General features: G+C 39.3%; 2 protein-coding genes and 1 non-coding gene across 11 annotated transcripts; 1 reads left to right on the forward strand and 2 right to left on the reverse strand.

The window, feature by feature from the left end:
* Window positions 1–25,046: 25,046 nt before the first annotated feature.
* On the reverse strand, window positions 25,047–29,261 carry CER1 (cerberus 1, DAN family BMP antagonist). Its single transcript, XM_033237384.1, has 2 exons — window positions 28,499–29,261; window positions 25,047–26,410 (listed from the first exon to the last, which is right to left on the reverse strand). The coding sequence occupies exons 1-2, from the start codon at window positions 29,003–29,005 to the stop codon at window positions 26,114–26,116; spliced, it is 804 nt and encodes a 267-aa protein (XP_033093275.1). The 5' UTR covers window positions 29,006–29,261; the 3' UTR covers window positions 25,047–26,113.
* An 11,216-nt stretch (window positions 29,262–40,477) lies between these two features.
* On the reverse strand, window positions 40,478–209,727 carry FREM1 (FRAS1 related extracellular matrix 1). 9 transcript variants are annotated; one of them, XM_033237385.1, is made up of 37 exons: window positions 209,412–209,727; window positions 174,262–174,762; window positions 168,966–169,060; window positions 165,171–165,469; window positions 163,536–163,732; window positions 157,580–157,903; window positions 154,934–155,042; window positions 152,274–152,405; window positions 148,603–148,947; window positions 147,734–147,876; window positions 131,075–131,271; window positions 130,310–130,400; window positions 129,456–129,623; window positions 125,560–125,768; window positions 123,098–123,191; window positions 119,083–119,335; window positions 114,186–114,380; window positions 112,906–113,091; window positions 111,190–111,386; window positions 108,518–108,740; window positions 104,685–104,829; window positions 100,000–100,141; window positions 96,198–96,393; window positions 91,681–91,945; window positions 83,174–83,588; window positions 76,874–77,075; window positions 75,676–75,820; window positions 65,738–65,867; window positions 62,347–62,419; window positions 55,801–55,950; window positions 54,090–54,328; window positions 53,386–53,433; window positions 52,968–53,132; window positions 52,627–52,755; window positions 52,061–52,176; window positions 45,844–45,929; window positions 40,478–43,405 (listed from the first exon to the last, which is right to left on the reverse strand). In XM_033237385.1, exons 2-37 carry the CDS (start codon window positions 174,493–174,495, stop codon window positions 43,206–43,208), a joined length of 6,537 nt encoding a protein of 2,178 aa, XP_033093276.1. In that variant the 5' UTR covers window positions 174,496–174,762; window positions 209,412–209,727; the 3' UTR covers window positions 40,478–43,205. The 9 variants fall into 9 exon arrangements, with proteins under 9 accessions (XP_033093276.1, XP_033093277.1, XP_033093281.1 ...); XM_033237386.1 differs by lacking the exon at window positions 45,844–45,929; XM_033237388.1 differs by lacking the exons at window positions 40,478–43,405; window positions 45,844–45,929; window positions 52,061–52,176; ... (7 more) ...; window positions 75,676–75,820; window positions 76,874–77,075 and having other exon boundaries at window positions 83,522–83,638.
* On the forward strand, window positions 156,714–156,820 carry LOC117099541. Its single transcript, XR_004443867.1, has one exon. It is a non-coding gene; the product is annotated as a U6 spliceosomal RNA (small nuclear RNA).
* Window positions 209,728–288,358: the final 78,631 nt, after the last annotated feature.

A 288,358-nucleotide genomic window follows, 5' to 3' on the forward strand; every position in this document is an offset into this window, starting at 1 on the left:
TTTAAACATGTTATGTCCTGGTTTCTGAACTAATTACAAACACCTTGTAACCTTAAAGACTTTGGTCAGTGGTTATCAAAGTGGGATCCCTAGACCAGCAGCATCAGCATCACCTGGCAACTTGTGAGAAATCCATATTCTCTTGCCCCACCCCAGATCTTCTGTAGTAGAAACTGTTTAGGTGTAGCCCAGCAATCCATGATCTAACAAGCCTTTTAGGTGATCCTAATACACACTCAAGTTTTAGAATTACTGACCTAGATTACTAGATATCCCCAAAAAAACCCAATGGTAGGAACTGATTTACCCATAAACAGGTTTTATTGCCTTTCAGGTTAACAAATACACTTCCCCATATATGCATAGCTAGGTTGAAAGACTAGTCACAATTGCTTCTGATAGAATTACCTTTATTTTTCATAAATCATTTGATGTAGTAGGATAAGCAGATATTACATATAAAGAATCACTTTGAAGGAAGAGGAGATGTGGAATCCCCCGACCCAATTCCAGCTACCTGATTGCATATTAAATGTGGAATCCCCCCCACCGGATCCAGCTACCTGATTGCATATTAAATGTAGACTCCCCCCACCCGAATCCAGTTACCCAAATACATATTAAAAGTGAAATCACCCCCACCTGAATCCAGCTACCTGCATTGCATGTTATTTTGCTTTCTCTTCAGATAGCCCTGTGAGAGGGGAATAATTTGTGACAAGTGATCTCAAAATTGCCAAAATAAGAATTAGCTGACAGGTCCATGAATGCACATGACAATTGGAAGTGCATGGATTTTTCAATCCCTTTTTAAAGTAAGTTAACCTGTCTTTTATTAGCCAAATCAGTTCCACAGAGAATTTTTAAGGAAGGGAATAGGAGAGAAGAGGCAGGAGAAACATCCTCAAAAACATGAACCTTTTTAGCATGGGCATTTCGTAAGTATAATCAAAGGCTTGCCTATCCCTTACACTGAAGGTCAAGTCATCTGGTTCTATCATTCATGCTAAACATTGATTGTGTTGTATTGCAACCCATATATTCAGGCACCTGGGTAACAATAAGGGAGTGAAGGAGATGTGTTATTTAATCTTTTGAAGAGATTTTCTATTTACTGGGTATATTATGGAAAGATGGTTTAGATGTACCATATTTTTTCCCTCTAGAATTCTAATCTACTTCGTGGGGCCTGTGACAAACTGAAATGTGATTATTAATCAAATTAATATTTATCTGGAAGTAGAAAAAGTAGACAAGGACAAGTAGTATTGCTGCCACTGCCAACCAAGCTTCTAACAAAGGCACAGTCAGGGCATTTATGAAGGTAAACACAGCCAACTCCTGTGCTTCTGTGCCATGACTAGGGAGGATCTGGATTTTAGTGCAATTTCCAAAAGTCAGTGCAGTCCAGAGTTTAATCAGTACTGGCTAATAGCCCTTGGCAGCTTTGGATGGATGGCGTTCTCCACCTGCCCAGCTGGGTACCATGCCTTAAGCACCCACATTTGATGCACAGTCATGATTTCTTGGTTGCCTATGGTTGTCTCTCCCATCTGTTTGAGTGGCAGAGTGCCTGTGCCACAACAATCTAATATTCTAAAAGTTGTTCTTAACCTCTTTTGGGTTACACATCTCTTTGAGTATCTGTGAAAGTTGTGGACCCCAGCAAAGTACACACACACACACACACACACATATACACAAATATATATAAATATATATATATACAGGAACATACATATTTATATATATGAAGTTTCACAAGTTGCCCCACCTTCCTACGCCTCCAAAGGATCCAAGTGAAGCTAGGAACTTCAGGCTAAGAAATATCCCTAGAATGTAGAGAGTAGGTAAAATAAGCTTTTTTCCCCCCAAATATCAAGGAAAACTGAAAAACAAACAAACAAAAACCACTGTGTGCTTAGGAGAAAAAATGATAGCAATGCTAAACAGAGTTGCAAAGAAAGTTTTATGGAAGTGCTAATAAAGAAACTAGTAATTTCAATGGGATGGTTCAAGGGTGGCTTCTTGGAGAATGGTTCTTGTATTAGGGAAGTAAGATTAGGATTTTGACTGGGAGAAAGGAAGGAAAGAAATTTCAGGAGAGAGGAAAGTGTAAGCAAAAACATAGAGAAATGAAAGTGCAAAAATCCCTCTGGTGTGGCTCAAAGGTAGGATACATGGAAAGAGAGAGGGCTGGAAAGGTACAACAGATTCCAAGTATGGTGAGCCTCAAAAACAATGCTATTCCCAATGAAGAGCCCTTGGGCTTTTGGCGAAAGGTAATGACCCACTCCAAGCTGGAAAAGACTATTAGTGAGGGTAGTGGCATTATCAAAAAGGCAGAGTAGCAGGGCATCTGGAAAAGTTCTAAATATTCTACATTGGAACCTGTTAGTGAGGCCACATTGCTTTGCCTCAACTTTGGACTGTTTGATGTTGGCTCTAGAAGTTTCTACTCCATTAAATCACGATGGACCTGAGATTCTTATGCTTGGTTAAGTGCTAGTGGGGAAATGCATCCCAGTGAATGTTCTGATGAGTTATGAGTCCAGGGTGCTGAAAGAGTTAAAATCTCTTTTGGATTAAAAGAGTGAGAATCAATTTGGACTGAAAAGCGAAAAGAAGCCCTGCCACTAATCAGACAGGGAGGACAGACACAGATAAAGCCAGCTGCAAAATTAGCAGGAAACACTTTCTGCCAAAGTCATGCAGCAGTTATAAAGTGCCATAATGATCCCCTCTTTAGGTGATTGCTGACTTCTTACCAGTGATGCCCCTCAACTGCTGGCTATTTTCATTACTAGAGATACCCAATTGCTCAACCATCATTCCCTCATGATAGCATCCAGTCCTGGTTAAATCTCTCTTTTCCTAATTCCACCTCAAAACAACCAATCCAAAATGGATTCCTGCTTCCCTTAGATGCTCTTCAGAATTCTTCAATGGAAGCTCAATTTACAAAAGATGCCTCCTTCCTCCCTCTTGCCTAGGAGTGACATCTCTCCCTGCAAGGAAAGAAATCTGAATTTGTCAGGCTACAGGTGTAATCCTCCAGGTTTTGACGACCCATTTGATGATGAAAGTTTTCCACTCCCCAGGACTCATAGTCAAGAAAGAGTCTCCCTTTCCGTGTCAATAGCACAATAAAGTAGCTTCCATTTCAAGTAATAAGGCTCATAAGTTCACATAGGGACTCTTCCAATATGGGAGGAAGCAATGCTTTGATAGGTCATCCTCATCCCTCATCTTTTGAAAAAATATGGATTGATATAGAAAGCAGAGGAAACAGGTGCTTTCTAAGAAAAAAAAATTGTGAGTAGAGTCCATTTACAACAGCTTAATTTAAGTAAATAGAATTAACAGAGCCCCAAGTTCATAGGGAAGTAAAATGGGTCTAGAAAAATGATTTTAAAAGTCCTTCCCGCCGGCCGCGGTGGCTCAAGCCTGTAATCCCAGCACTTTGGGAGGCCGAGACGGGCGGATCACGAGGTCAGGAGATTGAGACCATCCTGGCTAATACAGTGAAACCCCGTCTCTACTGAAAAATACAAAAAATTAGCCGGGCGAGGTGGCGGGCGTCTGTAGTCCCAGCTACTGGGGAGGCTGAAGCAGGAGAATGGCGTAAACCCGGGAGGCGGAGCTTGCAGTGAGCTGAGATCCGGCCACTGTACTCCAGCCCGGGCGACAGAGCAAGACTCCCTCTCAAAAAAAAAAAAAAAAAAAAAGTCCTTCCCTATCAAAGCGTAAATAACATATTAAAAGTAGGACAATTTTGATGGTGCCAACCTCTTTGCATGAAGGACGGAGACTGGGTGAGATTTTTGTTGGGAGAGTTCATTATAAAGAAAATAGCAAAAAGGAAATAAATGTCCTAGCAATAGATAAAGTGGGCATCTACGGCTGAACTAGGGAAGCAAGTTCAAGATTGCAATATGGCTTCAGGGAATCTCTGCCAGCAGGAACAATCGAGAACGTAAGAGTGGATTTGGTCACCAAGAAGTGGGATGTAGTACAGGAAGAGAGCGAAGGGCAGAAGCAACCACAGTACCTTTAAAGATCAGATAGAGAAAGAAATGATTCAAGAATCTCCTATGTTTCGATTACTTCCAAGTCAATATATCCAGCCCTGCACTCTATTGGGCTCCAGAGCCATAAATTCTAGAAACCCCACTAAACACTTGTTATGAGGGCTCAAATGGGTGCAAAGCCTGTAGGACCAGTCATGAAAAATAAAAGAGAGTACTGTTGTTCTTACACATGTCAGGTTAAGGTTCTCTGTCTCCCTTCCTCTAAGAGACTACTTCTTGTTTGTTAAGGAGAATAAAAAATATCTACTAATCTCTTGGATAGTGCCCCTTTTATTTTTAATGTCTTTGCCCCTCAAATATATATATATATATATATGTCTTCATTAATAACTTAGCCAGAAAATTGTCACTTTGTACCCCAGATAAAGCAAAGGAAGTTGTAAATGATTTTGTCATTGGTCCACAATTTCTGCCATAGGAAGAGTAAATGATTTAAAAGAAAAAAAAACAAAAAAGATCAGAAGTTTCTTCCTTGACTGAGAAGTTATCAGGGACGTCTCTGCAGAGATTTGCCTATAAGACCAAAGGTCATACATCTACCCTTTTTCACTCCCATACATGAAGGGAAAAATGAGAAATTGGAGGTCCAGGGCACTTCCCATGCATTCTTTAAAGGATCAGATATAGTTTTGTTTGTTTGTTTGTTTGTTTGTTTTAGAGATGGAGTCTCTGTTGCCCAGGCTGTTTTTGAGATGGAGTCTCTGTTGCCCAGGCTAGAGTGCAGTGGTGTGTTCTCAGCTCACTGCAACCTCCACCTACCAGGTTCAAGTGATTCTCCTGCCTCAGCTTCCCGAGTAGCTGAGACTACAGGCGTGCACCACCACACCTGGCTGATTTTTGTATTTTCTGTGGAGACAGGGTTTCACCATGTTGGTCAGGCTGGTCTTGAACTCCTGACCTCAGGTGATCCCCCTGCCTCGGCCTCCCAAAGTGCTGGGATTATAGGCATGACCCACCATGCCCGGCTAGATACAGTTTTAGCTTTGTAGTCTAGTCTTTTTTGCAATTATTCAGTTCTATCAATGGATTGACAAGTAGCCATAGACAATATGTAAATGAATGAACAGGGCCATGCAATTACATTTTATTTACAAAAACGAGCAGCAGCCCATATTTGGTCCGCATGAATCAGAGTTTGTGAATTCCTGCTTTGTGAATGATTGGAAACTCTTCACCTCAGAATGGAGAAGGATATAGTGGAGGGAGACTGCCTAGTTTTGTTCCCTGACTCTAACACTACTAAGTATGTGTTACTTAATTACTGATGCCTTCATTTCCTCATCTGTAAAAAAAATGGAAAATAATAGTCATCATATTAGATCGTATGAAGATCAAAGGAATCAATATACATCAAGCATTTAGACCTGCATCTGGTGTGAGAAATGCCTCAGTAACTGTTATGACAGTTACCTTCAGGTGGAAAGCTGAAGCCAGTGGTGGGTAACATCTAAATATGATTTGCACAGTGCTTTGGATAAGAAATAAGAGTATATAAAGGCCTTTCACTGGCTTTCATCTCTTGCTGTCTCACAAATTTTTACCTCATTGGCATTTTAAAAATCAAAAGAGCCCTATTCCAAAGCAAAGAGAAAATCCCAGTTATGGCAGGTCCCAGAAGAATATTTCAACAGACCTTCAGACTCAATGTGTTCAAAAACCAATTTCACTGCCACCCCAGCTCTATTTCTCCCCCTAGTATTGCAATTTCAGAAACATCTATTGTCTAAGCTTGAAAACTAATAACATCTGTCTCCTCCCTCTCAATCCATTCACACCCAGTGACCAAACTCGATCAATTTCACTTCCATGAGATCCTTCGAAGCCATTCATTTCTTTGCATTCCTACAGCACTGAGTTCAGGTTGTCATTATTTTTCACCTGTACTACAGCAGTAGTCATCCTATCTCTAATCTTGCCCCCACCCCATCCATTGTGCACAATATCACTCATGAACTCTTCCATAAAAGCAAAGCTAACCACTCTCATCACTCTGCCCATGTCTTTATTGTAAAATGAAATGTTAGCATGGCATAAAAGTTCCTTAACGATCTGACCTCTTCAGTCTCATCTCTGCTGCTATCTCTCAACTCCTTCCTCTGCCTTTCCTTCCAATGTATGTTACAGTAGCACTAAACTGCTTGCTGGCCCATCTTTTTCCCTGCCTCTCCGCTGCTAACTCTGTACTCCTCTTTCAGATCTCTGGTAGTCTCTTACTGCTGAACAACCAGACTAAGTTAGGCACCTTCTGTTGGGCTTCCATGGTATTCTCTTGACTCATCTATCACAGATCTTACCACGCTGTAATGATCTGTTTGCTTATAAATATTCCCCAGAAGACAGTGAGCTCCATGAAAGAACAGATCCAGTCTTATTTGTGTTTGTCTTTCCATTTTTCCCACAATGCTATGTCCATTATAGGTGTTCAGTAGTTTGGTTGAATTAATACACAATGAAACTAAAAAGTACAAAGGAAGAATGAGAGTGGTTGGCAGGCCCTTGGAGGAGGGATCTATATCTGGTCTTTGATACTGAAGGGTTTGCAAAAGTCCAGGGAGGGGAGGGAATTGGTGGAGGACAGGCAGGGGGATGGTCAGGAATCCGAAAGTCTGAAGAAAGGTTGATCATAAGGCATGAGGAAAGCCCATTAGATTTAGTGACTAGGATTTTCCTGGAAAACTCGAGTAGATTTTTAATAACTAGGTAATTAAACTGAGAAGAGAGATTATTTAGAAATAGAGACAGTAGACATAGCTGGTTTTGAAATGAGTTAATGGCTTGTCTCCTGTTTGTGTTTCAGGATGAGGAAGTGTGAGTTATGTCTAAGATAAGATCATAAAAATAGAAGAAAGACAAGTCAGAATTAAGAGTTAAAGTATGGGGCAAGAGCACCAGTAGAATCCAGAGTCCAAATAAGAGGATTCCCTTTGCTAGGAGAATAGCTACTTAATCTCCAAAGTCAGAAGCAAAAGAGCAGCCAGAGAGTACCCAAGTGTGAGGTTTTAAAGGAGTGAAGAGGAAAGCTGAGAGTTTAAATTTAATGGCTACCGTCAGCTATATGTGGACATAGAATGGGAAGTGCTGAGCTCTCAGAAAGTGAAAGGAAAGAGGAGAGTGCTGAGCTCTGGGAAAGCAGATGAAAAGGCAGAAGGAGACAGTACTTCTTTACTTCGCTGAGGTGAAGAGAATGTTGAATACAGAAATGAATCTCCAAGTCCTTCAAGGAAAATCCTGGTATCAAAAGTAATAAAAAAAAAATACTTTCTGTTATATCTTATGGCCCTAAAACACTTTATAGAATTAACTTTTGTTGGTTTATAAATATACTATAATAATTCAACAGACCTGTTTTGAGTTCATTGTACCTACAGCTAATAAATGGGAAAATTTAGGCCATCTGGAATTTCAACTTTTGACACATCTTGGGAAGCCTCAGCCTTAGCTGATAAAAATGTGGTTCACGTGGATGCAACAGGAAATAGAGATGCCTGAGAAAATCCCATAGGCAATACAGGCTCAGAGTGTGGTGATGAATAGCCTGGGGCAAGCAAACACTATGAAGGAATTCAGTGGAATCAATGGTAAAAGATTGACCAACTACTTAGAAGACACTGACCACATGTGGGATTTATTAACTACCTATACTGCTTCAGATAGCAATACCTACCAAACTCACACATATGTACATATTCTTTGTCAAGGAGTAAGTTTCACTACAACTGCATTACAAAAACAAAAAGTCACTTCCAAACTCCTATCTGCTCTAGCAGGCAACCTTCTTACTCCCCCTCTTTTTGCTGTTTGGGAAGAATCTGGAGATAAAACTCTACAAAACCACACAGGCAAATAATGACATGGGGTCAACCTCAGGTTTAGAAAGCCCTGCCCCAGAAATCATACCCAGGACTGGATTTGTGAAAGCCAGCATTCTGAGAGACTCTTTCCTGAAACCATCTGATCACAGTTGTACTGTCATTTATTAATTACCACGGGAACCACCAGCTGTCATCATGAGATCTTTTATAGGCACACTGTAAATATTAAAAGAGCATATTAAAGTTATACCGTATGCAGCAGCAGCTGATGCTATTTTATGAAGGCAGTATTAGAGAGCATGCAGAATTATCACACCACAACACCCATGATCTCTATTTCTTACAACTGCCCTGGAGCATGACGCTGGGCCACAATTTTAACTCTTTAATCACAGAGGGGAGTAATTTGACTGATCATTTACATGGAAGCCAACTTTATCACTTAAACCAGAGTGTATAGTTAATTATATAGATGCCTTTTTGTACATTCACCAGTCAACTTTTTATTCTAAAAATGAGGGCAGGAGGATTTTCTTTGAATTTTCCTCGGGCAGGAAAGAGTATTTCCCCTGTCTTATAGTTGAAATTAGTGTGTAGGAGTGGCTCCTAGGAGCCACATGACCTATCTTTCTTAGTTTAGACTGTGTGTCAAGTGCAGTGGCCATTCTGGCAAGATAGGACACTTGTCTGATGAACTTTGTAAAGTCAACCCAGAGCTAACCTGAGGCTTATTTGGGTTATCTCATAAGACTTACTGCTTGCTCCCCCAAAATCTTCCCCATTGGTCTGTCATAATGTCTGAAACTTGTACCACTGTACTTGAGAGAGAAAGACAACTGGGTCCAGAATCTTCTGTTAAAATGCAAAATATAGATGATATTTTGGAAATATTGATTATCTTAGGAATGATTATAGTATTCTTATTATATAGGAAGATATTCTTAGGAGATGCTTGCTGGAGTATTAAAGTGGCAGTGTCGGCCAGACGCAGTGGCTCATGCCTGTAATCCCAGCACTTTGGGAGGCTGAGGCAGATGGATCATGAGGTCAGGAGTTTGAAAACAGCCTGGCCAACATAGTGAAACCCCCTCTCTACTAAAAAAATACAAAAAATTAGCCAGGCGTGGTGGCAGGTGCCTGTAATCCCAGCTACTCGGGAGGCTGAGGCAGGAGAATCACTTGAACCCGGGAGGTGGAGGTTGCAGTGAGCCGAGATCGCACCATTGCCCTCCAGCCCAGGTGACAGTGCAAGACTCTGTCTAAAAAAAAAAAAAAAAAAAAGGTGGAAGTGTCTTGATATTTGAAATTTACTTTCACACGTTCAAACAATACAAAACTATGTAGTGAATACACATATACACTCATTCATACAAGTTGAGATATAAAGCAAATATGACAAAATGCCAACAAATTTTTGAATTAAGGTAGAATGTACAGAAGTATTTTTGGTACTTTTTTTCAGCTTTGTTTTAAAATCTCCATAATTAAAAAGTGAAAAAAATTTAGATATCTGAGCATACCCCCAAACCCACTGAATCTGCATCCTTGGGTATGGGACCCAGAAAAAGGCATTGCCAGTAAGTGCCTGAAGTAAGTTTTAGGGCCAGTAATAGTGGAAAATTATTGAATTATAATGCTAAATCCTGATGGAAGAATAAGTGTAATGACTATGTGATAAAAAGTGCAACTTAGAAGAAGGATGGAGCAAGATGGTAGAGTAGTACTCTCCAGTGATTGTCCCCCAACAGAGATATCAATTTGAACAACTACCCACATGCAAAAACACCTTCACAAGGGCTAAGAAAAACAGATGAGAGATCACAGTGCCTGGTTGTAGCACAAAAATAAGAAAAGATGCATTGAAGAGGGTCGAAGGGAGGGTTTTACATTACCTGTGTCACCCCTTCCCAACTCCAAGCAGCATAGCACAGAGACAGACACTGTCCACTTAGGGGATAGAGAGGGACGTGAACTTAGGACATTCTCTTGGGCCCCAACACTGGGCCCACCATTGTAAAATTCAGTACCATGAAAAATCCCCCACAGTCTTTTACACAATTACCCTGCAGAATGAGTCTCAGCACCAGTCAGGTCTATACTACCCCAGATTTCAGGCTTGCATGGTGAACTCAATCTCTTTATCACCATCAGGCCAACTTTAGTGGTTCTGGGCTCCATACAACTCTCAGCAGCAGGGAGTCCTCAGTGTCCTCAGGCTTCTGGTATGCCTCAGCACTACACCAACCACAGCAGGCCCCAGGCCTCAGGCAAAGCTGAACCAGCCATAGTGGGACCCCTGGGCTTCTGGCAGGCCAGAAGCCTGGGGTTTCCCAGTGCTATGCCAGCTGCATCTGTCCTGGGCTTCTGGTATTTGTGGTGCACCAGGCTTCTGTGTGCCTGTTGCAAAACTTTCTCAGAAAAAGTCAGTTTGTGAAGACTGTAATAAGCACATACTTCTTCAAATGCAAAGAAATCAACACACGACTACAAGGAATAAGAATAATCAAGAAAAGGCTGGATGCAGTGGCTTACGCCTACAATCCCAGCACTTTGGGAGGTCAAGGCATGGGGATCACCTGAGGTCAGGAGTTCATGACCAGACTGGCCAACATGGTAAAACCCTGTCTGCACTAAAAATACAAAAATTAGCTGGGCATGGTGGCTGACGGCTGTAATCACAGCTACTTGGGAGGCTGAGGTGGAAGAACCACTTGAACTGGGGAGGTGGAGGTTGCAATGAGCCGAGATCATGCCACTGAACTCCTGCCTGGATGACAAGAGCAAAACTCCATCTCAAAAGAAAAATGATAATAATCAGGAAAACACGACATCACCAAATGAACAAAATAAAGGGTCAATAACTGATTCTAAAGAAATGGAAATGCATAAACTGCTTGACAAATAATTCAAAATAATCATTTTAAGTAAGCTCAGCAAACTTCAAGAAACAGAGAATCAATGCAATGAAGTGAGGAAAACAAGTGACCAGAATGAAAAATGTAATACAAAGACTAAAATAATTTTAAAGATTCAAACAAAATCCTAGGAGTGAAAAATACAATGAATGGAATGAAAAATTAAATAGAGAGCAATAGGTCATAGACTTGATCAAGCTGAAGAAAGAGTCTGTGAACTCTAAGACAGAGTACTTGAAATTATCCAGGAGAAAAAGAATAAAATGGAATGGAAAAAGCTTATGGGATTTATGGGACATCAAAACAGCAACTGTTCTAATCAAAGCAACTAAAGAAGAAGAGTAAGATAAAAGAGCTGAAAGCTTGTTTAAAAAATCATAGAAGTAAACTTCCCAAATCTGGAGAAATATATCCAGGTACAGGAAGATCAAAGGTTTCTGATCAGATTCAATCAAAATAAGAATACCCTAAGACATATTATAATCAAATTATAATCAAACTGTCAAAATCTGAAACAAAGAGAGGATCTTAAGAGCAGCAAGAGAAAAGATGCAAATGACATATAAGAGTGTTTCAATATAGCTAGCAGAGACTTCTCAGCCGAAATCTTACAGGCAAAGAAAGGGTAGGGTGATATATTCAAATTACTGAAGGAGAAAAAAACCTGCCAGTCAAGGATAATGTACCAGCAATGCTGTCTTTCAGAAACGAAGGAGAGATACTTTCCCAGACAGACAAAAGCTGAGGGAGTACATTGCCACTAGACTTGTCTTACAAGAAATGCTAAAAGAAGTTCTTCAAGCTTAAATAAAAGAATGCCAATGAGTAACATAAAAACACCTAAAAGCATAAAACTCACTAGTAAAACTTAGTACACAGTCAAATTCAGAATACAGATGCTCCTGAAACAATGGACATATCATAACCACATCATAATTTCAGGAGCATCTGTATTCTGAATTTATGATGGGGTTATGATATCCCCATTGTAAGTAAAAAACATTTCAGGTTAAAAGTGCATTTAATGCTGGCAACACAGCAGACAGTCCCTGACTCATCATAGTTTGACTTACAATTTATTGACTTCGCAATGGTGACACACATTCTGTAGAACCCATAACCCCATCATAAGTCATAGGAAGTTCCTCAACCTGTGATGAGGTTACACCACAATAAAACCATCATAAAGTAAAAAATTTGTTAGTTAAACCATTGTAAGTTGAGGACTAATACTGTAATAGTGGTGGATAAATCATTTACATCTTTAGAATGAAGGTAAAAAAAACAAAACTATTAAAAATAATAACAGCTGCAATAATTTGTCAAGAGGCATGCAGTACAAAAGATGTAAATTGTGATATGAAAAATTCAAAACATTGGGGGAGTGGAGTAAAAGTGTAAAGATTTGTTTTACTTTGCAATCAAAGTTAAGTTTTTATCAGCTTAACATAACCTACTATAACTACAAAATTTTTTGGTAAGCTTCATGTTAACCACAAAATAAAAACCTATAGTAGATGCACGAAAATTAAAAAGCAAGGAACTGAAACATACCACTAGAAAAAATCGCTTCACTACAAAGGAAGTGAAAAAGCCACAAAGCCACAAGTGAGGAAGGAAGAAACAAAAGATCTAGAGAAAAAAAAAAAAAAAACTAGAAACAACACAATAGCAGTAGTAAGTCCTTACCTATCACTAATTACATTGAATATATATGGATTAAATTTTCCAATTGAAAGACATAGAGTGGCTGAAAGTATTTTAGAAAAACACGACCCAGTGATATGTCGTCTACAAGAAACTTACTTCACCGCAAGTGCACACATAGACTGAAAGTGAAGGGATGGAAAAAGACATGCTATGCAAATCGAAACAGAAAAAGAGCAGGAGTAGTTATGTGTATATTAGGCAAAACAGACTTTAAGTCAAAAAACATAAAAAGAGAAAAGGAAAGTCATTATATAATATTAAAGGAATCAATTGAGCAAGAAGATATAACAATTGTAAATATATAACCACCCAACATCAGAGCATCTAAATATATAAAGCAAATATTTATAGGTATAAAGGGAGAGATATACTGCAATAAAATAACAGTAGTGGACTTTAACACTCCATGTTCGGCAATTGACAGATCATCCAGACTAAAAATCAATAAGGGAATACAGAACTTCAACTATACTGTAAATCAAATGGACCTAACAGACATATACAAAACATTCCATTCAACAGCTGCAGAATATACATTTTTCTAAACTGCACATGGAACATTCTTCAGTATAGATTTTATGTTAGGCCACAAAACAAGTATTAACAAATTTAAGAATACTGCTATCCTATCAACCATTATTTCTGATCACAATGGTGTAAAATTAGAAATCAATAACAGGGGAAACTTCAGAAAATTCACAAATACGTGGAAATTAAACAACATAATCCTGAACAACTAATGGGTCAATGATAACATTAAAAAGAAACTTAAAAAATTTCTTGAGACAAATGGAAATGGAAACACAACATACCAACCTATGGGATCCAGAAAAGACTATTCTAACAGGGAAATTTAAAGAAATAAACACCTACTTCAAAAAAAGAAACAAGAACTTAAATAAACAACCTAACGATACAAATTATAAAGCAAAAACAAAGCTCAAAGTTGGTAGGACAATGAAAGTAATAAAGATCAGAGCATTATCAAATGAAATTAAAACTTATAAAACAATAGAAAAGAACAGCAGGCCGGGCACAAAGCTCAAAGTTGGTAGGACAATGAAAGTAATAAAGATCAGAGCATTATCAAATGAAATTAAAACTTATAAAACAATAGAAAAGAACAGCAGGCCGGGCGCGGTGGCTCAAGCCTGTAATCCCAGCACTGTGGGAGGCCGAGACGGGCGAATCACGAGGTCAGGAGATCGAGACCATCCTGGCGAACACGGTGAAACCCCGTCTCTACTAAAAAATACAAAAAACTACCCGGGCGAGGTGGCGGGCGCCTGTAGTCCCAGCTACTCGGGAGGCTGAGGCAGGAGAATGGCGGAGAAGCTCGGGAGGCGGAGCTTGCAGTGAGCTGAGATCCGGCCACTGCACTCCAGCCCGGGCGACAGAGCAAGACTCCGTCTCAAAAAAAAAAAAAAAAAAAAGAAAAGAACAGCAATTTTGAGTTGGCTTTTGAAAAGATTCTTTTAAAAATCAACAAACCTTTAGCTAGAATGAGAAAAGGAAAAGAGGACTCAAATAAATACAACTATAAATTAGAAAGAAAATATTACAACTGATTCAGCAAAAATACAAAGTATCATAGGAGACTATTATGAACAATTATATGGCAATAAATTGGATAATATAGGAAGAATGGATACATTTCTTGACACATACAACCCACCAAGACTGAATTATAAAGAAATAGAAAATCTTGACAGACCTATAATGACTAAGTAGATTGAATTGGTAATAAAAAATCTCCCATCTGGTTTTTGTCATTAGTTCTGTTTATGTGATGAATTACACTTATTGATTGGTGTATGTTGAACCAGTCTTGCATCCCAGGGATGAAGCCAACTTGATTGAGGTGGATAAGCTTTTTGATGTGCTGCTGGATTTGGTTTGCCAGTATTTTATTGAGGATTTTCATATTGATTCTCATCAGGGATACTGACCTGAAGTTTTCTCTTTTTGTTGTGTCCTGCCAGGTTTTTTGTATCAGGATGATGCTAGCCTCATAAAATGAATTAGGGAGAAGTCCCTCCTTTTCAGTTGTTTGGAATAATCTCAGAAGGAATGGTACCAGCTCCTCTTTGTACCTTTGGTAGAATTCAGCTGTGAATTTGTCTGGTCCTGGGCTTTTTTTGGTTGGTAGGCTATTTATTACTGCCTCAAGGATCTAGAATGAGAAATACCATTTGACCCAGCAATCCCATTACTGAGTATATACCCAAAGGAATATAAATCATTCTATGATAAAGATACATGCACACATATGTTTATTACAGCACTATTCACAATAGCAAAGATATGGAACCAACCCAAATGTCCGTCAATAATAGATGGGATAAAGAAAATGTGGTACATATGTACCATGGAATACTATGCAGCCATAAAAAGAAATGAGATCATGTCCTTTGCAGATCATGATGAAGCTGGAACCCATCATCCTCAGCAAACTAACACAGGAAGAGAAAACTAAACACTACATGTTCTCACTCATAAGTGGGAGGTGAACAATGAGAATACATGGACACAGGGAGGGAAACAACACACACTGGGACCTGTCGGGGGCCAGGGGGAGAGAGAGCATCAGGATAAATAGCTAATCCCATGTGAGGCTTAATACCTAGGTGATGGGTTGATAGGTGCAGCAAACCACTATGGCACATGTTTACCTATGTAACAAACCTGCACGCTCTGCACATGTATCCCAGAACTTAAAATTGTTTTTAAAAGTCTGCCATCAAAAAGAAGCCTAAGATCTGATGGTTTCACCGCTGGATCTTGTCAAATGTTTAAAGAACTAACAGCAACTCTTCTCAAACTCTTCTAAAAAATCAAAATGGAGCAACTACTTTTAAACTCATTTGAGGCTGGCATTACCTTGACACCAAAGTCAGATAAGAACACAACAAGAAAAGAAAACTACAGGCCAATATTACTAATGACATGGATGCACAAATCCACAGCAAAATACTAACAAACCGAATGCAACAGCAAACTAAAAAGATCATTCACCATGATCAAGCTGATTTATCCCAGATATATAAGGATGGTTCAACAGACATAAATCAATAAACGTGATGCATCACATTAACAGAATGAAGGACAAATCCACATGATTATTTCAATGGGTGCAAAAAAGTATTCAACAAAATTCAACATCTTTTCATGATAAAAATTCTCAAAAAATTAGGCATAGAAAGGAAGTACATTAATAAAATAAAGGTCATACCTGACAAATTCACAGCTAACCTCACACTTAGTGGAGAAAATTTGAAAGCTTTTTTCTCCAGAGAGCAGGAACAAGACAAGAATACCCATTCTCACCACTTCTACTCAACATGTTACTGAAGGTCCTAGCCAGAGCAATTAGGCAAGATAGATAAATGAAAGACATCCAAATTGGACAGGAAGAAATTATGTTATCCTTTCTTGCAGATAATGTGATCTTACATATAAAAAACCCTAAAGACACCATTAAAAAAATTAGAATTAATGAACAAATTCAGTGAAGTCTCAGGATACAAGTCAACATACAAAACCAATAGCATTTCTACACACTAACAGCAAACTATCTGAAAAGAGAATCAAGAAAATAAACCCATCTGAAAAAGCTATCAAAAAATAAAATACTTAGGAATAAATTTATTCAAGGAAGGGAAAAATTCTACATTTAAAATTGTAAAATGTTGATGAAATAATTGGAAGAAGAAAAATAAATGGAGAGATATTCCATGTTCATAAATTGGAAAAACTAATATTGTTAAAATGTCCATACTGCCCAGAGATCTACAGACTCAACACAACCTCTATCAAAATACAAATGATATTCTTCACAAAATAGAAAAAACAATCCTAAGATTTGTCTGGAACTACAAAAGACACCAAATAGCTAAAGCAATCTTGAGTAAAAAGAATAAAGCTGTAGGCCTTATACTACCTGACTTCAAAATAAGCTATAAAGCTATAATAACCAAAGCAGCATGGTACTGACATTAAAAAGAGGCACATGGACAAATGAAGCAGAATAGAGAGGCCAGAAATATATTCACACACCAACATCCAACTGATTTTTGACAAAGGCACTAAGAACACACAATGGGGAAAGGTAAATGGTGTCAGGAAAACTGGATATTCACATGCAGAAAAATGAAATTAGACCCTTATCTCACAGCACATATAAAAATCAACTCAAAATGGATTAAAGACTGAAATGTAAAACCTGAAACTATAAAACTACTAGAAGAAAAGAGGGAAAAAGCTCCATGACATTGGTCTGGACAGTGATTTATTTTGGATATGACCCCAAAAGCACAGGCAACAAAAGCAAAAATAGACAAATGGGTTTATAGCAAACAAAAGCTTCTGCATAGAAAGGGAGCAATCAATTGAATGAACAGACAACCTACAGAATGGGAGAAAATATTTGCAAAATATATGTCTGTTACAGGGTAATACTCAAAATATGTAAGGAATGCAAACAACTTAATAGCAAGAAAATGAATATAGCAGTCCCCCCTTATCTGTGGTTTTGCTTTCTATGGTTTGTTACCTGTGGTCAGCCACAGTCTGAAAATATTAAATGGAAACATTCAGAAATAATCAATTCATAATTTTTAAGTCGTGTGCCATTCTGAGAAGTGTGATGTAATCTTGCACTGTCTGGCTTCATCTGCCCAGCATATGAATCATCTGTGTTTCCAGCATAACCATATTATATATATGCTACCTACTCTTTAGTCACTTAGCAGCCATCTCTGTTGTCAAAATTTTTAAAATAGTATAAATAGGGTTGTGTACTATCTACTGATTCAAGAATCCACTGGGGATCTTGAAAAATATCCTCTGTGGATAAGGGGGAAGCTACTGTAATCCAATTTAAAAATGGGCAAAGGATATGAATAGACATTTCTCCACAAGATATATACAAATCTTCAACAGACATATGAAAAAAAATGCTCAACATCCCTAATCATCAGGGAAGTGCAAATTAAAATCACAGTGAGATACCACCTCACACCTGTTAAAACGACTATTATCAAAAAGATGAAAGATAAGCATTGGTGAGGATGCGGAAAAATTAGCACATTATTGGTGGGGATGTTAATTAGTATAGCCACTATGAAAAACAATGTGGAGCTTCCCTAAAAAACCACAAACAGAAATACTGTATGACCTAGCAGTCCCACCACTGGATATAGATGTAAAGAAAATAAAATTAGGATGTCAAAGAGATATCTACGTTCCTATGTTTACTGCAACATTATTTACAATCACTAAAATATGGAATTAAGCTAAGTGTCCATCAGTAAATGAATGGATAAAGAAAATGTGTTATATACTCACAACGGAATACTATTCAACTTTAAAAAGGAAGGAAATCCTGTCATTTGTAACAACATGAATGAATTTGGAGGACAGAATGCTAAGTGAAATAAACTAAGCATGAAAAGACAAGTACTGCACAATCTCACTCCTGTGGAATCTAAAACAAGAAAAGCTCTTATAGAAGTAGTAGAATGGTGATTACCAGGAGCTGGGATGGTTGCTAGGAACAGGTTGGGGGATGGTCAAAAGACAAAATTTCCCTAAGGAGGAATAATTCAAGAGATCTATTGCACAACATAGGGATACAGGTAACAGTACATTGTATTCTTGAAAAAACTAAAAGCGTAAAGTATTCTCATTACAAAAATGGTAACTATGTGAGGTAATGTGTTATGGTTATTAGCTAGATTTAGTCATTTCACAATGTTATTTACTTCAAAACAATATGTTATAAGCAGTAAATGTGCATAATTTAATGTCAATTTAGAAAATTGTTTAAAGAGCAACTTATTTTAAGGAGAAAAAATCAACATACGTAAAGACCCTTATTTCCTCTGAGCTAAAAATGCAATTAAGTTAATGGGTAGGAGTAATATCACTCCTTAATTGCATATAACTGAAACCTAAAAAGCCTAGAAGACAGTTTCAGTGGAAAACAACAGGAGGATCAAAAAGGGTTAGGAGAACAGCACGATATTTTCTTTCTAGAAGAAATCTGAGCAGGAGTGCAGAATTCATGTGGTGAGAATTCTTCAGTGACTCCCTACCTCCCCATTATCTGACCTTGCAGCAAAATCCCTTGTGGAGCTTTAAAAATATACAGACCAATGCCTGCTGACCCCCAAAATGCCATCTTCACCCATTGGAACAGTCTCTCTGTATTTTAAAAGCTCATAGGTAATTTTAATACACAACCAAGGTTCAGAAGCAGTTGCCTATAGAATGAAACCCAAACTCTCAGCCAGGAAAATTCTGTCTTCTCTAGGGCAGGATTCTGTCAGCCATCTTAGTCCTCCAATAGGCACAGTGCTTGACACTTAATAGACTCTAAATAAATGATAGTTAAATTAATACATCAATGGGCTGGGTGGACGAATAGACTTTAATAAGGAGCCCTGAGGCATTAAAGATAATTTGCATATCCTGAAATGAGGGTAAAAAAGGGAAGGGAGCCCAAGGGTCAGACCAGAGGCAGGAAGCAGGAAAAGTGGATGCCAAAGAAAATTCTACCCAATTTGCAGTTTTTCTTAGAGCTATGACAGGATTTATAATCTCCTTTAAGGACAAGTGGGAGAATGGGGTATAGGGTCTTTTTTTGTTCATATATGCACATTTGGGAGCCCCTTCAATGAGGAGTTTACACTATGTTCTCATAATCCTGTAAAGCTACAGGACATTATTTTTCAAGGCTCAAAGACACTATGAAATCTCGTGGATCCCAGGCCTGAAGAGGGCATACTGTCCGTGATTTACTTGAGCTAGAGTAGGATGTTGACTCTGTCTATCCATTTAAGTTTTCACCCATTTCTTGTCTTAGGTTTCGGCAGGTTGCAGGTTTCCTTTTAATAACGTCATTGTGACTTATAAAACACTCTTATTGGAAATTCCTGTTTTTTGTACATGGGACATGAAAGAGGCGTGTTTCCCTTAGCTGGCAGACAAGAAGTTGTCATAGTTCCTTGAAAACATTATTAACCAAGTCCTCACCCATAGGTGGGTCCCTGGTGATTATTTCTTTTGGAGGAAAGGGGGAGGAACAAAACAGGGTAAGAGGGAGGAAACCCACGAAATGAAAATCTGACTCTCCCCTGGAAATGTGGGTGGATAAATGAGGCCTCGCTTTTGGAAAACTAGTATTACAGGAAAGTCCATTCCTTTGCTCAGGGTACTATTACTCACTCATTTCACCACTGCAGACTCCTGCATGTGGGTATTAGATTCCACAAGGTGAAGAGGACCCACTAATGTGTATTTAAAATTCATCCTCTATTCTCAAAATAGAAAACCAACTTTTCTGAGCTCCAGATGAAGAGGTTAATTCACATGATTTCCAAGGTTTCTTCCAGCTCTCTGGCTCAGGTGGACTCCAGGCTTTCTCTCATTTACTATACCTGCTGGTAAAATGTTTGTCTCATGAAAATGTTTGAGAAGCTCATCAAAATTTCAGACCTTCTCCCCTGAAGTATGCCCATACACACATTTATGTATACTCCAGGGCGGTTCATGAGCCCCTCTGAAACTACTTTTATAAACCCATACCGGCTGGACGTGGTGGCTTGCACCTATAATCCCAGCACTTTGGGAGGCCGAGGCAGGTGGATTACCTGAGGTCAGGAGTTCAAGACCAGCCTGGGCAACATGGTGAAACCCCATTTCTACTAAAAATACAAAAATTAGCCAGGCGTGGTGGTGCGTGCCTATAAGCCCAGCTACTCAGGAGGCTTGAGGCAGAAGAATCACTGGAAGCTGAGGCTGCAGTGAGCTGAGATCACGCCACTGCACTGTAGGCTAGGCAACAGAACAAGACTCTGTCTCAAAAAAACAAAACAAAAAAAACCTCATACCTTCCTAATCTGCTCGAAAACTCCCCATACATTCTTAAAATGTGCTGGCTGCTATTCAAAGCTTCCCAGACTATGTACACTAACCCATCCTTCTAAGAGTGGCTCCCAAAATTCCTTCATTTAGCTTACATGTAGTGAGCATTTACCCCTTATAAAACATTAAAATCATGTTTTATGTATATGTGTATATGTTTATGCATGTATGCAAATATAAAGCATACAACACACAGCATATATTAGGAACAGAAGGGCAATAAAGATGTATACTTTGTTAAGGTATATATGTTATTATATAAAGACTTGCCATTAAGGAGTTTATAATCTGGAAGGAAAGATAAGACAGGTAAATAAATAACGATAAATTAAAAAGTGGGCCGGGTGTGTTTGCTCACGCCTGTGATCCCAGCACTTTGGGAGGCCGAGGTGGGCAGATCATTTGAGGTCAGGAGTTCGAGAGCAGCCTGGCCAACATGGTTAAAGCCTATCTCTACTAAAAATACAAAAACTAGCCAGGTGTGGTGGCACACGCCTATAATCCCAGCTACTCGGGAGGCTAAGTCAGGAGAATCACTCGAACCCAGGAGGCGGAGGTTGCAGTGAGCCGAGATTGTGCCACTGCACTCCAGACTGGGAGACAGAGTGAGACTCCATTTCAAATAATAATAAAAATAATAATCATAATTAATTTAAAAGTGGCAACAGCTGTGGCCCAACAGCCATTTGCTCTTTATTCCTTGATTTTGTTCCACTGCTCAATTATCCTAGACGTAACTCATTTTATTTAGCTTTGTAAAAGGGACGGAAGTGGGAGAGACAATGGTGTGTGAATATTGAAGCATGATGCCTGGAACTGCAACAGCCATGTTGTGACTGAGAGAAGTTTTAGCTTGTAGAGAACGCACTGAAAGTAACAGAGCAGAAAGATGAAAGGAACCAGAGTCCTTGATGGAATGATAGAGCTGCTGACTTGACCAAGCAAGGAACTGGCTGCCTTCCAGACTTCCTGTTAGAGACATAGTACATTCCTTCTTAACACATTCTGAGCTGTGCTTCCTGCTACTGGAGTTGGAAACATCCTCACTGTTACACGTGCAGTAAGACAGCCATGAATAATGGGCTCTGGGAATCAGAGAAGGGATGAACTCGTATTAGGTCTTTAACTTTGATTTGTATGTATCTATGTGTGTGTCTATATATGTGCATATATTTGCAACATATGTAGACATAAATATATATGTTATGTATATTTCTATCTTTGCTATCTTGGGACAATATAACATAGTAAGAAAGAACTTAGGCTTTGGAGTCATTCAGCTTCTCCTATTCCCTAACAGTGATACTGTGGGAAGGTTATTTATTTATATGAGCCTTAGCATCTTTATCTATAAATATTCCCTACCTCATAAGGTTTCATGATGATTAAATAAAATGATGTATAGAAAGTGTTTGGCACAGTGCCTGACACATGATGTAACCTCAGTAGATGATACCTATTGATATTTTTTCTTTCATGCAGACAAAAAATATTTATTGAGTACCTACTGTGTGCTGGCCCCTTCCAGACATTGCTTACAATCCTGAAAGAAACCTCCTGCAATATGATACCTGTTTTCATGGACCTTATAATTTAATTAATGATGACTGGAATAAAGATAGAATTAAAAGCTGATATGAGTGCTATAAAACAAAGGTTTCAGTATCATGAAATCATGTTAGACGTGAACCCAAACTTGTCTGAGGGTTAAGGAAGGCTTCACTGGGACAGTGGTTTTGAGCCTGGGGGTAGGGTGTGATGGAGAGATCATCATTCTAGAATATATGGAAGAGTAAATAAGTAGCAAAAACATGCAGTTACTTGTTCCTGGACAGTAGGATTATTAAACTCAGGGATTATATTTAGATAATCATATACTTGTTTATTCATATTCTTTGTCCCCAGCACAGTGACCAGGCTCATCAGAGACACTCATAAGTATTTGTGGACTGAATGAATGAACCCCTCCAACTCTCATTCTCCCTGTCAAAAAAAAAAATGAGTATAAAATGTCTACTTCTAGGAGATAACAAATATAAAGCATCTGAGCACACAGTAAGAGCTCAATAATTAGTAGTCCTTATAAAAGTACTATTATCATTGCCTTAAAATTTACATACATTATCTCTGATACTACAATGTAAGCTCAAGGGTGGCAGGAAATATATCTTATTTATCTTTGAATATCTCAAGGTTCTTAGCACAGTGTCTTGCATAGAATAAATTAAATTATCTGTAAAAATTCAGAGGATAGATAAAAGTCTTATTTAGGAATTAAATTGACAGGTTAAAGAAATTGTGCAGATTGAGAAAATCAAAGCTTGGTTAACTACTCTCTGTAAGGAATACTTAGCTTCCATAATAGAGATAAAATATAGATGGGAAAAACCTCTAAAAACTTTGTAAAAACAAACAAGAATTATGTGTGGTGAAAAATGCCCTTAAAGAACAATTAATAGAGAATATCATGTACATAATTCAAAACACATTGCTTTAATGTCACCATCTCAGAGACAACTCAATCTAATCAATCTCTAGCATATTTTAATTATTTGTATACCACTTACAGCCATCTGATATTTTTCTTTTTGAGTTGATTGATTAATTGATTGAGTTTCAAATTACATATCTCCCCCAGTAGAATGTAAGCTCTATAGGAGCAGTGATCTTGTCTGACTCGTTCACTTTTTGTATTCATGGCACCTAGTGCTATATCTTCTACACAGTTGGTGGACAAATAAATACATGCTGACTAACGTAGTGCCTATAAAAATAATACTACATATTGTTTATGGAAGTATGTATAAATTTGCAAAATCATAAAAGGGAATTCAAAGTATAAGCAGGAATTTTCAGGGGTGTGGTGTTTTATAGGCAAAAGCTTGGGGAATAAAACTCAGTATGGTGTTGTAAGGAACTTTACTTATATCTGAAATGGCTTATTAAAGAAAAGACTAGAAGCAAAAGATGACAAAATAGTAACTATTTATTTTGCTGATGGGAATTTCAGTGTTATGTTATTCTTTGCACTTCTCTGTGTGTTTTCAATTTCTCAAAACAAATTTAAAAATAGAAGGTCTGAATGGAGAAGAATAAATTAATCCCTTGTAGTTTTATAGGATCTAGAGTTCTCTGAAGTGTTGTTATGTACACTTGATCATCACAGTAATTTTCAGGTAGTTATTACCAGCCTTATTTTATATGAGAGGAAAATGAGACCAAGATTTATGAAGAGGCATGCCATGAGGACCAACCACGTCGAGGAAATATTTGCCTTATAACCTGACCTAGAGATGATTTCTTTTTTGAGATTTAACATCAAAATCCTTCAGATACGAGAGAACTAGATAAGAGGTAAAAAGAAATTAGCTTTGAGGCCTATAGGCAAGAGACCTGTAAGAGTTCAATATAAACTGACAAAGAATAAATGAGCAAATATTTTAATTCAAAATAGAAAATATTCTCCAAATGATCTTAGGCAAATTGCTGAAACTTTTAAAGGCTTGCTTTTCTTACCCGTAAAATACAGTGATTACCTACTTTATATAATTTTTGTGAGGATTAAATTATTTACTTTTTGCAAAAGACAGCACGGTATCTGGCACTTAATAAATGTTCAATATTTGTGTTTTTCCTCTTGGTTTCTTACGCTCCTACATATTATGTTCAACCATTGTAAACTACCTTTTTTGTAAGTAAAAATGATTGAATATGAGCAATTTCGTTGAGTTTCATGCAATTATTCTATAAATGTAAGGTTTGATACCACTATCAACTATCCCATCTAGAATTTACATACAAGGGAAGGGCAGACCAAAATTTGAATAAAACAGATAATTGTTTGGGGTTTGGGCTTGAGAGTCTATTTGCAAGGATGGATGAAAGGGATTTACAAGTATGTAAGGAGGAGAAGGACAGTCCAATTGGCAGAGATGGGTTTTCATAATCAGGGTTAGGCAATTGCAATCATGACAGCTGTTTGATAGCTTTTGGCACCAAAATATATTGACCAGCTGAGATATCATTAATGCTTAACAATTTTATCCTTATGACCATATCTTGGCCAACTAGGTTGCCTTTGACCACCAAAGGGTATAATAATATATTCCAATGTAAATTCCATGTGTGTATCTGTGTAACTCATATTCATGTTGATGTGTTGCATAATATACACTAAATATAAATGCCTTTGCTTCTTTGGAATGTCATGTTAGATGGTGTGATTAAAGAGGAATAGAATTAAAATATAAATTGATTTATTTAAAACAACAGTTATTCAGGGAAATGTGTGTGCACTAAAAGAAACCTATTTATTAAAATAATTTTTAAAAATAAAAATTCGAATAACTAGTCTAGAAAAAGTAGTCTGACTGGGAAAAGGCAGTTCTGTACCATATATGTGTAAAAATTAATACAGGCAGGAGAGAGGTGATTGAGAGACTTAAACAGAAGGCTGCTTACAGATCAGAAGAAACCCTTGGACCAGTGTCATAAGTCTATGAAGATATTCCAGAAATGCTTCGAGTTAGGTAATCTCCTGATAGTACCTTTAAATTATGAGATGAAACAAATAAGGGAAAAATACAAGAACATTTTTCAGAATGCTTCGTATCCTAAAACTTAATGCATTAAAATATCCAGAATATTTTCAGAACCTGTAATTTTGGCATTTGCTGAATAAAATTTATAGTACAAAGTTGTATTAAATAGCAAAAAACAGTCATTCAAACATAGACACCTTACTCCCTAACTCAAAATGCATGTGAGTAAATAATTTCGCCTTAAGATTGAATTCTTGGGGGTTACTTTCATTAGCATCTCTGGATTGATCTTTAAACCTGGTAGTGGTCATGTATTTTTCCTTCCTCATAATATAGGTACTTGTTTGGCTACCAGTGATTGTTCCTCTTCCCTATATAAACTACTAAAAGTAACATCACTATTCCTTCTTCAAAGTCAGACAGCTGACATTAAGTACTTTATATGAGGAGTATTGTTAAAAAGGAGGCAACCAAGCAAATTACTCCTTACATCTGTGGAAAGACTTAATCATCTGATAGAAGTCAAGTAAAACACTGCTTGGATTGCAAAAGTAACTACAAGTATGAGAGTCTTTCCTACAAATACTTCACCTACCCTTCCTTCCTTCCTTCCTTTCTTTCTTCCTTCCTTCCTTCCTTCCTTCCTTCCTTCTTCCTTTCTTCCTTCCTTCCTCCCTCTCTATCTTGCTTGTTTGCTTGCTGGTGATTTGACATACTATTAAAGAAGCCCATTTTTATGGTCTCACTTATTTCTTTTCCTTCTTTAGAGGGAGGGCTTTTACCCAAACCTGGAGAAAATACATCACGGAATATCAGTAGTGGAAAGGATTTTAGCAATCATCTAGGTTGGGTCCCTCATTTATAGATGAAAATCTTTAGATGGAGAAAGGTTTTACAACTTAACATTCTATGGCCAGTTAGTGGCAGAACTGAGACAAGGTCCCAAACATGTACCAATAACTAGACTAATATCATTTCCTCTATCGTTCTATCTTAAAACTACTTTTCAAGTCACCTTTCCCTGAAAATGTTATGTACCCACTTAACATTTTCAGACTGAATAATCAGCATCTTTGCTGTGTGGTTTTGCTTTTCAAAGGTAATAGTGGGATAGCTCTTTAAGTCGAAACTCCTGGGATAAAGGAATCCTGGGAGCCAGCATGTAGGAAGTGTCCATCTTCATGCTCCGTCTTCACCTTGCACTGGCACTCCTCCACCAGCATCACCACCTTGATCACGGAGGAAACTTCAGTGCAGTTCAGTGGCAAGTGCATCGTGGTGAACTTGGCAGGCAAACAGTGAGAGCAGAAGGTATGGGAGTGCTGCTCAGCTCCGGGAAAATGAACAGACCCGCATTTCCCAAAGCAAAGGTTGTTCTGAACAACTACTTTTTCACAGCCTTCGTGGGTTATAGTCTAAAAAGCAAACACATTTCCATTACGTTATTTTGAATTATTTCTTTAACACACATAATGCAGAAGCTAGGGACTGTAAATCTGAGGATAATATACACTAAAAATTTCAAAGCTTTCCAATTTTGGATATAATTTGCAATATGCAAGTGATAGTATCTATAAGGGCATAGAACCACCTCAATTAAACTTTCTTTTTTTTTTTTGTTGAGACAGAGTCTTGCTCTGTCGCTCGGGCTGAAGTGCAGTGGCCGGATCTCAGCTCACTGCAAGCTCCGCCTCCTGGGTTCACGCCATTCTCCTGCCTCAGCCTCCCGAGTAGCTGGGACTACAGGCGTCCGCCACCTCGCCCGGCTAGTTTTTTGTATTTTTAGTAGAGACGGGGTTTCACCGTGTTAGCCAGGATGGTCTCGATTTCCTGACCTCGTGATCCGCCCGTCTCAGCCTCCCAAAGTGCTGGGATTACAGGCTTGAGCCACCGCGCCCGGCTTTAAACTTTCTTTATTGAGCAAATTATTAAATAGCCTTTAGGGAATCCCTAAGTTAACATAAAATATTTTACTCTATGCTATTAGTGCCAGACTTTAAGAAATTTTGTCTAATTGGATGTGAGCAATTGAAAAATTCTAATGGTAATTATCTTACATAAGTAATGTGCCTTGCCTTTTTATTCCTCACAGTGCTTTGTGCATAGTACACTCCCAATACATATTTGTTAAATTGATCGTAGAATAGATCAGAACACTATGGGTTTAATTCTATCCTATTCTGCAAGACCTGTAGTACGTTCAAGTCTATGAAGTTGTATGCAAGCAGAGTTACAATGTGTATGCCTGCAAATCATTGTGCATTACCTCACCTTTACCTCTCATAACTCCAAGCACGTAGCTTTATGTGCCTTTCAAAATATGTAAAAGTCAAACGTCTTAATTTTAATCTAATTAGCAATAGAATTCAAAAGAAGAATTTCAAGGGAAATTTGATTGCCTGATTCTTAGGAGTAATTTTCTAATTGCACATGGCCAACAGAGTAGTCATTATTATTTGATAATTGACTTGTCATTGCTACATATCCTTGCCTTTTCAGGCAGAATACTTAACTGCCTTGCACAGTCAATTGCCCTATTCTACTGCTTGCTTAGTTGGGTAGCATTACTTGACTATAAAATTTTACTCTACCCTGCATTGTTTTTGGTTCAATGTCTTCATGTTTAAGGACCTAATGCAAGTTCTCAGTTTTAATTTAACATTTGGAATGTAGGTATTGCCAGAACCAGAGGAAGTAGACAGTAGGGTGCCCCTTTGTCTTAATAGCGTGGAATTGATCATAATAACTACAAATCAGTCAACACAACATGAATCAGGAGAAATAATCTCAGGGGAGGAGATATAATCTCACATCAAGATTGATTTTTTTAAAAGCTCATATGAGAAAATAAGTTAAATGAAATCACTTTTTTGCTATCATAATACTAGAAATCATATGACAACTTTTGCCTGAGAACCTCAACATACTTTGAGGTTGTGGGATAGCTTTAGTAAGCCATTAAAGAAGCCCCTCATAAACCTATAAAGTAGTTAAGTACGGAATATAGGGATTAAGACCATTGTCAATGGATATGAGATTGTTTGGGGAGGAGTCCAATGCACCCCACCTTATCAACAAATGGAGTTGACCTGCTCATCCAGATATTAATAGAGTGCAGAAAGATAGTTACAGAGGAATTCTGGTGATTACTCTAAATTCTCAGTGTCCTAACTGAGGGTACAGTCTGACTCATATCTCTGAGTAGATCACCTCCAATGCAAAAATAAATGAATAAAACAAAGCTCTGTGTCTTCAAAGTGAATGATTACTGATATTGACAGTATCATCATATCATTCTTGCAGCATTTCCAGAATGCCAAGAAAAAATGGAAAGGTCAGAAGGAAACTTAACCTTTGCCAAATCCTATGATGAATGCCTAAGGACCAAATCTGTAGTTAAGCTAGAGTCAGGCTCCCAACAGCCTTTGCCCTTACTCTCCATCCATCCCAGCTGTCCACTACCACCTACAAACCCTCACCTGCTCTCCCCACAGAACACATACCTGGCTGAAAGGCACTGTCCTGCAGGTCTCCCAATGTACTTCATGGCTTTTGATGGGCAAGATGACCCCCTGAGAGGCCGGACTTTTTCTGAACATGAAGTGGTGCCAGAATTTCTTGGCTTCTTCCCGAAGAGGAGATTTCTCCATTTTCATCCCGTCTATTGGCTGGATGAGGGACTGGGTCCCAGGTGGGAAGTGCTCACTATCTGAGTCCCTGGATGGACGCATTTCTCTCTCAGGCTTCTTCCAGAATCTGCCAAATCTGGACAGCATCTTCTCTCTCTGCCTCTGGCCTTCCCCTGCAGGGCTGGTGCCTACAAGGTGTGGCACTGCGACAAAGAGATCTGGCTTCTCTTCAGCTTCTTCATGGTTGCCTGTGGGGAGCTCTCTTTGATTCCTTGGCAGGAGTGCAGGGGAAAGAGAACTCTGATTCTGGCGGCCATCCTGGTGCCTTGTGGCCTTTCCTAGAGGCAGGAGTACTAGCAGCTGCAATAAGAGGAGATGCATGCTGTCAGGGGCCCAAGCTTCTTTTGTAAATGATGAGGCCCAAAGGAGAGGCTCATTCTCTGCAGGACTGGGAAAAAGGAAATCATATATATAGATACCTGCCTGGTGGGATGGGAAGGCAGGTGGTCAGTAGCCAGGCAGAGTAAACACATTTATTGTTTGCTTGAATTGTGTAGTGCTAATGGCCTCCTGCCGTCACTTTGGTTTTGTGTATTTTAAAAGGCCCCAGTGAAAGCCTGGGACCCAGGGGGTAATTAGCTGAGAGTTTAGCTATGTCTGAGGCTTAAAGAGCAGTATTAGCAAAGACAACACATTCTTTGCCTAAATTTCCCATGGCTGTTGTCAGAAGAAGGACTAGAGTCAGCTCACATTTGCTGTGCATCTGCATTGTGCTGGAATAGAATAGACAAGATATGTTGCTGTGAGAGAAGTATATTGGATAAAAATTAAAGGCACACATTTAGAAAAAGCCCAGGCCTTTAGGAAGGCTACACACACACACACAAAGAAGTATATCAAAATTGTAAGGAGAAGAAAGGAAGAGCTAGAAGGATGTTAATTTTTTTGAGCAACAGACGTATTGCTTTTTACTTACACGTGAATTGGGGTTATTGATTTTTGCATGGTAACTGAGTAAAGGGAATACGTTTTCCTTTCCACACGTAGAAACTCACAATTCCCAAGTTAATCCTCTCACATTAAGAATCAATTACTGGGTGCTAAATTTCACAACTGGTCAGTCATCAGATAAACTCTTCCAATTGTTCACATGTTTCTCAACAGGATACCACGTAATAGACTGACAGCTCATCAGTCTTCAATGAGGTTGGGGAAATGTCTCCCTCCAGCCATCCTATTATTTTTCTTTTAAACAAAGAGCCAGACATGAGAACGTGGATTCTAAGAACCAGGGTTGATAACTTTGGGCATGAAGCTGGCTAGTCAGTTTCTTACCTTATTGAATCCACATGATCTCCCGTTGTTTTACACTAATTGATGGCCAGGCTAAAGAAAGATTGAGACAAGTAAGAGTCTTCAGGGATCAAAGGAAATTTTTTAAAATAACTATCATTCAAAACTATCATGAATCAGCTTAGGATACAAAAAAGAAACGTGTCCATAAAACTGAAACCCCAGAATGGAGTCCAATCAGCCTACCACATGATTCAAACAGTATTTCCACTGGGAAGCAATGCAATATCTGTTTTTATTTTTCCCCTTTTAACTCAATCACTATATGCCTTGCTTTCAGTAACACAAATAGTCCTGGCACATGTTCCCCCTTTTTTGTCAATACTGATTAAGCTTTCTTTCCAAGAAGTGGCCCATTGGAATCTGTTTTCCAGGCATTTCTGTTCTTCTTGATAGCCATGCCTGCTTTTTATAAAATAAAGCCTTAAGTAAGTCCCTTTACCCACGATAATGAGCTATTTTTAACATGGACCGTCACTTTACCAGAATGCCATGAGTGGAGACATATTGTACTTGTACCAAATATCTTTGGAACATGTGCTAGTATTCATGAAAGGTGCTGTTGATATAGAATAAATGAGCATTTGTATTTGCCATTGCTTTTTTTATTTTAGAAAAAGGGTTCTGCTCTGTTGCCCAGTCTGGAGTGCAGTGGTGCAATCATAGCACTCTGTAACCTCAAACTCCTGGGCTCAAGCAAGCCGCCTGAGTAGCTGGGACTACAGGCACACCACCACACCTGGCCATTTACAATTCTGTGTTGTTGTTGAAACAGAGCCTCACTATGTTGCCCAAGCTGTTCTGAAACTCTCGGCCTCAAGCCATCCTCTTGTCTCTGCCTCCCGAAGCGCTGGCATTACAGGCGTGAGCCACCGTGCTATGTCAACAGCTTTGTTCTTTTAATTGACTGCTATTTGAATTTCTTAATTCCCCTCAGCCATCCAATGCAATATGCTTTCCAGAACCGGTCACTAGGCCTCCTGGTGTAAATATGGTGTGGAAGCCAGCTACGCTACCTTTCCTGAATCCTTTTAAATGTTACTTTTCAGTAACCTGAAATTCCATTGTTATCAATCAGAGTATCTACTATTTCCCAAAACTAAAGACTATCTCAGAAATTCTATCTCAGGTCTCAGTTTGCTTGGTTCTGGAATTACTGAACATAAGATACAGTTGAGTAATTCCTGTTGAACTGAAATTTGTAGAAGACTCACTTTGTGTGTCAGGAATCATATTGGATACTGGTAGATAATTGAAAAATGAGTAAAACTTTGTCACTGCCCTCAAGTAGGTTAGATAGTCTGGTGGCATTTATTATGCATCATCTAACTTTATTGCATAAAAATCATCTATAGGGATGTCAGTTATCCATTTTTCACTTTTCTTTAGTCCTAAACTTCCCTTCCTCTGATCCTAATTTGGGGCTTATAAGTGCCATTTAAAAATCACTCACAGAGAATATCTTTTTGCTGTTCTGTCACTTCTTTTGAGAACATGTGCAAATATCTTGAAATGTTCTCCCTACCCCCATTAGTAAATACTATCCCTGAAAAGTAAATCTAGCAAAGCTAAGCCTGCTGTGATGAGAACCATGAAACATAAGCCTATCTCCAACCTCTGTCTTTTTCAGCTAAAGGCAATGACTATCGCCTTTCACCACCATGTCCATTCACCAATTCTAAAGCCATTGATACACTATGTGTGTATAATTATGTATGTATAACATGTAATATATGTATAATGTAATACATTAAAATCTCTTAACGTAAGCCAATATTTTATAGCTTTTAGCAAAAATACGCTGCCTTTGTTTGGTCTTCAGTTGATACAGGCATCTAGTTACCTCTCAATTTGGATGAACCAAATGGAAATGGAAGTAGGTCTGGAGAAGGTCTCCAGACACAGTAGGAAGCTTTCATGAGGAGACAGCATCACCAATTACTAGTGCACTTAGTACCAAATGCCACAACGAAGGGTGGGCCTGAGCTCATGTGAGTGAGCCCAAGCCTGCTCAGTCTACTTCCTGGAACAACCCTAGACATGCATGAGAACCAGAGGGGCCAATCCCCGAATCCATTCATTTCCATTTACAGTTCAGGCTTTCAGCATAATCTGGCTGTTTTCAACTTGACTTGGGTTTCTTAGGCACTAAGATGTCTTCAGGAACTCTAAAGGACCTCAAGAAGATACCTACATAAAAAATGTTTTCATATGCTGGTGACACTTTTACAAAATGGACAAGAAAAGAGGCCCAGCCGCTTAAGACATGTTGAGGTGGTTTATCTCCTTTTCAGAGCTCCCCAGTGTGCCTAGGAGAGGACAGCAACAGCTACATTTTCTGTCCCTCTTACAGACTCTCAGAAGACACTTACAAAGAAGCCCAGTGCTCTACAAGGGTGAACAGAGAGACTACGTTCTTCCCTGAAAACCCGTCTTAAATCAACAAAAGGTGAGAGGCAGTGTTGAGGTGGGGGGTGGACATTAGAGTTAAACGGGACAACTGATTGCTGGAAAAGGACATTTGGGTTGAAGGATTCAGGGGAGAAAACTGACTGGTGAGCATGCCACTGCCTCATCACTACCTTTTTTCAAAACACAATAGCAATATATATATATTTTTAACTCAGAAGAAAACAGAACCTTTTTTCTTTTCCAAGGAACAAGGAAAAGGGAAAATTAGGATATATGATTTCCCCTTAAAACTTTTAATAAATGATTTAGTTAATTATTCAAAATGTAGACTTTCTCCTCCCCTTTCCATGGAGAAGACACGTAAGGAAGAACCCCATTCCCTAAAGCTGCTCCTTTAACTGGACTAATTCTTTCATTCTTACAGCGCATACCCGAGTGCCAGCTCTGTTCTAAGAACTGGAAATAAGTGGTGAGAGTGTCTTTGCTCAGGTTCAGGTCTAGTGGATTTTGTAATCGATAGGGACAGCCTAGTATATTCAAAATAAGTTTTACAAGGAAAATTTAGGCCAGGTGTGGTGGCTCATGCCTGTAATCCCAGCGCTTTGGGAGGGCAAGATGGGTGGATCACCTGAGGTCAGGAGTTCGAGACCAGCCTGGCCAACATGGTGAAATACTGTCTCTACTAAAAATACAAAAATTACCTGGGCATAATGGCGGGCGCCTGTAATCCCAGCTACTCTGGAGCCTGAGGCAGGAGAATCGCTTGAACTTGGGAAGAGGAGGTTGTAGTAAGCCGAGATCATGCCACCGCACTCTAGCCTGGGTGACAAAGGGAGACTTCATCTCAAAAAAAAAAAAAAAAGAAAGAAAATTTAGACAATTTAGGCAAGCATCATTCCTGTACTAATCAAGGACTTTCAGGTAGATCCAAATCCCAAAGACGTAGTGAACTGTATGCTTTATTTCTGCTAATTTTATTCAATAATAAATATTTGTTGAATTCAAGGAAGCACTGTAGACATGGTGCAGTACATTTCTCTTATTTTTGAGTAAGTAGTAAATACGCATAGTAAGAAAATTCAAATAACACACATAAAAAAATACACTATGAAAGGTTGATCTTCCTCTGACCACACCCCAGGCTGCCTGTCCTTGCCATGGAGAGAACCATTGTCAGAAGTTTCTTCATTCAATCTTTTAAAACTGTCACCCAAAGATACCAAAATGTGTGACCAGTGGAAAAGGACAAATATCAAATGGTGTAACTGCTGACAAAAAAAAAAAAATCCCCATTTCCACTTCAAGGTACTGATGCTTAGATTGTCTTTTAAAGATTAGATTATTCTGTTTGTAGTTTCAGTGATCTCACTGCCGTCTGTTCAAAACAGCCCCCAACACCATTGAGAAGTAGTTTGATGTATTTTGGGTATTTTGTTTTTTGCATCTGAAGATGTATCTAGTACTGTGCACAAATCGCGGACAATACCTGCATGTGTCTAATCAGCTACCTACCAAGACTGTAGAGAGAGCCCCTGCAAATCTGAGAATTAGGCCAAGGCAGCCTGAGCTGTCCCTTACCATGTGCCCCACCTTCCTACCTGTCCATGCATCCCCAATACCTGTTCCTATACTTATAGCCAGTTCAGGATGCAGTCACTGATGCAACATCTCTATCCTGCTCCTTCTTTCTCATCTTTAAAATTTACCTTGTCTGTTTTTCCTTCTGTACAAAAGGTTATCTCAGAGCTCAGTAATGTCAGTGGAAGTATCTCTGGACTCAAGGCCAAAAAATCTAGATCTGATTCCTCGATCTGCATTACAGCTCATAAACTCTATGACATCAGGCACTTAACTTTATGTCCCTGAATGTCTGTAGAAGCAATATTACTTGCCCTGTCTTCCTCATTTAGTCCACGGTCTTTCTTTTCACCCTGAATCTTACTATCATCCTGGGTGACTTCAGTGTCCATGTGGTTGGGTTTGACCATTAGCATTCCATCAGTGTCCCATGGAAGTCCCTTTCAATACCTTGGCTGAAATCTGACTACTCATGCCAATTGGCCTCCCTACCCCCATTACATTCTGACCCGTTACTACCTAGAGCAGCTCTACCTCTAAACTGTGAACTCACATTCCACTCTCTCATAACAACATTTTGTTGTTTCAGTTCCTACAGCATCTGTCTCCTACTTTATCTCTGTCATAGTACTACCTCCATTGTCATGAAATAATTTTTGACTGAACATTTGTTTAACATCTGTCTCCACTTCAGATTTTAAAGTCCATAAAAGTAGGGTCTTTTTAGTCATCAGCTCAGGCTCTAGCACAGCCCTTCACATAATAAATGCCCTAAAATATTCATTTAATAATAATTGAATTATATAATTAATTGATTAACATACATAAATTCATTGTCTTCATTTTCTTCCCTATCCAGTTAATTCCATGGTCCATCTCTTCAAACTTTTTCCATATTTCCAACTCCCTAGTCCCTTTTTTATTCTCTCACACCCATCTAATAAAAGTCCAGCACTGGGGCCTGGCGTGGTGGCTCATGCCTGTAATCCCAGCCACTTGGGAGGGTGAGGCATGAGAATCGCCTGAGCCCAGGAGGCAGAAGCTGCAGTGAGCTGGGACTGTGCCACCGCACTCTAGCCTGTGTGACAGGGTGAGACTCTGTCTCAAAACAAATACAACAACAAAAAGTCCAACCTTGAAAACACCCAGCTGTTCATCTTCCCTGGACCCACACCTGGCATAGGGAATGCTTTCAGAGACACAGACAAATGGGCAAAAATAGATTCTACACAAATTTCCTTCTGTCTCAATGGAACCCTCAACTCTGCTCAGCAATCTTTCTCATTCCTCTGTTCAACTTGCTTTGCATTTTCCATGTAGGTTAGTGAAAGCCTTTTCTAACTATCTTAAACCTTTGACTGCTCTGCCTCTTTCATCGTTTTCAATAAATGCCCCTTTTTCTGCAGAGAAAGATAGGAGCTACCATATACGTGGGTCTCCTCACATTTGACCATCAAACCACACCAGTTCATTTCTCCTTTCCACTCTGCTCTTGGAATCACATCCTTTCCAACCAACTTTACTCCATAGTCTACCCTGAATTGTCAAACTTTTGCACTCCACTGGATGCTTTTATATAATGTTTGATCATTTCAAATTTTCTTGATTCCATAGAAGTTTTCAGTGTTGTCTTCTGCCTTTGCCAGTCAAATATTGGGAAGCTTTGTCCCAACCCAACCTCTACTTTCTCACATCCACTTCCGGATTTACAAGGGAGACATTTCCTCCATGATACTGAGATTTATTTGGGACTCTGAAAAGCCAAGTTCCTTCTTGATTCGGCCATTCAGGGACTCCTTGGGCTTGTCTTAATTTGGGTACATGCATATCTTTTTACCCAGGAAGCAAGGATCTTCAAGGGCAGGGATTATGTTTGCTGGAGACCACACTGTCAGCAACTTTGAGAAAAGGGATTTTGTTTAATGCATTTTTCTGTTGTTTTTCCATTCCTGGTCCTTCAGTCTACCTTTAGTAGGTGAATGAATGTTTGTTTCAACATACTGAGTCCAATAAAAACATGAAAGGAAACTTCTGACATAGGCCCTTGTTGCGTTTTACTTTCTAAGAAGTATCTCTTTGTCCTGGAGAACTTATCCTTAATTCTCTGTGTTTAGATTCTATTTTAAAATCAAAGTTCCATGGAATCTGGGACTAAACCATTCTTCATTTCCCAGCCTGACCACAGTCTCAGAGCAGGCCTTTGAACATTGACACACCAGCCACACTTCCCAGGCATGTCTCCCCTGAAGGATAATCACACTCCTAAAAAAGGTAATTCATGCCAGAGGACTATATGTCTGTTGGGTAACTTTATGCAGCTTGTAAATTGTTTTACTCCAGTTGGAGCATGGGGGTGGTGTATCACCAACAGAAATGAGTGTAGGGGGCATCTGTCTGAAAACTGTTCCCCCACTGGCCACCTTGCCAGTTTCTGCTTATACAATGCAGGCAGCTTGGGGGAACCATATTGTCCCTATAAGCTCATAACACATGGACAAATGATTAAAAACACATGGAAAACAGTTCCACAGCTAAGCTAAAATTCAGATGGGAATGGAAAATCAACTTGCAAAGCTTTCAACTGACTCAGGGCCAAATGTAGGACAGAATGTGAGGAGAAGTTGCCAAAAGAGAGGAAAGTTGGGGAAAAAAGCAAGTCATGGATAGGAAACCTAAAACAATGACGCCTTGTATTGACAACGCTTCTCTAAGGCTCTCCAAGAGTAGTACCAAATTCAACTCTTTGGAAATATTAAGACCTTCATTTCGTGAAAGAGTTTAGACAGATTTATATTTTCTACCCTCTATAAACAAGAGTTGGCTTGACTATCTTGGCAACACCTAGGCAGAAACATAGTCTTAAGTATCTTAAGTAAGTAACATAAATATTAAAAGATTACACATTTTCCCTCCGAGGTGTGGGAATTAAGTAACAAGGTGGCATGAGGCAAACTGTGAAAAATTGTGACAATAAAATGAAAAGCAAAGCACAACTTTCCAGTCAGGGTTTGCCTTCTGTTGGTACCTGATGCTGGGCCCCGGTTTGCCATCAAGCTGGCAGGCCTTAGTCACACTTGCAAAAGTTCGACTTGGTTCAAATCTGAAACTCTTAAGAAGCCTGTTATTTGTGTTTAGTCACTAAAATGACCTCAGTGATTCTACTGGGTAGGAAATCTGTAAGCAAGAAAATAATTTACTGGGAGCCAATCCCTGCTGGGTCATTCCGGGTAGCTTCTGCCCTGAATCCTTACTGACTCCCACACACACTGAACCACCTTCCTCTCTGATCACTTAGACTCTCAAGTGTTGATTTGGGGCATGATTTGCAAATAGTCCTCCTCAATATATGCAACAAATGTGTTCTTTCAATGCTGAATGTAAAAGGAAATTTTGAAAATATGGCTCCATGGAGGAGCTATGCTCTTTGGGTGATAGAAAATAACTATCACCCAAGTCCAATCCATTAACAAAGAAAATAGGATCATCCTTTCTGTCATGTGAAAAACTATTCCCTAATTTATCTCTCTTTAGAAGGAGATTTGTATATCATTGATCACATCTGAAAGCAAGACGTCCTGGGGTTTTAGAAAGGACTCCCTTAGTCATCCGGATTCCTCCGAGAACTGAAAACACATGTTGAACACAAATGTCCTAGCATACAGGAAAGTTCTCACTTGTGATATGGCAACTGAAAGCCCTAATCCTCCCACCCCCAGCTCCTCCTTCCTGCTGGGGTTGGTTACTGGTGAGAACAAGCACTGCTTGAAGTTGTCACCCTATTCCAAGTGTGGTGAATACTATTCCATTATAGTCAAAAAACATATTTTGTATGACTTGAATCCTTTAAAATTTATGGAGACTTATTTTATGTCCCAGAATATGGTCTGCCTAGTAAATATGTCACATGCACTTGAAAAGAATATACATTCTGCTGTTGTTGGATAGAATATTCCATAAATTTCAACTAAGTTAACTTTGTTAATAGTGTCCATGCTTCTATATGCTCACTGATTTTCTACTTATTCCATCAATTATTGAGAAAGAGGTATTGACATTTCTGACCATAAATATAGATTTATCTATTTCTCTTCGAAGTTCTACCACATTTTGCTTCGTGCATTTTAAAACTTTGTTACTAGTAGGCCAGGCGCAGTGGCTCATGCCTGTAATCCTAGCACTTTAGGAGGACAAGGTGGGCGGCTTACCTGAGTTTAGGAGTTCGCAGCCTGGCCAACATGTTGAAACTCTGTTTCTTCTAAAAACACAAAAATGAGCTGGGTATGGTGATGGGTGCCTGTCATCCCAGCTACTCAGGGGGCTGAGGCAGAAGAATTGCTTGAACCCAGGAAGCAGAAGTTGCAGTGAGCCAAGACCATGCCACTGCACTCCAGCCTGGGGCAACAAGAGCAAAACTCCATCTCAGAAAAACAAACAACAAACAAACATACAAACAAACAAAACTTTATGAGTACATAAATGTTTAGAATTATTATGTTCTCTTGATGTACTGACCTATTGACCCACTAACATTATGAAATAAGCTTCTTTATTTTGGGAATATTCTTTGCTCTAAAATCTACTGTGTCTGATATTAATCTATCCACTATCTGTCCACTCCAGCTTTCTTTTGACTAGTTTTAGTGTATCTTTTTCCATTCTTTTACTTTGAATGTGTTTATTTATATTTAAAGTGCGTTCCTTGTAGGCAGCATATAGTTGGATTTGAACTTTTTTTTTTTTTTTCTGTAGGATAAGTTGAGATTGATTGCTTTTGGAAAGCAAAAATACACATGGGGATAGAAGCGAAAGGTGAACTCGTACGTCATTGCTTGGAAAAAGTGTTGCGGGTTACCTTGAGGCCTTTAATGGAAGTGTTAGTTGATTTTGGTTCCTTTCTGTCTTAAGATAAACTAAACTTTATTGCCTAACAGAATATAAGACCTATAAAAACTGCTCAAAATGAAGTTAAGTGTGTAAGTTATGAGGATAGTATATTCATTTCCTGCACAATCCTGTTCTAAAGGCTTGTAAAATTAATTTTGAGAAAATCATGGTGCTCTGCACATTACAGACATCCAGACACACTTTGCCATAAGTAATAGTCCCCCCGTGATTGATGGAGAGAAAGGAGAGGAAGATCAATAAAACAGTACTATACATTTAAGATATGTCAAATCAGCATTTTGTTTCCTTTAACTAACTATATAAACAAATAAACAAAAACCCAGGTGAGACATGGGGCAAAGACTGAGTAATGTATCTTGGATGAGCAAGAGAAACACATAGCTACATCAACCCATTTATAGCTTTTTAAAATAAATTTTATATGGTGATTTTTATCACGTTTTTATTGAGATACACTTCACATAACATACATTTTACCATTTAAAACAGTATACTTCAGTGGTTTTTAGTATATCCACTGTTTCTGCAACAATTACCACTACCACTATTATAATTCCAGAATATTTCCATCATCTCAAAAAGAAACTCTGTACCTATTGGCAGTTAGTCCCAATCCTCCTTCCCCCAACTGGAAATCACTAATGTTCTGTCTTTATAGATTTGTCTATTCTGAACATTTCGTATAAATGGAATCACAAAACATGAGACCCTTTGTGTCTGCCTTTTGCTTATGATAGTGTTTTCAAGTATATAGTGAATTTTATTATACTCATCATTCAAAGATGAGTATATTTTACTTGAATATAATAAAACCACCTGCTCAGAATGCTAATAGATATGTGGAATAATTAGAAGAGATTCAGCCTAAAATGTGGAAGACCTCAGTTCTAGTGCTGCTTTCTTCACACAGTAACTTTCTCTGTCGTAACATAGGAGTATTAAGTAAGATGATATCAAAGGTATCTCTCTTTAATTTCTGTTACTCCAGGAATCCCTAAGATACAGAGACATGTACTCATCATTTGGGAAAAAGTAATTGCTAAAACGTCAATTAACTAGATATAAAAACTTTAGTTCCTAACTTGATTGTGGAGACAGAAACTTTGGGACAGCTGCTATCAATAACACTTTGACCTGATTAAAAGTTAGGAAGTTAATATCAATGTCTTAATCAAGAAAAATATAACAAAATTCGGCCTGAGCTGTTTGTATCTGTGTGTTTCCCTTCGATTAGGAAAAGGGATGATGTAATCACTGATTTCCACTGTGACTTCCTTCCTGATAAAAAGCTTGAGGCATAAAAAGCTATTATAAATTTGCATATATGCACTATCTTTTTATACTTCTATTTTTTATCTTATTCCCTACAGTATCTCCAGTATCTGGAACAATGTCAGTTGCATGGTTGGCATGCCTTGTTCAATATTTGTCAAATGAATGGTAGCTGGATGTATGGATACAAGGAAGCCATACAATGAAAGGCTGGTCTGGCCAGTAAAGATAAAAAACATGTTGACTTTTCTCCTCCATCCCTTGCTAAATAGAATCACTAAAATCTAAAACTCACGTGTCCCCAGAAATAAGATAAAATGTTAAAAGCTAATGGAAAGTGTCTCAGAACTTAAAACAAGTTTATTAATTTTGATACAACACTAGATGCAGTACATTTAATATGCTGCTTTGTTGCAGAAATTACTCAGCACCAGTTTATGGTTTAAATTATACAGAACCATAATGTAAATTAAAATATGTGCATATCTTTTTGGCTGTATTAAAAATAAACAAAAACAGAAATCAAATTAATGTCACCTGGTTCATTTTCACCACTTCTTGGAAGGAGATGAAATGATTATCATATGTTGCTTAAGTTTATATTTAGCAAATAGATGCTATGTTTTTGTTAAAGACCAAACAATCAGAAGATTCTGAAAAGCTAGACACTCTTGAGCTGGACTGATGCCCCTGGATAGAGTGGGCCTTTTCCTGAGGTGGTACTGAAGTCTGCGGAGAAGAGCTGGGTACATTCAGGTCCTTCTTGACACTTTCCTTCCTAGCTACCATCAGTTCCCATCCTCTCCTGTTCAACCCTTCTCATCTCTCTCTCCTGTAATCTCTCATTCCCATTCTATCCATTACTCCATTTCCTTCCTTCCCACTCCCATCAGAAACTACCAGTTAAGGCAGAGGGAACCTTGACAATCATTTACTTCTTTTCCCCCTGAGTCAAAGCTCAATTGTAAGAATAAAATGAAGGTTGTAATGAATACCACTCATCACCTAAACTTGCCTGAATTTCTGTTTTTATCTTCTTAAAATGACTTGGATTTTCCAACTTGATTAATGCTTTCATGATCAGGAATATTTTAAAATATTCTTGTAGCATTTCTAATTGTTATAAAAATCAAAACCCTCACTCTTTATGCTAACATTTGCAATTAGTTCAGTATCATTTATCATTTACATTGCAGAAATGTGTAATAAATCTGCCATGCTGACAAGGTTCTACATAGTTGACATAGTTCTAGATTTCCAGTTTTAGATGGTTTATATAGTTTTAGAGTTCCAGTGGAAGGAGTGGCCTTTGAATCACTCATTTCCCAAACTTCTACTTCCTTCCTAGGACTTAACCCTTTAGGTAAACAACTATTTTTTCTTTGGCCCAAATCTCACATTTCCATACTGCAAGAAGCCTGTGGACCAGAAAGAATTTGACTGGAGCTGGTAAGAGGATAGGTGTGGCATCTTTTGGTTAAACGCCAGAAACTGCTTGTGTCTCACAAAGAACCTGTACATTATGCCAATCTGGAGCCCACCTGTGACATCTCAAGTAAGGACCCTCTGACACTACAATTATGTTCAGATTTAAGAAATAGGCAGAATGTCTGGATCATATTCCAATCTTGCTTTGTAAATTTTTCTATTAATTACAACCTTGATAAATGAACTAAGCTTGCCATGTTTTTATATCCAGAAACTTAACTGACTTTCTCCAAGCAATTTTAGTGTCTGTAACACTCAAGGTGTTTTTATAATAAAACCAGCACCAGAGCTCTAGTCTACTTGATAACCCCCTTTTGATTCTGAAGTTACATTGGTGCCCACAGAGCAAGTGACATTTCACACAACCATATTTCTCAGTGATTATGAAAAGAGAAAAACTTTAAATAAATGTTTCAGACATAAAGTTCTAATTTCCTATAACTCTTAAACCTTGATTTCAGAAGGGAGTTCTGGTAAGGCTGCAATATACTTCATTGTTACAAAAATGTTCCACTCTACTGAGATTATAAATTAATAAGGTACCTTTCCATTAGAGAATCTAGTTAACATGGCATTTCTGCAAATATTAAAGATTTAAGGGTGGCTCACAATTGCCTCAAAATCCTTTCCGAGAATGTAGACTTTCAGGGGCTCTGTTTTCAGTGTTATTTTTCTCTGTTCACCAGCACAGTTCATCAGGACACTTCTGAGGAAGCAGTATTTTTCTTCCATATGTCAACCATCATTCATATTTACTCTTTATCCCAAATGTCCTTGAGAAATGCTTGTCAGTACAATAAACACAGAGGAAGAGATCATGTTACTTGAAATTTCTCATGACTCTGTAAGGCTGGGGAAACTCAATCATTAGCTTTGGGATGGTACAATGCCAACATTCAAATTGGAAAAGGAGATCTGTTTCATGAATAGTGATGAACAGAACTCTGAAGTACAGGCGGCCCCCTGAATTCTTACCTGAACTACAGCTTTGAACAGATGAGCCTCCACCTACAAGATTCTTTCATCTAAAGTCTTTTTCATTATAGAAAAGTCTCTTTTTCCACCACAGTCTCTAATCTTAGATTTCACATTTAAAGGGCTCCCAAGGGAAAACTTTGCAGTTCAACTTTGGTTTAATGAACTAGTAGAGTTAGCTTCACTCAAACTAAAGTGGTAGGAGCACCTATGATATATATTTCAGAATAAATTCATTAGAGGTAATAGGACCAAATTTTTTTTTTTTAAATCCAAGGACCATGAGACCGGTGCTCCCTGAGGTTTGGAGTGGGGTAAGGGTGAGGGTCTTCTGGAATAAACAAATCTTACACTTTATAATACTGCTGGCATTTATTTTAAAAGGTATTGAGACACAAAAATTGTATCTTATCTTGTAAAAAATATTCATTTGTCAATCTTTCTGGCACTATTAAAAAATGTTCCATTTTCACTAGACTGAATCACAAAGGTATACCCACTCAATCATAACAATTTGTTTTCTATGGAGCAATATTCACAGATCCTGTAAATAAATAGGTGACAAATTCCAGGTGGCCACCTGTAGGGTCTGTTATATTTAGAGTTTTCTGGAACACACATAATTATGAGGTTTGGCTCTTCTGCAGTCCTTTGATTGCCATTTCCCTTGTCTTTGAACCAAAACACAGCTCTTTCCAAGCTTGGAGCGTTGAGAGGGCCCTCTTCTCCCATTGGTGAAGTCAACAGGTTCACCACCGATCCACTCCCAGTGGCCAGGATGCACTTGGTCATTCAAACCTAATGTGAACCAAAAGAACGTGTCAATTACTTTTATTGCATTTATACTTAGATATCAAATCCAACTATTGCTCTAAGCTCAGTTATCACATGCAAATGTGGGCCCAGGTTCTAAAACAAGGGATAGGAACTTGGAATACTCTAAGATACGAGGCGTCAAACAAATCCCAGTCCAATTCTAGCTCTACCACTTACTTGCTAGATGAGCATCTTTGGGCAGGTTACTTAACCTCTCTGAGTTTTAGTTTCCTCATCTAAGGAATGAGCATAAAAATAGTACATCTAGGGTTGTTTTGAGGATTAAAAAAGATAATGCATGTAAAGCTCTTGGCATATATAAGTGTTTAATAAATGGCAGCTATTATTGTTATTCATATCATCCTACATGCAGAACTCCTATCACAGGGAAACAGATATTCTCTTGCCTATTGTTCTTCCTCCTCATTATTTAAATATCCTGGTTTTCATATTGTAAAGTAGCTTACTATGTATTATTTTGAGTCCGGAGCTTAAGATGTTTCAATCTGCTACAAATCCAATAAAAAGCAGATTTTCTCGACTTGTCTCTCTATCTCCACCGGCAAATTTTGCAAATTATACTTTAATGTTGTAAAGCTTCTGTAATGTTTTCTTAAAGAAGCTTTCCCCCACTCTTTCATAATAGAAATAAAAAAGAATAAAATACAAAGGAACCCCATGCCACAGCATGATCCGACATTCCCTAAATCAAATTTGACCATGAAAACAGTCCTAGATACGTAACATTTTACCTTCCCCCAACTGATTTGCAGTCAGTATTTTTGGGTGGAATCAAATGAAATACTTTTGGTTAGGAATGCCCTCCTTGAATTATTGATTAGATGACATTATGCCTAAGCATATTGTGAGGACAGAGCCTTGAAATGAGTCATTATGGATGGAGAGAAAACTTATCTTCCAGCTTGTCTCTTAATACTCAGTTCTTTTCAGAACTTAGGGACTCACCAAAAAGCCAAGAGAGGGAACTATCCTGATTCCCTCAAATACAATGCCTCTAAAGAGAAGTAGTGGGAACACTGACTTTCAGGGCCCTGAAAATTCTGTTTCTAAAGTGGTTTAAAAAGATTTGTTATTTGGCTGGGTGTGGTGGCTCATGCCTATAATTCCAGCATTTTGGGAGTCTGAGGCGGGTGGATCACCTGAGGTCAGGAGTTCAAGACCAGCCTGGCCAATATGGTCAAACCCCGTCTCTACTAAAACTACAAAAATTAGCCAGGCGTGATAGCGGACGCCTGTAATCCCAGATACTCAGGAGGCTGAGGGAGGAGAATTGCTTGAACTCAGGGGGTGGAAGTTGCAGTGAGCCAAGATCTTGCCACTGTACTCCAGCCTAGGTGACAGAGTAAGATTCTGTCTCAAAAGAAAAAGATTTGTTATTATTGTTAAAACTACAGAAAAATATTAAGACTTCAGAAAAGACGGAATAAAATTAAAATCACCTTTATTATTATTATTATTATTATTATTATTATTTGAGACAGGGTCTTTCTCTGTTGCCTAGGCTGGAGTGCAGTGGCACAATCACGGCTCACTGCAGCCTCAACTTCCTAGCCTCAAGCACTCCTTCCACCTCAGCCGCCCAAGTAGCTGGGACTACTATTAGCTGCCACCGTGCCTGGCTACTTTTTAAGTTTTTTATAGAGACAAGGTCTCACTAGGTCGCCCAGGCTCATCTCGAACTCCTGGGCTCAAGCAATCCTCCAGTCTTGGTCTCTAAAAGTCCTGGGATTACAGGCATGAGCCACCATAGTCAGCCTACCTATAATTCTTGACTGAAGGTAAGTCATTTCTAATTATTTAGAATATATATATATGTAATATGTATAATTTATTTATATTTATACATACACCATATGCATAATTGCTTTCATTCTAAATTATTTCATACTTTATATGGATGTGGATCCTGCATTTTCACTTAGCACCTTGCCATAAACAGAATATGTTTTATGTTTTATATGTAATATAATGTGCATCAACATATATTTGTTAAATGAATAAATAAACATAAGGCAATATTTTATGTCTTTATTATTTAATGGCTTCCAAAAGCATTAAATCTTACATATTCCTTCATATGGCTGTACTATAATTTATTTAACCATTCTTTAGTCATAGCAACTTTTAATTTTTTACTTTTAGAAATGTTATTGCATTGAACTCTCTTGCCTGTCAATCTGACCACATCCCTATTTACTTCTTTGGGCGAGATGTCTAAAAATGAAAGTATTGTGTCAAAAAAAGGTTTAAGATGAGTTTTAAAAGATAAATGGTTAGATCTATTGATTGCCTATTATTGTAAACCACAATCATTTGACCCATGGAAGGGAGTAGCAGGGTGGTGGTGCCTGTTTGTTTCATGTCCTTGCCTCCCTCCACAGTGCAGCACAGATACTTGCCTATCCAAAAGGACTTTCTCCCACCAATGTCCCAGAGCCATCGCATGTGCTGCCTGGAGAATACAGTTACAAGGTTGCCCATGTATCTACACGCAAATGAAAATGAGAGCATCAACAACAAGCAGTTAACATTTCTGCTGATATGAAATGCGTAACAGAAATAAAAATAAGTTTAAAACACACAAAAAAGTATGTATTTCAAAAGATCTTTCTAAGATTTTAATAGTGCAGTTTTATTTAAAAAGTATCTGCAGGGTGGGGGTAGGTGGCATCAAAGAAAGTGATGGTTTATTATAATATCTGGGCTTTACAGCATAAAACATCAATAGGTTTTAAAACATAAACAATAGGTTTCAAACATCTTTTTGGAAAATCAGCAATTGATTGCTTATAACAATAACTTATTTAATGACAAAGTACTATTTTTTTCATAAGTTTATTTCAAGCTGGTATAAATTTGGCAAATACCAAGTTAATTTGATGAGTAAGGTAGCCCAAATTAACTATTTAGATAAAATTACTTCAGGTTTAAATTTGGAGCTTAGTGTGTTTAGACAAATAAACATATTATTATGACTCCTTCATTATACTCAGTGAAATGAGTATAGCCCCAACTGTCAAACCTTCATATAATGTGTAGAAATTAAAGCTCTTGTTTTTACAAACATATGTAAAATATTTTTTGCAAAACAGAATTTTTTATAAATTATTTTTGCAGCTAGCTGAGTTATTCCTAGAAGCAATATTTGATTTTGCCTAATTCCCCGGCAGTGCTCATTAAAACCTCTTTTAAAATGCTTTAAGTAAAAAGCCACTGAATAATTCTTTCTTTCTTTTTTAAAACTAAAAAACCAAAAAGTTTCAAACAAGAAACAAATACATCATGTATATATGTATCATAACATCACATTGTACCCCACAAATACATACAATTATTATTTGTCAATTAAACATAAAATTAAAATTTTAAAAATAATTTTAAACATTTAAAAAATCAAACAAGGAAAAAAGTAAGTTAAATCACCATGATCTTTTTGCCTGGTTAATATCCATCGATATGAAAAGAAAAGTAGGAAACAAAATTAGCAACACATTAGGTTAGATAGCTGTTGAATTTAATTTTATTTATTTTGCCTATGACTTTTCAAAATTCAGATCTATTTCTCTGCTTTTCCAGACTAGATATGGTGAACATAATTTGTCTATTTTTAAATGATTTTCCCCCACTAATAATAGTACTTTGCTGCTGTCTGATGCAATGATGATTTCTAGGCCTTCTTAGATATATGAGGCTCTTTGCCCCTCCACTGAATGGCCTTAGACAGCTGGATTGGGTTTTGTGACTTGGCTCTGACCTCATTATTGACTCTCAGCTCCTGTCTGACAGTTACAGTAAGTATGGTGAGGCATCTCCGCTCTTCCCCTTCCCATCATATCAAACATGGTCATTCTAATGTGCTGTAGGCTTAGAACACACAATATGAAACGTGTTAAACACAGGCTGAGGGAGGGCTTGAGGTACTGTCCCAGTCACTAAGACATTTTGTACAGAGCATGAGAGACCAGGGTTCCACTTCCTGATTACCCCTTAATTCCCTGAATGAATTCCCTAATTCTCTTACTGAACTAATTCGCTTACTGAAATTCCCTAACTTTGTAGCCTCAACTTCAGCATCAGGATGTAATGGGTTTTATTCAAGGATATTTAACATCTTCTATAGCTTGAAGATTCCTGAAGCTATCTTTTAAACAAACTTGGTAAAATCCATTTTAGCTGCCCAAGTACAATTTCAGTTTTCTTTTTGACTCTCCAAAAAGCAAGAAGTTCCAAAAGAGTGAGATGGGAAGATAGCTCTGCTTCAAGACAGGTAAAATCTTAAGAGTATAGTTATTCACAAAAGAAATATTTAGGTTTTCATATGTTTAATATTTTATAAAAATATCACTCCTTTTATTTTATGCTCACATACATATAAAATATGGTGGGTATTATCTGTATAGGTGTACATATGGATATACAATTATAAATAGGTACACATACACAAATATTTGTAGTATAGAGTTAGAAACAGAAGCTTTAATTTTTCTGGTTATAGAAATAAATATCTGCTTCTCCGAAAATTGTTTGTTAAGTTTAGGTAGATTTCAGGGTAACTCTAAGGATAGGCCAGCAGGGGTTCCAGACACTCCTGTGGGAAAACAAAATGGTTTCATAGATAATGCTCTATAATAATAGAATTACCAAATGTACAATGACTGCCTGAGGAAATGAGCAGATGAGATTACAACATGTAAATTCAAGAAATGCATAATCTAGGAGTCTGGCTCCTTTGATTCAGAAAAATAATAAAACACCAATGGGGAGGAAAGAAGATTGGAGATAAAGGTCGAGTTGAGTTAGCAATCTGGTTAGGGACAAAGGATAAAGCAAAATCTGCTGTCCTTATGGAAATATGGGCGTTGTGGATGACCCTCTGTAAAGGACTTTCAGAAATATTTGTTAAATGAATGAATCTATAAACTAGAAATTTGATCTTACCTTAGGTTTGCCTTGAAAGGTTAGTTTGATTCAAATCCAAAGGAAATTTAGGGGCCATAATTTAATAAAAAACTTAATATGTGTTTGCAGTGAGAGAAAAATAATTATTAACACATAATTTTGAAAATCTACTTTGGGTTACCTCAACACACAGTTAAAATACACATACTTGTCAGTACATCTATGATGAGAAACCCGCTATACTTAGGGGACCTGTTTTAGAGAGTATAATGATGAAAAACTAAATTCTATCTCTTTCATTTACTTCCTTGTATGCCTGTGAGCAAGTGATTTTGCTTCCTTGAACCTCTTTTTAAAATAAATCTGTAAACCTTAGATAAGAGAAGTGATGGAAGGACCAAATAAGCTAGTACATGTGAAACAATTTCATATACTATAAATATAAAAGTAAGACATTATTGACAAGGAGGCATGCAGACTACAGTTAGGCTAATATAACAGGGTCATGGGTGAAGGTGCTTAAAACCAAGCTGCAGATGAAATCTCAGATTAAGTGCATGAGAAAGTACCTATGCTTTTAAATTAATTTAGACCTTAAGTTTATTATTGTGATGATCAAATGGTACAGTATTAATAGATACATGAAGAACTCGTTGCTACTCACCAATAGAACCTAGTCACAATTATTAATAGACTGAACAATAAAATGAAAACAAAAGATGATGGGAGACTGATGTAGGTTTGTCAACATGAGGGCATCAACAATGTTATAAGTTGCTATTATTTCATAAAAAGTGGCTTTTGACAATGAAAAGCTGCACTATTATAATCTCAGAATAAAGAACAGTCCTTTAAAAAAACACTTGGCAATCTGACACCACACATACGACTGAATGGAAAGATATTTCTCAATACATACTGTCCTTATTTTTCTCATATGTTAAGAACCAACGAAAGCTTCATTATAGACCAGTTACTTGCATTGTCCTTTAAGAACCCTGGAAGATGTGCAAAAGGTTGCTTCTAAACTTCAAGTTGGGAAGTTCTGTTCTGTTCATCTACATTCTATCAACAAATCCCAGCAACCATTTAATCTTGATAACCTTGGCTGCAGTATAACTACTTATTCCCTTAATTTTGTAAGCAAAGACACCATCGTATTCTCCCCGCATTGTTGCATACTGCAATCTTCTTCTTGCTAGTTTAGACAGCTTTTGATCAACATCAAAGCCCTTTCCTCATGGAGGAAAAAAGACCAATACCACTACTTCTACTGCTAGAATGCATTAAGACAAACTAAATGACAAATAGTTAAGATGTCATTTTAACATCTTAACCATCTTAATCATGGAAGAATGTCTTATTTGTTCTTTAACATGTAGCACTATGGAAATATATGTATTTAAAGTAATTGTTATTTGTAAAAATTTTAATATTTTATCTTATTTGATACCACCAACTTATCAACAACAAAAAAAAAAAGTCCTGAAAGCCACTGATTAACCTCTCTGGTGACTCTACTTGCAGTTAAAACATGAAATACATCAGTGAAGAAAAAGGTGGTTTCACCAGTTTTTAAACACACTTTTAAAACGTTTTATTAGCTTTTTAAAAAATCTAGGTATAATTTACATTTAATAAAGTGAATAGATTTTTAAATATTCAAATTGATGAGTTTTGCCAATTGTATATAAATCCATTTAATAACCACTTAGAATAATACACTGAACACTTCTCTTACTTTAGAACATTGCCTCGTGCTATTTTCTAGGCATTCCACAATCTTACCGGAGATAACAATTTTTTATTTCTAACAGCATAGATTAGATTTTATTTATATAAATGGAATCATACAATAAGTATTCTTTTGTGTAGGACTGCTTTCTCTCTATGTTCTATTTTTGATTTATCTACATTGTTGGAAGTTTCAGTAGTTTATTCCATCACTTATAAAATAATTTATCAAAAAAATTTATTCTCTTGTTGATGGAGAAGATATCAAGTATTTCTAAACACCAATAACAAAAAACATTGACCCAAATTAGTATTATTGTGAATAAAGTTACTATGCAATATTTTTATGAAGCTTTTTTAGCATATATTTTTATTTCTTTTGGTCAAACACCTAGGAGTAGAATATGTTAGGTCATAGTGTAGATGCATATAAATTTATAAGAAACTGTTAGACAGTTCTACAAAGTGATTGTATCATTTTACACTTCCACCAACAACACATGAGAATTCTATTTGCTCTATATCTTTATCCACATGTGGTATTGTCCACCATTGAATACTATGCAGCCTTAAAAAAGAACAAAGTTTTGTCCTTTGCAGGGACATGGATGGAGCTGGGAGTCATTATCTGTAGCAAACTAATGCAGGAACAGAAAACCAAACGCTGCATGTTCTCATAAGTGGGAGCTAAATGATGAGCACACACGGACACATAGAGGGGAACAACGCACACTGGAGTCTACTGGAGTGTGGAAGGTGAGAGGAGGAAGAGGATCAGGACAAACAGCTAATGAGTACTAGGCTTAACACCTCGGTGATGAAATAATCTATACAACAAACCCCATGACACACATTTACCCAGGTAACAAACCTGCACATTTACCCGGGAACTTAAAATAAAAGTTTAAACATTAAAAAAGAATTTTGGATTGTCATATTTATAATTGTAACTATTATAGTAGGTGTGAAGTGGTATTTCATTGTGGTTTTCATTTTCATTTACCTCATATGTAACAGTTTTGAGCACCTTTTCATTTATTTATTGACCAACTGGACATCTACTCTTGCGAAGACTCTGAATCATTTACTATTGTTTGAATTGTCATTTTGTCATTGATTTGTAGAAGTTGTTTATATTGTCTGGGTTTAAGATTTGAGAATAGCTTTTCCTGAATGTGCTTTGCTCTTTCATTTTCTTAATGGCGTCTTAAGATGTGTATAACTTTTTAAATTTTATGAAGTACAAGATCTGATCAATAATAACCAGAGACTTCCCTAGTCTCAATTTCCAGCCACGGGGCATATTAGTCTAATTGTGTTGTCTGGATAATATCCAGACTGGCAAAAAAAAAAAAAAAAAAAAGGAGGGTCAGGGATCGGTACACATGCATTTTTAAAGTCCTTCTGGACTATATACATTGGTTGTCATTCTCTGACCACAAGTCATCCTTTATTGAATGTTCTGTTACCCAGTGAGCCTTTGTCTTACTTGTCCAGCTTTATAATCATTGCTATATAATCGCATTGCTAGCAGCCTGATGCTATAAGGCTTTTCATTACTAAATACTTTCAATTAAATGGGCAGGAATTCTTATCACATAAAAAAATAAACTGCAATGCTGCCGACTGAGAAAATCTCCTGATTTCCTCACAAAGACTGAGACAGAGAGGAAAAGAAAAGAACAGAAAAAGAAACATGGCAATGGTGCAGCTTTAACAGAAAAGAGCTAAGTCAAATATTAGGTTGGTGCAAAAGTAATGGCAAAAACTGCCATTACTTTTGCACCAACCAAATACATCATCAAGGCCCATCACAAATCCATTCTGAACTAGGGAACTGCCTTGGGGATCCTAAAACAAAGCCAGGCAGATATTAGGCACTCAATACTTGTTGAATGAATGAAGCAGTTCTCCAATTCCATGAGAAAAGAGAGAAATAGTGGAAAAGAAAACATCAACCAAATGTGCAATAGGGTTCCTTACTGTTCCCTGCAAGCTCGGGCAGCCGCATTCCAGGTGCTTTTCTGGTCTGTGATCAAGATGTGACAGTAGCCTGAGTGCTGGTGCCACCCGGCTGGACAGGATTTGTCTTCCACATCCTGAAAAATAGTTGTCTGTGTTCATATCATAATGGTCTTTACAATCTGGAGTCGGTTCAGCATAAGGAGCCCTAAGAGTTCCTTAACTTTAGTCAAGTAGTTTCATCACCGCAAAGGGAGTCAGTCCTAATTCCAATTCTCCATCTTGAGAAATGCAATGGCTTCTTACAGAAAACACTACCACAGTCAGCAACGTTTCAGTGTTACAACTTTGACATTCTGACAACCGAACAAAACAAGTAAACATCTTAAATGGTATTGATTTAACTAACGTATTTTGTGATTTTTAAAAAGCCACTTTGGGCCATTGTTTCCTCTTGGCCTTCAAGTTATAACAATGGCAGGAAGATGTAGCATGGGTTGAGTCATGCACCAGATTGTTCCTCTTTACTAGCTTATCATAGAGCACATTGTGAGCAAAGGTGCTTGGCTGCTCAGCCTGTCTCCTACCTTGGTTTGGGGACTCCAGGCTTTCCAGGCAATCCCATTGCACTGATACAGCTTCTGGATGCCTTCTTCAAAATGGAAGAGTCCCTTTAATTCCAGAGTGCAGTTCTTTGGAAATGAGGGCAACTGGTCCTTTGGGAAGCAAAGGCAATTTAGCAATTTAGAATTGACTTAAGGAAAGTTGCTCACACATTCACCTTCTTTAGGTTTTCATTTGTTGGGAAGCATTTGTGTTGGGTAAACGATCCCCCCAAACTTGGAGGCTATTTTGTGAATTAAGTGTGTTTATGGCCCAGCAAACAACTTGTTCTAAGGTGAATAAGAAGGAACAAAGATTTTCATACCTGTCTGGGGAAGTGTGAGTCAGTTGTGGATTCCACCTTATCTGCTTGAGGCAGTTCTGCCACTTTGATTGTCTTTTGTGGCTGACTAATGATGGATACTTTGGCCTTCCTTTTGTGAGTTGGGAAATTGTCATCCTCCAGTTTCAAGGAAACTATCCCATGATACTTGAGGAAACCAACAATCAACAACAATAAGGAAAAAAACAAACACCAAGATAGCAAACAAAAAAATGAGTAGTTCAAAAATTCAGTCAAAGCAAAAAGATAAGAGGATTTGTTTCTCTGAACACCCAAGCCTCTAATTTCAAAACAATTTTTTGAGAGAAATGTATAAATATAAAAAATATAAAATAATAGTTTCATTAAATACTTGCATCCATAAATATAAGAAATTTAGCAATTCTGTGACTACACTTACATTATAGATGATGTCCGTTCCATTTCTATAAACAGAGAATGGACGAACCTGAAATTGACAGATAACAAAATATGAACAGAATCAGATTGACTAATAACTAGGAATAGGGTAAAACCACCAAAAAGATCTTGCTAATGTCTGAACAATTACAAAACCACGTATCTTAAGATTTCCCATGCCCATATCATTGGAATTTCAAAAATCACTAGGCCTAATCAGAATTTTTGATTGTTGTGTGAATTCACACATACACAGTTCCAGTCAGGGAAAAAAATACATCTTCATTTTTAGTATATCTATAGTACACAGAGGTCCAAGCACACACACACGTGCATGTCAATGGTCAGAATGCTGTGTTAATAAGGTCAAAGCCATCGCTTCCACACCCAATTACATCATTTCACCTCACTTTATTTCAGGGTCATAGATCATTTCCTATTTCTCTTGGTCACAAAAGGAATCAAAGCAGAAATCATATGGATGAATCAGCATATCTGTCACCTCAGTTAGTACAATTAAAGGAGCAAGGCAGCCTCAAGATCTTTGTATACAGAAGGCACTGCATAGCTGTGAAAGGAACAATGGCCCCTACTCACTATGAAAATCAAAACAGCTTCTTCAGTGTTTCAGAATATTTATTAATATCTTCTGATCCTTTTAATATGTATTCTGCATATCAATTCCCATAAGGTCCCCATCCTTACTGTTTTGCTATTCCCACGGGTCCTAAGCTTCTTTTGAGAAAGATCTGTAGACTCAAAGCCCCGCAGGGTGTCTCCCCTGGTGACTGCTAGCTGCATGGAAGATGGAAGAGGTCTTCTTTCCAGATGAAAGGAACCAGAAGTGGTGGATGAGGAAGACCCTGGGGGCAGCAGACGCCAAATGCCCTTCTCCCATGTGCTGTGCTTGCTTTGGTTGGAGGAATATGAAGGATGGCATTGTCCTGGAGGCATGCAAGATGGCAGGCGGTCAGTTCATTTTACACAAACAGATAAGGGATCACACTGACACAGCTCCTGGAGCAGCTTGTCATTAAACCTAGATGGATGGTTTTCCCACCAGATGTTGCCTTTTTGCCATTTGCCAGAAATTCCTTTACTCTTCATCAGTTTACATCCAAAAAAGCTGTGCCTGTCTGCACGTCTATTGAGTGATTATAAAGTCATAAAATCAATTTCGTAAACCCCAAATGAAAATCACTGTTATGATTTTATAATCATATCACATACTGGGGGGAAAGTCTCACTTCTCTTATTATAGTATTCCCCAATATACAAGTTTATTCACTGATTAAGCATTATTCCACAAGCACTTTACCATTTCCTAGAAGTAGAAACTGGAATTGTTTAAAGATGTCATAGAATTAAGTAGTATTTATAAAACATTTCACTTAGTTGCTACAGAACAAAGACCCAGTAAATCTTAATAGAGGAGCTCCTACTGGAAACCTCACCAATTAGTATTTCTGGAAAGGCATAAAACATTTGAGGGCAAAACCCTTGTTTGGGTATTTCATATTTCATATACAAGGTATGTATATCATGTATTTTGTGTACTTCACGTGACCAGAAAATTCTACTGGAAAATAAATGTGGTGAGGAAAGGTAGTGGGGAGAGATATTGTGGAAATGTGGATATTATAAAGAAAAGAGGGGAGGGCCCATTTTTTTTTTTTTATAGAGTAAGAAAGAGAAGAGATTTCCAGGCAAGAAAAAAATACAGACCATAGGGCATGACATATAAAAATGGGAGTGTAAGACTGAGTATGGTACAAACACTTGTCAAATGCTAAAAAGACAAGTAACTAGAAGGCATTTGGTGGAAAAAAATCAGAGCACCAAAGCTCTGGCTGGTCTTTATTTTATTTAGTTTACAGGTTGTTCTTTAGCATAGACAATCCAGGACCTGTTTGGCGCTGCCATCCAAAGTCATTCATTAATATTCTCCAGCTGCTCCCAAATTCCCAAGCCAGCTGCATCTTTCACATCTATTTTTCTCCAATTCCTTCCTCTCTTAGAGTTTTCCTGGTCACACTACAGTGGGGGCTCAGATTTTAGGCATTAAGAGCGCTCTTTAACAGAGGAAGATAATTACAGCTCTACAGACTCTGGGGGAAAATAATTGTCGATAGATTCTCACCAACACTATTTCCCCCTCGGTGAGAACAACAAACGGGTAGAAAAAAAACAACTACGGCACTGACTTGTTGCTTTTCTCAAGTGATCGTTCTTAGCAGGAGGAAAACCACATGAAGCAGAAACCAGAATAAAGGGCCTACATCACGACTGAGGGTGCTTTCTTGACAAGAAATTAAGCATTTTGATTTGAAGGTGTTATCAAGCACGCTGGCTGTTGAAGGCAAGAGCTACGGCGCCAGGACCGCTCCTGATTTCAAGATGAGGATCAAAAGAATACCTCCTTTTGAGTCCAAAATTTTCACTGCAGCTTTTGTCTTTGTGCCAAGAACTGCATTCACAGGGGAGTTCAGAATTACTTCAAAGACCTCATCATCTTCCTCTAATCCGTCATAGGTAATTGCTATATTCCACATCTTAGTTGACATTCCTACAAGAAGTAAACATTTTAATTACTCTTTAATTGCTATTTCAATCACCTAGGTGTCAGAGAAATATATTAATTAACATGTCTACAGCTAGACTGCAGTAGCCGGAGTGAGCTATTGTACTGCTACCAACTCACTGAAGTCCTGCTGTTCTCCCAAATAATATGAAAAGACCACATTTGTTCCTGGACAATGATGATTCCGTTTAAATGCAAACACTGTAACAAAAAAGTAAGCTGCATTATGTAAGGGATGAAAAAAATGGTTATTAGATGAGATCCAAGACTTAATTATTTTCCCAACCTGTCCCTTCTCTTCTTAAGAATAAACAAGTATTGCAATCTTAAAATCTTAATAGTTTAAAAAATCTTAAGCTGTTGATGCAGACAGAAGTGATTATTGGATGGTACTTCATGCTATTCATGCAACCCTTGAAATGATTGATTTCTTAATCATTTCTAAAGACAGCTGCCTGCATCGGCTTCCCCACTTCCTGAGATCTTTCTAGCCCACAAAGGGTTTTTCTGACGATGTAATACTCAGTAGTTTGGTATCCTCCTAGAGAGACTTTATGGGCTGGGGGTTCTAGAAATAGAGCCCTTTTTTCCCCTCTTTCTGGCTGCCTCTATTCATGAAGTTACAATCAAGCTTGGTTCACAGTAACTTTGTGAACTTAATATTATACAAAACAGTTTTGACATTACAAACATATCCCAGCCATCCTGTCACCACCAAGATGGGAAACAAAGCAACCCCAGATACATAAAATATTAAGACTGGAAGGAACTTCTGAGATGATCTCATCCTGACCAGTTTCCATGATGTGGATCATAGGATATCCCCTGAGTTTATTTAGAAGAACAAGTAGTGGCAGGAAGTAAAGGGAATACTTTTTAGTGGAGAAAGAAGGCTCAAGTTTAAGAGGAATAAACACAGTCAACTTATGATTTAACTTTTCTGAGCTAAGTTGGAAAAGCTTACTTTGCCATTTGCTCATTGGCTATTTCAGTGTTTTTACTCCCTTAAGCCCCCCATATAACAGAGTTAAACTTTTTCAAAAGTCTTCTCTTAAAAATATAACTTGGCCAGGTGCAGTGGTGAACACCTGTAATCCCAGCACTTTGGGAGGCCAAGGTGGGTTTATCACTTGAGCTCAGGAGTTTGAGACCAGCCTGGCCAACAGACTGAAACCCCATCTTTACAAAATACAGAAACAAAAATTAGGTGGGCGTGGTGGCAAGTGCCTATGATCTCAGCTACTCAGGAGGCTGAGGTGGGAGGATCACTTGAGCCCAGAAGGTCAAGGCTGCAGTGAGCCCAGAATGTGTCACTGCACTCCAGCCTGGGCAACAGCTCCAAAAAACGCCCCTTTTACCTTGCAGGTTGCCTTCTACAGACTTACACCTCTCAACTGTCCATCTATACAGTGGCCTCTTTCTTGAAGGTATGCCTCACATAGATCTCATGATCTAATCAGTCTCTTCAATTCTCAACAGAAGCCAATGGAAAGGTGAAGGTATCCACTTCTTCTACTTTTGGCTGGCTGCACTTAGAGGGGAAAAATTAGGTGTATTCAGAATAATTGTATTTTATTAAAAATAGGCTGACAGCTAGTTTTCAGTGCTGAGTTCTTAAATCAATTACGTTCACAGTCTTTGCAAAAGCAGGTGAAGCATCTAGTATGTATAATAATACCATGCAATTCCCATCTCATGGATGGATAAATCAACACATCAAAATATATATTTTGTAATTATGATATGCTTATCTTTGCATTAGATGCTATGGAGAATGCCAGAGGTGTAAAACAAGCCAAGCCCTGATCTAAAGGAACTTAAAATCTTTTGGAGGAGACAGAAGCAAAACTAGGAAAGTCAAATAATTATTGAAAGCTATGTATGTTTAGCTACTAAAAGATACAGAATAGATGGTCGAGCCTATATAAATGTGGGCTTTAGAAGTGAAAGGATTAGGAGGGAAGAAATGGGAAAACAACATAAGCAAAGACAGGAAGATAGCAAAGACAGGAAGATAGCAAAGTAGAAGTCTTGACTAGGGAAGGGTAAGTGAATTAGCTGGCTGGAATAGAGAGGTTACATGGGTGGACAGGAGGCCATAAGGCTGCAAAGATCATTTGTAGCCAGACTGCAGAGAGCCTTGGACACCTGGCCAGATTCAGACTTTACAACATAGGCAACAGGGAAGGTTCTTGAACAAAGAAGTCACATGATGAAAGTGGATTAGCAAAATGAACCTGAGAGTGTTATGTGAGAGTTTGGAGACCCAGGCAGATAGACAGATAGGCTAGAAGTTTGGAGACCACATAGACAGCTGCTGTAATACAATTGGCATGAAAAGATAAGAGGTGGACAATGAAGAAAGCATTTGAATAATATGATTATTAATATTTGGAGAACTGTTTTAACCCTCAAAGACCATAAAGTTAAGCATTATGTAAATAAAATCCAATACAAAAAATATTTCCAACTCCCAACCAACTCCCTTATTTTAAGGTTAATTTTTAAAAATTATAGTACCCCCAACCAAAACAAACAAACAAACAAAAAACTTAAGGTTTTTGTTGGACCTTACAGGGTAGAACCAGATGGTTAGGGGTTAGAGAAAGTATCTTTTGAGTTTCATTTAAGAGCTTCTGATTTGTTTGTGTGCATTCCAACTTGGTTTCTATGCTTACCAGGTGTGCACAGAGGACTAACTCTTCAGGTTAATGAGATTGGAAGTAAAAACTTTATCATTTTTTCCCTTCCTCTTTCACTTTCAAGGTGCAAAGTATTTGCTAAGTCCCTGAGATATACAAGCATTTTCAGAAGGCTTGGACTGGCTCCCTGTTCCCACAAAACAAAAGGTGCTGAAGAGGAAAGAGAGGTGTCATTTTATGCAGACATATTCCACTTTACAGACTAGGTGAGTTCCTGGATATCTTCCTGCGAAACAGATTTCTGTATTGAAAGACATTTTCTCAATATTTTTTAGTAAATGCCACATTAGAGATCTGTTCCCTTGGAAAACATTTTGACTCTAGGGAATGATGAAGTATTAATTAAGAATGCTGCAAGCTTTTCAATAATGCATATTTTAAAGGAAAACAATCATTTTCTTAGGTGTATTTTTATATCTACTCAAGACTAGTCACAATAGCTGAATGCAAAGTAGTTAGGGTTTGCTTTTGTTTGCTTGGTATTTTTTTGGTTTGGTAGCATAGTCGCAACTTCAAGGCAAGCTTCCTTCCAGCTCCCACATAAGAGTTCTCAAACCTTATGGCATCCCACTGTCTTTGGTTGTTCACTCTGTTTCTTTACCCAATCATGGAAGCTGCCATTTTAAAATAAACAAATTGGTTTCCCTTGGTAAAATGGGTTGGTATGGGGACAGGGACACCAGACCTAGAAGAGGCAAGGATTAACAAGACAGGAGTAAATATTTACTGAACCTGTGGACACGGAGAACTTCAAAATTCTCTAAAGCAAGATTTCAGTTTGTAAAACTGCTTCTGGGTTAATAAATTCCAAAACAATGAACAACCAATTGGTTTTTTCTTAATTTATAAGACATGCTTATATTATTTCTTAAATTATCTAAATAATATCTAAAATCATAAGATTACTTAAAGCCCCCAGAAGTCATTGGTATCTATTCAGCACAGCATGTGAGCTCTTCTAGACAAATGGGTATTTATCTTATCCAGTAGAATCTCCAAGAGGTAGATTTCAGAGTCTCTTCTAGTGTGACATATTCTAGATCCTATCAATCCAAACAGAGCAACTGATGGGCTGCTGGAAACCTACTAGCAGCCAAAATTACTCCTAATCTTGTGACAAACAGACCTCAAATTATGAAGATGACATATGGCAAAGACTCAAGAAATGGAAAAGTTGGAACTGCCTTAACATGAAGTAGGAAGGGACAGAGTGCAAATCATCTCACCCTTTCATTGTAGAGATTGTAGGGTTGGCCACAAGAACCTGTACCAGTGTGGGAGTAAACGGCACATAAATAACAGGAATCTTTCCCATATATAACAGGATCTCTTCCCACAAAAGAAGGTCAGCCAGAGGAACCAGCTTATCTGAGTTAGAATGTTAAATATCGGCCGGGCGTGGTGGCTCAAGCCTGTAATCCCAGCACTTTGGGAGGCCGAGACGGGCGGATCACGAGGTCAGGAGATCGAGACCATCCTGGCTAACACGGTGAAACCCCGTCTCTACTAAAAATACAAAAAACTAGCCGGGCGAGGTGGCAGGCGCCTGTAGTCCCAGCTACTCGGGAGGCTGAGTCAGGAGAATGGCGGGAACCCGGGAGGCGGAGCTTGCAGTGAGCCGAGATCCGGCCACTGCACTCCAGCCTGGGCGAAAGAGCGAGACTCCGCCTCAAAAAAAAAAAAAAAAAAAAAAAAAAGAATGTTAAATATCACAGGAAGGAGGCCAAAAACAAAATACAGATTTTTGCACGTCAAAGTGAAGGTTCACTGTTATAGGTTGAATTGCGTTTCTGAAAAATCAAGTCCTCACTCCCAGTACCTCTGAATGTGACCTATTTGGAACTAGGGTAATTACAGGTGTAATTAGTTAACGTGAGGTCATACTGGAATAAGGTGTGCTCCTTATCCATTATGACTGGTGTTGCATAAAAAGAGGGACTTGGCTGGGCGCAGTGGCTCATGCCTGTAATCCCAGCACTTTGGGAGGCTGAGGCAGGCAGAGCACGAGGTCAGGAGTTCGAGACCAGTCTGGCCAATATGGTGAAACCCCATCTCTACTAAAAATACAAAAAAATTAGCCAGGTGTGGTGTTGTGCGCCTGTAGTCCCAGCTACTCAGGAGGCCAGGGCAGGAGAATTGCTTGAACCCAGGAGGCGGAGGTTGCAGTGAGCTGAGATCGCGCCACTGCACTCCAGCCTGGGTGAGATGACTCCATCTCAAAACAGAAGAAAAGGGCATGGGAGGGGGCACTTTAGAACACAGACATGCACACAAGGAGAACACTATGAAGATGAAAGCAGAGATGGGGGTGATGCAGCAGACACTAAGAATGCCAAAGTTTGCCACCCAGCCACCAGAAGCATGGAAGAGAGGCCGGAAATTCATTCAGAAGTAATCCCTCATGCTGACACCTTGATCTCGGACCTCTAGCCTCCAGAACTGAGACACTCGAGGTCTCTGTTTCAAGCTACCCCGTGTTTGATGCCGTGTTATGACAGCCTTAGGAAACTAACACAGTCCTCAAGCATCATGCGACTTGCAGTGAACTGCAGAAACCCATTTTTCTGTGTTTGATGTTAAGATAGGCAATTTTGAGGTGGTGCTGGTACTTAGGCCATTTTCTTTTGCCTTTGCTCAACCCTTTATGAGTTAGTGGCAGATGATGTCAATAGTTTACACTTAGAGGAGTGTTCTCAGTGTGCAGAATATCTCCTTGGCAGGAAAGCACAAAGCCACAGTCCTGTCTGTTTCTCCAGGCCCGTTGTATTTGCTGCTCCCAAGCCCCTACATTTGACTCAGATCCATCTCAAACCCCAGGGAAATAGAGAGTGACATTCAGTGAGTGAGGCAGAGCTACTTGTCCCATCCACAGAAGCCAGGGAAAGATGGCGGGGCTCCAGCCTCAGCTTTAGGCACAGTTCCCCAAAGGTGTGTTTGTGCTTTTGTGTTAGTCCTTCATCCTGGAGTTTTCTTCTTCATCTAAATGCTAAAATACTGCCTCCCCTGGGAAATCTTCCAAGACTTCTCTTAGCCCAAATAACAGCTCATGTTTTGGGTTCCAGTGCACACTATCAGAGAGTATTTTCTTGTCTGTGTTTCTCACACAATGGCACACCCTTGAGAGCAAGTACCAGCTTTTTTTATTTCCACTTGCACCTAGCAAAATTTTTCCACAAATTTAAAACAAAATAAGTGCTACTTAACTAAATAATAATTTCCCCTGGAATCTCCTAATATGAACCTATTCCATGAGGGATCATTTAGAAATGCCCTTTAGAAATCCATATAAACATAACATTCTTAAAAATTTCATAAAAAATCTGAGGCAATTAAACTAGAACAACTTTGTATTAGAACTTCAAATAATTTCTAAATGATCGTATTTTTTTCTGGATTGTGTTGGATGTTTGCTTTGATATCTCATATTTATTATAATCTTTCTCCTCATTTGAAATCAAAATTCACTTGTTATTAAAAAAAAAAAAATAAGGGCAAAATCTCAAATCCAAACACAGCTCTTTTAGAGTGGGGTGGTATGGCTCCCTGAGGAGTTTTTAGTTGGCCAAAGTTGTGTAATATTCTGTCTTCTCTACAATCTCCAGACATGCCTACAAAAATAAAAAACAAACAAACAAAAAAAGCACACACACATAAAACAAACTGCAGACACAAAATGTACCTGGGTCAAACTGAATCAGTTTAGATGGAGTCACGGTGAAATCTTTTCCAACTGCAGCTGACACTTGGTTGACCTTAGGAGGAAAAAAAAATCTTTTAAAAATAAAGATAAATATTCTACAATAGAGAAACAGCTATTCTCCCTCACACTAGACTAAACTCATGCTCTTAAATCTGTTTTTAATATTAAGTAGGGCTTTTAAAAAAATTATATAAGCCATTTGGGATCCAGGCAACATGGATTTTCCTTAAAGTTGACTTTTTGTTAGGCTAATACCAATGGAAAGGAAAGCTTTTGTTTTGTTTGGTTTTTCCTTTATAAATGATTTAGTTATCGAAGAAAGGGACATGAATTTTTGTCTATATTTTTGGGGGACTATATTTTTGTCTTTGTTGCAAGCACAATTTTATTACCTTCCTTCTACCCCAATTTGGTTTTAAAATAGTCCCTCAAAAGAAAAAGAGGGAGAAAATTGAAGAGGAGAAGAAAAAGCAGGTACTCCTGACAACCCGTGTGATGATCTATCAGCTAGCTTGGAGGTATCCTGCAAGCTCCAGGGCACTGAAAGCCTTTAGACTAGATTAACTCAAACACATCTGGTTCATTTTCCTGTCTGGATGAAACCGTCACTCTTCACAAACATGAAGGAGAGTTTTGTGGGACTGGCAGACCTGGTGAACAGCCAGACAAAGGAGATCCACACCCCAAACCAAGGACTTTCAAGGACCCCATCAAGTAGGTGTTTTAAAACAAACATACAAACAAACAAAAATGCCCTAGTCTAAGGAGACTATTGATATACCCCTGCTTCTCAGCTCCAGCTCCAAGGCTAAAAACCAAAGAGGCGATTTTAGCGCTCTGAAGTCATAGCCTTGAATTCCAACCAAAGGGTGCCCAAACACATGTTAAGAAGTGTCCTTGGGCCGGCACAGTGGCTCATGCCTGTAATCTCAGCACTCTGGGAGGCTGAGGGGGGTGGATCACCTGAGGTCAGGAGTTCAAGATCAGCCTGGCCAACATGGTAAAACCCCGTCTCTACCAAAAACAAAAAAATTGGCCAGGCGTAATCCCAGCTACTGGGGAGGCTGAGGCAGGAGAATAGCTTGATGTGGGGGTTGCAGTGAGCTAAGATGGTGCCATTGCACTCCAGCCCGGTGACAGAGTGAGATTCCATCTCAAAAAAAAAAGTGTCTATGTCTTTGGCTGATTGGGAAAACAAGTCATCAAATGAGAATCCTGTGCGAGCATAACAGACTGCTGTTACTTGTGCAAATTTGTTAGATGTTTAAGATGGTCAGGAATGTGGGATACTTCTGTACCTTCTTACAAAAGAATGAAGTGCACAATGAAAAGCTGAAAAATTCCTACTTCTATAGCCTCAGACCATATGTCCATTTCAAATCAAAGGCCCCCTCACATATTAATTGGTTAGCAGTGGAAACATTTTGCTGGAAAAGGGTATTACTTCCTAAGCTTCCATTTGCTCTTTGTCGACAATGCCAAGGCTCCTCTGGAATCACCTTTCATTGTGAAAAGGCAGCCCATTGTACACCTGTATCCACCATATGCTGAAAGTTGCATTTCCCTGCATGGTTCTTGCACGTGCAATTACCTAGTATTTACTACCACTGAGTTTACAGAATCCTATGTGGGAAAAGAAATGGTCTGAGGCAAGGTGGTTGGAGAAATCAGTCAGGTGAAGGTGCACAATTCAAACCAGGGCAATCCACACAGGGTGAAAGTACCACCTTGTTCCCTGTTCCCAGTCAAGCAGCCAAGCTTTAGTGTAAGACTGGAGGTTGTGCTCAGGGTAGAGTTGTCCTGAAAGACTCTGGGACTGTGCTTGATGAAGGCCTGCACACTCAGCTGGCAGGTTCGTTGTGCACTTTCAGCATAAATAAGCATAAGGTTCCATGTAACACCATGCCTGTTCTTTCTACCTGGCAAGGTGAATGGTGGCGTGGCCCAAAACTCCAGCCTAGAGCATATGGTGCTTTCTATGGAGGACTGGAGGATTATTAGAAAACCATCCAGGCAGATTCTTCCTTATTCTATAAGCAATCTTCTGGAAAACTATAGGGCATGCCAAGTTTTCTCCTGTCTTAATAACAAAAAAGTAACCAATAGATCTAGGAAAAAGAACCTGTGTCCACTGGAAAGATAAATACTGAGCCTGGATATGGTCAAATTTATGTTCGCAGGCTTCTGAGGGTGACTTGAATTCATTATTAAATTGAGACTTAACAGAAATGGCCTTTTCCCCAGAAGCTAATACCAATGTCTTTTTCATCAGATGAGAGGTGGTGGGGGGCGGAGTCTTTACAGCTCATTCTCCATCATTAGTGTGTACAAGTGTTTCATGCTCTCATTCTCTTGAAGTGCTGTTATAATGACTCCTGAAAAAAAAATTCTTCAATTCTAGAAGCATAGGTTGTGCTTCATGGGTCACATCAATGAAAAGAAATAGCAAGTTGACTGATCTAGAAGTGGCTACCTGAAAATTCTTTATATTTCAGGGTGCCTGTATTAGTATATGCTCTCCTAATTTTGTATGGCTTGGACAACTCTTAAGATAGATGGGTTTAAGCTGCCTATTTGCCTCATCAACTGAGCGCATGGGAAGTCACTGAGGTGCATACTAAGAGAAAGCCTCTTGGAACTGAAATTTGCTCTGGGTACCCCACAGAACGTCTTGCATACAATGTCTCTTTCTAAAGCAGAGTTCAGCCCAAGTTCACAAAGTTGAATATAGCTCTCTGTGAAATAAAATCTCAAAGTTTAAAGAGTTTATAAAAACAAATACCAGCTTTCAAAATCAAAAACGGATTTTAAAAATTAATATCTCAGCCAGGCATGGTGGCTCACACCTGTAATCCCAGCACTTTGGGAGGCCAAAGTGGATGGATTGCCTGAGGTTAGGAGTTAGAGACCAGCTTGGCCAACATGGTGAAACCCCATCTCTACTAAAAATACAAAAATTAGCAGGGCGTGGTGGCAGGTACCTCCAATCCCAGCTACTCAGGAGCCTGAGGCAGGAAAATCACTTGACCCTGGGAGGTGGAGGTTGCTGTGAGCCAAGATTGCACCATTGCACTCCAACCTGGGCAACAAGAGAGAGACTTTGTCTCAAAATAATAATAATAATAATAATAATAATTCTTGTGCTAGCTTCAGCAACACATACACTAAAAAATCATATCTCAGAATTTATGAACCTAGATGATGGATGGAGGGACAAGGAGGTTTTGTGGTTAGAATCTTTAGAATAGTGGGATCTCCCTACAATTTGAAATTTCCTTGGTCACTCTGAATTTTTCTAAAAAAATATAATGAAAGACACCAACCAGCAACATAAGTTTTAGCTTGATAATTTACATTTCAGAGTCATTACCTTTATACCCACAAAGGCCGAGTCCATGGAATATCCCCTTCTGATAATTTCCAAGGGCAACACACCCACATTCTCACAGACTTCATATTCGGTCTGTGACCATTCAATATGAGACCACTTCAGTTCCAAACTGTGCATGAAAGGAAAAGATAAATCATTAGAATGCATAGTATATGCCTGTAGGGATTCTCCACTGAGCAGACTGAGTGGAAAAAAATGGTTGATCAACCTACACCAGTAATGGAAATTCCTTACACTTATTTGATACATTTTAGTTCACAAAGAATTCATACTAACGTTATCTCATTTGATCCTTACAACAACCCTGTAAGGTAGACAGAGCAAAGGATTAGAATTCCATTTTACAAATGAAGAATCTAGGGTTAAAAGGCTGCTGAAGGTCCCACAGATATTTACAACTAAAAGGGGACTCAATCTTGAATGTTTTAAAGAGAAAGGAACTAGCAGTTGTTAAGTTCAAGGAGACATTCCTTTTTGGAAAAGACACTGATACGAAGTCTTCTATCTTATCATTTAGATAAGGATAATTGGTACAACAAGAACAATTCCGGACAGAGATCCTCTCTGAACTTGGGTTCAGTTTAATAACAAAATATTCTTGAGGATGTGCTTAGGAATTAAGTGTTTCATAAGTGTTATTTGTTTCTCTTTCTGTGCATTAAAAAGGACTCTACTGGTATGAGGCTTGGATGCAACTATACAACTAAATAAACCTGATAAATAGAGGATAGTCTTTTTTTCTACAATATATTTAGTGAGTCCAACATTTGGTGGAAATTGTCTTCTTTAATCTTCATCTAGAGAGGAACTTTTTTTTTTCAAAAACAAACAAACAAACAAACAAGACTCAGAGAGGTTAACCAACCAACTTAAAGGCAAAAAGTCATGACAAAGCTAATAGCAGAGATGAAATCTAAGCATAAATCTAATGCCAAATCTTCCGTCCATCCTCTACCATTTCTCTCCCCAATTGAAGTTCTTCGTGACTGTTTTGTGAGCTCAAGCAGAGCAATACAGTTTTATCTTCACCCAGAAACATTTTGTTTTTTGAGGTCTTGGCTTTTTTTTTTTTGCCATCTGTAACCTTACTATAGAGCAGGATAAAAGACACAAGAAACCTTCACCATGATTGTTAACTGCACCTCCATTGTTTTCGTTTTATTCAGTTGCCTTTTATTCTAAATTTACAAAATCCTCAGTGGTTGCCTTACTTGTACTTCCCACACTTTTAGTCAGATTCAGACTCTTTCCTCTCAACTTTTAAGTTTATTTATTATAATTTATTTCTTTTTTTGTGGAACTAGAAATTCTGGGTGCTACCATATGGAACATGGGTTCACACATCTAACACACTCTCCAGGCATTCCTGGGGCCATTCATATTAGTGAGGAAGTCTGTCTTCAAATAACCACTGTGTCCACACTGATCATGTGTCAAAATCACGTTCTATGGATCAAGCTCACCAGCCAGATAAACTCAACAGCATAGGTTCATAGCTGAGCATCATGGGCCCGGGGGCAAGGGGAGGGTGAGACCATGGAATTATCACAGGGGCTCATGAATCTATATAAACATACATGTTTATTCAATCAGATTTAAAATTTATTGCCTCTGAGTTTATTGCTACTTCATATTAACAAAATGTTAAACATGAAAACAGGATCCTAATCTCAAAAAATATTGGAAACTTCATGGGTCTCAGATGCAACTGAATTCAGATCTGGCATGAAACAGAAATAAATGATTGCAGTAATACCTCTTTTTCACAATTTGCTTTCTGAAGGTTTCAGTTACTTGTGGTTAACTGTGGTCTGAAAATATTAAGTGAAAAATCCCAGAAACAAATAATTCATAAGTTTTAAACATCATGCTGTTCTGAGTTCTGGGTGATGAAAAATCACATCATCCCCTGCTGTTCCACCTGGGGCAAGAATCATGCCTTTGTCCAGCACGGCCACACAGAAGATGCTACCTGCCCATTAGTCACTCCAAAGCTGGCTTGGTTATCAGACTGACTGCCATAGTGTCACAGTGCTTGTGTTAAGTCACTCTAATTTTCTGTAATCATGGCCCCAAAGTGCAAGAGTAGTGATGCTGGCATCCCATGATAGTTGCTCTATTTTATTATTGGTTATTGTGATGAATCTCTTACTGTGTCTAGCTTGCACATTAAACTTTATCATAGCAATGTATGTGCAGTATAGGAAAAAGCATAGTGTACGTAGGGTTCAACACTATTTGCACTTTCAGACATCCACTGGAGGTCTTAGAACATATCTCCCACAGATAGGAGGGATTAGTGTGTGCTTAACAAATTACAAGATAACAAACAACAAGGATATCATAAATGCCAATAGAAATATGTTGCAAAGAATCCCAAAAAGATCCAGGTAAACGAGAAAGAAAAACAAAGTCAGCAAGATGGATTAGAGGAAAAGAGAGAAAGATGAAACGGGAAGGAAAGGAGGGCAGTGGGAAAGGATGAAACAAATACATTTGCATGGATTTCAGCTATCAGTAGGGTTCAAATGAGTTTCAATGTCCAATTATTCTGAGAATTCATCCATCGCTAATGCTAACCATGACAAGTAAAATTCTATCAATGCCATGCTGTAGCTCCTGGTGACCTCAAGGAGAAAAGCTAAATGCAATTTGATTTCTGATCTAGATCCAGAAGGGAACCATTCAAAGGGCTGTTCAGCTTCAAGGTACAAAGGGTCTTAGTGTTTGGGAATGTGCGTGCATTTCCCTGACGCACCATTTGAATGCTGCATGATGCTTACAGGTCAAGGTTGTCATTACACAATGCTCTATTTTATTTTCTTAAGACTACTCACTACAAATAATAAAGAGTTATTGAAAAGCCATGAAATTTAAGCCAGGCCATATATTTTTGAGAAAAAATGTCTAAATAGCAAAGCACCTGCATATCTACAGAATACGTACAATATATGTTTTGAATGTGATTTTTTTTCCTGCTTTTTGCAGTACTATATTTGAGAAGATCTTTCTATGCTGAGACTCTGATTGCTTAAACTGTGTACAAACACCTGGAAGAAAAATAAGAGATGTAGTCAATCATTTGGGAATTTTCCCTGCAAGAAGCTACACAGCTATATGCCTGGCATCATGTAAATGTCCAAATCCAGGAGCCCATGAAAGAGATTTGTAAAGTTCTAGACGTGTAGGTGTCATGTAGATAAAGATTGGTTCATATCTTCCTATTTTAACAAAGCTTTCAATTTCCTATCACCTGTCATTCTATGGTCAGAACTCTATGCCATGGACACACTTTATATGTAACCCATATGGCAATCACTTCAAGTCATTTAGCAGGAGGGGAAAACTCCTTAAGCCTCTAATTCAGGCTTTCCCAACCATTTTGGACCAGACAATTCTTTGTTGTGGGAGGCCATCCTGTGTGGGAATGATGTTTAACAGCATCCCTGTCCTCCTCACATTAGCTGTAGTAGCACCACTTCCCTCTAGTCATGACAACCAAACATGTTTCTGGACCTTGACAAATGCTCCTTGGGAGAAAAGTCACCCCAACTCGAGAATTTCTTCCATATGTGGTTTTAATGTGTTTGTCACAATAGAAAAAGGTGGTTCACTGGGAGACAGAGGTTGCAGTGAGCCGAGATCACACCACTGCACTCCAGCCCGGGCAGCAGAGCAAGACTCCATCTCAAAAAAAAAAAAAAAAAAAAAAAAAGAAAGAAAGAAAAGGAAAGAAAAGAAAGAAAGCAAAAACTGGTTCAATGTGAAGCTAAATTCGGATCCCTGGAAACCACTGCTGTTAGTGGAAGACATGGCATGAACAGTGGAAATAAAATTGGATTTGAACTTGTGAGGCTTCAGGTCCCTCTGTCACTCACCAGCTCTAAGCAGTCAGGTAAAAGAACGTTGTTTAAACACCCAGTTTAAAACCACAATCTCTTTCCCAAACACAGCACTTCTAATCCCCCTTCTCCTGATCAAGTTTTCCATGTTTCCAAAGCATGTACCACGTACAACAAGCATACTATCATATTGATTTAGATCCTATGTTTGCTCCAAGGAAGCACAGGTCTTTGGTTCATTGTGGTAACCCAGGTGTCTTGTAGAGCGTCTAAAACATGGTGAGTGCTCAATACATGTTTGTTAACTGAATGAATGAGTCTTGTTTATCCCACTGTTTCCTGAGCTAAGTTGACCATTGATATGGTTCGGCTGTGTCCTCACATCTTGAATTGTACTCCCATAATTCCCACATGTTGTGGGAGGGACCCGGTGGGAGATAACTGAATCATGGGGGTGGTTCCCCCATACTGTTCTCATTGTAGTGAATAAGTCTCATGAGATCTGATGATTTTATAAGGGGTTTCCCTTTTTACTTGGCTCTCTCATTCTCTCTTGCCTGCCACCATGTAAGCTTGCCTTTTGCCTTCTCCCATGCTTGTGAGTCCTCCCCAAACACGTGAAACTATGAGTTCATTAAACCTCTTTTTCTTTATAAATTACCCAGTGTCAGGTATGTCTTTATTAGAGTGTGAAAACAGACTAATACAACCATCGAAAATATTTTCCTCCCCAACCTTACTAACATCATCTTTCATACACTTGGAAAAAAATGCTAGGCTAGATGATTCTCACATGTTCTCTCTAGCCCTGACTTGCTCTGGATTCTTTGACTATTGTTAGGCTTTATTAGCATAGAGAGAAAGATGGCATTGATAAATGAGCATTCTAACATAATTCATAATTTCTTAAAACATATGTATGCTATTTTCTAAGGCATGCATGTAATTCTTAACATTCAGCATTTTCTGGAGATGTATTAATTGCCACAACTGTGAAGAGGATGATGCTACCCTTCAGCTGATAGAGGCCTGGGGTGCTGCTGAATGTTCCGCAGTGCCCAGGAGACTCCCCTGTAACACCAAATGATCTGTCCCAAAATATCTACAGTGCCAACGCTGAGATACCCTGTCCTGGAGTAATAAATATGTTCTTTCTGATATTTTATTTTCTAGCTATTTGATTCACTTATGAAGAAACAATAAGCTGAAAGAAATACCTGGATTTAAATCACCAGTTTGGGAACTGGGGCATTAATCCAGGTTAACAAGAGTCTATGAAAAAGATATTTAGACTCTATGCCTCAGTTTCCTTGCTTCCAATAATAATGTAATTATTATACGTCACAAAGTGCAATAATGATAAGTCTGTACTTCAAAGGGGGTAAGTGAACCTTCATGAATTCTCAGTAAGTATTTTGAGCTTCTCAGCAAAAGGTTTACAGAAGCTAAAACTGTGATTCCATTACTATCCTTATAACTATATCTTCATTTATAATCAAGTAGCATGTGACAAGAATTCCTGAAAATGTTAACAAATATTTTTTCAAGTATCCAATCTAAGACTTATCAATTCAAAGATGATGCTATTAAACTCCATAATCGAATGCTATGGACACCTGTGTTTTCATTTTTCTCTTTTTCTCTTGATAATGGGGAAATAGGGTTTAGCCAAGAGGCCGCAGAGTGAGTACCCAAAACAAGTGCTTTGGAATCAAGCACACCTTGTAACCACTGATTAGTGTGTGATTACGGTCAGTTACGCAGTCTCTCTGGGCCTCAGTTTTCATTACCTTAAAATTGAGGAGAATTACACTCATGTCAAATGATTAAAATTAAAATTACTTAATAGGTATAAAGCACCTGTACACAGTGGGTGCTTAATAAGTGCTATTTTTCTTCCTTTCCTCTGTGCTTTCCTAAGATCTAGTCTGAAGACAAAAACCTTAACTCCTGGCTTGCAGGTAATGTGGAGGTATTAGCTAGCCAATAGTTTCAACCTCTTCGCCTAGCAGCTGTTTCACAAAAACTGCTAAACATTGCAAAGTTTGCCTGATGGAAATTCCTTTTATTCTTCCGTCCCTTCTCTTTTAAAGCCAAAAATGGACAATAGAACAGTTAGAATGTGCGTTGCCAGAGGTGGGGGAAGAACCAGAGTGCAGAACTGGAGAAACAGTCACTGAGTTATCAAGGACTTCTGCATTCAACATGGCTTTTGAAGTTCACTTTTCTCCAGTGGGCACAAGAAAGAGGTCCACGTGGAAGTTGTATTAGGAAAACAACCTTGACAGAAGTTGGCCACATTCTGTGGTCCACAGAAGTGCTTTTCATGAATGATGTGGGTCCTGTGTAACTTAGTTTGGGGCTTCTGCAGTCATCTTGGAGATTCAACTTGGACTAGAAACATGCATGAGCTTGTGAGGGGTGCGGCCAAGGGGTGAGGCAATAAGATGAGCACTCACTTAGGTCGGGAGGTCAGGGCTCACCCTCCAGTGACTTCAGGATATTTACTTAAAAGCCTTGAGCTTTATTTCCTTATCCTCAGAGGATTGTGTTTGGCAGATAAAATTAGATGACTCATGAAAACACCTACATTTCAGTGCCTGAAATGTAGGCACTTAGCTAAATCTAAATCGTTATGCAAATTTCCATGGATATCAGCATTATAAAATAATTTCTATTTACAATAAAGTGACTTCCAGATGTATTCCATGAAAAATTTGTTCCCTGAGCTATCCTGCCTGTGTGTGGGGTGATGGGTCGAGAGAGGCGATTCTACAGCCCAGCTGGGTTGAGATTTGCTGCCTAGGCTTCGTTTCTGAGAGATTCCCAATCCACACGCACATCTCAATGACTCTAGGATGTGATGCAGTTAAACAAGCACGCAAGCTAGCTAGCTGGCAATAACTTGATGAATCTCACGAAACAAGCATTTCCAAATGCCTTTTACAGTGCAGCATCTATTCTTCCTTCAGGACTGATAGTCCATAGGAATCCTGCAACAGCCAAAACTGACCAACAGTCAAGATTCTCAATTTCCCACTGAACATGGGTCCTTCCCGTGCTCTAAAACAGGCCCATTTCTGTTCCAGACGGCACCCTGCAGTCCCTCTAGCTTTATCACAGAGGTTTCACCCCTTCAGATATGACGAATATGAATCTATTAATCTTGTCTAAGCCAAAGAACAACACAAAGTTCTACAGCATTTAGCTCATTGATTAACATGCATATTGATTGTTCACTTTGTGATTCATCCCAGGATCAATTTCTAATTAGAGGCAGGCTTTCTAATCCACCAAATGTTTCTGGGATACTTCTTCAATCAATTATTGTACCCACATGAATTAACTACAATAGTAATCACCACCACAAGTTGCATTTGTTAAGGACTTTAAATACACAAGATGCTTTCATATACATTACACATCTCATTTGTTTTTCTAAACAAATTGTAGTATCGCTTCCATTTTACAGAAGAGATAACTAAGTCTTGAACAGTCACTAGATGAAGGGCAGAGACAAAGCTCAAACCTTGTCCTCTAGCTCCAAGTTCAGGGATTTGTTATCTATAGTATAAATTCTAGTATGTTAGGTATGAAGTACACACTAATATAGAGGTCTATAATTTACATTTTTAAAAAATCCCACTGAACTTTAAGGTCCTATGTGAGTCAGTATTCCTTCTTTCTTGCTTGGGTGGCCAATGTCTGAAGAGAAAGAAGAAGACAAGCCTGCTGTTCCATTCCCTTCAGGCCAGATTAGCACAGTCTTTGAAATGGGCAAAAAGTTTTTTAGTGTGCTGAGAAAAATCATGCACTCTAAGGCTGCATTTCTGCTTAGAAAAGTCACTTTCTAGCTCTGCCCTCAGTTTTCTCATCTGTAAATTTCAGATTATGATGGTACCTGACTCATAGGTGGTTGTAATGATTAAATGAATAGCAAACACCAATTATATGGCAAATGACTGTAATTTATATTGTACTTGTAACTACATTCTGGCTGGCTGTCTTGGGAAGATGAACCACTATTCATAACCTTGCTTCTTACTGGAAAATTGTGCACCTAGTTCTAAAAACATCTGCTTACAAATGGGGTTGAGGACAACTCTACCGTTCAAAAATGACGATGAGAAATGCTGAGTAATTTTACCCCCCACCCCTTAAAAAGAAAATAGCCTAATATATGTCAGAATCAAATAAAACTTCTCTCTGTATTACCCCTTGGTAGGCATACACCACAGCATTTTGTTCAGTCATGAGCAAATGCACAAATTACATCACGTTGAACTAGAAACATCTCCAGCACAGATACATGAAAGTTAATATCCAACAAAAGCAGGGGCTATTTAAAATGGCCTCAATTAATGTCATAATTAAATTAAGCAAATTTTGCCATAATTCTCATATGAATTTGAGAGTTATTTAAAAATATAAATCATCTTCCAAAAGCAATGTCCTTGATAGTGACAAAGATTGAAAGGGGCTGTGGGTGAAGCAATATCAGCCTAGCATCATTACTGGGGGAAGAAAATTCTCTGTCAGCTACACTGCACTCACACGTGGAGGACCAGAGGTCAGCATCAGGTCAGTAGCGAGTCTGACCAACATTCCTATGTTTTCTTAGTTGAATTACTCTTAAAATGTTAAAAAAAAAAAAAAAAAAAAGTAAAGTCCATGTATTAATGTTTTTGGAGGTTTTTTTTTTTTTTTAAACATTTTCTTGAGAATTGGAAGATATTTGTCTAACGTTGCAAATAGTTGACATATTTTTCTATAAAGATTGTGATCCTGAGGAATTATTTCTCTTAGGCAAAGACAGTTTAATGGGTGGAGGTCATCTGTTTTATGTTTTGTAATCTCAAGATTACATTTTAATATCAGGGGCCAGGTCTACTTCGTTCTAACCTATTCCCCAGCTCCTAGTACTGTGCACCCGGCATATAGTAGCCATGCGATAAAAGTCTGTGGAGTTAATAAATCTGGGCCAGGCTCTACATTTCATCAGGGCAACGGAGCGGGACCCTGGGAATGTGTTTTGCTAAGAAAAGGATGCTGGCTTTTTTTCTGAGAATGACTACAGTGACCTCTGCTGGTCAGATTTTAGAACTACAATTCAGGATCCGAAAGAAAATGCAATTCTGAAGACTGCAGAGGAGTTTCTCGGCTTTCTTTTCTTAGTCTAGACTCCATCATAAAAGGAGTATAACAGAGCTATATCACTTACGATGCTTAGTATGACTAGGATATGGTGACTACTAAAACAAGGATAAGTGAACACCTTTTCTTTGGGGTATCTGGGAAGGGTATCGAAAACAAGCAAAACAAACAATAAAAAGAGCACAGTACCAGAAGAACTGGACTCTGACAGACCTTTCTATGACTATCTGTTAGCTAGTAAGCTATTCAGGGTCTACATTCAAGAAAAGTCTAGAATAGGAACCCAGTCAGTGAAATTGCTGTGGTCTGTTAATCTTGTTAATTTTGAAGATTTGTTACTTTTGCTATTTTAAGGGTCAAAACCTTTATACAACTTCCAAAGTCTGTTTTCCTCTTTACACTATCTTCATCTTACCTAGGATAAGTTTATCACCTTATAAACGTACTGTCAGGTAATTGTAATTTTCTTCATAAGAAAAAGAGAAGATATTTGGCTAACTCTTCTTGACTACCTCATTTCTCCGACCACAGACATTTTAGAAGGCTATAGTTACTAACACAGTCCTAGAGTGACCTCTTGCTGCACAATTGCTACATGAACATGCAAACTCAGTGTTGGATGCTAGTGAATTGTTAAGACAGAAACCTCCCTGTGTATAAAAGTGTATACACTGACATGCATAACATGAATGTCAACTTAGCTTTTTAATGTTTCTGTACTCTGTAAAGCTATTGGCTTTCCTATTATCAAGCAGTAATAAAAAGAAAATTAATTCTCCAAAGTAAATTCCATGAGCTTGTGGAACGGTCTATTACTTTAACATCTTGGGTTCTGTTTTTAAAAGAACATTTCACTTTCCTAATATTCAGATACATTCTGGATGTAACATGCAGGACTACCAAATAAGCAAGAGAATTTACATTTGAGGAGTGGCCGAGTTCCCTGTGGGGTCCATGATTTGAAATTCCATGGTATCTGAATTTACTTCCAAAGATGGGTTTATGATGTAAAGAATAGTCTTACTGTTTAAGTCCTTTTGGTTAAATTTCTCATGGATAAATTCACCTACAAAAAAGAAATAAATGATTATCATGGGTAATCAAACAAAACATTAAATAAGAGCTAATAAAATTGTATGACTATTTTATTTTAAAAACAGCTTTAAAAAACAGTTAAGGTACATTTTACAAAAAGAAATTAGCATTACTGTAACTATCTTATTTATTTATTTATTTATTTTTGAGACAGAGTCTTGCTCAGTCGCCCAGTCTGGAGTGCAGTGGCACGATCTCGGCTCACTGCAAGCTCCACCTCCCGGGTTCCCGCCATTCTCCTGCCTCAGCCTCCCAAGTAGCTGGGACTACAGGCGCCCGCCGCCACGCCCGGCTAATTTTTTGCATTTTTAGTAGAGACGGGGTTTCACCGTGTTAGCCAGGATGGTCTCGATCTCCTGACCTCGTGATCCACCCGCCTCAGCCTCCCAAAGTGCTGGGATTACAGGCGTGAGCCACCGCGCCCGGCTACTGTAACTATCTTAAAACTCAAATGCAACAAGCTTAAACTAGGCATTAAATTGACTGCTTCAGAAATATTTGCCTTAAAAAATATAAAAATAAAGAGGAGAATGGAAAGATACTGTAATAAAAATCCGTAATTCGTTGCCATCTTGTTTAATGATGTATTATGATCATTGTGCTCATAAAGGAGAAATAATATACAATCCAGAGAAACCACTAGGAAAAAAACCAAGAACTTTAAAAAAAATCTGACATCATTTAGAGTCATTTAGAATTCATGACAGAAGAAAAAATTGGTCACAAATAGGAAACTGGTCCTGACACTATGTTCCTTTGAATATACTATAATCAGCTGTTGAGAAAAAAATTATAAATAATCAACAGTTGTATATCAGTATTTGGTTCTTCCAGTCAGGATAAATTTAGGAAGGCTCAGCTCCAAACCCTCTTTAGGACCAATATTGATTTATAAACTGCATCTATCAGTAAGCCCTGGGGAGTATTTACCAAATGGGCCTGCACTTAATTAAATTACTCTCTAGCCCTGCCAGCCACTGGGTATTTTAAAATGAGCAGTTATAAGGATTAAGGAAGCCAGTACCTGTTGTTGTGTTCTCCAGATGTCCATGTTTTGGGCCTTGTAGAATTTTAAAGATGATCTGATCGTCCTCAGTGTCAGGGTCTGATGCCTTCAACACGCGGGAAGTGATGTAAATCCCATAGCAGCCATTTTTCAGGAGCCCCACTTGAGAAGGGGAATGCAAGAGTGTGATACCAGGAGCTGTTTTGTCCAGTTGGTCCACCTGGATCATCAACAATGACATACAATGTTAGCCAAAGGCCCCTCACCCCCATGCAACGTTGGGCTTTATTGGTTCAACAATGACACACTGTTCCGCGTTTTGGATTCCTTCTACTCCTCATTAGCGGGTTCCTGTTAAAGACTGTGCTGTTCACAACGGCCTCAGCAAATATCACAGTGCTTGGAACAGAGGCCAACTTTCCACTGTAATCCTTGACCCCACTTTATTAATTTATCTATTGCCTTACTCCCACTTAGGAATACAAGTTCCGAGAGGGCAGACATCAGGTCTTTTACCGCCATGGATTCCCTGTACCTGGCACAGTGCCTGAACCATAACAGAAGCCCAGGGAATGTCTATTAAATTAATATACTAAAATTGACCCAAGAATTCTAGAGCAGACTTCAGGTTAATTCCACAGAAGAACTTCCCTGATTTTCCTGGTGTTTAGTGATTTACAGACACAAAATTGTGAGGGTTTACAAATATATAGAAAAATTTTTTGGCATGTCTTTTTTTCAACTGGCAAAAATGTTGAATAAAAATAGAGACACCTCAGTAAGGGAAAAGTGAAAGGTGATTATTTCTAGACATTTGCATATTTGTTTCATTGAGGATGAGAGCCAGGTAGCTGAATAAGTGGACTCGATTTGTGAAGATGGTGGATGAGCAATTACTCGTAAGTGAGAACAGAAGTGTAGGTTCAAACAGAACAAAGGACTTTGTTCAGTCTGTATGGAGCTCAGTGCATCTTGCATTTGCAAGATGACTGTTGTAGGTTAAGGACAGAGCAGGTTTGGATGGATTAGAACAGATTCACCACTGATACTAGAAAATATGTAACAGAATTTTCATTCCCCTCACTCCTAATCTCTCGGTTCTTAATTTCATTTACACCAAACTGATACTACTGTAAATCTTACTTTGCCCTAGCAAAGTAAAGAATTCATGTCAATTATAAGACCATGTATATTTTTGTGTATTATGATACAATGAACTACTCTGTAGCTATTAAAAAGAATAAGGGAGAAAATGAATTGATGATGAAAAATTTCCACAATTTTGTGTTAACTGAAAAACCTGGCAAGTTGCAGAATAGAATTAGAATATAATTATAATACTATTTTTGTTAAAAATATATATTTATCTATACATAATGTTTGTATAGACATAGGCAAAAGTCTGGGAGATTTGTATAAATGTGTTCATTTGTTTTGGGGTGGGGAAAGATTACAGCTCCTCCTCTGTTTATTTCATAAGAAATTTTGTCACAACCAACGATTTTTTCCTCTCAAATTGGCAAGATTCTTTAAAAAAAAAAAAACAGAAATAATTATAACTCATGCTGATGAATACGTGAAGAAACAGATATTTTTATATTTTGCTGGTAGGGGTACAAAACAGTGAAATTTTTTCTGTATCTTGCAGAAACAGATATGTATGCAAAAATGATTGGATATATATTCACTAAAATACTACTTATAAAAGCAATTTACAAAAAGAATAAAAAGTCCAACAGGGGATTTATAAACCATCTCCACCTGAGACTGAGTTCCAAGCAGCCTTTAAAAATCATGCTATCAGGAATATGAGTAGTTATCAAGAACTATCAGGAATAGTTGATGGCAAAAGGAAATGTTTAAAACACATGAAGATGGAAACAGGCAGTATGCATAAAAAATAGTATATATAATATCATCTCATTTTTAATTGAACAAAATAAAAGAATGGAAGAAAGCTCCCAACAATAGTTTTTGGAGTGGTATGGTCGTCAAGAATTTTTTTTTTTTTTGAGGCGGAGTCTCGCTCTGTCGCCCAGGCTGGAGTGCAGTGGCCGGATCTCAGCTCACTGCAAGCTCCGCCTCCCGGGTTTACGCCATTCTCCTGCCTCAGCCTCCCGTGTAGCTGGGACTACAGGCGCCCGCCATCTCGCCCGGCTAGTTTTTTGTATTTTTAGTAGAGACGGGGTTTCACCGTGTTAGCCAGGATGGTCTCGATCTCCTGACCTCGTGATCCGCCCGTCTCGGCCTCCCAAAGTGCTGGGATTACAGGCTTGAGCCACCGCGCCCGGCCAAGAATTTTTTTTCTTGTAGTTTATGAATTATTTACAATACATACTTATTTTATAAACCAAAAAAGCAACAAACATTTTCAAAAGTCATAGTCATTCTTCTCCTCTCCCGAAGAGTATGGGTGGCAACTTTCAGAGCAGTGAGGTTGGGTGTCAAATTGTCATTGTGGCCTGTGAGGGAAGAAGCTCCCACAACCATGTGGCCAGTAAGACAGATGGTTAGTGGAAGAAGAGGAAAATTAAAGTACTTCTAAGCCATATAAAAAATACCCAAAGTTGATACTAAATGAATAGTTGAACGTAGGATGGTTGTTTTATTTTGGTTTTGGATGTTATAATTCCTTAAAAATGAAAGTGTTACAAAAGTAATAAATGCCTATTGTGATCATGTGTTTTTAAAAAAAACATCTAAACTCTAGCAACACGGTCCCATCACGTCTCTGGTCACATTAAAATATATCCTAGGTCTTATTCAACTTCTAGCTTTGTCAAAAGTAGATCTTCTGGCTCAGTACACCAGAAGCATTTTTGAATATTGGGTTTCTAGATTTTTTTAAAAGAAAGCTCTATCCTTTGACAACTTGTGTTGTATTTACAGGAAATGCACAGAAAGCAATGGCATGACGTTTTTCCCCCTCACCTGACGCCTTTAAAGGAGAAGTACAGGTTGCATCAGTTGCAATAATTTTGATCAGACAGAAAAGATTTCCTACAAAATGAATGTCAGGTTGTGACTGTGTCAGTTAAATACACCTGTGTTTTGCAGTAGTTTGGCCCTCAATTACTCAGGTACCACCAGAAAAATAGTTTACCCATAGTTGGGAGACTTATTTGGACCAGTTTACCACGCAGTGGCGGTCAACATCCATATTGTCTTGGCGGAAAAAGCTCCTGAAGGCAAGATACTGAGGGCATCATCTCTCCTCCACTGCTGGTGGGTTCAGTCACTTTCTAAAGGCTTTTGACTTCTCTGCTCAAAGAGACTGAGGGTTCTGGGGAATTACAGGAGGAAGTTTGAAGCTTACCTTGTGGGGTTTTTACACATAATGATTTTTTTTTTTTTTTTTTTTGGCCAAGGAAAGCCTTATACTTTTGACAAAAAAAGAAACTTTACAATATATGTCCAACATTTTCCTATCAGTAAATTCCACAACTTCCAATAGATAACTCTCTTATAATAGCCACGCTCTTTAAGATGAGTGTTGGTGTTGGGAGAGACCTGATTCAAGTTCTGGTACTTTCCCCAATCTCCATCCTCTTTTCCATCTGTGCTATGGAGTGTAGGAAGGAACTGTGATGTCTACACTCAGAATTTATAATTCATATAAATTTGCAGCCAAAGAGACCCAGAAAAGTATCCCTGGTGGGAGAGTACAGAGACGGGTCTCAACCTAGGTTAGGGAGTTAGGAATAAAAAAAAAAAAAAGACACTAACAGACTGAAAAGGGAATGTGACTAAGATCAATTAAAACATATGATTAGGCCGGGCGCGGTGGCTCAAGCCTGTAATCCCAGCACTTTGGGAGGCCGAGATGGGCGGATCACGAGGTCAGGAGATCGAGACCATCCTGGCTAACACGGTGAAACCCCGTCTCTACTAAAAATACAAAAAACTAGCCAGGCGAGGTGGCGGGCGCCTGTAGTCCCAGCTACTCCGGAGGCTGAGACAGGAGAATGGCGTAAACCCGTGAGGCGGAGCTTGCAGTGAGCTGAGATCCGGCCACTGCACTCCAGCCTGGGTGGCAGAGCAAGACTCCGTCTCAAAAAAAAAAAAAAAAAAAAAAAAAAAAAAAAAAAACATATGATTAAAAATAAAAACAATAATTTTAATACAAAGTGCTTCTTACTGTGTCCACGATGCCAATATCTTCTTTCTTCTCCCAGTGCATCATTTCATTGCATTTTCTGGACCTCCTGACTGCCAAGGACTTATCCAGCACCCACTCTATGCTCTCAAGGCTTCCCTCATAGATAGACTCTGTGAGGCTTCATTTTATGTGTCAACTTCACAGGGTGTGTTTTAGATGCGATTAACGTTTACATCAGTAAATTTTGAGTAAAGACATCACTCTCCGTAATGCAAGTGGGCTTCAACCAATCAATTGTAGGCCTTAAAAGACTGAAGTCCCCCCAAAAGGAAGGAATGTTGCCTCCAGACTTCCTTTGGGCTAAAGATTGCAACGTTAACTCCTGCTGAAATTTGTAGCCTGTAATCCCAGCACTTTGGGAGGCCGAGGCGGGCGGATCACAAGGTCTGGAGATCGAGACCATGCTGGCTAACACGGTGAAACCCCGTCTCTACTAAAAACAATACAAAAAAAATAGCCGGGTGTGATGGCAGGTGCCTGTAGTCCCAGCTACTCGGGAGGCTGAGGCAGGAGAATGGCATGAACCCGGGAGGCGGAGCTTCCAGTGAGTCAAGATGGCTCCACTGTACCCCAGCCTGGGCAACAGGCAAGATTCCAGAAAGAAAGAAAGAAAAGAAAGAAAGAAAGGAAAGAAGGAAAGAAGGAAAGAAAGAAATCTGTAGCCTGCCAACCTGCCCTGTGTATTTCGGACACGCCAGGCCCTAAAATTGCATGAGCCATGAGCCAATTTCCTAAAATAAATGTCTCTTTGTCTCTTTCTTTTTCTCTCTCTCTCTGTCTCAGAGCAACGGAAAAATGTAACTATTTTACTAGTCAGAAAGTATTCTGAAGTGAGAGATAAATTTTAACTATTTTGTGTTTGGTGAGAGTGTGTAGAAGAGGGTGAATTACTTCCAAGGAGAGTAGATTCAAGGGTTTGAGAGCCAGAATATACTTGATGTGTTTTGACTTAAAAAAGAAAAACACATTATGCCCTCCAGGAATCCTTGTAATAGTAAACAAATGTGGCAGCGTAGTGTCATAGAAAGGACACAGAATTTGGGATCAGAAAGACTTGAGGTCTTTGTGTGTATTTGATCAAATTATTTAACTCCTGAACTTGCATCCTCATCTATAAAATGTCAATAACAAAACTTGCTTCATATGAGTTTTATGAGAATCAAATAAGATTTATGTGGAGTGGGTCTGGCCTACAGTCATTAACTGCAGTCATTACAGTTTTGCAGTGGTGCTCAGGCATCACAACTCTTTGTGGTGGATTGTTAAGCCAGCATTTATTTTAAACTCTGCAAGAGTAGAGGGTGCAGGGATCAGAAGACCTGCGTTCTAGTCTCAGCTTCAGACTACTCAGGCCTGTAGTCATTAACACTACTGCAATTGCTGCTATTATTACCCTCATCATTATTACATGTGTAATAGTGTAAAGATGCTGCCTCGTAAGTGTCAACATCAAATATGTTTCAGGCCATATGCTACTGCTTTGGATACCTAATCCCATTGAATTCTCACCACAATGCTGTAGGCACGTTTTTCAAAGAAGGAAAAGTAGATTCAGAAGAGTTAATGAATTCTTTAAGGTCAGACAGTTAATACATTGCAAAGCAGAAATTCAAACCTAGGTCTGTCTGGCTCCAAAGCCCACAGCTTTTGCTCCTTTCTGTGCTACCATCGACACTCACAGTCAGTCATTAGCACCTATGTGGGCACCATATCTCTTTCATTCACATTAATATGCTGTTTGTGCTGTAGATGCATAATCTGTATTTGAATTAAAGAGGACAGGAAATTAAAACATAGTTCTTGTCCAGGCGTGGTAGCTCACACCTGTAATCCCAGCACCTTGGGAGACCGAGGCAGGTGGATCATTTGAAGTCAGGAAGTCGAGACCAGCCTGACCGACATGGTGAAACCTAGTCACTACTAAAAATACAAAAAAGTTAGCTGGGCATGGTGGCACATGCCTATAGTTCCAGCTACTTGGGAGGCTGAGGCAGGAGAATCGCTTAAGCCTAGGAGGCGGAGACTGCAGTAAGCCAAGATCATGTCACTGCACTGCAGCCTGGGTGACAGAGTAATACTCCGTCTAAAAAAAAAAAAAAAAGTTCTTGATGTCACTGTTTTCACATCTCTGGCAGATGAACTGTGTTTTTCATACTTACCTGAATGGTGAATAAAACAGGTTCTTCCCACACTCTCCCATTCACAACAAAGCCTTGGTTTGTCCTGTCTGTGGCCATGAAAGTAAAGCAATCAGTCTGGGAGTCCCCTCCTGAGTGCCGATAGGCCACATTCCTGCTGTCCACATCCTGCTGGGTGAAATTGTGTTGAAGTAGCCCTGTTCCCCACAGGTAGAGCTGGCCATGCTGGGGGAGCTGAACCAAGAGGAAGGTGAGATTCTCCGCAGCTGTGTCAGGGTCGGTCAGCTGAAGGAGGTCAGGGGAAAGCAGGCCCACGGCCCCCTGGGCCAGTCTCAACCCCTTGTTCCTGGTTACCACGGGCAGGGCTCTGTCCACAGTCTCCAGTGTGATCTCAAACACCCCATGCTCGGTCCGCAGTCCATTGCTGATGATGAATCTGGCAAAGAGAGGCAAGGCAGCCTTCAGCATGGATTCTTGTGTCACCATCTACTGGAATGAAACGATAACAATACACACCTTTACTAAAGGGTATGTCGTGTTGTGACTCAAATGAAAAATCAAGGGCAGATCTTGCAGAAGAATCCCTATCATTAAACCAGTCACTAGAGTAATGCATAAATGGACCATTCTACACCCAAGAATATTTTCCCAACAACATTAATGATAGACCCATGTGATACAACAGGGGAATTCTGACAATCCTATTTCTCAGGCTCATCAGTGCTTAATGTGCCTTGCACCACATAAAAATTTCACATCCAATAAGACTCATCATACGAATTTGAAGAGTATACCCCCTTTATTTATTTATATTTTTTCAATTTTTTTCATGGGTGTGTAATAAAGTTGTAAGTCTGATAACTGGGTTGAATTTAGCTAATTCATTCTACTCATATGTTTTTATGGTAGATTTCCTAATAGCAGATCACATTTCTCAGACATGTAATCTCACTTAAATCATTTTCCCCTTCCAGACCTCATTTCCACAGCTCTGAAAAATGAATGGGATGGACCAGAAGATCATTAAGTACCACCCAACTCTAAAATATTACGGGAGGCTCTAATCTCTTAGTTTACATGTGCTTCTGTACTTTCTCCCTGTAAGACAGGTGAGAGTTATGCTACACAAGGATTATTTTCCTGCTTCAAAGAAAGGTTCAGAAAGTTGGTGGGAGATCATAAGGCAGGTAGGAGATGAAGCTGAGACTAGAATGCAGGTCTTCTGATCCCTGCACCCTCTACTCTTGCAGAGTTTAAAATAAATGCTGGTTTAACAATCCACCACAAAGAGTTGTGATGCCTGAGCACCACTGCAAAACTGTAAAAAGAAAGCTGAAATGATACGCATTTGAGATAAGCAAAATCTTTCTCATAGTCTTAAATTTGTGATACCATAATGTGCTTTTGATTATATTGATCATGAAATCACATTCTACTGAAGACAGTTTCACAATAACACTGATTTAAATGATCTTTGTAGCATTTCAATATGTAATTTTTATTTTAATAAGAATTAAGAGTATCATGAAATTATGCAAAGAAGGCACAATATTAAAACTCCAAAAAGTTAGGAAATCATTAGTATCAAATGGGACTGACAAATTCACTGTACACCACAGAAATGTACTTAGAAATAATCAGAGTTGTGTCTTATTAGCTTTTCTTCATGTACCATAGTTGCTGGAAATATTCGTGGAGGATGGACTCTTCTACTCCACTGATACAAAAATCTCTAAAAATAATGTTTTTGTAGAATATATAAATTAATATAACATTTTTATGTATAAATTTTATATACCTATATAAATTGTATATTTTCTTTGGTGCTTCTTTTTTAACTAGAGAAGTTATGGCATCTATATTTATTTTACAAATCTGGCAGATTTGAATAACAGTCTCCTTATTCTTTGTGAAATGTGTCTTGTCCTTTGGGGTTTGAGCATCGATCCTTTTAAGTATGAAGAAATCTGAAACCAGATAGTGTGAGAGCAATTAGTCAACCAGCCTGCCTGCGACCACAGACTTGGGGAAGGCAGTTAGACAAAAAGTAAAAAGAGATGAGTTTGGCTGAGTACTGATATTGCTTTGAAGACTATGCTGAAGTTTTTTAGTTTTCTAATTATCTAGTTAATAAGACTGCCGACAAGGAAAACATGTCTGATTTGATGCAAAGAAAAAGAAATATATGTCCAAAAAGTTAAAACTGCTAAATGAAATACAACAAACATTAAGTATACTTTGACATTTCACACACCTAGACTTGTAAAGAATGAAACCTGATACATTTCCCCCATAGGAGCATTTTTTACAGTTTGTAAAGGTATTCAATTACCTTTAGAATTATAGATTGAGCAAAATCACATAGTTTCCTTAAAACAACCCAATCAGTTTTCCTTTCGTGAAATTAAACCTTTGATAAGTATATTTTTAACAAATTGGGCAATTTCGTCACTGGATCATGAGGTATTTATAAAATCAATTATTTATTTAAAAAAAGATGCCAGTGCAGTGGCCCATGCATGTAAACCCAGTACCTTGGTAGGCCGAGGCAGGCAGATGGCTTGAGTCCAGGAGTTTGATACCAGCCTGGGTAACATGGCAAAAACCTTTCTCTACAAAAAATACAAAATTTAGCTGGGTGTGGTGGTGCGTGCCTGTAGCTCCAGCTACTAGGGAGGCTGAGTTGGGAGGATCACTTCATCCTGGGAGGTCGAGGCTACAGTGAACCATGAACGTGCCACTGCACTCCAGCCTGGGCAACAGAGAGAGACCCTGTCTCAAAGAAAAAAAAAAAAGAAAAAAGAAAGAAAGAAGGAAGGAAGGAAGGAAGGAAGGAAGGGAGGGAGGGAGGGAGGGAAAAGAAAAAGGAAACGAAAAGAAGAGAAAGGAAAGGAAAAGAGGCCAGGCACGGTGGCACACGCCTATAGTCCGGACACTCTGGGAGGCTGGGGTGGGTGGAGCGCTCGAGCTCAGGAGTTTGAGACCAGCCTGGGCAACATGGCAAAACCCCATCTTAAAAAAAGAAAAATAATTTAAAAAAAGAAAATAAAGGAACCTAGAAAAATATGTCTGTTCTTCAAACTTTTTACTTAGTCACCTTCACAGTTTCAAAAGTAAATTGATACACATTTTTAGGTATAAAATTATGCTTTATTTCTCAGGCAGAGCCTGAGAACAGAGTTACGCCTTTATTCTATTGTTTTTCTGTTACTTTTTCATATTCCCCCCAGATCCTATCATTTCACCCACGATAAAATAAGAAGGAGGCTAGGTGCTCCCTCAGTGCCTCCAAGTTCCCTTTTTCCCATTTTCCCCCTCCAGAAATATGTTTCACACCTCTCATTCTACTCTGTTTCACAAATAAACTGGCTCTCTATTCCTTACCAGATCCCTATATCAAATGTGCTCTGTGGAGAGGGTTAAATCAGCCATTGGTACGTTAGTGTAAATGTTAGCCAAAGGACGTGTATTTTTAGCATTAGCACTAATTGTAGAGCTACAGACATTGTGCACTATTAAAAGTTTGTCAAATATCAGCAGAGAAGGAAGAAGAAAGAAGGGGAGAGAAGGGACCAGGAGCAACAAAGCCAAATGCAAGCTTGAGTGAGTGCCAGGGACTCCATCAGAGGTAGCCATCTTGAATATCTAATTCTGACTTTCCTCTCTGGAGACTGAATTGCAAAAATGCCTGACGGGGTCCTCAAAGCTCATCTCAGGATGGCCACATCTACTCGATGTGTGCATGGCCTCTGTGAGGTCACTGAAGTTGTCTTATGATCCAGACTGTCCATCTCAAACCCCTCCCTGCTGGATGACTGCGATCTGCCCACGTTGGAAACAGGCAGCCTGCCATCAGACAGATGGGAGTGAGGGCATGTGGGCCACAGACCACAGAAGAGTAAGGAATATGTTTTCTGAGGCCAGTGCTCCCATCTGGGACACCAAGGCAGCTGTCTGTGCTGACCTAAAGCTAATAAGCCAGGGGTGAAAATGATGCAATTTCTAAACATGACTGCATCAAACACATCATTCCACTTTCACAAGTAACAGTGCAAACTACTCACAGGCAGAGAGGCATCATCAGAGAGAGGGACAGAGTGAATGGTTACAGTTGAGTTCCCGGTCAAAATAAAGCTAGCAGAACAAGTCAAACAAGGTCAGTGCTGTTCATGTCTGGAAAAGCTGACCGATCAGATGGTCTTCCAAATATCCCCTCCCCTAAATCCTCCAAATATATTCTCAAGGTTTAAAACCTTAAAGCCATTGCTATGCTGGTATCCATTCTGAGGTGAAGAAGTGGGTGGTAGCAGCCCTTCTGTGGGTCCATTTTGTTTAATTTCCCTTATTACATCCCCCTGAGAAGAGATGCAGCCAAGATGACCACTGTTCTCATGAAATTTGGAGAATGACTCTCAGATTTGACTGGGGTGCCTGCCTGGTCTGATTTCACCATTACCACGGTGCTTTCAAGCTTTCTGCATTGCCTGGCAATAGAGTTGGCTGAAGAAGCTGCCATCTGTCATGGCATTTAAGAGATAAAAATGGAATCATAAATAGCGCCAGCTCCTCAGAAAAAAAAAAAAAAAGTCCAGCCGGCATGTCAAAATGGAGGACATTAGCATGTTCTTTTAGTACCCGGCTGCCAGCAGCTGAAGTCAGCTTGCTAATCACTCGGTGTCATCTGTCCTAGAACATGCTGCCAAATCTTTCTTCCAGGCCAGCAGCACCAAACAATGCAGGAGAAATTTATGATTCACAAAATATTTTTGCAGAAGGTAAAATCTGACTATTAAACTCCTCCATTTAATTAATGCTGCCATAGCTTACATTAAAAAGGGAAGGGGGAAAATCCTCTGCCACAGAATTTATCTCTTCTACCCAGCCAAATTCCTTGCCAAATTTAACAGCAAGCAACATAAATTTAGGTGATTAGATTGGTTGCATATATTTAATTTTTAAAAAGCACCATGATCACACTTTCATTAAAACAGGCTTTCAGCTTTGGTTTAGCGCCACTTGACAAACAACATAGCAGTCCGTGATTGGGTTAGTGAAATGACAAGATTAAAATTCGGGTCTTGGGCAGATGCTAGGCTCTTCCATTATAAATATGTAAAACTGCTGGCCAAATATCAGAATGACACATTGAGGAGGTTCCTTCGCACAAATGCATATTCTCCACAAATTTTTAGTACAACGAGGTATAATGGAAAGAACCTTCCACTGGAAATGAGCTCTGAGCCCCAAATTCAGCAGTGATACTCAGTTATAACAGTTTAGGTGACTTCCTTTGCCTCTTGGAACCTCGGTTTTCTCATGTGTAAAATGGGAACACTACTGCATCTCTCGCAAGGTGCTAGCATAAGGCTTAAGAAAAATAACGTACAAAAAAGAGTCCAGGATATTCTCTGGTGCATTGCAGGTGTTCAGGCAATGCTAGATTTCCTACGTGTAAATAAGGGATTGGACCAAATCAGTGCTTTTCAGCCTTTGTTGTTTATTTTCTCCCTAAAACCTTGTTTCCTAATCTTGAGTAATTGACACCATATTTTTGCCATATGCCTGTACTATGTGTACTCTTATTATTTACTAGTTTGCTTTCTATCAATTCAATTTTTAACTTGAATCAATGTATTTGGTTAAAAGGAAACATTTTAACTACTAAAAACTGAATATTAGCAAGCACAAAAAATTTCTCTTATATTTAGTTTTATAGTATTTATAGTATTGTTTTTAGTGTCAACACTCACATATTCACACACAACACACACACCTAAGTTCTATCAGTACATGGGGCTGAAGGCCCCAGAACCTCAATCTCTGGGAGGCCCTAAAAAGGCTTCTATAAATTCTTTTTTTTTTTTTTTTTAAGATGGAGTTTTGCTCTTGTTGCCCAGGCTGGAGCACAGTGGTGCCATCTTGGTTCACTGCAACTACTGCCTCCCGGGCTCAAGTGATTCTCCTGCCTCAGCCTCCTGAGTAGCTGGGATTACAGGCACCCGCCACCACTCCCGGCTAATTTTTTGTATTTTTAGTAGAGACGGGGTTTCACCATGTTGACCAGACTGGTCTCCAACTCCTGACTTCAGGTGATCCACCAGCCTTGCCTCCTAAAGTGCTGGGATTATAGGCGTGAGTCACCACCCCAGTCTCAACTTCCATAAATTCTTGAGGCTCCTCAGAACTTATTCAGAACAACAGACTGGACCAGACCATTGATGGCTAGTCCTGACTGCATTAGAATTACCTGAAGATATCTTTCAAAAATACAGATTTCTGGGCCTGAGACTGGACTTACCAAAGTTGCCTCTCTGGGGTAAGGCCCAAGAATATGCATTTTGTAGTTCTCTCTGGCAATTATCTGAGGATCTAGAAATGTAGAAATTCCTGGGATAAATGATTTCTAAAATGCCATCTAATAAGACTTTCTCTAGATGCAAATTAGGAAATTTTTACAGTATTGCCAATCCTTATATACGGAGGTTTTTTTTTCATTCTCACCATTCGATTAATATCTAACCTTCATGTCTCAACATCTTTATGCATTCAGTCCTGTGTTCTCCAGCAAGGTCACTGGTTTCTTCAAGACAGTCACTAATGTCTTCAGCAGACTGTCCTGTAGGCATTGACAGAGGGAAGCAGGAAAGGAAAGAAGCTAGAAGTTCCAGAAATGCATGTAAAATTAAAAGCCCTGGATCTGATACAAACGTATTAAGCCAAGAAGCACCCAGCCTTCATTAGCAAACAGGAAAAAAAGAACAATCATTGCTCCTCTTGGTAACTCCTTTCCTCCTTCAAGATCATACTTGGTGTTACAAAGATTGGAAGTAAGAAGGTCATCAAGGAAAGAACATAATGACAACAACAATGACAATAATAGTAATAGCTAACACTTACTTAGTTCTTCCTATGCGCCAGGTGTTGTTCTACTAATACTTTACATGCATAAGCTCATATAAACCTCCCACAACCTTGTGAGGCAGGTGCTACGAGTATCATTCCATTTCATAGAAGAGGAAACAAGAGCACAGGAGGTTGTGTAACCTGATGAAGGTCACAGAGTTGTGAGTCACTCAGGCAGTTCTTGCCCTCAAGCCTGTATGTTAACTTCACTACTCCACCTCTCAAACAAAAGAGCCAGCTTGAAAAGGAATCCCCACATCTCACGTTTTAGTGAATGCTTAGCAACACTCAAAGACTGAACTAGTTAAAATATTGATCAATTAAATGATTACCTGCTTCTTAAAGGACATTTATCAAGAGAAAAAAATAAGATATTAGTTCCAACTTTCTGAGATTTTTTGTTTTGTTTTGTTGGATTATCCAAATCAGCTTTCAAACATCATTTTAATGCTAAAAAGGTGAGCAGCATCCTCTTTACTGACATTTAACCAGTGTTTATCAGAGCAGACATATTGAATTTAGATAGGTAAAAGTAAGATAGAGGACAGTGATATTTGAACATGGGTGTGACAGTGATACTTGATAGTTTATGGGAACCTATTGAATAATATAGGAGTATGCTCCGTTTATGTTATTTTATAGTGCTCTTTAGAAGACTGTATTGTGACATGGTGAAAATTACACCAGGAGCCAAAAGTGTGGGTGTACAATAGACAAACCAATGCTCTCCAGGCCTCCTTCTGAATTGACAAAAACTCAAAACTGGATTGTGCACAATGGTTCGCTCAAAGTCCAACATTTCCCAGTCCTCATGCCTGGCCTGGGGATCTTTGTTTCTCTCCAGGACCTCAGGTTCAGCCAGCTTTGAGAGCTACGAGATTATAGATCTTCTGGAGTTGCTCTTGCTTTATGTGACTTGAAACAAATTTCCATATTTTAAATGAATGTAGATTTTCATTAATGTTGTATGTATCTTTGCCTTTTTCACCAGATTGTTACTCATTCCAATGATTTATTTGATATAGAATTCTGGAACAGGTGCGCAGCCACCAATTATAACATTGTTTCTATGGGGAAATATGATCTACTTTATGACAACATGATTTATGATATAGTTACCAGAACACGTTGTGTCAAAAGGCAGTGTCTGCTTATGCCAAATGTTTACTAATAAATGCCTTTTCGTCAGACAGAAAAACATACTCCAAAAAGAGGGAAATTACTTTTCCAGGTCTATCTTTAGCTGGGAGCCTCAGCTTTTCACATTTCTCCTCATAGCAGAACTTGCATAAAGATCTGTTTACTGTGTTTATTTTTTTAATAACAGGCCCGAATTTCTTGCTTTGCTGCTGTCATTTTAATTGTGTGGCTTCACCTTACATACAACAAGGCAGTAAAAGAAAAACACAGCTGCACCAGAGCTGAAAAATGACTCATTTTTTTCTCCTTTTCTATCCTTTGTTTAAAAAAACAAATTTCATTCTATATATTTAAGGTATACAGCGTGATGTTATAAGATACACATATTTTGTAAAATGGTTACTATAGTGAAGCACATTAACAGATCTCCTTTTCTGTAAGTATTAATCCAAAGAAGAGGTTTGAAAAGTTTCCATAGGGCTCACCTGAATCTGTCACTGGAGACAGTCACCTTGCTCTTGTGTACATAGCAAACGGTCTGCCCCGCTATATCCATTTGGCTGAAGCTTGTAATGGGAACTCCAGGATAGTGAACATATTCGACCTGACCATATCGTGGAGGGGAGGTGATGACATAGAGCAGTTCCTCAGGCTTGTCTGTTCCATCCACAGCCAGGAGAGTGGTGGTTGTTAAGAAACCTCTGTCACCTTTAGACACCACGAGTGGTTTTGTAAGGATGACAATATCACCTACATGACATAAGAGGTTATGGTCAAGAATCATATCAAAAAATATATTGTGTCCAAGGCAAAGGCCAAAGACAAAGGCCAAAACTGTGCAAAAATCAAAATTAATATGACATAGAAAGGTTTATATAACTATTATTAATAAAAATAATTAACCAAAAGACATGCGCAGATATTTCACAGAAGAAGAAATTCACATGGCCAGTAAAGATATTTTTGAATGCTCAAGCTCATTAGTAATTATGGAAATATAAATATCACGATAAATTGTCATCTCATAACTTTTTGATTGGCAAGGATGTAGAAGCCTGACTGTACCAAGTGTTGAAGAAAACATAGATCAAGAGAGTCTTGCATACAATTTTGGAAAGAGTGTAAGTTGGTACCATATTTGGCATTATTTTGTAAAGAGTTGAATGTTCACATATGCCTTGACTCAGCAATTCCACCCCAGCTATGTACTTGAAAGAAACACTTGCCCTGCTACCCTTGGAGACATGCACCCAAATGGTCATCGCAGTACTGTCTGTAATTGAAGGCATTACACACACCCAAATGCCTTTGCAAAAAGTGAATGTATACACAAACTGTGTTCTATTCATACAACTGAATTTCATGCAGTAGTCAAATGAATGAACTACAGCTACATGGAACGACACAGATGTAGTATATTAACATTCATTAGTTATATGAGCAAGCTGAGAAAATGATAAAAGTAAGAAAATAATACAAAATTTAGAACCATATTTTTTCTGGAGAATGTAGGAAGATGTCTATTATTAATATTCCAGTCCTTCAATTGTGTGGTAGTTGCACAAATGTTCATGATATATTTTTTAAATGTATATTTATACAACCATATTCATATCAGGATTACTCACAATAGCCAAGAGATGCAAACAACTCAAGTGCCTCTAAACAGATGAGTGGATAAACAAAACGTGGCATATACATATACTGTAATACCACTCAGCCTTAAAAGGGAAGGGAGTCCTGGCACATGCTACAACATGCATGAACCTTGAGGACAGTATGCTAAGTGAAGTAAGCCAGTCATGTAAAGATATATACTATATGATTCCACTTACATGAAGTACCTAGAGTAGTAAAACTCATCGAGACATAACGTAGAACAATGGTTACCAGGGAGGGGGAAATGAGGAGTCATTATCCAATGGGTATAGACTTTTAGTTTTCTGAGATGAAAAAATTCTGGAGATTGGATGGACAACAACATGAATATATTTAACACTATGAACTGGTACACTTAAAAATGGTTAAGATGGTATATTTTGTGTAATGTGTAATTTACCACATTTTTTTTTAAATGTATGACTGAGGAAGGTAGAAGTGGGTCACACATGGACCAATGATGCAGTTTCACAAACTAGGGATTATAATTGAATTTTGTTCATCTGAGGCCCATTACAAACTGATCATCTCTCAAAAACAGAGCTTCTACTCTGTGTCAGGTACAGAACGTTCTTGTGAGGTATTGTCTTATCATATCCCCAGATTATAAATGAGGAAGCTAAGGTATAGAAATGCTAACTTACCTGCTTGTGGTCACACTATTAAGAAAACATTGAGTGAGAATTTGTACTCAAGCCATCTGAGTCTAGAGCACAGGCTCTTAAACATTGCATTATTTTGTTCAGTGTCTTTAATATCTAGGGAGCTCTTGTGAACTAATACTAAAAGGGTGACTATCCAAAAACATGTGATGTAAATGCCAAGCCATTTCTGAATTTAAAAACATAGTGGCCAAAAAATTTTCTTAAAGATATTCAGTCTCATGAGGAAATAAGAAATACAAATAAACCATCAAAGTGGTACTCTTTTAACCAGTGGTTCCCAATGACAAGCAATTTTGCTTCCCAAGGGACATTTGGCAATGTCTGGAGACATTTTTGGTTGTCATAACTGGGAGTTGCTACTGGCTTCTAGAGGGCAGAGGCCTGGGATGCTGCTAAACATTTTACAGTGCACAAGGGAGTCCCCTGCAACAAAGAATCCTCCATCCCAAAATGTCAATAGTGTCATGATTGGAAAACGCTGTTTCAGATTACTAAACTGGTCTTTTCATATACTATGCTTTTATCTCAAAATGCTCTGCAACTTCAGTCCTACATAGAATCAAAGACCATTCTAAATTTAAGTCAAAGCCTTAGCCACAGATGCTACAGAGAGAAGCAAGATGAATACATCAAGGAAGTAAGAAGAATGAATTAGGTGGGGGAAACAAAAAGCACCCAGGAGAGGTTTCACCAGGAGCAGAAAATGGGCCTGAGGGGAGGAAGAGCAACCAGCTCTTGCCTTGATGCAATTTTTCAGCACTGTAAGGGCAGATTATAGGTTAGAGTCAACTATAGACAATGTCCTCCTAAACTTATCTGAAAGATCTCAACATCATTTCTGCCACTGTGCAAATCAGAAGACACAGCAACACAGCAATTGGGAAGCTTAATGTTATTTATAATAGCTCCCAAATGGAAACAACCAAATGCTCAATTTTAAGGTTGTGATTAAATCTAACTCTTCAATACAGTCTTGTTTAGAGATAAACAATTATGGCTACAAAGTTATGCAGCAACCTGCAAAAACTCATGTTAAGTAAAAAACAAAACAAAACAAAAAAACTGTACAGTGACAAAACACCACTTTGTAAGAGGAAACAGAAGAAAAATTTTGAACTGAAAATATTAATAGGATAATGTGTCTACTTGGTATATGTTTTCAAAAATCCTTTTAGAAAATAATCACATGTCAATTGCAGCAGAGTCTGGCAATGCACTGGCCAATTTTATTTCCTTTCTTCTTGGGTGCAAAGCTAAAGTATCTATTGCCCAGCCTCTCTTAATGTGGCATATGACTGTGATTCAGTCACTGGAATGTGTGCAAGAGAGGTACACAACCTTCACACCTAGTGCATGACATCCCCTAATTTTCTTCCATATCTCACTTCCTGAGTGACTCTAAGGCCTTCAGAATAAGGGAATGTCTAGATATAAAGAGTTCCTAGATGACTATGTGGAACAGAGCTCTCCTATATCACTGTAAAACTGTGTTGTGCTGAGCCAATGAGAAGGTGGCCTACTCTGATACACTAGGTGTCTGCCCTAATATATTACTTGTATTACATTTTGCCTGGACATATATTTATGATGAATATAGTTGTTTTGCAGGGAGAGATAAATGTGTACAGTAACATCTAGCTTATCTGAAGTCACTTATTAGACTTTTTTAAGGAACACATTTACAACCAGGAAATAAGCAAATAAAATATATTATTACATAGCTCAAAGTAAACACCTCAAGATCAAACTGAATTAATTTTTTAAAACTTTAGGACAATTATAATTCTGCCACACATAAAGCAAATTTTTTTTTTATTATTGCACTTAAGTATTCAATTTACCTCTGAGCTTCCTGGCAGCCAAGGCAAAAAAGGGAAGCATTCAGTCAACTAAGCATGTACTGAGGATCTAAGATTATGCTTCATCCTGGGACTATCTAGATCCTGGGATAACACAGATGAATGAGATATGATCCTCACATAAGGTGAAGCAAAATTACAGGGTAGTAACAGTTAGGTATCAAGAGCTTCTACACCTCCTTGCTGAGCTTTTTAAAAAAAAAACTCTCCTCCATCTACCATTTAACTCTCCCCCATTCACCATTTATACAACTCATTCTGCTTAATTACCTCACAAGAAGCTTATCTTATAGTGTCTTTCCCTGTTCCTAAAAAGCATATGTTAGCACTTTCAAAGTGAAAGAAGCAACAACTTCCAGCCTTTCTAATGACAAAGATTATCTTTATTATTTTTAAATTTTGAAATATATTTTTCATTTATTGAGAAGTACTTTTCCTTTGAAACACCATTTTCCAGTGATAGATCACTTACTGAAGATAAAACTAGAGTTACACATCAATTAGGTAAAATTTTACTTAAAGCAAAAAAAAATCCTAACAGTTAAAGTAGCCTGTATAGCCACATTGTATGCAAAGCTGAATTTCCAATAAACTTTAAAAAATAATGAATGGATTGGCTACTTCTGTGAACCTCATAGGTTCCAGGCAAAGCAGGTGAGAAGCCAAAGGATCTAAACATAAATGATAGAATTTCAAAGATGAAGAGTGGCAGGAAAAAAGGAAAGAAGGGAGGGAAAGAGACGGAAAGAAAAAAATGTGGAATACTTATACCAGTTAGCAAAGTTGATCCCAGTAAACCTTGGTAGACATGCTTTTTACCTTTTTCCATGTCCTTGATGGTGATTTGACAGTCAAGAGCAGGGGACCTGTTGTCGCCATCCCAAAGGTAGAAGGTGAAGCTATCTCGATTCTGGGAATCCATTGCCCCAGTGTGTGTGTATCTCAGCAAGTTCAGATCCACTTCTTCCTGAGTGCACTTCATGCCAGGGGAGAGAGGAACCCAGTCCCTCCCTATCTGGAAGGAGCCAGAGTTAGTCAGCTGCTCATGGTTTTTTCTCCCCGCAACGTATGTTAGTGGACATTTTCTGTATCCCCTAAAAACCTCCAATAGAAATAATATTTCAGGGAAATTCCAGATTACTTTTTGCCATTCTACCTGACTTTTTTCTTTTCAAAGAAATATATTAGAATAATTTGAGAACTTGGAAAAACACTAGCTTCAACCAAAGGGTTTCAGACAAAGTCAAACAATACAACAGCATTGTTACTTCCAAGGTATTTATCATAAGCAATCATAGCTGATTAAATATTCCAATTAATGAGAGCAGGTGGGTAATCGAGCTCTTGGAATGGATTCTTTAGAAATTAAATGTGTTTCTTTTAGAGTTTCCATTTTTTAGTTCTTTTCATTGTTCCACTAATCAAATATATTTTTTCAACATGGCTCATTACTAGGCTTATCTGAAACAGACAAAACAAAAATAGAACAGATGCATTTACTCCCTAGTATGCTTCCAGCCTTACTAAAGAAAGAACATGATGGGGATCACTATCACTCCCTACATTTATATCCTAAGTCATCAAAAAACATAAACTGCAAATATCATATATAATTTTTATCAGAATCTTCTAAAAGCCAACATTATTTAAGCATATATTTTGTAGGGAGCTTGATACAGAAATTATGGCATTTTGAATTTAAAAGGTTCTTATGCTGAGGGGGCTGGCTAAGAACTGAGAGTAGTAGAAAAATGTAATCATAAATCTTTATTAACTTATTAATAATCCTATTACCATTCATTTAAGGTACATACCTTTCCCTGGGAATGGCTCACAAAAAGTCATTAGATATAATTTTTTAAAAAGTCATCTTAACATTTATTATATGATATTATCTTGTGGTTTTACTGTCTAATTTAAGAGTCTAAAACAGAAATGTAAATCATTTACTTTTCATTCCCCTTGATACTTTGGTCTAAGACTTTGCCCATTTGATCCTAAACAATAAGGGTTCTGGTATAGCAAGGGGAGGTGGGATTGCAGTGGGATGAAGACACTGACCTTTCATCTTTCAAGTTCATGTCAGATAGAACACAGATTTCCAGATTCCACAGACTCCCAGTTCCTGGCAAAAGAGCTTTGTCCTCCTCTCTTCCCATTGTGCTACCACTTGCCTTTATGTCATTCTACTTGATAATGTTTCTTTCTCTTTAATATGTTTATCCATCTGATATTTGTAGATTTATGTTCTGCCCTCATGCTCACTGGATGGAAGTTAATTACATCATAACAATTAAGCTAGTGTTTATTTCCATAAGATCTATTTGCCAATATAATTTTTTAAAACAGACTCTTTCAGGTTTTAAACAGGAAAGCCTGCAATTCTATTTCACATTTTCCATTTTCTAAACTTGTCTAAGGAAGTAAGCCCAGAAGAAGACATATTTTCCTCTCTCTTGTCTCCATGTAATTCCTTACTTGCACTCCAAAATGTTAGATTGACTTAATAGAATCATTTGAAGACCCAGAAATAGAAAGAAAATAAAAGTCAGATTCAAGATGGGGAAAACTAAGAGAAGTCAAAAAGAAAACCAGAACTCTTGGGAGACTCCAGGAGGGCTGGAGTGCTGGTACTCAGTCTTGGAAAGACTCGAAGAACTGCTAGGGAGCTGGGAGATAACTGTGTGGAGCCACACTGGGAACCTGGCCCCATCTGCATTTTCACATATCCAAAACAGTTCCGTTCCCAAGCCACCCAAATGTGTGAGCTTTCACTGCATTTCTGCTTCATTACTCTTTGAAATGAAATAAGGACACAGCTGTACCTCAATTTAAATCAGTGATTGCTCTTCACTCTGATTCTCTATGGTGCCTACAATCTACGACAATCAAGCTGTTCCACATAGCAAGAATTCTTGCTGCTTTTCTAGGACTGTGCCTCCATTATATGTAAAGTGAAGCATTCCATCAAATAATTGCATTGGGGACCGTTGGTGGTTGTGGTTGCTAGTCTTAATCCACCATTGAAATAAACATTTGTACTGATTACTCAACTGACCTTCTCAGGTGACTGATCTATGTAATTCATGTTGGGCTGATCCTTGGACATCATGCACACAGTATGAATCAGACTGAAATTTTGCTATTCTAGGCCTAAAGTGAAACAAGGACATTTTATCAAACCACAAAGCAAGCTATTGAGTTAGCAGTAAAACCCAGGTGACCCTACCCCTAGTATCCCTTTATTGTTTCCATGCTTATTTGCTTTCCATTAAAGCATCTAATTTTGAGAACGTACACAATTCCAGGAATGTTAATTTATGGTGTCATGCAGTGCATGGGATTCAAGTTTGGCAGTTGTTAAAATCTGTTAGGCTAGCAGGATGGGATGACTCCCACATGAAGTTTTCTCCCACACTGTCTTTTTGGTCCAAGACTTTGTCCATCTGAACCTAAACAATAAGGGCTCTGGTGCTGCAAGGGGAGGTGGGACTACAGTGGGACGAAGACACTGACCTTTCAGCTTTTGAGTTCATGTCAGGTAGAACACAGAACAATTTGGTATATAGTTTGTGGAGTAAGTAGTCTCCCTGGAGAAGAAATAAAGATTGTCCTTGCTCAGGGATGAAGATGAGAAGCAGAAGGAAAGAAAGATGCTCACTGTGGCAAATCATTGAGAAGGCAGGAGGTGATAATACTCAGATAATGTTTTTTTGTTGCTGTTGTTTTGTTTCTTAAGATGGAGTCTCGCTCTGTCACCCAGGCTGGAGTGCAGTGGCACGATCTCAGCTCACTGCAACCTTTGCCTTCCAGGTTCAAGTAGTTCTCCTGCCTCAGCCTCTGGAGTAGTGAATAGCTGGGAATACAGGTGCACACTGCCACACCCAGCTAATTTTTGTATTTTAGTAGAGATGGGTTTCACCATGTTTGCCGGGATGGTCTTGATCTCCTGACCTTGTGATCTGCCCACCTCGGCCTCTCAAAGTGCTGGGATTCAGATAATGTTTTAACAGAGACCATTAGGGCCAGAGGAGCTAGAGGCAGCCCTCCAAGTTTCCCTGGACCTGATGATCATGAAAAAATAATGAAAGTTTTCATTTTCCTGAGAATGATCCAGAATTTAGCTGAAATACACACACAGACAGAGAGAGAGAGAGAGAGAGAGAGAGAGAGAGAGAGAGAGAAAGAGAGAGAGAGATTGAGAGAACAAGAGAGACTGTAGACTTGAAGTTTTATAATTGAGATGATGGATGCTAAAGAGGAAAGTTACATGAATCACAAGTGAAAAATCTGGTAGAAATGAAGATATCACAAAAGATCCTGGATTATCCTCAGAAAGCAGACAGCTTGCTTTACCCCAGTAATTCCCTCCCTCAGAATTTAGGGATAATCCCACAGGAGAGGGAGCAATGAAGAATCTTAATATTTGTTGAATTTACCCCATGTTGACAAAGAAACTTTAGAACAGCATGAATTCACCCTGAACTAGTAAAATTAAATTTTCTACTTCTGGGCAAATACATGGCTATCAGAGAATAAATCCCATCACTGAAATGTATATATTGAGAAGATTTATACCTGCTACATTAGTTTTGAAAAATAAAACTAAAAAGTCACTAACCTTAAACTGAAGTTGCCCATTTTGGGGAAGCCTTTCAAATACATAGTAAATCTTCTCCCTGGGCGAGTCTTCATCTATGGCTGAAAGAATAGCACTGGAAATAATACGAGTTCCACCCATATTCATTGCAATTTCAGCCTTCCTGTAAAAAGAAAAATGCCTGGGTTGATATAAAAATAGAAGATATTCCTTTAGTAGGGGACACTTATATTGACTATCACAGTCCCCAATCTTCAACAATTAAGGAATGATATTCAATAGTCAAAGCACTGAAGATGACCAGTGAGAGGCATGAAACAGGCTCTCTGCCCTCACACATGAAGGTCTGAAAAGACAATGGGTCAGCCCTAATGAATGTGGGAAGAGGTAATTAGGCACTTCTAATTGATTACGTGTACCAAACTTCACAATTTCGTAAGTTATAATTTATTCTATAAAATGATCTTATTTCCAGTATTTCATTTCACACTCACAACAGCTCCATGAAGTAAGAGGGCTAGGTATGAGTGTTCTAATTTTACAGACAGAAACTCAATTAAAGAGATTCAATGACTGGCCTACAGATGTCCCATTGATGATATGCCATTCTGAGGTAATCTAGGACTCTCTAAATTTCTCTTCCTCTTCTAAGTAATGTTCTGGGTAGTATGTGTTCTTGTTGCAGATTCATCTTTTCCCAGTGTTACAGACGCCAGGTCAGCTCCTGTCTTCTTGAACAGCAGGCTGGGGCAGAGCCACTGCTGTGGTTTCTGCAGGTCCTTTACTGTGCGGAGCTGCAGCCTTCACAGCCTATATGGCCATTGTTCCTGGTCTCGCCAAAGTGATATAGGGATCTCTTTCCACCAGTGTTTCTAGCTCTCACTTGTGGTCTACTCATGAGGCCTAACTCTGTCCAACTTTACAGCTTAGTTTCTGAGAAAAATTGGGATGCCTGAATTTCTTAGGATTCAGATAAAGGACATTTGAGAACCAGCAACTGGCATCAACAGTGTTCCGCTCCTCTGCGGAGATGCCAAAACCTGAACACCTCAGTTCCAACAACTTTCACTCAGGGTGAATATCTTGCTTCCCTTGCAGTGGGAGGTGACTTCTGCACATCTCTTTACTAGAGAACGGGAATCCCATTGTTCCAAAAAGCTAAGCAATCAGTTGGTTGAGGGCTTATGGAGATTAGCGGTTAGATAGATTAATCAAAACAGAAAGCCAATATGATTAAGAAGATGAAGAGTTTGGTAGGAAGAATTCAGAATTAAATTTCTGGTCAGAATGAAATGTTTGGAAATCAGTGTCAGAATCCAATGTCTGGAAGCCAAGAGAGGACAAGGTGTGTCACAATCTAGGTTACCCTAAAGGGACCCTAGGACAAGGACGGTAATTTATTTGTGAAGTGATTCCAGGAGGCAGGAGAGAGGGAGTAGGAGAGAAAGGGAAAGAGAAAAAGGCAACAAAGGGTGTTTTACTGCTATGGAGAATTGGGGCTCAATCCTGCTGGGTATCTTGAGGAATCACATACATGCAATTCAAATTGTGCTCCTGATGGATAGGAAGCTGGAGCATTTATCTTATCTACTAGCTCCCAAGGTTAAGGGCTGTCCCCAGAGTGCTCTCTGCTGAGCCTGGACATGGGCTGCATGAAAGCCCTGAGGCAGAAAAGTAGAGTGAGGCATCGCGGACACCTGAGGTGGGACACTGACGTGGCACATTCCACCACGATCAGGACCAGAATCAGAGATGGGCTGAGGGGCTGTGACCTGCAGGACCCAAAGCATCCTCTACAGTAGCTAAAAGGAATAGCAAAGAAATGGTGTTACATGCTCTCAAAGAGTCCAGGAAGGTTAGAAGAGCCATTAGATTTGGCAGGAAAGCCAAGAGTAACTTTTAAGGGAGCATCTTTAATAAAGTGGAGATTGGGCCAGGCACAGTGGCTCATGCCTGTAATCCCAGCACTTTGGGAGGCTGAGGTGGGCCGATCACGAGGTCAGGAGATCGAGACCATACTGGCCAACATGATGAAACCCCCATCTCTACTAAAAATACAAAATTTAGCCAGCATAGTGGCGGGTGCCTGTAGTCCCAGCTACTCAGGAGGCTGAGGCAGGAGAATGGTGTGAACCTGGGAGGCAGAGCTTGCAGCGAGCCAAGATGGCGCCACTGCACTCCTGGGCAACAGAGAGCGAGACTCCGTCTCAAAAAAAAAAGAAAAAGAAAAAGAAAGAAAGAAGTAATAAAGTGGAGATTGGAGAAAGTGGGCAGAAATGGAAGAAGCAAGCACAAACTACTCTTCCAAAAAGTTCCAAAAAATTCAGTGAAATGAAAGGGGGACTAGCTTGTCTTTGTATTTTTACAATTAGGATATCTGCTTGTAATAATAACAATAACACTTAGGAGCACTTACCATGTAGTAGTCTTTCAAGCATGTTTACATATTTTATTTAATCTTTGTAACAATCCTAGTAAGAGGATACCACTATTATCCTCATTTACAGAGATGTTAACAGAAAGATTGAGAGAGGTTAAACAACATGTTCAAGATCACACTGTTGGTAAGTGGCTGAACTGAGTCAATCTGACTCCAGCATTTGCTCTCTTAACCACAATGCTTATCCCTCTGTCTTGTTAACAGAAGAAATGAAAAGGGAGAGATTGAAGATACTGGAGGAAAAAATAATGGAGCAGTTTCCGGGAGAAGGAAAGAGGTGATATGCCCAAGGACACACATGGAAGAGAAAGAGAGTACATTACTTCCTATCCACAGGAGAAAAGGAAAGAGGAAGCACAGAAAAGGGAGGGTTTCTGAAGCAAGTTTGAAGGATATTTGATGATTCTGTAGATGTAGCTATTCCAGTGAGTTTAGTAACAACAGCATGGCCTTTGGAGTCAAATGGGGTTGAGTGGGTGCCTAGTGTAAGCTCTTTTACCTCTCTGGTCTGTTTTCCTCAGTGAGGATGATAACATGTATTTTCCACAATTTTGGTGAGGATTTAATGAAATAATATATATGAAAGAATCTAATATAGTGTCTGTCCTATAGTATGCACTTAATAAATGCCAGCTTTTACCCCTCTCCAGTGGATGTCCCGGGGCCCTTACCCTGCCAGCTTTCACCTCCCTATCTCTTAAAATGAGATCATCAAAAAGGAGGTACTGTAATACTGTGACAGCCTTCATATTTTCATATTTATAAATCAAGGCTATACCAATCCAACATATTAGCTAAGAAATAAGAAAATAGAAATTTTTGGTGAATATTTTTAGTCAGACTGATGTATGAGATGCAACCCTCCAAAAATCTACCATCAGTATTTCCCATAATGCTTTTTAAGGACCTTATCAGTGGCTCACAGGGACCAGCAGGATATGTGGCAGATAAGGAAGGGACTTGTTTGAGGCCCTCCTTTCTGCAGAGTGGAGGAGATCTGAGGGGTTTGCGTGCTTTCAGGAAGTTATTCACTCCCTGATAAAAACCCAGACTATAACACGCCTCTTACTGCTGCACTATTGAATAAAGAGGTGAAGTCATCAAGGAGGTTCCAAGAACCAGATGCTTTTTTACTCCTAACTCTAGAGAAGAGTCCCCTAAAACTCTGTTCAGTTCTGTAGACTGCATACAGTTCTGTACAGCTGTCATCAATTGTAAAAGAAATGGCTGGGGCTATAGAAATAGAATTGATGAATACTTTGTACCCTATGATCAAACTCTGAGCAGTTACAGAGACAGTGATATGGTTTGGCTGTGTCCCCACCCGAATCTCATCTTGACTGTAGTTCCCGTAATCTCCATGTGTCGTGGGAGGGACGAGGTAGAGATGACTGAATCATGGGGCAGGTTCCCCCATCCTGTTCTCATGATAGTGAGTGAGTTCTTACAAGATCTGATGGTTTTATAAGGGGCTTTCCCCTTTACTGGGCACTTGTTTTTCTCTCTCCTGCTGCCATGTGAAGAAAGACGTGTTTGCTTCCTCTTCTGCCATGATTGTAAGTTTCCTGAGACCTCCCACTCCCTACAGAGCTGTGAGTAAATTAAACCTCTTTTATTTATAAGTTACTCAGTCTTGGGTATGTCCTTATAGCAGTGTGGGAACAGACTAATACAGAGAGATACTGAGAAAGTTTGCAATTAATAATATTGCTCAAAATTTTAGAAAATGATCATTTTGATGTGAGGTGGGAGGGGGTGTTGACCCATATGGAACACAGTAGAGAACTGGTGGACAAAAAACTACCAAGATAATGAAAGAAGTGGGTTGGTTTATTTCCCTCAGCCACACTTAGTTACAAGTTTCAGCAAATCTGTTGTAAGGACTGTCTGCAGTTAATGTTACTAGACTTTAGTTCAATCTATATATTAATTGCACTTTGGTAGGTGTGCAGTCATGTTTGTGTATGTGCATGTTTTATATGTTTAGCAGACTGTTCATTCCATGCCATGTGTTCACTCATTCTTATTCTTTACAACCAATTAGTATGTTTAGAAGAAAAGTAATTAAAGGGCTGATTGTTAAGGAGAGGTTACCTTAACTAACATTTGCACTAAAGGCTCCTCATGCCTGAGTGGCAGGGGCAAGCTGTGACAGGAGCTAGCGAAGACTTGCTTCTTCGGGAGACATACACCACGTCTGTACCTAGTATTGTAGATTTCACAGAATTGTATAGAAATCTGAAAGGAACTCTTTCAGGTAGCTTACTTGCTCAGCATTGGTTTTTCATCATTAACTGGGGTGACCTCTACTGAAATGGTTTTAAGTATCTTATGTTTCCCATCTGACAATTGGATTGTAAAATCATCAGCAAGGCTCTCTGAGTCATCATGCACGTATGTCAACCTCATTCCTGGAAGAAGGAAAAAAGTAAGTAAATCTTCCTTATGATTAAACCATCATGACATATGTCACAGATAATGTCTTAATTTTCAAGGCAGGGGTATTAGCAAGAGTTCATTTTTCAGTGCAGTAGGGTGAAATTAAACTTGTTTTATGAAGTAAAAGAGTGCCTTCTTAACCTGTTAAAGACTTTTTATTTAAATAATTTAGTATTTGATTAAGGGTGTTATTTAAAATCAGTTAGGAAAGAATATATTTTTAAATAAACCATATAAACAAACGTACAGGGTATTTAAATAAAACTGACAAAGTTAATTACTTGGGGAAAATTATAGAGTTATATCTGTACCTCAAGCCAATCATCAAAATGAATTTTTAATAGATCACAACTTAAATATTAAAAATGTAACTATTTTTTTAAAGCCTACCTAACATTTAAATGGAAATTCAAGAGACTCAGAACAGCCAAAATAGCCTCGGAAAAGAATAAAATCGGAAGCCTGACATTTCACATTTTCAAAACTTACTTCAAAGCTACTGAAATACTAGGAGATGTGCACCCACATTTATATAAAATGTTTACTGAAATACAACTTTTAATACTAAGAAAGGGAAAACTATCTGGATATTTTAAAATGGGAGATATTTGTATAAAATTGTAGCACAGGAGCCAGTACAGTGGTGAGCACCTGTAGTCCTAACAACTTGTGGGGACTCAAGTGGGAGGATCGCTTGAGGCCAGGAGTTCGAGGCCAGTTTGGATGACATAATGAGACCTTGCCTTTAAAAGAATTTTTTTTGAAACACTAGCCAGGTGATGCCTGTAGTCATAGCTGCTCAAGAGGCTCAGGCAGGCAGGAATGCTTGATCCCAGGAATTTGAGGCTGCAGTGAGCTATAATCGCCCCACTTCACTCAAGCCTGGGTGACAAAGTCATCTCTTTTAAAAAATTACAGCATAGTAAGTCTATATGATGATTTTATAATGTAATTATCAAAAGCTACATTTTCAATAATAATAATAATTTTTTTTGTGACAGAGTCTCACTCTGTCACCCAGGCTGGAGTGCAGTGACATGATCTTGGCTCACTGCAACATCCACCTCCTGGGTTCAAGCGATTCTCATGCCTCAGCCTCCCAAGTAGCTGGGGTTACAGACAGGTGTGACCAAGCCTGGCTAATTTTTGTATTTTTAGTAGAGACTGGGTTTTGCCATGTTGGTCAGGCTGGTCTCGAACTCCTGACCTCAAATGATCCACCCATCTTGGCCTCCCAAAGTGCTGGGATTACAGGTGTGTGCCACCGTGCCTGGCCTCAATATTTTAAAAGTAAGAAGAGGCCAGGTGTGGTGACCCACTCCTGTAATCCCAGCACTTTGGAAGGCCAATGCAGGAAAATCACTTGAGCCCAGGAGTTCGAGACCAGCCTGGACAACACAGGGAGACCCTGTCTCTACAAAAAATGTTTTTAATCAGCCAGTGGTATGTGTGGTGACTTGTGCCTGTAGTCCCAGCTAGTTGGGAGGCTGAGGCAGGAGGATCACTTGAGCCCTGGAAGTCAAGGCTGGAGTGAACTGTTATTGCACAACCACAATCCAGCCTAAGTGATAGTACAAGACCCTGTCTCCAAAAAAAAAAAAAAAAAAAGTAAGAAGAAAAACAGATTATATAATATGGGAAGAGTTTTATAAATGTTGTATATTTGTCTCGGGGGATGTTTATGAGAATACGCTAAAGTTTTTTTTTTAAATGTAGCCATAAATGAACCACAGATAAAATAGAGGGGAAAATCTAATTCTGAGAAAGTAACCAAAATATTAACCCAAATACGATTTTTATGTAGGAAATTTTTATTTTTTCTTCAAAATGACTGTGTCCAAACTGTACACAATGATCATATAATTCTTACTTAACTGGATAATAACCAACAAATGTTTTTTTTTTAAAAATTGACTTTCTTGAGAGTAAAATTTGTATTATTATTTTTTCCTTGGTCAAATTTGAAAAAAAAAAATGTAAACAATGTATTCTATTATTTGTAGCATGTGGTTATTCATTTGGTAATATCATCATTTATGCCCTAGGATGTATCTCTTTGCAATTGATAAAAGCTGAGAAATACATAAATGCACTTTTTAAATTTAAACCTGAGATGATTTTTGCAACAATTACAAAAAAACCTTTGGGGCAGAAAACTTGCACACTAGTTGGGGAAACAAATAACTGAAAGACAGTTGGAAAAACGTTAAGCAAGTGCTAAAATGAAGCAAGCACAGAGAAGGAATGGTTTGGAGGCCTTAGGTGGGGCTCAAGTGGAGGTTAACAGAAAGGTGTGTTCTGAAGGCACAGCCTTGGCTAGCCTGTCACAGGAGCGGGAAGGACCTTACAGGCTGGAGAAAGAAAACGCCTAAGGAAGGAGAATGGGAGGAAGCAGTAATTCAGGAATTGCACACTTTTCTCAAATTTTTAAAAGTATTTTCATACATGAAAAATGGGATAAGATTGATTATTTTTTAAAAGAGTAATTAAAAAATAATTCAGGCTGCTCTGCAATGTGCCATTTCTCTAAAGAGCAAATTATCCCCTCAAGAATAATAAGCATTATTATATGTGGTTCTATATTAGTTTCAACTGTGGACATTTTGGCAGACCAATCTCTTAAAATGTAGTTTCATGATCTCAATAGTTTTAAAAAGGATTTTTTTATTATAGCATTAAATGTTTGAGTGAAAATATAAAAAAACTCAAATATCATATTTAATGGTAGCCTAAAAGTGAAAGAAAGCATGTTGTTGCCTTTTCAATTACCTATTACCTCTACCTAGGGCTTCCTGTCCTACATTAATCCAGGCCTAGAGACAGCCCTTGAGGGACAAATGAATAAAGCAGGTAAATGCTATTTCTTCACCCCCTATTTCTGTGATTCATTATTAACTTTTCTAGGTTAAATTACTTTTAAATTTTTATTTTTTTAATTGGCAAATAAATATTGTATATATTTATGATATATAACTGGGTGTTTTGATGCATATGTATAAATTGTGAAATGGGTTTATTTGGGGTTTTTTTGTTTGTTTGTTTTTTGACAGAGTCTCACTCTGTTGCCCAGGCTGGAAGTCTGGAGTGCAGTGGCACGATCTCAGCTCACTGCAACTTCTGCCTCAGCCTCCTGAGGTGCTGGGATTACAGAAGTGCACCATCACACTCAGCTAATTTTTATATTTTTAATAGAGACAGGGTTTCACCATGTTGACCAGGCTGGTGTCAAATTCCTGACCTCAAGTGATCCACCTGTCTCGGTCTCCCAAAGTGTTGGGATGACAGGCATGAGTCACCAGGCCCGGTCGTACTGTGGAATGGTTAAATAAAGCTAATTAACATATGCATTACTTCTCATACTCATTTTTTTTGATTGGTGAGAACTCTTAAAATCTACTGTCTTAGGATTTTCAAGTATGCAATATATTGTTAACTATAGTCACTATGCTGTACAATAAATCTCTTGAACTTACTCCTCCTGTCTAACCGAAATTTCATATCCTTTAACCAACATCTCCCCAATCCCCCACCCTCAGCCTCTAGTAACCAACATTCTACTCTCTGCTTATATCAGTTTGACCTTTTTAGATTTCACATATAAGTATTGGGTAAATTATTCAATCAACAATGACAAATGCATGGAAGTGGAACATGCTATACCAGTCTTGAGGAGTTCCATGGAAAAGCTGTGAACAGGTGCATGTTTCTGGTCAGGGTTGGCTGGCTGCTCATTCTCAGGGAAGTCTTTGCTAAACCCCCTATTGATGAGGAGGCCGTGGCGTGGCTTTTGAGCGATGCTGAACAGCAGGGGATCCTGGGGAATGTCCAGGTCCACAGCGCTGATGATGGAAGAGTCCAGCTCTTTCATCTGACCCTCACACACCTGAGCAAGAGCACATCAGAAAAGTCAACAACGTGTGAAAGACAACTTGTCTTTCTTTGGAAAACTGCTCAAAAGAAATCATTTGAATATATCCTACTTCAAATTTTATATGAGATTTGTATAGGATGAGTCCTAAAAAGAAATTGCTGGTTTAATAGGAATGTAAAAGAAACAACAGATTTATTAACGTTCCTTACATTTTTTTCTGAAGATTTCAAAGCACTTTGTTCATTTCCATGAAGGACAAAGGGCATATACTTTTTAAAGTATGTATTGTTCATAAGTCAAAGGTCGGGGAAAAAAGCAACCAAGACGCTGTTTGCTTTCAAGAAGTCATGGAAAAGTTCAGTCGTAAAGCTGAATCTAGTACCTTCACCTTCATAAACCAATCCTCGTGGATCTCCTTGCTTCTACAAGTCTTATGTTTCCATCTGCTTTATAAGTGACACAAATATCTGCTACATACACTAAGCACATTTGGTGGTTTTTATTTTTGTTATTGTAGTAAAAACTTCCGTATTTCCATTGAAATCAACAACAATGCCAAAGCATAATTATGTATATTTTCATTCTGGGTCCCTCATCTCCCTCCAATTCTCGTACTTCCAAATTTCCTGAACTACTCTCCCCATTCCCTCTCACACCCACTTCAGGTTTCATAATCCTTTAAGCACAAAGACAATTGAATGTTTATCATTTCATGTAGTATCTAGCCAGTTAGAACTTGACAATATGTTACTTAGCTGATTCAATCTTTCTTTCTCATAGTGAGGATTGAGAAAACAAAGAAGTATTTCTGTTTCCTACTTTGAAATAGGAATATTTCGACAACCCAACTTCTCAACAACCTAAGTCAGGTAAGACTGCAAAGGTCCATCAATAACTACAACTCAAGGAAGAAAATGTCTAGTGCTGTTAGATATTCATAAACAAGAATTACAAAAGGGCAGAGACCAGGATGTTTTCATAAATGAGAAGGCAATTAAGCCTTGAAGGACATGTATGGTTCGGATTTGTGAAAACTCCTTTCCACTCCTTTCCTTTCCTTCCTTCATTCCTTGCTTCCTCCCTCTCTCTTTCCCTCCCTCCTTCCTTTCCTTTTTCTTTTCCTTTCTCTTTCTCTCTTTCTCCCTTTTCCTTTTCCCCTTCCTCCCTTCCCTTTCCTTTTCCTTCCTTCCTTCCTTCCGTCTATCCATCCTTCCTCATGGTCGTCTCTGTTGCCCAGGCTAGAGTACAGTGGCTCAATCATAGCTCATTGCAGACTCACCCACCTGGGTGAGTAATACTCCCACCTCAGTCCCCCAAGTATCTAGGACCATAGGCATGTGCCACCAGCCTGGCTAATTTTTAAAATTTATTTTTATTATTTGTAGAGACAGGGTTTTGCCACATTGCCCAGGCTGGTCTTGAACTCCTGGGCTCAAAGGATCCTCTTGCTTCAGCCTCCCAAATTGCTGGGATTACAGGCATGAGCCATTGTGCCTGGCCTAAAGCTCCTTTCATTTCACCATCTCTTATTGACTTTGAAGGGCACCCTCCTGCACCACGTTTTATTGAACATGTGTGAACAAAAAATCACTTGCCATATATGATACTTGCGCTAAAAGGATGCTGATTTTCTTTTATCTAGCCCTACTTATTAAAGATTAAAGTGGCATCATAGTTCAACTTAAAATGGTATACTTATGAAAACATTTTAAATAGGACCTTGCCTTTTTCTCGAAGAACTTTAAAATATGTTATAATATCCTTCTTCATAGAGCTTGACTAAAACGTGAGGTTGTTTCTTGCAGATTGAATAGATTATTGAGATTAGGACAACAAAAATTTTAGATCAATATACATAAAATGCCAAACCTTATTAGGAGACAGGTTTGGAATGGGTTATAATAACTTAAACTAAAACCTCAAATCTTCTTGCAGCGTAACTTGATGGAAGCCCAACTATCTACAACATAAATGCATTTTCTCACAAGAAAGCAAAATAGGGTTATCTAAAAAAAAAATTACGTGAAGCTTAAAGTCTGCTTGCCCATAACACACAGGACTTCATATTTTTCACTCTCCAATAGCCTCTCTAGGGAATGCAGGTAAAACCATGACTAGTTCCAGAGAAGAGCAAGGGACAACTTCCCAGCGGTCCACTTCAGAGGCCCCAACCCTAGGCAGGTACAAAACAGTGGAGGTAGGTATAGATGGAATCGTGTGTCCATTTTTCCTCTCCCTCGTAATTACTGAAAGGCTCTCCAGAGACAGAGAAACTCACGTGCCAACAAAAGAGGAAAGGCAGGAAGATGAATAATTTTCAAATGATAGCATGACATGACATAGCCTTCCCCACGCCTCACCAATTCAATGTGTTAATGCACTTGGAGCAATGTAAATGGACTAATTGAAAATAAAAATCAAAATGATAAAGAGAAATGGAACATTTGGATATGTTTCTTACAGTAATATTCTGCACTACAAAGTCAGGAGCTTCATCATTTGTGGGGTTGATAATAATAGAAAACGGTATCTCCAAGGAGCGTTGCTTCCCATCTGTGGCGTACACCGTGAACTGGTCGACAGTTGGTTCTATCCTCAGATGCCTGGACTGCACATAGTTAATGCAAAAAGCATTCATGTCTTTCCACTGAAATGAATCTAGAGCACACCAAGATGGAACAGATAAATAAGAAAAACATTTTTTCCAGTTATTGGTCCTTAATCCTTAACCCAATAATAGTCAATTTCTCAGTAATGCAAATAAGAGATCATAGCAGTTGACCTATGTATCTGCTATCAAGGGCTGCTACAACAGCCAACCATCAACATAAAGGCAGATATCCATAGATCCTAAAGAATAATAAAATTTTCATGGGGAACAGAAGAGTAATAATTTTTAACCAGTAATGCACAGGGACTTCAAGACTACTTCAGATACTGAGAATAAATGTCGGAGACCTACCCTTGATTAAATGACTACTTTTGCATAAATGGTTCTCTGTCATACTTGAGTATAAAAAGAGACCACCTCCATTACGTAAAGGCAAAACAAGAGTCAATCAATCATAGGCGTACTTCAAGACGTACATATCAAGCAAGGGGTTGGATTGAGTGGAATTAGCTAACCCGCTGTTTTAGTATTTTGACATGGGCTTAAATCCAAAGAGAAAAATGCTCTAAGATGTGCATTAAGTCACAAGAGAAACTGGGTAACATTGAATGCAATTAATCTTAAATGCAGTCTCTTTCATATTTAAAATGGACATTCTTCCAAAGGGGTTTGGAGAATCATTTATATGTCTTTGGAAGATTTTGTTTTTGCTTTCTGTTTTTGTTTTGGTTGGTTTGTTTTTGCCCGAAATACAAGAGCTATTTAAGTATCTGGGACACATTTTAGTTTTAAAATTAATGTCATCTGCTTCAACATTTTAGGCTTTCTCTCTGTTACACCCATAGTATATTTCCTCATCCTTTCCACCAATATCTATTCAAAGTGCTAAAAGATCGTGAGCATGAGACCTTGTGAGCTACCACTAGATTCACTCTCTCATGGTATCCCGTGTTGCTGTGAGGGCCTTTTAAACCATTCTCTCTTCAATGTTCATTCTTGTATTTTTCATAAGTAAAATTCCACTTATTTTGAAGTAAATTTGCATGCATGGGGAAAGTCAGAATAAAAATTAAAATGACAAATAGTAAGATTCAAAAGTATCAGCTATAACAGTAATAATAATTCATTGAATACATGTGGTGCTTTAAACTTTTTGTTTTGTTTTGTTTTGTTTTTTGAGATGGAGCTTCGCTCTTGCTATCCAGACTGGAGTGCAATGGTGCAATCTCAGCTTACTGCAACCTCTGCCTCCTGGTTTCAAGCAATTCTCCTGCCTCAGCCTCCCAAGTAGCTGGGATTACAGGCATGTGCCACCACACCCGGCTAATTTTTTATATTTAGTAGAGATGGGGTTTCACCATGTTGGTCAGGTTGGACTCGAACTCCTGACCTCAGGTGATCTGCCCATCTTGGCCTCCCAAAGTGCTAGGATTACAGGCGTGAGCCACCATGCCTGGTGCTTTAAACATTTGGAAAGTCATTACCCAGTTATTAAGCATGACCTGGCCAATCACATCCATAAATATAAGGAAGGGAGTCATTGCTGGTCATGAAGCTACTACTTACCTATACTTATGCCAATATTGCTTTTTTCAAAACCCACAGAAGGGAGTATATTTTCGAGGTAGCCAAACTGGGGAGGAGAAACCAAAACAAATTCCAAGTCATCTGATGCAGTGTCAGGGTCAGTGGCAGACAAATGGTTAACGGTAAGGGCTGTTGAGCAGCCCTCATCTACAACAAACATGGGACCTGCATACAAATAAAAACACAATTACAACTTAGCATGAAAACCTTTAAACAGACTAGGTAGGACAAAATGCAGTGACGGAAATTCTAATTCAGAGAAGCCTCCCATGTGCAAAAACATTTCCATGGGAGATGTTCATTTTCTTTGGCATAATTCTCTTTAAAGTGAAAATCTTGAGTGGTAATGAGTGAGTTTACTTTGACTTATGGAATTATATATATTTTTTTTGTACAGGCAAGCCAGACAATAATGGAAAGACAGCAGAAATACTAACTGCTCCAGCATAGCCCTTTAGTCATTCTCAAGGAACTCTGATTTCCCTTGTGTCTCTATAGAAGTGACAAATGAAAGTACGAATTGCCAAACTGTTTTAATGTTAAGCCACTAAACGTAGTTTATGTACTCTTCAAGATCAATTGGTACCTCTGTTTGTCAGAGCGTTAATTGCCTGAGAGCTATTATGAATTGCTCATAACGAAGATGTTTTTCATGCCTTGATGCTTAATTATTCTGCTGGGATAAAGCTTTCTTTCCAGAACACTGCTTGGGAGATAGTCTGCAAATTACAGTAACATTCATACATATGCTTATATTTTTTTCTGAGAGACAGAACATATACATAATGCCTATGAAGAGATGACTTTCTAAAAAGCAAATAAGGTTAAATGTATATAAATGGTCTCTCTGGTATACTCATCCTGTTCTAATAGAAATTGTTATGGATAAAATAAATTACTCTCTCTTCAGCAGGCAAATTATATTTTCCCATGTGAAATAAAATCAGAATATTTGAGGATTGCAATGTTGTCCTTGTCCCAACACACACACACACACACACACACACACACACACACACCCCAATACACATATTCTCTCTCCAAACAGAAATATTTAAATTTTTAAACATGTAAATTCTTTTGCCATATAATCTTAACAGATTTGGGTTTTCCACAAATTTGTATTGAGGCAATTATTGAAGGACAATTCCGTATGGTGGTTTTCTTTTTAGACTATAAGTGAAATATATTATTTCACTGAACCACAAGTATCACACTAGGTCAGACAATAGTACTGGAACAGAAAAACACATTATCACCTATTGCAATGGAAGGTGGCTGGTTGTCTACTGGGTATACGGTTATGTTGAGATCATATACTGGAAAGGACATATGAAGAGGAATGGATGGATTGGGTCCATTGTAGCAACAGCCATTCACAAAAGGGCCAGCGTCTCCATCTGAAACCACCAATGTAATGGTGTCAGAACAAGGCATCATGCCAATCTCGCCACCTGGAAGACACAACTATAGCTGAAACCTTACTTTTTAAAAATACAGAATACCAAGACGAAATCTACTCACACCTCTTCTACAAGCATTGAAATGGCAAGGAAAAAATATTATGTGGATAAAATAAATGTAAAGCCCAACTTTATCACTATGAAATTAAATACATCATGAAAATAATGCAAAATTCTAGCCCATTTGTTGCGTCCGGTGAACTCCCTACCAGACATCTATCATGATAAGGAGGGACAAAACTGGGCTAACAAGGGTCTGACAGTTCATGAATGAACAAGGGCACGAAGATTCACTGGTGAAGGTTTCATTCTTCCCTTATAATCATTTCATGTTATGGCCAACCTCAGGGAGAGGGAGAAGTCATCCTTGTCCCTTTGGTAATTGTGTTTCCATTTGCATTAACCACCTTAAATGAACAACCATCAACCACAGAGCACTTATGAGAAAAGAGGATGTTGGATAGGTGAAACACAAAAGTAGGCCACATTTTTGCCATTTCTTTCAATATTCTTCTTCTTATATATTAGCCAGGATGTTTTTAAAAATAGCAACAGTCTGTGGAAAAGAAGAGACATTTATTTTCATTTTCTTCTTTTCACTCTTTAGGTCTTACATCTGTGGGATTCAAAATGTCCCCAGTTTAGACAGTGAGAGAAAGAAGGAAGAAAATGTCAGGATTACATAGTTTATCAGCAATAGGGCAATCTGCTCTTGGGTTACCCACTAAGAGCATGGAGTAACGGTGCTTGCTATCCAGGACACAGAAAAGTTTTGCACATGTGCTGTTGGTAATTCTCATGCATCACCATGAAAATCTCAAGAAGGGAGTGATATGGTTTGGTTGTGCCCCCGCTCAAATCTCATCTTGAATTGTAACTCCCACAATTCCCACATTTCGTGGGAGGAATCCAGTAGGAGGTGATTGAATTATGGGGGCAGATCTTTCCTGCACTTTTCTTATGATAGTGAATGAGTCTCATGAGATCTGATGGTTTTTAAAATGGGAGTTTCCCTGCATAAGCTCTTCGCCTGCTGCCATCCATGTAAGATGTGACTTGCTCCTCCTTGCCTTCTGCCATGACAGTGAGGCCTTCCCAGCCACATGAAACTGTAAGTTCATTAAACCCCTTTCTTTTGTAAATTATCCAGTCTCGGGTATGTCTTTATCAGCAGTCTGAAAATGGACTAATACAGGGAGGAATTAATGCTTGGAATTTTGATGAACCTAGGGTACAAAAGATCAGGGACATCCTCTCTTTTCACCAGACACTGGTCAAATCTGCAGAGTTCTGTGATTGCCATTATTTCCCCTGTTTAAAAATGACAACGAAAATCTAGAGATGATATTATTGAGCAACCAAGTGCTCAAAGGATGAGAAAACCAGGCTTAAAAGGAAAAACAGAATTGAAGTTGAGAGAATTAAAAAGAAACAATCAGCTGTCAGTGTGAGAAAGAGTCAAAAATAAGAGACCTCTCACCTATTCATATATCTAAAATGCAAATTGGCTTAAAAATTTGTTCATTAGTAATTCACTCAGTAAATATTTATTCAATACCTACTATGTGATAATTAGTGTTTCCGGCACACCAGCAGAGAAAAGGGCACACATTTTCGAACTGTCAAAAGACATTTCAAAAGAATGTCAAATGTCAAAAGACTCACTATACATCAGGCACTGATACAGTCTAATGGTAGAGAAGGAAATGCAGTGTGGTTAGAATAGCACAGATGTATGTATGTATTATGTAGAACCACATGAAATTGCTGCTATTAAACCATTTTTTACCTGTTAAATGGCAATTTTATGTATTCCAGCCTGATTGTGTACAAGGTGCTGAGGGTGAAAGAAGATGAGAGTTTTAGCTGACAATGGCATAGGGGTAGGGCGTACGTGCCAAGGAAAGTCAGCAAAGTTTCCAGTTGCCTTTGCTGGCTTTGTGCTGAGCATTAAAGGATGAGTAAGAGTTTGCCAAGCAGATAAGGTAGAACACTGGGGGATAGGACAGAAGATCTGTAGGGAGAAGCAATGGGGGAGAGAAATTAAAAGTCACTCTAGAAAGAGAAGACAGCTTTAAAAAAAGAGAAGGCAAATAGCAAATTGAGTAACCATAATTTCTCTGTAATGGAAGCATAGGATATATTTGCAGAAATAGCTGCAAAAGCAGGCCAAATATTAAGCCACTAAATAGGTAGTGAACTTCTATGTACTGCAACATAGGTAGTGAAATTCTTTACCTTGAAATGGAATATAGCCTAAGGACATGATTTGTACTTACAAATGTTAATCATAGTGTTATTTAAAAAAAAAAATGAGAGAAGACAGGGTCTCACTCTGTTGCCCAGGTTGGAGTGCAATGGCATGATCATGGCTTACTCTAGCTTCCATCTCCTGGACTCAAGTGATCCTCCTGCCTCAGCCTCCAAGTAGCTGGGACCAGATAATGTTAATTGGGAGAATAGCAAATTAATAATAGACTTTTATATTGTAAGATGTTATTCTCTTACTAAAACATATTTATAACTTTCTAACATTTAATACATATTTTAATAAGCATGTTTAGGTGATAATCTAAATGATAAAAGTAATCTGCAAAAGTGCATGCACAAGATGATTGCAACTATGTTAAAATTATGGTCAGAATAAAGAGAATAAAATACTATAATACTGAAATATAAACAGTGACTCTTTTAGATATATAATAAGGTGATTTTTCAAAACTTTATTGTACTTTTCCATTCTTTCCAAGTTTTCTGCAATGAGCATGTATTATTTTTATACTTATAGAAAGCAAATAAAGTAATGCTAATAAAATATTCTTAGGTGACCTCTAAATCAACATGTAGAAGCACGAGAAGGGCCAGAAAACTCACTGAAACCTCAGATCCTGCAATACTGTGGTTCTTTATCCTGATCCCAGCACAGGACTGAGGAACTACCAATTGAGTAAGTGAATAATCATTACAAGAAAACGTTAACATTCAAATACCAAAATTCCCTTTGAATTGAGTATTCCTTCTAACTTAGTAACATAGCCAAAAGCCATCTATTTGAAATAATTTGCCCCAAAGTCCTACTGGGTTTATTTTTTTAAAAAAATTAGTTAACAGTCCTGTTTATGGCTGTTACACTAGAGGAGATTTAGAAATCTGTATACCTGTTGTTTAGCACTTAGAGGCACTGGAAAAGAAGACAGATTCTTCTTACCCCTAATTTACCTGTGCTGCACGAGCCTGCCAGAGATGTTAAATAATTAAGCAATAAATAACAAGCATTGGACTTTGGATCCCTTTTCTGCCAGTCTACTTCAGATCCACTGGGGAAATAAAAAACAAGTACCTCGTTGTGAACTTCTGAGGGACATCAAACATATGAACTATGCTCCTCAAGACAAGGAAATCACCCACGAAATCTTTCCTAAGACTAAACACAGATAAGAGGATAGAAAGATACCATTTAAAGAAAAAAGATGTCTGGTGAAGTGATTAAAATGTCCCTTATTAACTAATTGGTCACAAGACATCTGGTGTTCCAATAAATCATTATTTTCCAAAGTATATAGGACAAATATTATTTCAAAATGTTTTCTCCTATCTCTGAATTAATCCTTCGCTATCTGCATTCCTCCTCCTTGAATTTCTTTCATGCCTCACTGCTTGAATTTCTTCAAATAAGAAAATGATTTGAATTCTGAAAGTTCTTGTTTCCTATACCACTCACCTGGCCTTACATACTTGATCACACTTCCTGCATTGGAACTTGCAGTTTAAAGAGGCATATGGATGAGTAAACAGGAAATTGCACTAGAGTACAGCAAAAGCCAGCAGATGAAATATGCAGCATTGTTACCAAGGAAGTGTCCCCAACCCAGACCTCAGAAGATGTGCAAGGGGAGATGATGTGATGATGTGCGGTGTGTCAGTGTCAGTCACACTGTCATCTTTGCATGCAAATGGGTTTTGTCTGTCCATTTAAGTTCAAAGTCTTTCATAGCAGGGTCTAGGTCATATTCCTGTGTACCCCACAGTGCTCAGTGCTATAACCTGAAGATATCAGATGTTGAATTAATATTTTTTAGTGGAACAAATGCCACCTGGGTGACAACATAAAGCCATGCTGAAAATGTAAGTGCAGTGCTAATAAACGAACATTTTCTGTACATCTAACCTGTGTTCATGCTGTCATTTGCTGTGGGCAAGTTACATACAGGGTTAAGACATTATCGTTGCTTTTCAGGAACTCAAAAAGCAGACCAGTTACTTCTTAGGAGCTAGTTGGTGATAAGTAAGCTTTGAAAATTAATAATATAAATACTTTAGGAGCTTAATTCAGGCATTTCTGTCACGATTTATAGATCCACAAACTATGATGGTCAAACCGACCAAAAAGGCTAAGGAGAATCACAGGGTGAATGGAAGGTCTGTGTGGTAGTGTCAGGAACAAAGCAGCAAGTAACATGTGCCCTTTCTCAACTGTTTGAAATTCATTATAATGAAATTCATTACAATAACACAATCAGAAATACTTCCACATATGGTGATCATGCTGGAAAAACAGAGGCCAGGCTGAAGCTGCTTCTTGTTTTTAATGGAAGCAAGCATTATGACTGTTTGATTATGGGATCCCACACTGAAGAGTGGAGACTCTTCATGTTGCTTGCATTCCCTCACTGGTCACTATGCTGCTGCTTACCAGTGTGTTTGTATGTTACGGCCTCTGAGATAACATCTCCCTGAGAGAACTGATCCACTGTGACTCCAGCTCTCCTCACCACCCCATGCTGAGGTTCTCGAGCAATCACAAACATCAACTTCAAGTTATCACTGTCCACATCAGTAGCAAAAACGTATTCAGAGGTGATGACCACCTCTCCTCCCTCTGAGCAATTCATGACAGGCGTGAGGTCAGCCTTTAGGACTGGTGGCTCATCATTGACGGGGAATACCTATAGGCAATGGAAGAAAGCATGTTTTCAGAAAAAGAAAGAAACGGCAAATTCTTTGACAGGTAATCCATTGCTCACAGTCAGAATGACAGGCATTTTCGATCTTACAGACACGTGAAACAACAGCCGTGGAATTTGGCCAAGCAATCTGTATCTTTTAACTTTTCCCATGTAAACCATCTTGCAAGGAATGCTCATGTGAGAGACAGTTTAGGTAGGAACGGGAGAATATGGTTATGGTTCAGGACTCAAAACTCTCATTTGTTTCTAGACAGACAAAATACAAATGTAATATAAGGCATTTTTCACCAAAGCCCCTATCCTCTTTCATTAAATTCACACATATTCCAGAAGAATTCTGGTCTTTGTGGTCTGAGGCATTTTCATTTACTACATCAAAGTTATTTTTGTTTCAGATTACTTGGTGATTACAAAGCTTTCCTCCACCCTCAACTTCCTGCCACCCAGGAAGTTTCTCTGAACTTATAATAAGCAGCAGCTGCATTTCAAACAGTTTGAGTTAAATATGAAACTCCGTAACTATTCAATCAACGCCAGTTTTCAACTTGACAAAATGTTTTTCTCTCACTTTCATGAAAATAAAACTCCAAGTAAAAAGGAAAGAAAAGTAACATGGGATCACACTGGCACTCTACATTTAAAAAGATCGTGTAGAAATCTGGAAAAGCGTATCTTCTAAAAGGGAGTGAGGACAATCACCTTCTTAGTTCACAGCCATAACTTGGTGTGTGCTGCAAGGCTGCCACATCTGCCCTGCAAATCCTCTCAACCCTACACCTTCTTCCCCAATGCTCAGCCAAAGCGATCTTTTCTAACATGTGGATTTTAAGTCACTGCCTTGCAGAGACCTTCAGGGGCTTCTCATTGATTCTGCTAGGATTTCTCCGGCCTTATCCCATGCTGTGGGGTGCCTTTGCCACTCCACTCCAGTTTTACCCCAGCACACGTTCCCCACCATCACAGGGCCTCTGTATCATCTCTCTCCCCACTGCCCATCTCTCTTCCCCCTGGCTATTCTTTCCCCAATTCTTTACTTGGTTAACTCTTCCTCCATCAGGTTACATGGGGATTCCTCAGGAAATCCTTCCTTGACTATTCAGCTAATTTAGGGGCTTCTATTATTTACTGTCTTTTAGCATCCTATTTATGTATAGAACCATCTAAATTTTAATCACTCAATTATTTCAGTGATAATCTGTTTAATGCCTGTCTTCATCCCTGGCCTGTGACCTCTAGAAGAGCAGTGACTTTGTTTGTCTTGCTCATCATCATATTCTAAATATCTAGCCTCAGGCTTGGCAAAGAGAAGCACTTATTAAATATTTGCTGAATAAATGAATGAGTGAATGCAACTATGCATATATGTCCTGATTATCTTGTTATTTAAACAGGCTAACAACTCTAAAACAAATACACATGAAATTGTTTGGATACTTCCTTTAATGGATAGAGGAATGGATAACAAAAGCTCCAGGCTAGTTATTTAATTAAAGATTTTAAAAGCCTACAATATTCTCTACCTTTCTATTGGCTTATTAAGGAGAAGCATCTTTGTTCAACTCCCCTGAGTGAATTCATTTAAGACCTTCTCCAGTATTGTTCTTGACTCTGAGGAATATCACCAACAAATTCAATGATGACCATCTTGCAGCAGTTCACAAAAGAGCCTCAGCTTTCAAATGAAAATAAAGTCTAAAGGCAATAGAATTAAGAATATTCCTTCTGGTTTAAAAAAAATCACAAACACTTGTCCAAAAATTGGCTGTGCCTCTGTTTGGCTTTTAAAGACCATCTTCTTGTGTTTAAAAAGAAACAATAAACAGATTGCTTCCCCAAAATGCACTGCCTATTGTCATGGATGGAAGATAGGATTAGGGTTTTTTTCCCACAAATTTGCTTTTCAGACAAAAAAAAGTAACCCAGAAACTCTTTGTCTCTCTGTAAGTCTGCCAACAAAGAAAACTGTCCTTTTTGAAGCTGCAATAACATACTGCTCTTTGTTCAGACCCCAAAGGCCATGATGAGGACTAAGTGGGAAAATGAAAGGAAGAGATTGCCTTGTTCCTGTCACAGACAGGTGCATAGGAACTGCTGGCCAGTATGATCATCATATCACCTAGTGATGTAGAAGGGTGGCTGGGTGAGGAGGAAAGAACACTGACCTAGGAAACAAGGAGTAGAGATGCCAGCCCAAGCCTACACTGTCTAGTCAACGATTTGGGGCAAGTCATTGAACCTTCTTGGACCTAAATATCCTTAGCTATAAAATGGGGATAACTCCTTCACTGCTTCTTAAAATTATAGATGTATGTGAACATTCTTTATTAGTCACTAACTAAAATACCTTACAAAGACATTATTATTACCAATATAATAATGATTTCATATCACAAAGATCTGAAAAATTCCAACAGAAATAAATAATCTAGTACAATGAAAGTTATTAGTGGCTCTTCAGGGAACATGGTATATTTTTCTTCATACCTTCTTTTGTCACCAAATATAAATACCTGCAAACCCTCTGAGTTATGTTCTTGGACTTGCATGCCACTCAACAAAGACATTCAAGGGGTTCCTGTAAGTCCCTCGGCCATGCACTCAAATTTTTTTTTTTTTTTTTTTTTTTTGAGTCAGAGCCTCACTCTGTTGCCCAGGCTGGAGTGCAGTGGCACGATCTCGGCTCACTGCAACCTCTACCTCCCAGGTTCAAGCGATTCTCCTGTCTCAGCCTCCCAAGTAGCTGGGACTACAGGAGCAAGCCACCGTGCCAAGATAATTTTTGTATTTTTAATAGAGACAGGGTTTTGCCATATTGGGCAGGGTGGTCTTGAACTCCTGACCTCAAGTGATCAGCCTGCCTTGGCCTCCCAAAGTGCTGGGATTACAGGTGTGAGCTACCTTGCCTGGTCTGCACTCAAATTTTATGTGCAGATTTTTCTTCATTTGTCAAGAGGGGGAAATATGATCTCAAACACTCATGCTAGGACTATATGGTATAGGAACTCACAAAGAAGCACCACACACACGCATACATGGCTTTTTCTATAAACAGAAAAACCCCAGTGTTACTAGCCTAACCTGCCCCACTGCTAAATAAGTATTTCTGAGTTTTATAGTTCAAAGATATTCGAAATAATTTATACATAGAATAAATTACTTTTTAAATTAAATATCTATGTTTGAAGGCAGAGTAATTCTGTCTTTAAATAGATTAGACAGAGATAATAATATAGTATGGCTACTTCACCATTATAACTTTGGTTTCTATTGGCAGGCCTGAGACATACAAGGATCAAAGCAGGTATTCTCTCACTTTGGAGGCTGTGGGTTTCAAGTTCTGTCAGGACCTGAGAGTTTTCCAACAAGATGCCCTGTGTCTATATGACTGCTATGATTTTAATGTGTCCCCAATAAAGCATGCATTGAAAACTTGCAATAGTGTTGGGAGGTGGGAGGTTTATAGGTCATGAGGGCTCCACCCTCATGAATGGATTAATGCTGATCATAAAAGGCTCATAGTTCAGTGTCTGGCTCCCTCTTGCTCTTTTTTTTGCCCTTCCATCACAGGTTGATGCAGCAAGAAGGCCCTCACTGGAAGCAGCTACCCAATCTTAGACTTCCTAGCCCCCAGAGTGATAAGCCAAATTTCTGTTCATTATAAATTACCCAGTCTGTAGTATTGTGTTATAGCAGCACAAAACAGACTAAGACAATAACTCAAGGAGGAAACTTTCTACCCACCTTAACATGTAGAACAAATTCTGCTGAATTTGTGCCATCGGTGACCTCCAAGAGTATGTCATCCTGAAGAACCTCAGATCCATCATGTTGATACCTGTGGGGATAATATTTGTCACTAATCTCTTAGGAACAGTGTGAGAGTAAATTGAGATGCATGACACATGAGCTCTTCCAAGGCTTTGGCCATGTGTTCACTAAACAAATAAATAGCAACAACAACAACAAAAACCCAACGTAATCCTGAAGTCACATATTTAACTACTCATATATTCTTGAATGTAAAATTGCTCCACTCTGGAAAAAATGTGTTATATGCATTTCTAATTTGTCCTCAAATTAAAAAGCAGCCCTTCAAATGCCACTGTGACAACAGGAACCATTTGGTATAGGTCTGTCCACTTGCAGAATACACTGACTAGGGCCAGGAGAACCCTCAGACTGAGCAGTAGATGAGGAAAAGTGGGACACTGTGGATTTGATTTTTCTCTCCCCTTTTCTACTTCTAAGGCTAATCCTTCCACCTGTGCTCTGGATCTATTCAGCTTTTCTCTAAAACTTTGATCAATGAATTATGTATTACCTCTTTCCCGTCATTTTTCCTCTTGTAGTGACTAGCTATCTTCCTCTCAATCTATATAGATTCTTAAATCTCTCTTAGACTTAAAAAATGCCTTTCCTTTGTCTAGCCTTGGTCCTATCTTCCATTAATTCTCAGTCACATTTCTTGAAGGCATGGTCTAATTCTAGGCTCTCCACATACTCTCCAGCCCATTGCAGTGATGCTTGGAAAGTTCTAAGGAGCTGCTGAAGTGAACTGAGCCAAATTGTAAACATACCAATGAGTCCTAGGAATGGGAAATAAAAGTTGTATTAAAAATAATATAATAGATTGAACATATATAATCTTTAACTATGGGGAAAAAATCAGAGCTGAAAGATATTTTACTGAGGACTCGTTTCACCCATAGGCTGGGTAGCAACTCAGGTTGGGGATTCCCTTCCTATGATGGGAAGTCCCACATCCTCCCCACCCTCCATGTTCTTATGCACTATCCACTATGCTTTATTTTGCATACCCGCTATGCTTATGCTTTATTTTGCCATGCTCCCTGCAATTTCCATCAAAACTATGTTGGTGAGTGATAATGGCTAATTCTATTTTACTGTGGTAAAATCCCTAAAAGATCAAATGGCCCTAAGAGTACACATTCAAAGGATGACTGGAGTCAAGCAGATATTCTTTCAAAAGCTGACTCCTCCATATAGTAGCTGAATGAACTTGGGCAAAGTCCTCAACCTCTTTGTGCTTAGTTCTTCAATTAAAATATGAGAATGGATACCTTGTCAGACTTGATTACTATGAAGATTAAATTTTTTAAAAAAACATAATTGTAAGCCTCTGACAGTAAGCTTGAACAGATAGTTCTAGCAAATAGTGGCACTGTTTTTCCTATCCATCATTCACCCCCTAGCAAGAATGACCTAAACAGGGCTCTCTGTCTAACAGATAGCTGAGAGCTGAAATCTCAAAAAAAAATTTTTTTTAACAAGAATAGGAGTGCAAGTGAAACGATCAAGATATCGTGGACTGTAAATCAATGATGGAACTGAACTGTCAGTATTAAACTGGTCTTCTTGTGCACAAACCTTAGTTTCTGGTCAACCTTCTAGTCTAATGCAGAGCTAAGCATTTGATATACAATATCTCCTATCATACTTTATCTAAAGGGCTAATACTCCCATTTACAGCTTGAATTTACAAGTGAGAAGTTAGTGTGTGGGCCTACCCAACCATTGCTTTTGAATAGCTTGTATTGTTTTCCAGAGTTGTTTGACTAGATTTTGTAGAAAAGTTTCGTACAGAACTGTACTAGGTAGAGGAAACGAAAGACCTCAAGATGAGGGCAGCTTCTCTAGGACCATGAGGCCAGGGATTGTGCCATCCCTGTTGGAGACTCAGGTATCCATTACTCAGCTCACCCTGCTTGTTTGCCTGCAGATCCCTGCCCTAGTAGAATGGAATAAGGTTACATTAAGGACATTGATCAACAGAGTTCTATCCCAGAGTTGCCGGGTTATGAAATATGTTTCTCCGGGAGACAAGTTCAGTTATGTACATTAGCCTCACAGATTATTTCAGTCTCTCTTTATCTAGTTTGACTATTACCTCTTGTGATATGTGCAGTTACCGCCAATTTAATATTCATGGCAATTAAATTTTTATTGTTCAAATATCCACGAAGTTATTTCCACTGGTATAGCAAGCCAGATGGAAATAAAATGTCTGGAGGGAAAGGAAAAAATTGATCATTTGTAATTTTCAACTGACCCATTGAGTGTGTTAAGTGGCATGTTGGTATCCTTGAAGAAACTTGACAAACTTCTTTCTCTTACTCTGCCTCACAACTGATCTAGGTAAGAAACTAAAGCATGTAAATAAAAAAGCCATGAAATGTTCTAACCTAACTTTTAAGGTATGGAGATCGCCCCAAGAAAATGTGTCCCCTGAATTTAGAGGAAATCCATTCAGCTCCACCCTTCCATGCAGAGGCAGTCCCCGCAGGGAGAGGTAAATATTGTCCAGCTTGGTATCTGCATCAGAAATCAGAATGTGCTCTGTGCTGATGACGCATTGACCTCCCTCAGTCACTTTCAGAGGGTTGGTGAATACCTAGAGAGAAGAAAGGAAAAAAATATTCAAAGCCTTTTTCCATGACCCCTGAAGACAGAGCTCATTACATCCCTGTAAAGCTTCCAGTATTATCTTCACATGCCAACTAAGTTTTCAAGAATGTGGTAAGAGGATAATTTCACAGCTAGACATTTTGACTGAAAAAAATTTTTTTTTACTATTTCTGATTCTAAGCATTAATGTGTTACAAGGAAGCAAGGCAGATTTCTAAGACTGAAAGTATCTACTTTTCATTTACTGCATAGCCTGTATAGTAGAATCGGCAATCATTACTACCTGTGCTGCTAAACTGAGGAAATAATAATTTTCATCCTCACGTCCATTCCCAACACTGTTCAATACACATACAGCTTAGCCTAAAAAATACACAAAATCTTTGTCAAATCCCCCTGAAGGAAAGGTTTCATCTACTTTTCATCCTAAAAATTCTTAAAGGCTTGGGAAATGGATTGGAGCTTTAAAGCTTCAGTCACATTGAGTATTTTAGAAATGGAAGTAGTGTGACAAAATTGAAGATTCCAGAGGAAATAGATTTATTCAAACATTAGACTTAAATATTAAAGCCACAAAGATAATTTGCTATAATAGAAAAACTCACAGCTCGACTAATAATTCATTTGTAAGTAAAAAGCAAATTGAATGGCTTGGGATATTTTATCACCCCATTGGGAGGGGACAATAAGTGCTCTATGGTCAAATATCCTCACCATGGAGGTTTATAAGGGACATAAGCATATCCAAGGCTCTGAGATCCTGCAGGAGGAAAACCTGATAACTTTGTTTAACCTATCTTTACCCCTACTCTTGTATTACTATGCAGACGTGAAAGCAAGCAGATACAGTGGGGTACCAAATCACGGGCTCTGAGGACCCCTCCCAGGTTGTCTAGGGTGAGGTGCCCTGCCCATGGGAGGATGCAGCAGTTCTCCTAGTAAGCACCTACTCTTCTCAGAGCAGCTGCTGGTCCCAGCAGAAAGGAAGTTTCCTGAAGAAAGAGCTGGTAAAGGAGGATGACAACAAATTGGCAGAGGAAAGGGAAGGAAGCAAGTGAAGCTGCAGCCTCTGCTCAAGAGCCCGCTCTGTCCTTCTGCACACCAGGGCACAGTGCGGGTACCAACTCCAGGCCACAGCCACATGGGGCATTCATGGTGCCACAAGGGCAGCCCCTTGCATCATGGAAATTATAAGACCTACAATTCTGAGACCGCTGCCTTCTATTCTTTAATCAACTACCGACGCAAAAACATAGACTTCTTTCCCTACAACTACCCCCACCTGACCCCTCCCAAGTGTCTCACTTTCACTTTGCTGAACCTATATTTTCACTGTGTGTAGGAGAAAGAAAGGGAGGGAGATCTTACTCAGAGAGGAGTGCTGTCTTTGAACAAAGGTCCAAGTTTGCCAACCTCATTTTTCTGAGCTGTATTGAATTAGTATCCCAATATGGAATCTTCAATTTCTAATGTTTCAAGGAATATACTTTGCTATATTGGATGATTTTTTAAAATATATATTTTAGGGCAACTTTCAAAAAAATAAAAGCACAAGGCTAATTTCCCCCCACTCATCAGTCATTAGCTTTTTAGTTTTTGTCCAAATCCAGTGCTCAGGTTTCTGGGACTCAGGTTAGCATGATGTCAACATCCTCCATAGTTACCACTCAGGTAGCTCTCTGCAGGAATTCTACATCAGGGAACAACTCCTGTGGTGGGTCTCACTGAAGCTGCTAATTTAATTTTATTTCTAATATCCTCAGTTTTTTGAGGGACTATTTCATTTGCCCCATATACTGTAAAAGGTAAAAATTTAAAAAAGGGAAGCTACTCTGCCATTCTTTCCCCAACTCCTCAAAACTATTCAATGAACTTTTTCCTTCACACTTTTTAATTTCCTCCTCAGATCATCCTTCTCCAGCAAGAGACTTGAATTACTTTGCATAAAAGAGCATTTCTCCATGATTGTTTCAGAGAAAGCTTTGGCTTCTTTAATGCTAGGCCATTTCATGGCCTGTATCTCATACATAGAAAAGAATGGTCTGAATAAAATCTTCTCAAGTTAACTCCATAGGCGTTCTAAACTATTTCACCACTAGGAATATGATCTGGTTCCTGATAAGAAAGCTGTCAAAGAATGGAGTTAGTTTAAAATCCTCCGTGTGAGCCCTCTGGCAGGTTTTCTACCAAAGGTGGCAAGTCCACAGGTGTGGGAGGTCAGGCCAGTGATAGAAATAAGTGTGGCGAGCTGGGTGGGGGCTTAGATGGGCTGGAGAGCATGCCCTATGCAATGGGTGCTGTGGGGTATGCGGGTTCAATTTTGTTAGAGCTGCCAGAGTTTCAAGGGAAGCTAGGAATCAGCCTTGATAGACAATCTTCTGATCTTTAAATGTTGGCAATTCATTATTTTCATATATCGTTTTGACCTACTGATGTGGTTTGGCCATGTCCCCACTCAAATCTCACCTTGAATTGTAATAATCCCCATGTGTCAAGGGCAGGGCCAGGTGAAGATAACTAAATCATGGGGCCAGTTTCCCCCATACTGTTCTCATGGTAGTGAATACATCTCACAAGATTTGATGGTTTTATAAATAAGAGTTCCCTGCACAAGTTCTCTTGCCTGCCACCATGTAAGACGTGACTTTGCTCCTCATCCCCCTTCTGCCATGGTTGTGAGGCCTCCCTAGCCATGTGAAACTGTGAATTTGTTAAACCGTTTTCCTTTGTAAATTATCCAGTCTCGGGTATGTCTTTATTAGCAGCATGAGAACAGACTAATACATCCATCAAAACTTCTGCAGGTTGGGCAGCCCTTTTAGGCCTTCAGGGTAAGACCTCTGCCCCACAACCTTGGGCAGGTATACAGATGATGAGGTGTCAGGAAAGAGAACACCAGTGCAGGCTATAGTCCAAGTAGGCACCTGGGAAGGTGACCTCTTTCCTTAAGGATGAGGCATGCATAGGCTCTGGTCCCTTCTGGTTCATAATGAATGGGTAATGTTATTTTGTCTTCCTGCTTTTAAGGGAAATGATAAGAACAATAATGACCATCCTAATTAAGTCTAGCATTCTGAAGGTGGGCAGGGGAACCAGGTAGGTACTGGACAAATTCTCAATACAAATCCCAGCTTCACAGAAAAACTGCACAAGGTAGCAAAGCCTTTGTAGTTCGGTTTTAATGAAAGACCCAAGTCCTTTTAAGGCTTACACAAACACTGGGCAGTGGGACAAAGTACAACAAGGGTCCATCTTAATTCATTTTGGAAAATTAAAGAGCTTCTTTAGATTACAGAGCAGCATAGTTGGGCTTCAGTGAGGATAAATAAGCCCTTCCAGTTGCTAAGAGACCCATAATTTAATCCCCTTCCCTTGATCAACATGTGAAACTCAGCAGAAAGAAGAGGAAGTAAAAAAGAATTTGATAAAGCTTTGAAAATAATGTTAAATTTAGTAACTGAAAAATCTCACCTTTTACATAAAAGTCCCATGGGAGGTAAAAGGCCCCCTTCCCCCTGCTTTTTTTTTTTTCTTTTTTTACTACACCATAGATGGAAATTTCTTTCGTAAGTTTAAAAAACTAGCCTAAAGGAAAGTCACCATTTCCAGTAGGTCTTCAAGTCTCTCCTTTCTTTTCCTCCTTTTCATCCTCTATGTAGAACATTGTACATACCTCAGGAACCTGATTGTCCACTGGGAGGACTGTAATGTTAAAGCAGATCCCATGCAAAGTGCCGCCATGTTGGTTACTGACGGAAAATGTGAACTGGACATCTCTGCAATGGGGACCAATGTCTTGCATGGGGGGCATGTAGGCCACTTTCATATAGTTCACAGCATGCTGCAAAGTAAGTTGAGATGGATATGTGGGTGTTGATTTGCAAGGATCAAAAGCTTTTAGAGGACCATCATGTTAATTGATGTTGAACATTGTAAATGCCACCATCTTCACTTTGAAGATTACCAAAAGCTCCTTTTTGACTTCAATGGCAAAAACTACAATAACTTTTGCACCAAACTAATAGAAGCAAGGAAGAATTCTCCTACAGGGTTTCAGAAGGAGCATGGCCCTGCCAACACCTTGATTTAAGACTTCTAGCCTCCAGGACTATGAGAAAATAAAGCTCATAGTCCTTTATGTCCTAGGGGTTTATTTTAAACCACCCAGTTCATGGTATATTGTTGTTAGCCCTTGGAAACTAACACAGTAAGATACTGAATAAACTGAATTTTGTGAAATAAATACGTATACACCAGATACCCAAATTACAGTCCTGCTGATGGCAAAACAATACAAAAGTCTGTTTTGTAAAATTACTGAAGAGATTGTGAAACCACATTTAACTTGATCAAGTACTTTGAAATAGATGCCACATGCTTAATGGAAACATACAAGCAGCAAGTATAAAGACATCAAGCCTTTGTGGATATCAAAGGCCAACATTCTCAAGCACAATACTAGGCATGGCATACCTTCTAAGTGCACACTTGCATCATGTTTGTCAGCATTTTAGCATATCCTCATACCTGAGTGAATGACCTCAGCTCCAGGGCCGTAGGATTCTTAACTACTTTTGGTATGCTGTCCACCAGGAATAATTTCCCAGCATCCAAGTGGCTAAAGAGAAATACAGACGAACACATCAGCTCATTTTTAGGTAAGAAAAATGAAATCAAATAGCCCACAATCAAAAACTGAAAGACCTCATTGTGAGAAGAAATCAGAAGCTCTATCTTTATATTTTCTCTTTACATTGGGAGATTCTAGCATTAAGTCCAGTTTCATCAATGTCATCCTTATCATGACTGCAAAATGTATGTACAGAATCTTTTGCTTGGCATCATGTAAGGGAATTGTTACACTCATGTTAAAAATGCTTTCTTGCTCTCATGCATACGATACTAATCTAATGTATATTCGTGCTATTTTTCTGGATTGAGATCATAGAATGTAATGATTTCATGGCAGTAATATGCAAAACTAATGTTAGGAAGATCTCAATAAATTGTACTAAAAAGAAAAATAAGCATTGTCTTTCAAAAAGGGATTAAAGACTGTTATAAGCCTACCAACGCTGAAGACACTACAAGCTGCAGATCACTTACCCACTAATACAGCTTTCAAAGGGAAATACGAGGTAAGTTTGAGATAAAAGTAAACGCTTAATTGAGCATAATTTCATCCCTGACCAATGGAACAAGTGAACCACAGTACTACATATATATTGCTATATACTGACACTTTCAACTTTGCGATCCTAGAACTAGCCCAAATGCTAACTTTTCAGATACCTGTGGCTGAAGGAGAAAACTGGAGGAGTAGTTATTGTGTAGACCAGCTCCCTGTCATACGATTCGGTATCTATAAAGTGTAGCTGTCTCTTAGTTATATAGGCCACTTCAGTTTCCTTGACAACCAAATGCCGAGAAACTCCAGGAGCCTCTTTTGGAAGCTGGTCATCCACTGGAGTGATGTGGATTGTTGCCACCTGGAATAAAAATGTCTGTACCATTAATTTGAAATACCAAAAAAAAAAAAGACAAAGAAAATGCCACACAATCACCTAGTCACAGTTGAGATAATTTCAAAAACTGTCATTTATAATACACTTCTGTCAAATGATTCAGGAGCTATTAAGAGTGTGGGTCAAAAAATGGAAATCTTTTACTCATTTAATATTATATTTTAAGAATATAATTATTACAGGTCAGGTGCGGTGACTCACCCCTGTAATCCCAGCACTTTGGGAGGCCAAGGTGGGTGGATCACCTGAAGCCAGGAGTTCGAGACCAGCCTGGCCAACATGGTGAAACCCTGTCTCTACTAAAAATACAAAAATTAGTTGGGTGTGGTGGTGGGTGCCTGTAATCCCCGCTACTCGGGAGGCTGAGGCAGGAGAACCGCTTGAATCCCGGAGGAGGAGGTTGCAGTGGGCCGAGATCACGCCATTATACTCCGGCCTGGATGACAAGAATGAGACTCCATCTCAAAAAAAAATAAAATAAAATATATATACATTTCACAATTATAGTGAATCCAGTCATGAGTGCTACAGAATGGGCATATAAAACACAAAATATGTTCTTGGTTTTATTTTTACATCTCTCTTCTACCAACAACCAGTGCTTTCTTTGATACTTCCCTATATTCAGTCATCAATCTTAGAAACCTTGACATGAATTTTGGTTCCTCCTTCTCCACCCACATATAATACATCACCAAGTCCCGGAGTTTCTACTTATAAAATTTCCTATGCAGTGACCATACTCCACATCCCACGCCCAAGTGTCATTCCCATTGCTACTGGCCTACCTTTCATAATTTCATCCTTACATTATTGCAATAGCTGTCTGTTAGCCCTAAATCCAAGAGCTAATCTAGACTTTTCATACCTCTAGTGTTATCTTCAAAAAAGTACAAATCAAATAAGTTAATTCACCCCTTCAAAAATCTTAAAACAACTGCTCAAAAAGTGTGGAATTATTTATAGAATATCTAAACTCCTTAGCATGGCATCCAAGACTTTCCATATATTCTGTTTCTCAACCTTATCTCTTCTTTTTTTTTTTTTTTTTTTTTTTTTTGAGGAGTCTTGCACTGTCACCTAGGCTGGAGTGCAGTGGCGTGATCTTAGCTCACTGTAAGCTCTGCCTCCCAGTTTCACACCATTCTCCTGCCTCAGCCTCCTGAGTAGCTGGGACTATAGGCACCCACCATCACACCCGGCTAATTTTTGTATTTTTAGTAGAGATGGGGTTTCACCATGTCGGCCAGTCTGGCCTTGAAGTCCTGACTTCAAGTGATCTGCCCTCCTTGGCCTCCCAAAGTGCTGGGATTACAGGCGTGAGCCACCGCCCAGCAACCTTTCAACATCTCTTACTAGCTTTTAAAATCAACCCAACACTCTAATTGCACACAATGGACTGACCATGTACTGGTCCTCGACCATACTTCCATGGATCATGTTGCTTCTTCAATCGAGAATGCTTTTCTCCTGTTTTATCCAGCAATCTGAGTCCTTCTCACCCTTAAAGGCTCTTCTTAGATCTTTCTCCAGTTTTTCAGTTGGAATTGTTCATGAATTTTACTTACCCCTTGGTATGGTTTGAATGTTTGTGTTTTTTCTGGAATTTATGTTGTAACTTAATTCTCAACACAAAATTAGGAAGAGGCAGGGCCATTAGTAGCTATTGGACCATGAGGTTGAATTCATGAGCGTCTAATCACCCTCATGAATCAACTCATGCCTTATAAAAGGGCTTGAGGGAGTGAATTCATCTTCTATCCCTCTTGCTGTGTGAGGACACAGCATTTGTTCCCTCTGGAGGATACAGCAACAAGGCACCATCTTGAAAGCAGAGAGCAGCCCTCATCAGACACAAAACATGCTGGCAACCTGGTCTAGGACTTCCCGGCTGCCAGAACTGTGAGAAATAAATTTCTATTATTTATACATTATCCAGTCTCAGGTGTTTTGCCACAGCAGCACAAATGGACTAAGACAGAGATAGGTACTGAAATACCTGAAAATGTGGAAGCGGCTTTAGAACTGGGTAATGTGTACAGACTGGAAGAATTTGGAGAAGTGGGTTAGAAAAAGCCTATATTGCTGTGAATAGATCATAAAGGGCAATTTGGTGAGGGCTCAGAAGAGGTGGGCTACAGACAGAGCCTCAATCTTCTTAGAGATTACCTAAGTGGTCATAATCACAACATTGGTAGACATACAAACAGTAAAGGCCCTTCTGATAAGGTCTTAGATGGAAATGAGGAATGTCTTATTGGAAACTGGAAGAAAGATCTTGTTATAAAGTGGCAAAGAACTTGGCTGAATGGTGCCTGTGTTCTAACACTTTATGTAAGGCAGAACTGAGCAGGGATGAGGTAGGATATGTGGTGGAAGAAATAACTAAGCAAAGATTTGAGCATGTTGCATGGCTTTTCTTGACTTCTTCCAGTAAAATACAAGAAGGGAGAAATGAACTAAAGCCAGAATTTTTCGTCAAAGGGAAAGCAGAACTTAGAGACTGGAAAAATTCTCAGCCTGCCCATATAAAGACAAAAAAGCATCTTTAGGAGAGACCACAAAACGTGTGACCAAGTGCCTATATAATAAAGAGATTAGTATGAATAGAAAGAAACCAGTTGCTCTTTATCAAGACCATGGAAAAATGACCCTGAAGGTATTTTAGACAACAGGCCACCATTCCTATCACAGGTTGAGAATGCCAGGGCCTTGAGGACAGAATGGTTTCAAGGGAGGGACCTTTGGGGTCTCTGCCCAGCATGCCTCAAGTCTCTGCTCCCCGCATTCTGATGGAATCGTCCCTGTGGCTCAAGCAGGCCCAGGAACCACTTGAGCCACCACTCTAGAGAACACAAGCAGTAGGCCTTGTTAGAAATACCAACTCTGCTTGTGTGCAGAGTGCAAGAGCTGTGAAAACAGAGCTGCCTCCACTTAGATTTCAAGAGACGCCTCAGAGAGCCCTGGGACTCAGGCAGAGTTGCCTCAGGTGCAGGGCTGCTGCAGACAGCAACCACTAGGACAATGCCCAGCAGAGCCATGGGGTCAGGGCCACCGCAGAGACCACCGATGTGCAATGGCATCTAGGAAAGCCTCGGGCACCTGACGCCAAACTCTGACAGCTGTTGCATGGGCTATACCCAGAAAAGCCATAAAGGTGGAATTGACCCTACCCCAGCATGTCCAGAAGGCAGAACATAGAGTCAAAGAAGATTATTCACAAGCCTCAACACTTAATGTTGTTTGCCCTGTTGAGTTTTGGATCCTTTCTTCTTTCCTATTTCTCCCTTTTGGAAGAGGAATGTCTATCCTATACTTGTCCCTCCATTGTATTTTAGAAGCATGTAACTAGTTTGATTTTATGTACTCACAGCTGGAGGGGAACTTTGTTTCAGGATAAGTTGTACCTGAAGTCTCACCCATACCTGATTTAGTACACAAATATATACTAAATGAGATTTTAGATTTTCTTTTTTTGCGTTGAATAAATTTCTATTATTTCTAAATTATGCAGTCATTTATCCTGTTATAGCAGATTAAACAAACTTAAGCATCCCCCAACTAGCATACTTATTCCATTGTTTTGTATTATTAGTTAGTTTACAAATCAGTCTCTCTCCCAGACTGAAAGTTCCATGAGATCAGCATTACAATATGCTGTAAACCACATGGAATTTGATAGTACAGTTACAGTCCTGAGTATACCACTCACTAGCAGCTATTCAACCTTGAACAACTTACTTAACCTTTTAGTGTCAATTTTCTTATTAGTAAGTTAAGCATAAAACTAACAATCTCACAGAGTTGTTATCAGGATCAAATATTAATATGTAGGTAAAATGTCTGGCACATAGTAGGTGCTCAATATTACATTCATCTCTGTATCTCCACAACATCTAGCACAATTTTGTCGTAGGTAGGAGGCACTTTGTTAATGTTTGCAAACTGAATAAAGTCAACATGTCCTGTTTGAGATTTTAAGTCTTAAAACTACACTCAGAGGTTTGTATCATGCTAGAGAGTAAGGAGGACTCACCAAACAGCTTTCATCATTTCTTTTTTATAATAATCCATGATTGGTTGTAGAAAAGCTATTAATTACTCTGTCCAGAAATGGTGCTTTGCCTGGCATCATGAGCCTTTACAACAGCCTGCCCCATGAACTCTTTCTATCTTGGTTGCCATGACTGTCATGAGGGCTCCACCCTCATGAATGGGTTAGTGATCTTTATAAAAGGACTTGAGTCTGCAAGTTCGAGCTCTTGCTCTCTCTCACCAACATGATGTTTTCCACTCTATTAGGATGTCGTAAGAAGGCCCTTACAAGATGGAGTTCATTGATCTTGGACCTCCCAGCCTCCAGAACCATGAGCCAAATAAATTTCTATTGTTTATAAATTATCCAGTCTGTAGTACTCTGTTATAGCAGTACAAAATGGACTAAGACAGCTTCACTCAGTCAACTTGCTTTTGAAAAACATTTCCAACTCTATTCTACTTGGTAGACAGCTTTATAGAGCTTAGGCCTTAAGAGATCTTAATCCAGGAGAGAGTAATATTAGAAGCAAAAGGGAGAATAAAAATAAAGATAGATGAGAGATGCAGAAAGAGGACTAGAAAATGAGGAAAGAATGGAAGAAGGTGACACAAAAGCACATGGGTGAAGTGGAAGGGAGAAATGAAATGTGACCAGATGAGAGAACAAGCACTGGGGGTGCACATTTACCACAAGTCAGAGAAGAAAGTTGGTGGGCAAAACTAACAGTGTAAGTAGTTTCTGGGGGTGAGAAATAGCACTGGATAGCCTCAAGGGAAGATGCAAAAGAGTGAGCTAGCAGAAATCAAAGAATCAGGGCAGAGAAGGGATTAAGAACCCATTCCCACAAGAAAGTCAGATACCAGCTGGTGGAGTATCATATTGTGAGCCTGAATATGAGGATCAAGGTCAGGTTTTGCCATTTTGCATACTGATTTATCACTTTATATTTTTGATTCCTTGTAAGTCTGTAGCCATAAGCAGGCTGGAGGGACATGGCGGACGCCAGCAAGCAAGAGCCCAGCAATTGATTTGAGCACTCGTTTTCTACTGTTTGCCTGGGATTGGGTGTTTAATAATGCTTTTGTTACAATCAAATTTCAGTACATTGAGAACACTTTCTTTCTCAATGGAGTTTGCTAAAATGGGACTTTTCTCACCCACAGAATGATAATTGTTTGAACATGCATAAATATGTAAAGACATATCAACTTAGGCCATCATCAAGCATGTTAAAAAAAAAATGTGCCCACCGGGAGACCTCCTCTTTCAGCTTTGGAGCCCCACCGCTCTGTTTCTGTATGGGGGAGCTTCTTCCGTCTGTCTTCTCCCTTCCTTCTTGCCTATTAAATGCTCCACTCCTTAAAATCACTCCACATGTGTCCATGTCATTTTATCTAAACCGGCATGAGGACCAAGAACCTTGGTGTTCCTTCACTCATCAAAGCCATATCACTTTGCTGCATTGGCCGGGAATCTGAGGTACAGCCTTCATCGGAGAGGTGAGAGTGGGAGCAAGCTTAAAATCTGTTCTGTCATTCTGAAGCCCTCTTTGCCTCTATATTAAAATAAATCAAACAAATCTACAGGCATCCATCAACCTAGTACACACACTTAGCGTTGGCTGCCGTACTCAAGTCACGGATATGAGGCTTGCTAGAGAGAAGGGGCAGAACTCCCCATTACCCACAGGTACTGGGACTGTTGGCCATGCTTGAAGTAGCTTCTTTTCATGGGAGACCTTGCCGTCACATGAGGCTGGGAAAAGTTCTGAGGCAACTGAGAATTTCTGGCCAGGTGTTATTCAAAGGCCTCTGGACCGGATGCAGCCTCCAACAGCCCATTCTGGGTGTTGGCAGAGAACCTCAACTATCGTGTTGCAAAAGTCACCTTCCCCCTCTATCTGCAGCCTCTTACTCTTTCTCTGCGTGAAACGTGCAAGGATTTTTATGGTCTAGGAACAGGGTTTTCTTCTTTTCTCCTGTGGTGAGGTTACTTGATACCACTTCTCTGGCGAGCACATGGTATTTCTAAGCCACCTAGTAGAAATGAGGCTCTAGGCCTCTTCTGTGAATGGAAAGTTTCTGCTTTTAACAATTAAGAGTAAAACATCTTCTGTAGCCAAATTTTCATCTCGATATTGTCCCACTGGCAGGAAAATGGCCATTCAGTTCCTACGTTCTTTTAAGGTACCTATTTTGTCTCCTATTAAGACAGTACTTAATTAGTAAGGGGATTTTAAGTCTGGAAGTTAACCAGAACCATTTTCTATGGGTAAATGCTTTAGCATGGGCTGTAATAGCAGGATATAGAGTTCAATCTAGCATGCTCCCTCCCTTAAAGGGGCCTTGCCCAATTACATCATTTTTCTTGGAATCCATTTATTGGAAGGCACACAGGCCATACAAGTCTAGGAAGTCAAAGGGAAATAAAAGGCAGAGAACTGATTGCTTGGGGACCGCGTGACTAAGGCCCAACACTCAGTTCCTCTGGTGCCATGGCTTGGAGGGTCACGCCTGCAGTCACGTGCAGCACATTTAAGCGGGTGCTGGGAATCCAGGAGTGATGGACAGAAAATAGTTGGGGGGGACGCCCTCTACTGTTTTCATCTCCATTCTGGATCACATACCAAAAGGAAGGAGACTAAAAGGATGCTTTTATTCTCACTTCTCTTTCCAGATGAGTAACAGATTGTCTTCAACATGCACTCCCCTAGAGTGTATTTTGAAGCACTGGGACTCCTTCAACCTTGGAACTTTGAAGAAAAAGTGGCTTATTTTCTTTTGCGGCCATATCAGGCAGGCCCAGGGAAAAAAGTTTTCTAAAATTAAAAAAGTAACTTTCAGGGAAGTCATCTGAGGGGCCTCTTTATGTGGGGCCCCTTCAAGTTCCCTTCTCATTGCAGGATCTTAGGCAAGTAAAGGGAGACTTAGGCCGATTTTCTAACGACCCTAATAGGTATATAGAAGCTTTCTAAAATTTAACTTAAGTATTTGACCTTACACAGAGTTAGCAAACCCTCACTGCAGCTAAAACAGGCAGCTCTGTAAGCAGAAGAGAATTTTGGAGATAAGCAATATGTCTCCTACAGTAGGCCAAAAGGGAAAAGAAAAAACATGGAAGGCAAAGAAAGAGGGGAAACACAATTCCCAATAGGAAGACAGGCAATACCTCTTAACAACCCTAATTGAATTCCTTTCTACGATGTTTTTCCTTCTTTTGTAGTTTAAAATGGCTTCTATCTCTTTTACCATGTTCTTCCAACCTGGGAAAAATTAATTTTCCAAACTTTAAAACAGTTGATGTAGAGTTGAGCTAGGGGAAGGGAACCCAGAAGTCTGATATGCTGACATAAGGGTAAAAATGTCTTACCACTTGGGCTTTTGGCTTCTCTCTCTGTGCAAACCACAACAAGGGACAACAAGGATCACTGTTTATGTTCTCCGTAAATGTATAATTAATAAAAAAGGATTTGTAAGGTTGGTCTGAAGCTGTAAACAATCCTGTGTGCTTTGCGTGTCTTTCTATATGCTTCTATCAAAGAAAAGGTATCTTAGGTTAGGATGCAGGCCCAGGACCCCATAGGTCTGCTGTTCAAGCCAGCCCAGCAGAACGGTCAGTAACAAACTTGGCTACAGGCCTCCATCTTGCTTCATGTCCTTAGGAACATAATCTGTAACCACGTGGCAATACTTTGTTTCAGTCTCTGCCATTTTACGGTGGTGGCTGTCTTCCTGTGCTGTCAGTTCCTGGGTAAGGGTCACAAAATCAAATGAGCCAGTTTGTCACTCTGGGTGATGCCAGCTGATCCATCAAGGGCAGGGTTTACAAAATATCTTAAGCCCTGATCTTAAGAGTGGTTTAGGGAGGGTCAAAATCTTGTAGCCTCCAGCTGCATGGCTCCTGGGCCATGGTTTCTAAGCTTGTGGCTAGTTTCTTGGTCTTCCCCAGGCAAGACGGAAGTACATCTTGGGAATCAGCTGTTATCATCTTTGTTTTAGACTACAGACTGTAAACCAGGCTCCTTCCAAAGCTGGTTCAGCCCGCACCCAGGGATGGTCAAGGACAGCCTAGGGGCTGAAAAAAAATGGAGTTGTTTGGGTCGATCTCTTTCACTGTCTCAGTCACAATTTTGCAATGGCAGTTTCAAAAGCTGCCTATCACTCCTTTGAAAATACCTTGTACACTCATGGTTAAGTCATAACCTAATTAAGGCTCATTGATTTCATCTGCGAGGTTACTTTTTTGTAAAGTTCAAAAGCTGAAAATCTTAACTGCTTGGTGTAGCTAAAGTCAAGTAACAAGGGATTTAAAAGGATTTTCTTAAAGAGTGCTCAGCTTAATTAAGAGTGGATATTCAAGTTATAGGTATATTTAAAAGGCCTTTATGTTTTTCTTTTTTTTTTTTGGATGTTGCTTTTCTGGAAAAAGGCTCTTTTCTTCTCAGTCAACTGAGTTATTTTTCTCCATTTTTTGTCTTATCACTCTTAATGCATGCCTGAAAGGCTCTAAGATAACTTCTGGTAGCATGGGACTCCTTGAGAAAAACAGAGGAGGTGCCACAGACCTTGTTTTGGGAAAAAATAAACAAATAAATAAATAAAAACAACCCTGTGTTTTCCTCATAAAACCCCAGGAATTAAAAGGAAATTATCCCTCTCAAAATCAAAGGCTCTGTTCTGTTTTGCATTGTGTTATCTGATGGTTTGAGTTTTGGGAGTATCAGAAATTACTTCGCATTATGAGAGAGCTTTGGTAATAACTAGGTAGAAAATACACTGTAAGGGATGGCTAATAGTAGTTATAAATCAGACAAGCATGCTCTTAGCCACCTGGAAAATAAGGCAACATCCCAACCCCACACTGAAAGATGAGACTCCCATCAGGGATGGGCTGATTACAAAATAAGCCAATTGGCTTTGGTTTGCCTCGAAATGAAATGCATGGTAGAAGCACTACACCATCTTCTCCATGGTATCTATATGGTCTTTTCATACATTAACCATTGAAATAAAAGCACAGTAAGGCAGTCTTAAGACACTATTCTGCCCTTTAGTAAAAGGGTTATAAAAGGTTGTAAAAATTTCACCTCATGGTTAAATTGATTAAGATAAAATGGAATAATCCATAAGTTTTCATTTGAAAATAAACTAATGCAAGGGTAAAATTTAGCTTTAAACAGAATTTTCTTGTCATAGTAAAGACTAATAAAATGTTTTTGCCTTTTGAGTCATCATTTTGGCAACATAATTTATGGCAATCTGGAAATTATCCTTCCTGATGCCTGGCTTTTTGGATGGTTCAGAGGCCCCTGAAACATTCAGAAAAGAGGTAAACAGGATTATTTGACATGTTTAGTCACATGAGATTGCCAAAATGATGTCCAATCTTCTTTAAGTTACATTTTGGTGAACACTAATATATGTTCAAAAATTGTACGGGTTTTCTAAAATTCTACTGCCTAAGTATATGCTATCAATCATAATTAAGGGTAAAGTTATTGTAAACCACAAAGATAAATAAAGTTCTTTCCCAGTCATGTTTTTAACTGTAACTCTCCTGGAAATGTTGCCATCCACAGACAATTGTTGTCTTACTTTGTTCCTTCTCAAAAGATGGTTTATAATCGAGCTATATTAAGGATTTTAACAGGTGTTCTCAAATGCAGGTTATTAATAGCTTTGAAGATTGTAACACTGAAATAGAGGAAGAATCTATGGGACTCCTAAAAAACTGACATGTTCACAAATATCAAGCAAAACAAAATTTAAGTAAGTGGACAGCACTGAGAAAGTTAAAGTAAACTTTTTGACTTTTGCTTGGAATACTACTAATCCTTGTTTAGTTTTTCAGAGTCAAGGAAACTTATTTTAAACAATTTACAGCCTTTAATAATTAAGTAAGGTATTCTCCTGTAAACAAAATTTGGAGCATGTTCATTTTTCTCCGCCTGGTTCCTCTAGAAATTGTAGACTATCTATAAGTACTCTTATGGCAATAAAGTTGTTTGCATCAGTGCAGTAAGAATCAATTTTTCTTTGTCAACAGGACACAATTGGAAAACCGGTTATTTTATCAAGGCTTTGACTGAAAGGATGTGTTTCCCTTTAAGGAATCAAGCTTGACATGTAGAGCTAATTAAAGCCCCTTGGGGAGAACTGGCCTCCTACCTTGTCTATACAGTCCCCACACAGGGTTCCTGACCTGTGGTCAGTAAAGAATGTCACTTTCTAATAGGTCTGGAAGCTCTGAGTGTATCTTGGGACCTCAAGAGGAAAGGATCACCCAACTCACAGGTATTAGAGGATACAAACCCATGGCTGGGCTTGGCTATAAAAGTCTTATCTGAAATTCCTTGTGAAACAGCGTTTCATCAAAGCCAATCCAAAAGGCCTATGTAAAAATAACCATTCTTGCTGCACTTTATGCAAATAATCAGGCCAACTATAAGAGTAAAGTTCATTCATAATTACTTTTTACCAAAAATGAGGACTGAAGAGAAAAATTTTGCTCCAAAGCTTATCACACATTTGTCATTAAATCCTAGTCTCATTGTTTTTAAACTTTTTGCCTACATTTTAGACTAATCTGGCTTATTCCTGTGAATCAAGTGGTGATCTGCAGCTGAGAAAAAAAAAAAAAAAAGATGGGTAATGTAAAAATGTGAATCAATATGCTGGTTCTGGGCAATTACTTTGCAAATTCTGCCAGGTAATGAAAGTGAGTAAGGTGCCCATAACTCTGAGCTTTCTTTCTTTGGGAAAATAAAAGCAAGGAACTTCATAGACCCCCAAAGGGGAATTCTATATCTTGGCAAGTAAAATTTTAAATGGAAATTATCTACCACACCACACTTGTGGGAACTGCTGTCCTCACTGTAGTATTTGCAATAGGGTTATACACGGTAGCACCTTCTAACTAAAATATCCGACAGAGTTTTCATTGCTGTTGTATTTTGCTTAATCATTATCCTTATAACCGGGATAATAGTTACTGACAAAAAGGAAGCATAAAAGTTTTACTATCACTAAGTCTGCTAGGATTTTTCATTGGGTTTAGTGATGCACTTTTAAATGAAACCTGCTGCTTTTGGATTAACACCTAGTAAAGGAAATGAAAATCTACAGGTACTTAAAAATCAAATCAAAATTATTAACAGGGTCGGGGAAATGCCGGCTTCAGCCCTGGGTGGCTACAATCCCTCTTTAAGAAATTCCAGTCTTCTTCATGGAATTGGCTAACCCCTTTATTAAGCCCTCTCTTGCTTGTACGCTGTATTTTCAGTACTATAACTCAAATTGTTTCTTCTCGCCTAAAAGCAATCAAACTGTAAATGGTCCTGCAAACTGAACCACACATGGACATGCCATTCTTCCCAGGACCCTTAAATCAACCCAGGAGGAGCCCTAACTGCTGTTCCCCATTCCACACCCCTTTTAAGTAGGAAGTAGCCAGAAAGAGTCTTCGCCCAAAACCCCCTAACTGCCACGTTAGTGTGATATCGCCACAGGGAGGAATGTGGTAGGCGTTACTAAGAAAAAGAAATTATTTTAGGCAGATAGAGAGGAAAAGGGGTCCTTGGGTAGTTTTCATCTTTTAAAGCATATCCGGAAAATTTTTTTGTAAAGCCCCAGCTCTTAGAGCCAGGTGGGCAACTTTTTATATGCAAATGCCAACTACTAGAAACTGGGTCCACCCAACATGGCAATTCTCTTGGCCTTCTTGCCCCTGGCCCACATGCTCTTGGTAACATGGCCACCCCCACATATCTCCATGTGTGTAGAAATCATGGCGCCCTGCATTTGCATATTAAAAGGTAGGGTGGGAGGACCAGCTTTTTTGCGGGCTATGTGAATGACATGCCTGGTCAAGCCTATTCCCTGAGCCCTATGCAAATCAGACACCGCCTCCTCCAGCCTCTGCATATATACCTGGCTGGTGTCCACCACACCTGGGGACCTCTTCTTTCAGCTTTGGAGCCACTCCCCCATCTGTCTCTGTATAGGGGAGATTCTTCCTTCTGTATTCTCCCTTCCTTCTTCTCCATCTTGCATATTAAACTCTCCGCTCCTTAAAACCACACACACACACACACACACACACACACACACACACACAAATGTGCCCACCAAAAATTATGACAGGAGTATAAAAAAGCATGCTGTACATTCTTTTTACACAAAGAACACATTGGAGAACAAATTAGCATGGAAAATGGTCTCTTTGAAGGCACAATAACTATTGTTTCCTTATTAAATCCAGTTTTCCAATTAAGTAGAGCCTCACTGATCCACACTATGGCTGGGAGGTCCCACAGAGAATTTCTGAACTTTGTAGATTAGTGAAACCCTATAATTGGGGGGGAAAAATCATGACACTGACTCCAGGAGAATAGAAAAATGACTGCCATTGTATTTATTTTGATAACTGGATTTAATTTTTAATTACTGAAACGCTTCATAATGGATAAACATGCTGTAAACTTTGGCAACAGTCATGAAAGGATAGAGACAGGAAATTAATTTATTGAGCACCTACTAAGTACTGTGTACTCACTGTTCTACTAGCTTTCTTGTGTGATCCAGATAGCACTTTACTAATAGCCATGGTTATTATTCCCAATGTTCAGAGAAAAAACCTGAGCCCCAAAGGGGTTAAGTGATTTGCCCCAGGGAGCACAGCTTGTAGGTGGCTGAGCTGAAGTTCTAGCCTTTTTTATGTCATAGAAAAAGCTTAACCATATTTTAGTTTTGCTTTGTGTGTCAATTTCAAAAGGAATTCTCATCATTTTCAAATTGCGTATTCTGAATGCCATTGTTGTAGACAGAATTGATATTGCTCATCTGTGCTTCCATTACGTCAAAATAAATCAAAACCATGGAATCTTCTGATCACAAAAGCTACCATCAAGTAATCATCTTATCTGGACTTCTAGTTGAGCAGCTGAAAGTTACTAATTTTGTTGAATATTTTAAATCTATTTTTATTTGTAGGATATGACTAGATACTTGTCCAGATTGAGAATGTAAACATCAAATAGACCAGATAATCATTTGAGCTCCTCAAATATTGGAGTTTCACTGATAATATTGGAACTTTAAATATAAAAATGCTTGCTAGCACACACACACACACACACACACACACAATACTTGTTTCATTGGCATGCACATATTTATTTCTAGAAACTCTGAAGTATAAAGCTTTACGCTTATTACCTCCCCATCTCACTCCCTCCCTAGTCTCTATCAAATATTTGGGTTTTATCTCCTCCCAGTTTCAGTAAAAGTTGAAAGAACCAGAACTCATTTTGCGATCAATAAGCAGTTCGTCAGGGTCTACACTGAATCAGATACCTAGGTCTAGAAATATTGAAATGAATAATTCCAGGTCCCTGCTATCAAGGAGATCAGAGTTGATCCAATCAAAGAAATTGTGGTCTTACTTTATAGAAAGTTCAACAACAAAGATACGTGTAAACAGATGCCAGAGCATATAAAAGGACAAGCTGATCCAGCTTGAGGGTTTGTGGAATGGGGTTGTCAGAGGATTCTTGGAACAGGTGATGTTATAGCTGAGAGCAAGTCCATAGTCTGGAGAGGAACTAAAACAAAGCTACCACCAATCAGAAGAGGGAGAATGGGAAAAACAGATGCTAGATTAATTTCACTAAGAATACTGCTATTATATTAATGAGCTTTAATTCATCGCAACTATAAGGATTTGGTTAATCACCTCTATTTATAAAAGGCCATGGGAGGGGTTCTGAGGATAATCTAGTCCAGAAAAGATGAAGGTTGAGCTGAAGGAATGGCAAAGAGGTGGGGAAGTAGAGCTAGATCAGAGAAACTCATCAAGCAGATTTAGTAAACCTGCTGACAGATTGGTTGTGCTGACATTAGAGAAAGGAGTCAGGGATGACTTCAGAGATTCCAGCTAGTTATTTTGTGCAAGTTTTTAGGGACACATGCTAAATGTATTTTGGTCATAATGAATTTAAAATGCTGATGATACATACACGTAAAGATGTCAGGTAGAGAGGTAGGACACAAGTCTGAACTGGATAAATATTTAGGGGCCAAAGATACAGGCTAATGAAGACAGCAAATTTGTAGATCTCCCTCTGCCCCAATCTCTTTCTCCTTCTGACATAAATTAAGAAGATGAAAGCAGAGAAAAACATGATAAGCATCTTTAGAAATCTATCCATCACAGGGAATAAACTTATAACTAGATCTACAGTTTAGTTTGACCAATTTGCCCACATTCAGAAATAATTATGTTGCACTAAAGTTTTCATTACAGAGAAATCTGACATCTATATTTGTGTATATGAAGAATATGATTTATAAAATATATAACAACAAAAGAATAAAAAAGAAGTCCTGAAATTTTCATTTTTAAAAAGGCCCCTAGGCTGCTAAAAGTGATATGGTATCCTACTCAGAAACATAACTCAGATTGGATACATAGAAGATTTAGAAGTAAATCCTATTAACTGTTACCATTTTGAACTATTAAATCAACTAAGGTTTCAAGGAAAAATTTAATCTAGAAATGACATATAATACATTGATAAAAAGTGGGAGGTGTTATTTGAAAAGGAATTGACCTGTTAGTCAAAGAGCAGATGAACCGAGTTTTCTCATTCATTCTCTATTCCTTAATAGGGATCACCTACTGCCTTCCATTTCTGAACTCTCTGGAATCATTCTTTCTGATCATCTCTTTCTGTTACACTCTTCTTAGCCACAGATGAATAGCTCAATCATCTATGCATTAGCTAATGTCAGTGTCTGTGACATTATGGGAAGGCATTATGTGACAAATAGGACACTTGCTTTAAGCAGTCATTCTAGAACAGGTTGGAGATTTGCTTGGATCCATATACAGGCTATCTTCCAAGATAACAGGTACAAAATGCCTAGCAAAAAGTACTGTACATAGTAGGTGTATTAGCCTGTTCTCACACCGCTGACAAAGACATACCCGAGACCGGACAATTTACAAAAGAAAGAGATTTAATGGACGTATAGTTCCACATGGCTGGGGAGGTCTCACAATTACAGCAAAAGGGATCAAGTCGATCTTACATGGACGACAGCAGGCAAAGACAGAGAGAGAGAGAGAGCACATTTGCACAGGGGGGAACGCCTGTTTTTAAAACCATCAGATCTCGTGAGACTTACTCACTATCACGAGAACAGCACAAGAAAACCTGCCCCCATGATTCAATTACCTTCCACAGGTTCCTCCTATGACACGTGGGAATTGTGGGAGTTACAATTCAAGATGAGATTTGGGTGGGGACACAGCCAAACCATATCAGTAGGTGATTACTTAATTTCAGCTGTCCTTTTTTAAAATCTCTATTATCAACCAGCCTCTCTTTTCAAGGAGTCTATTATAGTTGTCTAGACACTACCCTGACTCCACTTTCTGTAATTTCTATATGGCAATGTTTGCTTAAACTTATTTCTACATTCTACACATTTAAATTATATCCTCTAGTGGTAGTAAGAGACTCTTAGATCTTTAAAGACAACAATAAGTAATAGCTAATGTATTTATTGAGTGTTTCCCATGTACCAAAATGTTCTCAGTACTTCATATGTATTATCTCACCTTCACAATAACTCTAAAGGAAGGTTCTATTATTATCGGCTTTACAGACGAGGAAACTGGGGCATGGGCTGACCAGTCAGTCAGTGTCAAGATCAAGAGGGAAACTCAGGCAGCCTCACTCTGGAGCCTATAATTTAATCACCACATATAGAATAAATGTTTTCTTGAGTGTCTGGAGACAAGCAAATTTTGTGAGCTGCTCTACATAAAAGGGTCCCATAGTTCAATGACCTGGAAACACTGAATACATACATATATATAAAACTCTTTCAAAAAAGAAACATTTGAGTAGTCCTATTGCAAAGAAATCTGCTTAATTTTGTTTAATCGATTGTTTTTCAATTTTTTTTTTTTTTTTTTTTTTTTGAGAAGGAGTCTCGCTCTGTCACCCAGGCTGGAGTGCAGTGGCCGGATCTCAGCTCACTGCAAGCTCCGCCTCCCGGGTTCACGCCATTCTCCTGCCTCAGCCTCCCGAGTAGCTGGGACTACAGGCGCCGCCACATCGCCCGGCTAGTTTTTTGTATTTTTTTAGTAGAGACGGGGTTTCACCGTGTTAGCCAGGATGGTCTCGATCTCCTGACCTCGTGATCCGCCCATCTCGGCCTCCCAAAGTGCTGGGATTACAGGCTTGAGCCACCGCGCCCGGCCTGTTTTTCAATTTTTAAACTTACTTGAAACCTGTTTTCATGTGGTTTCTAAACACATCTCCTAGAAATGATACCTGTGCACAAGACTTTGCGAAAGTGTTCAGAAACGGTCTCTTACCTGTGGCACTGAAAGATTTGGAGGTTCATGGCTGTCCCACAGGACAAATTGAAAAGAATCTTCAAAGATTTCTCCACCAAAGTGATGATAATAAATGATTCCATTAAACATATCCCTCTGAAGGAAGCCAGGGACAGGATAGCCTATTGGGTCCATAAAACACCACATACTTTTGTACAAGCCTATCAAATATCGAGGGACAATGATATTGGACTTATCTTCAAAAGTCTTATCTGTCTAGTATATTATATGCCCCCAAGGAATCTGCATTAAATGTTTTCATCAAAGATAAATAATAAAGCAGAAAAATAATAAATAATAGAGCAGGAAAACTAAAGTTGTTACATCTGTCTTGATATATGGAAAAATTAGCATTAGAAAAATATTTTCAAGAAACTTACTCTTATTTCAAATATACAAAGTAACACTAACTACTTACTTGATCCCTATTTTGTCAAACTCTGGATCTACCCACTTTAAGAAATAGTTACAAAATGATTCCAACAAAATGTAAACAAATGCTATTCATGAAATTATCAATAATCTAGAATATTCCAAAAATCTCCTTTTAGACTAATTTGTTCTATCACCTTGCGTGGCTGACTTAATTTTTCATACAGTAGTGGTTACTTTGAGGCTTAGCTCTGGAAATCTGTAGATGCACAACCTTGGATAGAGCAAATTAACTTTCCTAAATCTCAGGCTTCCTCATTATAAAATGGGAATAAAAATACTATCTTACTTCAGAAAACTGATGTTCACCTTAGCACAAACTCTGACACAATGTCAGCAAACCCAGAAGGGTGCATAAAAGGTTCTCCACATAAGAGTGAATTCCATTCAAATGATCTTAACTATCCAGAACTTACCTATCAGTCCTGGCCCTGGTTTCTTCATGATCTCTCCAGCTTGTGGAGGTTTCGTGATATTGAAGAAGATGTAGTCATCACTGGCGTCCACATCTGAAGCTCGCAGCATGGATCCCTGGATCAGGATAGTCTGCCCCTCCTCCAGTTCAATCACAACATTGGTTATGAGGAACGGGGGACTATCATCTTTGGGCAAGATGTTGATGGGGAATTTGTGACGGATGCTGTGATAGCCATCAAATATCCGGAAGACCACGAAGTCTTTGGTGGAATCGCTGTCATCATGATGATAGCGAACAACTCCAGCCTGGAGATCAGCCACGGTGAAGAGAAATCCTTTCCCCCCTGAGGGAGAGAGCAGAGATGGAGCAGACTGAGCGAGGGAGTGCAGAAGCAGCAGCTGTGGGGAAAGCATCAATACAACAGAGGCTGCTAAGGAAAGTGTGCAGCCTGCATTTCCCTCACCTGGAAAAACTACAGATTGTTAGTGGGTTCTGGGACAACACATCTAGTTTTGAATACTGGCTCCAACATTCATCAGTTGTGCAGATTTGAGCAAGGTATTTAATTTATAAAACTTATCTATAAAACATGGATAATATTACTGTGATGGTTTTAACTTTTTCCATCAACTTGACTGGGCTAAGGAATGCCCAGACAACTGGTAAAATATTATTGCTGGGTGGTTCTGTGAAGAGGGTGTTTCTTGAAGTGATCAGCATTTGAATCAGGAGACTGAGAAAAGATCACGCTTATCATTGTGGACAGGCATCATCCAATCCATTGAGGGACTGAGTAGAACAAAAAGGAAGAGGAAAGGGGAATATTCTCTCTCTTCTGGAGCTGAGACTTCCTTCCATCGTCTTCCCTCTGACACTGGAGCTCCTGGCTCTTGGGCCTTTGAACTCTGGAACATAAACCAGCCACCCTCTAACACCCCCATTTGTCCCTCCACCCTTCACCTTCCCTACCACACTCACCCCTCTCCACTCCCCTTGCCCAGCTTCTCAAGCCTTTGGCTTTGGACTGGGAGTTACACCATTAGCTTCCCTGGTTCTCGGGTCTTCAGACTAATACCCATGACTTCATGGGCTTTCCTGGTTCTCCAATGGCCTGACATGGAACCTCTCAGCCTCCACAATTACATAAGCCAATTCCCATAATAAATCACCTCATAGATAGGTAGGTAGGTAGGCAGGTAGGTAGATAGATATATATATATAGATACATAGATAGACATTCTGTTGGCTTCATTTCTCTAGCGAACCCTTACTAATACAAATACTTACCTCATAATCCACAGCAAGAATGAGAGAACTTAAGCAACAGTAAGCCTACAATAAGTGTTGGTTATTCTTCAGCTAATTGCTACCATCCTACATGGCAGCAGTTCTTAGAGGAGTGGTCTCAAACCAGCAGCCTCAGTACCATCTAGAAAGTTTTAGAAATGTAACTTCTCAGGCCTTACCCTGGACCTGCTGAATCAGAAATTCAGGGGTGGGTGGGAGGGAGGCAACAACCAGTGTTATCAAGCCTATTTGAAAATTACTGGCTCAAAGACCAAGAGCCAGAGCTCTGATATCTAACAGACTGGGTTCAAATCCCAGTTCTGTCATTTTCTAGGTGTGTTACCTTAGATAAGTCAGTTGTTCTAAGTCTCAGGTTACCCATTTGTAAAATGGGAATAATAATAGTATCTAATACCACAAAGTTGATATGAGATAAACAAGATAAAGTATACAGAATGCTTTGCACAGTATCTGTCACAAAGTAAATGCTTAATAAATGGTCATACTATTTTCTATCTCCTCTGAACCCAGACCATCAATGCATTATGGTCTCCCACTCTTCATTTCATCTCCACAGTATTAATAAACATTGCTTTGTTTTCTTCAGAGACTTACAATTCTTTTTGTCTTTTTGTTTTGTTTGGTTTTGTTTTGCTTTGCTTTTGAGACAGAGTCTCCCTCTGTCTCCCAGGTTGGAGTGCAGTGGTGCGATCTTGGCTCATTGCAACCTCCACCTCCTGGGTTTAAACGATTCTCTTGCCTCAGCCTCCTGAGTAGCTGGGACTCAGGCACGCACCACCACACCGGGCTATTTTGTGTTTTTGTAGAGATGGGGTTTCACCATGCTGGCCAGGCTGGTCTCGAACTCCTGACCTCAAGTGATCTGCCCGTCTCAGCCTCCCGAAATGCTGGGATTACAGGCATGAGCCACTGTGCCCAGCCAGAGACTTACAATTCTTAATGGCAGGTGCACCACACTACTCTCTTCATACCATGTGGCTGTGTTAAAGACCTTAGAGGAATAAACAATTTAATGCTTTCTTGCCCAAGAGCCACTTTATGCTTCCTCCTCACTACCAGAATCCTAGTTGTATTTGGCATAGCAATACGGTCATTTAAAAATACTCAGACTTCCCGACTCGCTTGCACTGAGTTGTATGTGACGTAGTTTGATAAAGAAATCTAAGTGGAAATTGTTGTATTGTGCTCCTAGGAAAACTTGTTAAATAGAGCAAACTTAGATGCCATGACTTCTTTCATTGTTCCTTCTGTGTCTTCCAGCCTCAAAGACATGAAGAAAATAACTAATTTTCAAGCCACTACACTTGGATTTCTCTTACGTACAACTGAGCACCCAACCCGTCTGGTATACCCAGATTTAAACTGGCCTCCCACTGTCCTGGGATTAAGCAGTAGGATTTATCACACATTTATTATTTTGTTTTTGATTCCAGAATTCCCTGATCACTTTCCCTGAGAGTTATCTTTCTGCTTTACAGTTAGGGAAACTAAGAAGATAACCGAATTAAATCCTCTGAGCTCATTATAAGGAATGACTTATTTTATCATAAAGTGTAAATATTACTTTTATTAGGGTTATTACCTTGTTAACTATCATCCCATAGAATTATAAATTTATTTCTTTTAAATCGTGACAACTACTACTAATAACACAACATCATTATTACTGAAGTATTAATTAAGCATTAATTTTTCTTTTCTTTCTTTTTTTTTTTTTTTTTTTTGAGATGGAATCTTGCTTTGTCACCCAGGCTGGAGTGCAGCAGCATGATCTTGGCTCACTGCAACCTCTGCTGCCCAGATTCAAGCAATTCTCCTGTCTCAGCCTCCCAAGTAGCTGAGACTACAGGCGCCTACCACCATGCCTGGCCAATTTTTGTATTTTTAGTAGAGACGGGGTTTTACCATATTAGTCAGGCTGGTCTCGAACTCCTGACCTCAGGTGATCCATCCGCCTCAGTCTCCCAAAATGTGGGGATTACAGGCATGAGCCACCACACTTGGCCTAATTTTTCAAAATGCTTCTTTGAAGCAGAGAAATAAAAAACATTTTGTCCCCCAACTGGGAAAAAAATAACTAGTTAAGGAGTATACTTAGAAGGAGTCCTGCATGGCATCCAGAAAGCAAAACTGAAGTTTAAACAATGAGCCACGCACAAGGTACTGTTCATAAATGGTTAGACATTGATCTGAGCACTTGAACACAAAAGTCAATGGTTTCAAGATCTCCAGATCTTCTGCATTTGACAATTTCATTGAGAAATGGGGCCCAAGAGATGCTACATATATCTGTTAAATACGTGTACTTTTGAAGAAAATACTTTTGGATTCTTTGCTAGGTTACCAAGTTGGATCATTCACCTCTTAAAGTCAGCCATCCATGCTGCAGGCCACCAACAGTGACCAGCCGGACTGCACCAATGTCGTCATTGTCGACAACTTGAAACTGTTCCCAAGTGATGGCTCGAGACTGCCCCTCAAGGAGATTCAGACCTGTGAAAGAAAGGAGAAAAGGGTTTTGGCATGATAGACTGGATAAAGAAAATGTGCACATTGGACCATGGAATACTATGCAGTGTAAAAAATAGTGAGTTCATGTCCTTTGCAGGGACATGGATGAAGCTGGAAACCATCATCCTCAGCAAACTAACACGGGAACAGTAAACCAAACACCACATGTTCTCACTCACAAGTGGGAGCTGAACAATGAGAACACATGAACACAGGGAGGGGAACATCACACAATGGGACCTGTTCTGGGGTATGGGGGAAAGGGGAGAGAGAGCATTAGGATAAATACCTAATGCACGTGGAGCTTAAAACCTAGATGACATGTTGATAGATGTAGCAAACCACCATGGCACATGTGCACCTAGGTAACAAACCTGCACGTTCAGCACACGTATCCCAGAACTTAAAAAAAAAAAAAAAAAAAGATAAGAAAAGGGTACTGGCAAGTTCTGTGACATGCCAACGTGCCTGCTTAAGAAAAGATGAATGAATTTCCACTCATGAAACCATCTGAATATTGCATCTTTAAAAGCTTTTCAAGAAACTGGAATGTAGCTTTTATTTTTAGTACTATTTTTATTTTTAGTACTATTGACTCCAATATTACAACAGATTACAGAGAATCCTGAAAGGGAGCAGAGCAAGCTGGTAGAATTGCAAGGTAGCATGCTGCTGGACCTATCCTATGCTTCTCTCACATCCGCCAGGTTCACCCACCACTCCGGCCTCGACCAACTGACTGTTCTCTAGCTGCAGCCGCCCCATGAGGATTCCCAGTTTCCAAAATTGTAAAGCCCTCCTGCCACCACTGCCTCATCTTCTGATGCAGCCGGCTACCTCCACTGCCCTCTGGTGGCGGCAGGACCAATCTTGTGGCTTATCAGGCCCTGCACCAGGGGACCCAGGGAATATGTTCTATGGCTGCTAAGAAGGGCCAGATACCACCCTCTGGGCATGTGGGGAGTTAACAGCCACTGAAGTAAACTTTAAGCCATTAAAGACAGGAAATGGGAAAGAACTGACCATTAATAGATTGTTGACCTTTTCCCCACCCCACTTCCAACTCTTCCCAGACACAGTGGTTGCATCTTCTTCCTGGAGACATCAACACTACAGACCAATCTGCTTTATCTTACTGTAAAACTGTGACCAGCTCAGCTATGCCACCTTTTTATTTGCTTCTCCCCTTACTCTTGCTTTCAGTATAGGGTTAGTACATCTGATCTGCCTCAGGGTCTGTTTTCTAGGGAAACTGGGCTAATACATATATAAAGGAGAGGGAGAAAGAAAAGGAAGGAAGGGAGGAAGGAAGGGAGGGAGGGAGGGGTGCATAAGAAGAATCTCTATGACTGGCAATACAATAAGGGTTTGGAAGCCAGGAGTGCACAGGACAAGGCATCACGGAGCACAGCAGAGGAACAATCGAGAAGCCTAGAAATATATACAGCAAAATATTAACATTGGTTATATCTGCATGGTGAAATAATAAATAATTTTAAATGTAATATATTCTCCAAATTTCAACAATGGCACAGATCAAGTTCCTAATAAACAAATGTTTATTTTAAAAAGGATTCTGATGTTCAAAGCAGCCAAAATGACATTGAACAAACCTGGGTGTCACCAATCACACATACACGTACAGACAATTCCATCTCTACACTCAAGCAGGAGTCCACGCAATATGTGACTATTCCTAAAGTTTAGGTTACTGATTCCGTCTTTTCTCTCATTACCCCCCTGACAGAGATCGAATAGGATGTAGAGCCAGAATTATAAATCAAGGCTGCTCACCTGATGTTCTCTATCTCTACTGAAACTCACATACATACAAACACATACCTATGTGTACACACACAAGGCAGCTTATTTAAGCTGCTACCTGAGGATTTAAATCAGACACAGACATTCTTCCCTTAATACAGTCTACCATCACTGCTTTTAAGTATGTTTCAAATGGTATTGATGGGATCAGTGAGAAAGGAAAAGATTTCCATTTACATTCCACATTTACATCTGGTGAACATATATACATCACATAAGTCCACTCAGAAGTAAATATGGCATAGAAAGCCATATTTTAAAGCAGTTAAAGCTCTTATTTATCTTTTTCAGTTTCCATGTCGCCCAACATAAAAATATGGATTACAAAAGCTAAACCTTTCTCCAGTCCCTTGTAACAATCTGAGCTGGAGATTTCAGTCCCACTACAGCTCAATATTACACACAGTCACGTTTTTGCTTCATTCAGTTGCAGAGTGTCCCTCTGTCTTATCTCCAGCAGAAGAAAGAACTTGGCCGCAGGACACAGAAATCCTGGATTTAAATTTCTCACGCTGCCAGGAGGAATAAAAAAACAACGACAAAAGCTACAATCTGATGCCCTTCATCTGTCTGGGTTTCAGTTGCCTCATGTATGACATAGGCATAAAACTACCTTTCTTTCCTGACCCATCTTTCTTGTATTCCCTTCAGGGCTATGTTGCTTTATGCCTCATATTGAGCTTTACCTGTATTCCAGGATACACGGGGGGCATTTGTGTCTGCTGTTCTGATGGAGATGTGGACTGTCATAGGTGCACTCCTTTCAAAGAAGAAGTCATATACCTCCAATTCTACCTATAAACAAACAGAGGCAAAGGAACCACACACTGAAGCATTAGAGGGTAAAACAGCATTAATTCTGGGGTATAGCCACACACAGAGGCAAAGGGGGATTCAGGTTTCTGTGGTTCCCACATCTCATTTTAGACAACCTGATTTGACTTTTTCAGGTTCTAGATCTTGCTCCTTACTTTAACAGTATTTTTAAATTTTCTTCTACATAAAAGACGTTATTAATCTAAAAATGGTAATATGCTGGAGATGTGTCTCTGCACTTGCTCAGGAGACCAACTCCTTCCCACATTCAGTCACTTAAATCTCTCTCAAAGGTGGAGGATCTAGAGAAGTGGTTTTCAACTAGGGGTCATGTTGTCCCCCTAGAGGAGTTTTGGGAACGTCTGGAGGCATTTTTGGTTTCAGAAGTGGGTGTGTGGGAGAATGCTATTGTCATCACGTGGGTAGAGGCCAGGATACTAACATCCTACTGTACACAGGACAACCTCCCAAACAAATAATTATCTGATACAAAATGGCAATTGTCGTACGGCTACTATCAAGAAACCCTGATCTAGAGACATCTATTTCACTAGACATATTTTTAAATACCTCAACTTTATTTGCTTTCATGAAATTCATGACTAATAAGTAGGGGCTACGTGACAAGTTTTGGTCTTTATTGCGTGCTGTGTATGTATTCACCAGATGCTGATGGAGAAGAATGAGGTATAACACAGAAATGCAAGGCATACTCCCTACTTTTGAAGAACATGTGGTCCGTGGGAGAGGATAAGAGAAATAATCAAACAGCACTATATCAGCAAACACTGAATGACAAAAGAAACTGATTCAAGGTTGCCAGAGCAACAGACTGAACATGAAACTACATGGGCAAGATGTGTCTTTCTTTGGAGGGGTAAAATGTAAACATGCACTCGGTTAGGCCCCTGGCCCAGGGCTTCCAGTCCACACAACCTGAAAACTGTGTGATCTCCACTGAAAAAACGGTGAGTTACCGTCTAACGAAAGAAATCACACATTCACACAGGTTCTGCTTTAAGAGTACATTATACAATGCCAGAAACTACACACATGAAGCAGCCAGAAAAGTAGTGCTCTACTTGTGAGCTCGAAGTAAGACTGAATGTGCAATGAGAAATTACTTCCTAACAGGGAAGGCATGTAGGGACCACAGACTCTGATGAGAGGGGAAATAAAAGCAGAAGGCAAACCACAGCATTTACAGCCTGAAGTCCTTTGTCTCCCCTTGAGGCTACACGCTGAAAATGCCTCAATTACAATAGAGGTAACCCCAGGGATATTTATTTTCCTTAATAAACCTGAACTCAAGTCTGTATCAGTCTGCTCATTCAAAATTTCCATCCTGTTTGAATCAAGTTGCTGGGAGGTCTTTAAGCATGTGAAGCATTATTATGTGGAAGACTTGAACCAGCTGTCCTCCCCTCCCACTAACTACAAAACCAGAGGAAAGAAGTCGAACCTGCAGCAAAAGGAATTTAGATAGAAGTAGGACCTTCCTGATGGACAGCGTTTCATTGTGAAATTAGTTATCAAATAAGACTATGGAATGTCCTATCCTGAGTCTGTGTTATTAATTAAAATTAAGGATTCCCATAAAAAGCTCTCACAAAAAAAAAAAATAAAAGAATTTATTAATAAAAGAATTGTGTGCTCGCCTTGGCAGCACATATACTAAAAATGGAATGATACAGAGAAGATTAGCATAGCCCCTGCACAAGGATGACACACAAATTCATGAAATGTTCCATATTTTGGGGGAACAGCACACACTAAGCCTGTCGGGGTCAGGGGTGGAGAGAGAGAGAATATTAGAAAAAATAGCTAATGCATGCCGGGCTTACTACGTGGGTGATGGGTTGATAGGTACACCAAACCACCATGGACATGTTTACCTATGTAACACACCTGCAATTCTGCACATGTACCCCAGAACTTAAAATTAAAATAAAGAAACACACCAAAAAATTTTTGTTAAAAATAAAAGAATTGTATACAAAAGTCATCTCTAACTTCAATGGTCTCTGCGATTCAGGAAGGCTGTCGAAGGTTGCCGCAGTTCTCAAGCTGGTGAGCCCTGGGTCAAATGTGGCCCTCAGAAATATTTGGTAGCTAACACAATATGTTTCACTACAATTTTTAATTGTTTTCTATATTCAAGAATTTAAGCATTTTACCAAAAAAGCATCATTTTCCCATTTCTCTTGCCACATCAGTGCTACAGCAACAGTGGGCACACTCGTATCTTTGCAGGGCAGTGGTGGGCGCGAGCTGAGTGGCAGCTGCTTCCTGAGGGGCTGGCTCTTTCTTCAGTTTGCCACAGTACCACTCAGTGGGGTTTACTCATTGACCCCGCCTGCCTGGCTCCTCTGGGCAGTTGGTTTGCACCCTGATTTACAGTGACTGATTCTTTTCTGAGGCAATGAAGGTACAAAGGAACCTGAGGGTTTAGGGTAGGGGGTTCTTAAATAACCATGTGACTTCTCTAGGCTGAAAGTTTTGTCTCTCCTTCTTACCTCATCATGTCTCCTCTCAGAATGACTGCAGTTTGGTGGCTGATAGGCGATCTGCATGTCACTGAGATCTTTCCAGGTGAATGAGGAGATTGGTCTGGTGTGATCCAACAGGTGAGTCACATAGCCCTGGAGCGGGGCTTTAGTAATGTTGAACACCAGCAAGTGTTTAGGGGTCTCATCTTCTTCACAGTCCAGAACTGATGTAGTCAAGGAGGTCAGGATGAACTGATCCACTTCCAGAATAAACATGGCCATGAATGCAGCCTTTGGAATCTGATTCGGAATTCCAGCTCGGATATAGACAGGCAGCCACGCACTCTCTGACTTTTGAAGGACAGAGAAAATATAAAGGAGGAAATAATATGAATGAGGTGATATAATACAGAGCTAATAGCCTAATATTTAATACAGCCACAGCCTAGCATCTAGCGGTGACCTGAAGCTGGGTGCATATTGGAATCACCTGGGGAGCTTTAAACACACGCTGGTACCTAGGATCCGTCTCCAGAGGTTCTTGTTTAATTGTTCCAAAAAGGGGACCAGAAAACCAGTATTTCTCGAGCTCCCTGGTGACTCTTACATGCAGCCAGGTGAAGAAGGGAGCACCTACTTTGGCATCAGAAGGAACTGTGTTTATCATCCAACACTTTTAATTTGTGTGACTTCACACAAGTTACTAAACTCTTCATTCTCATTTTCTTTCCAGCTGTAAATGAAAATATTAATACTAGACTCCCAAGTATCAAGTGAGGACAAATGAAATAGCCAAAGTAGGCACTTAGCAGTCTGGCATCAACAACCTTCTCCAGCCACCTGCCTCACCTCCTGTCATGTAATTTTAAAGGGGGCAGGAGAAGGATGAAGGAAATATGTCTTTATGATTTGGTTCTCATGCAAATGAAGAATAGTTACTTGGTTGTCTGCTTAGTTAAGATCCTGGATCTCCAAGCAAGGGTTGGGCATTGGGCATTGCAAGTGAGCACTGAGGCTAGGCAAGCATCCTCCAAAACGAGAGCACTATGAGCAAGAGACCCTCCAAAGAAATCACGAAACTGTACCACAAGATCTAAGAGCTCAACAAGTGCTATGGGCAGAAAGAATCCTCACAGGGCGAGGTGTGGTAGCTCATGCCTGCAATCCCAGCATTCTGGGAGGCCGAGGCAGGAGGATTGCTTGATGCCAGGAGTTTGAGACCAGCCTGGGCAACAGAGCGAGACTCTATCTCTACAAAAAAAGTAAAAATAATAAAATTAGTCAGGCACGGTAGTGCACACCTATAGTCAATTACTCAATTGACTGAAGCAGGAAGATCACTTAAGCCAGGGGATTGAAGTTATGGTGAGCTCTGATCACGCCACAGCATTTCAGCCTGAGCAAGAGAGTGAGACTTTGTAAAGAAAAGAATCCTCATAGCAGTAGATGCTAGTTCTCATAGGATTTGATCTATCCCATTGCTGAGAGAACCAGGCTCCCATACTGATAAACACTGGCCATTGGGCTAGGAGTTGTAATCTGTGTATAACAGAATGCTAAAATTCCAATAAAATATATTAGATTTGCAACTGAATGTAAGACAGGTAGTAAAATATGCAGAATTTACACAGCAAGTTGTCTGGAACTAGTTCCAGACTCCAGAACTTTCTTGCCCACATAAGAATATAAAAAGACTGAGAAAGGTAAGAAAAAGATTGATTAGGAGAGAGGAGTGCTTTGCTGTGTTGTGCTCAGTCACTCTCCTGACCTTTAACATCACACGTTGGCATGGAGCAGGAAAAGCAGAGCAATGCCATATCTCCTGTCCCTTAAAATGTGTTTCTTGCAGTTGAAACACACACAGAGAGTTGACACAGGGCTCATATCTGAGGAAGTTAAGTGGCTGGAAGCAGAAAAATGATGATGGCTGTGCCAGAATCAGTTTGTTCTCGTTTGTGGCAGCAAGGGACATGTAAATGTTCCCAGATATGGGCCAAGTGGGCAGAGGGCTGGTCTGAGGTCTCCTGGACCCTGAACTTCAGAGAGTACTCTTGAGAGGACAAAAATCCAGTAAGAAAATGCTGGACATGGAATCAAATCCTAGGAGCTGCAGGAGAAATCACAAGTGATCATTCAGGCTAGAAATACATCCTCTTAAGAGAGCGATGAGTGATAGACCAATGGGGCTCTCCAGAGAAACCATGAATTTGTCCCTAAGACAAAGATGCAGCTTGAGACATCTACCAGGCTCAGACAGCATCAAATCATATGTCATCAGTGCCTGATCAAATAAGATCCCTCTCTCCCATTCCCCGAAACCACCCCTGCCACCAGCCTGAAAATTAAGAAACTAACCAGCAATGTGCAGAGAAGAGAGAATTGCAAGAGAGGAACAGAGGAGAAGACAATCAACCCCCTCCCTTCCCACTGCATGGTTGATGAAGGCAGGTAAATGATATGCTGAGATGTCCCAGGGTTTAGAGTATCTACTCTTCATGTGTCACTGGGAAAAAATATTATTTGAAGATGTATAATTAGAAAACTCAAGAGGGGTAAATTGTGATTTAGAAGGACTGGTGCTTCACGCGAAGACCAATTGAGTCTAGAGTTAAGTCTAAATAAGTACGTTATCTTAAACATGTTAATAAAGTGGATACAAATGATGAAAGAGCTTACTGCTTATAATAAAGTATAACAATCATATGCTAGAACTGAAATTGCAAATTATATAAACAAAGCAATTGCCACGAGAAAGGATCACTTGGATCCATTATCATCATACATAGGAAGGAGCCAAGAGAGCTCACTTCATTTTTTGACTGTATATATTACAAATACAGGCTTAAGAATATTTTTAAGTTTAGAATTAAATCCAAATAAAACATAAAGTGTGATAAGGAATTGTCAAATAAATAAAGATAAAGGCAAAGAAAACGTGATCTATTTTGCAAGACCATTTTTTTAATTCACAAGAAAGCATAAAACGAGAGAAAAAAGTGTATCTGTTACTCCCACAAATATAAAGTTTATATTGCCTTATTCAAGACAAATATTCTGAAATTCAATAAAAATGTCCAATTATATGTACCTTACAAGAAAAGCACTTAAAATAAAATTACATAGAAAGATGAAAAAGAAAAGGGTAATACAAATTGATCATTAATGGAGAAAGCAGAGAGACCACATAATTTCAAAGATGAATTCAATGTGGGCAGTTGATATGAGTAAAAAATATAAGACAAAGATTCTTATAAATAACATTATATTTAATATTGTTCTTCTCAAACCAGTGGGGAATAGAGCAAAAATAAGAATAATAATTACAGAAAAAGAAAGAACAAAATTATCATCATTAGTGAAAGATATAATTATGGTCTTTAAAAGCCCAAATAATTGAGAATTTCTTAAAATAATTGAATTCAGGAAAGAAGCCAGATAAAAGAAAATTATTCCAAAAATAGCTTTTCTGTTTGTCATCAATAACCAATGAGAAGATATCATGGGAGAAAAATATTCTATTCACAATAGGTTCACAAAAACAAAGTGCCTAGGACTGGACTTAATAAGTATGCTCAACTTACGTGAAGGAAACTATGAACTTTACAGAAATATATAAAAGAACCTTTGTCCAAATGAAGTGAGATACTTCATTTCTGGATGAAAAGATTCAATATGGTAAATGTTCCATTATTCTAATTTTCCCCAAATAATTTATAGTTCTAACTGGATACTGATAAAAATCCTTAGGGGCTTTTTCTTTGAAACTAACATAAACCATTTAATTATAGTTATTTGGAACTAAGTCTAGGTGAGAATGACTATGAAAATTTTGAAGAGAAGTGATAAGGAAGAACTTGCTTGTAAGATAATTATAGGCCTGTTACGTTTAGAATAATATGAGACTGACAAAGAATAAGTAGGCAAATCTAAGAAATAAAAGAGCTAGCCTTCACATTGTATAAGTTATATCCTTCTATACAACAGAAGATCATCTAAAATCAATTGGGAAACAAGTTAATTGTTCAATGAATAGTGTTGAAAATTTGAGCTATTTGGAAAAAACTGTTCCTTGTACTTCATCATATAATAAAATTTTATTTCAGGTAGATTAAAAAGGCAAATGTAAGGAAGAAGACCTTTAAAAATCTAGAAGACATTATGAATGAAGGGTCGTTTCGTCACTTGATGAGAATTGCCTGTACAACCACAAAAATAACAAAAGAACAAGATATAAAACTTCACAGGTAGTGTAAGTGTGATTCCATAAAACAAAACCAACTCTGGCATGCATTCGTGCACATGTGTGTGTATGTAAAAATAGTAGAAATAAAGCTATATTTATTTTCTTCTTATCTTGCTTTCTGTGTTTTTTTAATATTCGCTGCAGTGAGCCTATTACTTTTATATTCATAAATGAATCTGTTTTATGACATGCCAAATAAGCTATGGAATAGCTTAATGATAAACAAAGCAAGAAGGTAAAGGAATAAATTCCCAACAAAAATAGATTTTAAAATACAAACAAATAAAGCCCTATTCAATATAGTAAGAAAAAAATGAGAAAATTCGGTGAAAAAGAAAAATGGCTTCAATTTTTTCAATGGATATAAGAAATCTTTAAAAATGAAAGGAGTTTTGTGTTAAAACAAACAGAAAGCATCTACTGGTTGTCTATAGACCTCGTGTTTAGGTCTGTATGAACAAGGTATGTCACGGCTCGGAGCCACCACTATAAAATAGGAAGCTTGAGCTAAACCCAGCCTGGGTTTGCAAACCTGGCTAATGAGTTTTTTACCGGGTGACTTTTAAAACCAGCAGTATGCATAGTGCTACTATGTGCCAGGTTTTATGTCAAGCACGTAATAAGCATTTTCTCATTTAATCCTCTCAGTTACTGTAAGAAATAGGTACTATTAACCTACTTTAAGTTGAAGAAAATGAGACCAAAAGTCACACAGCTAGTTAAGTGGATGTTTGAACCCAGGCGGTCTGGGCCCGGTGTCCATGCTCTTAACTATCAGTTGGACTCAGAAATTTATCCTTGAAAAGCTACCCAAGGGATTTACCTGATCAATTTGACTAGTCTGCCTCAGAGTTTTTTTCCAGATCTTAATTCTATGATTTTGTTTTATCATTTCTTTATGATTTCTTGTTATATAAATTCCTTGGGGTAATAATGTTCAATATTTGACTGGGCCCCTTAGGAGAAATCCCAGTGAGAAGCCAGTTTGTGAAAGATAGAAGTATTTCCGAACATCATCTTGGATCATCTTTCCTCAGCAAGAAATCTCAGCTGTTTCAGCAGGTACACAGTTTCCCCGGTTTCTCCAATAAACAAATTATAGAGTTCATGAATCAGCAGCACTGCAAGTTCAATATTTTGAATAAATGGAATCCACTTTCTGTCATTATTTCAATATATAAGGATCAACAGGAGGAAAGACAAGAGAATTAAAAGGGATTGGAAGATGCAGGAGGTCTTTGGGAGCCTGTCTCCTTGATGAGCCAGCCGTTCATTCCAAAGCCTGGAAGAGTGACCAATCTGTGACAAATATAAACATGGGACTGAGATTTTCCTCCCCTCTAGTTTGCTGTGACCTTGCAGAGTGGACCCCCTGATTTCAAGAGGGACAAAAGGAAGCATCAAAGAGAAGGTGTTACAAAAGGTCAAATGACAAGCTGAAGAGTATTGGAGGTAAAGGAGGAAGAAGGTTAGCACGTAACTAGCCCCAGTGCTTCCCAAGTTGCCGTAGTGATGGTGGACCTAGCAGAAAACCAGAGAAGGGAAATTTTATACAAAAGCTACTGTTTTAAGCACTTACTAGCAGAACCAATAAGCCTGCAGTTCCAATGAGTCACTGGCAGTTTCACCCCCAAAAGCACAGGAACTCTCCCTGGCATGGGGGCCAGCATGAGTAGCCCCGTGTAACTGGCTCTCTTACTGTGAATCCTGCAGGCATTCACACATAACCCCAAACTCTACCTTGTACACGATTTTACTCCTGGTATCTGTGAGGTCCAGCTGGATGGAGATATAATCAATGTTGGGTGAAGGGGGATCCAGATGCTGATAACGAAGGCCCATCAGCAGGAACTCCTCACAGCTCACTTTGAGGCTTCCTATTTTCTTTAATCCTGGGGTACAACTTCCACCTGGACACCTCAGTTTTGCTCCCAGTGCTAGAATGTACAGCATTAGATTAAGATAGTCACTTAAACATAACAATTGTAAAATTTAAAAACCAGTACTCCGTCCCATGAATACTTATTCCCTCCCACTACCTCAAGAACACTCGTGTACCCTCCAATCATTCACTGAGTAGGTTGTCATTATTCTGAAAGCTTGTAGTTTCTTTTACTGAAAAATGGTTGAACAGTAGTCTCATCATGTTCTCACCCACCAAAAGTTAAACTGAGAGAAAAAATAAAAAAATATGTTGTCTGAGGTTTGAACATCTCTGACAAATAGACCAGTGACTCACTGCAGGCCTTCCACAGTCTAGTTCCAGTCTTTCCTTTACAGCATCAGCATCCATGTCTCTATTATACAATCTCTACTGGTCTGTCTACTCAATGAAATCCCCTCCCCATGTGGCTATCACACACTCAAATTCTGCATATCCTTCTAAGTCTACCTGGTCTTTTTACTAAGCCTTCCCTTAAACATTCTTTGACCACCTGAACCAACATGTCCTTTCTCACTGAAAACCATAATTGTCTCTCCAACAGTCTTCATATCTCTAACCAACTGTATTTTCACTCTTGTTTGGTATATAATACTCATAAGCCACTTTTAAATTTAAAAAAAAATTGTAGAGATGGGGTCTTGCTAGGTTGCCCAGGCTGGTCTTGAAACCCTGGCCTCAAGCAGTGTTCTTGCCTCAGCCTCCCAAAGCGCTGGGATTATAGGTGTGAGCCACCATGCCCAGACACCCACCTTTTTTTTTTTTTTGAGTCTCATTTCTCTGATGTACAAAATAGAACAAATGTGCCTTTAACTGTCATTCTGTCCAAATTCAAAGTATTACTACTATTGCTATGATTATCCCTTATATTTCTTGGTTTCTCGTGGTTTCTAGAGAGAACGGGAGGTGCCCAAAATAGACTGATTGAGTGAATAGCAGAAGGAATGTTATCCATCAACTCTTCCTAATCTCATCTATCACTTCTACCCACTAGCTTTATTTCAGACTTGCTCATAATCCAATAATACTCCATCAATGCAGCAACTACTACTGTTGCTACTACTAATAACAGCTGACAATTAATGAGTACCTACTGTGAACCAGACACTGTATTAAGCACTGTGTTTATGTATAACCTCATTTACTCTTATCCTTACCCAACCCTACAGGGCAGCTATTATCCTTTCTCATTGTAGAGAGGCCTTAGACAGGTTAATAACTAAAATTACACAGAAAATAAAGAGCAGAGGAAGTTCTCAAAACCAGGTCTTTCTGATTGTAAAGTCTGTGCCCTTAACCACTAACCCACACTGTTCAGCCAGCTAAAATGTGTACTAGTTAACTAGAACTCTTAATCATGGTGGAAGATGAGCATGCATGGATATTTTTGTCAGTTTTAGTAATACCCAGATAAGCATTAAAAGACATCATACGGGCTGGGAAAAAACTGTGTGGCTGATCTCCACGAGGTTCTTCTGGTCGAGGCTCCCCCAAAACCATCTGGCCATGGGCTGGCAGCTGAGTTCTCGCAGTGTCCAGGCTGACCGTGCATTCCAGGCTAGCCATCCTATCATAATCGAATCTGAGCAGATTTTTATCAATCGCTTGGGACAGGCCATTGAATTCAGGCACTTCCAGCACATTGTTACTCATACGGATGATGTTACAGTCTGGTTCCAGGAGATAGGCCCGCAGGATAAAGGTTTCTATGAAGGTATCTGTTTCAGTAAATCTGTGGAGAACACGGGGAAAAAGTAATATTAATTGGTGCTCAGGTATTTCTGATACCTGCGTACTCAGCTGGAAGCTTGAAGATTGGCCTTCCCAAAATTTGTGCCACAGATTGAGTCTGGATTTTGTTTCATGCTCTACTCCCAGCCTCTCTGTTCTGCTCCCTTCATCTCTTTACCCTGGTGTCAACACCTTTTCCTGCCACTTCTTCCTCCCAACATCTTTCTTTCAAAACTTGCTCTAAACGCATCATGCATATGGATATTTAATGAACGCTAAGACTTCAGAGTCTCACTTCTAGCACATGTGTAATTTAAGAGTATCAAGCCTGTATAATTTCTGGATTGAGTTTTAATTCAGGAGTGAAGGGGTGAGTGGCTTCTGAAGCATTCAGGCCTTTCTGCCCTTCAGAAACACCACTACATAGGCGGTCATTTGCAGCCTAGTTTGGGTGCCCAGCTCAGGGCTTGGCATGTAAAGGGTATTCAGCAATTGCCACTTCCATTCCCTCCATCTGCTTAGCAACTCTAATCTCAAGTTGTCTGAAGAGTCTAAAAGAGAGGGGTGTCATTTTTTTTGAAGGGATAAGATTAATGAGTGATGAGCATGCATCAATAATGCAGCTTCTAATTGATGTGCTCTTATTATGGTGCAGGCATTATGCTAAATTCTCTATGATAGTATAAAATTCAATCCTTATAAAAACCTAGGATAGATATTGTTAATCCCATTTTATGGAGGAAGAAACTGAGGCATAATGGGCTCAAGTAGCTTGCCAAAGGGGCTGGAAAAGGAGAAGTGGTAAGAGGGGAACAAACATGCTCCCTGATTTTCTGCTGCCTACTACTCTGAATATTTTATTTCAAATGTGCTTAAGACCAAGAGGCGAAGAAGCTCCTCTAACCCTGCCTTTCATGTGTACTCTTCCAACCTCCCAGCAGCCTAGAAACCCAAGGAAGGAGTGGGAGCAGCAAGCATTCATCAGCTTTTTTTCTTTTTTAAGTTTATTTTTATTTTTAATTTGTGTGGGTACATAGTAGGTGTGTGTATCTATCTATCTATCTATCTATCTATCTATCTATCCTCTGTCTACGTAATGGGGTACATGAGATGTTTTCATACAGGCATGCAATGTGTAATAATCCCATCTTAATATCCATTTATTAGCATTCCCTCAAGCATTTATCCTTTTTTTTTTTTTTTTTTCTTTGAGAGACAGAGTTTCACTCTGTTGCCCAGGCTGGAGTGCAGTGGTGTCATCTCGGCTCAATGCAACCTCCACCTCCCAGGTTCAAGAGATTCTCCTGCCTTAGCCTCCCGAATAGCTGGGACTACAGGTGCCTGCCACCATGTCAAGCTAATTTTTGTATTTTTAGTAGAGACGGGGTTTTGCCATGTTGGCCAGGCTGGTCTCAAACTCCTGATCTCAGGTGATCTGCCTACCTTAGCCTCCCAAAGTGCTGGGATTACAGGAATGAGCCACTGCACCTGGCTCACTTATCCTTTTTGTTACAAACAATCCAATTATACTCTTGTAGTTATTTTAAAACATGCCATTGAATTATTACTGACTGTAGTCACCCTGTTGTGCTATCAATTACTAGGTCTTACCCATTCTTTCTAACTACTGTTTGTATCCATTAACTATCCCCACATTCCCTGCAACTCCCCACTACCCTTCCCACCCCTTCCACGCAAGCTCTTTGAAGTTATTTGTTTTTTAACTCTAAAGTCTTAGAAAGATCAAATGGCCCTGTATGCTGATTTCATATCTTCCTAAGGAATCCTCGGCTGCCGCTTCATTTTCTGAACACAGTATTTTGTTTGTGTCTCTCTTTCGGCACTTGTTCTGCATAATTACCTCCTCATCTTTTGCCTTAGACTACAGGCACTAAAATAATCTGAGTATTCTCATCCTTTTGTTTCTTATGCTCAGCATACAGCCTGACTTGTAATAGGTGGTCATAAATGTTTGTAGAAAGCTTCACTGTTCCAATGTCTTCTACAAAACTCTTTTACATTAGTCTAGTGCTTAAAGGAAATTCACACCAACATATTTTAACCAAATATTCTTAAAAGCAATAAAAACCAAAGAAAAAACCATATAAAGGCCTACTCCACATACACGAGTTCTCAGTTACTTTTATGAAGTCAGATATACCATAATCATGAGCTTGAATTTAAAATTAATTTTCACTGGGATATAATTCATATACCACAAAATTCATTTTTTAAAAACATACAGCTCAGAGTTTTTTAGTGTAACCCCACAGTTGTACAACCATCATGACTACCTAATTCCAGAACACTTTCATCACTCCCAAAAGAGACGCATTTCCCTTCCCCAGCCTCTGGCAACCACTAATCTACTTTCTGTCTCTATGAATTTGCCAGTTTAAATATTTCATATAAAAGGAACAATACGATATGTGGCCTTTTGTGCCTGGCTTCTTTCACTTGGTATGTTTTCAAGGTTCATCCATGCTGTAGCCTTTATCAGTGCTACATTCTTTTTTTATGGCTGAATGATATTCCATTCTATGAATATACCACATTTTGTTTATCCATTCATCAGTTGGATTTATTCCATTTTTTGGCTGTTATGAAGACTGTTGCAGTGAACTGCATGCACAAGCTCTTGTGTAAAACATAAGTTTTTATTTTTCTTGTGTATATACATAGGAATAGAATTGCTGTCTCCTACAGTCATTCTGTGTTTAACTTCATAGTTGATTTTTAAAGAATTTTAGGCTGGGCATGGTAGCTCATCCCTGTAATCCCAGCACTTTGGGAGGCGGAGACAGGCAGATCATGAGGTCAGGAGATCAAGACTATCCTGGCTAACACGGTGAAACCCCGTCTCTACTAAAAATACAACCAATTAGCTGGGCGTGGTGGTGGGTGCCTGGTGCCTGTAGTCCCAACTACTCAGGAGGCTGAGGCAGGAGAATCGCTTGAACCCAGAAGGCAGAGGTTGCACTGAGCCAAGATTGCGCCCCTGCACTCTAGACTGGACGACAGAGTGAGATTCTGTCTCAAAAAAAAAAAAAAAAATTAAGTATTTAATATGTTTAAAAATGGAAGATATTGCACTTTCTATAATTAAGCAGCTGGTAACAAACAAGAAGAATTTCATTCATTTTTGGAATATATTTTCCCCCCATTCTCATTAAGAATTTGTAGTTTATAATTTCCATTTTCCACCATAAGTGGTGGGTTGGAACCCCACAGATACCTATACAAGGACACTAGAGGGAAACAGGATAGGGCTAAAAATTTGCCACAGAGGAATCCTAGGGAAGATGACACAAGTGGAAATAAGTGAAAGCTGACTACAAATCTTGCCTCATCCACTCAGGCTTCCAGTTTCTGTTGATTACTTGCTTGTCTAGAATCTATTAACTCCCCTCATGACAATACATATCCACAAGAAAAGCCCTCAAAAGTAAACAGAATGGTTACTTGACAGCAATGACCAATCTTCCTGTGCCACTTACCTGTAAAGTCTGAGCTTCACTGTGTCTTCATCAAGAATTGGACAACCATTGTGAACATACTTGACTTCATTGGGAAGGAAATGGCAGTCAAAGACCTAGTTCACATGAAGAATTGGATAAATATCTATGAGAAAATTGGTACAAGATTTAAGATTTTGCCAGGAGAGTACTGCCTGGAGAAAATATGGTCTGTTAGTAATGTGTGTATGTGTGTGTGCGTGTGTCTTCACCACCACCACCTCTACCCTACCCCCACACCCAGTTGCCATCCTACTTATACAGCTGTCTCTTGTCTTGAGAATATCTAAATTGTGAAAACCAAAGCAGATCAAGAAAATTAGTTACGGGATGATTACCTCTCTAAATAAGTGTCTTTTTACCATCTAGAGTGCATTTAAAACATGGTTTCATTTTTCAAAATTTTATTTACCCCCTTCAGGGGTCCACAGCAATTGAGTTAGAGAGTTCTTTCTGTATGTCTGCATGAAAAGGCATGCTTTAACCCACCCACAGACACACTGTATTCTTTCTGTATATCTCTGTTCTCCTTTTATTTCTTTTTTTTCCGAATAGTATTCTCATATTCAAAGATGAAGTCACTGACTATGGACACTATTGTGGTTAATCAGAGTCCAACATGACCCAGAGTTGTGTCTTATATACGTGCAAAAGACTGCTTTCATTAGTTAAGCAGTAGCAGAAATGGCAGATGAGACAAATAGAAATCTAAAAGCAATTTCCTCTTTTCAAATAATATTATAATGAACTGTCTGACCTGACTCAGAATTATTAGAAGATTGTTAACCGTTATATTTTGCGAACCTGATTTTTAGAGGAAGAATCATCTCTCCCACCCATATCATGCCCCTCATTCTGCCCGATCTGACTTTGGTAGAGTTCTAATACCCTTGAGGTATGCATGCACGTCCACCATTGTGTTCATGGTGTTTCGTCTGTACCTTTTCACAGCTTCAAACATTTTCAGACAACATAATTCACTCAGAGAAGACTTTAACACTAACACAAATGATTTTCTTTTCCCACAGATATCATTGGTTCCTCTTTTTAATTGACAACTAGGAAGGAGATAAAGCAAAGACCTTCCCCATATCATTGACAAATAGTCATGGTAATAAAGAGACAATCTGCTTTGTTAAAAGAAACATCTGTTTTATGTGTCATAATATGTTTTCCTTTTATAAAAGGCGACAACCATAATTGTCCATAAATTTACTAACTAAAACAAAGGAGAGCTAAATCCTTTTCTAATTACTGTCTAGCTTTGTTTTTTTCCACTTCAACTGCTTTTCAATTACAATTGATAATTAAATTGTCACACATTCCTAACTCATTACTCACTTTAATGACAGTAAACTGGTTCAAACTAGAGATACTTTCTTATCGCTATATTTCCTATTCAAAAAAGCAAGTTCAGTGCTAACCTGGGGTGCTTTCCACCCAGCAAATTTCTTGCTTTGGGCTAGGTGTGAGAAGTGCCATGTGTGAGGGAGTCTTGTCCTAAAACATGAGGAAAACATATTGCCGTCAACCTCATCTAATTGACTACATCAAGAGGGTTATCTGAACAGAAGGCACTGGTGTGCATCGATTGCAATCCCTTTCCAAATATTCAATAGGAAAATGAACCTGTTGGTCCTAAGACAAACTTCAGTAATGAAATGAAAACACTAACTGAACAGATGTTAAAGGAAACATTTTCTGTGCAAGTCACATGAAACTGTTCATTACACAGCAGGGTGTTGTTAATACAGTCGTCTTGCTAGAAATGGGTTCACATAAGCTTGGCTTTCAGCTTATTACTAAGCTCTATTAAAGAATAATGTTTAGGCTCTGTGTGTGTGTGTGTGTGTGTGTGTGTGTGTGTGCATGTGCACTTAGCTATGCTTAATTTCTAAAACTCCATAAGCAATGAACCCCTAGGGAAAGACTGAACCAGCCTGGGTTAAAAACCAAGCACAAATTCAACAAAACTAAACAGACTTTACTTGGGAATCTTATTTTTGTTGAAATTATGAGAATAACCAAATAGGAAGGATCATCTGGCAGTTTGAGAAACAAAGTTTTCCCACGATATAGGTTTCTCTCACACAAAGTTTTAATATTTGGCCAAAAAAGTGATGAAACCCCATAGTTTAATGAACTCCTTTACCACAGAATAAATATTAGAAGATATAAATCCCATACCAACTTTAGAGGCTAAAAATTCATTTGAGATGTCCTATTTGCCTTTGGAAATACCTACACTAAGTATTCACGACTTGATTCTACTTTTTCTTAATGAGCAACAGCAGGCTAGGGAATCTGTGTATTCAGAAGTGTTTCTCAGCAATCAAGAGTTTCCTAAATCAGCCTGGCAATTTGTGGTTTCTTCTCTATATTGTCTTTCTAGTAACTGGAGTTTTACCTTAAAATCAGAGAGTGTGAGATGGAGATGACTTGCAGGCCTATTCCAATCCTTGATTCTTGTGACCAAATGTTTTTTACCTAGTTCTAGTCACTTGGATCCCTTTTTGCTCCTCAGTGCCTTGGAGCAGGCCAAGCAATCAGGACCATTAAAACATCACTAAAAACATATAATGGAGACAATTTTATTTCTCTCAGAGAGAGTGCCATATATGATAAGGAATCAGAGGCCATTTGGGGTAGGGAGAGGAGAGCGCTCAGAGGCTGGCTTAGGTAACAATAGATTATCTCCAAATTGCCTACTAAGGAGGAGAATCTGGTCATCTGCAGGGCTTTTGTTTTGCTCAGTTGGGCATGCATGCTTGAGGTCCAAACTGGAAGACAGCTTAGACAGCTTGCTACTGTGAGCTACCAGTGGGAATTTTGCTTCTTCTCTTTTTCACAAAAAAACTCAGTCCCACTTGTAGATAAATGTTGATTTTAAAAAATACATTGATTGGAAGAGGTACCATATTATCAATCATCAGTCTTTATAAGACACCTATATGTGCCAGTACAGCCCTAGGTTCCTGCTTTATCAAAGACCCCAGTCCTCTAGGATCAGGGTCCTATTTTGCTCTCTCTGAAGACTCAAAGGGTCAAAGGGCTGCATTTTCCCTTTTTTTTTTTTTTTTTTTTTTTTTTTTAAGACACAGTCTCACGCTATCACCCAGCCTGGAGTGTAGTGGCACTATCTTGGCTCATTGCAACTTCCGCCTCCTGGGTTCAAGCAATTCTTGTGCCTCAGCCTCCCGAGTAGCTAGGCTTACAGGTGTGTACCCTACGCCTGGCTAATTTTTGTATTTTTAGTAGAGATGGAGTTTCACCATGTTGACCAGGCTGGTCTCTTAACTCCTGGCCTCAAGTGATCTGCCCGCCTCAGCCTCCCAAAGTACTGAAATTTACAGGCGTGAGCTACTGCAACCAGCCTGCATTTTCCTTTGGACCCCAGTCCCTGTGGTTGGGTCTCTATCACCCACTACTGAGCTTATTTGTATTGCTTCCTCATCCTATTTAGCATATTGAGGTTCCAGTATGAGCAACCCCAGGTATCTTCTTTTTCTCTGACTCATAAGTGTCAATCAAAACACATTCAGAATGCAAGTATAATTGGGAGTAACTGAGGAGACATGGCAACTCCCAAACACTTTGGAACACAATGTCTAATACGTGGAGCCATTGTTGCGTTCTAACATGTTTTAGATATCCATCTAAAGCTCTTTGACAATAAAATCTTACAAGCAACTAGGCAGAGACATTTGGTTGCTACCACATCAGAAATACCTGCAATGTGAGACCCTCTTCCAAAGAATTCTGATGTGTTTCAGAATGGGTCTATAACTTGAAGTGTGGTAAATGGAATGTCTAGAGATACCACTTGAGCTAGTATCCACCTAAGTCGTTTTATTCTCTCTCTGCAATACCTAGTACCACTTTTGAATAATCTCATGGATTATGTTTCTTTAGCCAAATGAAAAGGAAATAATGTTCATAGTTCAGCAAAAGAGAATGGTCCATTTTTCCAGAAGCAGCAGCAGCAGCATCTAGTGTTGACTATTCTCAAGATTGTTTGCACTGGGAGCAAAGTTACAGCACAGTGGGAACAAGTAATAAAATCAGAAGCAATTTTTTAACTTATGTATAGTGGTAACTCCTACTTTAAGCCAAAACAGTGTAAGAGAATACAGACTTTTTAAACCCAATGAATTAGGAGTTAACTCTTCCCTCTACAAAAGGATTGACCAGAGAATACCCTTACATATAAAGGTCTCCAAGATTTTGATTAAAAGGAAAACAATTAAGCAGATATTTTCAAAGAACAGTGAATATTTAAAGTGAAGTATCTTCACAACTCTTTTCTACTTCTTTTCCCTTACTCAGAAAAAATGTTTAAGTGATGTTAATAGATGAAACATCTTCAAATTTTACCTTTGCTATGCTAAGGTCACAGGTATGTCCTAAAAATGTCTTGAAATTTTGATCTCTTATCCAAAGCCACTCTGACCGGCAATGGATGTGATAATTGGGGGCAGGAATAACTCCAATGTAATTCTCTTACATTATGCTTTGTGCTTTTTCCTGTATAATTAGCTACTCTATAAAGTCAAGCAGCTGGTAAGATACACCAGAGTTATCTTCAAGAAAAGAGGAGAAATTGGAAAGACTTACTGAAATAGTGCACTAAGAAAAAAAATACATGCATCCATATTAGTTTGAACCTGATTTCCTCCATAAGTGTTACAGTAATCAGGATTAAATGCTGCTGATTTCAGGCTTGTAATCTGAAGTCAGCCAAGAATGTTTAAAAATAGGTTTAACCTTACATAAAAAAGCAGCGCAATACTATGCCTGCTAATTGCAACTCCACCATTTCAAATGTGAACATCTTCTAATACTCGTCTTTGATGGCTTGAGGAGAGACCCTTTACATCTCTGTTCTGTCTTTGTCCCCCCACACACTTTTTTCTTTTTTTCTGAGATGGAGTGTCGCTCTGTCACCCAGGCTGGAGTGCAGTGGCTTGATCTTGGCTCAGTGCAAGCTCCACCTTCCGGGTTCACGCCATTCTCCTGCCTCAGCCTCCCAAGTAGTTGGGACCACACTACACGTGCCCACCACCACGCCCAGCTAATTTTTTCTATTTTTCAGTAGAGACGGGGTTTCACCATGTTAGCCAGGATGGTCTCGATCTCCTGACCTCGTCATCTGCCTGCCTCAGCCTCCCAAAGTGCTGGGACTACAGGCGTGAGCCACCGCGCCCGGCCACATCCCACACACTTTCATACACTTGCATTCAAACACATGACTGAATGGAAAATCGCAGACAGGACCTACCTGTGGAGTGAGTTTCCCAACCCTCTGGGTTATTGGCTCATTCATCACAACTTCCACTTTGCAGGCATCTTTCTCTTTGGGGATGGCAAACTTCAGGTCATCTCCTGACAGGAAGGCCGAGTGGCCCTTCATCACCCTCACCCCACGGTTGACGCTGATGAAGGTGGGGCTGGCCCAGGCCAGGAGGAGCAGCAACAGCAGGGCATTCACTGTCCCCCAACTCAGAGAGTTCATGCTGACAGGGCCCAATGCCTTTCTGTCCACCGGCGAAATCCCTTCAACAAAGGAGGGCTTCTGTGCTTCCTCCTGGAGGGTCAGCTCATAGTCCAAGGGGCAGGGTGAGGGGTCCTGACAATGTGCCCCGAGATCTTAACATGCCCCTTTCATTTCAAAGTCAGACAAGGAGGCCTTTCAGGCAATCCCAGGGCTTTTAATAAAACTCGCTGATCACTCCTGACAACGCCGGCAAGATTAATGGGCCTCCCAAGTGCTTTTCTAATCCTGCAAATGGGAGAAAGGGTTGGAGTAAAGCGAGAGAGAGACCAGAAGGTTTGTGTGGCTATTCAAAAGATCGCTACCAACAAAGGGATCTTTCAACCAGCCTATGAGTTCAGCTAAATTAAAAACAAATAAACTAACTTGACCTCTAGACCCATCTGAAAGGCAATGCAGCCATTTCATTACCCTGCTTATAGCTCCTGTTTCCGGACTTGACATACCCCAACTGGGATGTCAATTGTGTGGTCCAGGAGGAAACAGCCAGCCTCATTGCCAACAAGTGTGACTTTTGGTTCCCTGAGTTCATAGACAGTTGTCAAACTCTTTGCTTCTCTTTCCTCATTTGTTAAATGAGGATTATAATCTATTTTTTTTTTCAGAGAGCTGATAGGATTATGAACACATTGTTTGAAAACATGATTAATTCTAAATCAGTGCTACCCGGATAAGAAAGAAGTTTAATGATTTGTCACACTGGGCACACTTCTGACTTTGCTGGGCAATGAAGATACCTAAGAAACATTTGAGTGGAAATTACAGAAAATATGCTTTTTTCTAAGTGAACATTCAAGTTTTTGTTTATGTGTGAAAGAGACTATGAATGGGGTGACATAGCTTCAGCACGCACAGCTAATGACACAGCATATGGACATGCGTATTTATACTATCTACAATGCTAATTACATTCCTATGTACTCAACTTGCACAAATAGAGTCTTTGTTTCCACTTTATCCACTTAGAATTTCATGATGATTTCTCTGTGTTCCACAAGAACTGAAAAGATTTTATCTAAAGTAAAATGCACTGAAATATATCCTTAAATTCAGAGTACAATTAGGTGAACAAATGGTGGTTTGTTATGCCCAAAGAAAGGCCTTCCATGTTAATAATTTCAATAAATCTCTGTGCATAACCAGTAGATACCAAAATGAATGTTTGTCAGAAGGCTGTAGAAGAACAAATGCCTCCATTATCCACATCTAATCTATTTCCATTCCCTTGTCACTCTTTGCAATGTTTCACTTTTGAGGCCATGCCTGACATGTGTCACCTGATACCTGAGGGGGTGTACACTTTACAGAGCAGTCTGTTTTTTATGGTATCAGTCCCAGAGTAAAACTCTTCACACACCCCCACTGACTCTGTTGTCCACAATCAAGCTGATTTAGGTTGGCTTATATGGGCAACAATGCACATCTGGTTGTTGAACTTTGTCAAGATACAATATTTTTTCCATTCATGTTAGGCATCTAAGACAACAGTACATTCAGGGAGAGGAGAGGCAACAAGATAGGTAGGTGTCTCCCCGAACTGGGAGGTAAGGGGGAAACTTTGCTCTCTGAGATTTAAACTAGTTAACACACGGAGGCTGCAAGGACTCCACACTCCTGCAGTCCTCTCATCTCACTCCATCTCACTTTGTCTCCTTACCTGGTTCTTTCTAGACTCCCTGAATCTTTAATGCTGGGACCCTAGAGTCCAGTTGTAGGACTTGTTTTATATCTACACTCATTCCCTAGTGATCTCATTCCTTGACTTAAATACCACCTATGTGCTAATGGACCTCAAACTTACACCTGTAGCCTGGACCCTCCTGCTTAACTCTAGATTTGCATATGCAACTGTCTGCTTGTCATCTCTGAGTGGTGTATAAAAGACATCTCACACTTTATGAAGCCAAAATTGAGCTCTTAATCTTCCCTCCTTCAGTCTTCCTTACCTTAATTAATAGCAACTCCAACTTTTCAGTTGTTCCTTGATCACACTTTCTACATCCAGTCAAAAAATCCTGTTGTTTCTTTAGGGTAGACAGATCTTAGGTGACCCCCCAAATAATTCCAGCCTCCTAGTATCCAAAAGTTCCTTCCCCTTGAGTGCCAGCAGAATCTGTAACACTTCCAACCAACAGAATTCCACAAAGGTGATGGGTGTCACTCCTATGATTACATTTTATTATACAGGAGACTCTCTCTTGGCAGACTGGACCCAGGGGCTCTCCTGCTGAACATGAAGAAGCAAGCCTCCATGGGTTCTTCTGCCACAAGGAAATGAATTCTGCCAACACCCTGAATGAGCTTGGAAGTGGTTTCTTCCTAAGTCAAGTCCCCAGATAAGAATGAAGACCGTCAACATCTTGACTGTAGTCTGGTGGCAACCTAAAGCAGAGAACCCAGCTAAGCCATAATCCGACCCCAGAACAAGGGAAACTGTGAGATAAATTTGTATTGTTTTAAACCACAATGTTTATAGTGATTTGTCCACAAAAATAAAAGTTAACATGCTCTTCCTTCAACACGTATCCAGAATCCAGCTGCTTCTTACTACCTCCATTGTGATCCCCCGGTCCAAGCTACCACCAAGTCTCCATGAGATGATTGCAATAGCATCCTATTTGATCTCCCTACTTCTACTCCTGCCTTTCCTGTAGGCATTTCTCAGCATCACAGCCAATTTTCTGATTAAATGTTACTTACTTCACTGCTCTGCTCAACATTTCAAGTGGTGTCTCATCTTAGAGTAAAGCTGAAGCCCTGGTGATGACCTTGAAGACACTACGTGATCTGTTTCCCTCTTACCTTTCTCAGCTCATCTCCTGTTTGTCTTCCCTTTGCTGACTTTGTCCCAGCCACACTAACATCTTTGCTTTTCCTCAAACAAATCAAGACCCACCATTCCTCCTTCCTCTCTCCCCCACTAAAGCCTCTCACTTCTGTTGTTTCTGACTTGAATGTTCTTCCCCCAGATATCCCTCCTTCCACCTCTCTACTCTCAAGTTCCCATCAAATGTCACACTTGCAGTGTGGTCAAACCTAACAACTCCATGAAAATTCTGTCAGTCTCATCCCCTAGCATTCTTTACCACTTTTCTGCTTTGTTTTTAACCTTAGCGCTTTCTAACCACCTAATACAATGCATTTGATCCTTTATATTAGGTTGTTGCAACAGTAATTGCAGTTTTCACCATTACTTTCAATGGCAAAAACCACAATTACTTTTGTACCAACACTAATATTAGTCACTGCCATGTCCCTCACGAAGATGTGAATTTCTGTATTTTTTACTCTTGGATTAACCCCAGTGTCTAGAACAATGCCTGATATATCAATAAATATTTGTTAACTAAGTGAATAAATTGGAGAAAACAATGCCTTAAATTCCTTTATAGCGATTATAGTTTAACCCAGGAATGTTAATATAGCTAAAAAGAAAAAACAAAAACAAAAAGGCCAGGCACGATGGCTCACACCTGTAATCCCAGCACTTTGGTAGATCGAAGCAGGCAGATCACCTGAGGTCAGGAGTTCGAGACCAGCCTGGCCAACATGGTGAAACCCCCATCTCTACTAAAAATACAAAACTTAGCCAGGTGTGGTCGCAGGCACCTGCAATCCGAGCTACTTGGGAGGCTGAAGCAGAATTGCTTGAACCTGAGAGGCGGAGGTTGCAGTGAGCCAAGATTGCACCACTGCACTCCAGCCTGGGTGACAGAGCAAGATTCCGTCTCAAAAAAAAAAAAAAAAAAAGAATTGGCCTCATAAGCAGGCACCACTAGCCATGGATCAAGATGCCACATGAATTCGGTTACTGAGAATCTGTCACAAAAAGGCAGATCATCCTGGGATATATGGACAAAGTCCGTTTTCTGTGCCCATAACACTGAGGTTGAGATTCTTGACTCTGGAAAATGCCACACTATGAGACTTCCTGATGATTGGCCAACTACTTGTTCCCAGGCAGCACCTCCAGTCAAACACTAAAAGAAGTAGTAAGGTAAAAATCAAAATCCATCACCGTTTGTTTCATTATTGCCACACAACACTGAGACTCTATCCAACAGAGATAAAAGCAACCTCTACAAGAATACATGAACAAGAATGTTGATTGCAGCAGTGTCCACAGTGGAAACTGCAAGCAAAGTAAATGTCAAGAAGGGGATGGTTAAATAGCGTAGGTATATTTATACCATGGAATGGAATGTAACTTTTAGAATTTGAATTAGAGATAAATCGTTCAACGTGAAGGGATTTCTACAAGGTATTGTGGAGTCAGAAAAAATTAAATGGAGAAAAGTATGCTTCCATTTGGTAAAGTAACTCTAAAAGCTGCGTCTGTGTATATGCATATATGTAGATGGACACATATGCTGTATTAACATATAATTAAATGGGCATGGAGAAAAACGGACAAACATTAGGTTGTTGGTAGGGACAATGCGATAGGGGCGATATATATAGATAGACTGAAGAAAGATGAGGGGGAGTTGCTATGTCTAGATGTTTGTGTCCCCTCATCAAATTTATATGTTGAAGCCCTAATTTCCAGTGTGATAGGATTAGGAGGTGGGGCCTTGTGGAGGCGTTAGGTTTACATGAGGTCATGAGGGTAGAGTCCTCATGATGGGATTCTTATAAGTGGATGAAAAGATTAGAGCACTCTCTCCCTGGCCATGTGAGGCTTACAAGAGGGTTTCCCTCTGCAAAGCAGAAAGAGGTGATCTTGGACTTCCCAACCGTCAGAACTGCGAGGAATAAAGTTCTATTCCTTAAGCCACCCTGTCTACGGTATTTCTGTTATAGCAGCCTGAGCAGACTCAAACAGCAATTTTTTTAAAAAAAAAAAAAAAAGGAAAAGAGCATGCAATGAAAAAATGCAACAACCGGTCACGCGCGGTGGCTTATGCCTGTAATCTCAGCACTTTGGGAGGCCGAGATGGGTGGATCACCTGAGGTCAGGAGTTCAAGACCGGCCTGGCCAACATGTCGAAACACTGCCTCTATTAAAAATAGAAAAATTAGCAGGGCCTGGTGGCATGCATCTGCAATCCCAGCTACTCAGAAGACGGAGGCAGGAGAATCACTTGAACCTGGGAGGCAGAAGGTGCAGTGAGCCGAGATTGTGCCACTGCACTCCAGCCTGGGAAACAGAATGAGACTCCGTCTCAAAAAAAAAAAAAAGGTATGAAAATTACATATGAGATTCATGTAAAATTGCTTGTGTATCGATATAAAGAGAAACTTCAAAACAAATTTTATTGTGTTTAAAGGCTTTTAAAAAATATGTAGATAACTTGAAAATAAACATTTTTATGAACAAATTTTTTATGGACAAAATATACTAACTCATTAAAGATGCATCTTCTGATAGCCACAGCAAAGCAAGCATATCTCAGAGGTAAACATGTCATCATGTCATTATGTTGCTTCACCGAAAATACATTGAAGAAAATCATCAATATGATTAGTTTCCTGGTATCAGCCCATCAAGGTATACAAAGGGCAGATATATCTTTCTTCTCAGGTGTGGCAATCTACCTAGTGGGAGGACTATTAATTCCAAATAAAACTGAAGAAAATGCAGCAAAATAGAAAGGCACGAATGGGATTTCACCCAATAGTTATCTCCAAATGGTTGGTCAGCAGTGTGTTTCAGGCTCTGCAAGAACAGTCTTTGGCAGAGGCAGGCATATGTATGTTGTCCTGGAACTCTCTTCTCCTGCCACCCACTCAGCCAACAGCTGAAACAAATCTCCTTTGAAACCCCACGGATACCTTGTATTATGCAAAAGCATGTAAAATGAAGACTTTGATTCAGAGCTAATTTCCTGGTCTTTGTACATGTTGTGTATCACTGGTCAGCCTGTCTCTAGACCAGCCACACCCCTTACCTTTTATAATTGATCATAGCTCAGTTACTCTCCCACAGTTTTACAGCCAATCTGGGTATAAATAGGAATAAGCCAATCTCAACAGGAAAAAAAAGCTATCTTGGAGGCTTTGCCATATTTTACAAATTTGTGTTTAATGAATTCAAATATGTTTTGGTTTAGGACTGACTTAATAAGAAAGGCAATGTGGACCAAAATGGAACAACTTGATCAAAATCTTCTATTTCATGTAAACAATTTAGAATACCAAATAAGCTCCTCTCAGATAGATTGTTAAAATAATATAGCAAATGTTTCCTTCCTTTCGCTTATGATAACTTAGTAACTCTCTTCCAATATCTATCTCTGATAGGAAAGTCTATTTGTCCCACAACATTCAACTTCACCTTCCTCCACAGAAATAAAGATTTTAACTAGGTATACAGTCACCCAGAACAAAGACTATATTTCACAGCCTCTCTTGTAGCTATCTGCGGCTATGTGATCAGATTCTGGCCAATGGCATTGAAGAAGAATGGTCACATGGCGGCTCTGAGAAACCTCCTTTAAGAGGTAGTTATGGTGTGCCTCTTATCCCTTTTTCTTTATGCCTCCCTCCATCTTGTTGCCAAGATGGAAGGCGCTGCCTTGCACATGAAAAAATGAGGCTATGGCATAGGTTGGTGGAGCTGTGAGCTAGAAGGACCCTGGGTCTCTGGGCCATTTGCAAAGCAGAACCACCATACCAGTCCATTCATCCAGAATTCTACACAGCAGAGAATGTAAACTTCTTTCCTATTTAACTCACTGTTATTTTGGTTTTTTTTTTTTTTTTTTTTTTGGTGACTCATGACTGAACTTAACTATACCTTTAATAATCACTTCTTCCTCAAGTTTTTGTATTAATTTTGTTTAGTCACTAATCAGCTAAAGATTTAACTTCCTACCTAACAGCATATGGGACAACAGCTCATTCTCTAATTACATCATAGTAAACCCTTAAATGAGAGATAAGATCAAAGTCCAAGATCCTAATATTTATCTACCAGGAAGAGACAAGAGAGAGAGGAGATATCTATTCTTATGGCTCCCTGCACCACAATGCTGTGGAAAGAATAGACTTGAATTTGAATATCTGGATTCTAATCCCGATTTTTAAATTTTTTTATTTATTTTCTTCTTCTTCTTTTTTTTTTTTTTTTTTGAGATGGAGTCTCATTCTGTCACCCAGGCTGGAGTGCAGTAGCACAGCCTTGGCTTACTGCAACCTTCGCCTCCTGGATTCAAGTGATTCAAGTAATTCTCCTGCCTCGGTCTCCCAAGTAGCTGGGATTACAGGCGCCTGCCACTATGCCTGGCTAATTTTTGTATTATTTTTAGTAGAGATGGGGTTTCACCATGTTGGCCAGGCTGGTCTCAAACTCCTGACCTCAAGTGATTCACCCGCCTCAGATCCCAAAGTGCTGGGATTACAGGTATGAACCACTGCACCCGGCCATGGATTCTAATCATGATTTTTATGAACATCACTTTCCTCTTTCAAAAATGGGAGGCTGAGGCAGGAGAATTGCTTGAACCTGGGAGGCAGAGGTTGCAGTGAGCTGAGATCACGCCAGTGCACTCCAGCCAGGGCAGTAAAGCGCGACTCCATCTCAAAAAAAAAAAAAAAATGGAATCACCCGTCCTGCCTCCTCCAAAGTTCCCCTGTCAGACCAATAATCTACATTGAAATATTTTCTTAATTATAAACCCCCATACAAATGTAACATTATTATTACAAAATATACCAAAGAGACAAGAAAGTAAATCACTTCTCAGGAAAAACAGAATAGAAGGAATTGGGCCTGGATGAAGGTGGCAAGGTGGCAAAATTAAGTTCAATAAATGTCAAATCGAGTGTATTTTATTTACATTCTAATTTTCTCTTTCTCATAGTCTTAAGACAGAATACATATTTAAAAAACTAAATTTTGATATTTCAAAAACAACCTGAAGCAACACAATTAGGAGGTGGGGGAAGTACAAGAGTAACAATTTCCAAATTCAAAATCAAACAAAAATCATCCTTCAATCAACTGAGCCCAGACTGAAGGCTGCAGAATTAGGAGCAATAAGGATCAAAAAGGGTATGCTTTGTTTGGTTTTATTTGCATTCTAATTTTGCTCTTGTATTTTTCTCTTGGTATTGGGAAACACTAAGTATGTGGACATTCCATGGAAAATACTGGGCTGATTTTTGGCTTCAAGAAGGTGGCATGGGAGGTGAAAGAGAAAAGAATGCAGATGACCAGACCGAGAAAGGGCCAGAAGAAAAACAGAACAACAGCAAAGCAAAGCAAAGTCTGAAGCAAACAAGATTTCAGAGTGATGATGGGTCTTTTAACACCTCAAAATAACTGTCTTGTCTCTGACACAAAATTACTGTGTCCAGTGACAGCCAACTTCTACATGAAAAACAACACTCTAATGGGAAGCCTAGCACACCTTGAGAATTTTATTTTCTTGGTCCCAGCATAGGGCTAAGTCAGAGCCTCAGAATCCATCTGTCCCCAGCTTGCTCTGATTGCTAGTACGGGCACCCTCAGGGTCGGCAGAATTACTGGGAGCATCTGGAAGTGGAAGGAGAAAGGGCACCTGGCTATATTCCCCAAGGGAGCTTGTAAACTGACTTTTAGGCACCTCAGACTTGATTCTGCAATAGAAACAAATCCTGGCACTTTGGGAGGCCCAGGCAGGTGGATCACCTGAGGTCAGGAGTTTGAGACCAGCCTGACCAACACGGCAAAACCGTCTTCACCAAAAATACAAAAATCAGCTGGGTGTAGTGGCAGGTGCCCGTAATCCCAGCTACTTGAGAGGTTGAGGCAACCTGGGAGGTGGAGGTTGCATGAGCCAAGATCACGCCACTGCACTCCAGCCTGGGTGACAGAGAGAGACTCCATCTCAAAAAAGAAAAAAAAAAAAAAAAAGAAAAAAAAAAAAAAAAAGGAACAAATTCTGTCTTGGCTTGCTTGTGTGGCTCAGCTGTTTCTCAGCATTTCGAAATCCTCCTGACATGACTGCAGATCAGTTCTGTTCTCCCTGACCATTTTCCCACCATTGCCTTTTTTCTTTACATGGTAATCATGTATTCTAAGTACAGTATATCTGTATAAGCCAATAAACGCCAATAAAACTGTGTGAAAATTCTTTCTGAAATGCGAAAAAATGCCCTGTTTTGAATTCTTCCTTATGAAAATTCATAAAGATTTCTTCAACCAAACTTTCCTGGGAAATTTCTTGAACAAAAGAAAATAATTTAGTAACATAAATGGTGGAGGGGAAATGTGAGTTAGTATGTATTTCATAATTACACATTCAGCTTAACAATATGAGTGTGTATTCTTCATGTTGATATAAACATGATACTCCTGTCACTAATTTGAGATAATCTTTGCACAACAAGAAAAAAAAAGTAGATCTCAGCTGTAGAGCTCTCAATGCAATGGAAATTCTTAACGGTCAATGGTAATGATGTACCTTGATGAAAATAATATTTACTATTCTTCCTCTCTGGAATTTTGCAATGGTAGCTACACAACACAAGGCAAGTGCCTTCCCCGTCCTATGCCCAGCATAGTATCAAGATATCCATAATTCATCATAGCTTTTTATTTGCTTTGCTTTTTGCAGAATTCATACGTGGCCCAACACTCTTCTCATCAGTGATCTAGGTAGTTACCACCATTTGACTAAAGATGACATAAGCAATGGAACCTTTTTGTCTTCCCCGGGCTTGCAGTTATTACCCCTTGACTCACACAATTATTTATTTTTAATTTTTACTTATTTTTAATTGAAAAATAAAATTATATATATTTATGACATACAACATGATTTTTGTTTGTCTGTTTTAGAGACAGGGGTTTCACTCTGTTGCCCAGGTTAGCATGCAGTGGTGCGATGATAGCTTACTGCAGCCTCCAACTCCTGGGCACAAGCAAGCCTCAACCCCAGCCTCCCAAGTACCTGGGACTACAGGTGTGCACCACCACATCTGGCTAATTGTTTTTTTTTTTTTTAATTTTTGTAGGAATGGGGGTCTCACAGTGTTGCCCAGGCTGGTCTTGAACTCCTGGTCTCAAGCTATTCTTCCATCTCAGCCTCCCAAAGTGCTGGGATTACAGGTGTGAGCCACCAGGTTAATGACTTAATTTAGCTGTTTTGCAATATATACATACACTCTTGTGTCATGATGTTTTGCTATACATATACAATGTGAAATAGCTAAATCAAATAACATATCTATTACCTTACATATCTTCTTTTTATGAGGAGAACATTTAAAATCTACTCTCTTAGCAATTTTCAACTATACAGTACAATGCTGTTAACTATAGTAGTCATGTTGTACAATACATCTTGTTCCTTTGGACTAACTGTAATTTGGTATGCTTTGATCAGCACCTCCCCAGTCCTCCCTCCTCCCTAGCCCCCATAACCACCTTCTACTCTTTACTTCTATGAGAAAAACTGCTTCACAACCTTAGGTCTTACAAGTACCCTAAAGTCATTTTAGAAATAAAATAAACTGCCCGGCACGGTGGCTCATGCCTGTAATCCCAGCACTTTGGGAGGCCGAGGTGTGCGGATCATGAAGTTAAGAGATTGAGACCATCCTGGCCAACATGGTGAAACCCCGTCTCTACTAAAAACACAAAAAATAATTGGGCGTGATGGTGCACACCTCTAATCCCAGCTACTCGGGAGGCTGAGGCAGGAGAATCGCTTGAACCCGGGAGGCGGAGGTTGCAGTGAGCCGAGATCATGCCACTGCACTCTAGCCTGGTGACAGAGTGAGACTCTGTCTCAAAAAAAAAAAAAAAAAAGAGAGAGAGAAAAAGAAAAGAAATAAAAGAAAAGAAAATAATAGAGAAATGGCATTTTAAGTGAAAATAGCCAACTCAGGATCAACCCACCCAAATGGAAGAGATTTTTTAAATCCTCAACAAGATGGTGAAGAAAGTCAATGAAGATTGTCTGACTTCTACTCCACAGTAAAATCTTTATAATGCTAGTCAGAAGCTAAACTTAGAAGTTATCAATGGAAGGTACAGGTGCAGTGGCTCACTCCTTTAATCCCAACATTTTGGGAGGCCAAGGAAGGTGGATGACTTGAGCCCAGGAGGGCAAGGCCAGCCTGGGCAATATGATGAAATCCCATTTCTACAAAAACAAAATTTTAATTAGGTTGGTGTGCTGGCACGTGCCTGTGGTCCCAGCTACCAGAGACACTGAATTAGGAGGATCACCTGAGCCTTGAGATTGAGGTTGCAGAGTGACACTGCAGCCTGGGTGAAAGAGTGAAGTGAGACAGTGAGACCCTGTTTCAAAAAAAGAAGATGCTATCAATTGAATTTCTATATTTTTTAAATAATCAAAATTTGCATACAAATGCATTTCTAAAGTTATTCATATAAATCAAATTTAAAGTTTTAAGCATAAACTTGTAGCTGAATATAATTATCCACAGGACAACTGAATTGCATCCAAATCACATGTGCCATAAATTGATTCATCAAGGGGCAACAAACTGAAAATCAGGATAACTGTGTCCTCAGTGAACAACCAGCTGTCTAAACTTAGATAAAGTGGTTGTCTTCTTTGTGTTTTAGTTGAGGAAATCAAGATTTAGATAGTCTTTACCAACGGCCGGGCGCGGTGGCTCAAGCCTGTCATCCCAGCACTTTGGGAGGCCGAGACGGGCCGATCACAAGGTCAGGAGATCGAGACCATCCTGGCTAATACGGTGAAACCCCGTCTCTACTAAAGAATACAAAAAACTAGCCGGGCGACGAGGTGGGCGCCTGTAGTCCCAGCTACTTGGGAGGCGGAGGCAGGAGAATGGCGTGAACCTGGAAGGCGGAGCTTGCAGTGAGCTGAGATCCGGCCACCGCACTCCAGCCTGGGCGACAGAGCCAGACTCCGTCTCAAAAAAAAAAAAAAAAAAAAAAGATAGTCTTTACCAAGACTTCAGAGCCATGGCACCGACTGACCTTACAACTCCCTGAGGTTATACGGGCAATAAAAAGTAAACATTCCAAGTGACTTGCCTGAGGTCCTAGCAGGAACGCAGAGCTGTGGCAGAAACAAGTCTTGGGCATCCTGGCCAAGTGCCCTTTCTCCTGTATCCTGACAATCTCATGCCATTTCCTCAGTTGACCTGTACTACAAAGCAGCACTGGGAAGACAAAAGCATAAAGCAGATTCTCCTCTTTCAAGAAGCCCATAACCCCTTAGGGAGCTTTAATTGTTCAATTATCCTACAAAGATGGAAAGTCTTCTTGTCATCTTGCCAAACACAAGATTTTCAGAGTGAATACTCTCAGACAGGGATAATAAAATCATGAGAAAGAGCCTGTGACTTCTAAGATTTTGTTTTCTTTAATAAACAATTTTTAGTCTCCCCTATGCACAAATTCCTTCCTTTCTACTTTGCTTATTAGTGCTTTCACTTACTACACAGAAGCACTGGGCCACATCATTACTGTGCATCTTTTCATTTATTTTTCACAACAAAACTAATTAGTTCTATTATTATTTTAATTTCATACATAAATATACAGTGATTTAAGTGACATAATGGAGTGCAGTGGCGCAATCTCGGCTCACTGCCACCTCCACCTCCTAGATTCAAGGGATCCTCCTGTCTCAGCCTCCCTAGTAGCTGGGATTACAGGTGCTTGCCACCATGCCCAGCTAATTTTCATATTTTTAGTAGACACAGGGTTTCACCATGTTGGCCAAGCTGGTGTGAAACTCCTGACCTCAAGTGATCCGCCCTCCTCAGCCTCCCAAAGTGCTGGGATTACAGGTGTGAGCCACCACGTCTGACCAAAACCAACATTTATTATGTGTTTACTATATAGCAGGTTTTCTTCAAGATATTTTACATATATTACACTGTTTAATCCCTACTGTGGTTTTAGGAGGTAGATAATGATTTTATAGATTTGGAAAATGAGACATAAAGAAGTTAAGTAACTTGCCGAATGTCATCAGCCTGACCTTGTCATGGCAATTAGAGCCTGATTTTGTCCACCTCCAGGACCCTTGCCCTTAACTACTACTGTTATATATACACTGCTTCACACTACACCAAAACCTTATACTCTGCAATCACTTCACTAGCCCTAAGGTTTTATTCCTATAGTATGCAGGAAATTTAACAACTTCCTTTATGGTTCCAGACAGCAAAAGACACTATTATAGAAGTTAATGTTTCACTAGAATCAATGTTCTCTAAAGGAAGTAGCTGCTGCTTTAAGAGCAAATAATTAAGGGAGATACCCTGTCTACCAGCATCTTCATGTTCCAACTGCTTACACTGCAAGCCCAGGTTAAAGATCTCAAGTCAAATTGGCCACTTCATAATTCTATTTTAAATCAACCAAATGTGTGTTGACTCACATTTAAATCAATAAAATGTGTGTTGACTCTGTCTCTGACATTCTGCTTCCTCTTCTCCACAATTTTTTCTAAATCATAATCTACATCACACAATGTATGATTTTAGGAGAAACTTTAGAAATCATCGAGGCCATATTCATTTCATTTATCAATGTATTTGCTTTTTCTGAAAACCACCTTTTTTAAATATGAAAGAAATGCATGCTCATTAATTAAAGGACAAAAACACAGAAACCTATAGAAAAAAAAAATCCTTTCCCATACCCCCAAAAAAGGCTCTTATGCTTTCATATGTATGCATGTATGTATACATATATATGGTTTTTAAAATTAATTGGAACTGAACTACAAAGAGTTGTGTGTAGTATCCCTTTTTATTAATATAATGTTCTATTGTAAGCATTTTCTGTATTACTAAACATTCCTTGCAACTGTGCTTTTAATTTGTGCATTATAGCCACTAGATGGGTGTACTATAGTTGCTATAATCATCTCACTGCTACACTGAAATAGTTACTATATCAAAGATTGTGATAAAAAATCCTTAAGTATAAATCAGTCTGTTTCTCTAGTTTATGTCTTTTGATTGATTTCTAGACGTGGAATTGTAAGGCTGAAGGGTGTGAACTTATTTGGAGGCTCTGGATATGCATGCTTTCTGGAAAGCTGGTACTAATTTCCACCCTCACCAGCCTTCCTCACATTCAACATTGCCCCTTTAATCTTTACTCATCTCCCAAGTGAAATGTATCTGCCACTGTTTTAATTTGCACTTCCTTTGTTTATGTGGAAGATTTAGTTTTTTTCCCTTTTATCTTAATGTCCCTTAGCCATTTGTGTGTTCTCTTCTAGGAATTCCTTCGTTTACCTAAGGGAGGAAGACCCATGGCAGTTAAATGCCTACCAAGACTACACAGCTATCTGGAAATCAAGCCTGGACAGGAATCTCAGTTCTGATACTAGGCTAGTGCTATGTCCATTAATCCAGGTGGCTTCCTTAAATCACAGATGCTCATTCCTGAAATATTCCTTTCAGCATTTCCTTCCCATATCTTCAGGAAGTTGCCAGACTCAGAACTCTGGAGAGGGAGCCCTCCCTCAGGCTATACGGTCATGACTACAGGGGAGGGAAAAATCCTTTCCTTCTACCCTCTTAGGTTCATTGTCTGGGGTCTTGTAAATTAGACCGAAAAGAGACAAATTAACAAGGGAAAAACATAAAATTTATTGAATATAAGTGTCATGTGACATGGGAGCCTTCATTAAAAAAATGAAGACAGAAAGAAACATTAAGCATGAGCATTTTTATCCTAAGTTTGATGAAGAGTGGAAAGTTATGGGAAAATGCATTAGGACAAAGATGTGTGAAGTGAGGGCAGTAAACTGGGAGAAAGTGAGCAAGACCTGCCTGTGCAGATTCCCCATGGTGTCCCTCCATCCTTGGAGCTAAGGATACTCCTTTCTTCTGGGTACAGGGAGAGCACTTCTATCACACAAAGGTACTGTAATCTGCTGTTCAGGGAAGAAGGTCAGAGAGTCTTTCCAGCACATGCCACTTCTCAAATTCCTCCAGTTCAAAATATTCAATGTGCCAAAGCACCCTATTTAGGGATACCATGTTCTGAACCCCATGATGACCAAGGCTGCAAAGACAGACAAACCTTTGCCTACAACACAAACTCATTAGGTTTCCTTCCTTAGATTTTCAAATGTTCAAACTCTGCCCTGCCATGCTTTGGAAATTGTGCTTCTGAAAAATGAATATTTTGGAGATGTTAAAAGCTTTCCACAAAAAAAATTCACTATACCCAAATACATTTGAAGCACAGAACGCTAAAATCACCTTCTAAAAATTCACAATATAATATGAGTATATTAAAGATTCTAAGAAGTCTTGCAGGAAGGAGACTTTTTAAACCCAAAGTCTGCAAACTTATGGAAAACGTTTTTTGTTCTTTTACATTAAACCAAAACAAAACGGGTTGTTTGAGAAATCATTCAAGAGACACAAGGTTAGAGAATTAAAATGACTAAAATACAGAATGGCCAAAGGGTATCTAAAACATTTCTGGCCATGCCCAATAAATATATACCTAATAAGTTTACTTCAGAAATTCAAATTCCAGGATATCCCTTGGAAACCAGACATCTGCCTGTTTCTACAGAGGCCTTCTACTAAAGCTACCTTCAAAGGTAGAGAAAACTGATCACAGAGGGAAAAAATGTGTGCCCTCAACTTACAGTTCTGTTTTTAATGACTATCAGAGCCTCTTAGACCATCAAAAGCATTTCCGTGAAGATTAGTTAGGAAGTGGCCATAATTTAAAATCATGTTGCTTTCAGCCAGAGGGTTGTACCATACAAATTTTCACAACAGGTTGCTTTAATTGAATAACTTAAGCAGAGTGAAAAACACTCACTCACATTTACCATGGTGTGCCCCATTCTTCATCAGGGACCTACTGTGGGCATGTACCAAAACTCACACCTAGTGCCTTCCCCACCAGTGTCACACCAACTGAAATAAATTTTCCTCTTCTTGAGTGAATTCTTCATTTCTTAATTTACAATGGAACACCACCAAACTGTGTAAAAGTGAGATTCTGTTTAAATTCATATTAGATCATGTCCAGGAATTCATCTTTGAGACCAATTCAATTTTCAGAATGCATCTTGGCTCTTTGAGTATGACATATCATGTGTTCATTCATTGTACAAACAATTGCTGAGTACTCACTTAGGGACAAGTGCTATGTAAAGCACTGGGATTGTGAAGACAAAAATGCCACACAAAAAAAAATCCTTGCCCTTATAGAGTTTATAGTATAATTCAGAAAGACAAACATAAACTAATGATCCAAAACAGGCAGTAATGCCAAGCACCAGGGAACATGTCTGTAGTCCTAGCAACTAGGAAGGCTGAGGCAGAGGATTGCTTGAACCCGTAAGTTCAAGGCCAGTCTGAGCAACACAGCAAGATCCTGCCTCAGAAAAACAAAACAAAACAGCAAGGGTGGTAAGTGCAGCAATGGTGAGATATATTTTATGGTATAGGACTAAATAAGAGGGTAGAATTTGACTCAAACTGGGCCTAGGGTATGCTTCCCAGAAGGGGAAAGAGTTAAATTTGAAAGAAAACCTAGAACTGAGAAAGGTACATAGGAGAAGGGCATGTTTGAAGATGGAGAGAAAGAATGTGGCATAGCCAAGGAATCAACAAGTAGATGTTATGTCAGAAGCAAAGAGTTTTTGTGAGAAAAAGTGGAGGCACTGTGCAAGAAAAAGTTCAATAAGAGGTAACTCTATCTTTAAGAGATTGAGGTCTTGTGGGAGGGAGATTTATAATCAGCATTTTACAATACAAAATGGTATTTGCTGCCTGCTCTGTCTATGGAGTAGCCATTCTTTTATTCCTTTACTTTCTTAATAAACTTGCTTTCACTTTACTCTATGGACTCACCCTGAATTCTTTCTTGTGCGAGACCTAAGAACTCTCTCGGGGTCTGGATTGGGATCCCTTTCCTGTAACATCTTTTTGGCCACTATGGAAGGGACAATACTGAAAAAACTCCCGATCCAAAGGCTAACTCTGGGTTAGTGGTGGGATCCAGTAACATTATTCTGCAAACCCCAAAGGGATGATAATGAAAAGACTTCCAACCCAAAGGAAAATCATTTGCACGCACAAATTGGCTGACTTTGGGTAGGTGGGGTGCATTTACCTGAGTAAATGATGGGATTGGGTTAGAAACCCAACTAAGGAGAGTCAGAGTCTCTCCTAAGATAAAGTGGGTTAAAGGACCCTCTTAATAAAAGGCAAGGACACTTGACCGAACTTGGGTTTGAGACCCAACTTACGAAGGTTAGAGTCTTTCCTAAGATTTAGGGGGTTAGAGGCCCCTCCCAGTAAAGTCCCTCTCAGCTAAGAACAGGTTTGGTACTATAGGATGTTATTTTCTTTGGGTTAATCTGCCTTGCACTCTTTGCTGATGGCTATGGGTGACAGAATTAGGCACTTACAGAATCATGAGACATGGGAACAAGTTTCCCACTTAAGGGGAAATTTGAGAGCCGATGGAACTGCCATGAAAGATCCCTCCTCTACTGACAAGCTGCCCCCTGAACTTTTCAGTGTCACTGCAATGGGTGGGTCTTTCTCTGGCCTCCCTGGGCTCTTCACCTTCCCCACTCTGCCACAGGCAATGCTTTTCTCTCTCTCCTTTCCCTTTCCTATTTTTACTATTACTCAGGGTGACCATCTTGCCCAGAGACCACAAGTTGAAATTCCTGGTCAGAGGTTGGATTAACAATGACAGGGCCCAGCTGGGGGCACATTTGAGCTTTGTCAGTTTGATACTAGGTGCTAAGCAGAGGGGCTAATGTCTGTGTTTTTTCACACATATTTTACTCTGGCCTTCCTTCAGGCTGTGGCTTGGCCCCCAGGGCTGTGGTGCAGCCAGCCGGGTTACTAGGGCCACTCAGAGAAAGGAAACCCAGAAGCCTGGCATGCCAGGAAAAGGGTAAGAATTTCTTACCAGTCAGACTTCTGGTCTCTCTCTCTCTCTCTCTGTGCACACTGGTTGAATGAATGGTAAAAATTACTGTTTATCTCCTCCATAAAGTTTTGATTAATGGAAAAAAAGAATTCATGAGGGCTAGTCTTAAACGGTAGTGAATCTGTTGTACTTTGTGCTATGAATTTGTCTTTCCATATCTTTCTGTCAGAAAGAGGGATACCGTAGGATAGAATGCGGGCCTAGGACCCCATAAGCCTGCTGTCTAAGACACAGCCAGGAAAACTAGTCAATTACATCCTTGGGTGCTTGATCTTGTAACCATGTGGCCCTGCTTTCTCTTTTCACATTGGTGACCTGGGTTCAGGGTTCAATCCTGGATCAGGAAATGAGTCCTTTGTCTTCTGTGTATTTATATGTGTTGTGTGTGTAACATAAAAGAGCTTTTGTTAATTGGCTTAAAAATAATAAGAGCTTAAATCAAATATTTTTTTAGAAAAGTAAAAAGTGTAATGCCTTTTAGTTTGTGTGACTTAACTAATCTTTGGGAAATAAAAACAGTTTGACATGTAAGGCGTGTAAAGAAAGTAAAATGTGTTGTTGGTAAAAGACTATAAGAAGTCATGGAAATGTGGATTTTCTTGCCTAGATTAAAAAGTTAAAGGATTGTTTTAAGTTACATGGGATAAAGATGAAGGTTTAAGCAAGTTGTGGAAGGTTTGTAAAAAATTAATTGTAAAAGAGATTCTGTGTGTGAACACATTGGCTAAAGATAAAGGGGTATTATTCAGTTTTTCTATAAATTGAACATTGAAATAAAAGCACAACAGGTTTTTCTTAGAGCACTGATCTGCTCTTTCACAAACATTTTAAAGGGTTATAAAAATTTATGAGACTTATGGTTCAAACTGATTAAATACATTTGTCTATAAGGTTTTATTAAGAATTGGATTTAACATTAATAGTACATTAACACAACAGTGACATTTGGCTTATTTGGTATAAAAACAGAAAGTATTGTCAAATATAAAACAGTGTTGGCTTTCTTTGGGCTGTATTTATATAAATACGTTACTGGTATGTGTTCCAAAATAATGGAAAAATCCCTATAATTCTAATATGACTTAGTATATGTTATTAATAGCTATAATTGTTATGTAAAATTGTTGTATGCCACAGAAGTAAACAAAATTTCCTTGCCAATTGTGGCTTTAATAGTGGCTGCCCTAAGGCGTTTTATCATCCACTGACAATTGTTGTCTTGTTTTAATCCTCTTATAATCAGCTATAGCACTTTGACAGGTGTTCTTAAATGCAGGTTTCTAATAACTTTGGCAACTGTCACATTAGAATAGAGGAAAGCAACTTTCAGGACTCTCCTGGAAAGCTGAAATGTTCACAAATATCAAGCAGGACAGGAGTTAACTGCATGGACTGAACTAATAGAAGACTAAAGTGATTTTTCTACTTTTTGCTTAAAACGTTGCTGATCCTTTGTTTTGTTTTTTAGAGTCAAGAAAACTTTTCTTCTGAGCTATCTACAGCTTTTAACAATTGAGTAAAGTATACTCCTATGAACAAAATTTGGAGCATGTTTGTTTCTCTCTACCTGATTTCGCCAGAATTTGGAAACTAGTTTTGAGTATTCTTAACTTATGGCAATATAGTTATTTGCATAAGTGCAATAAGAATCTGTTTTCTTTTGTAACAGGACACAGTTGGAGAAATTGGTCATTTTACCAAGTCCTTGACTGGAATGGTGTGCTTTCCTTTGGGGAATTAAACTTGACTGGTAAAGCCAATAAAAGTCCTTTGCAAAAAATGGCCTCATACCTTGTCTACACAGTTTCTGTACAGGGTTCCTGACCTGGTGGTAAATAAAGAATGCCACTTTCTGACAGGCCCAGGAGCTCCAAGTTATCTTGGGACCTCAGGAGGAGAGGAATTTACCCAACTCACAGGTATTTGAGGGTACAAACCCATGGCCGGTCTCAGCTTTAAAAAAGTCTTATTTGAGATTCCTTATGGAACAGAGTTCCATCAAAGCCAATTTAAAAAGCCTATGTGAAAAATAATTATTCTTGCTGCACTTCATACAAATAATCAGGCCAAGTATAATAAAGCAAATCGGACTTACCATGATTTATCTTTAGTGAAAATGGAGACAGAAATTATCTTTCAAAAACTATGGTACACCTGATTAGATTCTAGTCTCATCAGTTGTTTTTTGAGTATTTTTCTGCAATTTAGACTGACTCCTTATTCCTGTGGACAAACCACTGATTTCTGGCTGCTGCTCAGAAGAAACAAGAGGGATGGGTAATGTAAAAATCTGGATCAATATTCTAATTCTGGGCACATATTAGAATCAGCTAACAACCCCATATCGGCTTGGTTCCAACAGTTGCCCAGCTCATGAAAAAATCTTCTAATTTAGTTTACTTGAGATAATTTTACTTATTTTGCCTTACTGTTGTGGAATATATTGCTGTTGTACTCTTTGTTTAGGAATGCAGAATAAGCCTACTCAACATTTTCTTAAACATTTATTAATCTTCTAGCTATCACCTTTTGTTGGAACTCCACAGTTATGAGTGGCCCTTGACATACTGACGCTTTCTGATTGAGCTCCTCTCTACCCCAAACACAAGAGATCCTCATAGTTAGACATGAATATCATCACCCCTATTCAGCCTGAAGAAGTTACAAAATACAGATCTTCGTCCCTCTATAACTCTTAATATTAAGGGTTCTCTTATAAAAGGGAGGGGGGAAATGTCAGAGGCATTTGAACCAGAGCAACTCCATCTTGAACAGGAGCTGGGTAAAATGAGTCTGAAACCTACTGGGTTGCATTCCCAGATGGTTAGGCATTCTTAGTCATAGGATGAGAGAGGAGGTCAGCACGAGATACAGGTCATAAAGACCTTGCTGATGAAACAGTTTGCTGTAAAGAAGCTGGCCAAAACTCACCAATACCAAGATGGTGATAAGTGTGACCTCTGATCGTCCTCACTGCTACCCTCCCACTCCTACCAGCACCATGACTGTTTACAAATGCCATGGCAATGTCAGGAAGTTACCCTATATGGTCTAAAAAGGGGAAGCATGGGCCGGGCCCTGTGGCTCACACCTACAATCCCAACACTTTGGGAGGCCCAGGTGGGCAGATCATGAGGTCAGGAGTTCGAGACCAGCTTGACCAACATGGTGAAACCCTATCTCTACTAAAAATACAAATATTAGCAGGGAGCGGTGGTGTGCACCTGTAATCCCAGCCACTCAGGAGGCTGAGACAGGAGAATTGCTTGAACTGGGGAGGCAGAGGTTGCAGTTAGCTGAGATCACGCCACTGCACTCTGGCCTGGGTGACAGAGTCAGACTTCATCTCAAAAAAAAAAAAAAAAAAAAAAAAAAGAGGCATGAATAATCCACCCCTTGTTTAGCATATAATTAAGAAATAACCATAAAAATGGGCAACCAGCAGCTCTCAGTGTTGCTCTGTCTATGGAGTAGCCATTCTTTTATTCCTTTACTTTCTTAATAAGCTTGCTTTGGCTTAAAACAACAACAACAACAAAAATAAAATGGTATTTGCTGTGATAGCATAGGAGCAAAATGCTCTAATGATTTTATCAAACTCACCAGTATACTCTTAAAGAAACTTCCACTATTCAGGGTGAAACACTTCATTGTGAAAAAGGTTGCTCAGACATTCAGAAAACTATTCAGCATTGTTCCTCAAGCTGTGATGTAACCTTGATCATCTCACTTGCATTCCTTGCTCATGATAAAACTCAAACTCACAGATGTCTGTAGTGGAAAAGGGATCGACCACCATGAATATTTTTGTAAAGAGGTCTGATGTAAAGATCTGCTTTTGATGACCTAAGAAATTTTATGGTAAATGACAAAAAGTGCAATGTTATTGGAGCCTAAGTTACAGTATATGAAAAATCATACAATTCTAGAGTTGAAGGAGCTTATCCAAATTTTACATATAATAACAATAATAAGCATGTATTATGCACTTACTTTGTACATGGCACTCTTGTAACTCATTTAACCTTCACTACAATGTATGAACTCAACTCTATTATTATTCCTATATTACAGCTAAGGAAATAGATAAATAATTTGTCTAAGGTAAATTCTTATAACTAGATTATGTGGTATTCCAGTCTCAGCAGACAGCTTGGAGAGCCCAGGTGCCTGAAAGCATGTTCCTTGCTCTACCATAGGGTGATCAAGATGAGGAAACGGGGGCCCAAAGAGGCTGATTTGTCAAGGGTTAGACAATTGGTTGTTGCTTTACCCATTAATGCAAAGTGAGGAATGTAAAGCATAGTATCATATACTGAGATGTAGTAAAGAAAAAAAAGAAAAAAGCACAACACTTAAAACCAACAAAGAGGCTTAATCGAACTCTAATGAGAATTTTCTTATTTTTTTTTAAGAGACGGAGTCTTGCTCTTTTGCCCAGGCTGGAGTACACTTGCTTGATCATGGCTCACTGCCACCTCAAACTCCTGGGCACAAGCAATCCTCCCACCTCAGCCTCCTGAGTAGCTAGGACTACAGGCACTCGCCACCATGCCTGACTAATTAAAAAAATTTTTTTTGGTAGAAACAAGGTCTCAGTATGTTGCTGAGGCTGGTCTCGAACTTCTGGCCTTAAGTGATCCTCCTGCTTTAGCCTCCCAAAGTGCTGGGATTATAGGCATGAGCCATCAAGCCTGGTCAAGGAGTCTAATAAGAGTCTTAATGCTCTTCCCTGTTGAGGATCTTAGCACAATTTTGAGGTCTTCAGCTATGACTTACACACACTTTATTTGTTATTATTTTTCTTTTTTACAAATAACTTTGTAAATAATTTTATGATTCAGTAGCACTAAAAAAGGAGGATAAGAGAGTTTAATTCTTTGATGCAGGTTTGGAGAGGAAAAGAAAGATAATCAGAGACCAGCCTATTAATCAGCTCTACCAGACCTGTGCACCTATCTTGGTTCCATAATTTCTTTGAGCAAGGTTCCTATTCTTCCCTGGGCTCTGTTTCCTCATCTACAAAATGAAGATAATAATTGACACCTTTCAGGGTTGTTACCCTAGTTAAATGTGATACTATCTGTCAATGTAAAGCAAAGTTGCCAGCACACACATAGAGCAAGGCTCAGCCAAAGTTAGTTCCCTTCCTGCCCCTTTCTATTCCAGACCTATTGAAGAAAATTTTTTCTAAAATTTATTTTAAAAGCTACCACTGTGATAGTGGATATATGTCATTAAACATTTGTCAGAACCCAAAGAATGCAGCAGGGTGTGGTGGCTCACACCTGTAATTCCAGCATTTTGGGAGGCTGAGGTGGGCAGATCACTTAAGGTCAAGAGTTCAAGACCAGCCTGGCCAATATGGCGAAACCTTGTCACTACTAAAAATACAAAAATAAGCCAGGTGTGGTGGTGGGCACCTGTAATCCCAACTACTCAGGAGGCTGAGGCAGGAGAATCACTTGAACCCGAGAGGCAGAGGTTGCAGTGGGCCAAGATCACGCTACTGCATTCCAGCCTGGACGACAGAGTGAGACTCCATCTCAAAACAAAACAAAAACAAAACGTAGAATGTGCAACACAAAAAGTGAACCCTATTGTAAAATATAGGCTTTAGATAATAATAGTTGCTCATCCATTGTACCAAATGCACCACATTAATGCAAGACATTAATAATAATGGAAAGTAGGGGTTGGGAAGTGAGAAGGTATATAGGAACTCTGAACTTTCTGCTCAGTTTTTCTATAAATCTAAAACATCTCAAAAATTAAAGTCTACTAATTTATAAAAAGTTATGAGTTGAGCCATCTTTTGACATGTCTCATGGTTCAGGCTGAATTGACTCTCCTGTGACACCCACACACAGCTAGAGAATTTTCTCTAGAGTAGTGGAGAGCCATCAATAACAAAAAAGGAACAAGGCAAATCACAGAGGGTTTTTCTTCATCACACTTCCTGGCTTTTGGGGACTGTCTCTTCTAGGGATCTCCTGACCCCCAGCTACTCAAGGGCCACCCTGGTGTCTCACAGGCCATGTCCTCACAGTGAGACACCACGTGTGGCTGCACACCCATGCCAGTGTGCCAGTGTCTATTCTGCCGCACATGCTAGAGTCTCTGATGCAGTGTTGCTTGTTGAGCTTAATGGCATTAAGAAAAGAGAAACTTGACCTGCTCACTCTGGTAGAATTTGGGAGTGGGCTGTGGAGAATGCCGGTGGGAGGGTGTTCTCAGGCAGTGCGATTAAAAGTGCTTCAAGTACTGGTTCAAAAACAAAACCTCCATAAACATCACAGGCTGCAAATAAAGTATCTGAATGTCTGATTAGATGTCTCATTTGTTGAAAAAATACATGCAGGAGGATACAGCAATGTAAAAAATTACATGGTATAAGAATTGCAAACACCAGTAAGTCAGAGAAATATTTCAAAAGTGAAACCAGTATGTAACACACAAGCAGTCTTGGCTAAAACACCTTCTTAGAGTCTCCAAGACACAAATAGCCTATATTCAAAATATTGGTTTGCAAGAATTTTGTCTAGAGGTAGAAACATATTTACTGTAGGCGCAATGTCCAGATAGGCTGACAAATACACTTCAAACTGTAATGTCCCTGAGCATGGCAGAAACTCATCATGGTGGAAGATATTTCTGTGGGAAAACATACTAACTGATCTGTCCTTTACGGTGTTGGCCAAAGGTGATGAGACTCCTTTACTTGTTTTTGCTCAGTTCAGCATACCAAATTCCAGGGCACCATTTATGCTGTTTACACAGACCACAACGTGAACAGTGTTCCCGGAGTTGTGCAATGTGGGGGCTGATTCCCATGGCCTGGGGAAAAGTACTGGCTGCCAATAAACTTCACGCTCATGGCTTCAGACCTACTCCTCTGTCCTAGAAAGAAGCAAACCATTCTTATGAGGGATTACTGGGTCTGCGCTATTAATGAGAATGGGAAACACACCAAGATGAAGGAGCTGCCTCTACTGCCACTCCTACACTAGCGGGCTCCCTCTTTAGCTTCATATTACCATCACCTAGTCACCACTCCCAGAGTTTCTGATTTAATTTGTCTGAGTGGGGCCCAGGCATCTGAATTTAAAAGCACTCCAGGTGATTCTAATGAGCAACCAGGATGGAGAACCACTGCTGCAAATATTAGCTGTATTAATAACTGCGTTTTATTTTATTCTCCTCTAAGTATGAGAAGAGGTAAAAGGAGCTTTGGTGTCCAAAGACTGAAGTTAGGATCTTTGGCATGTCTAAAACAACCATCAGACTCAGTAAGTCTCTTAGTCAGGGTGGAGCGCATCAGTGGGACTAGGGCTGGGGATGCAACCTCCAAGAACAGCACTAGGAAGAGCCCAAAAGCAAGACCCAGTGTGGAGGTGGTTGGTTGGGGGAGGGCTGGGAAGAGGAGAGGAAGATAGGATGGTCCTAGATAGAGAGTCTGACACAAGGTAAAGAAAGGCAGGAAGCTCCAAAGGAGGCATCATGAGCGAACGTTTCATTAGCAGAGTAACTGGGATGGCCATCCCTGGAAAGCCAGTGCCATGTGTGAGATGTAAGTATACAAGTCAGTGGCACAGAGACATTTCCTGATCTGCGGCTTTGTAAGTTGCTTTGGTGCCAGTTACCTTAGAGTGCATGGAAATCACAGGCAATGGGATTCTTTGGTAGGAGGCCTCTAGGGTCCTTGTATATCCCTTCCCTGACTTTAGTTTTCTCCTATGTTGAGAAAAATCTTTGCTAAATTAGCAAAATTGTCAGAAAGGAAGCAAAGCCTAAAATGAAAGAAATTAACATAAAGTTTAACTACTAAAATTTTGTGCTACCACTAATTTCTATTGCATTTTAACTTAGTCCCTAGCTGTGAATCTTTAAAGACAAAGATAAGTCCATACATTATAACAATAAATTTTATTATTCATAAGGCTAATATTTTTCATGCTTCTTTATAGAACGATGTTTTAAGACAAGGTAGAAGTGGATATTTAGGTTTAGGCAGTATGTAATAGATCTCTCTAAAATCATAAAATACTAAATCATTATTGAGCAGATTAGGAGATTGGAGGCTATCTGCTTAATTATCTGCTGTAAACAAGAAAAATTTAAACCTTCTGATCTGTAAATTAAAAGTCTCTCACATCATTCTATAAGCGTTAATTCCCCTCTGTGTTCCTAATGTGTCAATTACTTCTGTTAATTTTTCAGTGAAACAATGGCCCTCATCCCATACTCCATATAACACTCTTCGACATGTTCATGGACCTCAATCTTGTTCATTTCAGCCCATATTACTATCTCCAGCTTTCTCCACGGGATAAACAATCTGGCTTTTTCCACTCAATAACAAAAAAAATAAAAATCAATTTTCTGAGGGGAAAAAGGAATTGACTACTTTTTAAAAAATAAAATGGATTCTTTATATAAAGAGACAGTATGATAATAACGCATAACACAGGTCACCTTTAGTTCACATGTCTCATTGTAGGAAGACCCATTTAATCATCTGAACTAAAGATAAACACTAAGTCAACTACTCACCTTCTGAACACTTTAGTGTCTGCAGAAGAAGCTCAATCTACTATATAATTAAATTTGTTTAAAATTTCTCAGTCTTGAATTCATCATCTTACAGTGGGGATTCATTAACTTCATGGGGTTGTGAAGATAGTTTTTATGTATTTTTTTAAGAGATGGGGTCTTACTCTGTAGCCCAGGCTAGAATGTAGTGGCTTGATCACAGATCACTGCAGTCTTGACCACTGGGTCTCAAGTGATCCTCCTACCTGAGTCTCCTGAATAGCTGGGACTACAGACACCTGTCGCCATGCCTGGTATTTTTTTTTTTTTTTTTTTTTTTTTTTAGAGATCAGATCTCACTATGTTTCTCAGGCTGGTCTCAAACTCCTGGGCTCAAACTATCTGCCTGCCTTGGCCTCCCGAAGTGCTGGGATTACAGGCATGAGCCACCACACTTGGCTGTTGTTAATTAACATGGAATTTCAACTTCTTTCACTCCTGGACAAATCTTAGCTTTTAAAGCCTTCATGTCAGATCTCTCTGGCCACAGAGCTAACAGTTCAGACTAGGTGCCTCTGAGCATTGCTGTGAATGTTCAAGCCTGTTGTGAAACACTATATGATCTCTGACCGTATCTCCATTAGCTCACATGGTTGATATCATTTGCCATTCTTCACATGGAAAAAAACTAAAGTGGGGGAAGGGACATGCAAGGACCCCAGAGTTTTCCCATCAGTGAATCCCATGTCCTAGGATTTCCATGCACTATCGAGGGACTGGCACAAAAGCAACTTACAAAGCCACAGATCAGGAAATGTCTCTACTGGGGGTAAATGAAGACCAATAGTTTTCAGTAAAGCAATTCAGCAACAATCCATGAGTGATGGATTGTGAGGCCACATAGTATCTTGAGTGCTAAATGGTATACCTGGTACACTGCCACCTCCTAGCTTGAACAGTCAAATCAGCACCACAGAGGCTTTACAGACAAATGAGAAAGACAAAATTGGTTCCATCTGGGGTTTTTGAAAGATTTTGTAAAAGTGCAAAGCTAGTCCTTTAGTCCTGTCTGAGGAATTTTGTCACCCCATCCTGCTGCCAAACTCTAAGTCCAGAGTATATTACTAACTGATTTTTAAATGTGGGTTTATGTGGCTATTTTATTTCATTTCCTTTTGCTGTAGTAATGTCTTAAGAATTTGGAAGATCAGCTTACTGACACCAGGAGGAAGTCTTAATAGAGTTACACGGTAAACAGGATTATGAATAGGATACAAAATGCAGTGTTAAACTCTTTGGGTACTATTTAATGTAATCAAATGGCCATTTAACTCCTATTCTTCTCTCACTGATAAATCACCCTCGAGTGACCTTTTAATCCCCAATCATCACCTCCAGCAGCTTTTTTTTATTGTTCCGAAATTTCTAAGGACTTGAGACAAAGACTATTTTTCAAAATTTAAGTAAAGTTATTTTTATAAAATGCTGTGTGGTCTCATTTAGATCTAACGTGTGAAAGTAGGTAGCAGAGGCCACAGTCACTGACGAGACCAAAGTGACTGAACCATGACATGTAGTCAGCAGGAGCCTGATATTCTTAAGATGAAGAAAATATTAAAAGGAAAGAAAAGTATGAAGAATGACTGATGAGGAAAGCAAAAGGCAATTGCGTCTGTAATTTGAAACGAATGGTTGATGGCTTGACTGCTGGGGAACAGTGGGTCTTTATATCACAGTACATTAAATGACAATGGATTCACGTTAAAAGGGGCTATTTTATATTGCTTGGAATGCCTTTGCTTCCATCCTTATTGAGATCCTTTCCATTTATTAACCCCTCAAGAAATGCCTCATCCAGGATTCCCTAAGACCTCATCATTTCATCTGGAAAGATTTCCTTCCTCCAATTGCAGAAGAATCATGTTTTATTTATTTATTTATTTACTTGAGATGGAGTCTGGCTCTGTCGCCCAGGCTGTAGTGCAGTGCTGCGATCTTGGCTCAGGGCAAGCTCCGCCTCCCAGGTTCACGCCATTCTCTTGCCTCAGCCTCCCGAGTAGCTGGGACTATAGGCACCCGCCACCATGCCCGGCTAATTATTTGTATTTTTTAGTAGAGACGGTGTTTCACCATGTTAGCCAGGATAGTCTTGATCTCCTGACCTCGTGATCTGCCCACCTTGCCCTCCCAAAGTGCTGGGATTACAGGCATGAGCCACTGCACCCGGCCCCAAATCATATTTTATTTAAACCCATCACAGGGCAGTTATCACATCCTACCTGGTAGCGTACCTATTTGCCTATGTGTTTTCAAGACAGAAGGACAACACTCTCTGCTGCATGTAATATGAGTTCAACTTTTGTATAAATAAATGAAATCAGCAATTATTGTGCCTTAAGCATTCTCATAAAAAACAAGAACACCAACACACATTGATATCTTTGAGTTATTTCTATTAAAACTTAGAGATTTCTGTGATTCTGGGTTATAGAGACTAGTAACTAGTTTCCTCCTTAAAAGGAAACAAAAGAGAGAGGTTAGGGACATCATTTTCTCATTAGAAAAATTTAGAGTTGTGCCTTATAGCTTGTTTTTGGTTCTCTCTGGTTAAACATTTTTCTAAATCTTTAAACAAAGATATAGAAGACAAGCTTTATCCCATTCACAGAAAGCACAAATCCAAGAGGATTAACTGTTATCACTGAGGACACAATCAAGACCCACAGCTTTGATAATCAGAGCCTGGAATGATGCACTGAGCCAGTAAGTTAGCTTCCAATAAGCAAAATTGTGTAACTCTACATTTCCCAAAACCAAGTACATAGTATGGAAAAGAAGAGATCTGCTTTGGCAGCACTTTATTTTTTACAATAGTCTGTCTTTAGATGTTTGAAGGGGAGTGACTTGATGGTTCCAGGGTACGGAACCAGGAAGAATGTGTGAAAGCCTCAACTTAACTTTCAGAAAGGACTTTCCCTCAGTGTTGTCCAATAATGGCAAGAGCTAAGGTATAGACACAGAACAGGGTTCTTTGTTTCAGAGAAGGAGTGTGGATTAGGTACTTTCTGGGATCACTTTTAACTGTGCCCGATTGTCCCCTGCACACCTCTCTAACCTCTTCTTGCATGACTCTCCTCCTTGCCATTGACATGCTAGTAAAACTGGACTTCTTCCCATCCTTAAACTCACCATATTGCCAACCCCAGCTTCCAAGCCTTTGCAGGTTTTGTCCATACTATTCCACCTGCAATGAATGCCCTTCCCCACTGCCATCAACCACCCCATTTACCTGGCTAAATTCTGGCCATCCTTCAGGCCTCAACCTCCCAAACCAGTTTTATCCGTTCACATAGAATCGTGAAATACGCTTTGCCATATGTTGCATATCTATAAGCATTTTGTCATCATTTGCAGCCATTAAAAAAAAAAAAAAGTCTGCTGTTTCTCCTGGTCTACAAACTCCTTGAAGATAATAACCATGACTGTTCTGTTCACCCAAGTTTCTCTAGTGCTGATCATTGAATCTTTCACAGAGAAGCTCAATAAATATCAGTTGAGTGACTGACTAAATGCAAATACCAGACCTATTTTTTAAAATGGTGAGACAGAGAGAGAGAGAGTACATGCTTCTCCACATGTTTGAAAGAATATGTCCTTCCTTTGGTGATGGTTCACAGACTCACAATAGCGTAAGCCCAGAGTTTCAAATTCTCAGATAAACATTACCCCTGACGGGCTCCTTGCTACAATGGAGCAAAATCTTGAGAAAAACAAAATGATGTATCTCCTTATGCATTTATCTAAAACACCTACATAAGGAGGGTCAGTAAAAAATGAAGACAGAATGATTTTCACATTGCCCTTGATTTCTCCATACCAAACAATTTCATAGTCTGTGAGCTCACGGATCTCTTTCAGGCTTTCCGTCTATAAAAATCAAGTGAGGGTCAGGGGTGATGGCTCACGCCTGTAACCCTAGCACTTTGGGAGGCCGAGGGGGGCAGATCACCTGAGGTCAGGGGTTCAAGAGCAGCCTGGCCAACATGGCAAAACCCTGTCTCTACTAAAAATACAAAAAAATTAGCCAAGCGTGGTGGTGGCAGGCACCTATAGTACCAGCCACTTGGGAGGCTGAGGCAGGAGAACGGCTTGAACCAGGGAGGCAGAGGTTGCAGTGAGCTGAGATCACGTCACTGCACTGCCGCATGGGCGATAAAGCAAGACTCTGTCTCAAAAAAAAAAAGAATCAAGTGAAAACCAGGCTGCTGATCAGAGTTAAAGGCCAGGGGAGTGGTGGGTTGAGATCTGTTCTGCCCAGACATTGGGATCTGGAATGTAATTTTATTTCCTGTTTCTCTTTTCTTTTCACCTATAAATTAAGTCGCTTGCCATGTTTGTTTTCTTTTCAGCCATTACACCTGTATTAGCCATCTCCCAAAGAAGAAATATTTATTAAACACTTGAACATAATGCTCCATAAACAAACATCTAGTGAGGTAAATACCAATGCCCTCATTTTACCCCGAGGAAACCGGCTGAGTAACTTGGCCAACATTACAGAACCAAAAAACATTGTAGCCTAGGATTAAAACCCAGGTGAAATTTTTTCAAAGGTCATTATTTTTTCCTACTGCACCTCTCTGATTTAACATTTGGGCTCTTGCATCAATACAACCTTCTGGTTTTAAAACAATCACAATGCTTATTGGGTAAAATGGAACCATCCTACCATGTAATAATGAAGAGGGACTTTCAGGTAAAACAGAATTAAAGTATTGCTGTTGTGTTGTTGCTCTGTTGTCTTTCTAAGGTGTAAGATCACTTTTACAAAAAAAAAAATCTGTACTATGAAAGAGATTTGATAGGAAATGCCTAACAAATTTTAAATATTTGGATGAATTTTCATCTGCGGTATCTATCCTTTCTGCAACCTTCCTAACTTTACCGTGGTTTGAGTTTGTAATTTACCAAATAAATCATTTTTGTGCTAAAAAGAATTGTAGGCCTTAGAATGAAGGTACCATGGCAGTGCCTGTGAGCTAATGAGACAAAGCTGTGGCTTACTTATTTTAAGAGAAGAGTGCACGGAGCATCTGTAAGTACTAAGCAGCTGATAATGTTTGATAGAAAGCAGGGAAGAGTTCCAGGGAAGCAGAACACCCAATAAAGGATTTGAGGCTCAGTCGTTCCTGGAGCGTTTATCAGTCCTCTGTTGCTAGGGAGCCAGATAAGAAAGTTTCAAGGATAAACTTGAGAGTGAAAAGTGACATGCAATCTTAGCAGCCTTTGGATGATGCACAAAAAGAGCATTTTGGGCATCACTTTTTAATACACATTTTCCCCACCTATCATCACTTCCATAAATAGGCAGGTGTAAGGGAGAAAACAAAAACTATTTTTGACTTCTGTAAAAACTTACCCATGAGAGGCAATGAACGTTTGTTTAAAAATATTCTTACTTAGCAAGATCCCTGTCCTCCAGTCAATAGTTTTCCACTCAAACATATTATCTTCAGACAGCTAGAGGCGATGTTGTCAGGAAAGCACATAAATCATAGCTATAATTTCTTATCTTGATGGCCAAGTTTTAGAGCCCTTTGAAATGGCACTCCAGTCACTGCAGTGAGAGAAGCTGCATTACAGGCAAAATATAGTACAGACAGTATTTCATTAGGGAGTGGGTTTTCTTTTGTTTTTTGTTTCGCTCAGCCCCTCAAAGATGTCTGTTGAAGCCTCTCACCTGGTAGCACAAAAGCCGTTGAATCACTTGAATGAAAGGGTCAGGTTGCAAGCTGTGCATGTGTGGAAGCTGCCAAGCCCTCTTCAGACCACCCAGCTCTCCAAAGGAGTAGCGACATCAGATTCAGACAAGATAAGAGGCTGCCCTCGTATGTAACCTGGCCCAGGGAAACAGCCTTTCCAGGGAGTTACAGGATCCCATTGTAAGGAATGGCTACATGCCCTGAAAAGGTCACACTTGTCTAACTCAATATGCCTGCGGTCATGGTTCTTTGTGAGAGAAAGAAATATATCTGAAAATTTTTGAAGAAAAGCAATTAGCCAAATTAGGCCTATTCTCAAAGTAAATGCTGAAAAACTCTCATATCCCATATCTGTGTCTAGAAGACTGAGTCATATCTATGAATGTCAGAATATCAGAGCTAGGAAGACACTGAAACGCATTTAATTTGACTCATTTTACTGATGAGGAAGTGAAGCTTTGAGGGATTAGATGGCTCTTCCAAGGCTGGTTAGCAACAGCTAAGATTTGAAACACTATGAAGACAAGCACCCTGTGCATACCATTCCCAGTGGGCATTTTGAAATCCTTAGAAATTAGCACTGAGCCTGGCATGTAGCAGGTGCACCTAAATAGTTGGAATGAGGAAAGAGAAGAAAGGAAGGGGCTCTGATGGCCCTGTCCAGTTTTCTTTTTAATATCAATATTAAATGCCAGAAAATGCAAGGATGGGGATGGAAGCTGAGCTCTGACTTTCGTATATTTTAACACCATGGAGGAATCACTTTGTTTCTTCTCATCCCTGTGGGATGCTCCAATCCAAAAATCATTTTCTAGGAACGAGGCTCCTGAACCATTCCATGAAATCCAGCTCAGTTTCCCCCAACTCAGCCTAGCCCAACTCCAGCAGCCCAGCAGCCCCAGGAGGCTGGGAAATAATTAAGAACAGTCCTGGGTTTAAAGTTTCCAAAACAAACATTGCTTAGCCATGCGGGGGCAGATCAGGTCATATAGCCCAACATGTGAAAGCAGGGAACATGGTAGGCAGGTCCCTTTGCTCAACTCCTTTTTTTCCTTGTGGGAATGAAAAGGCAGAGATGAGAAGGGGAGCAAGAAGAAAAAAAAGATGAGGTTGGTGGAAAACTGATTTAAAAGCCCTGGTTTGTCAGTCAAGCATGCAAAACCATGTTGTACATGAAGTTAGGCTCAACAACAGCTCAAACTCAGGCTTCTTATTTAGATATAAGGTTTAATATTAACCAAGTACATGACAAAAATTTCATGTCAAGGATAATGTAGAGCAATGTTTACCCAAGTGTGACCCACCTGCTTCAGAATCACCTGGGAAGATTCCTGGCACCACTCCAGGTTTAAAATCCTTTGGGCCTGGGGACTGAGAACCTGCCTTTCACCAAGCAAATGGGGGTTCTTACACATAGTAGGTTTTCAGAATGCCTGATGGAGAGAAACAGCAAAGTTTCCTAGAGCTGCGCTGAAGGCACCTTTATCAAGTGTAAGCAGGGGGCTGAGACACAGCTCTTCAAGCTTTACCTAGAGTCAAGAACAGCGGGTGTCAGTTTTCCAGAGCAGAAACCTGAAGAGCATTTGAATCACTAGCTCCGGTCTGTGAAGCAGCCCCACAGAGGTTAATCTCTCCAGCAAGATTCCCAGGCTATAAACACCAATTGGCTCCCGGAAATGCTCATTTTAAGCTTTGTAATGCACACCAAGCAACAAGACTGGGTGCAATAGTAACAACAACAACAAAAAAATCAAAAATTAAAATTAAATACCTTAAAAACAATGAACTATTTCCGTAAGCCAGAAATTGTTTCCTGGATTTCAGAATAAAATGAAAAGAAACTCTTTACGAAAGCACCAAAGTCTCTGGACCAAATCTCAGTACTGAGCAGAGAGAGCCTAAAAATCAGTCCAAAACTTCCGAACAATGCCATTTCTTTGCCCCCCCAGCACTATTGCTCTTCCCCAAAATGAAATAGAAATCATGTTTTTGAAAACATGTCTCCAAATATAACTAAACTAAAGCAAAGGTATCCAAAATTATCTCATCCAAATTTCTCTATGTTTGTACCATGAGGATATTATCTGTTTTGTTCATTTTTGTGTCTTTTCCTTTTGACATTTCATTTAGCCGAGAAGAAACATTCTAATTTCAGAGGAAAAAATTACACAGTTAAAAAATGCTTATTTCATTGGCAAGTGCCAGCGCGGATGGACTGAGAAGAGAGTTAGAAATTTGTGTCACGTAATAAAAAGAATCCCATTTTTGGCATTTGGTTTGCTAACACTGCAAGTTGCTACCTTCTGAGTTAATAGGAGAATTAAACTTTTGCAAGCCTACTCTTGCAGATGCCTTGCATTGTTACTTGGCATTAATGATATCACATAAACAGTCTCTGGGGCATTCTACTAACAGAACATTCACAGGCACAATGAAAAGAAACACATAAAACAGATACTTACAGGTAGTAGTTTTCCTTTCCAAGCCAAAAAAGCTAGAAACCCTTGAAACTGGCGGGCAGGATAAGAGTCACTGACCCGGCAATCTAGTTTAAAGGGCTTTGAGAGGAAGGGGGAGGAAAAAGAACCCCGGGAAGGAAGAGAGCTGAAATTCCAGTCTTTCAGGTCAGCTGTGTTTGAGATTTCTTTTAACTAAAAATCCATTAACCCACTTCACAAAAAATACAGAACTGAAGTTCACATACATACTCTGCTCTCTTTGCTGGTCTTCTCCAAGGTAGCTGCTGCAGCTTTGCAAACTTCCTGAGTGCCAAGTCTCAGGACTCCCCCTGAGAAGGGCATGATAAAGATGCCTTCAACTGTTTACAAGGAGCCCGACCTCCCTGGCGGACAGCCACCGCTCGCCCGTGCCTTCTGCTGGTTGGGTCCACAGGGACAAAACTGAGCTTTTGTTAATGAGGTGGGTTGCCTCTTCCCAGCCTCTTCTCAGCTTCCTTTCTCACTACTAGTTTTGTACTAACTGCTCTGCCACTCGCCGAGCCGGAGCAGCCTCTCCCGCCTGCAGCACACAGGCGCACACACACTCAGACACGGGCACACACACATTCACAAATGGGCATACACACACTCACCTACAGACACAACCACTCACAGAGGTACACACACAGGCACACATACACACACGATAGACACACAGTCACCACACACAGACACATACACAGGCAAATGCATTCACATGCATGCACACATAGTGACCCACCCCACACATGTGCATGCATTCTCACACATGCTCCACACACACACAGGGGGGCACACACATGCAGGCCGCATGTGCCCACACCCACCCATTTACATACTCACACAGACTCTTCCAAATTCCCATCTGGCAAGGTTTTTATTGAAATTTAGATGAGAAGCCCAGCATTCAGAAGGGACAGGACCCCTTTTAACTTTTGTCATGGCATTTAAGGGAAAAGATGGGATGAAACTAGATCCTAAGGTGCTGTTTTTAAATACTACCTTACTTCTTCTGTTTGTAAGGCTTTTTGTGTGTCTGATTCTTTTTGAAAATTCATAAAGATCCCATTAATCTGATCCATTTGCATATAGTTCATGATCCCAATAATTCAGATATATCACAGGCCAAGAACTGTCCTCTCAACAGAGATTCACATAGTTAACTTGTCAGTATTCAGTGGTCTGTGAAAGTCTTGATCCTTAACAACTGTTTAATAAAATGCTTCCCTGTATTTTATTCCCACCAAGAAAAAAAAAGATAACGGCCTACCATCTGGCCTAACTTTTAAATTAACCATAAAGAGAGAATTTGAAGTATTAACTCACTTTGGGGGAACTGTTTATATTAAGACATGTCTGGCTATCCTAAACCTTTGCCAAAAATATAGAACACTGTGAATCCAATTCAACCTAGATAGTGGTTTCCCCTAACAAGGTCACAACACCATATGCCTTTCTTTGGAAGCCATAAGGAAAAGAGAGAGGAAAAAGGAAAAGAGAGAGTAAAATGATAAAGAAAATTACATGAGGGAGGACGAAAGAAAAGAGAAAAATGTAAAGAAGGAAGAATGCAAAAGAAGGGAGAAAAAAATTATTTATTTTAAAAACATGCTTTGTGGTTACTTTAGCAATGAATGGTGCTTATACACTTACTCAAAGTCATCAGAGATTTCAAATCTTCAAGAAGCTCTTGATTCATTTCGTTTGCTCTGAGAATAAGTAGGTGAAAGTTAAGACTCACTAAACTCTTTATAAGTAAACAGATATTTACTAAACACAGTTATTATTAAATATAGTGACAATGTGTGAGTCATATATTAATCTTGAAAAGGCAAGAAATAAAGTCTTAATAATGACAGTTAAAAACACAGCATAACAGACAATTTTATTTTCAAACTGATTTTTAAAATTGCCCATGTTGTGAATATCTCACCTGCAAAGAAATGAAGGTGGTTTTAGAAGCAGTTAGTTGAGACTCGGAATCCGTTTGACAAAGGAATTGTATACTATGTATAAGTGGTTGCATCGACATGCTTCTTCTAACATCTGGGCTAAATAAGGTTTATGGATTAGTCTAGAAAGAGAGATAAATGTTTTTATATCACTTCTATGGGAAAAACAACTTCAGCATGCTAAGCAAAAAATAACAAGCTTAGATTGCAACATATCTCAAAAGGTCTACAGGAAACATAAACTTTGCAAAGTTAATTATATACATGAAGCTTGGCCTAACTGTGCTGAACATATTCTAAAATAGGCGGTTAGAGTTAGATTAGCAAAAATGTCCTGAAATCTGAAGTACCTGTTTATACAAATGTCATTCTTTCTATCTGCCACAAATGAATAAGGGCCTGGAAATAATACAATTATCAACTTCAATCAATAACATACTCTTTGAAAAGGTTGAAATGCCAAGCTAGGGCATTTTTAAAAAACTAGTCAAAGAAACAACAAAGAATTCTTCCCCTAAAAGCATGTGCTGCTGAACTTAGTGCTGGCACAAAATCCATTTTTAAAGAAATCATTTTACTTCTAGCCCTAGTTGGAGTGATAATGAAAAATATCAAATGTGTGTTGGAGACTGGCATACCATTTTGGATTGTAAACATGAATGATTTTTGTTGAATTGCTACAGAATGTAGCATTATCCGAAAAGCACAGCCAATACCTTCACCAACAATTTATATAAAAAATTAGGAACGTGCCTCTTAAATTTTGATCATGGCAGCAAGACAGAGGTGTTATCTATTACACTGTAAAGACAGTTTTCCACTGAGTCTCTAAAACTGGACGGCCATGGGACGCAATACTACGGCAAGAGAAGAGAATGAGTCCAGGAATAGAAAGGTGTTGTACATACCACACTTGAAATAGATAAACATGAAAACAAAGAAAAGCAATACAAACACCTCTGTGTACCAGAAAAGAGCAATTACACAGCCCAATGAGGGGGTTTGTAGGACCTCAGACTTGGGAGCTGACAATGTGATTAGAGGATATCAGGAAATAAAACCACCCCTGAGCAGGACAGAAGAGCAGCGAGCTCTGCTTGACATGAGAGGGCTACAGGTCAATTTGACTTTTAACATAAATCCTAAATAACTTAATTTACAAATCAAATTCAGCTCAGTTTTTTAAAAGACAATATGACCAAGAGTGAAGAATTTTTTTTTCAGGATTGCAAGAATGGTTCAAAATCAGAACATCTAGCAGTTTAATATATTAAAGAAGGAAAAAAGACATGACCATCTTAATAAGTGCAGAAAAGAGACATTCAGTAAAATTCAATACTCATTCATTAAAGAACCAAAAACTAAAAAATAGTAGCCAACTAGGACTAGAAGGGAAGTTTCTAAATCCAGTTAAAGACCTCTGACTCCAATCTCCACAATTCAACATCGGATAAGAGATCCTAACCAACACAGTAAGTCAAGATAAAAAAATGAGGCATAAAAATTTAAAAGGAAAAATTAAACCTTTCATTATTTGCAAAGATAAGTGTCTCTGTACAAATATAGAAAAGAATTTACTGTTTGAACTATTCAAAGAGTTCAGCAAGTTTGTTGGACATAAGGTCAACATACAAAAATCAATGGCATTCACATATACCAGTAACAACTAATTACTGAAAATACTTTTTAAAAGACAGTTTTTATAATAGCAACAAAACTTTAACGAGCCTGATAATTCATTTAAATTAATTAAATGTGGGTAAAATTTCATGAAGAAAATAAAAAATTAATAAAGGGCATAAAAAAATCTAAATAAATGGGAAGATATATCTAACTGGATGAGAAGACTTAATAATGCAAAAATGTCAATTCTCCCCAAATTAAAATTTCAATGCAGTGTCAGTTGGAATGCCAACAAGGCATTATATATATATATGTGTGTGTGTGTGTACACATATACACATTATGTATATATGTTATATATGTATTATATTAAATATATAGATTATATGCATTTATATATTTTACATATATATAAAAATAACAAGCTGATACTAAAATTTATCTAAAAGAGTAAAAACCAAGAATGGCCAAGACAAATTGAAGAAGATACATTTAAGGATGAATTTCCCTGTTAAATATTAATATTTTATATTATAAAGTTTTAATAATTAAGAAACTGGAATTTTCACAGTGATAGAAGAAAGGTAAAGAAAGAGTCTAGAAAAGCTGGAAGCAGATCACTCACATATAGCAACCTGGTGTATGACGAAGGTCAGAATAGAAGTCAGTGAAAAAATAATAGACGATCAATAACATGTTGACAGTACAATTGGTTATCCATACAGAAAACATAGCATTAGATCTTTACTTCATATCATATATCAAAAAACATTAGATCTTTACCTCATACTGTACATCAAAACAAATTGCAGTTGATTTGAGTATGTTAATTTGATAACAAAGCCTTTAACTTTTGGAACAAAAAAATCAGGGAATATATTCTTAATATCAAGGGAAAATTTCTTAAGTATGATACAGTAAGCAAAGGCTATAAAAGAACAACTTACAATTAAAATTTCCCATAGAGCAAAAAATTAAAGTTTAAAAAAAAACCAGAAATTGGTAGAAGGTACTCACAATGAAAATAAATTACAAAACCTTTATGTTTAAAATTTAAAGAAATCTTCAGAAACCTATACAAATCATTAAGAAAAAAATATTAATATTCTCCTTTTATTAAAGGAAAAGACACACAAATGGCTAACAAATACAGGAAAGCATCCAAAATTACACAAATAATCAGGCCAATGCAAACAGAGATCAAAAATGAGATTCTCTTAGATAAATAAAAAGTTTTAAATCTTACAAAAAATTAAATCTGGTAAATTAAATAAATTAAATCTAGTAAAAGATGAGGGGGAAAATAACTCTTACTTGCTACTGGAAGTTTTAAATAGTTATGAACACTTAGAAAGCAGTTTGACCATTTCCAGTAAAAGTAAATATTAATAAAACCTTAAATTAGGCATTTTAACTTCTAGAGTTATACTTAGATTCTCATATGTGTACAAAATGTCTTATACCTGACATTCTTTGCCATTGTAATTGAAATAACCATAATCTAAGCCAAAAAGATGTTGAGTAAAGAAAGCAAATTGCAGCCAAGTGAAGGGGCTCACATCCTGAAACCCCAGCGCTTTGGGAGGCTGAGGCGGGTGGATCACTTGAGGTCATGAGTTTGAAACCAGACTGGCTAACATGTGAAACCCCATCTCTACTAAAACTACAAACAAAAAAAAAAATTAGTTGGGCATGGTGGTGGGCACCTGTAATCTCAGTTACTTGGGAAGCCGAAGCAGGAGAATCACTTGAACCTGGGATGTAGAGGTTGTAGTGAGCCAAGATCGCACCATTGCACTCCAGCCTGGGTGACAGAGCAAGACTCTGACTCAAAAAAAAAAAGAAAGAAAAAAAAAAGAAAATTGCAAAAAAAGGAAATTGCAAAAATATAGGGACATGCTTTAATAAGGATTACGCTGAATCTGTAGATCATTTTGAGTAGTGTGAACATTTTAACTATATTAAGTCTTCCAATCTATGAACATGGGCTGTGTTTCCAATTATTTGTTCCTTCTTTAATATTTTTATCAATGATTTGTAGTTTTTAGTGTACAGTGTACAAGACTTTCATCTTGATTATATTTATCACTAAGTAAAGAGGACTTCAGAAATGTCATGAAAAATGAACTGTGTGTGTTATAAAAAACTTTACACGGATTTCAAAAATTCTTTGCACCAAAATAAACTTGTACTAACTTGTTACAATATGTCTGAACATCTGGCTTGAGGCACTAACAAGTGTAAGACCTCAGTTTGAAAAGAACTGCTATCAGAGGAACATGAATTCTGCTAAAATTGAAATAAGAGCAAAGATCAAATTTATGAAGGAAGAATGGTGAAATCATTGGTGCTTTACGAAAAGTTTGTGGGGAAAATGCCCCCACAGAAATCAGCAGTTTGCAAACGGATAACTCATTTTAAGAAGGGATGAGACAATGTTGAAGATGAAGCTCACAAGGGCAGACCATCCACATCAAAATGTGAGAAAAAATTCATTTGGTTCATACCTTAACTGAAGAGAATCAGTGATTAACAGCACAAACAATGGTCAACACCATAGACACCTCAGTTGGTTCAGCTTGTACAGTTCTGACCAAAAAATTAAAGCTGAGCAAACTTGCCATTTGAGTGGTGCCAAAACGATTGTGCCATGATCAGCTGTACACAAGAACAGAGTTTTCAATGGAAATTTTACAAGTAGGATCAAGATCCTGAAGGATTTCTTTAAATAAATACAACAGAAGATAAAACACTGCCTTACCAGTATGTCCCTGAAGACAAAGAACAATCAAAGCAATGGCTACCAAAAGGTGAAAGTTGTCCAGTCAAAGCAAAAGCAGACCAGTCAAAAGCAAAGATCATGGCAAACTTATTTTGGATGTTCAAGGAATTTTGCTTGTTGACTTTCTGGAGGACCAAAGAACGATAAAATCTGCTTACTATGAGAGTGTTTTAAGAAAGTTAGCCAAAGCTTTAGCAGAAAAACACCCAGGAAAGCTTTGCCAGAGGACAATGCTCCTGCTCATTCCTTTCATTAAACAATGGCCATTTTGCAAGGGTTTTGATGGGAGATCATTAGACATCCACCTTACAGTCCAAATTTGGCTCCTTCTGACTTTTTTCCCCTAACCTTAAAAAATCTTTAAAAAGAACCCATTTTTCTTCAGTTAATAATGTTAAAAAGACGGCATTGACATGGCTAAACTCTCAGTATTTCCAGTTATTTAGGGACAGATTAATTAGCATTATCTGCATTATCGGTATTTTCATTTACAAAAGTGTCTCGAACTTCATGGAGTTTATGTTGAGAAAGTTTATATTTTTTATCTTTTAATTTAATTTTTCCACAATTTTTAAAAGTTCCCTCATATGGCATCTATTGTGTTTACGTAAATTCTTTTTATATCTAGAAAAAAATCATAAAATTATGAAACCACAAAAGATTCCAAATGACCAAAACAACCTTAAAAAAAAAAGAAAACTGGAGGCACCACACTTCCTGATTTCAAAATATACTACAAAGCTGTATTCAAAACAGTGTGATACTAACATAAAAACAGACATAGAGACCAATGGAACACAGTAAAGAGCCCAGAAATAAACCCAGGTATGTACAGTCAACTGATCTTTGACAAGGGTTACACAAATACGCAGTGGAGGAAAGACAGTTCTTCACCTGATGGTGTTGGCAAAACTGAATATTCACATGCAGAAGAATGAAATTGGGCCCACAATATACAAAAATCACCTCAAAACAGATTAAAAACTTAAGTGTTAGACATGAAATTATAAAACTTGTAGAAGAAAACATAGGGGAAAAGCTTTATGACATTAGGCTTAGCAATGATTTATTGGATATAACACCATAAATATAAGTAACATTAGAACAAGAATCACTGAGGAGGAAAATTCCAAAACAAAAAAATCCCACAAGTAACAAAAGCAAAATTAGACAAGCAGAATTACATCAGACTAAAAATCTTCTACACAGTAAACAACACACTCAACAGATTAAAAGGTAATTCAGAGAGGGCGGAGCAAGATGGCCGAATAGGAACAGCTCCAGTCTCCAACTCCCAGCGCGAGCGACACAGAAGACCGGTGATTTCTGCATTTTCAACTGAGGTACTGGGGTCATCTCTCTAGGGAGTGCCGGACAATCGGTGCGGGTCAGCTGCTGCAGCCTGACCAGCGTGAGCTGAAGCAGGGCGAGGCATCGCCTCACCTGGAAGCGCAAGGGGGAAGGAAATCCCTTTTCCTAGCCAGGGGAACTGAGACACACACCATCTGGAAAATCGGGTAACTCCCACCCCAATACTGCGCTTTAAGGAAACAGGCACACCAGGAGAATATATCCCACACCTGGCCGGGAGGGTCCCACGCCCACGGAGCCTCCCTCACTGCTAACACAGCCGTCTGCTGCGATCTATCCGCAAGGCAGCAGCGAGGCTGGGGGAGGGGCGCCCGCCATTGCTGAGGCTTAAGTAGGTAAACAAAGCTGCTGGGAAGCTCGAACTGGGTGGAGCTCACAGCAGCTCAAGGAAGCCTGCCTGTCTCTGTAGACTCTACCGCTGCGGACAGCGCACAGCTGCAGTCCATTAGGGGAAAGAGCGGCCGCTGCAGACCCGAACAACTCTGTCTGACAGCTTTGGGGAGAGCCGTGGATCTCCTAACGCGGAGGTTGAGATCTGAGAACGGACAGACTGCCTGCTCAGGTGGGTCCCTGACCCCTGAGTAGCCTAGCTGGGAGACATCCCCCACTAGGGGCAGTCTGATACCCCACACCTCACAGGGTGGCGTCACCCCTGAGAGGAAACTTCCAAAGAAAGAATCAGACAGGTACACTCGCTGTTCAGCAATATTCTATCTTCAGCAACCTCTGCTGCTGATACCCAGGCAAACAGGGTCTGGAGTGGACCTCAAGCAATCTCTAACAGACCAACAGACAGTCCTTCTGACTGTCAGACGGAAAACTATCAAACAGGAAGGACACCTATACCAAAACCCCATCAGTACGTCACCATCATCAAAGTCCAGAGACAGATAAAACCACAAAGATGGGGAAGAAGCAGGGCAGAAAAGCTGGAAATTCAAAAAATAAGAGCGCATCTCCCCCTGCAAAGGAGCGCAGCCCATCGCCAGCAACGGATCAAAGCTGGTCAGAGAATGACTTTGACGAGATGAGAGAAGAAGGCTTCAGTCCATCAAACCTCTCAGAGCTAAAGGAGGAATTACGTACCCAGCGCAAAGAAACTAAAAATCTTGAAAAAAAAGTGGAAGAATTGACAGCTAGACTAATTATGCAGAGAAGATCATAAACGAAATGACAGAGATGAAAACCATGACACGAGAAATACGTGACAAATGCACAAGCTTCGGTAACCGACTCGATCAACTGGAGGAAAGAGTATCAGCGATTGAGGATCAAATGAATGAAATGAAGCGAGAAGAGAAAACCAAAAGAAAAAGAAGAAAAAGAAATGAACAAAGCCTGCAAGAAGTATGGGATTATGTAAAAAGACCAAATCTACGTCTGATTGGGGTGCCTGAAAGTGAGGGGGAAAATGGAACCAAGTTGGAAAACACTCTTCAGGATATCATCCAGGAGAACTTCCCCAACCTAGTAGGGCAGGCCAACATTCAAATTCAGGAAATACAGAGAACGCCACAAAGATACTCCTCCAGAAGAGCAACTCCAAGACACATAATTGCCAGATTCACCAAAGTTGAAATGAAGGAAAAAATCTTAAGGGCAGCCAGAGAGAAAGGTCGGGTTACCCACAAAGGGAAGCCCATCAGAATAACAGCAGACCTCTCGGCAGAAACTCTACAAGCCAGAAGAGAGTGGGGCCAATATTCAACGTTCTTAAAGAAAAGAATTTTCAACCGAGAATTTCATATCCAGCCAAACTAAGCTTCATCAGTGAAGGAGAAATAAAATCCTTTACAGATAAGCAAATGCTTAGAGATTTTGTCACCACCAGGCCTGCCTTACAAGAGACCCTGAAGGAAGCCCTAAACATGGAAAGGAACAAGCGGTACCAGCCATTGCAAAAACATGCCAAAATGTAAAGACCATCGAGGCTAGGAAGAAACTGCATCAACTAACGAGCAAAATAACCAGTTAATATCATAATGACAGGATCAAGTTCACACATAACAATATTAACCTTAAATGTCAATGGACTAAATGCTCCAATTAAAAGACACAGACTGGCAAACTGGATCAAGAGTCAAGACCCATCAGTCTGCTGTATTCAGGAGACCCATCTCACATGCAGAGACATACATAGGCTCAAAATAAAGGGATGGAGGAAGATCTACCAAGCAAATGGAGAACAAAAAAAGCAGGGGTTGCAATCCTAGTCTCTGATAAAACAGACTTTAAACCATCAAAGATCAAAAGAGACAAAGAAGGCCATTACATCATGGTAAAGGGATCAATTCAACAGGAAGAGCTAACTCTCCTAAATATCTATGCACCCAATACAGGAGCACCCAGATTCATAAAGCAAGTCCTTAGAGACCTACAAAGAGACTTAGACTCCCATACAATAATAATGGGAGACTTCAACACTCCACTGTCAACATTAGACAGATCAACGAGACAGAAAGTGAACAAGGATATCCAGGAATTGAACTCATCTCTGCACCAAGCGGACCTAATAGACATCTATAGAACTCTCCACCCCAAATCAACAGAATATACATTCTTCTCAGCACCACATCGCACTTATTCCAAAATTGACCACATAATTGGAAGTAAAGCACTCCTCAGCAAATGTACAAGAACTGAAATTATAACAAACTGTCTCTCAGACCACAGTGCAATCAAACTAGAACTCAGGACTAAGAAACTCAATCAAAACCGCTCAACTACATGGAAACTGAACAACCTGCTCCTGAATGACTACTGGGTACATAACGAAATGAAAGCAGAAATAAAGATGTTCTTTGAAACCAATGAGAACAAAGATACAACATACCAGAATCTCTGGGACACATTTAAAGCAGTGTGTAGAGGGAAATTTATAGCACTAAATGCCCAGAGAGAAAGCAGGAGAGATCTAAAATTGACACTCTAACATCACAATTAAAAGAACTAGAGAGGCAAGAGCAAACACATTCAAAAGCTAGCAGAAGGCAAGAAATAACTAAGATCAGAGCAGAACTGAAGGAGATAGAGACACAAAAAACCCTCCAAAAAATCAATGAATCCAGGAGTTGGTTTTTTGAAAAGATCAACAAAATTGACAGACCGCTAGCTAGACTAATAAAGAAGAAAAGAGAGAAGAATCAAATAGACGCAATAAAAAATGATAAAGGGGATATCACCACCGACCCCACAGAAATACAAACACCATCAGAGAATACTATAAATGCCTCTACGCAAATCAACTAGAAAATCTAGAAGAAATGGATAATTTCCTGGACACTTACACTCTCCCAAGACTAAACCAGGAAGAAGTTGAATCCCTGAATAGACCAATAGCAGGCTCTGAAATTGAGGCAACAATTAATAGCCTACCCACCAAAAAAAGTCCAGGACCAGATGGATTCACAGCTGAATTCTACCAGAGGTACAAGGAGGAGCTGGTACCATTCCTTCTGAAACTATTTCAATCAATAGAAAAAGAGGGAATCCTCCCTAACTCTTTTTATGAGGCCAACATCATCCTGATACCAAAGCCTGGCAGAGACACAACAAAAAAAGAGAATTTTAGACCAATATCCCTGATGAACATCGATGCAAAAATCCTCAATAAAATACTGGCAAACCGGATTCAGCAGCACATCAAAAAGCTTATCCACCATGATCAAGTGGGCTTCATCCCTGGGATGCAAGGCTGGTTCAACATTCGCAAATCAATAAACGTAATCCAGCATATAAACAGAACCAAAGACAAGAACCACATATTATCTCAATAGATGCAGAAAAGGCTTTTGACAAAATTCAACAGCCCTTTATGCTAAAAACGCTCAATAAATTTGGTATTGATGGAACGTACCTCAAAATAATAAGAGCTATTTATGACAAACCCACAGCTAATATCATACTGAATGGGCAAAAACTGGAAAAATTCCCTTTGAAAACTGGCACAAGACAGGGATGCCCTCTCTCACCACTCCTATTCAACATAGTGTTGGAAGTTCTGGCTAGGGCAATCAGGCAAGAGAAAGAAATCAAGGGTATCCAGTTAGGAAAAGAAGAAGTCAAATTGTCCCTGTTTGCAGATGACATGATTGTATATTTAGAAAAACCCATCGTCTCAGCCCAAAATCTCCTTAAGCTGATAAGCAACTTCAGCAAAGTCTCAGGATACAAAATTAATGTGCAAAAATCACAAGCATTCTATACACCAGTAACAGACAAGCAGAGAGCCAAATCAGGAATGAACTTCCATTCACAATTGCTTCAAAGAGAATAAAATACCTAGGAATCCAGCTTACAAGGGATGTAAAGGACCTCTTCAAGGAGAACTACAACCACTGCTCAGTGAAATCAAAGAGGACACAAACAAATGGAAGAACATACCATGCTCATGGATAGGAAGAATCAATATCGTGAAAATGGCCATACTGCCCAAGGTGATTTATAGATTCAATGCCATCCCCATCAAGCTACCAATGACTTTCTTCACAGAATTGGAAAAAACTGCTTTAAAGTTCATATGGAACCAAAAAAGAGCCCGCATTGCCAAGACAATCCTAAGTCAAAAGGACAAAGCTGGAGGCGTCACGCTACCTGACTTCAAACTATACTACAAGGCTACAGTAACCAAAACAGCATGGTACTGGTACCACAACAGAGATATAGACCAATGGAACAGAACAGAGTCCTCAGAAATAATACCACACATCTACAGCCATCTGATCTTTGACAAACCTGAGAGAAACAAGAAATGGGGAAAGGATTCCCTATTTAATAAATGGTGCTGGGAAAATTGGCTAGCCATAAGTAGAAAGCTGAAACTGGATCCTTCCTTACCCCTTATACGAAAATTAATTCAAGATGGATTAGAGACTTAAATGTTAGACCTAATACCATAAAAACCCTAGAAGAAAATCTAGGTAGTACCATTCAGGACCTAGGCATGGGCAAGGACTTCATGTCTAAAACACCAAAAGCAACGGCAGCAAAAGCAAAAATTGACACATGGGATCTAATAAACTAAAGAGCTTTTGCACAGCTAAAGAAACTACCATCAGAGTGAACAGGCAACCTACAGAATGGGAAAAAATTTTTGCAACCTACTCATCTGACAAAGGGCTAATATCCAGAATCTACAAAGAACTCAAACAAATATACAAGAAAAAAACAAACAACCCCATCAAAAAGTGGGCAAAGGATATGAACAGACATTTCTCAAAAGAAGACATCCATACAGCCAACAGACACATGAAAAAATGCTCATCATCACTCGCCATCAGAGAAATGCAAATCAAAACCACAATGAGATACCATCTCACACCAGTTAGAATGGCAATCATCAGAAGTCAGGAAACAACAGGTGTTGGAGAGGATGTGGAGAAATAGGAACACTTTTACACTGTTGGTGGGATTGTAAACTAGTTCAACCATTATGGAAAACAGTATGGCGATTCCTCAAGGATCTAGAACTAGATGTACCATATGACCCAGCCATCCCACTACTGGTATATACCCAAAGGATTATAAATTACTCTACTACAAAGACACATGCACACGTATGTTTATTGCGGCACTATTCACAATAGCAAAGACTTGGAATCAACCCAAATGTCCATCTGTGACAGACTGGATTAAGAAAATGTGGCACATATACACCATGGAATACTATGCAGCCATCAAAAAGGATGAGTTTGCATCCTTTGTAGGGACATGGATGCAGCTGGAAACCATCATTCTTAGCAAACTATCACAAGAAGAGAAAACCAAACACCGCATGTTCTCACTCATAGGTGGGAACTGAACAATGAGATCACTTGGACTCGGGAAGGGGAACATCACACACTGGGGCCTATCATGGGGAGGGGGAGGAGGGAGGGATTGCATTGGGGAGTTATACATGATATAAACGTCATGCACATGTACCCTAGAACTTAAAGTATAATAAAAAAAAAAAAAAAAAAAGAAGTAATTTCAGGGAGAAAGAGTAATGATGGGGAAATGAAAAGGCAAGAAGAAAAGCCAACGATGCATTTGTTGTGGTTGGCTGCTATTGATCATGCCAGAACTTCTGGGGAGCCTGATGAAATGTGGCTACGAACTGCTCATTGGAGGATGCAAGGGAGAAGGATTATCTATTGACTCCCATTCTACATTGGTCAAGAGTGGCCCCTGTGCTTCCAGGTTGCACATGTCTATGGCACCGGATTCCTGCTGGTGTCAGAGAATCTCTGGAACAGAAAGAGAGGGTACTTGATATAGTCCAGGCAAGCAAGACATTGTTAGGTTATACCTGTGAGAAGCTGATCTAAGCCTGCAGCAGAAACTAGAATAAGAGGTAGTACTGAGAAGATATGAACGGTGCATAAGAAGATTTTAATACTGCGGCACTCTTTCTTTAAGAATACATAGTATTAATATGTGGATTTTGGTAATAATGATTAGATATATATTGATTTTTCTAAAAATGATATTAAAACTGTGAACCAATTTATTTGAATTAAAATATCTTTTAGGCCATCTAATTTTTTCCTCATTGAGTTACCATAGAAACAGCATAGTTCACTGTTTTTGAGTTCCAATTTTATGGGTTATTCCTGATTTTATTATTAAAACATTTAAAATCCAAAAAAAAAAAAAAAAAAAAAAAAGGTGATTCATAGAATGGGGGAAAATACTTGCAAAAATATTCTGATAAGAGATAATATCCAAAATATACACGGAACTCCTACAACTCAATTAAAAATGGGCAAAAAAATTCAATAGACATTTTTAAATGGGCAAAAAAATTCAACAGACATTTCTTCAAAGAAGACATAAAAATGGCCAAAAGGTATACTAAAAAATGCTCGAGGTAACTAATCTTCAGGGAAATGCAAATCAAAACCACAATGAGATATTATTTCACACTATTAAGATGGATATTATTTTTTTTAGTCAGGGTTCTCTAGAGGGACAGAATAGGATAGATGTATATAAAAAGGGGAGGGGTTACTAAGGAGTATTACTCATATGATCACAAGGTCCCACAATAGGTCCTCTGCAAGCTGAGGAACAAGGAAGCCAGTAAGAGTTCCAAAGCTGAAGAACTTGGAGTCTGATGTATAAGGGCAGAAAGCATCCAGCATGGGACAAGGCTAAGTCAGTCTGATCTTTCCATGTTCTTCTACCCGCTTTTATTCTGGTCATTCTGGCAGCTAATTAGGTAGTGCCCACCCAGATTAAGGGTGTATCTGCCTTTCCCAGCCCACTGAGTCAAATGTTAATCTCCTTTGGCAACACCCTCACAGACATAGTCAGGATCAATACTTTGCATCCTTCAGTCCAATCAAGTTGACACTCAGTATTAACCATCGCAACTATAAAAAATAAAAGCAAAACATAAATGTTGATGAAGATGTGGAGAAATTGGAACCCTTGTACACTCTTGCTAAGAAGGTAAAATGATGCAGCCACTATACAAAATAAAAGTGTGGTTGTTCCTCAAAAAATTAAAAATAGAACTATTATATGATTCAGTCATCCCGCTTTTGAATGTATATTCAAAAGAATGGAAATCAGGATCTTGAAGAGATATCTATCTGCACTCCAGTGTTCACTGCAGCACTATTCAGAGTAGCCAAGATATGGAAACAACCTAAGTGTCTATCAACAGATAAATGGGTAAAGAAAACGTGGTGCATACACACAATGGGATATTATTCAGCCTTTGAAAAGAAGAAAATCTTGCCATATGAGACAAGATGAATGAATCTGGGGGAAATTATGCTAAGTGAAATAAGCTAGCCATGGAAGGACAAATATTGCATTATTCCACTTATGTGTGGTATATAAAAAGTTAAATTCATAGAAACTGATAGTAGAATGCTAGCTGCCAGGGACTGGGAGGCAAGAGGAACAAGGCACTGTTCAATGGGTACAAGGCTTCAGTTATGCAAGATTAATAAGTTCTAGAGAGTTGCTGTACAACATTGTGCCTATAGGTAACAAGGGTGCACAGTATTTAGAAATGTGTTAAGATAGATCTCATGTCAAGTATTCTTACAACAAAACAAAATGAAACAAAGCAAAAAACAAAGAGGCACGAGGACATTTTTGGAAGTGGTCGATTTATCTATTACCTTGATTATCTATTACATGCATATGTTCAAACTCATCAAATTGTATACGTCAAATGTGTGCAATTTTTGTATATGAATTATGCCTCAATAAAACTATTTTTAAAAAGGATGGACAGAATAATACGTAATTTTTAAAAAACAAAACACCAACACATTTATTGTTTATTTGTACATCTGTGGTAAAAATAAAAGCATAAATGAAAAAGATACATACCAATTTCAATTAACCAATTACCTCAAGGGCTCCCAGGCTGCTAGCAGGCTATTTTATTTCAGACAAGAGGCAGGCTTTAAAGGAATCGTCTGCATGAAGGCTTTGGAAGAAGATGCTCCTGGAGAGACATTGAAGGGACAGGCTTCCAAACACACACATGCACACACCATGCAAGCATGTAGCTATTAACAACAAAGGAATCCTTCTCCCAGCACTTTGTTTTATTTCTGGAGCTAATGGTCCAGCTGGATCTGAAAGGATGAGGGATTCAGGTCCTCTAACTTTACAAGTGTTTATACTCAAATCATGTGCTTCAGTGAATCTATTTGAGCAAACATTTCCCATCCTCCATATTCAAGGCAAGTGTGTGTAGACATGGAAACTTCAGGGTAAAAATTCTACTAATCATATTATCATATCCACATTTGTCCACTAAATTCAGACAGGAAACCAGAATAAACTGACAGCGTATATTCCACTCTGCCTTCACAACTGAAAATCAAACAGGCAATGCATTTTTTTCATTTAATAATTAACTTGAACACAACTTCACATGCTAGCATTAACTAGGCATAAGAATTTTGCACATGCATTAAAAACATGAAAAAATCATCAGGAATCCTTTTTATCTTCAGCTTTTACAGAAAAGGGGAAGATGCACCAAAGGCAACATAAAGAATTTAATTTTCAGATGTTTTCCATTTTAACAATCTGTGTGGGGCTTCACAGTGATGTGGTAATTTCAAAGCTTAGCACCAGGAGCAACTTTATTTTTCCAAGCATAACTCAAGGAGTTGGGAGTCTTTGCTTACTGACCTTCTCAATTTTTTAAAATGTGACTCTAGAAAAATGTCCTAACTCCAACTTTCTCAAAAGACATTTTGCATGATGAAAAATAAAAATAAAATAAGTTGTCACATAAAAACATCATGGCAGCATAGCCTCAGTCAGAACACAATGAAATTAACAAAATAAAACCACAGGCAAAGATGTTTTCCACATATTAGGAGTAAATTTCACAATTCTACTAACAAAATCACAGACTCGTTTAGAAAGCTAAAGCTTTATCAGAGACTAGTATTGCAACCCCTGCTTTTTTTGTTCTCCATTTGCTTGGTAGATCTTCCTCCATCCCTTTACTTTGAGCCTATGTATGTCTCTGCATGTGAGATGGGTCTCCTGAATACAGCAGACTGATGGGTCTTGACTCTTGATCCAGTTTGCCAGTCTGTGTCTTTTAATTGGAGCATTTAGTCCATTTACATTTAAGGTTAATATTGTTATGTGTGAACTTGATCCTGCCCTTATGATATTAACTGGTTATTTTGCTCGTTAGTTGATGCAGTTTCTTCCTAGCCTCGATGGTCTTTACATTTTGGCATGTTTTTGCAATGGCTGGTACCGGTTGTTCCTTTCCATGTTTAGGGCTTCCTTCAGGGTCTCTTGTAAGGCAGGCCTGGTGGTGACAAAATCTCTAAGCATTTGCTTATCTGTAAAGGATTTTATTTCTCCTTCACTGATGAAACTTAGTTTGGCTGGATATGAAATTCTGGGTTGAAAATTCTTTTCTTTAAGAACGTTGAATATTGGCCCCCACTCTCTTCTGGCTTGTAGAGTTTCTGCCGAGAGATCTGCTGTTAGTCTGATGGGCTTCCCTTTGTGGGTAACCCGACCTTTCTCTCTGGCTGCCCTTAAGATTTTTTCCTTCATTTCAACGTTGGTGAATCTGGCAATTATGTGTCTTGGAGTTGCTCTTCTGGAGGAGTATCTTTGTGGCGTTCTCTGTATTTCCTGAACTTGAATGTTGGCCTGCCCTACTAGGTTGGGGAAGTTCTCTTGGATGATATCCTGAAGAGTGTTTTCCAATTTGGTTCCATTTTCCCCCTCACTTTCAGGCACCCCAATCAGATGTAGATTTGGTCTTTTTACATAATCCCATACTTCTTGCAGGCTTTGTTCATTTCTTTTTCTTCTTTTTTCTTTTGGTTTCTCTTCTCGCTTCATTTCATTCATTTGATCCTCAATCGCTGATACTCTTTCTTCCAGTTGATCGAGTTGGTTACTGAAGCTTGTGGATTTGTCATGTATTTCTCGTGTCACGGTTTTCATCTCTGTCATTTCGTTTATGACCTTCTCTGCATTAATTATTCTAGCTATCAATTCTTCCACTCTTTTTTCAAGATTTTTAGTTTCTTTGCACTGGGTACATAATTCCTCCTTTAGCTCTGAGAAGTTTGATGGACTGAAGCCTTCTTCTCTCATCTCGTCAAAGTCATTCTCTGACCAGCTTTGATCCGTTGCTGGCGATGAGCTGCGCTCCTTTGCAGGGGGAGATGCGCTCTTATTTTTTGAATTTCCAGCTTTTCTGCCCTGCTTTTTCCCCATCTTTGTGGTTTTATCTGCCTCTGGTCTTTGATGATGGTGACGTACTGATGGGGTTTTGGTATAGGTGTGCTTCCTGTTTGATAGTTTTCCTTCTAACAGTCAGGACCCTCAGCTGTAGGTCTGTTGGAGATTGCTTGAGGTCCACTCCAGACCCTGTTTGCCTGGGTATCAGCAGCAGAGGTTGTGGAAGATAGAATATTGCTGAACAGCGAGTGTACCTGTCTGATTCTTACTTTGGAAGCTTCCTCTCAGGGGTGTACTCCACCCTGTGAGGTGTGGGGTGTCAGACTGCCCCTAGTGGGGGATGTCTCCTAGTTAGGCTACTCAGGGGTCAGAGACCCACTTGAGCAGGCAGTCTGTCCCTTCTCAGATCTCAACCTCCATGTGGGGAGATCCACTGCTCTCTTCAAAGCTGTCAGACAGAGTCGTTTGTGTCTGCAGAGGTTTCTGCTGCTTTTTTTGTTGTTGCTGTTTAGCTGTGCCCTGTCCCCAGAGGTGGAGTCTACAGAGACAGGCAGGTTTCCTTGAGCTGCTGTGAGCTCCACCCAGTTCGAGCTTCCCAGCGGCTTTGTTTACCTACTTAAGCCTCAGCAATGGCGGGCACCCCTCCCCCAGCCTCACTGCTGCCTTGCAGTTAGATCGCAGACTGCTGTGCTAGCAATGAGGGAGGCTCCGTGGCTGTGGGACCCTCCCGGCCAGGTGTGGGATATAATCTCCTGGTGTGCCCGTTTGCTTAAAGCACAGTATTGGGGTGGGAGTTACCCGATTTTCCAGGTGTTGTGTGTCTCAGTTCCCCTGGCTAGGAAAAGGGATTCCCTTCCCCCTTGCGCTTCCCAGGTGAGGCGATGCCTCGCCCTGCTTCAGCTCTTGCTGGTCGGGCTCCAGCAGCTGACCAGCACCGATTGTCTGGCACTCCCTAGTGAGATGACCCCAGTACCTCAGTTGAAAATGCAGAAATCACTGGTCTTCTATGTCGCTAGTGCTGGGAGTTGGAGACTGGAGCTGTTCATCACACTACCTGACTTCAAACTATACTACAAGGCTACAGTAACCAAAACAGCATGCATGGTACTGGTACCAAAACAGAGATATAGACCAATGGAACAGAACAGAGTCCTCAGAAATAATACCACACATCTACAGCCATCTGATCTTTGACAAACCTGAGAGAAACAAGAAATGGGGAAAGGATTCCCTATTTAATAAATGGTGCTGGGAAAATTGGCTAGCCATAAGTAGAAAGCTGAAACTAGATCCTTTCCTTACTCCTTATACGAAAATTCATTCAAGATGGATTAGAGACTTAAATGTTAGACCTAATACCATAAAAACCCTAGAAGAAAACCTAGGTAGTACCATTCAGGACATAGGCATGGGCAAGGACTTCATGTAAAACACCAAAAGCAACGGCAGCAAAAGCCAAAATTGACAAATGGGATCTCATTAAACTAAAGAGCTTCTGCACAGCAAAAGAAACTACCATCAGAGTGAACAGGCAACCTACAGAATGGGAGAAAATTTTTGCAATCTACTCATCTGACAAAGGACTAATATCCAGAACCTACAAAGAACTCAAACAAATTTATAAGAAAAAAACAAATAACCCCATCAAAAAGTGGGCAAAGGATATGAACAGACATTTCTCAAAAAAAGACATTCATACAGCCAACAGACACATGAAAAAATGCTCATCATCACTGGCCATCAGAGAAATGCAAATCAAATCCACAATGAGATACCATCTCACACCAGTTAGAATGGCAATCATTAAAAAGTCAGGAAACAACAGGTGCTGGAGAGGATGTGGAGAAATAGGAACACTTTTACACTGTTGGTGGGATTGTAAACTAGTTCAACCATTATGGAAAACAGTATGGCAATTTCTCAAGGATCTAGAACTAGATGTACCATATGACCCAGCCATCCCACTACTGGGTATATACCCAAAGGATTATAAATCATGCTGCTATAAAGACACATGAACACGTATGTTTATTGCGGCACTATTCACAATAGCAAAGACTTGGAATCAACCCAAATGTCCATCTGTGACAGACTGGATTAAGAAAATGTGGCACATATACACCATGGAATACTATGCAGCCATAAAAAAGGATGAATTTGCGTCCTTTGTAGGGACATGGATGCAGCTGGAAACCATCATTCTTAGCAAACTATCACAAGAACAGAAAACCAAACACTGCATGTTCTCACTCATAGGTGGAAACTGAACAATGAGATCACTTGGACTCGGGAAGGGGAACATCACACATCGGGGCCTATCATGGGGTGAGGGGGAGAGGGGGAGGGATTGCATTGGGAGTTATACCTGATATAAATGACGAATTGATGCGTGCTGATGAGTTGTTGGGTGCAGCACACCAACATGGCACAAGTATACATATGTAACAAACCTGCACGTTATGCACATGTACCCTAGAACTTAAAGTATAATAATAAAAAAATTAAAAAAAAGAAAGCTAAAGCTGAAGCTGATTGTGCCTCACAGAAATATGCTGATCCCTTCAACGAGGGTTATTGAACCTTAGTATAAGCCAGGTGCTGAGTAGGACCTAGTGCCTGCTCTCAAAAACTTTACAGTCTAGTTGGAGAAGTAAGATAAGAATACGTAGAAATATTGTATATTGAGATGTGATTAAGGACAGCAAATAATTATTGAACATATACACTCTTATGTACATTTTTATTTACATGCATTATTAACTCATTTAACCCTAACAACAACCCTACTACCTTGAGTGAATCTAGGGACTTAAATGATAGCATCAGTTCTTTCTCCCTCTATCAGCAAGCTCTGTCTCTGCTTTACTGTGCATATTAACCTTATTTGATCCTACTGCAATACAGGCTTTTTCATGGGAAAGAAGAAAAGCAGCAATATAGGTCTGCATATCTATGGCTTGTGAACTAAAAAGAAAAGAGTGATCATACATGTTAGTTTTAGCAAACAAACAAACAAAAAAAAAAACAGAACTAGGGAAGACATGGGGGCTTTGGATGTGGACACCTCAGAATCACATGGAGTGGGAAAAGATTTTCCAAATGGTAGCAGGGAAGAGGGATAGGAAAGCTGGTCAGGACAGTCAGGCGCCATGACATATGTCTAGTTCAATCTTCGAGGCAAGAGGGAGCTATTAAAGGGTTTTGAGTAGGGGAGGGACATAGCCCTAATCACTCAGACAGTGAGTGAACCTTACCCCCAGCCCAGAATCTACAGCTCACCAGGGCTTTGCTATTCTCATCTAACGCATGATCTTCATTAATCTTCAAAACAAACTTTTGAAGAAAGTACTCTTTCCCCCACTTTAAAGGAGAAGAAATTAAACAGTATCTTGAGAGACTTGTAAATGTCAAGTGTCTAATGTATGATAACCATTACGAGGGGTTCTCTAAAGATTTGTGGATGAACAGGTTGAATATTGAGAGACTTGTAAATGTCAAGTGTCTAATGTATGATAACCATTACGATGGGTTCTCTAAAGATTTGTGGATGAACAGGTTGAATACTAATACCCATTACATTTCTGGCCTTATGTTAAATACTGATCAGGATGGAGAAAGCGATATACATTATGTGGCCCTCATTCCCAAAGAACCTGCAGTGCTGTTGAGGAGATAAGATTTATACACTAACACCTGCCACACAAAATAGAGAATAATACCAGGTAATAAAAACAAATTATACCAAGAGATTTGTTGGTCAAGTAGGGTCTCTCTGAGGAGGTGACACTTTATCAAAACCCTAGATAAAGTAAAGATTCTGGGGATAAGGAAAGCCCAGGCAGTTAGCTGCGGAAAGGAGACTTAGAGATTTTCCAATTTAAATTAAAGGTTTTGAATATTTTTTAAGCATTGAAATCATTTTGTAAATAAATATTTTGATAGTATCCTAACACATAAAACAGAAATTAGTAGATCTCTTTGTCTGGAAAGTAGGGGTGGAGGACCAAGTGTCCCCGCTCTTGGATTTTTGCATTCTGCAGTTCAGGGCACCTCCTAGAATCTCCAAGATGCCAAGTAACACTGTCTGGGGAACAAAAGTGTTTAAATATGAAATCCTTATTAGACAGATGGGTAAACCAAGGCCAAGAGACTAAGTCACTTGCCTTAGAAATCCCAGCTACTCAGTAGTGGTTCTGAGTACAGAACTCACATCTCCTCCCTCAGCAAATAAGACTCTTTCTACCATACTCCATTCCTTCATTCCATAAGTATCTATTAACCTCCAACAATGCCCCAGGCACCAGCTTCATCACTGAAGAAAATGCAATGAGGAAAAAAAAAAAAGAAAAAAAATCCACGCCCCTGGCCTTATGGCCTTATGCTGTGTTCATTTCCTATATTAAAAAACACTCACAAAACTAAATAATTATGAATTGTGGTAAGTCCAACAAATAAATGTGCCCTAAAGCATTATAATATGCCCTTCATAAGACTAGCAACAGAAAAGAGATTTATCACATGGGCTATAGGAAGGTTTGCCTGAAGAATTTACATTCTTAGTAATATGCCTCCCCCATGTGACGTATGTTGACTCTGTGTTTTAATAAAGACTTTTCATGATTGGATTCATGCTCACACATCTGCTTTGTCCATCACACTGAAAAGACCTTAACTTAAATCTAGCCACCAAGTCATGTGCATTGATTTGAATAAATGCTGTGTACTGAAACACCTTTCTTTTCCTCCAGTATTTACCCAGCATCTAACTGTTGACATTTTTCTCCACTTAACATATATGGAGATGACCCTTCTCTCCTACTTCCTTAGGGAGCACACACTTTGCAATTGGAAGGAAAATTACATTCTTCAGTCAGACTGAAAATCAATGACATTGCTGGTCACAATCCCCAGGGAGTTTCTCAAGGAGAAAAGACAGTCTTAAGAATTCCACAAGAAGAAACTGGAACATCGTGCATGATTAGTGGGATTATAAAATGGTGAAACTGCTGTGGAAAATAGTGTGGAAATCTTCAAAAAATTAAAAATAGAACTATCATATAATACAGCCATCCCGCTTCTGGGCATATAGCCAAAAGAATTAAAAGCAGATTTGAAGTGATATTTTAACACCCACATTCATCAGAATATTCGTCACAATAGCCAAGACATGGAAGCAACGTAAACATCCATAGATGGACAAATGGATTAACAAATGTGATTTATTCATGCAGTGGACTATTATTCACCCTTTAGAAGAAAGGGAAGTCTTGCATATGCTACAACATGGGAGAACCTTGAGGATATTATGCTAAATGAAATAAGTCAGTCACAAAAAGACAAATACTGTTTGATTCCATTTACATGAAGTATCTAAAGTAGTCAAATTTATAGAAACCAAAAGTAGAATGGTGGTTGCCAGGGGCAGAGAGGAGGGAGAGAGGGGTATTGCTGTTTAATGGGTATGGAATTTCAGTTTGTGCAAGATGAAAAAGTTCCGGAGATCTATTTCACAACAGTATGAATATACTAAACAAGGCTAAAATCACTTAGGATCTGGCGTCATTTGAAGAATGACCAGCTATGCAATGAACTGTATTATTGTTTCCTTAAAAACATGTCTTTACTTATAAGTACAGTTATGATAGGTTCCCAACTTACTTACAATCAACTCACTCAACCAAACATGCTTGAGGTAGGGGGTGGGAGTAAGATAAAAAATGCCTTTTTCTAAAAGTTTCTTTGTTCAGAGTTTCAAATTATCTCTCATTACTTCTAGAACTCAAAGATGGGGTCTCACTCTGTCACCCAGGCTGGAGTACAGCGGCGCGATCTCAGCTCACTCCAACCTCCGCCTCCCACGTTCAAGCCTCAGCTTGCCTCAGCCTCCCGCGTAGCTGGGACTACAGACACGCGCTGCCACACCCAGCTAATTTTTGTATTTTTTAGTAGAGACGGGGTTTCACCATATTGGCCAGGCTGGTCTTGAACTCCTGACCTTGTGATCTGCCTGCCTTGGCCTCCCAAAGTGCTGGGATTACAGGCGTGAGCCACTGCACTAGGCCTAATTAAATATTTTTTTAAATAGGTGACACATCCCTACGTGTAGGAATCTTTTGGAGGTCTTCGCTGGAATTTTATCAAAAATACTTCTCAAACTTTTGTTCATAAAGTAGACTAGGCTCTAAACAGAAAGTAAAAGAAAATTATAAGGCAGCTTCTCTGGAGTCTACAGATCCATTCTCTAATTTTTTAGCTAGAAGCAGTTGACCTTACATATTTTATTTCACCTTTTAACTTCATGACTAAGTTTTCCAGTATGAAATGGGAGTGAAAAAAGAATATACAATTTCAGAAAGCCATACCAGCACTTCATATACAAATTATATACACTAAACCTTGTTCACAAGAGTTAAGTTAGTTAAGCCTTTCTTTAATTTCTGCACTGTATACTTCTGTTTTGTACAGCCCATTTAGTACACTATGCTTTTAATGTTACCTATTTTTTAGCCTAATAATTCATAGGAATTATATAAACTATATAACTTCAATTGTATGACACTTATCACTGCATCTTGCCCTGGTAAGCATGTAAGAAATGGCATTGATATGGTGCAATTTGGGTTCATGCTCCAAACAATGTCACAGAAGTATCTGAGGTCTCTTTGCTGGCATCAATAAAAATGTAGTTAGGAAATAAACTCTGGAAGCTACACTGGAAAACCACTGAAGACACACTGGAGATGGCTAAGCAGAAGCACAGGTGCCATTGAAAAGATATGGTCTAAGTGGACTGATCACTTTGGGCTGCTTTTCTTTGCTTTTATTCTACAGCATTAAGTCAATTCATTCATTCATCTAACATTTATTAAACACTAAGCTTATACTGATCACTGCTATGGTGCTGGAGGTAAAACAATGAATATAACATATACAACGAACTATTAAAAGCCTGGGATTTTACCCTACTTGCAAGCTAACAAATTAGCTTGCCACACTTTCTTGAATGCTAGCAGAAGACACAAAACTTGTGAGTTTAAGACAAAGAATAGTTTATTATGCGTAGCAATAGTAGCACTAACCAGTGTATTAACATTTGCACCACTTACCTAAAATTCAACCACAAGACAATGTAAAGAAGGTCATATAATACCTGCATCTGCAGTAGTATGCATTATAAGATGCTGTGGGAGGATCAAGGATGGGCTAAGAGGAACATTCAGAGGAGGCTTCTCAGAGGACATAAATGCCAGGGCTGATGCTAAAAGGAGGAATAGGAAGGAGCAGATACAGAAAAACAGATGGGTCATTTTAACCAGCAGTCTTTGTAGGACCACAGGCTTGGGTGTGTGAGTAGTTTGCTACAAGTAGAAAAATCACAAGAAGTTGGGTTTCACTGAAGCTTAAAGCAGAAGGCCAAGGGTAAAGGAAGATGGAGTGAGATAGGCAAGCAAGATCTAGAGTTTGGAGAGTCTTTGATATCTTGCCAAGGAGTTTAGTCTTTGCCCTGTTGGCATTGGAGAGCCACTGGAGGGCACAAGCAAATAGGTTTGCATTGGATAGATAATGCTAAACAGCAAGGCATCCGTGTCTTTGGCATATTGTTGTGATTTTGATATGATATAGCAAGTCCCCAGCAATCTCCAGCAATCTCTGATAACACACAGCAAACAATGTGTGTGGTTGCCATCAACCATCCTTGTGCCTTCTTTCATAATTCAGTAGGGCTGTTTGCACTTCTGAGTCCTGACAAGTGTGCTTGCACTCTCACATTCAGCCTATGACTCCCACAGTGTACCATAGCTGTGTTTCTTACAGCATATTTACCAACCCCCACTGTCTTCAGAGTAGTTTTATCTTGTTCCCTGGGGTTTTAACAGTCACTGATAAAGATATCTAATTCAGCATTTTTCTATAATCTAATTTCCTCCTCTGACAAATGCTGTCACTGAAAAATGATGGAGAATTTCCTGATGCCTTCTGTTTTCCTTACTGTGGCCTCTCTGGAGCATTTCGACATGTGTTATTGATGGGACCCCTGAATACTGGGAAGAGTGCTGATACCACAGTTTCCAATCATGGATAGAAACTAAAGGCTGGGGGTAGAGGGGGTCTTTTTAATCATCTATTTCCGAGAAATGGGAATGTAAGTCTTTCTAGAATTCTTTGACTTAGATACAGTGGGTCCTTTAATTAGACATCACCAGCAGTTGTTTGGACATAATATATACCCTAGATACTTTGTCATCACTAATTGTTACAAAATGACACCTAGATCTGTCACAACTCTGATTACCAGGGATCAAAAAGGTCTGACTTGATCTCAGAAACTTCATCCTCCCCAAATTTCAAGACCAAACTTATTCTGCAGAGCACTCCTTCCATGACACATTGAACTAGCATCCTTTTAGCAAAGTAAATGCTCAGTACTATAGCCAATGGAGTAGGAATTGATTACCTATCTGGTCCATGCTTTTCCATTGATGTGTTATTTTACTCAACTTATGCCACCATATCTTGGAACCAAGCAGGTTATTTGTCAAGTATTTTCATCTTCTTAAGTAGAGAATCCTCTAGAAATTGACTTTTCACTATCATCAGTAGAAATATTGAGCATATTGTAACCCTAGGTTCTTAGGGTGGCCCTTAGGATTTTAAAAGCATAAACTGCATCATCCAATAGACAGCAGCACATGATCTGTAACCTCGGAAGTGATGATCAAATGTTATTAGATCAGTACATGAAGAGAAGAATGGGAGTGATCTAACCTACTCCAACATGGCTGATCTCAGATGAGTATTAATTACTCCAATTAATGCAAATTGCATATGTAATGTAGTATTTGGTAGCGTTTTTCCATTTCCAAAGCTATTTCATAAACATTAACTTGTTTGATTATTATAAAACACCACGATTTTGGCATGACTGTGTCCATCTCACACACAGAAGAATCAAAGACTTGTAGCTGCATTTTTGCAGCAAGAGGCTGCCTCTAAGGCTTGTATTCATAGAATATACTCACAGAGTTTCAAGGGATATTAGTGATTAACTGGCCATGGCTGAACTGACCATTGGTCTTCTTTTTATAGAAGAGAAATTCAAAACCCAGAAATGTGCCCAAGTTCCCAGAAGTAAGGGTGGGATTGAAACATAAGCTTGGGTCCTTTTTTTCCAAGCCAGCATTCCATGTTATGTGGCTTGTATCTTTGCAATGTATTTCATAATTTCTAATTTCCCTGTGGTAGGGAGCAGCCTACCAATCTTAGCATTTTCATCTGAAATGATGTCAAGTCTTCAGTGTGTCAGGGGACCCTAATGCTCTAATCTGCTGGATCATGGGACAGCTGAACAACATTGCACAGCTCAGATCTAACAAGGCCCTGTTGTTGACTCTCAGGTGCAAGCCTATCTTCAGCATAAAATGTCATTTGTTCACAACTGAAGAACCTACAAGAAAGTTAAATTTTGAATTCAGATCAGTTCCATATAATACATCTGTAAAAGAACAATGGAGTAGCTTGGTCATGCATGGAATCATGGGTAGCAGTAGTGGTATAGAGTCAGAGGCTCTGGGATTAAAGGAAGCCTTGGCATTTACAGGTTGTGTGACCTTGGAGAAGTAGCCTCATCTTTCAGAATCTCAGTTACTTGGGATAAAATGAGGGTTATCCTTTTAGAATCTCCAGGAGTTGACATAAAATTTAAATGGAATGATATGTTCAACCATAAATGTTAATTATCAATGTTAGTTAATCATATTCTTTATGTAGAAAATAGGACACTTATGAAAATTTGAGCATAGCAAAATTTTTTCCACATTGCAGATTCAAAATGTCCTCTAGAAAGAATACCAATTCTGGGGCTTTTAAAAAAACATATTTTGAGGTATAACATGTATAAAGTGTATAAAACACATTAATTTTAAGGGTAGAGCTTGATGAATTTACACATTAATTTACACTCATGTAACTAACCTCCAGATCAAGATATAGGACATTTTCTGCACCCCAAAAGGTTTCCTCATTTCCATGCCCAGTCAATACTCCCCGCCAGCACTCAGAGTTGAGCATTATTCCATTCTCACTCCTGGCTCTCAGGCCTCTGGACTCGGATTGGAACTTACACTACCATCTCCTCTCTTATCTTAGGACTTCGGATTTGGACTGGACCCACACCACTGGTTTTTGTGGGCCTCCAGCTTGCAGACAGCAGATCATGAGACTACTCAGCTCCATAACTGCAAACCCTCATGATAAATCTTTTTCTATATATATGTCATCTATTGATTCTGTAGAGAGTTTTGTTTTTCTTGAACTTTGTATACATGGAATACTATAGTTTGTATTGTCATTTGTCTGTGAAGTTTATCCATGTCTTTCACATACAAATAATTTCTTCATTATGACTGCATATGATTGCATGAATATTAAAGAAATTATTTATCCATTCTCTGTTCGTGAACATTTGGATTGTTTCTAGTTTGGGACCATTATGAATAAAGTTGCTAAGGACATTCTTGTGTATATCTTTAGGTGGACCTATGTACTGATTTCTCTTGTGTATATTTTCAAGTCTGAAATCGCTATATCATAAGCTGTTGTATGTTTTAGCCACAGCATTTTGAAACAGTTTTAAATAATAGCATTAACTTCCAAGTTCAGTCAACCCTAGCCTGACTAAATCTGTGGATTTATTAGAGTCATTAAGCCAATAAATATTGGTTTAACATCTGCTATGTGTCAGGAATTGTGATTGCTAATTTTATGTGTCAACTTCACTGGGCTAAGGAACTGCCAGATAGCTGGTAAAACATTATTTCCAGGTTTGCGAGGGTATTTCTGGAAGACGTTAGCATTTGAATTGGTAAAAAGAGTAAAGAAGATCACTTTCACTAATGCAGGCAGGAATTATCCAATCCATTGAGGACCTGAATAAAACAAAAAGACAGAGGATGGGTAAATTTGCTCTCTGCTTGAGCTGGAACATTTATGTTCTCTGGCCTTCAGACATTGGCACTCCTGGTTCTCAGGCCTTTGGACTCAGACTGGGACTTACACTTACATTATCAGCTCCTATGATTCTCAGGCCTTCGGGTTTGCACTGGACCCACACCATGGTTTTTTGTGGGCCTCCAGCTTACAAGTGGCAGATCATGAGACTTCTCGGCCTCCATAACTGCATGAGGTGATCCCCCATGATAAATCTTTTTCTATATATGTATATATTGCCTATTGATTCTGTTTCTCTGGAGAGCCCTGACTAAATACAGGACTACAACAGTAAGCAAGGCAGGTGTAAGCTTCTCTTCATGAGGCTTACCATCTAATTGGAGGAGGACATTTAACTAGAAATGGGAACATGATGGGGGTCATGAGGGGAAGTGAAAGTCAATACAGGAGCATATAACAAGCATTCTAATGTGCTTTTAGGTTGAGCGCATTTCCCTATTTTTACTAAAAGTTGAGTTTTCCAACCAAATGGACAAGAACGAGTTGTGATCAAAGCACTTTGGGCTCCTTTTGCAGTTCTTCCATTAGGCTCTTGGGTGACTTGAGGCAAATCCCCTACCTTCCCAAGTCTTATCTGCAATACGAATATCATCTTATATGTGCTTCCGAATGAACTGCTCAAGTTATTTGAAGAAATGAGTTTGTAAAGTAGTCACTGGTTATACAAACCAGACAGTAGAAGTCAGATGAAGAGTCCTGAAGCTTTTCCGACTACAAAAAGATATTTGGTCCCCTTATATTCAAGTGAAGTAACAGAAAACTCAGTTTCTCTAAAAACAATGTGCATCTTTAGCTATAAGAATAATTGTTGGGCTGGGCATGGCGACTCACGCAGGTAATCCCAGAACTTTCGGAGGCCAAGGTGGGTAGATCACCTGAGGTCAGGAGTCCAAGGCCAGCTTGGCCAACATGGTGAAACTCCGTCTCTACTAAAAATAAAAAAATTAGCCAAGTGTGGAGGCACGTACCTGTAATCCCACCAACTTGGGAGGCTGAGGCAGGAGAATCACTTGAGTCCAAGAGGCGGAGGTTGCAGTGAGCCAAGATCATGCCACTGCATTCCAGCCTGGGCAAAAAGAGCAAAACTCTCTCAATAAATAAATAAATAAAAATTTTTAAAAAAGAATAATTATTAAAATCACAGGAGATTACTGTTAACTCATCATGTCTTTAAATGACAGCCTAGTAAAATTTGTGTGATTACTAAATCAGATTCAGGTATCATTCCTCAAGGAGGTACCCTCATCACAACATAAAATGCAATATGTGTTTTTATTTTTTTAATTTTATTTCTTTATTTGAGACAGATTCTCATTCTGTCACCAGGCTAGAATGCAGTGGCCCAATCTCAGCTCACCGCAACCTCCCTCTCCCAGGCTCAAGCGATCCTCCCACCTCACCCTCTGGAGTAGCAGGGACTGGGTGCACATTACCACATCTGGCTAAGTTTTGTGTTTTTTTGTAGAGACACGGTTTTGCCGAGTTGCTCAGGCTGGTCTCAAACTTCTGGGATCAAGTGATCTGCCCACCTCAGCCTCCCAAAGTGCTGGAATTACAGGTGTAAGCCACCGTGCCCAGCCTCAATGTGTGTTTTTAGTATCTTCTAAGCTAGCAATCCTCAAAGTAGTCAGGGATGATTGGTCCCTGAGACCATTTCAGGGGATGCATGAGGTCAAATTATTTTTATAATAATACCAAGATATTCTTTTCCTTGTTTGCTCACATTCTCTCATAAGTATAGAATGTAATTTTCCAGAGGCTACATGACATGTGACATCACAAGAGATTGAATGCAGAAGCAGATGTGAAGAACCAGCTGTTTTCCATTAAATCAGACACTAAAGAGACTTGCAAATAGATAAAACAACACCACTTCACCAATTTTTTATTTTCAAAGATATAGTTATTTTTTATCAAAATAATGTTTACATGTAATAAAGGTATTGTTTCTTTTAAATAAACATTTCTCAGTTTTAATTTCTAATACAGTAAATACATAGATATAACTCAAATATATAAAAGCTCTTTGGGGTCTTCAATAATTTTTTAGAGTAAAAAGTAACCCTGAGATTAAAAAGTTTGAGAACTACTAAGTAAATGTCTTGCCAATGGTCTCAATCTTCTTATGTAACAAGCTCCTAGATTAACAGTTTCTATCTCCTTATGTAACAAGATCGTCAATCAGTCTGGCTTTAGTCATGATTGTAGTAGCCAAGACTGAATCAAAGAAAATAGGGCTTATGGAAACTAAGAAACGATGAAGGGCTTATACATTCCATCAAAGAATACTGGGAAGATATTTATTCTGTCTCCACAAATTGTGTCATGCTTCATGCTTCATGACTGTATATTTACATTCATGATTTTATTTAATGCTCAGAACTCAGGCACACAGAAAAGGTGTCAGTCCAGCTACTCAGGAGGCTGAGGCAGGAGAATCACTTGAACCCAGGAGGCGGAGTATGCAGTGAGCCAACATTGCGCCACTGCACTCTAGCCTGGGTGACAGAGTGAGACTCCACCTCAAGAAAAAAAGAAAAGGTGTTAGTCTCCTGATTTTACAGCTGAGGAAACTGACCTAGAGGAGCTCAGTGAATTGAGCCATGGCCACAAAGCTGACAGGCTGGACTGGGATTGGAATGTAAGTATCTGTGAGGCCCTATATAGTGCTCTTTCCATGTAGCAGAACATGAGAATTTTATCCAAATATTCTCCAAGTTCACTTTGAATCTCGGTATTTTATAATTCCATAATTCTTTTTTTTTTTTTTTTTTTTTTTTGAGACGGAGTCTCGCTCTGCCGCCCAGGCTGGAGTGCAGTGGCCGGATCTCAGCTCACTGCAAGCTCCGCCTCCTGGGTTTACGCCATTCTCCTGCCTCAGCTTCCCGAGTAGCTGGGACTACAGGCGCCCGCCACCTCGCCCGGCTAGTTTTTTTTGTATTTTTTAGTAGAGATGGGGTTTCACCGTGTTAGCCAGGATGGTCTCGATCTCCTGACCTCGTGATCCGCCCGTCTCGGCCTCCCAAAGTGCTGGGATTACAGGCTTGAGCCACCGCGCCCGGCCCATAATTCTTAATCAATGTTATCCTCCTGGTATTCTTTTCTTCAAAAAAAGTCAACATCACTTTTTTTTTCTAAAACTTACGCTCACCAAACCTGAAAATAGCCATCCCACTACTGGGTATATACCCAAAGGATTATAAATTACTCTACTACAAAGACACATGCACACGTATGTTTATTGCAGCACTATTCACAATAGCAAAGACTTGGAATCAACCCAAATGTCCATCTGTGACAGACTGGATTAAGAAAATGTGGCACATATACACCATGGAATACTATGCAGCCATCAAAAAGGATGAGTTTGGGTCCTTTGTAGGGACATGGATGCAGCTGGAAACCATCATTCTTAGCAAACTATCACAAGAAGAGAAAACCAAACACCGCATGTTCTCACTCATAGGTGGGAACTGAATAATGAGATCACTTGGACTCGGGAAGGGGAACATTACACACTGGGGTCTATCATGGGGAGGGGAGGAGGGAGGGATTGCATTGGGGAGTTATACATGATATAAACATTATGCACATGTACCCTAGAACTTAAAGTATAATTAAAAAAAAAAAATAGAAATAGAAAAAAAAAAAAAGAGAAGCTAATTTTCTGGAAGCATCTTTATACTTGAAGGGTAGAAAAGTATCAATCTTGTCTTTACATTCACTAAAAGTAAGCATAGTCTAATGGGAGCTAGAAGCAAATATATCTTCTGAGAAAGAACTAAGAGTTAATACATATTCCATAAAAAGGCTGGAGACTGTCTTTAACAAAGCAGACTCACAGCAGTAAAGTATCTTAAGAGAACCAAATAAGTTTTTAATTTAAAAAAAAAAAAAGACAGCTTTTTGCAATCCTTTCCTAAAACCAGATGTTGAATATTGTCTCATGATTTATTGATAATTTTCTGTTTTCTCTAAAGCTCTGCACAACTGATGGATTTTCCTCCACAATTTGATTTATTTCTTAAACCTATTATTAAGTAATGTCTGACACTTCCATTTCTGCTTGAGATTAATGGCATGCCAAATTCTAATTTATACAATCAACTAAAATGTCATATAAGATGCAACACATGAATTGTTTACTGAGTAAGATGGTCTGGTTTTAAGGAGACAAAAATCACAGTTTCAATTTGGGAGTGGCTAAAGAGATTCAAATCACAAAGACAAATTCTGTTAAGGCTACATTCACAAGAATACCAATAATTTGAAGTAACTGAGCCAGATACTTAGAGCCAGGAGTACCTTTAAAAGCATGGTTGTTAGGTAGGCTTCAAAAGTTTCTAAATATAAAAGCATTTTAATACTTATTAATGAACAATCAATCACTTTCAAAATATGTCAATGCCTTCGACTAACAAGGAGCTTTTTTGACTTCTTCAAATAAGGCTTAAACAAATGAAATATAAATTTCTAACTTTTGACTGGGTGTGGTGGCTCATGCCTGTAATCCAAGCATTTTGGGAGGCCGAGGCAGATGGATCACCTGAGGTTGGGAGTTCAAGTATTCATTAGAACCAACATGGATACACCATGTGAAACCCCATCTCTACTAAATGAGAGAACACATGAAACCCCATCTCTACTAAAAATCAAAAAAAAAAAAAAAAATTAGCCAGATGTGGTGGTGCATGCCTGTAATCCCAGCTACTTGGGAGGCTGAGGCAGAAGAATCTCTTGAATCTGGGAGGTGGATGTTGCAGTGAGCCGAGATCATGCCATTGTACTCCAGCCTGGGCAACAGAGCAAGACTCTGCCTCAAAATAAATAAATAAATATATACATACATACATACACAAACAAACTTCCAACTTTTACATTTGAAAAACTCATATGGTATTAGTCATTTTGTCAGTAGTATTAAAACTGTGGAATTAGGGAGAAGGAGCTGGGTTTGAGGGCTGGAATGGAGAGTGAAGAAATAGTTTTTCTTTTGAAACTACCTCCTTAAATTTGACTAGAGAATTCTAAACCATCCCCCCATGACTGAAATGAAAGATCACAAATTTGCCAACTTTTGTTGTTGGAACTGTTTTTATAACAGAAGGATGGAAGGCTATACTTGCCAAAACAGGAGGGTGAGGAGGGAGAAATCCTTCCATTCCAAATGAAGATCCTTTAGAGTACCCAGGAAAGGCAAAGTAACACTAAGTTGTATTTTCTCGTAAGCAAGTCATCGCATTTCAGCAGCAATTTTACTTTAGCAAAAACAATAATAAATTCCCTTTATAAAAAGGCCAGCCACCACAGTCACAGGTTGGGCCATATGGTCATCAGAGAATTCGAAAAGAAAGCAAGCTTTGAAACTGTGGCCTGCTGTGCTTTTGTACACTCCCAGACTACTGCCACAATAAAGCATTCCTGGACGGTTGCAGAGTTTGGGAGGCAATTTCCCCAGAATAGCTGAAAAAAACGCCCCATCTATTTTCACAAACTCCTGCAAACAAAGGCCCTTCACCTGAGTATTTTCAGGCATCACTGAGTTTACCTTTACATTAAAAAAAAAAAAAAAAGTGATCATCAATGTAAATTAATGACCCCCTATTACATGAATTGAAATGTGGGAATTTATTTCTGTTTTTGTTTTTGTTTTTAACTTGGGAATTTAGAAAAGAAGCAACATCCAAGAGGGTTCAGAATTTCTTTTCCTTTAAACCAAGCTCTATTTCTATGTCTCTGCATCCATGCAATGGCATGTTGCCTTACTATTCCATATTAGAAATTTACAGCATATGTTTTCAAATTATTTACTAGTACACATAAATATTAACTAAATGGATGATTTCTTTTAAGAGTATGCTTAATTGTAATGTAACATAAATCTTGGCCAAGTAAATATCTTGAGACATTTATGGCAGATTCTGCCTCCTAGGCAAAGGTCTCTTGAGCTCTGTTTTGTGGGAGTGTAGCATCTGCTTACTATCAAGAGGCAAGGGAATGCATTTTATGGTGACTGTTTCCTGGAGAAATAAACAGGGGGGAAAACCTTAATTTTTCAACAGCCATTGTTTTAAACCTTAAAAAAACTTAAATTTAGCAGCACTTTTACAACTAATGATCTGGTTTTACAGTAAGAACCTAGAGCTGGGGGAACTCTATTTCCGTTAGAGCCACTTTAAAGTAGACAATTACTCTGTTAAGTGGTCTTTTGGCAGTAGGATATGTTAGATATCTTTTCAATCAAGCCAAAAGTGATTCAAAGAATCTTGAAATGGCCACATCTCTTTAAACATGTCTGATTCATAGGTAATCTAAATGCTGTTTTATGGTATGTTTTATGCTAACAACCTGCTGATTTTGTTACTTTTAGAATCAAATGTAAGTAAATGTTCTCTCTAAAAAAAAATTAGTTCAGAATCTAATTAGCAGGGGGCTATTCTTTGGTGGTCTCCTGGGCAAATGTAGGAATGTAATCAAGCATTTATGATGCGGTCATCTGGCAAACAGACCTTTGGTTCAGTTCATTACTAAGCTACAGTCACTGGAGTCAAGGATTCTAATTCTAGGACAACTTTTATCCTCCCACAGAATTTGCTTTCTGTGGGTTACACTTTGGCAATACTTTTCTCTTGACTTACATTAAGGAACACTGTGTATACATGTAGAACACCCACTGTTTCATTTATTGTTAGGATTGTAGCTTTAAAATTTTGTTAATTACATCAGGAATTTTTAAAAACTAATATTTATAAGACAAATAGTATGCTACCACTTTGTCTGCTTCACTTCATTTAAAACTCCCAACAATACTGTGAGGAAGGCACTTATCATTTTGCCCACAGAAAATACAGGCTTCGGAGCTGTAAATAAAAAGAACTAAGAATAGAAGTCAGGTCTATCTAACACCAAAAAAAAAAAACAGCTATCCAGCATATGAGACCCTCATGGAAAAGCTATCTCAGGTCTAGTCACTCAAGGAGGCTTCTAATTTTCCAGGGTGCAGCATGCTTTTCTTTGTGGACAATGAAGACCATGCAATCTGCATTGTATTCAATTCTCTTATTACTTTGGCCACGACTAAGTTCTTCCTTTTTTTTTCTTTTTTAATAGAGAATAGTACAAAGCAGAAAGTTTTTAAAACTAACAAAATTCTATCATCCAGAAATCCCTGAAAATCAACTCTTTCTGAAGATTAAAATAACCGATGATATGCAATGTTGGAGAGAGAAATATAAGACAGTCACATTTATATCCTGCTAGTGCAACAGAAAATAGGGGAAATCTTTCTGGAAAGCCATTTGGCAGTTAACTAAAGAGTTTTAAATGTCTGGTCCTTTGGCTTAGCAATATCACTTAAAGGACACTGTCCTACATCATTAGGAAAAGGAACACAAATTTATAACTTTTATGTTACTTTATGAACATATAAATAATTTTATATATAATACTTTGATCATCAGGTATTATTTATTTCTAAAAGAATAGAATTAGATACAACAAACACCTAAAATTAGAATATTTTAAAAATTGGCCAGGCGCAGTGGCTCACACCTGTAATCCCAGCACTTTGGGAGGCAGAGACGGGCGGATCATGAGGTCAGGAGATCGAGACCATCCTGGCTAACACAGTGAAACCCCATCTCCACTAAAAATACAAAAAATGTAGCCGGGCATGGTGGTGGGCACCTGTAGTCCCAGCTATTGGGAAGGCTGAGGCAGGAGAATGGCACGAACCCGGAAGCAGAGCTTGCAGTGAGCCGAGATGGAGCCACTGTACTCCAGCCTGGGCAACAAAGCAAGACTCCGTCTCAAAAAAAAAAAAAAGAAAAGAAAAGAAAATTTTTAAAATGGTGATATACACAAACAATAAACTACCATACCTCTTTAAAATTCAAACTACTAGGCCAGGTACGATGGCTCACACCTATAATCCCTGCACTTTGGAAAGCTGAGGCAGGAGGATTGCTTGACGCCAAGAGTTTGAGAAATCAAATCACTTATGGTATAATTTAAGTGAAAAAAGCAAGCCATAATATGATATTATGTAATTTAAAAAATAAGTTAGTTATTTCAACAGGTAATACATTGATATTACATTAATATTAGTATAGGCAGGGTATATATGTATTAAATATGTATATGTATATGTAGTATATGTATTTAATATGAATGTATTGATGCTATTATTGATACAATAAATATATTGATTATTGAAACCAAGTATTTTGATGTATATGTTGATATTAATATATTATATGTATATAATATATTGATCAAATATTAATGTTGATATTATACTCACATTATTATTAATAGCTAAAAACCTGAATTTTTTCCTCTATGCCAGGCTCCGCTTTAATCCCTTCTTACGGATTATTTTATTTAGTCTTTGTAACAACACTATAAAATAAACACTCATTTTTTAAAAATAACTTTAAAAACTATTTTGAAATAACTTCTCACTTATAGAAAACTTGTAAGAATACTATAAAGAACTGTTCTACACTGTTCACTTGGATTTACCAATTAACAATTTGCCATATTTGCTTTACTTTTTTTTGTTTCTCTGTCTCTGTATCTTTCTAGAAACACACATACTTTCTGAACAAGTTGGGCAAGTTGTGTATATCTGGCTCTTTTACCCCTAAATACTTCACTGTATGTTTCCTTAGAAAAGGGGCATTTTGTTACATAACCACAGTATAATAATTAAAATCAGGAGATTTCACACTTGCACAAAAATATTTTTATGCTGTATTGTCTCAATAATGTCTATCATAGCAAATTTTTTTCAGATCCAGGATTTAATCCTGGATCACTCATTGCATTCAGATGTTGTATCTCTTTAGTCTATTTCAATCTGAAACAGTTCCTCAGCTTTTGTTTTTAATGACAGTAAACTTTTGTAAATGCTTGGGCCATGCATTTTGTAAATTTCCCCTAAATTTGTGTTTCTCTTCATTTTTATGGTGTTTGCAAATTAGTGATCATCTAACTCCATCATTCCTGGATTTCTCCTGTAAGAAAGAGATTTCTTTTTTCTTTCACTTATTTACTTATTGTCACTATGGACTCACAATTCTTATTTTATTCAGTGAGTTATAATCCTGTATTGTTGTTATTTATTTTCTTTTTTATAAGTCCTGTGATGGTTAATTTTATGTGTCAACTTAATAGGACCACAGGATGCCCAGATATTTTGGTCAAACATGATTATGAATGTTTCTGTGAGGATGCTTTTGGACGAGATCAACATTCAAATTAGTAGGCTGAGTAAAGCAAATTGCCCTTCATAATGTGGGTGGGCCTCATTCAATTAGCTAAGGCCTGAATAGAACAAAAAAAGCTAGCTCTCCTTCATGAAAGAGAGCATTCTTTCTGCCTGGTGGCCTTCGAGCTGGGAGGTCGATTTTTCCTGCCTTCAGACTCACTGAGATTGTTTTTCCCTAGGTCTTGAATCTGCTGGTCTTTGGACTGAAACAACACCGTTGATTCTCTTGAGTCTCAGCCCCTCAGGCTCAGATGGAAACTATACCATCAGCTCTTCCGGGTCTCCAGCTTACCACGTAGATCTTGAGACTTGCCAAGACCTTCATTAGTGCATCAGCCATTTTTTCATAACATGTCTCTTGTTTTTTATTGATCTATTCATCCTATTGGTTCTGTTTCTCTGAAGAACCCTAATACAAAGTCCCATTGTTTTTTAAGTGCATCTTTACTTTTTAGCCAAGAATATGTTCCAGGCTCATCTTGGTTTTTCTCTTCCCTGGCCCTGGAATCAGTGATGAATTCTAGCACCACTATCTGTTTTTAATGGGGCATGATATTTGTAAACAAAAGTGTGTTGTTGTTATTGTCGTTTGCTTCTAAGTCTTTTCAGCAGGCAGTTAGGAAATGTGTGTGTCTATCTGTATCCGTATACACCTAAAAACGTATATGTGTACACCTAACTGTATCTGTATACACCTATAAATAGTGTTAATGAGTATATATATACCTATAAGCAAATGGACAAGCATATATACAGATATTCATACTAATACCTCTAATTACAATCCAACACCAAACACTACCATGTCCCTCACAGTCTTCCTGTTTTTTAGTTGTATTCCTGTTCCCAAACTATGAAAATCTGGTTGCCAGCATAATCAATATATTTACTCATTTGCTCAGTCCTACCATACACAGAAAGCAATATCAGAATAGCTAACCCATACGTTGTGGAAATCAAACCTAATATATATAGTTCAGCTTTGTCTTTTGGTGGACAATAGTCAAAGTTCTATTGAGCTTGTTCTTTTTCACTGTTCAGTGTGGTCATGTTATTCATTTAAAGATTAGGTTGATCTACTTCTGCTTGTATTCCATTTTAGGGTTTTTCACCTACATCCTTGTTGATCTAATTTTTTTCAGGGTGAAAAACATGAGCATGATGCCAAAAGCCAAAACTTCACTTTTACCTTGTTCCTATCTACCTCCTGTAGGTAATCAATCTCATTAGTTTCCGATTCATCCTTCCTGAGATGTATATTATCACTTTCGTTTCTTACAGGAAAGGTAGCATACTCTATGTACTCCTATGCCTTTTGCTTTTTTCACAGTAAATTATTTCATCTTTGTTTATGGAGATTTTTTTTTTTTTAAGAATCTCCCTCTGTCACCAGGCTGGAGTGTAGTGGCTTAATCATAGTTCACTCCATCTTCAGCCTCCTGGGCTCAGGTAATCCTCCCACCTCGGCCTGCTGAGCAGCTAGGACTACAGGTGCATGCCACCATACCCAGTACATGTTTAAATTTTTTGTAGAGACACGGTCTTGCCATGTTGCCCAGGCTGGTCTCGAACTCCTGAGCACAAGTGATCTACCTGTCTCGACCTCCAAAGCACTGGGATTATAGGCACGAGCCACTGTACCCAGCCTGGAGATATTCTTGCAGTTTTTCATGATATGGATGTTCCGTATCTTATTCAATAAAAATTTCCTACTACCATTTTAAAATTATAAATAATACTACATTGAATAACCTTGTGCATATATATTTGGATATTGTCGAGATCTATCTTCAGAGTAAATTCCTTGAAGTGGGATTATTGCACCAAACTGTAAACACACTGTGGTCCGATTAGGCACTGCCACATTCCACTCCATGAGGATGTACCATTTCGTGCTTTCACTAGCAATATGTGGACATGCCTGTTTTTTCCCTGCCTCCCTGAAAAAGTATATTGTCAAGCTTTTTATTTTTTGCCATTAGTTTGCACTTTTCTTATGAATAACATTAAACATTTTGTGCATGATTAAAATTAAACATTTTGTATAAGTTTAATGGCCATTTCAATCTTTTTTGGTGAGTTATCCCTCATGTCTTTTATTTTATAATAAATCTCTAGTAGAAAAATATTTTTCTCATAGAAAAACATTTGCCAATTTTTCTAGTAGGTTTTTGCTATCATCCCTCTTGAACATATGAGGCAAATGGTTCAAAGAAGAGTAACCCACGGCCATTCATGTAGGAACTGCTGGAGCTGAAACTGGATATTACCATATAAAGAGAAAATTGCACAAAATGATTTTTCTTCTTTGGACTTTTCTATGTGACTCCCAAAATTTCCTGCCAGAGTATTCAGATATTACTTTGATAATTAAGAGGAAAAGTGAAGTAAATTTTTTTAAGTGAAAGAAATAAAAGAAAACCCAGCTGTTCCTTAAGTCACAATAGCTTTCCACAGTCTGCCAGGAGAATCTGCACCTGGAAGGTGGAAGCAGCCAAGCATGCAGCTGCCAACTGCCAAAGGCTAGAGGAGTTTGCCCTATTTGTATTTATTTTAAATGAAAAAGTAAAAACAAAGGGAGAAGTAAGTAGAAAATATTGATAAGGTGACATTTGAGATGAATGGTGCTCCATACTGAACCCAAGCTACAACTGGGGAAGACAGACACACTCTCTAAAATCCATGACTTGAGATTCTCATGAGAAGTAAGAGGGAGGGAAGGGAGAGAGCTCACCAGTAAAATATAAATCTCAGAGGCTGTCTGGGAGTCTCAGGAGTGGCTGGAGTGAGGTTTTCAACATAGAAAGGAATGCAGAAGTTATGCAACAAATCTGCTACTTTGGAAAATTGAAAAACGGCAAAGTCTGGGGAGATGAGGCATATATCAATTCGTCTGCTAAGCAGTGGATTTCAGTCCTGACAGCAATTAACATCACCAGAGGAGCATTTAAAGCAAACAGATGTTTGGGCCCCGTCCTTAGAAATTAAATCAGAATCTCAGGGGTGGGATGCTAAGATCCTGTTGGGAACCACAGGTCTAGCAAATGTACAAGAGGGACAGAACTTCATGGATGTTTTCAGAGTATCTTTCAAGGATGAGAGAGAGATCAGCTCTGGATTTTAACTCAACAAGTCTACCCATCAGTGCAGATAAAGAAATTATGTCGCCATTGTCCCCATCATAGTCATCCTCATCCTCATCACCGTAGCTCCCAGATTATGCCCCAGATTCTATGGTAGGTACTATATACTCTTTACGTATTTTAATCTTCACAGCAACTCTTCAGGATAGTTTTTGTTTTAGAGTTGATGAAATGAAGGTTTAGAGAGATTAAAAATTGTATCCAAGTCAAATATTGGCATATTTTTTATCCCATTCAGTACTGTGATTATATAACATTGGTTCACATTTATCAACTTCACCAACTATACTTTCTTTAAAATAAAGCAATTTCACTCCTGGATACTACCAAGAGAATTGTGTATTAGACTATTTTTGGTTTCCCATTAAAAAAACCTGAGACTGGGTAATTTATACAGAAAATAGTTTATTTGGCTCGTGGTTCTGCAGACTGTACACAAAGCATAGTGCCAGCAGCTGTTTCTGGTAAGGGCCTCAGGAAGCTTCCAATCATGGAAGAAGGTGACAGGGGAGCAGGCGTCTCACATGACTAGAGGAGGAACAAGACGAAGGGAGGTACCACATACCTTTAAACAATCAAATCTCATAAGAACGCACTATCATAAGGACAGCACCAAATTATATGTGAGGGACCTGCCCTCATCACCCAAACACCTCCCACCAGGCCCCACTTTCAACATTGGGGATTATATTCAACATGCGATTTGGAGAGGACAAACAGTCAAACTATATCAGAGTGCATATATCTGCAAAAAAAGACTTACACAAAATAGTCATAGCAACTCTATTCATAATAGCCACAACATACAAACAAAACAAATGTGCATTAGCAGAAGAAAGAATAAACAAATTGGTATAACCATATACAACAAACCTCCAAACTTACATATAAAACAATATGGGCAAGTTTCTTTTTTTTATTTTCTTTCTTTTTGAGATGGTGTCTCACTCTGTCACTCAGGCTGGAGTGCAATGGTATGATCTCGGGTCACTGCAACTTCTGTTTCCCAGGTTCCAGCAATTCTCCTGCCTCAGCCTCCCAGGTAGCGGTGACTACAGGTATGCACCACCACGCCCAACTAATTTTTGTATTTTTAGTAGAGATGGGGTTTTACCATGTTGGCCAGGCTGGTCTCAAACTCCTGGCCTCAGGTGATCCACCCGCCTCAGTCTCCCAAACTGCTGGGATTACAGGCGTGATCCAACATGGGTGAATTTCAAAAAATTTTATTGAACAAAAGAAGTTAGATACAAAATAGTATACTTTAAGTGATTCCATTTATAAAATTTTTAAATAAAAAATTAAGTCATAGTGCTAGAAATCAGAATAATGGCTCAAATTAGGGGAGGGGAATGTAGATAGTCATATTGGCTTATAGGAACATAAAAACTTATTCATTTATACATTTAACATCTGTGCATTTTACTATATGTAAATGAGGCCTCAATCAAGTTCTGTAACTAAAAAATAAGTGACTGGGTAAGGTGGCTCATGCCTGTAATCCCAACACTTTGGGAGACCAAGGCAGGAAGATAATTTGAGCCAAGGAGTTTAAGACCAGCCTGGGCAACATAGTGAAACTCCATCTCTACAAAAAAATGAGAAAAACTTAGTCAGGTATGGTGACATGTGCATGCAGTCCCAGTTACTCAAGAGTCTAAGGTGGGAACATCACTTGAGCCCAAGACTTCAAGGCTGGAGTGGGCTATGATCGCACTACTACACTCCAGCCTAAGTGACAGAGTGAGACTCTGCCTCAAAAGATGATAGATTAGATAGATAGATAGATAGATAGATAGATAGATAGATAAACAAATAAACAGAAGCTTACCCAAGACCACAAAACTAGTGTTTGAGCCAAGAACAGAAACAAGGTTTATCTGAGAAAAAGTTACGATCTATAAATAGGGCCACTTCCTTCTAAGTGTGTATTAACTGCTCCCATCCAAGTATCAATTACTCAACAGAACTGAAAACAGCACAAATGCCCAACCTTACAACAATGATTAAGTAAATTATGATATGCCTCCCCCACATAACGAAATATCATTTGGCCACTAAGCGATGATTATGAAGATTTAAAGCAATAAAACTAAAGGCTTATGATACAATATATTTGAAATAAAGCAGAATACTACATTGTTGCTATGTAAATTATTATAGCAATGTAAGCATTAGGAATGCAAATACATAAGGACTAGATGGGAGCATTAAAAACTCAAAATCTGTTATAATTGAGGGATTATGGATGACTTTCTACATTTGATTTTCATTATCATTACAATATTGTCTTGACAATAAAGGGGGTTGTTGTGATGAACACTTGGAATAACATGTGATCCTTAGCAGAAGAACTTCAAAAAGGTGATGCAGGTTTGGAGAGTTCTCACCCAAAAGAGAAGAATAGAGCATTAGCACAAGAATTCCAACCACAAGATGTTCAATGACTGCCAGAGGTTCCATAAAAGACTAACTAGGGAGGCAGAGCAAGACATCCAAGTAGAAACCTCCAGTGCCTTGCAGGAACACCAAATTTAACAACTATTTACACAAAAAAGCACTTTCATAAGAACCAAAAATAAGGTAAGTGATCATGGTACCTGGTTTTATCTTCGTACCACTGAAAGAGGCACTAAAGAGGGTAGAAAAGACAGTCTTGAACTGCCAACACCACCCCTCCCCCGAGAATCTGTGCTCTTGCAGGAAAGAGAAAGCAATGATTATGGGACTTGGCATTGGAACTCAGTGCTACCAACACCAGGCAGAACTCAGCTGATGACAAGCCTCTCCCCCATGGGATTCAGTGCCCCGGGCTCCTAAATAAACTTGAAAGGAAGTATAGACAAGGCCTAGTGCTGTGCTGGGCTCAGACCCAGTGGACTTAGCGGGCATATGACCTAGTGAGATGCCAGCTGGGGTGGCTAAGGGAGAGCTTGCATCATCCTTCCCCCAACCTTAGGCAGTGCAGCTCACAGCTCTGAAAGAGACCCCTTCCTTCCATTCAAGAAGAGGAGAGGGAAGAGTAAAGAGAACTTTGCCTTGCAACTTGGATACCAGCTCAGCCACATTGGATAGGGCACTGGAAAGAATTGTGACGTCCCCATTCCAGACATTAGCTCCCTGACAATATTTCTAGATACACCCTGGGCAAAAGGGAAAACCACTACCTTGAAGGGAAGGACCCAGTCTTGGCAGGATTCATTACCTACTGACTAAAGAGCACGTGAGTCCTGATCAGCACTGGTAACCAGGTAGTACACAGTGAAGGAAACAATCAACAAAGTGAAGAGACAACCCATAGAATGGGAGAAAACACTTGCAAACTACCCATCTGACAAGGAATGAATAAGCAGAATATATAAGGAGCTCAAACAACTCTATAGCACAAAATCTAATAATCCGATTTTTGAATGGGCAAAAGATCTGAATAGACATTTCTCAAAAGAAGACATACAAATAGCAAACAGGTATATGAAAAGGTGCTCAACACCATTGATCATCAGAGAAATGCAAATCAAAACTACAAGGAGATATCATGTCAGCCCAGTTAAAATGGCTTTTATCCAAAAGACAGGCAATAACAAATGCTGGTGAGGACGTGGAAAAAAGGGAACCCTTATACACTACGTGTGGGAATGTAAGTTAGCACAACCACTATTGAGAACAGTTTGGAGGTTCTTCAAAAAACTAAAAATAGAGCTACAATATGATCCAGCAATCCCACTGCTAGGTATACACCCAAAAGAAATCAGGATATCCAAGAGATATCTGCACTCCCATGCTTATTGTACACAATAGCCAAGACTTGGAAACAACCTGAGTCCATCAACAGATGATTGGATTAAGAAAATGTGGGACTTATAAACAACAGAATACTATTCAACCATAAAAAAGAATAAGATCCTGTCATTTGCAACAACACAGACAGAACTGGAGGACATTATGTTAAGTGAAGTAAGCCAGGCCCAGAAAAACTTCACATGTTCTCACTTATTTATGGGAGCTTAAAATTAAAATAATTAAGCTCACGGAGATAAAGAGTAGAATGAAGGTTACCAGAGTCTAGGAAGGGTAGTGGGGGTTGGGGGACAAGTGGAGATGGTAATGAGTATTAAAAAATAGTTTAAAAGAATGAATAAGATTAGGATTTTATAGCACAATAGGGTGACTATAGTCAATAATAATTTAATTATAAATTTTAAAATAACTAAAACAGTGCAATTGGATTGTTTGTAACATAAAAAATAAATGCTTTTTATAAAGGTGATGGATATCCCATTTATCCTGATGTGATTATTACACTTTGTGTGCCTGTATCAAAATATCTCATATACCCCATAAATACATATATCTAATATGTACCCACAACATTTAAAATAAACTTTTTTTTAAAGACTAACTCCAAAAATAGGATGAGGCATTTGTTCCAGAGGCTTCATCCACGGAAAAGGGAACATGGACAGGAAGATCCACGGCCCAAACTTAGACAATGTCCACTTTTAGATATTAGAGTTGCCTTTGTAGGCAAAGGGGTTATTGAAACTCATAAAGGACAGTTTCATCACTGGCAACTCCTAAGGAAGCCACTAGGGCTTGTGCAGAGAGTTAATGCAAGAAAGAAAAGTGCATTCAAGGAGCAATTCAAGGACCCAGCAGAGCCCAAATATACAAATCCTTATGATGACATAGCTCCCCACTTCTGTGAGTGAGGGAAAGGGCTGAGGGCCACATCCTGCAACTTTCAAGAAAGACCTGAGAGTCTGAATGCTCTAAGCATGAATAAGCATTTCACAGACAGTCAGAAAACCCAAAACAACATTTAAGCCAACCCTTTTCCCTGCTACCATACAGTCTATGTCCCCAGCCAGGGTTCAACAGCCTAGACCAGGAATACCAGTCTCTCAGACCACGTTCATCATAGCCCCAGGGTCTGTCTCTGGGAGTGTGCTTCTCTGGTGAGCCAGAAAATTCTCCATTATTCCCTGCTTCCAGAAAAATCTCTCAAAGAAATGCAATTAGGGAAAATTAGTTCTTACATCATCACATCTTCTGAAGAGGTTGGTCTCTATTTCTCCTAACCAGCAGCAATTATTTTCAAATCTATTTGTTTTTTCTAAACAGAGCGGTATCGTCTGTCTCTGGTGTGTTTGAAGGAAAAATTTTAAGGGAATTTCAGTAACTCAGGCTTAGACAAAACAAGGGTTTGACTTTAGCTCTCAAGAGCTGGCTTTGGCTCCCAGAAGGTGACTAGGTTTAGGAATCAGGTTAGGGAAGGGAGTTGACAGTGACTTGGCACCCTTGCCACCATCCTGAATTCCTTCATTTTACCTGTAAAGATTATCCCATTTATTTTATTATTACTTATTTTAATTTAATGTATTATACTACTGCATTATAAATAAATACATATACCCACAGACAAACATCGGCCCTGATGATCATTCAGATATTTCAACAATGAGAAAATCCAATAAAGACCAAGCCCCAAGACCTGGACCAATCATCCCTTCCTCTGCCCCTTCATTGTCTTGAACATTCACAGCTTTGGGGTGGACTACAAGGGGCTACGCAGTCATCAAAGGGCCAAAAGATACTCACTCAGCCTCCAGAATACTTCATATATTCCCAAAATGGAACTGCAACCTTAGAGGTTGTGAGGCCTTGAGCTCAGAAGCACAAGGAGAAATTCCAATATCCCTAACTCTTTTAATAAATAGTTTCCACCTGCCCCCTCAAATCTCCTTCCATCCCAAGAGGCTGGGGAGATGTACTTAGCTTAGCGTTGATGAAAAGGTACCTCTTACTGCCACCTTACCTTTCCTTTCTCTTTGCAATTCAGCCACTGAAGTCAATGCAAAGATGGCAAATGAGTTCACATACCCTCCACATCCATGTTGTCCAGGTCACCATTAAATGGCTAAGTAAAGGGGATACTGGGGAAAAAGGAGCCATAACCAAATGGAGTCATTTAAAGAAGGAAGCACCAGTGGCTATGGTGTACAGAAAGTAACCACTGTCTACAGCTATTTGCCCCCACAACTCTTCTAGAAAGGGGGATAGGCAGGAGGGGTGTGGCTCATTCTAGCCCACTATAGTTTTCTCACTGGAAAGTTTAAGTTTTCTCCTTAGCTCCCAGATCCAGGGCCTAAAGAAGCAACTTTGATCTCCTACAAAGAACTTCAGACCTGTAGAGCAAGCAAATCCTGGGAGATTATTTTCTGCTTGTTATTACATATTTAATAATATTACACAGTCTTCTTTTTATTTGATCCCCCCAACTTAAAGTTCAGAGAGGCCTGGTAGTCCCCATGCCTGCCAAAGAGGTAAATGAAAGATTACGGCACTGTCACAAGTTAATGCTGGCATCTGGGGGGTGTCCTTCTGGGACAAAGCTTCCAGAGGAAGAAACAAGCAGCAGTCTTTGCTGTTCTGCAGCCTCTGCTGGTGATACCCAGGCAAAACAGGGTCTGGAGTGGATTTCCAGCAAACTCCAGCAGACCTGCAGCAGAGGGGCCTGACTGTTAGAAGGAAAACTAACAAACAGAAAGGAATAGCATCAACATCAACAAAAGGACGTCTACACCAAAACCCCATCCAAAGGTCACCAACATCAAAGACCAAAGGTAGATGAATCCATAAAGATGAAGAAAAACCAGCGCAAAAAAAGACTGAAAATTCCAAAAACCAGAACACCGCTTCTCCTCCAAAGGATCACAACTCCTTGCTAGCAGGGGAACAAAGCGGGATGGAGAATGAGCTTGACAAACTGACAGAAGTAGGCTTCAGAAAGTGGGTAACAAACTCCATGAGCTAAAGGAGCATGTTCTAACCCAATGCAAGGAAGCTAAGAACCTTGAAAAAGGTTAGAAGAACTGCTAACTAGAATAACCAGTTTAGAGAAGAACACAAATGAACCGATGGAGCTAAAAAACACAGTACGAGAAATTCGTGAAGCAAACACAAGTATCAACAGCTGAATTGATCAAGCGGAAGAAAGTGTATCAGAGATTGAAGATCAACTTAATGAAAAAAAGCATGAAGACAAGAATAGAGAAAAAAGAATAAAAAGGAATGAAGAAAGCCTCCAATAAATAATGGGACTATGTGAAAAGACCAAACCTACATTTGATTGGTGTACCTGAAAGGTGACGGGGAGAATGGACCCAAGCTGGAAAAGACTCTTCAGGATATTATCCAGGAGAACTTCCCCAACCTAGCAAGACAGGCCAACATTCAAATTCAGGAAATACAAAGAATACCACAAACATACTCCTCGAGAAGAGCAACCTCAAAACACATAATCGTCAGATTCACCAAAGTTGAAATGAAGGAAAAAATGTTAAGGGTAGCCATAGAGAAAGGTCAGGTTACCCACAAAGGGAAGCCCATCAGACTAATAGCAGATCTCTCTGCAGAAACCCTACAAGCCAGAATAGAGTGGGGGCCAATATTCAACATTCTTAAAGAAAAGAATTTTCAACCCAGAATTTCATATCCAGCCAAACTAAGCTTCATAAGCAAAGCAGAAACAAAATCCTTTACAGACAATCAAATGCTGAGATTTTGTAACCACTGGGCCTGCCTTATAAGAGCTCCTGAAGGAAGCACTAAACATGGAAAGGAACAACCAGTACCAACCACTGCAAAAACATGCCAAAATGTAAACCATTAATGCTATGAAGAAACTGCATCAAATAATGGGCAAAATAACCAGCTAAAATCATGACAGGATCAAATTCACACATAACAATATTAATCTTAAATGTAAACGGTGAAATGCCCCAGTTAAAAGGCACAGACTGGCAAATTGGATAAACAGTCAAGACCCATCAGGGTGCTGTATTCAGGAGACCCATCTCATGTGCAAAGACAAACATGGGCTCAAAATAAAGGGATGGAGGAATATTTAGTAAGCAGATAGAAAGGAAAAAAAAACAGGGGTTGCAATACTAGTCTCTGATAAAACAGACTTTCAACCAACAGAGATCAAAAGAGACAAAGAAGGGCAGTACATAATGGTAAAGGGATCAATGCAACAAGAAGAACTAACTATCCTAAATATATATGCACCCAATACAGGAGCATCCAGATTCATAAAGCAAGTTCTTAGAGACCTACAAAGAGACTTAGACTCCCACACATTAATAGTGGGAGTTTTAACACCCCACTGTCAATATTAGACAGATCAACAAGACAGAAAATTAACAAGGATATTCAGGACTTGAACTCAACTCTGGATCAAGTGGACCTAATAGACATCTACAGAACTCTCCACCCCAAATCAACAGAATATACTTCTTCTCATCACTGCATCACACTTATTCTAAAATCGACCACATTATTGAAAGTAAAACACTCCTCAGAAAATGCAGAACAGAAATCCTAACAGTCTCTCTGACTGCAGTGCAATCAAATTAGAACTCAGGATTAAGAAACCCATTCAAAACTGCACAACTACATGGAAATTAAACAACCTGGTCCTGAATGACTACTGGGTAAGTAACGAAATTAAAGCAGAAATAAATAAGTGTTTTGAAACCAATGAGAACAAAGACACAATGTACCAGAATCTCTGGGACACAGCTAAAGCAGTGTTTAGAGGGAAATTTATATCACTAAATGCCTATAGGAGAAAGTGGAAAAGATCTAAAATTGACAGCCTAACATCACAATTAAAAGAACTAGAGAAGCAAGAGAAAACAAATTCAAAAGCTAGCAGAAGACAATAAATAACTAAGACGAGAGCAGAACTGAAGGAGATAGAGACATGAAAAACCCTTAAAAAAAATTCAATGATCCAGGAGCTGTTTTTTTTTTAAAAAGAATAACAAAATAATTAGACTGCTAACCAGACCAATAAAGAAGAAAAGAGAGAAGAATCAAATAGACACAATAAAAAGTTATGTAGGGGGATACCACCAGTGACTGCACAGAAGTACAAACTACCATCAGAGAATACTATAAACACTCCTATACAAATAAACTAGAAAATCTAGAAGAAATGGATAAATTCCTGGACACATACACCCTCCCAAGACTAAACCAGGAAGAAGTTGAATCCCTGAACAGACCAATAACAAGTTCTGAAATTGAGGCAGTAATTAATAGCCTACCAACCATAAAAAGTCCAAAACCAGATGGATTCACAGCCAAATTCTACCAGAGGTATAAAGAGGAGCTGGTACCATTCCTTCTGAAACTATTCCAAACAATAGAAAAAGAGGGGCTCCTCCTTAACTCACTTTATGAGGCTAGCATCATCCTAATACCAAAACCTGGAAGAGACACAACAAAAAAACGAGAATTTCAGGCCAATATCCCTGATGAACATCGAAAAATCCTCAATAAAATACTGGCAAACCGAATCAGCAGCACATCAAAAAGCTTATCCACGACGATCAAGTCAGCTTCATACCCGGGATGCAAGGTTGGTTCAACATACACAAATCAATAAATGTAATCCATCACATAAAGAGAACCAATGACAAAAACCACATGCTTATCTCAATAGATGCAGAAAAGATCTTGGATAAAATTCAACACCCCTTCATGCTAAAAAACTCTCAATAAATTAGGTATTGATGGAACATATCTCAAATCATAAGAGCTATTAATGACAAATCCATATCCAATATCAGATTGAATGGGCAAAAGCTGGAAGCACTCCCTTTGAAGACAGGTACAAGACAAAGATGTCCTCTCTCACCACTCCTATTCAACATAGTATTGAAAGTTCTGGCCAGGGCAATCAGGCAAGAGAAAGAAATAAAGGTATTCAAATAAGAAGAGAAGAAGTCAAATTGTCTCTGTTTGCATATGACATGATTGTATATTTAGAAAACCCCATCGTCTCAACCCAAAATCTCCTTAAATTGATAAGCAACTTCAGCAAAATCTCAGGATACAAAATCAATGTGCAAAAATCACAAGCATTCATATACACCAACAACAGAGAACCAAATCATGAGTGAACTCCCATCCATAATTGCTTCAAAGAGAATAAAATACCTAGGAATCCAACTTACAAGGGATGTGAAGGATCTCTTCAAGGAGAAGCAAACCACTGCTCAACAAAAAAAGAGGACACAAACAAATGGAAGAACATTCCATGCTCACGAATAGGAAGAATCAATATTGTTAAATTGGCCATACTGCCCAAAGTAATTTATAGCTACAATGCTATCCCCATTGAGCTATGATTGACTTTCTTCACAGAATTAGCAAAAACTACTTCAAATTTCATGTGGAACCAACAAAGAGCATGTATAGCCAAGACAATCCTAAGCAAAAAGAACAAGGCTGGAGGCATCACACTACCTGACTTCAAACTATATTACAAGGCTACAGTAACCAAAACAGTATGGTACTGGTAACAAAACAGATATATAGACCAAAGGAACTGAACACAGGCCTCAGAAAAAAATGCCACACATCTACGACCATCTGATCTCTGACAAACCTGACAAAAACAAGAAATGAGGAAAGGATTTCCTATTTCATAAGTGGTGTTGGGAAAACTGGATAACCATGTGCAGAAAACTGAAACTCGACCCCTTTCTTACACCTTATACAAAAATCAACTCAACATAGATTAAAGACTTAAATGTTAGACCTAAAACCATAAAAACCCTAGAAGAAAACCTAGGCAGTATCATTCAGGACATAGGCATGGGCAAAGACTTCATGTCCAAAACACCAAAAGCAAAGGCAACAAAAGCCAAAATTAACAAATGGGAACTAATTAAACTGAAGAGCTTCTGCACAGGCAAAAGAAACTATCATCAGAGTGAACAGGCAACCTACAGAATGGGAGAAAATTGTTACAATCTATCCATCTGACAAACAGGTAATATCTAGAATCTATAAGGAACTTAAATTCACAAGAGAAAAATAAATAACCCCATCAAAAAGTGGACAAGGGGTATGAACAGACACTTCTCAAAAGAAGACATTTATGTGGCCAACAAACATGAAAAAAAAAAAAGCTCAGCATCACTGGCCATTAGAGAAATTCAAATCAAAACCACAATGAGATACCATCTCACACCAGTTACAATGGCAATCGTTAAAAAGTCAGGAAACAACAGATGCTGGAGAGGATGTGGAGAAATAGGAACGCTTTTACACTGTTGGTGGGAGTGTAAATTAGTTAAACCTTGTGGTAGACAGTGTGGCGATTCCTCAAGGATCTAGAACTAGAATTACCATTTTACCCAGCCATCCCACTACTGGATATATAACCAAAGGATTATAAATTATGCCACTATAAAGACACATGCACACGTATGTTTATTGTGGCACTATTCACAATAGCAAAGATTTGGAACCAGCCCAAATGTCCATCAACGATAGACTGGATTAAGAAAATGTCGCACATATACACCATGGAATACTATGGAGTCATAAAAAAAAGGATGAGATACTGGAGCACATGCAATGCTTTTGCAGGCACATGGATGAAGCTGGAAACCATGACTCTCAGCAAACTATCACAAGGACAGAAAACCAAACGCCGCATGTTCTCACTCATAGGTGGGAATTGAACAATGAGAACACTTGGACACAGGGAGCGAAACATCACACACCACACACCAGGGCCTGTAGGGGGTTGGGGGCTACGGGAAAAATTGCATTAGGAAAAATACCTAATGTAGATGATGGTTTGACAGGTGCAGTAAACCACCATGGTGTGTGTATACCTATGTAACAAACCTGCACGTTCTATGCATGTATCCCAGAACTTAGAAAACACTAAAAAACAAAACAAGCAAAAAAAAAAAAACTAAGAATTTTTTAAAATCCCCATAGAAAACAATGTCAAATCTTCTGAAAGGGACAGAGAAGTAAAAGTCAAATGTTATAGGAAAGAGGAAGGAGGAAAAAAACAGGTCAAACTCACCGGAATGAGATAGCATTAGGATGAGATGTCTTCCTAACATCGACTGGTAAGTTAGCAAGCCAACTGCTAATATAACAGCGGAAGTGGTTTCTAAGAAAGACTGATGAATGAAACAAAGACAGAGAATGGAAAAAATAAACAAAATATAATTACCTAAGCTCCTCCAGTTCTTTGTCCCACACTTTCTTCTATTCCAGAGAGGGAAACAAGAACTGATACTTTAATAAAGTTTGCCTGAGCTGCCTGGCTATTCCAGCCTCGTGACCTTTGCCAGAACTTAAAACAGCCTCCAAAACATTTGGCCTTTATCAGGGCTTCAGTGGATTATAAAGCAAACCATGTGTCCTATTTCATATCTAATCACAACTCACATGGGCCTTTCAGCTAAATCATAGTATCGTATCTTGGAAACTTCCAACTGGAAATAGTCATTTGAACATCTTGTCTGGGGGCAGGGCAAGGTGCACACACCCTATATAGTCTAGCTATTTGCTATGTTTGGTTTTAAATGCCTCAGGGGATGTGATTTTTTGTTCTCCTCTTTGAAATATAGTCTGTCATTATTAGGACCCACTGTCAGGAGATTCTTTCTAATACTTGCCTTCTGCTGCTAATATCTCATATTTCTCATTAGTGAGTATCTCCACCACTCTTAGAGGAGAAGTTTCCCCACCAGGAAATAAGAAAGATACCATGACAAATGTGGCTGCAGGTTCTGGAAAGAACTTAGAAACTAGAGGCCAAAATATGCTTGGAAATAAATGGATTAGGTTTCCTCCTTGTTCTATAGACACCTTACATTGAATCCTCTATCCCCCAGGACTTCTCACATTCTCACTTGCAAATTCTATTTTTATGTTTACATTCCTACCTCTCCCATTAAAATGGGAGTATGCAGCACTCATAGTCGACACAATATATGATAAATGTGTGATTGTGAAGAGAAACTTAAATTGCATTAGAATGGGGTTTTGCTGGGTAATTTTGGTTTCTAGACATGGAAAGGATAACTCATAATAGAATCATTTTAGGGCCAGGCACCAGAATGATCCATAAGTTACCCAAATATCAAACAAAGAGCTGTGTGTTATTCTGGTCAGAAAGCTACAAGCAGTCATTGGGACTGTACCAGCCCCCAAGCTCTGACTCTTCAGACAGATGGGGCAGGAAACTCTACTGAAACTTACTGATACCCCAGCCTTGCCTCATGCTTCAGTGGGAAAAGCCAAGCCTTCCAGCATCCTTTCACCACCAAATTCCCAGCCCGTCTGTGTCCATGGCTACCTCTTGTTACTTCCTTCCTGTTAAGAGAATCAAAGGCCACTTCATGCTTTGGGCCAAGATCCTATTCCCTCTCTCCCTACAGAAAGCTCATTCCTTCAGTTTTTTGCTCCCCATCCAGCAGAATCTTCTCTGCTTCCCATCAGCATTGCATATGCTTCAGTATCTCCCAGCTCAAAACACATGCAAACCACCCCCTATTTGACCCCACAGTCCTGTAAGTGCACAGCCTCATCATCTGTTCTCTTTCTCAGCCAGTACTCTCACAATATGTTGTCTGCAAACATTTTCTGTGCTTCCTCTCCTCTGATTCACTCTTCAGTCCTCTGGAAATCACCAAAAGGCACCAGAGACCTCTGTTTTGTCAAATCCAATGAACAATTATTTTCTCAAAAAACAACTTTCTTCTTTACAAACACTCTCTTCACTTCCTTGCACTTGTCAAATAAAAACCAGAGCTGGATAGCAGCTGAAGTAGTAAAAACAGCTTTTATTCAGGACTATTGCAATAGGGGGAAAGGAATCTTTGTGTAGAGTTGGGCTCAATTCCAAACACAACATAGGCAACTGGGAATTCACAGCCAAGGAACAGGGTGAGGGTCTCTGGATGGAAAATTACTAACAGGGAGCATTGGGGAAAAGGGGACTCTGGCTATACCTAACTAATAGGAATCTTGCTAAAGACAAAGCAAGGTGATCAGACATCACTTGGGGGATGGTGGAGGATAGAAGGATTAGATAGATACCAAGGTGATCAGATAGGGAGGATAGGGTAGAGGGGTTCTTAATAAACTGGCATGGAAGGGGTTTTGCTAAAATTGGATTTTATAATTACAGAGATAGGTTCAAAAACAGGTTCAGGACCTGGATCAAAGTTTGGTCAAGCACATAATCTTTTCCACACTCTCTTCTTTTTTTCTTTGCATCTCTCAGATTCTTTGTCACTATCAATTGCTGGCCCCACCTCTTCCACCCAAACTGTTGGAGTGGCTCAGGATTCAGTCCTATGCCCACTCCTTTTCTTACGCTACCTGGTGCATAGAGAATTCCATCTAATCCCATTATTTTAAATAAATATGCCAATGCCTTCAAAAGTTCTATCTCCAGTCCTGATACTCTGGGCTCCAGAACAATCTACAACTGCCCATTTAACATTTCCACAACTCTATCTGAGAGATATCTCAAACTTTAGATGTCCATAACAGAATTCTTAATTTTCCAAGTCTTCCCCCAATGTTCACCCAACTAAGCTACTCCCCAGCCTTTCCTCAGATGCTATGGCCTCTCCCCAGTTTCTCAAGCCTGAAGGCTAAATCATTCTTGACGCCTTTCTTTTCCTACTCCCTACATCTAACTCAATTTCATATCATGTTGATTTAACATCCAAAACATATTTTAAAATCTGTCAACTTCTTTCCATCTTACATCTTGTAAATGGTCTCCTTGCATCCATTCCTGTCCCTTCTGATATATTTCCACATATCTTTAAAAACCATCTGACTGCATTAGTCCTCTGCTCATCCTTGTATTCCACATGGAATATCAATTCCTTACCACTACAGCCTTTCGTGATGTGGTTCTATCTGCCTCTCTAACTTCCCTTTGGCTCCCTGCACTCTGGCTTCACAGGGTGCACTGCATGGCAGCAAAGCTAAGAACCACATTTCTCCCAATCCTCCTTGCAGCTAGAGACCAGCATGTGCCTTAATTCTGCCAATCATAAGCACTTGTCTGAGACTTGGCTTTGGGCCTGAGTTTATTATTATTATTTTTTTTTTTTGAGACTGAGTCTCGCTCTGTCACCCAGGCTGGAGTGCTGTGGCCGGATGCAAGCTCCACCGCCCGGGTTCACGCCATTCTCCTGCCTCAGCCTCCCGGGTAGCTGGGACTACAGGCGCCGCCACCTCGCCCGGCTAGTTTTTTGTAGTTTTTAGTAGAGACGGGGTTTCACCGTGTTAGCCAGGATGGTCTCGATCTCCTGACCTCGTGATTCGCCTGTCTCGGCCTCCCAAAGTGCTGGGATTACAGGCTTGAGCCACCGCGCCCAGCCTGGGCCTGAGTTTAATAGGGGAAAGGGAGAGACAGGATGATGCGTACATTTTGTTGACCAGAATCAGTGTGGATCTGCAGTCATCAGCTTCCCGATTTGGTGGTTTGCTGCACTATCAGCGGTTTCCCAATCACAGAAGAAACAGTATGGTTCCAGGAAATGCTAAGAGCAGGCTTCCTGAAAGCTCTGCCTATACTCTCAGCTTTAGGGTTTCGCCTCCAGCTCTTGCAATGGATTAGTAAACCACTGAGTACCTGATAAATCTCTTCTTCCTGAAACTAGCTAAAATGGCTTCTATTTCTGCAATTGAACTCTAACAGATGAACTGACAGACTCAGTTATTTAACTGAACTAAGACTATGGTTTAGAAAGTAAAGTTTTTTGATCATTCTGCATGAATTTGAACCCCCATTCCAATACATACATACTATTTGACCTTAGATAAATTGCTTAATCTCTCCAGCTTCAGTTTTACTCATTTGTAGAATAGGAATAAAAATAGTATTTGGGACCAGGCATAGTGGCCCACACCTGTAATTCCAGCACTTTGGGAGGCAGAGGTGAGAAGGCTTGAGGCCAAGAGTTTTGTGACCAGCATAGGCAACATAGTGATACCCTATCTCTGAAAAATACTTAATTTTAAAAATTAACTGGGCATGGTGGTGTGCACCTGTATTCCTGGCTACTTGGGGAGATGAGATGGAAAGATCACTCGAGCCCAGGAGTTTGAGGGTGCAGTGAGCTATGATTGCACCCCTGCACTCCAGCCTGGGTGACAGAATAAGACCCTGTTTCTAAAAAAGCGTAACATTTACCCCAGAAACTGTTTGAGGATTAAATGACATAATACTGGTAAAGCACCTAATATAGTATCTGGCGTATAATAAGAGTTCACTAAATGTTAACTTTTATAATTACTATGATTAAGTATTATTATTTCCTTACCCTGGCCCTTGCAATTTGCTCTTCCTTATGCTGGGAGTGTTTTTCTGTCTGAACTACCCCAAGTTTACTCCCACTTATCCTTCAACTTTCAGTTTATCTAGCACTTATCTAAAAATTACTTCCTGGTCCATTTCAACTATACCACCTCCCCTAGTTTTTTCTCATAATGCCATTTTTCCCTCAGAGAACTCATGGCGATTGCAATCATGTATTTTTTTGTATGTTCGTATATCTACTGCTAATTTCCCCATGGAGCTACACGTTTCAGGAAGGAGGAGTCATGACTGCATGTGCCCCATCAGGTGCCAGCACCCAGCTTGACATTTTGCTCCATACATAAAGGAGCTCAATAAATGCTTTTCAGATGAATGGCCCAGCCATCCTGGTGGCAAATGTTCCAGAAATTACTAATGATACAGAGAAATGCATCGCCAACACATTGTAACATAAAGAACACAGATTTTCTTTGGCATGAAACAGCCCAAAATGAGTTCAAGGAACTATCTGTAAATATTCTTTATAATATTAAGCTACCCATTGAGAGTACACTACAGTTTTCCAAGCCCTGTTACATCTATGTATGTATGTATATATGTATGTATATACTTATTTATTTTGAGACAAGGTCTCACCCTGTTGCTCTGGCTAGAGTGCAGTACTATGGTCACAGCTTACAGTAACCTCGACCTCTTGGGCTCAGGTGATCTTCCCGCTTCAACCCCCCAAGTAGCTGAGACTACAGGTACATGTCACCACACCTGGCTAATGTTTTTCATTTTCAGTAGAGACGAGGTCTTGCCATGTTTCCCAGGTTGAACTTGGTTCAAGCGGTCCTCCTGCCTCAGCCTCCCAAAGTGCTGAGATTACAGGTGTGAGTCACTGCAATTGGGCAGATATATTAATCCTTTTAATACTTATGACAAACCAATTACCTTTTGATTTCATCTTACAGAAAAGGAAATGGAATCTCCAAAGGGTGTGCATCATGCCTAACATAACACAAATAGGAAGCAGCACACTTCATGAATCACTGACCCTCGCTTTGCCATTTTTTGCTGTGTGGTCTTGGGCAAATTACTCAACTTCTCTGAGATGTTTTCCTCATCTATGAAAAGGAAATCATAATAATACTTTTGTTGTGATGATTAAAGATTATATGTAGAATATCTGAGATGTGCACTGGGTAAACAACAGAGAACCCAGATGTTATCACTATCATCATCATTGTTACATCACTCAGTTTCACTCAGCAAGATGGCAAATCAGGTTTCTCTGAGACAGGAGAATAGGGTCTGGAGGCAGGGAAACTAAGGCCATTTCACGCAGACTTCCTAGAACCAAATTGAAAGGAAAATCCTTACTTTCCATGCCTAAGTAACAAAAGGACTGGAGGCTACTCCCTTTGCAAACCCCCACCTTTGCTGAACAGCAAATGGGAAATTGGCTGTCCACAACCAGACTGATGGCACGCAGACTCTTCGTTTGCATAGAAGTGCAGCTTTGTAACTTCACCTTAGCCTCTGATTGGTTGCTTTTTGCAGCCAATCAGATGTTTGCACAGGAGTGTGACCTTTGTAACTTTAATTCAGCCTCTCATTGGTTACTTTGCACAACCAATCAGACCAATTGCGGGCCACCACTTCATTTACATGAGGTGACCACCAAGGGGCCAATGGGAAACCTGTAGAGGTTGTTTGAACCCGAGAAGATCCTGTATCTTGGCCCTGGAGCCACTGCTCAGGACTCTCCCACACTGGAGTGTACTTCCATTTTCAATAAGTCCCTGCTTTCTTCTTTCATTGCTTCCTTCTTCCTTTGCTTTTCTGGGTGTTTTGTCCAATTCTTTGTTAAAAACACCGAGAACGTGGACAACTTGCAGTCAAGATCCTCTACTGGTAACATCTCCACAAGATCTTTAGATTCTAGACCACTGAAACCTTAGAATGACAGGCATCCTTCACTTTGTTAACTGACAGAGTTAGTCCCCACATATCCAGCACAGATATACAAATCAGCTTGTTTCATCTCTGCAATTAGATTTTCACTCCTTGATTACAGGGACTAGAGAGCCTTATTTTTCTAGGGTACTTTGGATGTAGGTTTTGATTATTTATCAATGAATGCGTAATAAACAAAAAAATTGCTGTGGACAGGAAGTCCAAAGAGCTTCAAAAAACCAATCCTATTTCAGAAAGAATTCCATAAGGGAGATGATCCAAATCAGAGCCAAAGGTCCTGGCCCCACACTCAGAAATTTTTAAGCCTTAGGCCAGAAGAACCAAATAGTCCTGTGTTCTGTTTCTGGGAGGAATTCAACTCTGATTAGTACACCGTTAGGCAGAGTGCCACAAACAACAATCGCGGTTTTTGCTGTCATTCAGACTGACATGGTTAAACCATTATGGAGTAGGTATGACTCTAGCACAGGGAACTCAGTGAAGAGAGGACAGGTGGCAAAAATTAGGAGACCCGGTAATAGGAATGAATCCTGAGGTTCCCATTTTCAGCAGCCTCTAGATACCATCTGCTATAACCACAAATAAATTGTACACAACAAATGCTTTCAAAGGGATTATAAGTGTTCCCAGTTCCTCCCCCAGGGCTATGACTTCAACATCTTGAATATCCATATTAATAAGGATCCCTGGTTTTAATTCTACAAGATTGACCACAATATTTCCTGTTTGCAGCTCAGCTGAACACAATGGATGGGATTCAGAACTCCTACTCCCCGACAATACCATGTCTCAGGGCTTGATGGGGCCTGCCATTGAGGTCCCAGGCCATCGTGTTTCCACACTGACAAGTGAAAACCCCTTCACAGTAGAAAGACTACTCAGAAATGGTCAAAGGCAGGGAATTTGTGACCTATATTATGACCTTAAACCAATCTCTGCTGTATTGCTTCAGAATTTCATATCTTAATCACAAAAATGCCAGCTTCTATACTGCGAAATCAGTTAATATGACTTAACATAAAAATAGCCTTACCCTTTGCCAAGCACTATGCTAGATTTCAAGGAAATTAACTCCTTAATCTCTATCACAACCAAGTGAAGTAGGTACTATTATTATCTCTATTTTACAGGTGACAAAATAGAGGCTCAGAGAAGTTAAATAACTTTTTGGAGGTCACACAGCTAGTTAGCAACAGAAAGAATACTCAAACTCAGGTCAATCTGACCTCAAACCCATCCTTAGTAGATTTCTATACAAGGGTCTCTCATTTCCCTAGGCCAACGATCACTAAAGGGATAATATTTCTCCTGTCCTTTCATCCTTCTGGTATCAAATTAGAACTCCTGTTTTCCAGAATTCTTCTTGATCCCCCTCTTGCCTTAGGCTCCCTCATGTACACCTGGAGTGTCCAGTACCTCTTCATCCAGCACTACCTGTAACATCTGATCTTTCCCACTGGACTGTGACCTCAGGGAGGGCAGGGGCCAGGTCTGATGTGTTCGGTTACAATCCCAGTGGGTAAAATAATGTTCTGCTCCTCATAGGCACCCAAGAGGTATTTGTGGGACACATGGATTTATAAATAAAGATGACACTGCACCGTAGTTGTGATGGTTAATTTTAATGTGTTGACTTGACTGAGCTACGGGATGCCCAGGTAGATGGTAAGTCATTATTTCTGGGCATGTCTGTGAGGGTATTTTTAGAAAATACTAGCATTTGAATCAACAGACTAAGGAAAATCACCCTCACCAATGTGGGTGGGCAACATCCAATCCATTGAAGACCTGAATAGAACAAGAAGGCAGAGGATAGGCAAATTTGTTTTCTGCTTGAACTGGGACATCCATCTTTTCCTGCCCTTGGGCATCAGTACTCCTGGTTCTCCTGGCCTTTGAACACAGACTTGAATTTACACCACTGACCACTGGTTCTCAGGCCTTTGGGCTTAGATCAGAACTGCACTACTCACTTTTCTGAGCCTCCAACTTTCAGATGGCAGACTATAGTACTTCTCATCTGTCATAATCAAGTGAGCCAATTCCTTCCTATATGTCTATATCTATCCTACTGGTTCTGTTTTTCTGGAGAACTCTGACTGATACAACAGTTCTTTTTATAATATGAGAACAGAGGATCTCACTGCTTTGTCTTGGGAATCAGAGAAGCAGGTGAAGCTGAGGGTATGCTTTTGAAAATGCTGCTGATCTCCAATAACACTGATCTTTTTATTTTAAAGGAGCTCAATTTTCTTTGTGGTATGTGAGAGACAACAATGTCTTAAATATACAACACGGCAACTATTTTTTTAGCTCTCCTGTAGTGGCAATAGAAAGAAAATTTGGTGTATGCATGTACACCCACAAAGGTAAATCTTTAGGATACTGAATGTCACATATTGTCAGCAACAATAGTTGCATTAGAGGTCAGCTCTTGCTAAAAGCATGATCTTACCTCTTTAGGGCCAACTAGGACTAGTTACAGGATTTGAGGCGCCCAGTGCAAAGTGAAAATGTGGGTTTCCTCATACAAAAGTTATTAAGAATTTCAAGACAAGGATAGCAGAGCATTAAACCAAGTGTGGGTCTCTGCTAGGCATGGGACCCTGTGGGATTGCACAGGTTGTGTGTCCATGAAGTCAGTCCAGCAATGGACATTTCCATAGCTCTTACTAAGCTCTTCAGTTGTTATTTTATTTTATCCTCACAACAGGAGAAGATAGTTATAGACACTAAACATTCTAGCATTTAACAGAGAAAGGTTTTGTTCTAACTGAATGGTGGAAAGGGACTGACAATAAGGCCAGAAGAGGAAAAGAGAAAAAAGAGGAAGCCAAGGAATGAGAGGTACCTGTGCCACTTTGATCAATCCCAAATTAAAACTCAGCTGTACCTTTCTTCCATTTGATTTGAAAAGGATAGGGGAAAAAGCATTGAGATGTAGCAAATGATTTTGTTGAGGGCTGTTGTGAAACCTCCGTTTTTGTTTCCTTAGTTTAAAAGAATTTAAATAAGAGACACACAGCAAAAGAGATGCAGCATAGAGAAATTTATTGGAAAGAAGAAAGAGTATTATGAAAGCTAGGTGCAGAAGAGACAGTGCACCTTGAGAGAAGATTCAGGGCAGGCTGCTTGTGAGAATGAGACAGCAAAGACTGGCACTAGGGAGAGTTTCTTCATAGGAGTCTTACATGATTATTCATAAGTGGGAGGGAAGAGGTGTTACTAGCAAGCATGTTCTGGGTGCTCCTCTAGGGGCACATGCACAGTAGCTGTATAGACTTATTTATATGTCATATTTCTCATTAGCATCTTAAATCTCCACCCACAGCTGTGATTTTTGCTATTATAATGAGCAAAGGGTCAATTTGAGGACAGATAAAATCAGACCCTGCACGCTTTGTAAGGGGGAAATTCTCTACTAGACATAGCTGTGCTTGAATGAGCTTGACTACAATGTGGATGCAGATGCTCATTCCCCTCTTCCCACCACCAGATATTACAAGCCATATGACAGGGGATGTCCACCCCCACCATATAAAGAACAGTATCAACCCCCTCTCCCCCTGCACGGATATTACAAGCTATATGACAGAGAAGTGTTCACCCCCTGCCATATGGGGAGTAATATCACCCCCTTTTCCCACCCCAGGATATTACCAGCCATGTGATGGAGGAGTGTCAAAAATCCGCCATATAAGGAGTTAATATCACCCCCTCTTCTCCCGCCTCAGGATATTATGAGCCATATGACACAGGGGTGTCCATCCGCCGCCATATGGAGATTAATATCACTCCCATCTCCCTCCCAAATATTATGAGCCATAGGACAGGGGGTGTCCACATCTCGCCATATGGGGTGTAATATCACCCCCTCCCCCCGTCCAGATATTACGAGCCATATGACGAGGTGGGCACCTCCCACCATAAGAGGCATAATATCACCCTCCTCTCCCCACCTGGATACTGGATATTATGAGCCATATGAAGGTGAGGGGGTTTCCACCTGACGCCATACAGGGAGTAATATTCACCCCTCTTTCCCTCCTGGATATTATGAGCCATATGATGGAAGGGTGTCCACCACCCGCCATATGGGGAGTAATATCAACCCCTAGCCCGCCCTCCCGGATGTTATAAGCTATATGATGGGGGACGGGGTGTCTCGCTCGCCATAAGGAATGTAATATCACCCCCCTCAATCCCCCTGGATATTATGAGACATATGACCAGGGGCATCCATCCCCTGCCATAGGAGGCATAATATCATCCCCCTCTCCCCTGCCCTGGATATTATAAGCCATATGACGGGGAAGGTGACCACCCCCTGCCATATGGGGCGTAATATCATCCCCTTCTCCCACCTTGGATATTATGAGCCATATGATGGGGAAAGGGTGTTCACCTCCAGCTATATGGGGTGTAATATTACCCCCCATCCCCCCCTTGATATTATGAGCCATATGACTGGGGGGTGTCCACCCCCCACCACATAAGGCGTAATATCAGCCCTCCTCTCCCCCCGGATATCACAAACCATATGGCAGGGGTTTGCCCACTGCCATACGGGGCATAATATCACGCCCCTCTCCCACCGTGGAAATTACGAGCCCTACGACGGGGTGGGTGTCCACCGCCCGCCATATAGGGCATAATATCACCCGCCTCTCCTTCCCTGGATATTATGAGCCATATGACGAGGAGTGTACACCTCGCGCCATATAAAGCATAATATCACCCCCTTCTTCCCCCATAGATACTATGAGCCATATGACGGGGAGTGTCCACTCCCCTCCATATGGGGCGTAATATCACCCCCCGCTCCCTCCCTGGATATTACGAGCCATATGACAGGGGTGTTTCCACCCCCTGCCATATGGGGCATAAAATCACCACCCTCTCCCCCTCTGGATATTATGAGCTATATGACGGGGGGGTGTCCAACCCCCGCCATATGGTGTGTAATTCATGCCCCCTCCCCTCCTGGATAAGGGGGGTGGTTATACAGTGCGTTTACAGTATTGGGAGTAATATCATATCCCCCTTTTGAAATTATGAACAACGACAGGAAGGTGTACAGCACCTGTGATATTGGAAGTAATATTATCCTCTCACTTCCTCGGATCTTAAAAAAAAATCACAAAAGAGGTGTACACCCTCTGCGATATTGGCAGTAATATCATCCTTTCCTCCCCTGGATATTAGGACCAATATCACAGAGGGGTGTACACCTCTTTCTATATTAGTATTAATATCCCCACCCCCCCCAATATTAGAAAAAATGTCACTGGGTGTGTACACCTTCTGCAATGCTGGGAGTAATACTATCCTCTCCCTGCCCGCGGATATTATTAACAATATCAAAGGGGGTGTACACCCTTGCGATATTGGGAGTAATATCATCCCCTCTCCACCTGGATATTACAAACAATATCACAAAGAGAAGTGTACAGCCCCTGTGATATTGCGAGTACTATTGTCTCCCGTTTTAAATATAAGGAACAGTATCACAAGAAGGATATACACCCCCTGCCATCTTGGGAGTAATATCATCCTCTCCTTTCATAAATTTTAAGAACAATGTCACAGGGGAGATGTACCTCCACTGTTATATTGGGAGTAATATCATGCTTTCCTCCCTGAACACTAAAAACAATACAATGGTGGGGACGTACACTTGCCATACTGGGAGTAATAACATCCTTTCCCTTACTGGATATTAGAAACAATATCACAGAAGGTGTGTACACCCTCTGCAATATTGGGAGTAATATCATCCTGTACCCCCCTGGATATTAGAGACAATGTCACGGAAAAACGTACATTTATTGTGATATTGGGAGTAATGTCATCCTCCTTCCACTGGATATTGGAACAATATCACTGGGAGGGTGTACACCCCATGAGATATTAGAAGGAATATCATCCTCTTACCTCATGGTTATTACAGACAATATCACGATGGGGGGTGTACACTTTCTTTGATATTAAGAGTAATTTCATTTTCTTCACTCCTGGATATTACAAACAATATGACAGGGAGTTGTACAACCCCTGCGATACTGAAAGAAATGTCATCCTCTCCCTCTTTGAATATTAGGAAAAACATCACGAGCGCGATGTACACTTTCTGCGATATAGGAAGTAATATCACCCTCTCACTCCTTGAATATTAAGAACAATATCATAAAGGGGGTGTACACCACCTGCGATTTTCGGAGTCATTTCATCCTCTCCCCCTTTGAATATTAGAAAAAATATTATAGAGGGGGTGCACACCCCGGAGATATTGGGCGTAATATCATCCTCTTCCCCCCGGATATTAAGAACAATATCACAAGGGCGTGTACACCCTGTGATATTGAGAGTAATATCATCCTCTCCCCACCTGGATATTAGGAAGAATATCACACGGGGGTTGTACACCCCCTGCGATACTGGGAATAACATTGTCATCTCTCTCCCTAAATATTAGGAACAATATTACAAGGAGGGTATAAAACCCCTTGTAATGTCATCCTCTAGCTTTCTGGATATTAGAAACAACATCTCAAAAGGAGTGTATACATCCCTCGATATTAGGAGTAATACCATCCTCTCCCTCCCTGGATATTAAAAACAATATTACGAGGTGGGGGTGGTATAAATCCCCTGTGATATTAGGAAAAACATCATCCTCTCCCCCCCGGATATTAGGAACTATATCACAGGAGAAGTTTACAACCCATGCGATTTTTGGAGTAATATCATGCTCTCTCTTTTGGATATTGGGAACAATATCACAAGGGGGTGTACACCCCCTGCGATATTAATAGCAATATTCTCTCTCCCCTGGATATTAGGAACAATATCACAAGTGGGGTGTACACCCCCTGCCATATTGGTAGTAATATCTTCCTCTCCCTTCCTGGATAGCAGAAACGAAATCACAGGGGGGTGTACACCCGCTGCAATATTGGGTATAATAAATTCCCCACCTCCCATATATTAGAAACAATACCACAGCGGGGGTGTACACCCCATGCGATACTGGGAGTAATATCATTCTCTCCCCCATTGGATGTTAGAAACAATATCACAGGTGCGGTGTACAGCCCGTGCGATATTTGGATAAATATTATCATTTTCCCCCATGAATATAAGAAATAACATCACAAAAGGGGTGTACACATTCTGTGATATTTGTAGTAATATCATCCTTTCCCTCCCTGGATATTAGAAACAACATCACAGAAAAGGTGTACACCCCCTGCGACACTGAAAGCAGTATCATCCTCTCCGCCCGTGGAAATTAGGAATATTATCACAGGGAGGTGTACACCCTCAGCGATAGTGGGAGAAATGTCACTCTTTCCCAATTGGGATATTATAAACAAAACCATGGGGGGTGGGGTGTACACCTTCTGCTATTTGGGGAGTAATATTATCCTTTTCCACCCTGGATATTTAGAACAATATCACAGAGAGGGGGTACACCCGCTGTGATATTGGGAGTAATATCATCCTCTCTCTGAATATTAGGTACAATATCACAGGGTTGTTTACCCCTTCTGCAATATTTAAAGTAATATCATCTTATTCCCCCATGGATATTAGAAACAATATCACTGTGAGGGTGTACACCCCATGCAATTTTGTAAGGAATAGCATCCATAGCATCCTCTACCCTCATGGTTATTAGAAACAATATCACATCGGGGGTGCACGCGTTCTCTAATATTGAGAGTAACTTCATCCTGTACTCTCCTGGATATTACAAACAGTATCAGATGGGGTTGTGCACACCCTGCGATACTGAAAAGTAATAACTTCTCCCTCTTTTAACATTAGGAAAATATCACAAGGGGGGGTGTACACTTTCTGTGATATTGTAAGTAATATCACTTTCTCAGCCCCTGGATATAAGAAACAATATTAGAAACAATGTGGGGGTATACACCCTCTGCGATATTGGGAGTAATATCGTTCTCTCCCCCCGCCCTTGATATTAAAAACAATGTCACGAGAGGTAGTGGATACCCTCTGCGTTATTTGGAGTAATATCAATCATCCTGTCCCCCCACCCCACCTATTAGGAACAATGTCATAGGAAGTGTGAACACTCCTTGCGATGTTGGGAGTAATATCATCCTTTTTGCCCCTGTATATTAGAAACAGTATCACGGAAGGGTGTAAATCCCCTGAAATATTGGGGGTAATATCATCCTCTTCTCAGAAGGATGTACACCCTCTGAGATACTGGGAGTAGCATCATCCTCTCATCCCATGGATGGTACAAACAATATCACAGGGGGGTGTACACACAGCGTGCTTATGATATTGGGATTGATAACATCCTATCCCCTCCCTAGATATTGCAAACAATATATCACAAGGGGATGTACACCTTCTGCCATGTTCGGAGTAGTATCATCCTCTTTCCCCCCAATATCATGAACAATATCACAGAAGGGTGTACACTCCCTGCGATACTGGGAGAAATAGCATCCTCTCCCCTTCCGGTTATGACAAACTATAACACAGGGGGTGTACACCTCCTGCAATATTTGCAGTAATATCATCCTATTCCCCCCAGATATTATGAACAATATCACAGGAGGGGGTACACTCCCTGGGATATTGAAAGTAATATTATCCTCTTTCTCCCTGGATGTTACGAACAATATCACAGGGGGTTGTACACCTGCAGCAATATTGGGAATAATATTACCCACTAACCCACTGGGTATTGCGAACAATATCACAAGGGGGTGTACACCTCCTGTGGTATTGGGAGTAATACCATCCTTTCCTCGACTGGATATTATGAACAATATCACAGGGAGGTGCATCCCCTCGGCGATATTGGGAGTAATTTCATCCTCTCCCACCCTGAATATTACGAACAACATCACAGAAGGTTGTACACTCCTTCGGTATTTAGAGTAATATTTTCAGCTGGGCGCGATGGCTCACGCCTGTAATCCCAGCACTTTGGGAGGCTGAGGCGGGCGGATCGCGAGGTCAAGAGATCCAGACCATCCTGGCTAACATGGTGAAACCCCATTTCCAACAAAAAATACAAAAAATTAGCCAGGCGTGGTGGCGGGTGCCTGTAGTCCCAGCTACTTGGGAGGCTGAGGCAGGAGAATGGAGTAAACCCTGGAACTGGAGCTTGCAGTGAGCAGAGATTGCGCCACTGCACTCCAGCCTGGATGACAGAACGAGATTCCGTCTAACAAAAGAAAAGAAAAGAAATTTCTTCTTCTTCCTACATGGATATTACAAACAATATCACAGGAAAATGAATATTCAAAGTGACAATGGAAATAATATTACCCTCTCCTCCCCTGAATATTACAAGTAATATCACAGGGGGGTATACACACCCTGCGATATTGGGAGTAATTTCATCCTCTCCCACCTTGGATGTTCCAAACAATATCACAGCAATGTGACCACTCCCTGTGATACTGGCATTCACATCATCCTCTTACCCCCTGCATATTACGAACAATATCACAGGGGGGTATATATACCCCTTGCGATATTTGGAGTAATATCATCCTCTTCCCCCCTGCAAATTACAAACCATATTACAAAGGTGGCATACAACCCTTGCAATATGGAGAGTAACATAATCCTCTGCCTCCTAGATGTCAGGAACAATATCACAGGGAGGCGTGTACACCCCCTGCGATATTGGGATTCATACTATCCTTTCACAATTTGGATATTAGGAACAATATCACAAGGGGGTATATAATTCCTGCAAAACTGAAAGTAATATCATTCTCTCCCACCCTGGATATCAGGAAAAATATCACAAAAAGGTGTACACTCCCTCTGATATTGGTAGCAATATCATCATCTTCACCCCTGGATATTGGGAAAAATATCACACACACAAAAAAAAAACTCTTCACCCCCTGGAATATTGGGAGTAATATTATCTTCTCTTCACTATATATTAGGAAAAAATCACACGAGTGGTGTACACTCCCTTCCATATTGGCAATCATATCATCTCCTATCCCCCTGGATGTTAGGAACAATATCACCAAAGGGGTGTACACCTCCTGTGACATTGGGAGTCATATGGGGAGTGATATCCTCTTTTCCCTGGATATGATGAACAGCATCACAAGGGGGTGTACACGCCCTGCAATATGGGGAATAATATTATCCACCCCTTCCGGATATTATGAACAATACCACAGAAGTGCGTACACCCCCAGTGGTATGGGAAGTAATATCATCCTCTCCCTTACCCTGGATATTATGAATAATATCACAGGGAGGTCTACATCCTCTGCAATATCAGGAGTAACATTATCTTCTCCCTTCCTGGATATTACAATAATATCAAAGAGAAGTGTACAGCCCTTCCAACAGGGGAAGCAATAACATCCTTACTCCTCCTGAACATCAAGAACAGTATCACAGAGGGGTCTACACCTTCTGTGATATGGGGAGAAATGACATCTCCCCCTCCTGTGGATAGTACAAACAATATCGCTGGAAAGTGTATACCCCCTGTGATACTGAGGGTAATATTATCCACTCCTCCCTGAATATTAGGAACAATATTACATGGGAGGTGGACAACCCCTGCAATATTGGGAGTAATATCATCCTCTCCTGTTGGAAATCACTCAGGATGGTGGCGGAAATATTGAAGGGAAATATTAGAGAAAGTTATAAGGAATAAGTCACAAACCTTTTGGAAAGTTGAAAGGTTATATAACTTGCACTAATTGATCAGGCTGAAGGCAGCTGGTTCTTACCTTAGAGCATTAGGTCATAGGGCAAATACTAGGGACAACAGAGACTACCCCAGGTAAGTCTGTTTACCCTACCTCCATTAACTAACCTTTGAGCCAGATGTCCCTCTTGAGGGGAGGTCGACCAGTGAAACTGCCCCCTGATTGCATTTACCTTAGACTTTAGAACCTGAGCTCTGAACATTCATAAAACTACTCTCTTAACCAAGTTAATTATCCATAAGTGTGTTTACTCAAAGCTTCTGCTGCTAATTCTACACTAAATAAATGCCTGGAGTGTGAGCTGCTCAGGGTATCAGTGAATGAAGACCAAATTAATGAAATAAAGCAAAAAGAGAAGTTTAGAGAAAAAAAGAGTAACAAGGTATGAACAAAGTCTCCAAGAAATATGAGACTATGTGAAAAGACCCAATCTACGTTTGATTGGTGCACATGACTGATGGGGAGAACGGAACCAAGTTGGAAAACACTCTGCAGAATATTATCCAGGAGAACTTCCCCAACCTAGCAAGACACGCAAACATTCAAATTCAGGAAATACAGAGAACACCACAAAGATACTCCTCGAGAAGAGCAACCCCAGGACACAAAATTATCAGATTCACCAAGGTTGAAATGAAGGAAAAAATGTTAAGGGCAGCCAGAGAGAAAGTTCAGGTTACCCACAAAGGTAAGTCCAGCAGATTAACAGCGGATCTCTCGGCAGAAACTCTACAACCCAGAAGAGAGTGGGGGCCAATATTCAACATTCTTAAAGAAAAGAATTTTCAACCCAGAATTTCATATCCAGCCAAACTAAGCTTCATAAGTGAAGGAGAAATAAAATCCTTTACAGACAAGCAAATGCTGAGACATTTGGTCACACCAGACCTGCCTTACAAGAGCCCCTGAAGGAAGTACTAAACATGGAAAGGAACATACAGTACCAGCCACTGCAAAAACAAGCCAAATTGTGAAGACCATCAATGCTAGGAAGAAACTGCATCAACCAATGGGCAAAATAACTAGCTAACATCATAATGACAGGATCACATTCACACATAACAATATTAACCTTAAATGTAAATGGGCTAAATGCTCCAATTAAAAGACACAGACTGGCAAATTGGATAAGGAGTCAAGACCCATCAGTGTGCTGTATTCAGGAACCCATCTCATGTGCAGAGACACACATAGGCTCAAAATAAAGTAATGGAGGAAGATCTACCAAGCAAATGGAAAGCAAAAAAGGAAGGGGTTGCAATCCTAGTCTCTGATAAAACAGACTTTAAACCAACAAAGATCAAAAGACACAAAGAAGGCCATTACATAATGGTAAAGGGATCAATTCAACAAGAAGAGCTAACTATCCTAAATATATATGCGCCCAATACAGGAGCATCCAGATTCATAAAGCAAGTCCTTAAAGACCTACAAAGAGATTTAGACTCACACACAATAATAATGGGAGACTTTAACATCCCACTGTCAACACTAGACAGATCAACGAGACAAAAGGTTAACAAGAATATCCAGGAATTGAATTCAGCTCTGCACCAAGCAGACCTAATAGACATCTACTGAACTCTCCACCTCAAGTCAACAGAATATACATTCTTCTCAGCACCACATCCCACTTATTCTAAAACTGACCACACAGTCGGAAGTAAAGAACTCTTCAGAAAATGTAAAAGAACAGAAATCACAACAAACTGGCTCTCAGACCACAGTGCAATCAAATTAGAACTCAGGATTAAGAAACTCACTCAAAACTACACAACTACATGGAAACTGAACAACCTGCTCCTGAATGACTACTGGGTACATAACGAAATGAAGGCAAAATAAAGATGTTCTTTGAAACCAATGAGAACAAAGACACAAGGTACCAGAATCTCTGGGACACATTTAAAGCAGTGTGTACAGGGAAATTTATAGCACTAAATCCCCAAGAGAGAAGGCAGGAAAGATCTAAATTCAACACTCTAACATCACAATTAAAATAACTAGAGAAGCAAGAGCAAACACATTCAAAAGTTAGCAGAAGGCAAGAAATAACTAAGATCACAGCAGAACTGAAGGAGACAGAGACACAAAAAACCCTTCAATGAATCCAGGAGTTGGTTTTTTGAAAAGATCAACAAAATCGATAGACCACTAGGAAGACTAATAAAGAAGAAAAGAGAAAAGAATCAAATAGATGCACTAAAAAATGATAAAGGGGATATTACCATTCATCCCACAGAAATACAAACTATCATCAGAGAATACTATAAACCTCTTTGTTAATGAACTAGAAAATCTAGAAGAAATAAATTCCTGGACACATACACCCTCCCAAGACTAAACCAGGAAGAAGTGGAATGTCTGAATAGACCAATAACAGGCTCTGAAATTGAGGCAATAATTAATAGCCTACCAACCAAAAAAAGTCCAGGACCAGACGGATTCACTGCCAAATTCTACCAGAGGTACAAAGAGAAGCTCGTACCATTCCTTCTGAAACTATTCCAATCAATAGAAAAAGAGGGAATCCTCAGTAACTCATTTTATGAGGCCAGCATCATCCTGATACCAAAGCCTGACAGAGACACAACAAAAAAAGAGAATTTTACACCAATATCCCTGATGAATATCGACGCAAAAATCATCAGTAAAATACTGGCAAACCGAATCCAGCAGCACATCAAAAAGCTTCTTTACCACGATCAAGTCGGCTTCATCCCTGGGATATAAGGCTGGCTCAACATACGCAAATCAATAAATGTAATCCATCACATAAACAGAACCAACGACAAAAACCACATGATTATCTCAGTAGATGCAGAAAAGGCCTTCAACAAAATTCAACACCCCTTCATGCTAAAAACTATCAATAAACTAGGTATTGATGGAACATATCTCATAATAACAAGAGCTATTTATGACAAATCCATGGCCAATATCATACTGAATGGGCAAAAACTGGAAGCATTCCCTTTGAAAACTGGCATAAGACAGAGATGCCCCCTCTCACCACTCCTATTCAACATAGTGTTGGAAGTTCTGGCCAGGGCAATCAAGCAAGAGAAAGCAATAAAGGGTATTCAATTAGGATAATAGGAAGTCAGATTGTCCCCATTTGCAGATGATATGATTGTATATTTAGAAAACCCCATCGTCTCAGCCCAAAATCTCCTTGAGCTGATAAGCAACTTCAGCAAAATCTCAGGATACAAAATCAATGTGCAAAAATCACAAGCATTCTTATACACCAATAACAGACAAACAGAGAGCCAAATCATGAGTGAACTCCCATTCACAAATGCTTCAAAGAGAATAAAATACCTAGGAATCCAACTTACAAGGGATGTGAAGGACCTCTTCAAGGAGAACTACAAACCACTGCTCAACAAAATAAAAGAGGACACAAACAAATGGAAGAACATTCCATGCTCATGGATAGGAAGAATCAATACCATAAAAATGGCCATACTGCCCAAGGTAATTTATAGATTCAATGCCATCCCCATCAAGCTACCACTGACTTTCTTCACAGAATTGAAAAAACTACTTTAAAGTTCATATGGAACCACAAAAGAGCCTGCATTACCAAGACAATCCTAAGCAAAAACAACAAAGTTGGAGGCATCAAACTATACTACAAGACTACAGCAATCAAAACAGCATGGTACTGGTACCAAAACAGATATATAGACCAACGAATGGAACAGAGGCCTCAGAAATAACACCATACATCTACAACCATCTGATCTTTGACAAACCTAACAAAAACAAGAAATGGGGAAAGGATTTCCTCTTTAATAAATAGTGCTGGGAAAACTGGCTAGCCATATGTAGAAAGCTGAAACAGGATCCCTTCCTTACTCCTTATACAAAAATTAATTCAAGATGGATTAAAGACTTAAATGTTAGATCTAAAATCATAAAAACACTAGAAGAAAACCTAGGCAATACCATTCAGGACATAGGCATGGACAAGGACTTCATGACTAAAACACCAAAAGCAATGGCAACAAAAGTTAAAATAGACAAATGGGATCTAATTGGGATCTAATTAAACTAAAGAGCTTCTGCATAGGCAAAAGAAACTATCATCAGAGTGAACAGGTAACCCACAAAATGGGAGAAAATTTTTGCAATCTACTCATCTGACAAAGGGCTAATATCCAGAATCTACAAAGAACTTAAACAAATTTACAAGAAAAAACAACCCCATCAAAAAGTGGGCGAAGGATACAAACATACACTTCTCAAAAGAAGACTTTTATGCAACCAACAGACACATGAAAAAATGCTCATCATCACTGGCCATCAGAGTAATGCAAATCAAAACCACAATGAGATACTATCTCACACCAGTTAGAAAGGCAATCATTAAAAAGTCAGGAAACAACAGGTGCTGGAGAGGATGTGGAGAAATAGGAATGCTTTTACACTGTTGGTGGGAGTGTAAACTAGTTCAACCATTGTGGAAGGCAATGTGTGGCGATTCCTCAAGTATCTAAAACTAGAAATACCACTTGACCTAGTAATCCCATTTCTGGATATATACCCAAAGAATTATAAATCATGCTACTATAAAGACACATGCACACATATGCTGACTGCGGCACTATTCACAATAGCAAAGACTTGGAACCAACCCAAATGTCCATCAATGATAGACTGGATTAAGAAAATGTGGCATATGTACACCATGGAATACTATGCAGCCATAAAAAAGGATGAGTTCATGTCCTTTGCAGGGACATGGATGCACCTGGAAATCATCACTCTGAGCAAACTATCACAAGGACAGAAAACCAAACTGCACATTCTCACTCATAGGTGGGAACTGAACAATGCGATCACTTAGACACAAGCAGGGAACATCACACCCCAGGGCCTGTCGTGGGGTCGGGGGATTGGGGAGGGATAGCATTAGGAGAAATACCTAATGTAAATGACGAGTTAATGGGTGCAGCAAACCAACATAGCACATGTCTATCTATGTAACAAACCTGCATGTTGTGCACATGTACCCTAGAACTTAAAGTATAATAATAATAAAAAAAGAGGAATATCATCTACTTCTCCCCTGAATATTAAAAACAATATTACAGAGGAATGGACACCCTCTGCGATATTGGGAGTAATATCATCCTCTTCCCCTCTGGATATTACAAACAATACCACATGGAGTGTACACCTCCTGCGATATTGGGAGTAATATCACCCTCTTCCCCTCTGGATATTAAAAAGAACATAAAAGGGGAATGTACACCCCCTGCAATATAGGGAGTAATATTATCCTCTACCCCCTTGGATATTACGAACAATGTCACAGGGGGGTGTACATCCCCTGCGATATTGGGGGTAACATCATCCTCTACTCACCTGGATTTTATGAATAATATCACAGAAGGGTGTACATCCCCTGCGATATTGGGAATAATATCATCCTCTCTCCCCCTGGATATTAGCAACAATATCACAGGTGGGTGTATAACCCTTGCAATATTGGAAGTAATATCATCGTCCCCCCTCCCAGATACTACAAATGATATCACAAGGAGGGAGAACACTTCCTGAGATATTGGGAGTAATATCATACTCTCCACCCCTGGATATTATTAACAATATCACAGGGTGGTGTACACACACTGCAATAGTGGGAGTAATATCATCCTCTGCCATCCTGGATATTACGAACAATATCACAGAAAATGTAAGCAAAGGGTGTTTATGATATTGAGAGTAATATTATCTCCCTCCTGGATATTATGAACAATATCGCAGTGGGGTGTACATCCCCTTTGATATGGGTAGTAATATCACCCTCTCCCCCTCTGAATATTATGAACAATATTGCAGGGGTGTGTACATCCCCTGCGATATGTGGAGTAGTATCATTTTCTCTCCCCTTGAATATTACAAACAATATTGCAGCAGCGTGTACATGCCCAGCAACACGGGGATTAACACCATCTCCTCTCCCTGTGGATATTACAAACAATATCGCAGGGCTGTGTACACCCACATCATCCCCTGGATATTACGAACAATATCACAGGGGTGTGTATATTCCTTGCGATATAAAGAGTAACATCATCCTCTCGCCCCCGGTTATTACTGACAATATCACAACACTCCCTGCGATAAGGGGAGTCACATCATCCTCTCCCTCCCTTGATATTACGATCAATATCACAAGTTATTTATAGGGAGTAACATCATCCTCTCTTCCCCTGCATATTACAAACAGTATCTCGGGGGGGGGGGGGCGTACACCCTTTGCAATATGGGGATTAACATCATCTTCTCCTTCCCTTAATATTACAAACAATATCGCATGGGGGTGTACACCAATATCTCATGGCAGTGTACATTCTCTTACCTAAGGGAGATATTACTCCTAATATCACAGTAGGTTATTTATAATAGCTAAAGGAGGTATTACTTCTAATATCACAGTAGATGTCCACCCTGTGATTTCATTCATAATATCTAAGGGAGATACTACTCCTAATATTACAGTAGTTATACACTCTGTGATAATATACGTAATATTTAAGGGAGATATCACTCCTAATATCACAGTGGGTGTACACCCTGTGATATTATTCGTAATATCTAAGGGAGATATTACTTCTAATTTCACAGTGGGGATACACCCTATGATATTATTTCTAATACCTCAGGGAGATATTACTCCTAATGTCACAGTATGTGTACACCCTATGATATTATTCATAATATCTAAGAAAGATATTACTTCTCATATCACAGTGGGTGCACACCCTGCGATATTATTTGTAATATCTAAAGAAGATCTTAATGGTAATATCACAGTGGCTCTACATCCTGTGACATTATTCAGAATATCTAAGGGATATATTACTCTTAATATCACAGTGGTGTACACTCTGTGTGTACACCCACACACACATGGCATACAGTGGCACCAGGGAGAGTCTGCAGCTGTGGGGAGTCCCATTATAGGACACTGAACTTTTTTTTTTCTATGAGAAGGAGTCTCACTTTTAGTCACCCAGGCTGTAATGCAGTGGCTCCATATCGGCTCACTGCAACCTCTACCTCCTATGTTCAAGCGATTCTCCTGCCTCAGCCTCCTGAGTAGCTGGGATTACAGGTGCCTGCCACCATCCCCAGCTAATTTTTTAGGTTTTTAGTAGAGATGGGGTTTCATTTTGTTGGCAAGGCTGGCCTCAAACTCCTTACCTCAAGTGATTCACCCGCCTCGACCTTCCAAAGTGCAGGGATTACAGGCGTGAGCCACCACACCCAGCCTGACACTGAACTTTTTCAAAAGCCACTTTTGCATATATGCCATCTCTGGCTGACCAGCACCCTTTTAAGAACAGAATGTGCCCAGAGACCCGGCCACTGGCCAAGAAGGAGGGGACAGAAGCACTGCCATGCTCGCTGGGATGAGGAATCCAAAGAACTCACTCTTCTGTTAGTGTTTCTTCCTTCCAAGTCAGATGGAGAAGAAGGATTTGCTTTGCAACCAGTTACTGACCACCCATTGTCTGCAATCATGAATCTTGGAAATAAATTATTTTCAATGCTCTTTTAAAATTTTTTTAATTAAATATTAAAACATTAAAAATTAGCTGGTCATACTGTTGTGTACCTGTAGTCCCAATTACATAGGAGGCTGAGGTGGGAGGATCACTTAAGCCCAGGAGATCGAGGCTGCAGTATGTTGTGATTGGGCCACCATACTGCAGCCTAGGCAATAGAGTAAGACCCTGTCTCAAAAGTAAAAACAATTTTAAAAATAAAATAACACCTGATTCCTTTCTCCTTATACATTATTTCAAGGCCTAATCCATGACCTTCTAAGGCATCCTGGGTCAATATCCAGTTCAAAACAATCTCTTATGAATTTCAACATTGCTACTGTCCCAACAGCCTTCATAGTTGACTATTCCAACTCAACTCTAAACTCTAGGTTCATGGTACATAGGGGCTAGGTTTTCTTTCACCTTAGTTTCAGCATCTCCTAAAAATTACTCAATAAATGCTTACGTTAAAAATGAGCCTGAGCACATAATTAAATTTGAAAGAAAATCCCCCAAACATAAGCCATCTCAAAGTCCATCCTATGGATTATCTTAACCTTTGTCTCCCAATTAAAGAATCCAACTTCAGTCTCTTTTTTTTTCTTTTGTTCTTGGGGGTGGGGGGTGGAGGATGGAGTCTCACTGTGTTACCCAGGCTGGAATGCTGTGGTGCAGTCTTAGCTCACTGTAATCTCCATCTCAGGTTCAAGCAATTGTCCCGACTCAGCCTTTCTGAGTAGGTGGGACCACAGGGGCGCACCACCAGGCCCGGCTAATTTTTTCATTTTTAGTAGAGACAAGATTTCACCATATTGGCCAGGCTGGTCTTGAACGCCTGACCTCAAGTGATCTGCATGCCTCAACGTCCCAAAGTGCTGGGATCACAGGCATGAGCCACCATGC

Source organism: Trachypithecus francoisi, unplaced genomic scaffold (genome assembly GCF_009764315.1).
Source record: "Trachypithecus francoisi isolate TF-2019V2 unplaced genomic scaffold, Tfra_2.0 Lachesis_group16, whole genome shotgun sequence".
In the NCBI taxonomy this organism is placed as follows: Eukaryota; Metazoa; Chordata; class Mammalia; order Primates; family Cercopithecidae; genus Trachypithecus; species Trachypithecus francoisi.

What these genes read in the sequence shown, in the direction of transcription:
- CER1 (XM_033237384.1), bottom strand. Translation starts at nt 29,005, where the DNA reads ATGCATCTCCTCTTATTGCAGCTGCTAGTACTCCTGCCTCTAGGAAAG. An exon ending in GGACAGTGCCTTTCAGCCAG is followed by an intron (nt 26,411 to 28,498) that starts GTATGTGTTCTG and finishes TTTGCTTTTTAG; the next exon opens with ACTATAACCCACGAAGGCTG.
- FREM1 (XM_033237385.1), bottom strand. Translation starts at nt 174,495, where the DNA reads ATGAACTCTCTGAGTTGGGGGACAGTGAATGCCCTGCTGTTGCTGCTC. An exon ending in ATGGGCAACTTCAGTTTAAG is followed by an intron (nt 96,394 to 99,999) that starts GTTAGTGACTTT and finishes GGCTCCTTCCAG; the next exon opens with ATAGGGAGGGACTGGGTTCC. An exon ending in ACTCACACTTCCCCAGACAG is followed by an intron (nt 52,756 to 52,967) that starts GTATGAAAATCT and finishes TGCTTCCCAAAG; the next exon opens with GACCAGTTGCCCTCATTTCC.